General features: G+C 36.3%; 22 protein-coding genes, 3 long non-coding RNA genes, 2 other non-coding genes and 2 pseudogenes across 40 annotated transcripts; 14 read left to right on the top strand and 15 right to left on the bottom strand.

Annotated features, from left to right (window-relative positions):
• Window positions 1-31,680: 31,680 nt before the first annotated feature.
• On the top strand, window positions 31,681-32,186 carry LOC147506429 (uncharacterized). Its single transcript, XM_086605768.1, has 3 exons — window positions 31,681-31,781; window positions 31,870-31,951; window positions 32,034-32,186. The coding sequence occupies exons 1-3, from the start codon at window positions 31,681-31,683 to the stop codon at window positions 32,184-32,186; spliced, it is 336 nt and encodes a 111-aa protein (XP_086461894.1).
• An 18,473-nt stretch (window positions 32,187-50,659) lies between these two features.
• LOC147506428 (uncharacterized) lies at window positions 50,660-51,914 on the bottom strand. Its single transcript, XR_015220812.1, has 2 exons — window positions 50,981-51,914; window positions 50,660-50,717 (listed from the first exon to the last, which is right to left on the bottom strand). It is a non-coding gene; the product is annotated as an uncharacterized LOC147506428 (long non-coding RNA).
• An 11,740-nt stretch (window positions 51,915-63,654) lies between these two features.
• Window positions 63,655-69,440, top strand: LOC147506427 (uncharacterized). The gene is made up of 6 exons (XM_086605767.1): window positions 63,655-63,871; window positions 63,975-64,184; window positions 64,516-64,722; window positions 67,863-68,075; window positions 68,712-68,909; window positions 69,302-69,440. Exons 1-6 carry the CDS (start codon window positions 63,866-63,868, stop codon window positions 69,353-69,355), a joined length of 888 nt encoding a protein of 295 aa, XP_086461893.1. The 5' UTR covers window positions 63,655-63,865; the 3' UTR covers window positions 69,356-69,440.
• Window positions 69,441-69,767: 327 nt separating this feature from the next.
• On the bottom strand, window positions 69,768-69,875 carry LOC147506426 (U6 spliceosomal RNA). Its single transcript, XR_015194110.1, has one exon. It is a non-coding gene; the product is annotated as a U6 spliceosomal RNA (small nuclear RNA).
• A 725-nt stretch (window positions 69,876-70,600) lies between these two features.
• LOC147506425 (RPM1 interacting protein 13-like) lies at window positions 70,601-74,983 on the bottom strand. Its single transcript, XM_086558581.1, has 3 exons — window positions 74,499-74,983; window positions 72,354-72,440; window positions 70,601-72,246 (listed from the first exon to the last, which is right to left on the bottom strand). The coding sequence occupies exons 1-3, from the start codon at window positions 74,805-74,807 to the stop codon at window positions 70,966-70,968; spliced, it is 1,677 nt and encodes a 558-aa protein (XP_086414707.1). The 5' UTR covers window positions 74,808-74,983; the 3' UTR covers window positions 70,601-70,965.
• Window positions 74,984-78,590: 3,607 nt separating this feature from the next.
• On the top strand, window positions 78,591-123,078 carry LOC147506420 (uncharacterized). Of its 3 annotated transcripts, none has more exons than XR_015193742.1 (5): window positions 78,591-79,095; window positions 119,075-119,179; window positions 121,242-121,295; window positions 121,748-121,936; window positions 122,496-123,078. It is a non-coding gene; the product is annotated as an uncharacterized LOC147506420 (long non-coding RNA). The 3 variants fall into 3 exon arrangements; XR_015193741.1 differs by lacking the exon at window positions 78,591-79,095 and adding an exon at window positions 118,323-118,839; XR_015193740.1 differs by lacking the exon at window positions 78,591-79,095 and having other exon boundaries at window positions 118,854-119,179.
• Window positions 80,205-81,244, bottom strand: LOC147506424 (GDSL esterase/lipase LTL1 pseudogene; annotated as a pseudogene).
• On the bottom strand, window positions 90,940-94,791 carry LOC147506423 (phototropic-responsive NPH3 family protein NPY2-like; annotated as a pseudogene).
• LOC147506422 (uncharacterized) lies at window positions 97,294-98,182 on the bottom strand. Its single transcript, XR_015220811.1, has 3 exons — window positions 98,004-98,182; window positions 97,826-97,887; window positions 97,294-97,389 (listed from the first exon to the last, which is right to left on the bottom strand). It is a non-coding gene; the product is annotated as an uncharacterized LOC147506422 (long non-coding RNA).
• LOC147506421 (uncharacterized) lies at window positions 107,545-111,046 on the bottom strand. The gene is given in 8 exon segments (XM_086603712.1): window positions 107,545-107,928; window positions 108,297-108,435; window positions 108,437-108,842; window positions 108,920-109,103; window positions 109,332-110,101; window positions 110,195-110,326; window positions 110,418-110,551; window positions 110,904-111,046. Coding segments are annotated over 8 exon segments (2,292 nt in total).
• Window positions 123,079-123,386: 308 nt separating the features above from the next.
• Window positions 123,387-129,120, bottom strand: RIN13 (RPM1 interacting protein 13). Of its 2 annotated transcripts, none has more exons than XM_086558579.1 (4): window positions 128,263-129,120; window positions 126,854-126,940; window positions 126,025-126,738; window positions 123,387-123,813 (listed from the first exon to the last, which is right to left on the bottom strand). In XM_086558579.1, exons 1-3 carry the CDS (start codon window positions 128,776-128,778, stop codon window positions 126,052-126,054), a joined length of 1,290 nt encoding a protein of 429 aa, XP_086414705.1. In that variant the 5' UTR covers window positions 128,779-129,120; the 3' UTR covers window positions 123,387-123,813; window positions 126,025-126,051. The 2 variants fall into 2 exon arrangements, with proteins under 2 accessions (XP_086414705.1, XP_086414706.1); XM_086558580.1 differs by having other exon boundaries at window positions 123,387-123,810; window positions 128,263-128,820.
• A 3,309-nt stretch (window positions 129,121-132,429) lies between these two features.
• On the top strand, window positions 132,430-146,982 carry LOC147506418 (DENN (AEX-3) domain-containing protein). The gene is given in 20 exon segments (XM_086558578.1): window positions 132,430-132,783; window positions 132,913-133,335; window positions 133,429-133,629; window positions 133,899-133,982; window positions 135,450-135,509; window positions 136,392-136,436; window positions 137,455-137,654; window positions 137,791-138,217; window positions 138,219-138,283; window positions 138,519-138,618; window positions 138,711-138,905; window positions 139,027-139,116; window positions 140,494-140,556; window positions 140,743-140,817; window positions 141,032-141,082; window positions 141,916-141,993; window positions 144,456-144,590; window positions 145,135-145,242; window positions 145,342-145,407; window positions 146,487-146,982. Coding segments are annotated over 20 exon segments (2,547 nt in total). The 5' UTR covers window positions 132,430-132,777; the 3' UTR covers window positions 146,562-146,982.
• Window positions 146,983-148,612: 1,630 nt separating this feature from the next.
• Window positions 148,613-150,056, bottom strand: LOC147506417 (uncharacterized). The gene is made up of 4 exons (XM_086604256.1): window positions 149,920-150,056; window positions 149,598-149,816; window positions 148,916-149,089; window positions 148,613-148,805 (listed from the first exon to the last, which is right to left on the bottom strand). Exons 1-4 carry the CDS (start codon window positions 149,923-149,925, stop codon window positions 148,752-148,754), a joined length of 453 nt encoding a protein of 150 aa, XP_086460382.1. The 5' UTR covers window positions 149,926-150,056; the 3' UTR covers window positions 148,613-148,751.
• Window positions 150,057-153,903: 3,847 nt separating this feature from the next.
• On the bottom strand, window positions 153,904-155,487 carry LOC147506416 (uncharacterized). Its single transcript, XM_086558577.1, has one exon. The coding sequence runs from the start codon at window positions 155,086-155,088 to the stop codon at window positions 154,102-154,104; it is 987 nt and encodes a 328-aa protein (XP_086414703.1). The 5' UTR covers window positions 155,089-155,487; the 3' UTR covers window positions 153,904-154,101.
• A 119-nt stretch (window positions 155,488-155,606) lies between these two features.
• On the top strand, window positions 155,607-162,721 carry LOC147506415 (Transducin/WD40 repeat-like superfamily protein). 2 transcript variants are annotated; one of them, XR_015193738.1, is made up of 10 exons: window positions 155,607-156,093; window positions 158,468-158,680; window positions 158,785-158,985; window positions 159,108-159,215; window positions 159,422-159,559; window positions 159,652-159,903; window positions 160,116-160,436; window positions 160,517-160,718; window positions 160,830-160,891; window positions 162,430-162,721. XR_015193738.1 is itself a non-coding variant. In XM_086558576.1 (8 exons), the coding sequence occupies exons 1-8, from the start codon at window positions 155,641-155,643 to the stop codon at window positions 160,676-160,678; spliced, it is 1,848 nt and encodes a 615-aa protein (XP_086414702.1). In that variant the 5' UTR covers window positions 155,613-155,640; the 3' UTR covers window positions 160,679-160,722. The 2 variants fall into 2 exon arrangements, 1 of the variants encoding a protein (XP_086414702.1); XM_086558576.1 differs by lacking the exons at window positions 160,830-160,891; window positions 162,430-162,721 and having other exon boundaries at window positions 155,613-156,093; window positions 160,517-160,722.
• A 594-nt stretch (window positions 162,722-163,315) lies between these two features.
• AAS (Pyridoxal phosphate (PLP)-dependent transferases superfamily protein) lies at window positions 163,316-170,111 on the top strand. The gene is made up of 13 exons (XM_086605766.1): window positions 163,316-163,454; window positions 163,540-163,666; window positions 163,891-163,963; window positions 164,143-164,373; window positions 164,640-164,803; window positions 165,050-165,190; window positions 166,004-166,063; window positions 166,743-166,907; window positions 167,227-167,283; window positions 168,178-168,242; window positions 168,512-168,635; window positions 169,362-169,605; window positions 169,866-170,111. Coding segments are annotated over exons 1-13 (1,608 nt in total). The 5' UTR covers window positions 163,316-163,452; the 3' UTR covers window positions 170,021-170,111.
• A 6,856-nt stretch (window positions 170,112-176,967) lies between these two features.
• Window positions 176,968-181,251, top strand: LOC147506413 (uncharacterized). 2 transcript variants are annotated; one of them, XM_086558574.1, is made up of 6 exons: window positions 176,968-178,414; window positions 178,494-178,575; window positions 179,159-179,225; window positions 179,643-179,828; window positions 179,966-180,026; window positions 180,540-181,251. In XM_086558574.1, the coding sequence occupies exons 1-6, from the start codon at window positions 176,968-176,970 to the stop codon at window positions 180,701-180,703; spliced, it is 2,007 nt and encodes a 668-aa protein (XP_086414700.1). In that variant the 3' UTR covers window positions 180,704-181,251. The 2 variants fall into 2 exon arrangements, with proteins under 2 accessions (XP_086414700.1, XP_086414701.1); XM_086558575.1 differs by lacking the exon at window positions 179,966-180,026.
• Window positions 181,252-184,867: 3,616 nt separating this feature from the next.
• Window positions 184,868-186,661, top strand: LOC147506412 (uncharacterized). The gene has a single exon (XM_086604255.1). The coding sequence runs from the start codon at window positions 185,103-185,105 to the stop codon at window positions 186,096-186,098; it is 996 nt and encodes a 331-aa protein (XP_086460381.1). The 5' UTR covers window positions 184,868-185,102; the 3' UTR covers window positions 186,099-186,661.
• A 987-nt stretch (window positions 186,662-187,648) lies between these two features.
• On the top strand, window positions 187,649-189,661 carry LOC147506411 (uncharacterized). The gene is made up of 4 exons (XM_086604254.1): window positions 187,649-187,860; window positions 188,340-188,376; window positions 188,560-188,997; window positions 189,207-189,661. Exons 3-4 carry the CDS (start codon window positions 188,571-188,573, stop codon window positions 189,236-189,238), a joined length of 459 nt encoding a protein of 152 aa, XP_086460380.1. The 5' UTR covers window positions 187,649-187,860; window positions 188,340-188,376; window positions 188,560-188,570; the 3' UTR covers window positions 189,239-189,661.
• A 13,194-nt stretch (window positions 189,662-202,855) lies between these two features.
• Window positions 202,856-209,131, top strand: LOC147506410 (protein ILITYHIA-like). Of its 6 annotated transcripts, none has more exons than XM_086558570.1 (12): window positions 202,857-203,701; window positions 203,825-203,861; window positions 203,952-204,030; window positions 204,108-204,155; window positions 204,245-204,359; window positions 205,520-205,630; window positions 205,730-205,867; window positions 205,967-206,093; window positions 206,199-206,270; window positions 206,766-206,878; window positions 207,348-207,502; window positions 208,916-209,131. In XM_086558570.1, exons 5-8 carry the CDS (start codon window positions 204,357-204,359, stop codon window positions 206,072-206,074), a joined length of 360 nt encoding a protein of 119 aa, XP_086414696.1. In that variant the 5' UTR covers window positions 202,857-203,701; window positions 203,825-203,861; window positions 203,952-204,030; window positions 204,108-204,155; window positions 204,245-204,356; the 3' UTR covers window positions 206,075-206,093; window positions 206,199-206,270; window positions 206,766-206,878; window positions 207,348-207,502; window positions 208,916-209,131. The 6 variants fall into 6 exon arrangements, with proteins under 6 accessions (XP_086414699.1, XP_086414696.1, XP_086414695.1 ...); XM_086558569.1 differs by having other exon boundaries at window positions 208,948-209,130; XM_086558572.1 differs by lacking the exon at window positions 207,348-207,502 and having other exon boundaries at window positions 208,948-209,131.
• LOC147506409 (F-box protein At3g07870-like) lies at window positions 207,905-211,050 on the bottom strand. The gene is made up of 2 exons (XM_086605765.1): window positions 211,032-211,050; window positions 207,905-209,154 (listed from the first exon to the last, which is right to left on the bottom strand). The coding sequence occupies exons 1-2, from the start codon at window positions 211,048-211,050 to the stop codon at window positions 207,905-207,907; spliced, it is 1,269 nt and encodes a 422-aa protein (XP_086461891.1).
• Window positions 211,051-219,570: 8,520 nt separating this feature from the next.
• Window positions 219,571-246,303, top strand: LOC147506408 (uncharacterized). Of its 3 annotated transcripts, none has more exons than XM_086558563.1 (12): window positions 219,571-220,090; window positions 220,192-220,439; window positions 220,628-220,738; window positions 220,852-220,907; window positions 220,995-221,103; window positions 221,385-221,410; window positions 221,469-221,575; window positions 243,856-243,892; window positions 243,926-244,032; window positions 244,110-244,157; window positions 244,247-244,361; window positions 245,510-245,641. In XM_086558563.1, exons 3-12 carry the CDS (start codon window positions 220,705-220,707, stop codon window positions 245,633-245,635), a joined length of 765 nt encoding a protein of 254 aa, XP_086414689.1. In that variant the 5' UTR covers window positions 219,571-220,090; window positions 220,192-220,439; window positions 220,628-220,704; the 3' UTR covers window positions 245,636-245,641. The 3 variants fall into 3 exon arrangements, with proteins under 3 accessions (XP_086414689.1, XP_086414688.1, XP_086414690.1); XM_086558562.1 differs by lacking the exon at window positions 245,510-245,641 and adding an exon at window positions 245,970-246,303 and having other exon boundaries at window positions 219,572-220,090; XM_086558564.1 differs by lacking the exons at window positions 244,247-244,361; window positions 245,510-245,641 and adding an exon at window positions 245,970-246,303 and having other exon boundaries at window positions 219,572-220,090.
• Window positions 246,304-253,405: 7,102 nt separating this feature from the next.
• LOC147506407 (uncharacterized) lies at window positions 253,406-254,665 on the bottom strand. The gene has a single exon (XM_086605764.1). The coding sequence runs from the start codon at window positions 254,663-254,665 to the stop codon at window positions 253,406-253,408; it is 1,260 nt and encodes a 419-aa protein (XP_086461890.1).
• LOC147506406 (reticulon-like protein B12) lies at window positions 253,942-258,745 on the top strand. Of its 2 annotated transcripts, none has more exons than XM_086558567.1 (4): window positions 253,942-254,637; window positions 255,366-255,546; window positions 257,819-258,030; window positions 258,304-258,745. In XM_086558567.1, the coding sequence occupies exons 2-4, from the start codon at window positions 255,377-255,379 to the stop codon at window positions 258,468-258,470; spliced, it is 549 nt and encodes a 182-aa protein (XP_086414693.1). In that variant the 5' UTR covers window positions 253,942-254,637; window positions 255,366-255,376; the 3' UTR covers window positions 258,471-258,745. The 2 variants fall into 2 exon arrangements, with proteins under 2 accessions (XP_086414693.1, XP_086414692.1); XM_086558566.1 differs by lacking the exon at window positions 253,942-254,637 and adding an exon at window positions 254,983-255,293.
• A 615-nt stretch (window positions 258,746-259,360) lies between these two features.
• Window positions 259,361-259,574, bottom strand: LOC147506405 (small nucleolar RNA U3). Its single transcript, XR_015194115.1, has one exon. It is a non-coding gene; the product is annotated as a small nucleolar RNA U3 (small nucleolar RNA).
• LOC147506404 (uncharacterized) lies at window positions 259,407-261,287 on the bottom strand. Its single transcript, XM_086558565.1, has 3 exons — window positions 260,859-261,287; window positions 260,624-260,753; window positions 259,407-260,435 (listed from the first exon to the last, which is right to left on the bottom strand). Exons 1-3 carry the CDS (start codon window positions 261,010-261,012, stop codon window positions 259,970-259,972), a joined length of 750 nt encoding a protein of 249 aa, XP_086414691.1. The 5' UTR covers window positions 261,013-261,287; the 3' UTR covers window positions 259,407-259,969.
• A 16,370-nt stretch (window positions 261,288-277,657) lies between these two features.
• Window positions 277,658-279,864, top strand: LOC147506403 (uncharacterized). The gene is made up of 2 exons (XM_086605762.1): window positions 277,658-277,760; window positions 279,293-279,864. The coding sequence occupies exons 1-2, from the start codon at window positions 277,658-277,660 to the stop codon at window positions 279,862-279,864; spliced, it is 675 nt and encodes a 224-aa protein (XP_086461888.1).
• A 3,369-nt stretch (window positions 279,865-283,233) lies between these two features.
• On the bottom strand, window positions 283,234-284,560 carry LOC147506402 (membrane protein PM19L-like). Its single transcript, XM_086604253.1, has 3 exons — window positions 284,357-284,560; window positions 283,875-284,052; window positions 283,234-283,657 (listed from the first exon to the last, which is right to left on the bottom strand). Exons 1-3 carry the CDS (start codon window positions 284,484-284,486, stop codon window positions 283,435-283,437), a joined length of 531 nt encoding a protein of 176 aa, XP_086460379.1. The 5' UTR covers window positions 284,487-284,560; the 3' UTR covers window positions 283,234-283,434.
• A 981-nt stretch (window positions 284,561-285,541) lies between these two features.
• Window positions 285,542-287,489, top strand: LOC147506401 (protein CANDIDATE G PROTEIN-COUPLED RECEPTOR 7-like). The gene is made up of 2 exons (XM_086604252.1): window positions 285,542-286,400; window positions 286,720-287,489. The coding sequence occupies exons 1-2, from the start codon at window positions 285,644-285,646 to the stop codon at window positions 287,286-287,288; spliced, it is 1,326 nt and encodes a 441-aa protein (XP_086460378.1). The 5' UTR covers window positions 285,542-285,643; the 3' UTR covers window positions 287,289-287,489.
• The last annotated feature ends 869 nt before the right edge of the window (window positions 287,490-288,358 follow it).

Raw genomic sequence — 288,358 nt, 5'->3', positions numbered from 1 at the left:
CTCTGTCGGAAGAAGTGATGCCCAGGCACCCCGAGATTAAAAAGTTCTATTACCACATAACTAATTGTTTAGAAAAATCTTCAAACTATAACGACTCGCATCCCCTAATTTTTTTTAGCAAACTTCCATTACTGCATTCCCAAAATTTTCACAACTATAGTGAGAATATAATCAACAAAAAAAATAGTACGAAAAAAAAAGTAATAAAAAACATTCCAATAAACCAACATTTTTTTTACTTCTTTTTTTGCCTTTACAAAATTATCATTTATCATTTATTTTGAGTCCAAAACCATTAAAAATGAACAAATGTGTCTTTAAATGTTTGATGAGTTAATGAGACTAAAACAAATAGCCAAAGGCCCAAAGCCCAACTGGTTAGTTTGTATAATTCTAATCACCCATAACAAATCTGTAAGTTCTCCCTCTTTTCTTTCACTCTCAATTTTTAAACATGCGTGAGACCTTAACCCAAAATAAAAAACAAAAAACAAATTCAAAAAGGACTTGCGGCGCAGCTTGTTGCATGCTTGTCCTAATTATATGTAAAATTCGTTATCATTATCAATAAAATTTCCATTTATAAAAACACAAAAAAACAAAGTAATTTTTTACTTTTAATGTTAATATTTTATAGTTTTCTCCACATGATAGTAGGGTTATATAGACTTATATATAGCATTATATGAAGTTAACAATTTGTTAAATTGTTGTAGAGTTGTGGACTAGATTATGTAGATATATATAGACATAGTAGTATCAATAAATGGTTTAAGTGCTTAAGTAGTTAACTTCATTAGTCTATATTAAATTCTTAGTAGTCAACGCACTCTAGTTTTGTGAATTGAAATAAATGCATAATTTTGTTGATATTTATTGTTTAGACCTTCAATCTGACCAAAAAAAAAAATGCATATTTTTTTTTGAGTGGGGTGGAGTGTGCACATAATCTCGCACCCCCTGACTTAGAATCTTGGCTCCATCCCTACTCCATTTCTCATTTCACATCTACATCTTCATTTCAACATCTGAGTCTTCATTTCATTTCACATCTCATCTCATCTGCATCTTCATTTCATTTCATTGTCAGCAAGTCAAGTTGAGCGAGCTCATCTCATTTCACATCGATCTGCATCTTCATTTCAACAGTTCATGGTTCTCATTTCTCATTGGTTTTTAATTATTGCTAGCTTCTGAGCTAGTTTCAATACATATATTCTATATGTACCACGTGCTCTAGCTACCCTCTACATACGTACATCATCTTCTCCCCCCAGCCCGACCAATTTCAAAGAGAGGTTAGCATGCATACTGCTACATACTAGCTAGCTCCTACTTTTTTGTTTTTGGTTGATTATTCATAATTTAGAATGTATTACAACATCTTTTACCTTTATTAGCAGTTTTTTTTAGTTTTCAAATATGAGTTAATTGTATGCATGGTTTGAACGGTTGATTATATATGAACTCTGAAAAAACTAAAAAAAAAAAAAAATTGTCATTTTGTTGGAACGGTGTGTGCCATTGCTTCCCGGCTCAAACCCCTAAGCAGTAGAATAGATGTGTCTGCAAGTGTATCTTTCTGGGTTGATGATCCAACATTCGAACAAATTTTGGGCCCAAATATGAAACTCAAAGCAAGATGGGATGATGTCATCATGGCATCGGCGTTAATGACAAATTTTGGGCTTCTTACAGTTCAATTTATTTTTGTTTCCGATTTCTCTGGTACCCCTGTATTACAATTTACAATGAACCAATTAACTGTAGCCCAACTGAGGGCAAAATGGTCATTACATTACTCTGTCGGAAGAAGTGACGGGTGATAAGGTCTCAAATGTGCGTTTTATTACATTTATATTACCGCATTGCAACCCTTCTTCCGCATAAAGAAAAGATAACTCATAGTTTTTACTGTCTTTTTCAGATTACAGGCCATTTCATACCACTTATCATAAAGCTGCAGTTTAGCACCAAAAAGTGCCTCATTAATGCATATTATGAAGACTCAAGCTGCTATAAAAAAAGTGCTAAAAAAGTCAAAGTCAAAGGTTAATGATTCAAAACCAGATAACTTAAAGTCACGTCCTTACCTCAGAAGATTGGAGATGGATGTCATTGCTACAAAAGAAAATTTGCTCAAAAACCTAACTTGCTCAAGAAGATATGAAAAATCAAAAACATAAAGTAACATGGTGAGGTGTCTTGATTGTAGAGGGAGAGGGCAAATTAGTCTTTGGCAAAAGGTGTAATATAAAAGCCAAAAAGTAGGAGAGAAAACACATATACTTAATCTATGGTCATGTAGGAGTAGAGTAGATTTTAATTTCAAGTCCTTTATATTTTCAAGTTTTTATTGCTTTATTTACTTTTTATTCTTCAATTCAACTTTTCAATTTAAATTTGCTCTTTAATCTTCAATATAAGTTGTTTTTCAATACAAGTTTACATTCAATCTTCAATACAAGTTTCATTAATTAATCCAAGTTTGTTCATTCAAGTTTTAGTCAAGTTTTAATACAAATTTCATTAATTCAAAAACAAGTCATGAACTTTAAGGATACTACCTTCTTACCTTCATAAACTCCCATCAATCCATCTCTCATAATCTATGGTGAACCTCATCAAACTAAACTTTGAACTTAATTCTCATAACTTCAATGGGTCAACATTCAGTCAATTAATTAGGGCATGTCCTTCTGTGATGGTATGAAGCAGTGTAGTCAAGGCGCGCGCCTAGGCGCGCTTAAAGCGCAAAGGCGCACTTTTAGTGCCTCACCTTAACTAAGGCGCGAGAGGTAATATAAGGCATGCGCTTTCTATGCTTTTTTGCACTTTTTGTCGAGGCCCGAGGTGCACAAGGCGCGCACCTTATCAACTTTTACAGTTTTTTCGTTTTTTTTACAATTTTTGCTATATGTGACACATTTACACTCGATCCAATTGTTGTATGATATAAGAAATTGTACAAATTTAGTAAGTTTCATTGTGGAGTACACTTTAAACTTAATTTTGACTAGTTTTTGTTAAGTTGTATGGATTGAGAGAAGACACAAAGATAGATTAAATTTTAAATGAAGTTTTACGGGATTCTAAAATTGAATCATGTGTTCTATTTTATGAAGAACTCATTTGGCTCAATTCGATCGGTTCATTATTTTAGTTTATTGAAGTTGAGCTAGATTGTATTGAGAGATACGAGTTTTATTTTGCTCTTTACTTATTGTTTAAGATTTTTCTTTTAAATGACTACAATGGTTTTATGTTTACAATCACATAAAATTAATTTTAAAGTTTGGCTAAGCAAATCAGTGATAATTTATGTCATATTTAATATTTATTTTATTTTTTATTTGATATATCTATTTTTTTTTATTACTACTTCACTTCAATCAAAGGCGCATACGCTCAGCGCCTTCGCCCTAAGACACAAGAGGGTGTTACGCCTTAGGTGCGCTTTAACGCCTTTACTACACTGGTATGAAGATATAGACATTGTTTTGGTTTAGAAGAACTTGGAAAATGGATCGATGATTGGTATCTTTTCAGAATGAAGTGTGGCTGTCCGTTGATTTTGATTAGACTATAGTTACACAGAACCAGTTTGTATATATTATTTAGCTCATTCTCTATGTTATTTATGTTGCCATATGCAATCTCCTACTCTCCTAGTACTCGTTAATGTTTCCACTTTCCACTACACGCCTTGAATGCACATCCCCAAAATTTGCTTAACACCACCATAAACTTATGCTTAGAGTAAGCACGTACAATCGAAAAATACTGTGTGCGTTGAGTTTTATTTTTACAAAATCATTTGATTTTATCAAACTCTATTTTTAGTAGCAATGGATACAGATGATGACTACAACATTATAATTGCTTATGATCATCAACTCGACTACTTGAGGTCCATGAACATCGTGCACGAGGTATTACCCATGGGAGAGTATCGTTTGAACTATAACGATCCTCGTTACCCGTTAATAACAGGACCTCCTGAAGAAGAATCCGAACATAAGTTGGAAGTAAATTTTTATTTCATTTTATTTATTTAAGTATTTTTATTTTTTTTGGAAAGGGGTGATATTACATCTTGATCCAAATATATATAGTTCATTAAGTTTTAAAAAATGACATGATTAATTATAAACAAATGATGCGATTAAGTATAATGAATTTATGTATAATATTTGTTGTTATCTCGTGAGGTACAAATAATGAAAATTACATGCACCACACCAGCTGTTGATCAAGATTCAAGTACACATACTGGCAACTAAAAACTACATTTGGGATTTCCTCCATTTTGGGGTGCAGTGTTGCATCTCTCCCATGTAAGTATTTGGGACTTCCTCTTGGTGCAAGCTACAAAAATTTAGAGGTGTGGGATCCGGTAGTTAAGGCATTTCATTCAAATCTCACTGGATGGAAAAGGAAGCTACTGTCAAAACCCAAAAGGAGGGAGGCTAGTTCTTATTCACACCACCCTATCAAATTTACCTGTTTATTATCTATCACTATTTACTATTCCGGTGAGTGTGGCGTACAAGCTTGAAAAATAATGAGAGATTTCTTATGGGGGTCAGATGTAGAGAAGAGAAAATATCACCTAGTCGCATGGGGGTCTGGGTTTTAAAAACATTAGAATGTTTAATCAATCCCTCCTTGGGAAGTGACTATGGAGGTATGGTAATGAAAGTAATGCTCTATGGAAGGATGTTATTGTAGCAAAATATGGTGTCTCTGATAAAGGGGGTAGGCCAGCAACTGTTCGACAAACATACGGATGTTCTCTTTGGAGGGGCATCCTGGCTCCACAAACATATTTCTTTGCGGGCATATTGCATAATGTGGCAAGAGGAAACAAAACAAGATTTTGGATGGACAAGTGGTGTGGGGAGATTCCTTTGGAGGTAAAATTTCAAAACCTCTTTAGGTATGCTTCCATCAAGAATGGGTCGGTGGAACAACATCGGACGCAAGAAGGAAATGTGATGGAGTGGAATTTTCATCTAAGGAGAAGAAATTTCAGAGAAAGTGAGGTGAACTCGATTAAAGAGCTTAAAGCATTGTTAGCTTGCACCATTCTGGATGATGAAGACAACTCATGGAGATGGAACTGGACGAGCAATGGAACTTTTTCAGTGAAATCATACTATCTGGACCTACATGGAAATAGAATGGGTGATGCTCAGCTCCCAAACTTTCCATACAAGATAATTTGGAAGGTTAAGTTACCGTTGCAGATCAAATTCTTTATGTGGAGCGCAGTGTGGGAGCGGATATTGACGGTGGATAATTTAAGAAATAGAGGAATGATCATTCAAAACAAGTGCGTACTTTGCAAAGCTAGTGAAGAAAGCATCATTCATTTGTTTTTCCTATGTCCTTTTACATCCATGTTATGGATGCGTCTTTTACATCACAGAGTCGAGGTTATGGATGCGGTAATGGATAATGGTAATTTTAGAAACATTTGATCAATTGGCCACTCTTAAAATCTGAAGGGTTCAAGGCAATCACTTGGAAGTTACTCCCATATGCAATGTGCTGGTCGGTCTAGGCAGTGGCGGAGCCAGGAATTTATTCTAGGGTGAGCCGATTAGCACTACAAGTTTTCAGCGCAATTCAATTAGCATGTACACATATTTCTTACTTCTCTCTTTACTTTAATATTTGTCAATCTATAGTATTTTTTTTTATGCAAACATACAATTGTTAATTTAGTCTATAAATTTTTCAAAATCAAAACATATTAAAGTTTACGTAATAATTTTTTTTTATTTGAAAGAATAATCATAACTCACATCTATTATACTTAATAAGGAGTAAACAAGATTATTAATTGTGTACGTTAGTTCATTAAATTGTTTGTTTTCTTAATTGATAATTTCTATAGATAAAAGCCATTTAAAAGTCTAAACTCTTTCACTTTTTTTTTTGTTCGCATTTTTTGTTCTTCTTTGTTTAAACTATAATGCCATATAGCTTATGACGCTTAGAGGAGCATGCAAACATTCATGTGACAAACTTACAGTAGCACTACCATCTTTTCAGTTGAAGTGTACGTAGAAGCCATGTGCACTTGTGCACTTGTTTCAAATGCGTCCATGTTCAAGTCAAACCAACTAATAAATTCCAAAATTACTTTCAGAACCTTAACAGATCTAATTTCGAACCATAGTTTGGGATTTCGGAATTCTCGGAATTCCAATAAATCTAAAAACCGAAATCCAGTAAATTTCGATCCTATTGTATTCGGAATTTCGATTTTTTTCAGAATTTCGATTATTTCAACACTATATTCGGAATTCCGTTTTTTTGAAAAACCGAAATTCCGAGCGGAATTCCGGGGTTTCGTTCCGAATCACGAACTATGGACACACTTACTCTATTTTAGGTTTTATAGGCATAATTGACAATTCAAAACATAATGGGTTTGCTGAAGCCCTTAAGGAAAGTGAAATTTACAGTTTTACCAAGACTAAATGTTTTTTCTACCAAAACCGAGAGTGAGCCAAGGTGTATCCTGGCTCCCCCACTGGGTCTGGGTGACAAGAAACAAGGCCATTTTCCATAATAAAGAATGTTTCTATGGAGAAGGTGATCTGCTTGGTTAAAGGAACGATATGGTTCTGGCTAGGTGTTTATGAAGATAGACGTGATCATCATTTCTACGAGCTGGTTTTTGACTGGGAGAATTTAATCAATGAAACATAGAGTTGAGTTGTGTTTGCGACTGGGGTAGTCTGCAGCTTGATGGATAGCTAAATCCTTGAGTGTGCGACTAAGTGAGGATCTCCCTCATTGGAATTCCCTCTCCAGATGGCTTGGTTTCGTTCCTTTTTTTCATGATTTTAGACTTAGTTAAGGGCTCCCACAGGTACACACCTGGGCAAGTGTGACTAGTCTTTAAGCCGTGATCAATGGGATCTTATGCTTGTAATGTTCCTGTGACATTAATAAATTTTATATTACTGATAAAAAAAAACTAAAAACTACATGCATGGGTTTTTTTTTTTTTTTAAGATTGAGTGATGGGGAAAAGTGGAAAACTACCTAAGCATGAGATAGCAATTACGGAGGCAGTGGGAAGATAGATAGGTTTCCCTTCCATTGTTTCTATTTACTTTTTAGAAATTCGAGCTGGGGCTGAATATTGATCATAACAACCAATCTCTTGTTACCAACAAATATCATTTTTATTTATTTATTTATTTTTCGCTAATCACCAACAAATATCTTTAAGTTCAATGTTGCGTTTTCAGTTATTCGTTTATAATTTTCGTAATTTTACTATGGATATATGTGCGCGCGTGTGATGTGTAAGCTTCATTTCGTTGGATATTGCGTGTTTCCATAATTCGAACATAGTCAGGGCTGGCTCGGGGCAAGGCCATCTAGACAGCCGCCTAGGGCCCCATTTGTTGACTGAAAAATGGATCCCCAACTTAGTACAAGTATTGTTTTACTCTTTTGAAGCCCAACTCAGTAAGCCCACATGAGTAGTGGGTATTTAGAAAACAAAATAAGCCCAACTTATAGACTAAGATTACTTTTTCTTCCATGCGCAGTACTGTAAATGCACTTAATGCGTACTTGCGTAGTGTTCTACATAGTTGATTTCGAATCTTTCGTCAAAACTGAAATTGGGGTAAAACCGGTAGATCAGTTGTTTAACTGGCTACACCAGGTTATCAAATCTCTACGTGTTTCGCTGATTTCTCTCCCGACTTCCACAAAAGAAAAAGAAAATTACTCTTCATTATCAACCTTCGCCTCCTCCTTCACCTCAAAACTGATACAATTGAAAATGAGTGTTTAAGAATGACTTGAAATCTGACACAAACATTTTTTTTGGTTGTTGTTGTGGTGGGTACAGGCTTTAGAAGAGATAATTCTAAGGTTGAGGTTCATTTATAACTACGGCCTATCTTTCATGTTTCCCAGAGATCGATGATAATGTTTCCATTGAGGCTAATTGGTTATGAGTTATGAACAACCCTCCATTCAAACTCTAATCTTTGCATCTTAACGGGTTCATAGTAATAATTTGCAACTCCATATATACATTAACTCATAATAAAATGTTATCATCTTCTCATCAACTATGATGTTGATTTGCATGATTATACATATGCACTTGAACTCCTCCCTACAACTGGAGTGTTGGATTTGTTTCAAAGGTTATACTCCCGTCCTGTAACGTTGTAACTGCTAGCATTTATCTAAATTTGACTAAGTATGTTTCTGTTACTGTCATCCAAAGTTGTAAGAAGTAGTGTCTGTCTATGACTTTGGCATGAACAGTTCAGTCTAGAGCGCGCCCGCGCCCTTTCCTATATATAGCACCAGTTCCAGTTTCAACCAAGTGGTTTGTTCACTATCCCACACCTTACCTTCACCACAAATTCCAAATCCATATCTCAATGGCTCCGAAAACCCAAACAATTCTTCCTGAACAAATTTTTTCCAGTGCAAAGTTTGCACCCTTCTTCGATACCGAGATGCATATTAGGAAGTGGGATGGGTTATGGTATTCTATTGAGGATTTTTACCACACTGATTTGGTGCTGGCTTTTCACAAGAAGAGGGAGATTAATGATCATTGGATTTTTCTAGATGTGAATGGTAGTCGTAAGGAGTTGACTACAGCATCAAGTCAAGTCAACATTTGTTTCCATCAAGTCAAGTAAACTAGATGTCTCTATGATTAGAAGACATCTAGTTTCTCTAACATTTGTTTCCTGACTAGAAGAGCCATCATCAGAGCGTACCATAAATCATCAGGTTCCATGAACAACTCGATGACAGATGTGAAAACCCTTCACATATTTAATCTCCAGCACAACTTAGAAGTTCCCCCAAAACCCTTCTCTAACATTAAATGTTGATGGAAGTTCCAGGGGAAACCCAGGCATGGCAGGTTAGGGAGTGATTTTCCGGGATCATATGGGGCATTTTTTGGGTGCTGCAGCAGCAGGACTTGGGATAACAACAAACTATATGGTAGAAACCTTTGCTATTATAGAAGGGATTCAGAGAGCACTGGATCAAGACTGGAGATATATATGGGTGGAATTAGATTCATCCTCGGTGGTTCAAGCATTCCAGAAGGATAAAGTGCATTGGAGAGTAAGATCAAAATGGAAGCAACAAAGAGAGAAAGCAGCATGGATCAATATATCAGCTACATGGAGAGAAACAAATTCAGGAGCAGACAGTTGTGCAAGACATGGTGCTGCTTTACAAAATGGAGAAAGTAAATGGTGGGACAATAAGCCTCCATTTGTGAGGAACTTGGAAAACCATTTTACTACTTACTTCCGATTCATAAGCTAAATTTTGGATGTAATAGGTGGGTTCACATATGATGAAACCCATACAATACATGTCTTATCCTTCATATTTTTTTTTCTTGTAACCTTTTAAAACATTTTGAATAAATTACCTTTTAGCGAAAAAAAAAAAGAGTTGACTACAGCAGTGTTGGTTGAGGTTTCTAGCATTGAGGAATGAGCCATCGTGATCACCATGCAGGAATCTTAGCTCGAGGGTATAGGTCTGCTGATGATAGAGACAATATTGGAGGGACGTTACAATTCTAGGTCGCATTGTGTTCGACAGACATCTCTGAGAAGAAACCAACTGGCAGTGGCTCAGTGGGTTGGCAGGAATGTTATTTCCACCACGAAAGCCAGTGACATCAATTTGAGTTGTCTGCACATTCTCTGGACCCTTCATAACATAAGGTATGGGTTTTGCATCCTCAAATTTTTATTGAATGAGATTATAGCGGTTGGTTAAACTACCGCAGCTTTCTCTGTATTGATTACGAAGATTATGTTATTTTGGGGATGTGTGCCAGATTCTGTTAGGGTTAAGTTGAAGTTGCATGAGAATGCACGTATTTATCAAGAGTTTATTAAGAAGGAGTGGAATATGCCTGAAGTTTTGGCTGCTGAGATGGAATCAGAGGAAGAGGAAGAAGATGCAGCCTGTTTTGATGCAGGAGCTTTGGAAAGGGCTACTATGGAGTTAGCCCGTTCCTCATTGCTTCATCGTGGCCTGCTAACTCTCCATAACCAGTATGAGACGATTCGTACAGGCCAACGTTCTCTTAGTGACCTCTGTGAGGCTATCCAGACTAGGCAAGGTACCATCATCTGTAACCAAGACAAGCTTCAAACTAATATTCAGTTGCTAAGTGATAGTCACTAGGACCTCCAGGCTAACATGGAGACTCTCACTCATACGAATGTTGAGCATTGGGAAGCTATGGATGTTTTAATGGAACAGCAGTGCACGGTTCAAGAAGAAGTTCTACGATGCCTGCCATCTCATGATGGTTCATCCTTTGTTGACTCCTGAAGGTGTGAGCGTCATCGACGTAGGACGGATGGCTCTGGCCCTTCCTCATCTCGTGGCTAGTTATCTTGTATTATTTTTAAGAATATTTCCCTATTTTAGTAGAATTTTTATTCAGAGTTGTTTAGTTAAATAGTTAATATTGGATTATGTAAGTTGGGTGTTATTTGAATTTTAAGTTGGTTTAATTTTTGTCCAAGCATGTTATCTATTTTTCATGAATCCCACCCTTCCGACTTGTTTGGGGGTGGCATTATTTGTTTAGCATTGTATTTTACCATATCCACATGTTTTTGAATTAATATTGCAATGTTTAAGGAATATAGCTTATATATGAGCATGCTGCTAATGTGGTGTAGCTAGAATTAGCTACTGTTATTTGGTGCAACCTCAAAGGTTAAAGGCATTGGGATTGCTATTTGATAGGTTGTTTAAAACCATATAGAATTGCTGCTATGAGCCTGCTCTTGGCTGTTTCTATTTTGGTTTAGCAACCATTTTCTTATTCCATCTCTTTCCTTATCAATTTGGGGACCTTGGGGACCTTTGTTTAAGAAACTAGTGCTCTATAAATACATGGCACGCCATATACTTCACACTGCACCTCTCATATTCATACCACAGGTCTTGCTCCAAGCGCCTTTTTTTTTGCACTAGCACTAGCGCACCAGCCTGCTTCAACTTCGATATCGCGATTTTTCCTTTTGTCGAAGAGAGCCGCGCCGCTTTGACATAAGCCATTCTGAGCGCGCCCGCACCCTGACCTCAAAATACCTCCAGTTCTTTTTTCTGAGATTTTCTGCAGTCACTTCCAGGAGTTCATTAGTGTATTTTTTTTTTTGATTGGCTTCATTAGTGTATTTGTTTGCTATAAAATCTCCTCAAATCATACCGGAGTAGTCCTTTGAAGAATTGCTCGAGAGTGACACCTATGGGTTATGGTTCCGCAACTTGATTGTGCAATCAGGATGGCAGCCTCTAATGGTAAGTGTTGATGAAACTTATTTTCCTACACTTACTGCTTGTTTCTATGATAATTGTAAGTTCTTTTATCGACCAGATGGGGAACAAGTGTTCTCTGTCACCATTGATGATGTAACAATGGATTTAAGCAAGTTTTTATTGGCCTTTGATATTGGACTGTCTATGCCTACTGCCCAAAACTCATGGGGTTATATGGCTGATAATATGTACATCTACAATTATGAGTATTTCCATGAGACCTATGGGGCGGGGATTTTTCGTGTAGAGGACCAAGGGCAATATAACGTAGCCCTTGGTATCTTATCCCTTAACTTAGGCACTATTATGTTCTTTATCATGCTGAATATTTTAGGGGAATGGTGTTTTTCTTCTGTGAATAACGCCAGTTATGATGTCTTCCTTGCTCTAGCTGAGGGACGTATGCTATATGACATTCCCCAGACCTTAATTAGCGTCTAGTTTAGCACCAACACATAGTATGAAGCATAAGTAACTTCTTATGCCTGTCTTGGTTTGTTGCATAATGTTATGTTTCTTTCTTGAGTTCTGTACCCGTTTCATGGATTGGGTTGGGGTTGACATTATGCGACCTACCAATTGCATTGTACGCTCTTTTCGTGTTATGATTTGGCCGGGGTGGAGGCTACAACTTAATTGGGTTGCCGCTTACACCCCATCTGACCAAATGGTGCTTAACAGGTTAGAAAAGGTAGATGATAAATGACGTGAGGCCTAGCAGATTATCATGGCTTGGCAGGACGCAAAGGAACCTCACTTCTTTATAGAAGTGGCGGACAACGCATAGTGCTAGATATAAGGTAAGTTTTACTTTCAGTTAGTGTTTGCTTATGTCCCAAGCAATTTAATTATTGTTATTCCCATAACGGGTGGAACTCATATATATAGGAGTTGCGTCTGTTTTTCTTTACCTATATTAGTATGTTCTAAATTTGTTTTTCAGGTGCTCTAAAATTTTCACGCGTTTCTATGGTATTTTCTATCCTTCTTATTTCTATACTTTGATGACAAAGCATGTTTTTGTTTAGGGGTGGCATAGAAACACGTGTAATTTAAGGCACCTATTAGGATATATATGTATAATATGCACTTGTTTTCTAGTAAAAATTTAAAAATATATATATAAATAAAAAGTATTTATACTATGCACTTAGGAATATTGGTATTGTTTCTTTTTCTGTGATGATAGTAGTCTAAAAATTTCACGTTAGCTCTTAAATTATAATAGTTTTTAGAAACTTAGGTTAATATGTAGGTAATAGTCATTGCATCTTTCCATAAATATATTGTATGAGCATCTATGTTTGTATTGGTAGTAAGTTTCTGAAATCTAGGCTAGAATACTTATTCTACAAATCCTGTGAGAATATAGCCTAAAAGCCTTATATGAGTGAAATATTTGAGTAATGACACAAAGAAGAAGCAAATTATGAATAGAGAAATCATATGTCCACTTGTTTAATCACTATACCATATCCTAAGCGAGAATTTAGGCCCTTTTTGGATCGATATAGCCAGAAATTCAAACCTATATGAAATTATTTTTCACTAGTCGCCCCTCTGAGCCTTTCTTTAGCCTTTTCATAAACCACAAATCATTTACCCTTTTATAAAAACAAAATAAAAAGAAAATCATCCTACCCATTTTTTAATGAGTCTGAGAAGTAGGATGAAATGGAATAAAGAAAAAGAGAAAGACTGCGGAAAACCAAGAATGTGTTAGTTGCTTCAAATAAGAAAAGAAAAAAAAAATCATCCAAAGAAAACAAAAAATAATAATAAATAAAATAAAAGTTAGAACTCCAAAAACAGAATCAAAGGAGTCAAAAGCCAAAAGAAAAAGAAAAAATGGCTAAGAGTGGAAACAAAGTGTAGAAGCAAAGTAAAAACAAGATTTTCTCTAGTTACATAATATGAAAACCCTATTTTCTCTGACTTGTTCTTTTTGAATACTCATTTTCTTCCTTCTTAAACCATCACCTAATCCCCACAACACCTGGTAAAGACATCTAGCTCAATTAGGAATAGGTTGGTATGATAGTAAGTGGCAGATGTGTTTGATCGACCTCGGCTCCTTTGTACGTCATTGAGATTGTGAGGAAAAGTGTGCCCACTACGCACTGGAGTGAGCAAAACTTAAGTGGAAAAATCAGAGTGTTTTTGTCTTGACATATTTGTGAGGACCTACTTAAGGACGCTATTTCAAAGTTTCATAAATGGATTTGTTATTGCATTTCATAGCATAGTTCATTATTTATATGTTTATCCGTAGATGATTGATTATTATGCACGTATTAGCTTAGGTTTCGAATTGATTATTCTTTATTCATTGCTAGTGAGATGTATAGATATCTGAGAATAAATAAGGAAATAGTAATTTTATTTCTTAGTCGTGGTAGTATAAATGAAGTTTGTGAGTATCTTCTCTGTAAAACTCTCACAAGGCTATAACTCGTCCATTAAGGAATTCTTAGTGGTTTAAGATCTTATTGTATATGGTCAATGCAATCGCACTCGGTGAAACGAGATTAGTTATAACTCCATTTTTGGTTACTTATTTTAATTTTTAATCTTTGCTTGAGGATAAGCAAAATGCTGTTTGGGGGTGGTTTGATAAGAGCCCAAAACTGTAGTTTTAACCTCTTAATAACATTACATATAAACCAATTATGTTTATAATAAATAAGAGTTAGTATTGTTTACATACTTTTGTGTATTTCAAGTCTTTAAATTAATTATGTGAAGAAATATGTTACTTTTGCAAGAGAAAGGAGCAAAGGTTGGTTGCTAAGAAGTTATATGGTTAAAGCCCAAGTTTCAAGGAGAAAAAGCTTTTTTAAAGCCCAGTCAAAGTCAACAGAACTTCCGTAGGTCTTATATTTGGACTCAGACCTCGGAATCGGGCCTATTATATGTCAAAACGACTGGATTGGAAAGAGTTTTCTAATAGTCTAGGCCTTGTTCCAATCAGATGAGTAAAAGTGGACTAAAACGCTATTGCTATAAGTTCTAGCAGAGAAACTCCTTTTAGACTTAAGTAATTAGGTTTTGGACTTAATTTAGTGGCCCAAAACATAGCTCTAAAGCCCATGCATGAAATTGTAAACCTAACCCTCTCCTATATAAAGATTACTAAGGCAAAACTCTAACTCTCTCCTCTCCTACCTCTTGTCTCTTAGCTTTTCTCTTTAGTTAAAACCTAGTTTATGTTTAATTAGCCTAGCCACCATTAATTCAATTTAAGTTATTTTTAATAAAATAGTTCTTTCATTATGTCTTCTTCTTATTATTATTTATTCCATGATAGTCTAATGATCTATAGCTAAACCTCCATTAGAGGGGTTTGATTGAAGCTTTGATGAAGACTTGAGGTGTTAGCATAAAACAGTTGTATTTAAGAGTTTCAATTCTAGAGGGTAGTTCATTCACCTTGAGAATGGGTTTCAACTTTCTCTCATGCTAATTATTAGTTGGTTAGAGATGCCATAAATAATTAGGGATAAAAATACCTAACCTTTATGTTAAACCTTGTGTAAAAACATAAAGATTAGGGTTGCAACAAATCTATACTAGCATGTTAAGGATTAATCAAGGTGAATTTCAAATCTCCCTAATTCATTCTTCATATTCACATCTTTATTTAATTGTCATAGTTCAATTTAGAATACACCAAATCATAGTTTTCATCATATTAGTTATATTTAGAATAATTACTCTCAAGTTGTTGAATTGTTTATCATTAGTAGAATTAGTTATGCTTTAAGCAATTAGGAGTAGAACTAATTCTGAATCCAGTTTTATTATATGATAATCGAGAGATATAAAGAAGTATAATTCATTGTTTACTTCTTCCTAGAATAATCTGTTAAGTAAGAGTAAAACATTGTTATTTTACTTTTATTAGGATACTTGAGGGTATTTGGGCGCAGGGCATTTGTTCATATTCCCAAGAATGAGATATCCAAGCTTGATGACAAAGCCAAGCAGTGCATTTTTCTGGGTTATGGGGATCAGAAGTTTGGCTACAAACTTTATGATCCGATCAACAAGAAGGTAATCCGAAGTCGAGATGTTGCGTTCTTAGAAGAACAAACAATAGCAAACTTTGAGAATAGCAGACTTTGAGAAGCTTTCATAGATGATCTTGTTAATTATTTAGAACCAGAAGTTCCTACTGTGGAATGCGCAGAAGGTATTGAGAATGCAGGGAACTATGGGTTTGAAGCTCCAATTGCTCATGATGGGATATAGCCTATTGATATAGAAGATGCAGATGAAGTGCATGAACCACCACCTGAGCAAGTAGAAGTGCATCCTCCTGAGCCACAAGATGATGGGGTAAGGAGATCCGAGAGAGAAGGACAAGCTTCAACCAAGTATCCACCACATATGTATATTTCACTATGTGATGGTGAAGAACCTATGTACTATGAAGAAGCTCTTGAAGGTACAGAAAAAGAGAAGTGGTTGAAGGCCATGCAAGATGAGATGGGTTCTTTGCATAAGAATCACACTTATGCAAAGAATTATATCGTATGCGTGACATACTATATGAAAGATAAATTCTTGCTATCAAATTATGAACTTAGAAGAATATAACGATATTAAACCAACTGGAAATCATCAAAACCAATCCCAATACACAAACAGTAATCTAAAGTTTCATCAAAGTCCTAGACAGAGTTTAGTTACATATAACAATATCACCGAAGGGAAAAAGCGAAATTAAAAGAAGAGATAATCATTGCAAAACCGAGTCCAAACAGTGGGTGTCGTCTTCTCCCAATTCGGTTTGCCCAGCTTCAATTCCTGGCGGCTAACTTCGAAGTTTCTCCTCCCCAAGATCTGATTTTTGTGTTCGAGTGTTGTTGGCCGAGGCTTTTCTTTGGTTTTTACTGGTATATATAGAGATTTGGTTAGGGCGTGTTTGATTTGGAGTGGAATTAGAAGTTTCTAATTCGGTCATGAGTGTTTAATTCGATTTGATGGCGGAATTAAAGGAGAACTTTGCTCTGTTCGGTGAGAGATGGAGACTAAAAGGACTTATCCGGTGGTCCAAGTAGCTAAGTTCATAGCCAACAAAATGACTTGGTGGAGTGCGGCTTTTTGAAGAGTGGGTATGGGCTAGTTTAATCAGGGCATACGAGAAATTCAGCTTGATGGGTGCGGCTTTTATAACACCTTTATTTTGACTCCATCCCACATGGGCGGTCTAGGAGAATCAAAGGCAAGGATAAAAAATAAACCTTGTGATCACGAGGTTTAAAATATAGGTAAGGTTTAAGAAAATGGGCACATGGGTTTCTATTTGAGTGGGTATAAAATACTAACATCTTAGGCGTTGGCCCATAGCTCACAAGTTTCACGCGTGCATTTACCAATATTCATATCCATAGTCTACGGCCTTGTTTCTCTACTAATGATCAGTGCTAAGTTACCAAGTCCAACCCAATAACATCCTCAATTCTCATTAGCGCATTAATAAACGGTATATTCCCAATATCACGGGGCACCTCCATTGAACCCGAACAACTAGCGCCAGATCAACCTAACCACAAGTTCGCACAATAACATCCTGGAATCTCAATAGTTTCAGCAGTTTTAATCAATAACTCCAATTCCTGTAAAACCACCAAAAATACACTAACTAAATCAAACGAATAAATTAAACGAACTAACTAATATAAAATTGAGCGTAAATATATAACATTTATGCGATTATCAATCACACTTATGACTTAGTTGAGAAACCGAAAGAAAGAAAAGTTCTCAAGAATAAGTGGATCTTCAAAGTCAAGAATAAGTGTTTTACACCCAAGGCACAAAGCTCGCCATGTTGTTAAAGGATTCGGTCAAAGGATAAGTATTGACTTTGATAAAATTTTATCTCCTGTAGTTAAGATGATTTCTATTAGGGTGGTATTGGGTCTGACCGCAAGTATGAACCTAGAGGTTGAGCAACTAGATGTCAAGACAACTTTTCTTTATGGAGATCTTGAAGAAGATGTCTATATGGACCAGACAGAGGGGTTTGAGGTCAAAGGCAAGGAGCACCTAGTATGCAAGCTAAAAAAGAGTTTGTATAGGTTGAAGCAAGCACCGAGACAGTGGTACATGAAGTTTGAGTCTTTTATGGTGAAGCATGGATACAAGAAATTTGCTTCTGATCATTGTGTGTTTGTTCAGAAATTTCCATATGGGGATTTCATACTGCTCTTGTTCTATGTGGATGATATGTTGATAGTTAGCCAAAACATCAACAAGATATCCAAACTGGAGAAAAACTTGAGTAAGTCCTTTGAGATGAAAGATTTGGGTCAAGCAAAGCAAATACTTGGGATGCAGATCACTCGTGACAGAAAGAGTAGGAAATTGTGGCTTTCTCAAGAAAGCTACATTAAGAAGGTGTTGAAGAGATTCAACATGGATCAAACGAAGTCAGTCAGTTGTCTGCTTGGTGACCAGTTCTAGATGACCAAAGAGATATGTCCAAAGGGTGAGCATGAGCAGAGTCAAATGAAAAAGATTCCTTATGCATCCGCAGTGGGTAGCTTGATGTATACAATGGTGTGTACAAGACCGGATATTGCTTTCGTCGTGGGTGTTGTAAGCCTATTTCTGTCAAATCCGGGTAAATAGCATTTTGAAGGTGTTAAGTGGATATTGAGATATCTCAAGGGCACTTCCAAGGTGTGTTTATGTTTTGGTGGAAATAAGACCTTACTTGAAGGCTACACAGATGCAGACATGGTAGGTGATGTTGACTCTATGAAGTCCACCTCCAGTTATCTGTTTACTTTTGCAGGGGGAGCAGTTTCTTGGCAATCTAAGTTGTGTTGCCCTCTCCACTATAGAAGCCGAGTATATTGTAGCCATAGAGTGTTGCAAAGAGATGCTATGGATAAAGAGGTTCTTCGATGAACTAGGGCTAAAGCAAAAATAGTTTGTAGTTCTATATGACAGTCATAGCACCATCCATTTGAGCAAGAATTTGAGTTTTCATTCTAGATACAAGCACATACATGTGCGTTATCATTGGATTAGAGACGTTCTCGAAGACAAACAATTGTGCATTGAGAAGATCCATACCGACAAAAACGGGTTGGATATGATGACCAAAGTTTTACCGAAAGTTAAGTTTGATGTTTGTTGTGCTACCGCCAGAATGGTAGCACACTCCTCCTGTTGATTTGGGAATGCATGGAGGTATCCCCCCTCATGCCTCGGGAGGGGGAGATTGTTGGAATTATCCCTCACATTAGGAAAAAGAGAAAAACAGCTATTGTTCTTGTGAAGAAGTCGAGGAAGCCTTGACGCCTCGATTGGTCATGACCACATGCCACCGCTTTGCCGTGAAAAAGAAGATAATTTTTTTCAGCCTCTCACGAAACATGTCTACTGGAGTTTGGGAACTGGAAAATAAGAAGGCGCGCCCGTGCTCATGCCTAAAGATGTCGGGTTCTGTTTTTTCCTACAGTGAACCGAAATTTTGCAGACGCGCTGAAATTTCAGATTACTATAAAAACAAAAGTTAGGTTTTGGAAAACCAAGTCTTGAATAGAAACCCAATTTTGAGAGCAATCAAAATTGAGAGAAAACCCTTGCAAAGAGAAAAACTTGTAAGGAGATAGGAGTGATCTAGTAAGGTGGAGAGACTTGAGAGGAGTGATTGTAATATTCCTTCCCACTTATAAAATTATTAGCTCTTGTAGAAGTAGGCATCATTGGCCTAACCACGGTATATCTTTGTGTTGTGGTATGTTTTATTTTCTCTATATTTCTATTGCTTGTTTGTGATAGTTATATCAATAGTTTAGGTTGTGGTTGTTGGTTTTAGTTAAAGTTTATATTTTTTTTATTGGAGTAGTAGATACCCCCCCCCCCCAATTGCAAGATCCAACGGCTACGAGATTATTTGTTTTTTCAGATGAAGAAATCTGACTGTTAGATTTTACAAATGGGGGGGTGGGTAACACTAATTGCAACTATCAATAGGGGCGTAAGTCTAACTAACCATTTTTTTATTCCAATGGATTAAACCTTTTTTGTCTGTTGGTTATGTTATTTAATATAAAATGAGGGATTCTCCATGTTGTTGCCATTAAATAATTATTTAAGAATAGTGGATTTGTATTTCAGTTTGTATTTTATTGATGTTTATGTTCATTCCTTATTATATGAAATGTTATGTTTTGGCTTAGGTTTAGGTTTAGTCATGTGGTATGGCAAAAGAAAATTTGTTGTTCATTTGGGAGGTTCATGGAAAAAAAACTATGCCTGGTTTATTTGGTTTGGAGGAATACTCTGGTGGATTGAGGAGAGTATATTCAGTAGAAGGAGATGAGTTAAATTGGATGGAATTCATCAAGGAAATTAGGATGTTTGTTCCCAGGAAAAAAGTGTCATCTGTTCAATGTATTTTAGCAGGGTATTTATGTCCACTGAATACTGACAAACAACTTCTGGATATGTGGGAGAACATAATGGTTGAAAGTGACAATAAATTTCATCTGTTTGTGTCTGATGATTACCAGAATGTGCAAGGAATGACCCAAGATTGGGAGACAAACCCTAGGGTCGTGGGTGTATGTCCTTCACTGCCCACACATGAACCTAATTCAATGCCCACACATGAGTCCACACTTAATTCAAGTATTTATCAATTGATGAGTCTAGTTCAGTCCCCCTTCACATCATCCAAGCCCATCTCTCATCTTTGACTTGACCATGCCAAATGATCAATCAAATGAAAATGTCATTGTAAACTTAACCACTTCACAACCTATGCCAAATGATGAGTCAACTAGAAATGTCATTATAAACTTAACCACTTCAAAACAACCTATTCTGACAAAAAAACCAAATGCAAAACATCCTAGAAGAGTAGTATTGCTGAAAGATGGGATTCCAAAGACTTTTTTACAAAGCAAGTCTAATTTCTCAGATTTTGAAAGTCAGAGTGATGAAGATGATGCTGACCCAATTCTAGAAGCAAGTGATGAATCATTGGATGAAGGATTTAAGGATGATCAGGGGGGAAGAGAGATTGGCTTTGAAAGTCAAAGTGAGGATGGAGATGGTGTGGAAGCAACTGTTGTTGATTAACAAGTTGTTGGGAGTATTCAGGCATGTGTGGAAGAAGTTCTTTCTTAATTCAATGATTTGTTTGAGAGTGGTGAGACATTTGAGCATAATTTTGAACATGGAAACAATGATATATTCTTTGGTGGTAGCTCAGATGATGAAAATGATAGACAGTTTGAGGTGGTTGCTAGATTTTGCTTTTGTAGTCAAGATACATTTAATTTGGGTAATCCTGAATCTGAGAAAGAAGATTAGGATTGGGATTCTGTTAATGTACATTCAAGTGAGACTTCAGAAGGTTCACTAGTGTCAGGTAATGAAGAAGAAGATGCTGAGATAAACAATTTTGTTATATCAACAAGAAATTGCTATGTGGAAGAAGATACTGAGAGGACTGATGACTCAGCAGCAGCAGGTGATCAGCTCCCAAATGTGTATTTTATTACCTATATATTGCCACATTATAGTCCCTTTTACGCTTAATGAAAAGAGAACTCATAGCTTTTACTGTCTTTTTCAGGTTAAGGAGTATTTCATACCACTTATCATAAAAGTTGCGTCTTAGCACCAAAATGAGCCTTAATCACGCTTATTATGAAGACCAGTAGCTGCTGTAGGAAAGTGCAAAAAGTCAAAGTCAACGATCAAAGTCAACAGTCAAAGGACTCAAATCAGAAGACCAAACATGGAGGCCTTTATTTCAAATTATGAAGACTTATCCCTAAACCTACCTTGGTCAAAAAGGCACCAAAAAGCAAAAGTGCAAGTGAAAGGGGTGAGGTGTCTAGTTTGTAATGGAGAAAGGCAAATTTGTAAATGGCAAAAGTAGGGGTATATAAACAAAAAACAAGGGAGAGAGAACTCATATATTGTCTTAGGATCCAAACCATTTGGTTTGTTTATTTTCTTGTCTTGTTTTTCAATTCATGTTTTTAATTTATTGTTGTTTTATTTTATTTCAATCAACTTGTTATTTCCTTTTCTTTATTTCAATCAAACTTGTTACTTGTTCTTTGTTTTAATCTTCAATCTCTTTTGTTGCTTTCATTTCAATGTTTTAATCAATCTTCCTTTCATGTTTTCAAGTCATTTCAATCAAACAATCAAAGCTTTCAAGTTCATTAGCTTAGAACTATTCTAATATTCAAGAGTCCACCTTTCTTCTTCATATCTCCCCCACTCAAACTCCAAACAATTTAGGATGAACCTCAATTCTTAATCTAAACTCTTTTTATGTATACTCATTACAATATTAAAGCTTCAAATGGTGCCGCTGCTGAGAATTAAAGGAGTGAGAGTGATTGGTTGAGAATCTAATAAGGGAGCATCATTCTCATCTCTCCATTTCTACTTTTATTTTTTTTCAATTTTTTGTCATTTTATTTTTATTGTTTCTCTGTACTGAGATACTTTTCTTACAAATCAGGTTGCGTAAAAACAAAGGTAGAGAGGAGCTGATCAAATAGGCGAAAGACGACCGCCATCCACCAGCACCAGCAAGCGACCGCGCGCATGTGGTGAAGGCGACTGCCCAGCCACCTTCACAGAAGTGTGTTCGATTTTTTCATATCCCAATTCACTTGTGACACACAGTTGTACTCCAAGCCTGGATTTTGTAATAGAGTAGGAGAAAACAGTAGAACTTGTTTGTAATAGTTAGTGAAAAAAAAATGAAAACTTGGTTTTCGATTGATTTCTTATGATGAACAGGAGTTAAACTTGGTTTAAGTTTAATACTTACCAAGGGATTATAGTTTTAATTGCCTTGGGAAGTCCAAGTGTGTGAGGCAAGTTGTGGATCATAGGTCACACATTATGGATCAACTTGGTAATCAACACTCTAAGTCCATTTGACTCTAGTTAATCTAGGTAATTAATCTAAAAACTAGTCAATTAGATTAGTATAATCTTAGTTTAGTTTTAAGTTTGAACCATTGAAAGCAAAGTTGTATAAATTGTCAAAAACCCAACTTGTGGGATTTTTAAATGAGTCTTTATTAATAACTTAAAACAGGGTAAAGCTCGAAAGGTTGGGCCTGATTCTCAGATCAAGTGCCAACCGACGTCGTCTTCTCCTCAAGCAGCGTGTAAGCACGGCTTGAGAGGTAACTTCTAAACCTCCTCGAAGCCCAAGTAAGAGGATACTTGTGTGTTTAAGCATGCTTACATGATTGTTTGAAATTTACTTTTCGCACTGCAATTTACATGCATTCGCGCATAAGGCTGAACCCGAGCCATAACAACCATTGCGAAGTCATTACCCAATGTAGGTAAATTGGACGTTTCTTGATTCTTGAAGGCCCTAGACCAAAAATAATAATAATTATTATTATTATTATTATTATAATTATTAAAATCAATCAACTAGAGCCAAAGTAGTCACGCTCCTCCAGAAAAGGACAAAAATATAGCTACGAGGATTTAGAGTAATCAGTTACCAGATTCCGGTGGACCAACTACCTTCCTCACTCCCCTCCTCTAGATTCATCGTGAGTGAGATTCTTGGTAGTACACCACTTGGTGAAGTGACTGTCTACTCTTTTGAGACGTGTAGTAGAGTCATCCTAGTCTCATGCCCAATTGTTCCCTTGAACAGGGCATAGTAATCTATAGACCAAAAAAATATTTTTAAAAATCCAAAAAAAAAAGAATTTCTACTGTTTGTGCATCATTATTGATTGAGCATTCATGTCTTATCAATATGCATCACAACCATCATGGAATTACAATGCAAACCCAGAACCTTGTTCATTTTTGCGGTAGTCCTTATCACTGGTTATCACATTGTCCATCATATACCGAATTCGAGTCTACTACGGGAATTCCTTAAGATTACGAACCTCAAATTTCAAACTTCCCTAGTACCCCATACACTCAAGAGTTTTCTAGTCATGCCGACAATTCATGGAATTTCACCACAAATAGTCAACCATCACTCATATATTCATATGGTCAGTCAGAGTATAGTTTCACCCAAAGCACATTACCATTCACATCACCACCCATATCAAATTCATATTCCACTACACCATCCATCACAGACCAACTCTACCAAGAAATGGCCAAGCAAACAATACTAACTTAGCAAATAGCAACTACCTTATGTTTTCTCCAATCCGATTCAAATGATGCCACATCTGAGACTAATATTCTTCCTACCAGTCCAAAACCCAACCAAAAAGAGAAACAAGGTGTTACTATAACAAAACTCATTGCTAGAGTACATCCTGGTACTCATGACCAATTAAAATCCTATCACCATCCACCTGACTATCGTGAGAATTCTAAATCTTATGACAATGACTATTTGCCTGAAGTCACAGTTTCTCTCACATGCTTTAATGCATCATTACCCGTAAATGAGAAAACTCCAGTAGAAGAAACTCAAGAGCATGTATTGGACTCGACACATTTAGAAAATGACATTGAGAAAATTTATGAAGATCTAGGCAGAGAGGACAAAGAAAATGAAATGCTTGGAAAATAGGGAATAAAATCTATGGTGGAAAATGGATTTCAATTTAGTTTAGTCGTTAAAGACTTATTGATGGAACAAATTTGTGACATCTTTACTATTGCTGATATAAACCACAATCTTATGGAAACGCCAAAATTAGATGAAGAATTCTCTGAGTCATTTAGATCATGTGAAGAACCACCACCCAACCATCACCATCCCAATTTAACACCTCTTGAAATCCAACCTCCATTCATTAAAAATCCACCAATTTCTGAGGACAACACCACAAAATCATTTCAAATAAACCTCAAATTCGCACTCAAGCCAATTGCCTTTGAGATCATTCATAATTTTCTAAACCTTCCCAGTAAAGAGACTTTGCCCAATATACAAACACAAGAGTTCATCATTTTAGTAGTTGAGAAACCTGGTATGTCCTATTCCCCATCAATTAAGCCTCATGAAGGACATCTACTACCAACCTCTCACTCTTTTGGACAATTCAAACATGACGGGTTATTGCATAAATTCCATGATAAGTTACACAAACATTCTCTTATCATTCTGCATTTTACACTCCAAACACATCATTTCATTCTGTTTGGGGGTGTATGCTTTCATATGTTTTTCTATAAAGATCCCCAACTGGTTAGGTTATTAGTATATAGTTAACAGCATATCATCCATCATATGCATAGTCTTGGGGAATCTGACTTAAAACGACCACACATATAATCTTGAATATCTTACTATAAAATATTCATATCATGTTTTCTCGATGCATTCCATGGGAGTGCATCAATAAGGTAACCGGACCACTCCACTTGGAGTGTGTGGTTGTAAGTGCCGGAACCTTAGTCCACGTATATCTCGCATATTCTTTGTAAAACATTTTTTACTCGTCGTTTGAGTAAGTGTGGTCTTATAAAGTTAGTATACAATTTTCATTTCTTTATTTTGCTTTTGTTTTTCAAAATAGTTGTTTTTCTCCATTCTCATTATAAAAGGTTCTCGATACATCAATAGTCATGCGTTTTTCTCAAAAAAACAAAACGGACAATGGATTCCACATAGACCAACACTTAGAAGTACGCAATCTCCATTATTCTAATGGCGGTTTGAGGATCAATTACGTGTTACCCACATCACCATGCACTTTTTATCTCAGCGTAAACCAGATACCAATTGTCTCTTGCTCACCATCATACCATCACTTCCGGCCACTAGAAGAAGTATGTGCTTTCAATATATCAAATGCACTATGGAGGCAACACCCAAATCCACAAACCCACCCACCTCTAGGGTTCGTCAAACCATCAAATACATTCAGACAAGGACAAAGTACCTACAACAACCAAAACAAAGCATGGGTTCCACCCCATTTTAAACCAGAACTACCAAAATCCACCAAAGAGACCTAGTTCCACTATCCACTAGTGTCCAAACAACTAAACCCTTCCATTATATCTTGCGCAGTAAACCCCCCAACACACATAACTGAAGCCATAGTCTAACTGGATTGGGTTCAATAAAGAGCCGACACGAAAGTTGCCTAAGACCACCTGTTATGGTTTGTTTTCAAACTTAGCTTTAAAAATCATGGCTTTTGAGTATGAGTATCTTAAAATATCTCTCTACAATTTTCAAAACTAAAGGATATAAAAATGAAAATAATACGTCCCGGAGTAACCAAAATGATACCGGATCAACGTATAATTTTATCTCCTTGTCAAAACCTCTATATGGTTAGAGATATCTTTAGATTGAGAAAAACAATTACTCTAAAAAAAAAACCCCCCACACACACACATTTCGTATGTGTCTGTATAGATAGTTGTTTACATTTTTTTTATTTCTTCAATCGTAGTCTAATAATAATCATGCATACATGTTAGATTTTCTGTATTAAATATATTTTCAAAAATACAAAAACCCGAAAAGATATTTCATAATAGAATAATTACATAACTCCCTAGTATAATAAACCATGTATTTCTCGTTCTATATCAAACAACCCACGCCCCAAACTTATTTGGGGGTGGCGTATTTTCGTCATGAAGAACATAATACATGTGTATCGCCATTTTTGCTCATGTTTATATGGTAATCTCTTTCCTTATCTCTTCATACTTTGAGAACAAAACATAGTTCTATTTGGGGGTGGTATAGTAACATTTTGCAAAAACTATGCATTTTCTATATAGTAGATATAATAGTATATTTCTTCCTTTCACAAAAAAAATTAGAAAAAGACCAAAAATATTTTTCTGTTTAGTATCAAAAAGTCTTGTTTCCTTTTTCTATGATGAATAAAAAGTTTAGAAGTCTCATTACAGCAATAGAGTAAGGACTTGTTCTTTGTACTTAGACTAATATATGTACAATAGTTTCTGTATATTTTCATGAATGTCATACATCAGCACTTGTTTGTATACAATAGTGAGTTTCTGAAGCCAAGGTTAGAATAATTAAGTTCCATATCCTGTGAGAATCTAACCAAAAGCCTCATCTGAATGATTATTGAGTGATGCCACAAAGGATGTCCGGATAGAAAGACCACACATCCACTTGCTTGATCACCACGCCATATCCTAAGAGAGAATTTAGGTCTTTTTTGGATCGATATAGCCAAATAAACGTTAAAAACTCAAAAAGATAGTTTTTCTCTAGTTACCTCTCTTAAGCCTTCACCCTTTCTAAAAGCCTTTTTATTCTTTATCAAAAATTCCTAACCCGTTACAACACACAATAAAAAACTTACCCAGCTGACAAGTTGAGAACTGGATGGATATCAGAAAAAGAAAAGAGAAGACCTTGTACAAAAATAGGACAGTTACTTGCTTTGAAAAGAAAAGAAAGACCCATCCAAAACCAAAACTCTAAAAAATCAAAAGGAGTCAAACAATAGAATCTCCCAAAAGTTCAAAATCAAAAGGAGACGATATCAAAAACAAAAAGAATCAAACACAAAGTTAGAACTCCCAAAATTCAAAATCATATGGAGTCACAAAGCCAAAGGGATAAAAGAATGTATCACAATTCGGAAGCAAAAGAACAAAACAAGGCTCTTCTCTGGTTACAAGTATCTTGAAGACCCAGTTTATCATCTTATCAGACTTTGATTTTCCCTTTCTTTTTCTTTCTAAACCATCACCCTAGCCCCATAACTCCTAATAAAAGACATCTAGCTCGATTAGGAATATGATGGTGTGATAGTAAATGGCAAGCGTGATCAATCAACCCCGGTTTCTTTGAACGTCATTTGAGTATGTGAGGAATATAAGTGCCCATTGCACTTGAGAGAACGAACCTTGAGTGAATCTATCAGAGATTTGTGATTGCAACACACCCCTATGAGAACCTACCTTAAGGAAGCTCTCTAAAAGTCTCAGAAACAACTCTACTTTTGTATTTCATTACCCATATTTTGTACAATTATCTTTAGATGCTTAAATTACTGTACATATGTTATTCTAAGTTCAAAGGAGCTTGTCCTTATTCACTGCTAATGAGATGTATGAACTTCTGAGAATAAATAAGGAAACAAGACCCTTTGTACTAAATAGAAGAAGTTTGTGAGTACCTTCACTGGAAAACTCTCACGAGGCTTAAAGCTCGTCCACTAGGGAATTCCTAGTGGTTTAAGGCCTTGTTGCATATGGTCAATGCAATCGCACTCTGCAAAACGAGATTAGTATAACGTATAATAAATCACTTATTTGTGATCTTAGTTTTTTCTCTCATCCTAGCTTGCTTGAGGACAAGCAAGATGCTATTTGGGGGTGGTGATCAGCTCCCAAATGTGCGTTTTATTATCCGTATATTACCGCATTACAGTCCCTCTTACGCTTAACGAAAAGACAACTCATAGCTTTGTCTACCTTTTTCAGGTTAAAGAGTATTTCAGACCACTTATCATAAAAGTTGCGTCTTAGCACCAAAATGAGCCTTAATCACGCTTATTATGAATACCAGTAGCTGCTGTGGAAAAGTGCTGAAAAAGTCAAAGTTAACCGGTCAAAGTCAACAGTCAAAGGACTTAAATCAGAAGACCAAAGATGGCCGGAGGCCCTTATTTCAAATTATGAAGACTTATCCCTAAATCTACCTTGGTCAAGAAGACACCAAAAAGAAAAAGCAAAAGTGATAAGGTGTCTAGTTTGTAATGGAGAAGGGCAAATTTGTAAATGGCAAAAGTAAGGGTATATAAACAAACAGCAAGGGAGAAAGAACTCATCCATTGTCTTAGGATCCAAACCATTTGGTTTGTTTATTTTCTTGTCTTGTTTTTCAATTCATGTTTTTAATTTCTTGTTGCTTTATTTTATTTCAATCAACTTGTTATTTCATTTTCTTTATTTCAATCAAACTTGTTACTTATTCTTTGTTTTAATCTTCAATCTTGTTTGTTGCTTTCATTTCAATGTTTTAATCAATCTTACTTTCATGTTTTCAAGTCATTTCAATCAATCAATCAAAGCTTTCAACTTCATTAGCTTAGAACCATTATAATATTCAAGAGTCTACATTTCTTCTTTATATCTCCCTCACTTAAACTCCAAACAATTTAGGATGAACCTCAACTCTTAATCTAAACTCTTTTAAAGTATACTCACTACAATATTAAAGTTTCCGCAGTCTGCAAAAAAAATTTGAAACTGAAAACAAATATGGAATGGAGACATATTGGAGAGTGTAGACAATTTATAAAAGATATGGTAGTCTCCCACATGTTCAGTTTCAAACAGAAGAAGAATGATAAGGAAAAGTATTTTAGGAGTCGTAAAGATAAAGACTGCAAGTGGTTTATGAAATGTAGCAAGAAGATAAATGAGCTTATAGTGAAGCTCAGGAAGTATAATGACATCCATACTTGTGAAGCTGATGAGGAGAACAAAGTTGTGCAAGCCAAAGCTCTTTGGGTTGCTAATGAATTGGAAGCATTTGCAAGGGCCCATCCAACCTTTGCTCAGTTAACTTGTTTAATGAGATATATCATGAGTATGGTGTACACATATCTTATTGGACTGCTTGGAAAGCAAGGATCATGTTGCTAGAGAAAATGCATGGTAATTATGAAGAGTGGTACATGGTGATTTCATAAATGAAAAAACAAGTTTTGGAAAGGAATGAAAGCAGCATTGTAAAGTGGTACAAGGATTCTGTAGATGAGTTATGGGTTTCTTTGTTGCATACTGATCAGCTCCCAAATGTGCATTTTATTACCCTTAAATTGCTGCATTAGAGCCCTTCTTATGCTTAGTGAAAAGACAACTCATAGCTTTTATTGTCTTTTTCAGGTTATAGAGAATTTCAGACCACTTATCATAAAAGTTGCGCTTAACACCAAAAGGAGACTTAATCACGCTTATTATGAAAACTAGAAGTTGCTATGAAAAAGTGCTGAAAAAGTCAAAGGTCAAAGGTCAATGACTCATAACCAAAGAGCTGCAAGTCAAAGTCCTCAACTTAGAAGACCAGAGATAATTATCCTTAACTCAAAAGATGGCTTTCTCCAAAACCTATCTTAATCAAGAAGAAAAGGAAAAAGCAAAAGCATAAAGTAAAGTATGAGGTGTGAGGTGTGAAGTTTTAGTTGTAGTGGTGTGTAACTTCAAAATAGTTTGTTTAGAAGTGAGGTTCATCCTAAATTGTTTAGAGTTTGAGTGTGGGAGTTGTGAAGAAGAAATGTATACTCTTGTATAGATTAGATTGGTTTAAGCTAATGAAAACATGAAAGCTTTAGTTGTTGGTATTTAAATGACATGAAAACATTGAAAGAAAGATTTATTAAAGATTGAAATAGGAACAACAAGATAATATTGAAAATTAAAATAAGAACAAAGGAAAATAACAAGTTTTAATTAAAAGGAAATAAAGAACAATAAAGTAAAAACTTGAATTGAAAAACTAGACAAGAAATTAAACAAACAAAATGGCTTGGACCTTAAAACAATGGATGCTTTCTCTCTCCCTAGCTTTTAGCTTATGTACCCCTGCTTTTGCATTTTACAGATTTGCCCTTCTCCATTACAAATGAGACACCTCACACTTCACTTTTGCTTTTGCTTTTTCTTTTGCTTTTTGATTTCTTCTTGACCAAGGTAGGTTTGGGAGAATGTCATATTTTGAGATAAGGGCCTCCATCTCTGGTCTTCTAAGTTGAGGGCTTTGACCTTTGATCTTGATCGTTGACTTTGACTTTTTTAGCATTTTTTTATATCATCTCCTAGTCTTCATAATAAGCGTGATTAAGGCTCCTTTTGGTGCTAAGATGCAACTTTTATGATAAGTGGTCTGAAATACTCCATAACCTGAAAAAGACAATAAAAGTTATGAGTTGTCTTTTTGTTAAGCATAAGAAAAATTATAATGCAGCAATATAAAGGTAATAAAATGCATATTTAGGAGCTGATCAAGGTGTCTCAAATGTAATGTAGAAGGGCAAATCAGTAAAAGGCATAAAGTAGGGGTATATAATCTAAAAGTTCGGGATAGAGAATGCACCTAGACTTAATCTAATGTCATGTAGGATTTATTTTCTTGTCTAGTTTTTCAATTAAGTCATTTACTTTCTTGTTTTTCAATTCAATCTTATTCTTGTTTTTACATTTTCAATCAATCAATCAATCTATTTCTTTGTGTTATTTCTTCAATCAATCATTTTCTTTTATTTGCTTTCAAGTTTATGTCTTTTCAATCTTCAAAAACAACTTTAGTTTTCAATGTTCTTCATAACTTAGAACCAAAAACTTGTTCTAACTAAAATCCTACCTTCCTTTCTTCAACTCCCAACCATTCAAACTCTAAACAATCTATGGTGAACCTCACCTCTAATCTTTTGAAGATACACACCACAACACATACAAGGCATCATTAGATGGGTTTGTGAAGGGGTGTAGGCCAATCATTAGACTTGATGGTTGCTTTCTTAAGGGCAAGTATGGAGGATGTTGTCTTAGTGCTATAGGAATGGATGCAATGAATGACATTTTTCCACTTGCTATCTTTATATGTAGGGGTGAGAATAAGTTTACCTGGAACAAGATGCTGAGCTTACTTAAGCCCCACTTGAACAAGCATCCAGCAGGACAACTCACTTTTATATCTAACAGGCAGAAGGGTCTCATTGATGGTGTTGCAAATAACTTCCCATATGCATATCACAGGTATATTACATCATATATTTAAACTTTATTTTCTCATATTATAGCCTATATTCACACCATTAGGTCACCTCAATTACAGGTTATGTTTCAGACATATGTACAAAAATTTTAAGACTATCTTTAAAGGTCATTATTTGGAGAGTTTATGTTGGGGAGCAGCTAAAGCATACAGGATAACTACACATGAGGCATTTATAGATTCAATAGAGCAGACAGACAAGGATGCCAAAAAATGGTTAGAGAAGGAATCTAGGAAGACATGGGCTAGATCATATTTTGATCTAACACCAAAGACTGATGATGTCACAAGTAAATGTTGTGAATCTTTTAATTCTTGGATCCTTAAGATCAGAGACAAGCCACTGATACAGTTTGTGGACAAGTATACATTGACAATTATGTCACTTATGTATGATAGAAGAGAGATAGGTGTTGGTCTAAGTGAGGGTGATTTGGTACCTGCTGTACAAGGTGTAATTGAAAAGTTGGAAGCCAAGTATCTTAGGTATAAGATTTCAGAAGTTACACCAAATGAGTTTTTGGCCACCAATACCAAGAATGGGAAGACCTTCCTTCCTTGTGCACATTACTGATATGGCATGTGAATGTATTGTGTGGCAAATGACAGGGATACCCTGTGTCCATGCAATAGCGGTGATAAGACCAAGAAAACCAAAGAAGGAGAGTTGGGCCAAGTGAGTTGTTATGTTATTGTAAATTATTTTGTTTTATAGTATTTCATATTATCTTCTTATATTTTGTATATTTTTTTAGGTAATATAGTCATTACTACACTGTGGAGTCATTCAGAGCAACTTATGCAGGTTATATCTATCCAATTGCCAATAAAGAACACTGGGACAAGGTTGCTATCTGAATCTACACTATTCTATTTATTTGTTATCTAAATGAATATGATTATAAATTTTTTTTTTTTTTATAAACAGATTAAACCTAAGAATGTTGTACTACCTCCTCCAAATGAGAGAAGACCAGGGAGGCCAAAGAAACAAAGGATAAGGGGAAATTATGAAGAAAAGGCTAGTGGCAAAAGAAAATGTAGGAAATATGGTGAAGTAGGACATAACACAAGAACTTAATTGCAAGAAGGCTACAAAAGAGACAAGCTCATCACCAAGCTAAAGAGGTAACTTTATTGGGGCCCTAACATGTTTGTTTTAAAACTTGTCTATTTTCCAAAACTAGACTAGACATATAAGCATGGTCTGTTTTCAAAACTTGTCTATTTTCCAAGGCTAGACTTGACTTTGGGCTATAAAACCAACATATTACTTTCATACCTCTCACACACTTCTCACTTCTCTCGTTTTCACATCTCTCTCACACACATATCAATGGGAAAGGGAAAGTAGAAGGTAAAGAAAAGGGACTTGGCATTATTCGACTGGTACCCACCCCACTTAAAAGATCTCATCCTTCCTGGTGTTTACAACAATTTCTCTGCCAGACAAGCTGAAACCTATAGACAATAATTCATAAATCTTAATCCAAAGTGTTCACATAAAATGGTGTTGGATCACATGGTTGAGCTGAACTGGGAGGAAAATCATGGATCTAAAGGGAAGGAGGAAGACCTTCATGGTGGTGAACAACAGAACAGACCAAATTAAGAAAGTTGTTGTGTAAGCCTTAAAGGCTAAGGGATCTATGCTCCCAAAATTGAAGTAGTATTTATGTTTGTGATCAACTATGTCTATGCTAAGTAAGGTCTATTAACTTTATGTTTGAGTGATGAATGTTGTTGTAGGGGTCTATTATGTATAGGGTACTACTGTATGTTTTAATGTTATTGTGCCATGTTTATATGAAGAATGTTTGAACTGTCTTGTTAATTAGTACTGTCTTGTTAATTAGGATTGTGTTTTAATGAAATAATGTTTGACTGATTGTCATTTGTTTTAAATTATGATTGCATCAATGAATGTTTCTTAAATCTTGATTAGTCAAACAAAAGACTCAAAATGGAGGGCAATAAGAAAAGCATGATCAACACAACCAAGCTGAGCAGCAGCAAGAGCACCATGTTCATCAACAACAGTAGCAGCAAGAGCACCATGTTCGATCAACAGCAAGAGCACCAAGAGCATCATGAGAATAATGCTAATCAACAAGATGTTGGGCAACAAGTGCCAAGATCGAGCTAGGAGAGGAGGGATAGCACCTAGGGGAAGCAGACCACCAAGGGGAAAAAGAGGATCAAAGGGGTTTCATTACTGGTATAGTGGAGAGGATGGTGGTGGTGGTCATGTTCAGACACCAAGTACACCAGGGAATACATGTGCTCCTTGCTTCTATAAGCCTTTAAGTCAAACCCAATGAGATCACTCACATCACATGATGTTGGAGTGTTATTTTGTATTTTTTTTTTGTTTTTTTTGTTTTTTTTTCAAGAATCTTATCACAATGCTCTGTTGGAGTGCTATGGTTTTTATGTTTTTTGTGTTGAAGAATCTTATATAATACAGTACTATGTTTTGATATGTAAAAGCACCTCGTGTTATGTAATGTTTCAGTTAGAAAGACGTACTATTTAAAAACAGACAACTTTATTTATAAGGTATGAATAGAGTACTTGATAGCACTACATCCACACAGATTACACCTACAGTAGAACACACTATATTTAGAACAGCTTACACATAGCACTCTTCCTCACAACTCTCACGCACTCTTGACACAAGTACGTATTAGGAAGGTGACAACCAGTGCACAACTCACACTCTTCACAAACTTCAACTTGTTCCTTGTAGAGGTTACAAACTTGGTGGTATACCTCTTTGTCAAAGTATATCCATTTCACAAAATCACAACTAGGACAAGAACACTTTAGATACTTGAATTTCCTAGTTCCTTGATTCGTGTGACCTACTGCCATAACTCTCATAAAGCCATAACAAGTTGCATAATCACAGTAAATGCCAAAGTATGAACATGTTGAAGCATAATGGCCCTCTTCATAGCACAATGAACAAACCAGCAAAACAGTAAACATCAATTAGCTTTTAGTCCTTCTGTTAATATCATCGTTTAGGTTTTAGTCCTTTTAAACTAACCTAACTTTACCTTATGAGTGGCAATGACTGCAACAACCTCACTTCCACCCATCTTCTCTTCTGTTTCCCCTTTAGGATTGAATGGACAACCTTACTTATAGGATTGAATTCCAACGGCTAGCTCACAAATTAGAAAATTGAATTTCCTGGTGTAACTGAATTCCAATGGCTACTTGTCCAGACTTTGACACATGTCTTATATTTTTTATTCAAAAACCAATAAGGCACGTGTAAGGCACATCAAGGGTATTGTGGGTAATAGCAAAATATGTGAGATGAGCAGACACCCATGGTTGGTCAACCAAGTCAACTCACAGACAACTCACGGTTAGGAGGACCAAAACGTAATAATCGATAATTATTGGACCAAAGCCTAATTACTCTATTATTAGGAGGACCAAAACCTAAAAACCCCATAATTTCCTAGAAATGGCTAAAATGCCCTGCACATGCAACTTACTTGTGGACCAAACACAAATATTACTATTAATAGTATGACCAAATACTAAAAATTCTAAATAATGGTCAGACACTTGACAAAATCTAAGATTTAATTCAATGACCATATAAGAATCTTTTTGTGATCACAACTTAACCAACTTACATCATGCACCTAAGCCAAGTTAATTAACATACACACACAAATACGACCCAGTCAATCTCTTGATGGTGTTCTTTGACTAGGAGTTGTGAGGAGGTTAAGAGATTACCATCAAAATCCTAAAAATAATAATGAAATTAATAAATTAATAAAAATAGACAATCAAGACGTACGTGCAGTTTGCAAATGTGTTATTCTTTGGTAAATAGTTGGTACTTGATAGCTAGGTGTGTTGAAATTGTTTAAAGGACATGTACTTTTTGTGGGATCATGGGGGAGATTTTGAGCTTAATGTCTTTTGTGGCCCTCATCAGCTATTTTATGACAAACATAACAAGTTATACCGTAGAAGTTGAAAATGTAACATTAATGATACGATTTTCCTGCAAAGGGTTTAACTAGGGACATAAAATGCACACTCCCAAAATTTTCTTAATGCCACCATAAACTTATGCTTACAGTAAGCACGTACAATCGAAAAATAATGTGTGCGTCGAGTTTTATTTTTACGAAATTATTTGATTTTATCAAACTCTATTTTTAGTAGCAACTAGCCATTTGGCCCGGCCTATGGCCGGACTTGCTACCTAGATAGCTAATGACTCAAAAGCCTAAAATCACATATGAATAAATAATATATGTATATTGATAGCTAATGATTCATTGAATACTTTGTTTGAAGGGTTTATGTTTTTCTATTTTTTTTAAGAGATTACAAGCTCTCAAACCTTGATCTAGTAAGTGTAATGCGTATATTTTTTCTGGCTAATGCATCAGCAGTAGCGAAAGACAAATCGATGTCAATTTCAAATCCAGATGAATATCATAGGTGACAATAAATGTTTGTTTGTACACCATGTTGCACCATTTGCAATATTGAAATATTGAGACAAATAATAGTTATCACAACAAAAATGTAATTTCTTTAGATTTCCAAATCAATTTGATCATTCAGGTTACTTGCTTTGGAGATTGACATTTGCTCCATCAATTCTTTGTACTTAAGACTACTTCAGAAACCGTATACATGATACCGATATCTATAGTCTTTCAAAGTAGATGCAACTTTAAGAGCTTGTCCTTGAGGCAGTTATTTTCAAGACCGGGTTGGGCTAAGATAAGTCACATTTGCACCACACAAATGTTTGCCATCTTAATATAATTGTAGTTGTGATATTATTCTCTAGTCACTTGGAAGGGTATGTTGTTGTGAATACCGTCTCATTTATCTGTTAGCGTGTCAGAAAATTAGAGTTAGAGGCCGTTTGGTTTTTTAGCCTCTGAATGCAATGTGCTTCTCATTTATCTGTGGGCGTGTCTGAAATTTAAAGTTAGGGACCAGTTTGGTTTTTTTAGCTTCTGAATGCTAAAATCTGAATGTGCCCTCTCCTACCTCTGAAAGCCTTTGAATGCAAAGCTCTGAATGTTATAAACATGTTTGTTTTGTTTATGTCAACTGAGCCTCTTAGTAAATGCCTGGTACAATGTATGATAACTAAAGAAGTTACACAATCGGATGTAACTAAATGAAAGAAAAAAACAGATAATAAACCTACAATGTAAAACTATTACAGTCTAAAAACAGATATGACACAAAGACCACACTCATGACTCTATGCTCATGGCCTACGAAGGATTGCACATGAGAAAAGTTCTGCAAGGATAGAAATTGCTAAAATGGAAGTAGTAAAATTCAGCCTGTATGGAACTTAAAAGTCACTTATTTATCCCATTGTCGTGAGTTATAAGCTACAATATTTATTTTTTTACGTCATAGATAGATCATGTCTAAAGAAGAAGCTAATACTAAAAATGAAAAATGCCCCCGCTTATAAGCTCTCTGCAAAAATGATGAGTAGATGGCACGTAAAAGCTTAAGGCTTTCCACAGCCAATCCCCGCAAAGAAATGTGACAAAGATGTTGCTCTACAATCCCAACATCAAAGCAAAAGTGGAAAGCGGCGGAGGAACATATTCAAGCCTGTCCCTCCTCCCATTGCAAAGCATGGATGGCTACAACACCTTTATATGCATCACCGCTTCAATCAAAGCCTCTGCAAAGTAGGTAGTGTAAAAGTGAGTACTCGCCGCGCCTTTGAACCTGCTTTCAGATTCTTTGGATCAAACTTGGATACACTTGCAAAATGAAAACCAATGGGTTGGTTTAAAAAATTGACTCTCTAGATGGAAGCTTACTAATCTTAGTTATAAATAGTTTACCATGGTACTTGTCTCGCAGCTCTTTTCTGCATATGGGTATCCTCGGCCTTTATCAATGACGATGTGAATGAGTACATGCCTAAGCTCGAGTCATTCCTCTTCTAGTGGGTATCTATGTATCCCGGTATCGGCAAAGATCACCTTGTGGAAGCGACCAAAGCTAGTTTGTATCATCCATCCGTAAAGGTCTTCTCTTTGAGTTCACCAAAACGATGGAACCACCGAATCTCCACTTCCGCTTCTCGCTTCATATCCGCGGATGGCTCCGAATTAGACACCGGACCAAGGGACAAAGATGGAGAGTTCGTTGAGTCACCGGTAGAGGTTTAATGAGTGGTGAATCCGCTGCGACTTGTTCTTTTGAGCTTTGATATCCCTAAGAAAGCAAGGGGACATTCCATTTGGTTCCATTCCGTCAGGCCATGTTCGATAACGGAGACCGGCCTTGAGTGAGCATGTTGGAGGTTCTTCTCGTGGTAATTGGAAGGGTCTTGTCATTGTGGAGGGGATGCGGGTTGTGACAGAGTATGCTTTCTTTTATAAACAGATTTTTTATCGTTTTGGGTGCCTGGAGTCTACAGTGATGCTTGGTCTTGTTAGGGTACCGTTACCTTCACCTCGAGCTTTTGAAATATTTATCAATTCATCCTATTTCATATGCGACTACTAAAGATAGATACCGAAGGAGTATCATAAGGAAAATGAAGGATGGCAAGGGTAGATATATTTCTGATGAAGAGGAAATGGGTAATGAAGCGGTCAACTTTATCTCAAAATGGAATCTTCTAAAGGATCAATCATCGATGAGAACTTTATTGATGTCTTCTCTTGTTAATGAAGTTGATAACCACTTTATGACTGATATTTCTTCCTTGGAAGAACTTAAGGAAACCGTCTTTGAGATGGTCACAGTGCCCCTGGTCTTGATGGCTTCTCTGGTAGCTTTTACCAGGCCTTCTGGGACATTATTTAGGACAATCTTCTTGAAGCTTCTAAGCACTTAAAAAAATCTTTATGTTATGCCTTTACATCTTGAGTAATGAGTATATATGTACTACTTGGAACCTCAACGAATTGCAAATGAACACATACTTGTCTCCGACATTAGCCCGTATTGCGCCATCTCGAGGACTGAGGGTCTCATCATGTGGTGGCTGATAAGCACCCAAAACTGTAATATTAAACCCCGAGAGACATAGCATTTTGGTCAATTATGTATTTAATAATCATGTAATAATTATATTTTCGTACTTTTGCAGGTTTTCGCAATTAAAATGAATATAATGATAAAACATGCATCGAAGTACGGGAATACGGGAATATTTGAAGTTTCCCGCTCAACCCCCGTGAAGCCCAATGAGCCCGACTAGAGCCGAAGTTTCCAAAAACAAAACCGGTCTGCGAACGGGTCCACATATAAAGAAGCGACAAAACTTCCGGCTCAAATCGGATAAATCTAGATGCCGACGTTGGCTAGTGAAGCTGCCAAGTACGGAAATACAGGAATATTTGAAGTTTCCCACTCAACCCCCGTGAAGCCCAACAGAGCCTGACTAGAGCCGAAGTTTCCAAAAGAACAAAACCAGTGCAGAGCGGGTCCACATATAAAGAAGCAACAAACTTCCGAAGCTCAAATCGGATAAATCTAGATGCCGACGTTGGCTAGTGAAGCTGCCATAGCGACCCGGGCGATGAACTCCGCGCAAGGACAGAAAGTCGTAAAAACGCCAAAATCGGTGCCGCCACTGGACCCACTCTGCGGGTCTAGAAGGCATGACGAGTCAGCATAGGCAGGTGGCAAATGATGGTTTCAATTTGGTACCACCGGCAAGAAAGAAGACATCGCACTAAATTCAAACCAGTGGTTTGAATTGAAATGAAGTCTACGGATCTAAACGTTAATACTGAAAAAGGACAAAACAATTGGGTAAAAACAAAACTTTGATTCTCAAAGTTTTGAAAACTCAATTAGCAAACAAACAACATCAAATTAAACCGCCTTGATCTCCGCCTATATATATGGGGGTCGCCTTCATTATTACCCCTTCAAAGATATTAATGCTTTAAAATTACTTTTAGTTTTTTTCTTCTTCAAGATGCTTACATTCCGCCATTTCCATTTCAAAGAACTTAAATATTGTAAGTTATTTTACCCTTAATAATGATCATTTCTTTTCTAGTTTAATTTCGTCACGCATTTATTTACTTAATGTATACAAAGAAGTTTTATTATTCCTTCTATGATGATGAGTTAATCCCCCCGGGAGGGTTATCTTATGCGCCGTGTGAAAATCGGATTGACTTCGTTAATATTCTAGAATCACTACTTAGGAATTAGGCATAGAATTAACATCCGTCCCAAAATGGCCGATCGCAAAAGTTGAATTTAACGATGCTCCAGATTATCCGCGTCCCAAAATGTCTCGCGTCGCGACTATTCAGTGTCGGATTTCTCCAATTCGTCCGGTGATGTGAAATCGAGCGAGAGTCTGAAATAATATACCGTAGATGAGGTATTATTGAAACTCCTTATGCTAGTGAAATCGACCTAGAAATGTGGGCATGCACTAGGGATCAATACTCGGCGTCGTCTCGAAAGCGAGGCGAACTAGAGATGTAGTGATTTGGTAATAAAACTGTTGAAAAATAATTCTTGCATGAGCATGATTAACTCTCTCCTTGTTTCTCTAATTTTGTTTACCTACATTTAATCGCCCGTAGTAATTTACATTACCGCTAATTTAATTAAAACCAACTAAAAGAAACCTAAAAATCCTACTCACTAAAAGTTGTAATTCCAGTTGTGAACCTATCCGAGCCCTAAGGTTTGGATGATCCCTTACTCGACCTATCCTACCAATCCCACGTGAGTAAGGTAACTTGACTAAACGTACGAATATACGAACGTTGAACTGTGGACCTCGGACTTAAGAAAATAAGTAACTGAAATCAATAAACGTGTAAAGAGTGTGTTTATCAAATGGCGCCGCTGCCGGGGATTCTGGAAATCGTTGTAGTCAAGTTCAACTCTTCCTCCATATTCACTCATTTCATATTCTTCCCTCTACACTTCTTATTCTAAAAAATGTTTTTAGATCACTCCAAGCTCAAGAATCATGGATGCACTAGAAAAGTTTGAGCGGCCAGAGATGAATATGCTACTCAAGTCTTCATGCTTTCGGTTGTTTTATTATAGTCATGTTGTTAATGTGGCATATAGTTCTATCTAGTATTTAGGTTTGTATTTAATTCCTCGATATCATTATGATATGTCTCCATACCGTTATGCGTTCTTACATCTTATTGTGATAGTATATCTACATTTTCCTTGTCCTTCTACTTACGCTATATATATATATATATATATATATATATATATATATATATATATATATAAAAAAAAAAAGGGGGCACTCCTTGTCACATGCCCCATTCTTCTCATCCACACTACATCCACTTTTATGATATCTTAGAAGATACACGCGGGTCTAACTACCGGATGACACGGAACGAAACGATCTTTTACATTTTCGGATGGGTGCCTATTTATAACAAGGATAGACACCTCAAAATTTAACTTCCCTTTTTCCAAAATAATTTTTCACCACTCCATCTTTAATGACCCTCACTCCGAAGTTTCATGCACGAGCAAAATTTTATGAAAAATTTCCAAAATGGTCTTTTTCATCCTTTTTTTTACACTGAAATATTACGTTGAGGATGGTACCCTCTTTTACACCATAAGCAAACATTTTATTCCGGAGAATTGGTCTTGTTATTTTATAAAAGCGGTTATTTCCAAAACGGACAATTCTTTGTCCGTAACGGATCTTGAGCATGAATTAACTATGGAAATCATCTCCGAGGTACTTCAAATTCCTATTACAAACCAAGGAGTACACCTTCGATTCACCTTTCGATAATATCCGGCATCCGATGTTTGCAACTATCCTTCACGGCTAATACAACCGAAAAACCGTATTGTTTATCGGCGATCTTTGCAAAAGAACCAATTATCTGTGATCCAATGGGTAGCTCATAATGTCATCAAAGACGCCCAAGACTTCCAAATAACCAAACCCCTCCTCCATTTACTCGGGTGTTGCGGACTAATCTGCAATGATTTTTGCATTATTAAATTTCTCCGGAATGCGACGCGACGCGTGAAAAAAACAGCCCCTTTACCAACCATTGTGACACTTATCATGATACATTGGGGTTTTTCTAGTACTTCTCCTCACACACCTCTTGAGCCTAACATTCTTACCATTCACTCGGTATGTAGGAACGGATTCTCGAACCCCGACGTTGCAAAAGAACCATGTCGGTGCAGGAACCAACGAAAATTGTTCCACCGATAACATCTTTCATGAAAATGCATTATGCAACGTATTTAATCCCATGGAAGGGCTTCGCTTAATTCAACAAGGACTGATGACATTATTCAAACGTCAGAACATTATTATCACCAGCCTTCTTGAATTTCAAGACCTGCGGACAATAAACGAAGAGGAACAAGCACAATTCTTGCACATCCACAACCAGTTCTTGGCAAATCACACTCTCATAATGGAGAACCACGCCGAGATTTACCAAACAGAAAGCAAAATGTTGCAACAGGCTGTTGCACGGATTGACGGCATAGAAAATCTTATAAACGGATCCCTCCCACAAAAGGATCATCGCCGTTACTTGGGCCAATGAAACCATTTAAATTTTGCAATTCTATATTATTTATCATTTTCCTTTTAGTTTTTAATTTTTAAGTTATGGTAATTTGTTTTACTTAATTATTCTCATCATACTCTAATATTTGTTTATCCTTGTCTAAACAGGTCACAATTTTTTTTTTCACAATGGGAAACTCCAAAGATGATTCCGAACAATCTTTCCATTCATTCTTTGAATTCTCCCAAGCATATGGACATCTTTTCGTAGACTACATCACTCAAGTTGGTTGGAACTCTCTCATTCTACACCCGAGCAGACATACTCCCCGGTTTGGCAACTTATTTTTATGATAACATGGAAGATCTACCACCGGTGTCCGGGTTTCCCTTTGAATGGGTTTACACTCACGTATTGGTAACACCCGACATCGCGCTTTTATGAGCCAACAAATGGCTATGGCTCTAGACCTTCCTCCTCTTCACCCGGATCTCCCCATTCAATACATGATAGAGAATGACCTTAATGACTATTCTAGGGAAAGATTTTGTTGCCGGTATGGCGATGGCCTTGCCCGCGTCAAAAGAACGTCTGCGTTTGCCGGGCCGATGGCGAATTCACTATTCCACTAGCCAAGATATGACCATGAATGTTGGAACCGCCATGTTATTTATCTTCAACATCATGGGGATTGGCATTTTTCCATCGCATCAAAGTCGGCATGTAAGACATTCCATGCATTGGCCCGAACATACCACCTTCGACATTCTGAAACTAGTAATTGAGAATCTTAAGAAGGCCGTCTTTTCAAAGCAACACTATATCACCCCCGCGATTCTGATGTATGTAGGATAGTGAGGGCGTATTCCCCGAGTTTGCGGCCACCTTTCGGAATTTGGGGTAAAGGTCGAATCTATGTGTCCAACAAACAAGATAATTCGTTCTTTTATGATTTCGGACATGGACACGCCTGCAAGGTATCTTAAAAAGTTTGTTCTTTCCCTAATGATGATAAAATGATAGCTCATCTAGACAATGCAAAGAAGAGGAAGTGGAGTGAAGTCCGAAAGCTATGATAGATTGGCGGGATGCAAAGGAATGGCATTTCTACAGGGGGCGAGGCAAGGAGGGACTATCCCCCATTCAAGGTTAGGGGCAATGTGAGTTGATGCATGTACATATTTGTTTTACGTTTTGATGTGAAATAAATAAATAACCTAACGGGGTGCTACTCTAACAGTGTGTTTCTACTTTTATGATGTATAATATATAGTGTGTTACAATAAATTTCTGTGGAAGATGTCAGCTATATTTTTGCTCAAAGCCTCGCAGGTATACTCTTTCTTCTTCTTAACACTTTGAGGACACAGTGTCCGAATGTTTGGGGGTGGTGAGAACCTTTTGCAAAAATTAGGCATGCATAGTTGTATATAGTTTACTTAATGTCTAAATAAATGTAATTAGTGACAAATTCTCGTTTCTCTTTCTATGATGAAAAATATTTAGAAATCTTACCCTAGCATCAAAATTAGGACTTGTTCTTAGAAACTTAATTTAATACGTATGCAATAGTTTTTACATCTTTTCATAAGCATTCATGCACTGACTATCATTAAATGTACACACGGCCAGTAAGTTTACGGGACCCACGGTTAGATAACTTAGTTTCCATATCCCGTAGAAATCTAACCAAAAGCCTCAAAATGTATGATATATGAGTAATGACACGGAGGAGTAGTTCTTCCTAATAGAGAAGTTCACACGCCTACTTACTTGATCACTACCCAAATCCTAGGTGAGAATTTAGGCCTTCTTTGAATCAATATAGTCAAAATTCACACTGTAAAAATTACCGCTAGTCGCCCCTTTCGAACCTTTCATTAATCCTTTCTACTTCACCAAAAAATCATTACCCATCTAGTAACCACAAATAAATAAGCCTACCTAGATGATGAGTATGAGAAATAGGATGAAGTCTTGCAGAAAAATGAAGAGAAAAACCTTGTCACAAATCAAAAATCGGTTTCTGTTTTTAGGAAAAAAAAATAAATAAATAAATATAAATATATATATATATATATATATATATATATATATATATATATATATATATATATATATATATATATATATATATATGTTTCCAAAAATCAAAAGAAATGTCAAGGTTAGAATTCCCCAAAAAAAAAAAATCAAATCAAAAGGAATACAAAAGCTTGAAAAATCCAAGTATGGAAACCCATATTAGAAGCGAGGAAAGAAAATAAGGATTCTCTAGTATAAATATCTCAAGACCTTATTCTCTCATACTTATCATTTTTGAATTTTCCATTCCATTTTTTTCTACACTACCACCTAAGCCCCATAACACCTAATAAAGACCTCTAGCTCAATTAGGAATAGGATAGTGTGATAATAAGTAGTAATTGTGACTTCTCGACCCTCGGCTCCTCTAACCGCTATCATTGAGTATGTGAGGAAACGCGTGTGCCACACCTGCTTGGATATAGCAAGCTTGAGTGGAAAAATAAGAGAGAAATTGTATTTCGACACATACACCGTGAGAACCTAATTAAGGACGCTATCCAAAGGATCCAGAAACGGCCATGCTCGTACATTTCATTATTAGATTACTGCATGCATACTCATACGTAGATGTTTCAATTATTGTATGTATATTAACTTGAATTTCGAAAGACAAATCCTTGTTTCCCCTGCTAGTGAGATGTCTAGATACCTGAGATTAATTAAGGAAACAAGCCTTTGTTACTGAGTCGTTGTAGTATAAATGAAGTTTGTGAGTATCTTATCTCGAAAACTCTCCGCGAGGGCTATAACTTCGTCCACTAGGGAATTCCTAGTGGTTCAAGGCCTTGTTGCATACCTTCAATGCAACCGCACTCTGCGAAATGAGATTTAGCTTAGACAACACATTTTTACCACTTATCGTTTTAATGTCTCTTCTTTGCTTGAGGACAAGCAAAGTGCTGTTTGGGGGTGGTGTGATAAGCACCCAAAACTGTAATATTAAACCTCGAGAGACATAGCATTTTGGTCAATTATGTATTTAATAATCATGTAATAATTATATTTTCGTACTTTTGTAGGTTTTCGCAATTAAAATGAATATAATGATAAAACATGCATCGAAGTACGGGAATACGGGAATATTTGAAGTTTCCCGCTCAAGTTTTATTATTCCTTCTATGATGATGAGCTAATCCCCTCGGGGAGGGTTATCTTTACTTCGTGTGAAAATCCGGATTAACTCGTTAATATTCTAGAATCACTACTTAGGAATTAGGCATAGAATTAACATCCGGTCCCAAATTGCCGAGACTGTACAAAGTTGGATCATTGATGCTCGGGGCGATCTAGCGTCGCGACCAAAATGTCTCAAGCGTCGCGACTCTGCGTGTCGGGCGACTCTCCCAATTCGTCGGTGATGTGAAATCGAGCCGAGCTGAAATAATATACCGAGATGAGGTATTATTGAAACTCCTTATGCTAGTGAAATCGACCTAGAGATGTGGGCATGCACTAGGGATCAATACTTTCGCGCCGTCTCCTAAAACGGAGGCGAACTAGAGATGTAGTGATTTGGTAATAAAAACTGTTGAAAAATAATTCTTGCATGAGCATGATTAACTCTCTCCCTGTTTCTCTAATTTTGTTTACCTACATTTAATCGCCGTAGTAATTTACATTACCGTTAATTTAATTAAAACCAACTAAAAAGAAACCTAAAAATCCTACTCACTAAAAGTTGTAATTCCAGTTGTGAACCTATCCGAGCCCTAAGGTTTGGACGATCCCTTACTCGACCTATCCTACCAATCCCACGTGAGTAAGGTAACTTGACTAAAACGTACGAATATACGGACGTTGGACTGTGGACCTCGGACTTAAGAAAATAAGTAACTGAAATCAATAAACGTGTAAAGAGTGTGTTTATCAGTGGCTAGACAGCGCAATAAAGGTACTTTAGGCTTTCATGAACATCAATTCATAGCCCTACTAATATGACTCTTTTCCAAGCCTGCCGACACAATATGTGAGGACATGAACCCCGGGTAAAAGCATCTATCCTGTTAAGCGCGAGCATCCGCCAACCACATGGGGTTCTCATCCTATAACGTTCTCTCTTTATAGTAGTAGATTGCACCTTTTCTATATGTCAACGCCAATAATTGATGAGGTTAAAAGGCTCTATTTTTGTATTAATGGGCCTTAGAGTGTATTATTATTCTGATCATCGGCATTTGTCATACAAACTCATGGGTGTATGATGCATACAATACTTCTTTATCTCTGCATTTCTTGACTTCTCTCTCTCTTATCTATAGAGATCTAACAGACACAAAAAAAGAAAATCTCTGAAGAACAAAAAGAAGTTTGGGAGAGAAGAAATGGGTACATCATACTTCTCTCTATCTATCGTTCTAGTGTTAGTTATTACAATTTCAGAGCTGTTCATAAAGGGAGATTCAAGAACTCATTGGGGAGATATAGAAGTCTTAAAACAGCTGAAAAAGAGATTTGATCCTTCTTCAGTGACTCCTGGATCTTGTGTGAGCTCATGGGACTTCAAACTGGATCCATGTGACCACATCTATAGTGAACACTTCACTTGTGGATTCAGATGTGACATTGTTGTGTCGAGAAAAGCCGAGTCACATAAATCATTCTAGACCGAAATGGCTACACCGGTTCACTCTCTTGATGATTTTGGAACTTACCTTACCTTGAAGTCGTTGATTCTTTCGAAAACAAAAAAAGAATAGATTTGGTGAAAACATACCGATAAATTTTATCGGATCAAGTAATCCCAAGAAAGAGGAGTGCCCAAAATTGACCCCTTACCACTTTTGTGACCCTTTTTTCACCGATGTTATACCTCTTGTGGAAATTGTGGCCGACTCAACTTCCTTGCTAGTTGAAGCCGATGGTGGCATGTGCAACTCTATTGGCTCATGGAAACCGCGCCCCAAGCACATCAAATTCCTTCTTCTCTTAACCACAATAATTGTTGCCACGGCTAGAGTAAGAATCACTAAAACCAAGGTCACACAATTGCGGCTGTTACACTTTCGCTTCATCTTTTAACGATAGAGGTGCCTGCTTACGTAACTGTCTTGATTCGGTGGTATCATTGGTGGGACTACTTTACATTCCACACTCAACGGTTTCCCACAAAGGCCAAAGATTGCCTAGAAAGGAACTTGCATTGAATTTAGATAAACCCGGTCAATTTGGCCCTCCAAATTGTTATTAGAAAATTGAGGGACGTCAATGCCGTAGTGAAGTGAAGGTTAGGCCACAAACTGGTTTCCTTCAAGATCAACTCCTTGAGATTAAAATCAACTTAAGCTAAAGATATTGGAATTGGCCCTATAAATTTATTATCCGACATCCACAACTTTTTCAATGATTCCATTTTCAAGAAGTAGTCCACTTTGATTCCCCCCGAAAATGCATTATCTGATAAATACAAAGCCTTTAAAGCGCCAAGATGATTGAATTCAGGAATCGGACCTGTGAAACTATTATTCATGAAACTGATACTCCTAAGACTGCCTATATCCTGTAACGCGATGATATCAATACTACCAGAGAGACCCATGTCGCCTAATCGAAGACCATACACAATGTCTTTATAACAAATAACTCCAGTCCATGGATTCGTTTCATTGCAAGGGAGTGTATCCGGGTTCCAAGAATCAAGTTCCTTCGCATCTTTAAATGATTCCTTAAGTTTTAATAATGCTTCGATATCTGAAACGCAAAGTACCATAGGAGAGTGGAAAAAACAGAGAAAAAAGAAGGGTTGGCGCGTGGGCCAACAAACACCATCTTCTTTAGATTGAAAAAAAACAAAATTAATACCTCAAGATGAAATGTGAGGGTTTCAAACACACCCAAATCTCAGTTTCTTGAAAATGTACCATGTTTTCGTTTTTCTGTTCATACATTGTGTTTTTCTTCTTTCTAGATTTCAGTTTTGTTTGTTTGGTGCATTGGTGTGATGAAAGTGGGCATTCTAAGAATAGAAAGAATAGAAAGCATGAAAGTGGGCTAACTATAAACAATTTTTTTCTACAAAAAAATGTTGTGGATTAAAAAAAATAAATGAACGCAATTACATTAGAATAGTGACAATGTCTGTCTGGTATGTATTGAATGAATTCTGTAAATGAAATCTAAAACAACATTATTTCTATGAAACAATTGGGATTGAAAAAAGAAATGAAAGTAAGTACATTGATATAAGTATTATCAAATTCGTTAGTGAAAAAAATACATAATTTATTCATAAACCAACTTCAATACGATAAGTGTATTTTTCAGTATTGGCTTCCTCTTCGATCAATTTGATCTTAGCTGCTTTTTCACGTTGGGAATAAATATATTTGAATAGGTATTTAACAGCCTGTATGTTAGTTCATTTTTGTATAATCCATTAGATAAGAGAGAATATATTTGTCTTAGAAACAGGACATAGGCAAATAGCTAATGAAGAAAGAAACATGTATTGTTGATGTTAACCTTTGTGCTACTGTTGGTGTAATCCTCTTCTAGAGCATTTAGATGTGATGGAGGAACTTTGTTGGATTCAGATGAATGCAAGACCTGTAAGATGCAAAACATTATGCAATGGTAAGAAGCATGGTTGCTATTCTATATTGGAATATATATAGAATAACATTTTTCTTTTCTCATTGTATTCAACATGGACGACTGCAATCGTTTCGTAGGCATGTGTGACTCTAGCCATTTTGGGCTGGGGGGAATCAAGTTCGGAATAGTCAAATAATCAACTGGTTCATTGTAGATAACATGTGTGAGTCTAAGCGAAGGGTAGCAATTGAGACCCGCCTTCTAGGCTGATAAACCTGAGTTGAAGCTTGAGGAGGCCGCACTGCAATTGAGACTCGCCTTGGTTACATCAGAATTTCAGTGCTTGTTTTATAGGGGATCTTGGACATTGAAGGAAGGCTAGTGATGGCTCTTGGAGGCCTCAAGTTGGAGGGTCCAAGTGGTGGCTTTTTCTATGTCCATACTTTATGATTTTGGTATGAAATCCCATTTCATCAAAAGTGCAAAATAGAAGTTAAAACTTTGATTAGATCCGCGGATAAAAATAATTTAATCAATATTCTCAAGTCGTTATCTTTACCTTCTCTTGAAGACTTCTGCAGAGTTGTTCACAAGCAGCATACCTCAGCTGCAATGATTGGAAGTTATTATGTAATTTCATTATTACCCTCTAATCCTGCCTTTGCTTCTCAGTTTGCTCATAACATAAGAAAAGGGAAGCATTTATACAACCATCAAGAATAAGTACCTTCGATACGAAAAACCCTTTTGATAGTATTAGTGCAGATATGAGAAACATACCATCTGCTTGTACTTGAACATACAACTCCTAAGAATCTGCTTGTTATGTGTATGTCCATGCTCAAAGAAAGATGCCTTTGATCGAGCAAAGGCTGCGAAGACATCAGCTTCGAGCTCGGCCAACCAAGAGCGAACCAAGAGAAACGGTAAGGAAGGGGCAAAGGCCGGAGCGCAACACTTACTGTATTTAGTGTAGTTCAGCAGTCTCTCTCTCTTTGAATGAACACTTGAAGATTGGTTGTAGTCTGATATCCTCGACTCTGAAGCAATATAGCCATCATTTGCATCTGTTTCATATCTTTAACTGTTCCGCTCACCCTACCAACCATTTCAACTCTGTTGCGTCCGGTTTCAGTGACATCTGATGAGGTTCCTTTCATAAATATTTCGTTGCTTCTCTGGTGAGGGAGGTCTGACTAATCTTTCTCTGAATTGATAAATAACGTTGACCCCTAATGTGTAAATCGTGAATAAAAAAGCGAGATACTGATACTCACCAAAACAAAGTGACCTACTCTGCTCTGGCTTCTAGAGTTCAGGACTGAGTCTCATAGACCAATTTAGTACCCGCTTCAATCGCTTGAGCGGGCTTCGATAAATGGGCGATATAAGGTCGGTGCCTCCCCGACTTGTGAAGTTCAGCGAATAGAGGGTCTCTACTGAGTCTGCAAAACTTGGGCTGATTTGAACAAACATGACCGTCTTGCAATCCTACTGTATTTCACAAAGCATTTTTTATTTCCACTTTCAAGGATATTCTCAAGGAGCATCAACTGATTTTGACTTTATACACTTAAGAGTTAAGACTGATGTGACATATTGGTAGAAAATCAACTTTTAGGAAATATTGAAAGCAATATTTTGAGTTTTGAATAGAGGTATTTCAGACTAATGTTTCCCAGAATAGAAGCACATCCTAAAACAGTAAAATAGATACAAAACCTAAAATAAAAACAGAAATTTACCTAGTGAGCTTTACAGCAAATGGATGCACTTAGAGTTCCTGCTAGAGTCCCAAGATAAAATCAATGAATAAATAAAACACACATTTGGATTTCGGAGCCTGAAGCAACTATGAATAAGTAATATGTGCATACCAATAAAAAAAAATCTAAGTGTATAAACAATGTATGTTTACGTAAAAAGAAGTTGGAGGAGAATGCAACAGTAAACCTTAAAAGGCGGTAAACTGACATGGAAAAATAGATAGCTTCATCCCCTCTGAATGCATCAAACCTTATAGTTCACTACCGAGAAATTTTGAGAATGAGAAGAATGTTGATGCCAATTTCTGTGAAAAAGAGGCATAGTCATTTATCGATACAGGTACAATAAGTTAAGGTGTACTTAAAAAAGAAATCGGTCGAATAGTTCATCAAATTGTTTGTTAAGGATCTTCAACCCACATAACATTACACTTCTTTGCCACGTTTGGAATAAAACACATGTAATATTATTGATCATGTAACCCAATATGTTTGTTAAAATTGGAAACCCATGCAAGTAACTAATGAATTATTATCCTAAAAAAGCCTTTTAAGCAATTATATCCATCTTCCTGGTTTGAACATACATTATTGAAAGCGGATATTCTACATTAAGAGAAACATCACCAACACACAACACTTTTATACTTCAATAAGCGAGTCAAAACTACTCTTGACTCATACCTACATCCGGGATCATATAAAACAACATAAATACATTAGCAGGATCATTGAAAGTGGAATAATGAACAACAACAAATTAAAGCTGTCCAACTCAACAGATGAACAACTCAACAAAGGGTATCCTATGTAAATGCTAACAAAACTCAGACCATCATAAAAAGTCAACCCTTAACATATCAAATTATAATCTACCCTTTGTAAGCAAATCAACAGATTCATAAAAAAACATCAAGAAATAAAGTCAAAGATTGAATTTTTTTCACCTTAGTAGACAACTTGAAATCACCTTTCTTCCGGAGCCCACTTCTAACATACCGATCAGACTCACAAATCCTTCTCAAAGTAGACAAAATAAGAGCAATTGCCAAATCAGCAACATCATCAGTCAAAACATCAGGTGTATTACTAACTCTAAATCCTTTTTCATTACACTTGTTCAAATCAATCTTATCTATCCCAACACTATAACTCGATACAATTTCGAGTTTGGGTAATGAATCAATCAATTCTGAACTTGCCCCAACTGCTGCATTCCTAACTATAGCTCGCATTGATTGGGAATTTTCTTTCAAGAAACTATATGCAATTGCCCTATAATATTCTTGTCTCTTAGTCCTAAAAACCTCAATATATCGCCTACCCATGCTTTGTCTGTTTCTTTGAAGAGCAAAATCAACCTGAAGAGGATACCCCAGAACACAAAACGCCTCGCCACTGAACCTCCTGTCCTTGTTGACCAACAGAATGTCAACTATGTCAAGACCACTGAAGAACTCAACGATATCTGGTTTAGTGCAATCAAAGGGGAGTCCGCGCAATCAGACAACAGAAAAGGTGGTGGTGGTTGAGCACTGTAAGCATATGAAGGAGGAGGTGGTGGAGAAGCACTGCACATGAAACTGGAACCGGGTGGCGCCCCATAAAAGGATGGAGGCTGATCAATTATGCGTTGCCGTTTAAGGCCCAAATCACGCCCATTGCCACCGTCACCATATTTCCTTCAAAAACAAATAAAAAAAAAGAAAAAGAGAGAGCGCAAACTCAATATTCACCTGAATAAGATCATTGTCAATGACATTTGCAATGGCATTGGCAAAAGGTTCCCGGTCTTGACTCAACATAATTTTGACATCACTCTATCATTCTTAGTTTAATTTTGGAAGAAGAGAACAATAAGAGAGAGGGTTTGAAGAGATGATTTTTTTTTTTTTTTTTTTTTTTTGGGGAGTGTTTTGTAGAATTGAAAAAAGAGCATGGGAGGTTTTTATCTATTTTGGGTTACGAACAATTGAAATCCGCAAAAAAAGGCGTAGAATTCCCTTTTTTATGCCGAATTATTGTAAAATATGATGTGTCAGTCTCAGAGAAAAAATGGGGGCTGACGTGGGTCACTAGGAGCATTCTCAACTACTCAGTATTAATGGTCTTTGATGGATACAAATGATGACTGCAACATTATAATTGCTGATGATTGTCTACTCGACTACTTGAGGTCAATTAACATCGTGCACGAGGTATTACCTATGGGAGAGTATCGTTTGAACTATAACGACCCTCGTTACCCGCTTATAACAAGACCGCCTTAAGACGAATCCAAACGTAAGTTGTAAGTAAATTTTTATTTCATTTTATTTATTTAAGTATTTTTAATTTGTTTGGGCAGGGGTGATATTATGGGTGATATCACGTATTGACCTAAATATATATAGTTCATTAAGTTTTAAAAAATGACGTGATGAATTATAAACAAATGATGCTATTAAATACAATGAATGTATGTATAATATTTGTTGTCATCTCGTGAGGTACAAATAATGAAAACTAGAAAATAGACCCATGCATATGCATCGACTATTTTAAAAACTTGTTTAATAATCATAATTATACATATAGAAAATCTCTAACAAATCGTAATTTCCGTTTTCGTCGCTAACCTGTTTTAATTTCCTAACAAATTGTTTTAATCGAGTCTTAAAAATTCATTTTCATTTCTTAACAAATTGTTTTAATTAAGTTTTAAAAATCTATTTTTTAATTCGTGGAGGGATCCCATTTTAATTTAGAAATGTGATTCTTGTTTTTAATAGGAAAGGAATTCCCATTTTAATTAGAAGTGTTAGATTTTTTTTTCAACAGTAAAAAAATTTCCATTATAATAAGAGAAAAATTCCCGTTTTAATTAAAAGTGCTATAATTTATCTTTTCAATAGAAAATGAATTATCATTTTCTCATTTTCATTAAAAACTCATTTTAATACAAGTTGATAGCGACTAAGAATTTTAATAGAGCTCGAAAAATACCTTTTGTAACAGCTTTAATATTAATATATAGATAGATTACATGCACCACACCAGTTGTTATCAAGAATCAAGTACACATACAAGCAACTAAAAACTACATGCATTGATGCATATATAGATAGATAGATTAATTATATATAGAGAGATAGATTGAGTGATGGGAACAACTACCTAAGCATGAGATAGCAATTACGGAGACAGTGGGAAGATAGATAGGTTTCCCTTCCATTGTTTCTATTTACTTTTTAGCCATTCGAGCTGGGGTACTGAATATTGATCATAGGTGAGAGTTTAGTAGATCTTAACAACCAATCTTGTTACCAACAAATATCTTTAAGTTCAATGTTGCGTTTTCAGTTATTCGTTTATACTTTTCGTATTTTTACTATGGATATATCATATATGTGCGCGGGTGATGTGTAAGCTTCATTTCGTTGGATCGCTTCGTTTATACTTTTCGTATTTTTTCTATGGATATATGTGCGCGGGTGATGTGTAAGCTTCATTTCGTTGGATCGCATTACTGCGTGTTTCCATAGTTCGAACATAGTCAGGGCTGGCTCTGGGGCAAGGCTATCTAGGCAGCCGCCTTAGGTCCCCACTTGTTGACTGAAAAATGAGCCCTCCAACTCAGTACAATACACGTATTGTTTTACTCTTTTGAAGCCCAACTGAGTAAGCCCACATGAGTAGTGGGTAATTAGAAAACAAAATATGCCCAATTTATAGACTAAAATAACCGCTTGGTTTGGGTTTGATTTCTCCAACCCCTTCTTAAAAACTAAAAACAGTAAAAAGATATGTTTTGCATGTTTTTACCTTGAGGCCCCATTTTAGAAACTTGCCTAGGGCCCGTCCAATCTCAAAGCCGGCCCTGACCATAGCGTAACTTATGTTTTTGAAATAATAGAAATGTAACTTAATCTAAGGCCCAAAATATCGTTCGATATATCAACGATAAATATCAAAATTTGGAATACACGATCTGGAAGTAATCTGATATATCAGTGAGATATATTGACACATTTTCAGGCCAATATATATCACATGTTCTGATATATCAGTGATATATCCAATATATATCTATTGACTTAGTTTGACTGTTTGACCCTTTTTTTATTATTATTAATCGATATTTTTTATATATATCGTTTTATATTGGCAATATTTTTTATATATGACAATATGTTGATATTTTGATTGTTTCATCCGAAAATTTGATATCTCCAAATATATCGATATAGAGAGATATATATTGGGTTTTGGGAGTCCAATATATCGATATAAAAATGTTGGGTTTTGCCTTAATTGTTGGTAATGTTCTCACTATACTTTTTTTTTTCGATAACACTGTCTCACTACACTTACAATGATGATGTTTATTAGGTAATTGTCAACTTATTATGTCTAGACTACATGTCTTATGTTTTATATATTTGAGGCAGCGACTTCTCAAGCACCAATTCAACCACCTAACCCTCAAAACCAAGAGATCCCAAACCCATTACAGCAGGGGCGGATCTATGAGTTGGCTGACCCGGGCTGTAGCCCCCCCTAACTTTGCTCAAAACCCAAAAGTACAGTGGTAACTATTCACTCCAAAAAAAAAAAAAAAAAAAAAATAGTGAGAATTAGTGTTAGTAGCCCCCCCTATTGTTGAATCCTGCATCCGCCCCTGCATTACAGAACCCTTCCAATCAAAACACAAATATTTCTCCCCCATTAATCCTAAATCCATTAGAGAACCCCTCCAATCAAAACACAAATATTTCTCCCCCATTAATCCCAAACTCATACCCAGATTATGACTCTGACTTAGATTCACACTCTTCAAAATCTAGCGTTAACAAACCTTCACCTACTGGTCCTAGAATTAGGACAACAACTCGTATACTTCCCCCAGGAACTCGTATACTTGCCCCAGGTATCAGTCCCCCTACCTTTGTTGTCCCTCAGTTGCCAGCGCCGGATGCAACTCCTCTCTCAGCTAGTCGAAGTTCTACTGAAACATGCAAGAATTCAATCTTGAATATGGCTTGCTAATGCTTGTGTAGATTTCCTGATCGATTATGGTTTTGATTCTTGAATTTCTTGCTTTTGATATCGAGTTCATGATTCTAGATTCATTGTCTAGTTACATTGTGCAGGAAATGACAACTCAAATGATGAAATTGGTGGGAGGAATTGACACGAGGAGAAGAAAGCTGATGGTTTTGTGATGTAGAACATAGAGTCTGTGGTTATTGTCTAATTGTTTTTAGTAAATCCAAATTTACTAAAAACAAGCTATTTTCGTTTTTATTTTTTAACCATAATTTAGAAGTGTTTAGAAGTCTAGTTTGTGAATTTTAGTAGTCTCAAAAGGTTATTATGATATAGATAGATTAGGAAAAAGTATGAATTTTCTCATTGAAGATCACAACAATAAGGCAAAAGGTATAAAATTTCAATCAATTCCAACGCACCAACCATAGTGCAACCTCTACATATTTAGGTTTGATTTTCTACCATTAACGTTTTTCATCTTTCACCCCCATCACCCTATCACTAACGATTTCTACCCACTATTGTTTTCATTAAACCACCACCACCACTAAAAAAAAATGTACTAAAAAATAGACTAGAAAAGACGTCATCTTACTGAGCTTCTACATATCATAATACTGGGATTTAGATTACATGATATATATTAGTACGACGTTTATTGAATCTACTTTCCAACGCAACTAATGGAATCTCGTTCGGAATTTTCAAGAGTTAGATACTTCAATTTTCGTCCATCTTGTCAGGTTTTAACAAAATCCCGAATTTTGAAGGAAAAAAAAAGCATGAAAAATTTTCAGTTAAATCCACAACAACTTTTGTTGGAATTTGTGCCATCGAAACAAAAATATGTTAGCTATAAAACGTTCTTCGAGATATTGATTTTGAGTAATATAAATCTCCTCACCATGATTAATATGATCATTTAGGGTATCAACAAGATTATTCTGCTTGTTTTTACAAGTTGTCTCGATTACAAACTGCTCATAGAAAATATTCTAAAACACTTCAAGATTATGAATTTCGTCGTCAAGAGAATATTAGAAAACAACAACTTTATGCATAAAGAGTTGCTGAAGAACAGTTGTATGCTCAACAGTCAACAAATTGTTGAAGAGAATTATCGTCGTTTGCAACGAGAAAAATAAGATAATCATCGTAGATTACAACAAGAAAAAAAAAAATACGACAAGAGGAACAAAGACAATGACTATGACTTTCTGACACGAGTTAAAGAGTGATTTATGAAAGTCAAGCTTGTGTTACTAAGAAATCATCTCCATCTCCACTAACATGTGAAAAAGTATTTTTTGCATCCATTCTTAAAGTTTCAAGTGATTCCACTTGTTCTAGTATCAAAATCAAATAGTAAAGATTCCGAATGAACAAATTGTAGATATTTATTGTGAGCACGAAAACAATATTCATGAAAATATTAATGTGGTTAAAGTTTTAGGGCTAGCTAGCTAACGAAGTGAACATTAAATGAAATCAAGGGGCAGTCTAATGTGAAATATATGATTATAGTGAGTTCTAATTAGGGGTGTATATGTTCCATTCAGACATAAGAAACTACCTTAGGTTTTGATCAATTGGTATTTTAAAATAAGTAAAAAAACCAAGCTAACTTATTTTGTCCTTGAGAGTAGGGCTGGCAATGGGTCGGGTAAGAAACGATACCCGATCCGGTCCGAACCAATAAAAGCGGGTCTAGAACAGGTAGTTAGCATATTGGATCGGTTTTGGGTCTTGAAAATCAGAACTAGACTCTTATTGGATTGGTTATGGATTAAGTATGTACCGAACCGCTATAAGCCTGATCCGATTAAAATTTTTAGTCTTATGATTCTTAATTTTCCTCCACCATATATTTCAATTACCACAACATTGCAATATTTAAAATTCCAAAATAAGATATGCAAAATACATATGTAATATTACGATATGTTTTTTACATAATAAAAATATGGTTCCTATCTAAAGGAAAATCCTCTCTTACAAATTTGGATTTCAAATTATTCATTATGTTTTTTGGATTTGTGTACCTTGTTTTTGTGTTTAGCAAAAAAAAAATTATTTAATATTTATATAACAAAAATTAGGATCCAATTATAAAAAAACTCGGTTCACCGGGTTGAAATTGAGCTTATTGGTGCGGAACGGATCGGATCTAGAATAAAAAAAAGGTTTTCAGTTCGGTTCTAGTTTTCTAACTCAAATATCTGTTTGAGTCGGATTCGGTTCTGGGTCTGTATTGTTGAAAAGCAGATCGGTTTTGGATTTGCATATATCCGAACCGATCCAACTCATTGCCAACCCTACTTGAGAGTTACTAAAATTGAAATTGTGGGTTCGTGGATTACTTAATGGGTTGGGTTTGTGGATTACTTAAGGCTGGAATTTGACCTTGTGAGTTACTAAAAAAAACCGTGTCCTCTAGAGTAAGGCCCAAAATATTACAGATATATCTGATATATCGCCGATATATATCATTTTTTTATACACCGATATCGATATATTCGATATATATCAACCGAATATTAAATCTTTTTTTCTCGATATATATCGAAATTTCCGATAAAAAACTTTATATCGTTGATATAATCGATATATATGTGATATTTACGATATATATCGTTTGACTTTTTGACCATTTTTTAATATAAATATCCGATATTTCTGATATTTTAGGATTTTTTTTACCGATATTTATGGTATTTTAGATAGTTTGGACTGGTCACACAAAAAAAATGATATATCCGATATATATCAGTTTTTGGGTACACCGAAATATTCACTGAATTCGATATTTTGGGCCTTGATCTAGAGTTACTTTTGCCCTCTGAGCGAACGGTTTTGGCCCAAAACTGTGATTGGGTCTTTACTTTCTTCCTTTTCAAATAGGAGAGAGAGAAACCAACTTATTAGCTTTGCTTACTGTTACTAAAAAACTCTCTGAAACGCAATAGTTATTCTTCTTTTTTCAGTTTCAGAAATCAAAATGTGTCTAGGACAGAATGAAAGACAAATGCAGCCACAGAATGAAGGACAAGCGCGACTAATTGCTATTGAGGTAAACAGAAGTACCCTTCTCCGCATCTTCCTGTTTTACCAATAAGTCACACTCCTCAACAATTAAGGAACTTTGTGATACAAGCTAGAGGTAAAGTTTTTATCTTTGTTGCACATTTTTGTAAATACGTAGAGATTGATAACTAGTGGGTGTTTGTGATTGCACATACTATATATTTTAGGAAAAAAATCGCCTACAATGCTTAGGCGCTAGCATTTTTTAGAACATTGTACCCGTGTATACATGGTGTAACAACTAACTAAACGGGCAGAAGGAAGGGTTATAACCAAGCTTGCCTGCTGTCGTAGGAAGGCTGAAGGCATAAGGTTAGGGGTAGAACAGGGTCGGATCATGCTCCTTTATTGGGGCTGTCGTCACTGTACCAAGGCCTCGAAATGTGCCTTTTAGAATCAATAATGCATGGACATAGCATTCAGGTCTCAAAGATTTAGTTATATCAAGTTTGTGGAAGGAACTACTATATTCAGGCTTGCTAAGAAACTAGAGATGATGAAATACAGATGTGTTTGGGGACTGAGAGCTCAGTTAAGATGGCAAAAGAAGAATTCAAGCAGAAGCCATTAAGAGCAATTTTTGGATAATGAAAAGCAAGGTTAGCTGGTTTAATGACAGTGAAAGGAGCAGTGCATTTTTTAATAAAATGTGTCAAATGAAGCAAACAAGGTCCACAATTTACATCAGAGATGATGAAGGAACTATGCAAGAGGAGAAGAAAAGTGAGCTTCCATTAAAGTGGACGTTGCTTAGGCATACGATACTCGAAGAAGTTTAGATTTTCACATAAATTGATTCAAATGATTAACGTTCTCGTAAGTACTGCTAGACTCTCTATCTTGGTGAATGGAGGTCCTGAAGGTTACATTGCAGTTGAGAGGAGATTGAGGCAGGGGGATCCTTTGTCTCCTTTGTTGTTTGCTCTTGCTGAAGACACAAATAGTAGTGGGCTTAATAAGCTCATAGAATGGGGGTTAACTACCTCATTGGCAAATGCTAAATGAGTGAAGAGTTCTACTCTGCTACTCATATACTCTATGGAGATGATGTAATAATCTTCGCTGGAGAAGATACTAATGGCACAAAAAAACAGAGCAGAACTTTTAGAGAGGTAGATTGTCTGGCCAAGTTATTAACAAAATCAAGAGTAGGCTTTTTTGGGGAACCATGACTCTTGATAGAACACATCCTGCAACACATCTTGGGTATACAACTGGGAGACTTGCTAGAGAAGTATCTTGGTGTTCCCTTTGGTCCATGGAAGAGTTACGATAACTGTTTCTGAGTCCTCTTATTGACAAGATTCAAAAAAGGACCACTGCGTGGAAGGGTAAATTTTTGTCCTTTCAAGGAAGATGTGTACTAGTCAATTCAGTTTTAACAAGTATACCAGTGCATAACATGACTATTTATAAATGGCCTGAAAGTGTGGCGAAGGGAGCTGGATGTGTTCTCAGAAATTTTTTGTGGACAGGGAATCCCTCACAAGAAAGATTGTAACAGTATCATGGGACAAATGTTGCAAGCCTTATGAGGAGGGGCATCTTGGAATAAGGAGACTAAGAGATTTGAACCTAGCATTGTTAATGAAGCTTACATGGCATATTTGTTTTATTAAGTATGGGCATCCAACTTTATATATCTCAACATGGGCATTCAACTTTATAAAACTCAACATTGTTCAAAGATGATGAGTGCTCTGCATTTATGAAGAGTAAATACTTTACAAGGGATGGGGGAACCAATCTAGTATTATACAAAGTCTAGTATTTGAGGTGGAATCAAATGGGCACTAGAAGAAGTAAAAAGTCAATGGCGTATTGGGACTGGTGAAAAATTGATGTGTGAATGGATTATTGGTGTGGGGGATCATCTCTGAAACAACCTTTACAACTGCAAGATGCACACTTGAGGGGATGCAGAGCAAAGCTGAGCCAGACCTACTACAGCAAGGAGGAATTGATTTTACTATTTTAGTATCCTTCCACCTATTGCAGGTGATGTGGACATGAGTATATGGATGCTGGATTTACAAGCAATTTTCTCTATAGGTTCAGCTTTTGAAGAAATAAGAAGCAAGAGAACCAAGATTAAGATGGTCTGGAACCAGTTTTTTCATCCACAACTTTCAGGTACAACATGGAAACTCAACCACAATTGTGCAGCAACAGACCAAAATTTGAAAACTATAGGAGTTCGAAGTGCATCAAAGTGTTATCTAGGGTGCCAAGCTGAGAATTCTTTATAACATGTGCTCTGGGATTGTGACAAAGCTAAAGAAATATGACAGTGACTTGCCTCTGTCTTTGGATTCAGCAGCGCGTTTGAAAGTCTAGAAGAAGCAGTGAACAATGGACACAGCTCCATTATCAAGTATATTTGGAATGAGCCGATTGTGGCTAGCATGGTGAGTGACACTGTGGCTGCAGAGGAATAAACTTGTGTTTGAAGGTGAGATAGCCAATCTCAATCACTGCAAGAGAGAGTAAAGAAGAAAAATTGAACTTTCTTATTGGCTGTCTTCTGGAGCCGCGCACAACACAGTAGCAGACTTTGCTATTCTGAAAAAATGGGGACTGCCAGCAAGACCTGCAAGAGCACCAAGAATAAAAGATTGTAAATGGCAAACACCTGACAAGGCACAAGGGTACTATAAAGATCTCTGTCGATAAATCTGCTAAAGGCAACCCAGGTCCAGCTGGGATTGGTGCAGTATTTAGGGAGTGCAGTATTTAAGGATAAAATTCAGAATTCTCACTTGTGTTGTGTAGAAATATTTGAATCATTACCTTTTTTTTTTCTAGCTGAGTATTTAGCAATCTTAGAAGGGATTGAAGTGCCAATATCAGGCGGATGGAAAAGTCTGTGGATCGATTCGGATTCTGTGACAGCAGGGAGTGCTATTGGGAGAGGACAACTACCTTGGAGCATGAAAACAAGATGGAAGAAGAGTATGAAGCAACTGGAGTACTGTTTCATGTCAAATGTTTGGTGGGAAGTGAATCAGTGCTGATCAAGCTGCTGACCATGTGTACGATATGCCTAGCTTTGGAAAAAACTTGTTTGTAGGTAGACCTCCGTAGATAGGAATTGGGAGTCACCTGTTGCTACCTACTTTAGATTTGATTACGTTGGTAAGGGGTGCTACAACCCTTACTAAATTCTCTCTGTACCATGTAAATTTTCCTCTTCTTTACTTTAATACAAAGTTTGCTAATTTAGAAGAAGAAAAAAGCCATGAATCTGTACACGTCATCTGTGAGTGAAACCAATTTTTTCTAGGTCTGTATGCATTTACATATAAGTGTGTTTGGATTTTGCTGCATATCTTCTTTTCCTTCCTGTTACGTCTGCTATAGGAGATTTTGAGTCGTTTCTGGTTGTTCTCTTATTTAGTTAAGTAGATTGCAATATTGCATGTATGCATCTATCCTTCATGCACAAGCTAGTATGTTACTCTTAGACCGTAGCTCCCTTCCACTCATTTTAGTTGTTGAAACCCACAACACTCATTCTGTTTGGATGTGTGTGTGCAAGATTGTATTGCTTATTAAGATGCTGAATAAGTCTATCAATAATAATGATATAAAGTTCAGCTGCTGAAAATAGTCATTACTCGTTTGTTGGCTTTTAAACTTTTATTCTAGTTTTCAGGTGCGTAGAGATTTGCCTGGAGTTAGAAATTACATGTTCAAACTTGTTTGATATTTTTTTCTCAAAACAAATGGTTGCAGTATACAGAGAAAAGAGGTGTCAGTCCGACAATCAGTTCTCTAAATGATATATCAGGCTTCTATAGATCTTTTATAATCTGCCTTTGACTGTAGATGTAGTCTGTTGTCTGTATAAACCTTTGCTTCACAAACTTATTGTTCAGCAGTAAGTTTCTGTCTCTTTATGATCAGTGATTCCCTTAGGTTTATGCCCGATCTTTCTCTTGTGCCCTCTGAGTGCATCGCTAGCTTTATTTTGGATATCCAACTCATAAATAAAATATACTGTCACCTAGCCGTATAGAGCTTTGGAAAAATAAAATATACTGTTTCTGAATAACTCTGAATTTTCTTACATTTTATAGTAAATACTTCAGAATGTGCAAAAAATCACATGGAATACTTCCACTGTCAGTTTTAAATATCGTATCCAATTAGTATATGCATGGGTGCTCAAATCTGGTTTGCGTTTTTGCTCATTCGCTTTGGCGATTCTTGCTGAATCTTGTTTCGAGAGCTGATTGGTTTGTGACTAGAATTTTGGTCTTTGAATTTTGGTTTGTGATTCATTTGATACTATTGTTGCCTGGTAGAACTTGGGTGTAGAAGCAGATGAATATGGTTCATGTTTCTACTCAATTTAATCTTGAATATGGCCTCTTAAAGTCTGTGTGGATTTCCTGATTATTATTTTGATTCCTGAATTGCATGCTTTTTTATCACGATTTCATGATTCGTTGATTCATGATTTCTGGTAAAGGCTAATTATGTCAGGATATTTACAAGGGGCAGTAAAAGCTAATTATCTAGTTACATTGTGCAGGAAATGACAACTTGAATGATGCAAATGGTGGAAGGAGGGACTAACATGAGGATAAGAAAGCTGGTGGAGTGGTGGTGTTGTTAGTTGTGATTGTGTGTTTAGTAAGGAAGCAATGTTTGTACACAAGAAATGAATCTACTGTATGTCTACTAGTTAGGGACCTGTACAAAATCATTAGTCAGACATTGAATCAATCAGAATCCAAAAGCTCATTCCGACCAAAAATCAGATAAAATAATAGGTTGTTTGAAATGAAGTATTGTGATTTATGAGTAAGAAAATGTACATACGTATAGGATGTGGGTGAAATTTTACTACAGATCCATGTGGTAGGCAGTAGGCACGATCGTCACCGACTCAGTTGACCAGTTGAAACTTGGAAATGAATTCTTCTGCGGCACGCATATGGCAGACCACAGGCCTTCCAGTCTATAATACTCTACAAGTCTACACTCTACAGTCTACACTACAGTATTACACTATTACTACATTATGCACACACGTCGAAAAGCACGATGGACACATAGAGAAAATAATCCGACATTCAGGCCGTTGCACAATACTCAAAGTCCATTTAAGGTTCAAAAAAGGTCACAGACTTTTTACACAACACAAACCAGTATTTCCACTGACAAAAATTCTCAAATTCCAAAACTAGCAACAAAGCAAACCACTTTCCCTTCAATAGCTTATTTACGACTACTCCGCATTTACCTTATTCAAAGCTTTTCTTCTGAACCAACTCGACTCCCAAGAATGAAGAATCCACAGATCACAGATGGACGTAAAGATGTATTAAAAGTCAACAGTTTCTATTGTCTGATACTCATATTACCTCGAGATTCGAGAATTACTTGCTTATTTTACACGATAACGCGATTGACTACAAGGACCCCAAGGAGGAAAAGTTGACAAAAAGTTGTTGTTTTCCCATTCTTCTTTTTCGACTTTGTTTAACTCCCCCTTCACCCACTCTCTAGTCTCTACACACTTCGCTTGTCACTAGTCAGTAACTACATAAGAAAGCACAACCCCTTTCTTCTTCTATGGATGTAAGTACACTTGTACTATATATACCTTGTGTAATTTTTAACAATTTACCTTCTACACACTTCGCTTGTCACTAGTCAGTACTCAGTAGTCACCACTACAAAAGAAAGCACAACTCTTTTCTTCTTCTATGGATGTAAGTACACTTGTACTATACCTTGTGTAATTTTTAACAATTATGTTTTTGTTTGGCTTGTTATTGATGTTTGTGTGTTGGTTACTTGGTTATTGTTTTGAAGGATTTTAAGAGAAGCCATGTTCCAGCATTTGGAAACTGGGACTATGAAGATGGTTTACCAATAACTCAGTACTTTGAGTCAGCAAGACAAGCTGGGCTGTTTCGTTACACATATAATGGAGAAGCAGATCTTTATTCATGTTCTGGTTATGATTATGAACAAGATTTGTACAAGAAACCAGCAACTATTACTGTTGTTCCTCGTAGAAAGGTAAAATCATACTGGTCCCAATTTGAATATTCTACTCTGTTTTGTTCTGTACAAGTGCATCTTTTGATTTTTTTTCAAGAAAAATAGTAGTGATCACCTCATTTTAACTTTCAAATTACGTTCACTGCTTACAAGTTGCAACCAATTTATACATTAAGACCAGGGTTGCAAGAATGTAAATTTCAGTTTGTCAAAATATTTAGTCCCTTCCCTTGGGACATTTTATTCCAGGCTTCCAGGGTGGTATACTTGCAACTCTTTATATATTGGTTTTGCTATTTTAGAGCACGAGACTTATGTATTTGTGGAAATGTGGAATGTGCATGTGCAGATGAAGACAAAGGAAGCAGATTACCAACCGCATGTCACGGGGCAGAGGAAGCAAAGGAAGGTGTATGACGTGGAGCAAACGGCAAGACAACGACAACAATGTCAAAAATCAAAAACAGTACTACCTAGTAACCGGGCACCTAAAGCTGTGGATGAGGATCTATACAAAATTCCACCTGAGCTACTCTACTCTTCCTATCCTAAAAAGGTTTGACCACAATTAGATTTTGCTTATGAAATGTCATGTGTTAAGACTTGAGTCATGTCATGTCTGGCCGTCGAGCCCCATTAATTGGTTAAGAATTTGTTAGCGGGCATTATCGAAAAAAAAAGACAGTTGTTACTTGTTACACGACTTAGGAATTAGGAGTGTAACAAGATCCACGTTGACCCCATAAGGTATTCGTAGTCAAACAATGGGTTACCATTTTTCAATGAAGGTTGAATTTGTATCTGGAGTTTGGACTAGTTTTACATTAAAAAATGCCCAATTTGATATGCCAATAATATACTTGGAAATATTGTCCAGTAGAAATGCCTAATTTCTTGTTAGTGAAACATTGCTCCGAATCAATTCCCTTTGCTCAAGTATATTCTTTTGGCATTTTGCAGAAGATAACATTTGGTTTCTTTTCAAGATGCTTGGTTCCGTCATGTGCTGCTTGAGCTTGAAGAAGGAGAACCTTTTGATGATCTGCAGACTATAACATGATGTAAAATGGAATGTAGAATGAGAGAGAGAGAGAGAGAGAGCTGATGTTTATTGCTTTTCTTATGTTTTGAAGATGAATTTGTGACTGGAAGAGAACGAGGGTGTTTTTTTAGGATTTTGTTCCCTCTTTTGTGAGTTTATCCTCTATGGAGTATATTTGGCTTGCTTTTCCTCGTTTTATGTTCTTTCATTAACTTAGTTTGATATATCTTGATCGACCTCGAATAGGATACCCAATTCTTCTTAGAAGGTGAATAAGCTTTTCAGTGAACTAAGTTCAGGCTCCTAAAAAACGATTACATAATGAAAGAGTACTCATAATGAAATTGTTTCTGCTTAAGCTTTTGGAGAAAGCGGTGTCTTATTTTTTTGGGATTGTTAAAAATACTATTAACGCTAATCCCATGGTGCATACTTTTTAATATCAAAAATCTTTTTAGCATCAATTCTTAGGAACAATTTTACTTTCCTTCTCCTTCGTTAAATTTTATGTGCCTTGGAGTCTTTCTGCAATAATTTAGGAACAATTGCTTTTAAGAGGGCATTGGGAATAAGTATAGTTTGAATTTAAAGCAATGGTCGAGTGCAAATGGGTCCACGGAATCATAGAAAGAAGTAAATGGGGTCCGTGGAATCAACAGGAAGGAACAGCTAACTTCCAATAGAAAAGAAAAAGTACTTGATTCAAGTAGATAAATGAGAGGTTGATGCAAAAATCCAAGATATATCTTAAGGGTTAATGAATCGAGTCCGTTATATACTTATATGTTATATTGTTATATGAACTCTAAATGTATTCCACCACTAAAAAGTAAAAATAGATTTATGAGATAAATTGAGAGCTGATTTTTATAAAGACAGTTTTCTCATAATAAAAATCTTTCTACAAAAAATATTTAATTTTGTCAAAAGTTATTTTGAAATTTAAAAAATTGAACAGTTGGATAATTTTATAATATTGTAATCAAATTTTGATACTTCTAAACATTTTCAAATTTATTGATTTTTTCTAAGAATGATTTATATTGTGAGGAGAACATCTCCACCAAAAATCAGTTTTCTAATTTATTGTTTTTCATAGTGAAATTTTCTTAGAGTTTATGTAAGTGGAGTTCATATAACGGACGGTTTAGAGTTTATGTAAGTGGAGTTCATATAACGGACGGGCAGGATAATGAATATATAAGTCATCAGATTATAAAAAAAAAAAAAACGGAATGTGTGCATCCATATTAGTGCTTGCTTAATTTATTTCCTGTATTCCTAAAACTCAATAGAGACCAGGCGAGTATCAGGGATACAGTATAAATATGCTGGGCCCCACCTAGCGCAAAACAAATTTTCATCCATCAGGTGTAGCTGCTGTTGATCAATTGCACGGATCAAAGATCATGTTGTGTTCCGGCATTGTCATCATAATCTTGCTAGATTGAAAGTTGATAACCACCAACGTGTCCTAGTTCAACATATCCACTCACAAATTACCTAGCCTGAATTCTTTTTCTTGATATTAAATAACCTTCAAAGGAAAAATATGTATACGACTTGGAGACATCTCAACACATATCAACTCAATTTTCGATGGTCGTCTCCACATATGCACACTTTTAAACGAAAGAATGATTGCCATGTAAATCTCGACGGGATGAATATTGATAGTTTGACCACATAAAATATCATGACCAACATCTGTGTGATCTCACCACATTTTGTACTGTCTACATTTCGAATAATATCATGAGATTTCAGATTTCACATAAATTATCTGCACTTGGATGTGTACAGTCGTGCAGGTAGTTTAGTACACTTTCGAATAGCAAATGTTAGCTGAGAATTTACTGGTCCCCTGTGTGTAACACTGGGCAGAGCGCAACAACTTTCCATAGGCATGACAATATACGTGACCCTGGCAGTGATATCAAATGCACCTGACTACATGGCCCGACATTTGGGGCGTTGCACAATAGGCTACTCAAAACTGAGTTAAGGTCAAAAGAGCATATCATTTCAGTTTCATGCACAGAGGAAAAATTCTTGAATAGAAAACCCAGCAAAAACACAGCACTTCCTTTCATTTTCTTAACTATTCTAAGCTTTCCCTTCAACATCTCTGATACTTTTATAATTCTACATCCAAGAATCCCAGATGTGGACGTATACTAGTGGTAATACTGTAATACTGTAAGTCTGTAACAATAAGGGGTCACCAGTTCTTCTTGTCTCTGATTGCCTCGAGATTCGTGAATTACTTGCTTTATTCACAAGATAACGACGAGTGATGCCAAGAAGTCAAGAACCCCAGTATGAAAAAGTTTATAAAAGTTGACGAAAAAGTTGTTTTCCTTCACTCCTCCTTTTGGATTCTATTTAATTCCCCTGCACACACCCCATTCTTCTGAACTGTTCTGTTTTTCTTCTTCAATACAGCTCACTTAAACTACAAAAGAAAAGCATCCCCATTTTACTTCATTGTACTTCTCTTGCTAGCTTCTTCAAATGGATGTAAGCAAACTTCAGAGCCCTTTCGTTTTTTTTTTTCATTTATGTTACTTGCCTGTGTTGTACTGTTGCAGTAGAAACTTCTTTTTGTTTTTAAAACTTTGTTTGTTATTAATGTTTGTATGTTGTTTTTGAAGGATTATATGAAGAGAAACCATATTCCAGCATTTGGGAACTGGGACTATGAAGATGGTTTACCTATTACTCAGTACTTTGAGTCAGCAAGACAAGCTGGGTTGCTTCGTTACACTTATAATGGAGACGCAGATCTTTATTCTTATTCTGGTTATGACCATGATCAAGATTTGTACATGAAACCAGCAACCATTACTGTTGTTCCTCGCAGGAAGGTAACACAAGAAACTTGTCACTATTCATAACTAATTTACTCTGTTTTTGTTTTGTTTTGCTCAAATACTTGTTGATTTTCTTTTCCAAAAAATTTAAATGTTATCTCATTTCAAATTTCAAGATACACCTTGCCACATGCCTCCCCATGCTATAAACCTCTCAGGATTTCTTTTTTCGATAAACTTAGACCTCTTGGTAATTTAGATTGTAACTATGTACCATGTAATGTGATAAATAAATCATAAATGTATTCATGATTTCACGAGACAACTCTTGTAAATGGTTGTTTATCTAACATTTTTCCTTTCTTCCACGCCAAAATGGTTGTGAAAAGGATTAAAATCTGTCTAGAGCAAGTTATCTGGAGAGATGCAGGGTATACTACTACACTCAAGGCCATAATAATGCCCATCAATTTCCCAGCTTAAGGACTTACTTTGCATGCTCACTATGTGAAAAGAAGAAAAATGAGATCACGTTTTATCCGGTAGTGGCACATGTGCCTTAAATTGGGGTTAAGACTTACTGTGCTGTACTGTAGTATGTATGATGTATCTGTGGAATGAAATTTTTATGATTGTAAGGTAGAGTGAGTGGGATAAGAATGATTGAAGGAATGAATGTTGCATGTGCAGATGAAAACAAAGGGGGAGGGTGAGAAGACTTACCTACCGCAAATCAAGGAGCAGAAAAAGCAAAGGAAGGTGTATGACGTGGACCAAAGAGCAAGTCAACAACAACAAATAGTAGCACCTAGTGGCAGAGCTCCTAAAGCTGTGGATGAAGATCTATATAAAATCCCCCCTGAGCTGCTCTACTCATATCCTAAAAAGGTTTGTTCCCACTTCTCACAATCTATTCATGTTGCTTATGGAAAGTTTTTTGGTTAAGATTTATGTCAGGGCCATTTATTGGATCACATCTTAATTTTTCCCACTAAGAACATACTATACTCACATATTTGTTATGCAGTCACGTTTTAGTAGTTTTGTTTAGCTCCATGTTTGATCCTTAAGTAATGAACTACGAAGTAGAGAACTGCCTAAAAGATGGTGATTTTAAATTGTACGAGAATTTGTGACAGAATAGTTGATAAATTTTAAAAGATGGCATGTTCATATGTATCCTATCGTTTAAATCTATTTGATTCGTCTAGGTTCTGTTGTTGATTTTCATTTCGGGTTCAATAACCTTGACTAAACTATGTTACTATTGTATTTTGCAGAAGAGGACCTTTGGTTTCTTTCTAAGGTGCTTAGTGCCATCGTGCGCTGCGTGAGTTTGAAGAACAGTAGCATTTCATCTACTTAACTAAGTTTCTGTAGTTAATGTAGAGAGACTTGGAACTTGTTTGCTTTTGTATTAAAATGAGACTCCTTTGTTCTTGCATTTGTAACCACTATGAAAACTAGTTATATTGGCTTGCTCGTTACCTCCCATCATTTTGTTTTTGTTTTCTTTCCATTGTTATTTTCTTCCAAGCAATGTATTGGCAATTTGGCATGCGCGCTACGCTAGTGATTCTAATCCACTTGAGCATGCGAATCAGCTTTTCACTGGATTTTGTGCTAAACATTGTTTATGTACTCAAAGATTTAACTTTACAAGGTTAATGATAAGAAATTAGCTTCTGTATAAGCTTTAGGAGACAGAAATATTTCATTCGCCCATAAACAATGCACGCTCCGATCAAGCATTTCTTTACCTTCTTCTCGATTTGTGAGTGTCATCCTTGGCCGTGCTAATCCTTCTCTGTATTGTTCCAAATTTAACTTAAGACTTGAATACCGGCTTACATCATGATACAGTTGATTAACCTGCTCAGATTTGGGATGCAAACCTACATAGGAATCACCATGCTTTAACTTTTCTAGTGCCATCTTTTCTATCTTTCCTGTACATTGATTTTAGGAAATGGATTGATGACATGTCCATACCTTACAAGAAAAGTAGTAGATGAGGTATCTCTTAAAAAAAATTATGATGAAGGTATGCAAACAAATGGGTCCATGGAATCATGCAAAGAGGAAATGGTTTAAAGCCATGCATATAGGCCCATGGAATCATGCAAAGACGAAGAAATGGAAAAGGGTCAATGGAATCAGACAACCATGGAAATATGGAATCACGCAAAGCGGGAAGCTAGCGGCAAATTGAGCTCGCTTGAGCGTACACTAGTATCAATGCTTGGCCCTATTTCCAATCACTCCACCCTAGAGTCCAGAAAAAGGGACAGCTTAAAAAAAGATAAGGAAATAGAAGGAACAAAGTAGTTAACTCAAGATAGCTTTACTACAAATCAATAACTAGATAGATTTTACTAACGCAGAGACTGCACTAACAAATCGACGTTACCAAACACACACACACAAGTATACCAGAAAAGAAAACACAAAAGAAATTTTTAAAAAACTAATAATGAACAGAAAAAGACAAAATTTGCCCATTTCAGAGGGTCACAACTGATGACTCCAACCGATCACACATACGACATACGAGAACCTGAAACTTTTGAAACACTAGATGAACTGTACAACTATTTCCGATTCCTAAAAAATCAGTGTGTTGAGATACACAAGCCAGTTTAGCTCTTACAATTGCTTTGCTATAACATTACAATTTACCAATCTGATTCAGAAGCTACCTATATCATACAAAAAAAGGACTTACCCATGTCCTCTAGACAATTCTAAGAGTTCTCAAAATCAAACAATAACATTGCTGCATTCACCAGTTCAGGTTGTGATGGGACAAAACCAAGTTCAGATCGTACGGTCTCGTTTCCAGTTTCATGATCTGATTTATCTCCCAGAGACCAGATCCAGCTGTCAAAATCGGAGTCTATTAAAGAAGGATTTGTGGCAGCAGGACACTGGGTGGTGGAGCCTGTCACGTTGATGGCTGTGACATTGGCTGGATACATAGAAGTTTGGAGTTCTCTGTTGATGGCTGTGACGTTGGTTGCATACTTGGAAATACACAGTTCTCTGCTGGTGGAGCAAGGTTCTGAACTGTATCATTTAACCAATCATACTGATAGTCAGTCAGGTTTGACTTTGACAAATTAGGAGCCGGATTCTCAAGGGTAAATGTATTTTGATTGTCACTAGATTGAGGAATAGGCTGACTATATACTTGGGGTTGGCTGTCACTTGGTTGAGGAATAGGCTGACTATATACTTGGGGTTGGCTGTCAATTGGCTGAGGAATAGTCTGACCATACACTTGGGGCTGCATTGAAATGTCATAGGATTGGGATTCCATAAAACTGCTACCCATAGTCGACTGAGAGGTACTCTGACAAGTATTGAGTTCTGAATTGTTGCCCACAAGAAAGTCTTGAGATCTTGCACGGCCATTATTGTTGTATGTTACTGGTGTTTGGCGACTCCTTTGTGCCTCCTGACACCTCATCCTGTTAACACGACCACTCCTATGTGCCTCCTGAGACCTTGTACTGTTGACGCCACCGTCGGTTACTAGTGTGTGATGACTCCTTCGTGGCTCTTGAGAGCTTGTACTGATTATGCCACTGTAAGTGACAGGCAAGTCAGGATTCCTTTGTGGCTGCGATCCATAGATATGATTTGTTTTGTCATGCGAACCATGCCCAGATCTAAGCTTCGTCAAGGTAATCGCACCAGAACCTACCCTCTTAAAGTTGACTTGTGGTGAACCAAAACGAGAGCCTAAAGTACCAGCACCATTATCTTTATCCCTTCGGATGATATTACTCGCAATGCTACCTGAACCAGGTGCTAAAGCTGTGGATCTGCTTGCTACTTGATGTGGCAACCTGCTTCTGCTCACTGTGACTCCTGACTGCTGGTGGTTCCTATTGCTTATGATATTTGGCACCCCAAAGTTGCTGGTAGATGAGCAAGAGCGGAGAGTGGGTGAATTGGAGACTGCTGGTATCTGACTATGAACACTATTCAAGGTTTGCAAATGAGTGAGTGCTGGAATGGACTTATGTACAGGTGGAGCAATTGGGAGAGTATTCGCTGGATCATCTAATGCTGATGATGGTGCTTTGTTCACTTGCCCGAAATATTTCCTCTGTAATTTCCATATTTCCTCCTTATCAGTCGAATGACAATGGTCGGTACTGGAAACACCAGTGCCCCAGTACATGCATGGAGCTTGAGTATCACAGACATAACAATGGCACTGCATTTTCAAAATGTAATGATCCAAACACGAGCACATAATTAGTTTACAGTCAACATCACTAGCAAGAAAAACTACATGTCTCTCACAAGAACGAGTCATCTTACCTGATCACAATACCTCTCGTGTGGATTTGAACCAAAAGGAAATCTAGCACACAGATGCCTTGGATGAGGATAGTCTCTACATGCTAGCTGCATCAGAAAAAGAAAATTAGAGGAATCATATTGGTAACCATAGAGATACCCAGGTACATATAAAACACATATAAAAAAAATCCTACAAAAAGTGTCGTAAAACAAACTACTAGTACAATGCCAGAAAACACATAGATACACTCACATATCCAAACAGAATTAGTCCTGTGGGCTTCAGCAACTAGAATGAGAGGTAGGGAGATACTGACTCAAAGCAACCTACTAGCTTGTGCATAAAGGATAGATACATACATAAGTACATAACATCTACTTAATCAGATGATAGAACAACCAGAAACGACTCAATGTCTGCAATATGGAAAGGAAGAGATGAGGTGCAATCATGGTTTTTGTAGACCAAAAACACTCTACTCGTAAATTCAACAAGCAATGTGAAACATACAACTTGTCCATTAAACTTCTAAATTTTAAAAGAAGAACTGCCCCAATGTCATCTATTTTCAGACTAGAAAATCCCCGTCTAAGCTCACCTGCCGATACCATTTATCCTCCCATAATCAAGGCCTATGCACTACTCTCCTTCATACTAAAACCTTTTTGCCGAGCACCACACTCACAACATACCGCGTTTGTCACCCAATCAACCTTCCCGGAAAATTTGTCCCCGCAACTTCTCTCCAGAAACTAAAAAGTACCTACCAAATCTCCAATATAAATTCAGATGAAAGCTTGATTAGCCTTAACTTTTTCCTATCCACAATGCATAGAGAATTTTCTTTAACTTGATTTCCCCGTGGATTTTCTCTCCCAGGAGGTAACACAAGTATAAATTCAGTTGCACAAATTTGTCAGTTTTATTTTCAAAAACAACGAACATTATTGACCAGTGAAACTTAAATAGCATGATCCTTGAAGCCGCCATTATGTGCAAGTTATTTTAAATATTTGCTTAACGAAACACGCTAAAGTTTTGATTTTCCTATACAAACAAAATTTTTAAGGTCAAACAATCACATTGCAACTGCTCTTGTCTCATGTTATAATCATTTTTTGAGTTTATCGATCCACAAAAAGACTTGATCCTTTTTAGAAAGCAAAACTCTTTTTTCTTAACAGCAAGGTTTTTTTTAAAATGCATCTTAGCCGCAAGGCCCTCTGCCTCTGTGAGGCTTGAGACAAGCCTCAGAGAATGGCATAGAAAATAATTAATTTTGATTTGCCTTTTTCTTTAAAGTGAATGATTTTTCACATGAATAAGGTTATTTTGTCCTTTAAACATAGATTGAGGGTGGTTGTGACAAAAAAAAAATTGAAAAAAAAACAAAAACAAATGAAAACTACTAAGTTTTTAGGATCTTAGATAACTCTTCCATTGAGGCTTAGGTCGAACCTCAAGGCGTAAGCCTCGGTGCACTTTTAAATTTTTTTGCTTGACAGCAAAATCCATTTTCCAGAACTACCCCCTCCCCCCAACCACACAAAAAAATAAACAAATATCAAAATGTCAGTGATTATGGGGTCAGCACAAGTTTTATTCTGTTAGTCTTGAGTCATTTCGCTAATAGGCTCTCATAATTGATTCTTTCGTTCGGTTACTTGATGCAATGCAAATTTGAAAGTAATTGTACCACCCCAAGGTGCATTTACTTACAAAGAATTTATAAAACCACACCACTTCTATCGAGAAACTAACCAGTACCTACCAAATCTCTAATACAACTTCATATGGAAGCTTAATCAGACTTAATTTCCTAATTCCAGAATGTCCTTAGACTTCAATGAGCTAACCACTTCCTAAAAGCTATACGATACTTAGAATTATCCTCTCCATCATTCTAAAACAAATATTGTCACATTATCCACCATTATACTAACAATAAACCGCAAATGTGCCTACTCCTTAGTGTAAACTTCCAACAAGATTCCTATAACACAACAATATCGTCTAACTATTTTCTAAAAGATACATTCTAATAATAACCAACATACCATCTTCCAAGTTATTCACTTGTCACTAGCTAACAGTAAACTTTCAACATACCAATTTGCAATTCAGTGAAACAAACTACTAGTACAATGCCAATAAAAACATACTTGGCCTTTTTCGCTAACGATTAACAACTCATCAGAATTATTCCCTGAATCATCATTTGCCACTTGGACATGTTTCTCAGGGTCCCCATCCAAAATCAAGCAATCATCTGAATCATCTGAATCATCATCATCATCATCTTTACTAACTGAACAAGTCCTAGAAACTTCCCCAACCACTACAACTTCATCTGAATCCTCTTTTTCAACTTTGTCAAGTAAAAAAGACAACCAATCCCCACCATTTATATTACCCAATTCATCTTCTTCATCTGAACTTATTTCAAGAATCTCATGATTATTGTTTTCCATAATAACATTAAAATTTCAGTTAAATTTCGTGAAATATCGGTAAATTGAAAAGGACCCACCCCCGTGGTTTGTTGTGATGGAGAAAAGATTGAAACTTGGAATGGGGATTGGAGTTTTTGTGAGGAGTGGACTGAAAATGGGAGTTGTGCTTTTTGCAGTGTTGGAAAAACCCTAATAAAAAAATAAACGTATTTTGTTTTAAAATTCTGCTGACGTTTGCAGGGAATCATAATGGGAAAGACCGATTTGAGATTTGACTCATAGTTATCAGACCCAGCCCGAATACTGACCCGGCAAAAGAACTGGGTCACTGGGTCAACGGTTCGATTCACTGATTCAACCAGTGGGTCAATACTTAAGTTGAAAATATTATATAATTCACTTAGTACATACATTTTTACCACTTCATTAGTGGTTTAGGTGGTCTTATAAACCAAGGTTCGAGTCTATACAGATTATGTTTTTTAAAATTAAAATGTTTCTTTACTAGTTTATTATTAGATGTTATTTATATTTCTTCTATAGCGGCAGTTCGGACTAAACCGTTCAGGTTAAAACGGTTTACAAGAAAACTAGATGAGTTAATTGGATTTGGCCTGGGTCAACTGCTTAAACAATCTACTATGTAACCCAATCCGATTTGGTGACTAGATTACCGGTTCATTGGGTCAAACTACCGAACTAGGCCGGGTCTGATAACACTGTTTTGATGTTTGACTCATTTTGAGTATTAAAATGTTTCTTTACTAGTTTACTATTAGATGTTATTTATATTTCTTATATAACGGTGGCTCGGACTAAACCATCCGGGTTAAAGCGATTTACAAAAAAATCGAATGAGTTAACCGAATTTAGCCTGGGTCAACTGCTTAAACAATCTACTATGTGATCCAACCCAATTTGATGACCGAGTCACCAATTCACTGGGTCAAACCGCCAGGTCGGACCGGGTCTGATAACACTGCTTTCACGTTTGACTCACTTTGAGTATCTTTTACTTGTGCTCAATTTGAGATCATTACTTGGGCTCAGGTCCAAAAAACAGTTCTAGGACTTGGGTTAGAACATTACATTGTTGCCATTGTCATCAAGTCTACAATTTGTATTTATTTATTTATTCCTTCAAATGCCCAATAATAAAATTGTTAAAAAAAAAATGGTACTAATTTATATAACAGCAGACCACTTAAAAACTAAAAACTGAAAACAGAAAAATTCCGTGTTAGCTGAAATCGAGACATTTGCTGATTCATTTTAAATAAAACATTTTCTAATTCCTTTTAAATAAAAAATAAAATAGGTTGCCTTGTTAAAATTTTACATAATGGCAGGAGGGGTTGCTAAAAGAAAATGTTGCTAAAAGAAAAAATGACCGCTTTAGCTGTTAAACGTTTACATTATGGATGGAGGGGGTTGCTAAAAACAAAATGATACTTCTTAAAGAAAATATCTCTCATAAGAGGATAGATCATTGTAACTGAAATTCTTGAGTTTCCATACCACTACACAAAACCAACAATGAAAAAAAATGAAGCAAACGACTTTGGTGTTGTTGGTGAAAATGGGAGAAATTGTGTAAGCATGTTTTAAAGGTTTTTCTTCCCAATCATTCTAAGAGGATATACTTTTGATACCTACTGTTCCTACTAATCGGTCATGGTTGATTTGCATTAAGATACGAACAATTCCAGTACAAAATCTATGATATCTAAGTTGTAAATTTTTTTTTTTTTGGGTAACTATCTAAGTTGTCGGTTGGAAGGGTAGAAACATCAGTTGATACGATTCGACCCGAACTCAAGTCATACTTGAATTTGATTTCAAAGAGTACTAACTTTGTTTCGAAAAGAGAATTACATCTCAATTAGTAGAGTATACTATAATTAACCTGTAACTTTAAATTGGACCAGCCTTTTTTCTACCACTAAATACTCTTGATTATATATAAAAATAAATTATTCAATACCTTTAAAAAGGACTACTCCGTCATTTTAGTTTTTATTTCCATTTATACCCTTAAGTTATAACACACTCACAAAGGAGTTTTGTGTAAATTTAGGTTGAAAACTAAATACACGCAATATATGAATTGTACGCCTATATTTATTAGTTATTTAATAGAGACTTTAATTACCATTAATATACCAATCCTTTCCCTTTCCCTTTCCCTTTCCTCTCAATCTCTACGTATCCCACATTCTTTTGCAAACAGTAAAATGAACCCCCTCCTCCTCCCAAAAAAAACTTTCCCTCACTTCGTCTTCTCCTTCTCCACCTTTCTTATTTTCAGACTCTTAGATATAAGTTTCTGGGTTGTAAAAAATTGTTCCTCGAATTCCAATCCATCTCACTTCAATTTGATTCCATTTTGATATACAAGTAAGTACCTTTGCATTTTGTTTCTTTGTTACTATCAAACCCCAAAATGTTATTTTTATTAGAAATACAATTGATTTGTTTCAGGTTGGATAAAATCCATTCAAGGATGTGAAACTACTATTTTTTGTAATGGAGCGCTATTTTGTCATGGGGTTTTTGAATTTAAGTACGTAGTTCAACATGTGCAGTAACACCGATCACTTTCTTTCTTTTACAACTTGAAAAAAGATTATGTATAGTCTGGAACACTATTTCCATCGCTAGAAGAACTACTTCTATGGTGTATTGAAATCATGTGTTATTGTGTCCAAAAACTAGATAGTGCCTTGATCGGGTCATTATCACGTTTTAAATTGGGGGCAGAAACAAGCTGCCTTGCAATCACTCCATGTTGTAATTACGTCAAGGAGAAATCGGCCGGGCATGGCACAAGTCGCTTGAACAGATAATGTGCAAGTATGTAGAGCTTTGTGTGGATATGCGTAAGGATAGATTTACAAAAGACGATTTGATTCAGTACTGTATCATTTGACAACAAGTCAGCGTTAGTTCTTTAGAGGAAGTTATTAAGCAATTTTCTCACATTTCCATGGAGAAAATTGAAGTTAAAATTGGAATCCTACAGAACTGTTCTCGATATTCTTCACAACAACTCTGAAGCATTATATGCAGTAAGTCATCTTTCCTTCTTACCAGTTACTTGATTAGTTTTAATCTATGATCGAATAGAGTATTAGTTGGTTTCTTTAATTTACAGCTGTCATATGATGTCTTGCATTTAAAATGACTATCTGTCAAGTGTGATTGTTTGCAATAGAGGTTACTTCGTTGTTAAAGAGTGCATTGTGGATCCACTCCATAACTTACTATAAGAGAGTATGCCGATAAACCCAACACCTCCTGCTTCCCATGTTCAGCCACTGATCTCCTAATTTGGTGGCAGAGAGTATGGATGATGGGTTGAAGGGACATGTGACCATGTGAGAATATATGTGAATATGGGTTGTACTCCAAAGTCCAAACTTGACAGATTTTATACCATATTAAGTAGATTGGAATTTTAAGTTATAAAAGAGAAATATAAGGAAATGTTTAGGCAGATGAGTGGTGTGTGACGCGTTCTCTGAACTGTAATTTTCCCATTTTTTCAGTCAAGACAAAGTTAGTTCTCTTACTTGAATTTGACATTGAGACTCTTCTTCAGCCTTCTCAGCTCTCTCTATTTATTTCTTATCTTTGTTGTCTCTTTGTCCATCTAACAATTCACTCTGTATTATCATTCATTGAGACTTCTCATAAGATCGACTTCTCAAAATGGTAGGTCCTTAGCATAGGAGATAGCTCTGGTAAGATGTCGATCTAATAATTGTTACATATGGTAACATATTTTACAGTTTGTATGAAACTACTATTACTTATCAACTTTTGTGATAATTCTGGTTGAAGTTCCTAGGGGAAGGGAAATACCTCCACCTTTGTTGATAAGGGCGAAGGCCTAAGAAAGGTAAAAGGAAATGATTACTATCAAATACTTTTTCTATACATTAGTTTCTTCTTATATATGAGCTAGCTAGCTAGCTAGCTATGTGTTTCACCATTGATTCTTTTTGGCGCCTTACTTGAAGCAAGGAAGAGTAGAATATTATACATATTGTATACACTGTGTCTTTCATGTGTACTAAAGAATTTCTTGATCACCTTGACACTTTTATTTTTTATCTCATAACCGGCCAGCAATTCTCTCCATCCGAAAGTGCACATATTTTACCCTTACTTATACTTTATATCTTTTGTTTCAAAGAATGAATTCACTAATCTTTCCAAATAAATTTTAACTAAATGCTAGCTTGATGACTCGATGATCAATGGGGTTTTATGCAGTATTCATTTGCTGGTGTGCTTAAAGGAGGTATGCGTTGTATCATTGAATGCCATTGTGGTTTTTATAACTTCACTTACTACTTGACCTACTCAAGAGTTTTGTATTATTCTTATGTTGCATATGGTTGTTTTCATTTCAGCACTGTTTATTTTGTTCCATTGTCTTCCCGTTTAAAGTGAACCACAAACAAGTATATGACTATTATCTTCATCGATCGTTAAGAATTGATCCATTTCAATGTTTATTGTTGTATCCTTTTAATTCTAATTTTTAAGTAATTTCTCTATTGGTTGTGATGGGATTGTGTCAACTTATGGTGCGTAAAGTAACCATGTCGGTCATGGTTAAAATAACTATCGTTGTGCATGTGATAGTGTATGATCTGTAGGAGTATCCATTTGTATATTAGTAAGAGTTTATAGTGCATTGTTTTTTGGCATCCATTAATATTAGCTCCATCTCTAGAAACATTTAAGAAAATATTTATGTAAATTTTAATCTTAAATTGCAGGAGGAGCTTACTAGCAAGGGGATCACCTACAGAATGCACAAAGGGGGAAGCCATGTAGACTGAGATGCACTGGGACATCGGAGCACACATAATACAGTGTCAAAGACAGAGAAAGTAATTATGAGAGTTTGTTTGGGTAGTAATATTTTCGCCTCGGTATTACTAAATACCGTACAGAGAATTCTCATAGGAATGTCTATCAAAGGTGTGCCTGTTCTCAAAGGAAGCAAGCCAATTGTTTGCCAAAGTTTGTCTGTAAACACAATCTTGAGTACTATCCATAAAATGCCCATATGACCAATATTTCACAAAAGTAAAAATAATCAATGTATGAATCTTTGCTCTTATCTTTCTTTTACCTAAGTTTGTCTTATAATATTTTTTCTTTCAGATTTATGCCTAAGTGTATGTAAAGATGTTTTCTTGGTTTTAATGATTATATTACAATTTATCCACAGAGTGTCATAAAAAATAAGTATGGTCAGGATGCAACCAATGTTGGTGATGAAGGTGGATTTGCTCCCAATATCCAGGTTAAATGCAGCTATACTTGACGTTGTCGTCTTCATTTTTTTGGAAATGCAACAATATTTTCTTTTATTTGTGTTGTTAACTCTTCTTTCTTTCATGCTTTATATTCGGAGATCACATAGCGAGCGTAATCTGGGACCGCAAATTGGCGAGATCTTACAGAGAATGGGACTAAATAGTTGTTGTTAACAAAGTCATTTCCACCACAAGTGAAGAGAACAAGTGCTTCGTTCACCGTCTTTTGGCCCGAATAAAGGCCAATGAGTGCACCCACTCTTTGTCGATATTGCTGGAAATACTTAATTTGCTGGCCAATCCTGATTATGTTTACCTGCATAATAGTATGTCATCCATTACGACGTATTTATTAGATAGGTTTTTTTGCTGCTAAGTGAGCAAGTTTAATTTATAATGTAAATACACTAAGTACAGTTCCATTTCGGATTAGTATTATTAGATAAGGTTCGGTGGTGTGGGTATTAGAATTTGAAATGTGAGGCTTCTTACAAATTGGATTCCAAAGTATCGCTTGAGGACTCCAATCCCAGCAGAGGCAAAGTAAGCACCAACCAGTAGTCTCCGTCCAGTTAGCTATGGCCTTAAGTATGACATAGTAGGTTCTTCACCAATTGACTGCCCTGATTTACATATATAATTATGGCATGTTTTAGTATATATAACATAGTTCTAAATTTAAGTAATAAAGCACTTTCAAATAAATTATACTAAAAAGGAATTGGAAAACAAAAATTACTAAAGTACTTGGCCTTTGCTCAAATATGGAGTCAGACTTCCATTAACTTTACAAATCTAGCACTATAGAGTATAGACACAAACTATAAATGTACTCCAATCAAAAGAATCTCAAAATATAAAATGCAGCACATGAAAAATGAGAGATATTTTACTGATAATATCAGGGATGTTGAGTCCATTGGAGAAACGGCCAGTTGCACGATGAGTGGGATAGTCGATTCCATATGGATAAGCGTCAGCACGAGCAGTTGTTAACAGATAGTTGTTGTTGCCACTATCCACAAGTAAATCGCCAAATACAAAAAATGCACGCGCCTCTGCTTGAGGAACAAAAATGCCCAACACTATAACTACACTAATTACCATGGAAGCAACAAAAGCGAAGAGTTCTCCATAGTGTGTTCAAATGTCCATAATTAACAATGTTGAACACATAAATCTCTTTAACTATCTGTGTTTCAACACACTCAACTCTGACACGTACAGAATGGTGGTTTGATATCGTCTTTTGGTTGTAAACAAACACAGTTGCAAGTTAATATTTATTGGGGGTAGGTTAAGCAGGTCTATATGAAGGCAAGTTGAGTACAGTCTGGCTATCCGGCCATCCCAAAAATCTTTTCCTTTTAAAGTGCAATTCTGCATTGATTTCCATATGGTTTGGGGTGACAACTATAAGAGCTATCCACTTATTTATAGACCGGCCAAAAGAGGTACTAACATCTGCGACATCTATCAATAAAGATAAAAAGCGGATAAGGGATTCTTACTAATCACTCAAACCTCTGGTATCTGTTGTAGTTTTGAATATTTTCATGGTGGCTACACTAAAACTTTTGGAAGCAAATTCCAAATCTTAGGTTCTTCCATGTTAGTTTTTAAGCAAGATTAAAAAATGAAATTCTCTTGGTTGTTTTAACCCATGCATCTTCTACTGCAGCTTTTGCAAACTCTTTCGGTTCAGGACATGACTTCGCCAGGGGGTGGTAGTGGAATTGGAGGTGACGGAGAAAGTAGCAGTGGGGTTTCATGAGCATTGGTTAAGGACAGTCAAAAATATGATTAATGGGTTCCAGCCAGTTGTAATCGGACCTCAACTGTTTCTAGCACCAACAAAAGATGCATCATTTGTAAAAGGTTTCCCTCCTGGTATTAAATATCACATGGAGAGCCAACATAACGGGTAATTACTTATGGAAAACAATTACGCATTTGTGAACTCTCAATCTGAAGTCCCCCATCGGTGGGAAAGAGTTAGCACACCGCAAGGGGCCTCTGCGCTACAAACCCAACCACAGGTATGCACATTTACTCAGCTACTCATCAGTAATTCTCTTCGATACTTGAATCTGTACGTACCTTGCTTTGTGCCTTTCTATAACTGTTTTTTTTTACTATACTTCATCTAAATCAATTAGCCTCACATTAATCGAGAGATCCTTAAGTTTCATATATTGTCACAACATGTGAGTAGAATCAGGTTTCCCGTATAATTAGGTGGCCGAATTATTAAGAGTTCAAGACACAACACACGTACATACACACTCTCCTACAAAAAAAAATTGTGTGCTTTCTCCCAAAATTTGCTAACTTCCAAAAAACCCAAATTGAAGATTAATCAAAAATGGCGAAGTAAAATTATGTTTACACTTTTCGCCAATTTCTTTTTAACATCGCGTGCATTGCACGTGCATCTTGCTAGATGTGAGGAATTAAGTGCGTTCGACTTTTTGCTAATTTGGAGTTGCATTATTCTGATATATACACCATACATCCATTAGCAAATAGTTGTTTGGGATCAGTTCAATAGACTTGGATGTTTGAAAGCGCATCCGTTGATTGATAATTTGATAACACACAAAATTTGGCTAATTGCTGATTCAGGGTACGTGGCTATCTACCAAATTTAATGTTTTTAACCCCAAAGATTTGGAAAAACTCCATTTCTACGTTAGTTGCAGGCGAGGTTTTTGGAATTCGATCACAAAATTCCGACAAGCTTAAAACCGAACATTTGACAATTTGGTGGCCGCCCTTGAGATATATACTAACTAATTTCTCGACTTATGTTTGACAAGAAATGATTTGTATGAGGGAGAACATATTAAGCATTTTAAGAAAAAAAAAATCATCTATATAACTCTTGCTAATAACCTTATATATTTATATTTACTTTAAAAATATATTAATCTATATAACCTTATATATTTATATTTACTAATGAACATAAATTTCGTTTGAACATTTCCAAATTGGTTAATGAATTCAGCTGTGTATATATGCCATATGCGTGATGTCAATTTTCAAGAGAAGATTCTTGTGAGCAAATTAAGTTAATATGACAACATCAATATCCACGTACACAAAAAATTTACTCCTTATGAAAGGTTGTCTTTGAATACTATAAAGGGCGTCTTTAAATACTATAAATCACCTACAGCTGAGGGTCTCACTAGCCCATCCAAAATCATTTTGAGTTTGCAAGGGTAAGAGATAATTGTTTGTTAAAGAAGTAAGGAGAGATGGAAGGGAAGAGTTTAAGAGCACTCCTTGTGATGTTTATAGTAATGATAGGTATGGGTGCAGGGCAAACTTATGCGGCTTCCACAAACTCCTTCGCGGCTTGCTATGGCGAGTGTTTCTTACTCAGGGGATCTGTACTGAAGTGTTTGGCAAGGTGCATTTTTTCTCGTCATCCTACGTCAGACATTCATTACTACTGCAACTTGGGTTGTGCATCTTCCAAGTGCACAAGTATCAGCACTCTACAAAACCCTCGTAAGAGATTATAAGCCATCGTCAATTTTTATTTCATATGAATTACTTGCATACAACTCACAATATGGTAATGAAATGTGGTTATATATTGTTGGATGCAGGTGAGGACGCGGTTAAAGATTGTGTCAACTCCTGCTCTGATATCTGCAAAAAGCATCAGTAATCAGTGTCTACTATATATATAGAAATAATGTGTCTTCAAATGAAGCTTAGGCCGGTAGAGTACTTTTTTTTTCACCGCTTTGTTTTCAATACCCTCCCCTGAGACATGGGTTTATTATTAGCACTTTATTAGCTTATTCTCTCCACAAATTTATGTGCGGTTACCCTCTCTGAATCCGGACTCTTTTCCTAATGTTATCATGCAAACCTACTTTGTGGAATATCTAGAACGTGTATTTACCTGTGTAACACAACTGGTTAGGTTCAATTATTTTCACTGATTCAACACTCCCTTCCTTAAGTGATAGTGTTGAACCCATTACCTAAGGACTTGAAGAGACCTCCACCAATTTGATTTTAGGGGTTTTGATTTAACTTCTACGAGTTTTATTCACGAGGCACATTATAACGATTTACCGCATACACTCACAATGATACTGTCCCTACAACGTCAAAACTTCCGAGGTCACACATTTTATTACTGGTCCCGTCTAAGCATGCGTAACTCCTGAATTCTTATGAGATCTGGTGTTAAGTGCTTTGGAAAGGCCTTGCCACTGGTATTTTGACAGATAAGTTACTTCTGTCCTGAACCTCTAATGTTGTTGGTCAGATGTGAGACTAAGACATACCTGGTGGCCAGTGCAACCGTTGGCCTTCACTAGGCCAACATTTCCCTCCCACTTGGGTGCAAACGGATAGGTTTCGGATCGGATATGCCTGTACCGTATCTAAATCTGAAAATTGGCACTGACATCTGCATCCGACGGATGTTAAAGAATGGTATTTGAATGCAATATGCGTTATCCGAAACAGATATCGGATAAAATCCGATCCGAATAATAGTGTTAATAATTTTTAGGATTTTTTAGTATTACCCCCCTACTAGATGAGCCAATTAGGATATATATGTTACATGCTTTCTCAGGTTTCTCAATTAGGCTGAAAATAATTCTCACATTCTGTCTTCACTGCTTGAATCTATATGTCAAAACTATTATGTTTTTACTTTGTGAGTCTTTGTAACCCAATTTCAAGATTGATTGGTGCTAATTTAGGTGAAGTAATTTAATTACAGTTTGGCGTAGTTGTTTAATACATTGTCTACCCCATATGTTTTCGTTTGCTAGCTAGATAATGAAAGAAGACCTAGGCAGGGCTCTATGAAGCATGTCGATTGCGCACATTGAAGGTACAAAGACATTTTTTGCACTACTTCTCCTTTTTAGCTCAGACGCGTTGTCTCAACAAGTCCAAAGGTTTTTCTTGATGACAACACTCATCTGCTGATCTGTGTAACCAAGGTTGCATAAGAACTCAACATAATCTTTAAATCCAATATCATAGATGAGCCCAGGGTTCATAGCTTATATGGGGGTTTACATGGGCAGCCCCGAAGTTTAGAGTTGTAGCAGACAATCCAGTCCATGAATCTCTTATTGTTCAGTGTGTGTTATCAGTAGCATATGCGGTGGTCATGATTGCTAAACGGATTGCTACAGGGCTCCAATCCCTGTAAACGGATTTTAGAAGTGCGGCTACTCCAGCCACATGAGGTTCCGCCATAGATGTACCTAAGTATAGTACATAATCTGTCACCAAAGAATAGATGCCAACTTCCATGCACGGCTTATTTGGGGCTACAGCAGCCAGCACACCCTGTCCTGGAGCTAAGATATCCAGTTTCAGAACACCTGAGCTAATACAGTGAAAGAGTATAGCATCTATCTAAAGTTTGTCAGCTACTTCCGCTTCTTTTTTTGCTAAGGACACTTCTTATTCCGATTATATCATGTCCCCGTATTAATCGGCCCCAGTATTTTTTGGACCAAACAGTTGGATTCCCACATTGATAGAGTACATCATCTGTTTAAACTTTGTTAGCTACTTTCAATTCTTTTTTGCTAAACACACTTTGTGTTCTTTGCAAGTCTTATTCCTATTATATCGCGTCCTTTTAACTGTTATTTTAATAATTATGATGACTATTCTTAGATCAGAGTAAACTACAATCAAAGAACTCAAATCTATACTTTCAACGCCAACATACTCCAATCGATAAGTGCCCCCGCTTTTATTTGGAAAGACAAGATAACTTCTCTATGTAGACATGACATATTAGTTATGATTGGTTATGTTGTTTACTAACAAAAAATACCTATCAATTCATGTTGAATACATGTTGGTATTAGTATATATGAATTATTTTTTTTTTCAATAGATGAATTATCACGTAGAATAGATAGCACTCCTGAAGCTATGCAACAAGAAGTTTGTAGAAGCTGTAATCATAGAAGTTTACATTGTAATACTGTATACTTTCATTTCAAAGAAACTCTAGGAAATTAAGAAATTCGGTCAGATTTGGGAAGTGTAAAGGAATAGACTATTTGATCGTACCAAGACTAACCTTTTGTAAGGACAACTAAAGATAGTTAAACATGGAACCGAAAATAAAGCGTTGATAGAGAGAATTGGGTTATCAATTCAGTTCATGGTTAATACTCATACAATGCATCTGGAAAAAGTCGCCCTTGGTTCTGTGAAGTTCAATGATATTCCCATAGAGCTTTCTAACTTGCAGAAGTTGGGGGCTCTTAATCTTTAGCTATATCCGATCAGTTTCACGTGGTTCTCGGTGGTCCGATGTCTATCCCGGCCACTTAATATATCAAACAATTTAAGTTATTGGGGGTTTGCTTGAAATTGATGCTTATCCAAATCTTGTCGTATACTCAATATAAGTGACAATTGTTTCAATGGCGCGATCAATACAAAAAATTGCAACGCAAATCGCTTCAGATTCCTCGCTTTATCTATGAATGAATCATTTTTCTAGAGGGCTCATGGCGAAGGTTTAACCAATTGCAAGATTTACTCTTCGACAGTTGCATGTCGATTCCAATTTGCTTTCCGCCATCTTCCGATTACTATATTTGATGTCATCTTTGGAGCAGCTATCTATTTCTTTCAACAACTTTTCGAATACGAAAGCAAGAGCAAGACCGAGTAAGCTTTTCAGACTTAAAACTTTAGTTGTTTCAGATGTGTTTGGAAATCTCATAGAACTAGAGCAGTTCAGTACAAACTCTAATATTTTCTCGGGGCTTTTAGCTTCTTCTCTATCGTTTTGTCCAATGCTTGGAGTGCTCGACCTTCATAACAATTCTCTTACAGGGAACATCAGTCTCACTTTTACAAGACTGCCTAATCTAACTTCACTTGATATTGCGACTAATCATTTCTCGGGCCGCCTTCCTGCTACTCTATCGAGTTGTAGGCAGTTGAAAATCGTAAGCCATTCTAAGAATAATTTCCATGGGGAGATCCCTAATGATTTTGCAAATCTCGCACCTCTTTCATTTCTTTTTTTGTCAAGCATAGCTTTAAGAATTTGCCAGGGGTGTTGGGTGTACTTCAGCAATGCCATAATCTAACTACTCTTACTCTCACAAGGAATTTCCAAGGGGAAGAAATTCCACAAAATGTTACCGGGTTTAAAAACTTGATGATCCCTGCTGTTGGCAATTGTGCACTATGTGGTTACTGAATACCACAGGGTTATAGGTTATTAATTAATCATGGAATCACTTGAATGGTAGCATCCCTCCATGGATTGGCCAGCTTGACATCTGTTTTACTTGGACATCTCAAATAATTCTCTTACAAGAGAACAGCCAAGGAGCTTGACGAACTTGAAGAGCCTTACTTCGCAGAATGGTTGTACAAATGCTACGGCGTCTGCTGGCATGCCTTTCTATGTCAAGTATATTTGTGAATTGGATTGGTTTCAAGTTGGGGTTCCGTCATGGTGGTCGTTGATGTATTGAAATATGCTCACAGCCCCACGTGCATAGAGCGCTTAGTTATGGTTATCATGTACTATTAGTTCCTAATTCCAGATAACATTTTGATTCTCCAAAGAATGATTTCTTTAGAATCACATGAGAGCAAGGAGATTTTTTTTTTTCATGACATGAGAGAAAGGAGTTCATACGTTCTATTCACTATTCTAAAAAGTTGGGCAAGCCCAAACCAATTTCAACACCTCATGGCACATGTGTTGATGAACCATTAACATTTACTTTTCGCGATTTCAACTTACCAATGTCATTATATCAAGTCTTCCATTTGGCTCTCATGTCCTTTTGCTAGAAGCAGTTTGTTTGGGACTTGAACTGTCGATATCGTGCTTCGACTTCATGAATATGAAAGATTAGTATAGCTGTTGGCCTCCGGTTTGTTCTTACTCTTTCACTGAATTTTCCTTATACTTTGTGAAGCACGCTTGTTGTAGGGAATATTTCGTTGTTTTTTTTTTTAAAAAATAGAATAGTGGTCCACATTTTGAGACATGGAATCTTTGGGTTCTCAATATTTCGCTTTTCAATTTGTCGTTGATTGGATTCAATTCCGACTTCAATTAGATATTGTGCAATTTACGGAGGTTTAAAATTGCTCGAAGAAGATTAAAACTGAAAATTGGAGGCTGAAGGTTTGCATGTTAGACTTATTCAAAAATGTTTAGAAAATTGAGCTCTATATGTTGATGTCTTGAAGCCTTCCAATTTGGTATTTATTTATAATTTGTTTTTTTTCCCTGGAGGACTGCTTTAAGATAGCACAAGGGATCTACTAGAAGCTTAAAATCTCTTACTATTCCTGCACTAGGTGTCTAGGTATTTGTTTGTAGGTCCTTAGATTTCAGTCTCATATATTTGTGTCGCTTGCATATTTTTGACAGTTACCTTAATCGAAGTTAGTGGATTGGAGCTTAATGCTTTCTGCTACTGATCCAAACATCGACTATATATATGGAGTTTCATCTTTACTGGGAAATTTTCAATACATTCAAGTTGGCATCATTGGTTTGTAATTCACTCAGTCCTGTTTATAAATTTCATTTTTCATTAATGTTAAAATGTACCTTCATGAATTTCATGTGATACAAGTTATTCATGGTTATAGTCCTATAGAAGAGAGTAAACAGGTGCATAAGATGTACCTCATTCCCTTTGGTTTGTTTGTTTGCTTAGCTCCCACTTTTAGTTTTTCCTGACACTATATATCCTCTTTGTTAAGCAAATTTGTTATGTTTCGTTAGTTTTTTTTGGGTCTTAATATTATGTCGTTACTTAAGCTTGATTTTTAAGTATTTAGAGGTGTTTACTATTTACCTTAGCTAAAATGTGGATTTGACTTCAATGTTTAATGCTTGCAGAGGGTTGTAGTAAGCTATTGGCTTGAAAAGAGGATGTAATAAGAAACATAGAGTCACCATATGTAACTAAGTATAACCTGAGAAGCCAGAAAAATTATGGATAAGATGTGAATTTTTTGTAGGAACGATTGCAAGCGAGCTTCCTGTTGGATTGAAAGCTTCCAAGGTTTTGATTTCTTATATTTTTAATTGATGTATACTTTATCAAAAAAAAAAAAAAAAACTGTGACAAATCAAATGAATGTATTGCAATTCATCCTAAATTTCTTGAATTGCACTTTTTAAGGTTGTGAATATTTAAAACAGTTAGTACATCCATCCATCTCTGTGCTTTTTACTTGGAATAGAAATTCAATTTTGGGTTATATGTATATTCTTTTGAGGGACTTAGAATCTTAAATAAGTTCCATGAACATATTTTAAATTCTATAGGGAAATGAGTTTTACCTTCAAGTGGTTCATGTACCCCTTTTAAAAATATGAATATGTATTTGTGTGTTTTGGATCTTGCTTTCTTTGGCGCCTATGACTAAATACCTTTTGTATGCTAATTCATTATTCCATTATGATGTTCTTTTCCACATAACACATTTTATTAAGGTTAAAGCACTTCCACATGGGCGCCCACTTATCCCCGGGTACAATGGAACTTAGATTGTGTTTTCATTCATTCATTCACAACACTTTTGAAGTATTTTCCTATTCAAGATCTCAAGCCTTTAAGATATTATGGTGGTAGTGGAACATAGTCAAACGAAGACTACTAATAGCTAAGATCTAACATTCTTGGTGATCTTGAGGCGTGGGAAGATGCAAGGACACGGTTTGGTCTAGGCAACTCCCCGAAAGCAACATCTTTCGAAATGGATAAACTTATCGAGTATATCAAAGCATTAACATTTAAGCCATGTGGTTAAGGTGATAGAATAGAACTTAAAATTTCACATGATCAACTGTTGGATTTTAATTGTTTGAAGGGATATTTGTCTTCCCCGAGTTTAAGATTTTGCAGAGGGTTAGGTTATTGGAGTGGAGATGACCATTTTACTAGCGGAAAACATGAACCTCAAGTTTCTATTAGTGATGAGCAGACGCCACCAGAGCCACTAAGTTGAAAACTCATGAGCGTTCTTCCTGTAATAATTCCTGTAATAAGAGAGATTGTCAGAGTTCAATGATAGGACTAAGGCTTCTTTAGGGGATGTTAAGGTTGTGACGATCGTTCAAGGGGGGTTTGTGGTTGGGGAAATTTGTGTCAATGCAGTGTGAACATGGTGGTGAACCAATTGTTAAGGATCAAGACCAATAGGCCCCTTTAGGTACGTCGTTTTTATGAGTATCTAACTGTCGAGAGTAATTTGTTGAAGCTGATTACTGGTACTTAATTGGACGCCTTTGAGAACCTTATAAGAGAATTAGGTTATTTGTTTTGCATTTTATAGATACTTTGTTGTTGACGATGTGTAAAGCGATTCTCTAAACTTCCAATACCACAATAATTGTGTCACTTTCATGACATGCTTATGAACAACTTTAATTTAAAAAAAGGGTTAGATACTTTATAAAGCGACTCTTTATAGATACTTCGTTGTAGACCATGTGTCAAGATATTCTCTAAACTTCATTCGTTGTTTTGATAGTTGTACTAGTGGATTATTGAACTATATATATTGATCTAGAGAATGACTTTCTTTCACTATCTGCATTAAACTGTTAAATCATGGTGAATTTAATTGAATGTTCATAGGTCTACAGAAAAGTATGGCAAATGCATGTTTAGAAGCGATATCAACTCATGCAAGATTACAGCTCCTGTATCTGTTGAGCACACCCTTCTCAAATGCTGACCAAGTTAAATATTCAAACTCTTCAAATATGTATGATCAGTTCTAAAAAAACAAATATTTGTTACTAATAATTTTTACACCCAGTACCTTATCAGTTTTCACAACCCTTCCATTTTCTTTTGTGTTCTTCATATACGTAACCTTTTAAAACACACTTAAACTAATCAATAAAACATGAAAAAGTAGAAAAACCAATACAACACTGTGATATGTTAGTTGTACAACATGGGAGCATAATATAAGTTTAAGAAATTAAAAATGGAACATCGAGGTACATGCATTTCAGTAGCAGAAATGAGTGCTCGATGAGATGTTGAATAGATAACGACCAAAAGTGAGATGTTCAGTACATGTATAGTAACGTTAGTAATTTTGATTGTTAGTGAAAAGAGTGATAACAATATAAACCAATAAGAAAAGGAGGTGGGAAAAACACAGAACTGAATGTCGTATAATCAATGTGCATCAAATAAGCAGGAATCAAAAGCCCTTAACTCCAACAGATAGCAACCTAACGGAAGCAAGCTCTCCCTTGAGTGCCTTGAGTGCTTCTACTGTTGCAACTGCATCCCACTAGTCCTCTGTGTTGGTTGTTGTAGTCTGTGAGCTCCCATGGGAACCACCATTTTCTCGGGGCAGTAGAGCAATGAGGTTACCAGGAATATCAGGTGTAGAACTCCCAGGAGAAGTGGCTGCCTAACCTGCTGGAAAAAGAGGGCCTGCACCACAACCCGTAGAGGAAGTTGCTCATTTTGCACAGTATACATGCAAGCATCTAGCGTTAACTTCTTGCAGTCCATCAGTTTGCAGGTCCTTTTCCTCTCTCTTGCTTACACCTGGGTGCTCCTTGAGAAACATATCAATAGCACGATAAAGTCCGTCATGAGTGGCCCCCCCGAAAGCCCGATACCATCTCAGCAAGGTCAATAAACTTTGACAGTGGAAGATTTGGGTCCCTTGCAATTTCAGCAAGATATCTGTCAACTAATTTTGCCACTATAAGCTTGGAAGTATTTGACATCAATCCTGAGCTTCTAATCACCTGCATCTCTTCAGTCGGCAGAGGATCAATCCCTAGGCCTATGAGCAAGAGAATGTCGTACTTCTTGTAGTTTTTAGCAGGGGCCCCATATGGTCCTCTAATCAGCACTGTTGGGAACCTTTTTACCACATAGAAACATATCAGACCTGAGCCATCTTCAAGTAATAAGAAAGTGGGTAAGTTGTGTCACCTAGCCTGTGCTTTAATGAAATCTTTCATCCCAGTTTTCTCTACTCTTGCCAGTCTACCTTTTTTTGGTTCAGAAGCCGGAGCTTCACAAACCCGCATGGAGGAAGCTCAAATATCTTGATATCCTCTCGATGAGACTTTTGTGTTGCCTAAATTACCAATCAAGCAACAAACTATACAAACTTAAATGATTACCTCTTGAAATCTATTTCTAAGTTCTGTTGTCCAATCTCCCAAGGTCCAATGTGAATGCTTAAGTAGTCATCTCCGTAGCGAAGTGATGGAGAAGGGATGCCTATAGAATTTTTAGGTCAAAGTCATTATTTGTTTTCTACAAACCCGTCATTATATTGTCGAAGGAACTTGTCACATACCACTCAAAGGGGATATATTTGGACACTTCACAAACATGTACATGCTGTTCTCGTGATCTGAATCCTCGGTGGTTTGGTCATATACAATGCAAGAACGTTTCCTTTATATATGACAGCCTATCAAAGTGGCAAAAGTATTAGTTTATTTGTGCGCAAAGTGCCTAATAATGAAAACTTTCAACATGGTGAGTTGTGGATTCGTTTCAACTCCAAGTGATCAAATCATAGAGACATCTTAGTTAAATGATATTAATCTTTGGGTATAAAGTACTTTTCTAATCAGGTTGCTTAAGTTTCGGGCCGATTGAGTTTCTACCCATTGATATATATGCTGCTGTTTTAATACTTTAGGTAGGTAACTCTGAACCCTAATAACGCCCACATCATTGTGGCTTCGAACTTCAATTAAAGATGCATGCATTCTCTCACTAATGTAGAGGAGGACCGAATCATTATGTACATCCCTGCGTAAAGAAAAAAAAATAAAATTCCAAACAAAGATTGATTTCTATTATGCCTATCCGAAAGTATCTATAAAGAAAAAAAAATAAAATAGATTTTGTTCCCCAACAAATTCTTCCACTATACTCTGGACTACATCAACATCATACGTCGTTGTCTCACCTTCTGGGGTTGGAATAAGTAGATCAGTAACTGAAGCTTCATATAACTACTGGCCTATTCTCTTAACCAGCTCTCTCCTTGCCATGTCTCCAGAATCGAGTAAGATTGTAGCTTTTAACATTTCCAGCAGAAAACTACAGGATATACTGTCTTTTTGAATGGGTAACAACCATATAATGGACTCCACTAACAATCGGCACTTGGCAACATCACAACCTTGGATGACACCCTTGCTAAAGCATGGAATTCTCCTTAGTGCATATGCTTTGAGAGCTTCTCCAATTACATCGGCCGACACTCTTCCCTTGGTTTTGATGGTCGTTATAACACGCTTGTAGAAATAAATATCGAGCTTGCATAGGTTCTTAACCCACCAGTCCTTTGGCACCATCAGCGGTTTTTTGACACCATTCCAGCAAAGAAATTTGAGTAATGCACGGTCACTAAGAGCTACAAAGCAAAAGGCAAATTGTTAGAATAAGGTTTATATATATAGTGCACCACATATATATTGAAACTGAATTTGATAATTAAAAAAAATAATAAATAAATAAATATATATATATAAAGGCAACAACAACAACATGAGCATCTCGCCTATTATTTACAAAGCTGACAATCAACTAAATGTCTCCAAAATGATGATTCTAAATAATAATAGAGTGTGTTAGACAAGAAAATAAAAGGCAACAAGCCCATTGATTCATTGGTCGAGAATTAAGAGTTTGCTAAAGCGAAATACACCAACAACAAAAATAAAAATTAAGGTTTCAATAAGGGTTACCCAGATGTCCAAGATCGATGTGTGATTGCGATTAAGCCGTCGCCGAAAGTCCTTGAACACTGGAATCAAATGTGTGATTGCAGAGAAGATGATTCTCGATTGTCATATAAGAAAAAACATATAGAGGGGGAAAAAAAGCTTCATTACCTTATACAAACTGATGTGACATTATGAATAGAGGGGTATTGTTCAAAAGGGGGTATTGTTCAAGAGTGAAAGAATACGCCTCCAAGGATCTGCTATGGTAACCTCAAACGGTTGGGTTCAATCTGGATGGAAGTGATTTGTTTCACAACTTTGGGCGAACTCAGCAGATCAAATACTCATTTTCGATTAATCTTTGGATACCCTATACAACCGGGCGAACACGACCACACTAAATATATTATGTGTATTCTAAAAGAACTGAGAATTTCAATCGTGTTAAATATCATTATTACATTCTGGTAACAAACTGAAAGGTGCATGAGAGTGTAATCTGGTCATTTGTGTTTTGATTCATAAGCTAAGTTTTTAGATAAATTAACCAAATTCAATCCTAGTAATAAACCAAAAAAAAGTACCAGTGTAGTTTAGTGCACTGTAACTCTCCAACAAAACCATCTCCCCATGAAAATCCACAATCTCCTTTTGTACATAAATCAACTTTTTGGGGGATTCATTTGCCTTCAACATTCTATCTTGCAACTCCTGCTCAATACAAATAAAACTCCGACAGTTCACAATGCCATTGAAATAGTAAATAACTAAAGACCCATATCAACATAACCCAAACAATTAGTTTATTTCATTGATAGTATAATGAATAGTAGCTAAGAAAAAACAATTACCAAAAAGATAAAAAGTAAGTGTATACCTTTTTCCAGAGAAGCAGTCTTGGTTGGGTCTTCTTCACCGCCACCATTTCGGCCTCCTCCCTTCCACTACTTGGTCTTTATCTCCTACTACCTCCTGCTAGATTCAAAGTCGGGTCCCACCTTTTTCGGCTGAGCTTCGGAAGAACTTCACGAGGAATCTCAGGTTTGATCTAGACCAACCAGCCTAACTCCCCTACCTCTGCCAGCAGCATTCGGTCTTGCTGATGTTGCTGAAGGCCCTCTCCTCACAGTTGTAGCATTGCCACCCCTTCCTTTTCCAACACCACCACCCCTCCTTCTGCTCTGAGTAGGCTGGACTAAATTTTCTGCTTGATCAGAAGGCTGAATATCATCAAGTTTTTGGGATCTTAATCTAGCTTGCCTAACTCCACTCCTCAACTCTGGCATTGTTTCCCCATGCAAATTACACCCGCTCCAAATTCCAGTGAATCACATTGCGTTAACAGGAAAAAAAATGAACACCTAAACGCATAAAAGATTGATGAAGAAATCCAATTATTCAACAGGCAATAAATCATAGGCGTTCACGTATATTAATTGCATCACGCCGCAACCAAGAGATGATTGAAATGTGATATGAGAATAAAACTTAGAGGTTTTGAGGTTTTTAGTGCATCAACAACACGTCTGGTTTCTTCGCATTTAAAATCGGTATAAATGGTATAACGTTGACAAATGATAAGTCTATATAGTTTCATTTTATATAACATTTAGACAATACATGCGAGGTTCATGGACGTGCGATGAACGTCTTAACAGTACAATACATCCACAACAATAGAAATCTTAACAATAGGTCAGCTAACAATACAATCACATACTATTATTTAATAGTTAGGTTTAAACTTCTAGTTATGAGTATCATTTGTTGTTTAGATAAATAAGCTTAAATGCCGCAATGGAAACAATAAGTTTCTGCGTAGGGTTTACAGACAAACTTTATGGACTCAAACTTGAAATCTATGAATTGCATGTGAACTTTTTCTACTAATTACGCATCAAAAAGAATATTAATACACTGAGAGTTCATACTCAAGAAAGAAATGAGGTTTATTAATCAATTGTCAATCAACATTCAATAACAATATGAAAATAAAAAAAGACTACAAAATATCAAATGCAGTAAAAATATATAGAACATGAGTTCGGGCACACAGGGCATCCTTTCGTATCGTCATAAACCTAAATCCATATCGCATAATATTAGTCTCCTTGTTGATGATACATAATCCTCCTTAGTTGTTTTGTTAAGAGTTTGGTTCCTAATAAAAATGGTGTCGGTTTAGATCTTGGCGTACCAGAATTTAGACAAACTCCCCTATGCACCGCTATGAACTTCTTGTATCTGTGTTATGATGGAAAGTGGCTGACGAAAAAAGTGGACATAAAAATTGTATTGTTGCAACTCAAACTACTCGAACCATGCACTACTTCAGAGAAAGCTTTCACACCACCACCACTTGTGTTTGTTGCATAGAGGCATGTGTACCTAAGAGTTCCTGTGAATGAAATGATTAGTCCCTACTGCACTGATTTAAATATTCTAAGAAGCCAATATCGCACATCCTATGAAATGAAAATTTGAAAAAGAAAATTAGAACACAACTTGAAGCTAACATAAAAATGATAAGTAATTTCACATGGTGCTTAACAGAATGAAAAATGATTTAATTAGGGTGAGTTATGAATAATTAATTAGGCTGCTTAACAATCTATGGTGAGTTATTTTTTGGTGGAGGTTCAAGTTATTAGATTTCCACCTGACTTTAACGAGGCTAAGATGCCTTGGTTTTTGGGTTTGGGTAAGAGGAATTCGGCCAAGACATCTGCTTCTAATTATCATAAGAACCTTACGTCCCTCATCTTCATAGCTATCGACCCAATCAAATATAATCAAATCTCTAGCTGGGGTTTTAATAACAGGCCTCTTTGCCAAAGTCAGAACCTCGTTTTCCCTTGAGACAGGAGGTGAAACCCCTCTGAAGGTTCAAAGACAACCATCATCTTTATCTAGTTCTACATGAGTAACTGATAAGAATATATCCACAATAGCAAGGGCATTCTGTTGAGAATGTTATCCAACTTCTTGTGAATCCACATAGCTTAACCCTGCAAATTTATGATCACAGGCAGGTGACTCTACCAGTGTTCCCTTGTGCCATCATAGTAGTTGTCAACATTTGGTAATCCGTTGTTCCTAGAAGATGTATCCTCCTCAAAATGTTTTCCCACTAATAAGCTAGCATCTTCAAATTTGACTCTATTGTTCAATTTCGTCATGTTTCTATTGCAGTTATAATATGTACTCAAATTGAGTGTAAATGGGTCAGAGTGAACGAAGTAGATTGAGTGTATCTAGTTTAGATACTGCTTTCTCTACCAATGTGTCCTAAGAAGAAGTCATTTTCTGAGACAAACAAAACTAAACCGATTACAGAAACTGATCTGAGAAACCAATTTAGAGCACCCCCAATAATTTAAACAACAAAACTAAAAAAAAACTAAAAACCAACATAAATACACAAACCTATTGTAACAGTAAGAAGGATCTACATATCTCTAGAAACACACTCACAGTGGGTGGGGTATTGTAACGATATGTGTAGGCGAGGACTCATATTTCTCTGTTTCGTAAAAAACCAAAAGCAACTTTACAAAAATAAATTATGAGCAAAGGAACTTTTACCAACAGCCTAGAGAAAAAAAACTTCATGACTCAACAATTATGCATTGTTACATATATTTTTTTCACAGCTTGGTGTTATACCTGCACTTGAGATTCCTCAGAGTGGCTGAAAGACTTCAAGCCAACAGCTACAGCAAGCCAAGCAGATGCAATAGTAGTGTTTCAATCTCATCTTTATTAGTGATTTTTTTATGTGACTTGAGATGGAAACAATGGACAGCATTCAGTTATGCAACATGATTGTACTTTAATAACAGGAAGCAAAAAAGTTGAATTAAGAAAGTACACCATGTCTCCAAAGCATTGAGTTTTTATAACTGCAGTATGGGAGTTCAATACATAGGCCTGAGAGAGAAATCTTGCAGCTATCTCACCTGCTTGTTAGCTAGTATCAACAGAGGTGCCCCTAATAGATCCTGCTGCCGAAGTATTTTTTCTGCACAAACCATTCATATATGAAACACAATATTCATCCAAACTTAACTTCGCATGAAGAATATAACAGACACAAGGCTAAACAGGCAGTAAAATCGGGCAGAGAACATCACTAACCCAATGCAGATTTCGAATCTTCGAAGCGAGACGGACAAGCAGCATCGATCACATAAATTACAGCATGTGCCTCATCATAATATTTTTCCCAAATTGTGCGCAGACCAACCTTTCAATGCAAATTTATGCATCACAATGACAGAAGTTCGTGACCTACAAACTTGCAGGAGGAGCTTATGTCGCTTGCTAGAAATTCAGCGGGCATCTTAAACACACAATTTCAAAGAAAGAGCATCTAGATTACATAAGAAAAAAGAATATAATCTTCTTATAGTAACATAGAAGAAAGTTTTTTTTGCGCATAAGGCGAAGACTAATATGATTGAGAGGAAAATAATAGCATGGTATGTAACTACAACGATTACCTGGAAGGTGCAAATATTTTTTCTTGATCAATTGAACGATATGCTCAACAACCTCTCCAGCACAACATGTATATAAACAATAGTTTAGGTAGCCTTGGAGTAGAACGGTCTTGACCAATTTAAGAGGTTAAAGATTGTATACGTTTTTCATATTAAACATATACATTAATGGGAGGACTGGAAGTTGTATAGATTGCAGGCGTTTTAGAAGGAGGAATGACGGAGGTAGCACCCAATCGCTGATTATTTTTTTTTTTCGCAATTATTACATATATATATATATTTAATGGGCAAAGGGAAAAGTTAAAACTGGTCACGTATTAAATTTTAGTTGGTTCTGGGCAAGATGAACAGTCTATGAGGCCCATTATGATTGTGACCTATGTTTCACTTTTAACTTTTTTTTTTTTTGGCTCTTAATTTGTTTTTTTAATTATTAAGATGTTTTAAATTTGATTTATATAATTTTTCCTTGGAATAATCATTGAGATTAAAATGATTGAATTTTGATTTAATTGGGATTAAAATGATTGAGTGTGGTGATACGGGGAAATTCATACCGCCTTATTAATGCGAAAATAGTATTAGTTTCTGCAATTGTGTTTTGAGGTGCAGATTAGTAACTTTTCTTCTCTTGTGGTTCAAATGTACACATTAGGCGTAGTTGGTATACTACAATGTGAATCTACTAACTGGACGAATATCCTAATTAAACTGAAAATACGTATATAAATATTGGCAAGAAATGATAACTTGCTAACGTATTGTCTACTGAATCAATATGACGTTAAAAATAAAACAAAATAAGCAATAATAATATCTTTAAAAACAGCAAAGAAAAAAATCAAGAGATGTAATCTCACGGCCATAGCGCACAATAGAAATATAGGCTCTCACATGAGGTATAGGTCACGTTGATTGTTATTAAATATACAAAGAACTGGTGTTTTTGTATATCAAAATGTTTGGTCACCATCAGTCCTCTTAAAACATGCTGCAGTAGCATAAATTCAAGGTGGTTTCCATACATGAACCACTATTTGGTTACTTTGATGTACAGTTTCCGTTTGGTGGTGAACGTCTACCAGGAGCAATAATTCCATTTAAATAGCCATGAGTAGCCAAGATTGAAGGCTCACTGACGGAATCCAACTCCCTGACCCTGTCACCGAATAGTTTGAAACAAAAGTCGGCAAAGTCGCTAAATCACCCCTGAAACAACAGGTAGAAATTCATTAATCAACAAATCATTTGATGCTTGACTTGACACTTTCTATATCTCTATCTGTAATGTTAAGTGAATTGGTGGATTGAAGATAGGGAATGAAGCTGTCTGAAATTCTTATTAACTGTCTTGAGCAAGTGCTCCAGGCTTAGGTTATCTTTTTTGCACCTCTGTAAAGGTGCTTGTCCTTTGTAGAAGGACTAAGTAGTTATTTTTCCTGTGGTTGTCTCCTTCTAGGGTCTCGTGTCTGGATCTTCCTTTGTCATTGTAAATTTGGCCTGTTTTTTTATTTTCTGTATGGTTTGAACTGGATTCCCGAGTTAGGTGCCTACGGAGTCTCGTCGAGAAGGCGGGTGTAAGTGTAGTACCTGTTAGCCCTGACTGGAGGAATTGGCGAGAGAGAATGGCGGGCTCGGAAGCCACGGATGCCCTTGCACAGTATTCTCAAAGTCATATCGATGAAGTGGAGCCGCGGTATGCATGGTTCCATGTGTTTTCTGCGTATAGTATGTTTAAGGTGCGTTAGAGGCTAACAATGTTGGCGCTAAGCTACTTTTCCAGTTATCGCAAGATATTCTTTCTGAGGCTTTAGAAACATAATGTCCTATGCAATTAAGAGGGAACACAGCTACTTTTGAATCCCTTTCAGTATTCTTGGCTGCCAGCGAGGTTATATTGCTAACGTAAAGTCAATTGCTTTGTTTATGTTATCCAGTTGTAACGCTATTAAATTGGTAAAAGCGACCATATCCATTCCAGAGAAATGTGTATGTCTGAAAGTTCAGACGGTAGGTGCATTTGTTCCATACCATATGTTCTTATTGGTTCTTATTGTTGTTCATTTAAATTAATGCATAAAAAATTCAAGTTAGATACAACAGGGACGAAACTAACTAAATAAAAAAGAAATGTAACTTACCTGACATTGCTCAACATCAATGTCACCTGGTCCTAGAAACCCATTGAAAAAACGACATGAATCCATCAGCCGAACCGAAAATAAGTAGATGTACGTAAATCATAGCCTCCAAACTATCAAGGGGAAAAAAAGGGCAAACAACTAATCAATGACCCTATGAATAATTTGATTAAACATCACAGGAAACAAATTAAAATCAAAAGCGCTAAAACAAATCAGGAAAAAAGAAATTGCTTACGCACCATTTATATTGCTCAAGTTATGTAAGGTGCATCTACAATCGTTAATACTCTTCTTTTACTGTTATTTCGTACCATTTAGTTCTGACACTTAGAGAATCGGAGGTAGTCTGACAGCTATATTAATGAAGCTCCAACCTTGACGCCACATAATATGTTGAGCTTGTTACTAACAAAAATAAGCTGTAGGACTCTATCATTTTCCTTTTATCAATGGTGAGAAGCATAGTATGTAGTCATGGGAGAGCACGAATTGAATGGTTGTGGAACTAAGATCGAATTGTCTTTGACCATGTAGGAACCAAATATGCAGATTGCCAATCCATGCAGGACTCAACTTGAACAATATTCTAGGAATCTACTTACTGAACAATCTAATAACCAATTGAATTCTCCCAAGGCAGATCAGATAGGCTTCTAGATGAAGTTAACAAATGAGAAAAACTTAACGTTTAATTTATTGCCACTATCCTTACTTGGCAGTTATATTCTTCTTGTAATTGAAATCGTTTATACTCCATGCTTGTAACTTTTTCCTGCCAAAGAGTTCATAGCAGAAGGGGCATGTAGAAATTTCAACACAGACTATCCTTCATGAAATTTATTTTCTATTAAGTGAGAACGGCTACTTGATTTTCTCTTATTTATTCGAAAGCATTTCATAATTACTCGATTCCTACACGCTTTACCAAAGCATTTGAGTTGGTTATAGCAAAAAAGATGTTATGACTCTTGCAGTGTCGCAATATCCCTCCTCATTTCTTTAGATCAGACTAATTCCACAACCACCGTAGGATATTTGCTTGCTTTATTGACTATGTAGTATCTACCACTTAATTTTTTTTTGCTTTGGTTTTGTTTATGGACTGCTTTAGGCTTCCAAATATTAAACTTTTCATTAGGTTCTCCCATGTAAATCTTCAACAGTATAGATTAACCTAATTTAGTTTATTTGCAAAAGTAAAACTTTCATTTTTTGTTTCATTTTACTGCTAAGACTATGTAGCGTATATTCATGGTTACGGTCAATTTTTAGTGTAATCAGAAAGCATTTTCTCCAATTTATTATCCATGCTTGTGAGTGTTTATGACTAAAAATTCACTTAGCAAGGAGCATGGAGAAATTATGGAAATGACATTTCTACTCTGTGCATTTCCGCAATGTCATTACCACCTAACATTGAAACACCAGCAAAGTGTACTGCAATAACTTCTGGTATTGTTATCAAATGTATAAGGTCCCCATGACTCATGTACGATCAGCTCAGCTGGGAAAGCCGATCAGAACGCAATGTCGGTTTAGAGGACTAAACAGAGCATGGTTTTACTCCAGTTTCTGGATGATGCAAAATTAAAGTAGAAACAAAAAATAGATCGCGTAAAGAGCAAGACATAGAACGGTGAGTACTTGCCAATGGAACTTATTAAATGCAAATTAAATTTATCTGTTTAAGACCATAAGATTAAAAGCCTATCACAACTGCAATCAGAACATGGTTATTTATCTATAAATCAATGGAGTTTTCCTTGTCCCTTGGTAAGTTCTTATTATAGCAAGGGAGACAGGGGATTCACTGGGAAGAAATGAAATACGAATTTGGGCCTAAGACTGGACGATCAGGTATCAACTCTCTAGGAGTGTAGCTACATTCTCAATGCAATGAAGACTAAGTGTTAAGAGTAATTGTCTAACAATTCGCCGTGTTGGGGCTTAAATAGGGGGTAAATGGCTTTTCGGATTCCCACACACTCGTTATCATAATGCTCCATTTCATCTTTGAATATGTGAACCCACCAAACCTCATCAGCTAATACTCAGCTGAATAACTAATTGCGGTTCCAGTTACAGCTGTAGTTGGCTATTATGCCGACCACAACAATGATCATATGAACGGCAAAAAAGATTCATTCATAGTGTATTCCGAGCTAGCCTCATTAAACGCTCTGAGCTACACGTGCAAGTTTCCTGCAGGATTGAATGTTGTTGTCCTTTCAAGCCACTCCCTGGGTTAGGGATAGGGAGGCCTCCTAGGGACAGGCAAGGTATACTGATGAGCCACACCCTTAAAAAGAAAGAAACAATTGCTCGACACTAAATAGAAAATAAAGGAAAGCCGCCATGACTGCGAATGGCTTCAGGGGCGACCCTAACCTGGCCTTTGCTAATCAAATGCCCAAAGTCATGTCGGGCAAAGAAACTCACAACCTTCCCGTTTCTGCTAGGAGAGGAAGATTGATCAAACTTACTTGCCAGTTGAGGTACTTAACATTCCAGAACATTACAAAAATGAAGATTTCGAAATGTAAAAACTTCTCAATATGGATGAGCAAGATAATGTTAATGTTTATTAACAACGGGCATTCTCAGAGCAAGCCTTGGCCATTGGCCTGTCGAAGAGAGTGTTGTAACTTCACCTGGTGGAAGAGAAACTCATAGAGGAAAGGACCAAGATCAAAGGATCAAAGAAACCCAACCCGATAGGCTTTTACCGGAAGCACGCAACGTCCTAATCGGATACCTACGCTCTAGCGGATGTAAGTGGCGAAGGTGCTCTTTTCGCCTTCATCGCGATCCGCGATTGTTCGGCTCTGATTGCAGGTGTCTCTCTCTGATCAACGATTTCTCCACTACAGCTAATAGAGATAAAATTAAAGAGGGGGAGAACCTATTATTTCACAAAAAGGGATTTTACGAAAGAGACCCTTCAACGGCCACCCTACTGAACTCCTCAATTTGTGCCATCCATGATGACTTCAAAATCTTAAAAGCCCGGGAGAAGGGCTGGTACAGCTTTTATCGGTGGTAAAGGACTCCACCACACAATGACTCTTTAGTCGCAGCCGCGACCAGAACCGATGCGGGGATCTTATATCTTATATAATCGACCGGATCTGTATGTAACCCATGCCGGGGGCGCTTCCCTAAGCTCGGACCAAAGCATCTATTTGCTCAACATTGGCTCCCGTGTGTTCCACGATGGCTAGGTACCCAAGGGAATATGATTGACCCAATGGATAATACCGTTGTGGGAATCCCTTCCCGCGTCCCCGGCTTGCTAAGCAAAATCGAAACTAACTATCACGAGTGCCCTTTTGTTGTTAGGGTAATCTGCCCGTATCATATAGTACCCTATTCTTAGGTAAACCATTTGTGCAAAACGTCCACCTAACCTTTACCCCCGGCGCCTTTCGACCGAATAACTCACCTCTGCTATTTAGTTTGCGGTGGGGCATGTGAGCAACATAATCGCCTTTGTTTTAGGTCAGCTCGTCAGCATATTTTGGACCCGATAGGCTTTTACCGGAAGCACTCAACGTCCTAATCGGATACCTACGCTCTAGCGGATGTAACTGGCGAAGGTGCTCTTTTCTCGCTTCGCACAGGGCGATCCGCGATTGTTCGGCTCTTATTGCGGGTGTCTTTCTCTGATCAGCGATTTCTCCACTACAGCTAATAGAGATAAAATTAAAGAGGGGGAGAACCTATTATTTCACAAAAAGGGATTTTACGAAAGAGACCCTTCAACGGCCACCCTACTGTACTCCTCAACTTGTGCCATCCATGATGACTTCAAAATCTTAAAAGCCCGGGAGAAGGGCTGGTACATCTTTTCAGTGGTAAAGGACTAACCACACAATGACTCTTTAGTCGCAGCGTGACCAGGAACTGATGCAGGGGATCTTATATCTTATATAATCGACTGGATCTGTATGTAACCCATGCCGGGGACGCTTCCCTAAGCTCGGACCAGTGGCATCTATTTGCTCTGAACATTGGTTACCAGGTGTTCCACAGATGGCTAGGTACCCAAGGGAATATGATTGACCCAATGGATAATACTTCGTTGTGGGAATCCCTTCCCGTGCCCTGGCTTGCTAAGCAAAATCGAAACTAACTATCACGAGTGCCTGCTTTTGTTGTTAGGGTAATCTGCCCGTATCATATAGTACCCTATTCTTAGGTATACCATTTGTGCAAAACGGCCACCTAACCTTTATCCCCGACGCCTTTCGACCGAATAACTCACCTCTGCTATTTAGTTTGCGGTGGGGCATGTGAGCAACATAATCGCCTTTGTTTCAGTCAGCACGTCGATATTTTTGTTTCAGATTCCCAAGTTGATTATTCATTTGACCTCACACCCAGCCAAGCAGATGTATCAGGTTAAGTACCCCTGGTGGTGACGAATCCATCTATTCTACTATAATTCAGGCCTTGGTAGTAGATAAAGGCCTCAAAAAATTTAGGAATTGGCATTTGCTTCAACATATATTGGAAGCAATAAGGGTAGTAGTAGGCTCCCCACCCTGACACCAGGGTATCCCAGACTCAACAATAAGGTCAGTTAGCTCTCGGCACTCGTACCATTGCAACCAACAGTGTACAACGTAAACAGTAGAACTTAAAGTAGTTATAATTACCTCCTCTTCCTTGGCGCTTGCGAAAAATTTGTTGCCTCCAAAGTTAAGTAAGCTCCATTCAGTTAAAGAAACGATCACAAACTGTAACAACACACTATCCACTCCGCCGTTTTATATAATAACTTCGCAGCAAACGTAACCATGACAAACATAATCTTGATGTAGTGATATCAAGAAAACCTAATTCGCGTTGTTAATATTGCTGCAGGAACACATGCAGTACAATATCAATTCCTTTGGTTACACATGTTAATGGATATGTATAGGCATAATTTAACAAATTTATATATCTTCTCAACAGAAATGAACTTAATGGAACAACATAAAAATTAATTTTTATCTTGGAAAAAACCTATGTAAATTACCTACTATAACAAAAAAGAGTGCAATTAACTTGTCAAATTGCAAACCAAATGATAACACATCACTAAACCTCGTTTGATGGATTAACCGGTGCACAACGCAAGGAAATTGCAGAGGCAACTGTAGTTCTATATTGTATACATAAGAGACACAATCAACATAATGGCGCAAGGAAGATTGAAATAACATACGATATATGAAGCAATAATTAGGCAGCTAAGAACAGAAGACACCAACGGCTAATGTGCACTGCAAGAACGGAGGATGTCATTGTAGACGACATTTTTAGTGTAAGTTCCAGAGAGACCCCTCAATGTTCCCTTCTTAACTAAAACTCTAGTTGAAGATTGTGAAACTCCTCTTGATAAAGCAACATAGAGTTGGCCGTGGGAGAAAACATGCTCGGGTAAATATATTCCAACATTTGGTATTGTTTGACCCTGTGATTTGTTTATTGTAAGAGCGAAGCTTAACTTTATAGGAAATTGTTTCCTAGTCAGCTCAAAAGGTAGGCTTGCATCTTGAGAAGGGTGCAACGGAATGCGGGGCAAGAAAACTCTAGCACCAGCTGAATTTCCAATAACGATTTCAGCATCAATTACATGTGTGTCGAACCCTCTACATATTAGTCTTGTTCCATTACATAGGCCATTCTTAGGATCTAAATTTCTCATTAAAATAACTGGAGCTCCTAGCTTGAGTTTCAACTGGTGAGGAGGCAGACCACTGGGACAAATAGAATTTAAGTACTCTTGAGGGTACAAACCACGCGAATCATTTCCAACCGAATCGAAAGAGTAATACGACACTTCTTCACCTGGAAACTGATCAATTATTTCATCATTCACTAATTCAACAGTTTCATTCCTAGGAGTTATTATTGCCCTCTTAATCATGTAGTCAGTGTCACCGGCATTTTCATGTAATCTTGGAAATATCTCATTGATAAGATTCACACGTGAATGCTCATTCTCCCACGGCACTACAATATCTCTAGGAAGTTCAATCATGTCCCCATCAATAAATGGTCTAGTCCCATCGCCTACGCTCATAAGAAACTCCGCAAAAGCGGGATCATTTTTCGCCGCATGTTTTCCTTAAGACGCACCACATGTACTTTATCCCAAAGTGGTGAGTTTGTAATACATGCATCAATATTAGTCTCAGGCTTTGTCCCACGTGAAACAATAGGGAGTACTTGACGGAAATCTCCACCCATAACTAAAACCTTCCCTCCAAAAGGCAATTCACTGCCCGTGATGTCTTTTAAAGTTCTCGGCCCAAAGGCCTCAAACGCATAACGATGTGTCATTGTAGCCTCATCCCATATCAAGATACTTTGCTGTTGTAACAAACATGCCAATTTGCTCTTCTTGCTTATTTTGCATGTGGACGCGTTGATGTAATTGGTATTGGAATCTTGAACCTAGAATGGGCCGTACGACCGCCAGCATCATTATAGCAAAGAATTCCCCGGTTGTCATTTGCAATAGCAATATGGCCCTCGCCCGAGTTTTGCTAGAATGGATTTATATAAGTATGTTTTGCCTGTTCACCGGTCCGGTCAACGAAATATACCGCACCCTCTCTCCGTTGGACCGAACTGATAACTGTTCATAAGCATTTTTTTTTATCATTAGTAAGTTTACTTACGTAAGTAATGTCTTCAAGCAATGGGAATAGACAGCCTCCTCTAACCAAATTGGATATATCATCTAGGTCGACATGTTCATCGGTGATTGCAGGCAAATCGTAGTCCGAAATATTTTGACCATGTTGTTCCAATAACACTTGAAGTTCGTGGTAACAAACGATCCGTCGCGATAACGCTGAGTTCAAACCCGACGCGGTGTAATCTTCGGCCATATAGCTATGGAATTCATTCCACAAATCACGAACTCCAGATGGATTACAATATACCAAAATTGTAACAAATAATTTCCGTAGAGAAGTGGGCATTTGTATCCTCGATGCTTCAAGCAAACATTCGTGAACATCATCATCCTTTTCAAGTAGGCCCAATGCTTCCACCACCTTTTGAATGTGGGTATACATTAGATCCGACCGTTCGTAGATGCTCAAACGATGTTGGTCCTCGAACATGATTAAGCAATACCCTCAAGTAGTACCTCTCACCTTCAAGAGGGGATACTGCATAAAGCCTTCCAATGACACGATTATGTCCATTTCTTTTTTGCCAATGATTGGACGTCCTGTTCCATACATAATGTCCAGGGATCTCACGATAAAGATATAGCCGAGCAGCCTCATCAATGCTATTAAGTTTTAAAAATTCTGTTAACATCGTGCGGGAGTTCTTATCATCAGCCAAAACATCCTCAATGAGTTGGTTGCCTTCATAGGTGACCTCATGCATATTCTTAAGATGGACCTGCAAAGAATACACGATGGGTATATTTGACTAAGCTGAATTCAAAAATTCTCCAAAGGGCTTCTTGTGGGCAAATCCAACGCCCATCTACATACCGCTTGATTTCATCTTGTTCTTCTTTGTCCGTAGATGTTACTTCCATGGCCACTGATCCGAACCCTTGTAGATATAATTTGTACAAATATTTGACACTTTTAATGCTCGAGCATACCTCCACATTGATATGGCAATTGTATTTTTTAACAACCACGGGTTATAAGGTACAACCCAACGACATCGACATGGTAACGACGAATGATTCGACAATTGCAAAAGCACCGTTGTCTCGCCATATATGTAGCATAGGAATCAATACCTTGATTAGTTACTGGTGCAAATTGTTTTGGGAAATTTCTTGTACATTTCTGATCTTTCATGCAAACACATGTTGGATTCACAGCACCACACGGTCCATGAATCATGTGTTTGACAACAATCTCATATAGCTCTGGTTCAATATTTGATCCGAATTTCCGCTCTAACAATTTGGTCATAATCGTCTGCAGTTGTTAGCTTGTCATTCTCGTCCAGAATAAGAAGGATGTGTGCATGAGGCATTCCTCTTTTCTGGAATTCAATAACATGAACGTGTGCCACGACTTTCCCAAGAACTCCTTTAGTAAACAAATCATTCTTCAACTCTTCAAGCTTTGCACGAAATATCCTTACTATCAAATCTGGCCTGTCATTTGGAACTTGACCTTCTAACAACTCATTAGTGATCTCCTCCCAAGACGGATTGCAAGTCATTGTGATAAACAAATCCGGCCTCCCATACTTTTGAACTAATGCCATAGCATCGTGATATCGCCGGTGCATGTCACCAGGACACCTAACAAAAGATGCAGGCAAGATTGTTTTGCGTCCAACATTACCTAAATATTTTTTAAGAGATGGATATAAGGATGTCTAACCGGTCAAATGGTAATAAATTATAAAACTTAATACACACCTGAATGGATTTCTCCTGAGCTTAAATAGTCTTGCAGTCCTTGATAAAGCTCAGCCCTAATTTCTTGTTGGTGATCACGTATCCACCTTAATCTCAGAGTTGATATTTTAACATAGTTGTCAACTATGTATTGTTGCAAAAGACGGCCACTACGGAGAAGTAGAAGTGGATCATTTGGTCGAATCTAACAATGGGATAAGACATTGGTCAGGTAATTGTTTTGGAAAACCAATACAGAACAAAACACTAAATAGATCAAAGTTGAAAGCTTACTTGGAGCAAGTAACAATAAAATTGTTGACTCGTGAGTCGTTTTCTATTAGAACGGAACATATGCAAATTCCATCCCGGGCTGCCGTAAGGGAGTAGAAGAGAGTATTGAAGTGGATCATAATAGCCGGCCGTGTCGAACATTCTCAAACTCTCCAGATATTCGTTGAGCTATGATGTCCCTTTCATTTAGGTTAGTTGGATCCTCACCACCAACTAAGATCGCTGCCACTTGAGAAGATGTAGGCATGCTATATTGATGTGCTCCTGTTGGGTTATCTCTAATAAGTAGACGGAGATTCGGTGATGATAACCTCTGGGAAACTTGGCGAAAAATCTGGACATACGGATTCTCCTTTAAAACATTATGAATGATAGCCAATACCCGTCTGTCCAACACTCCATTTTCAGCCATACGATTGTCAAGCTCATGATCTGTATCGTATATATACATTTGAAGAAATCTAGGTCTGTGACCAGGACTGGGCAAAAGGCTACCGATACGGTGATAAATAGAGCCTCGGGCTTTATACGTGTAAATTCCTTCTCGACCATTAGCCAGATCATCGTCGATCTTAACCCCCATAAAAGTAAATGAGAAGACATGATTATATGCACGTATGTTCTTCCTAAAATCGACAGCAGTAGGTGATGGAGATGTAAATAAATTAATCAACCCAGGCGGAGCTGTTAAAGTTGGCAAGCTTATTGTCCCATTTGAGCAGCAAAAACCAGGCGGTTCGCGACGGAATAGTTTCGCTTGGCATTGTGGACAATTCGTAGCTTGTGGTAAACGATGTGTCTGAACATCTAAAGAGTTGTCATAGCCTCGTGCACAATTATGATTCCGCCTTTTTCTAGTTGTGTCTCCCCTCCTCCGGCCGATCTGACCGTTATCTAATGCAACACACTCTGCTAAGTCAATATATTAATCACATAAGCCAAGCAACAGAAAAGCCTAAAAGACATAAAATAGATACGTTTAATTCAAGGACAAAGTTTAACCTTGCATAGGAAGTACTTCTTCTCTTGAACCCCCATGGTTCCCCCCGACATCATCAGAGTGAATTACAGTATTAATCCCATTGAATGGATTAATGGCATCAACACAGAAATCCCCGTGATCAGCGTCAGTGTCTACAAAATAAATAAAGGTCCTTGTATTGCAAGATACGTAAACGAAAAGAACAAATCTATTATTGGGTCAAGGTTAAGGTCCACATGTAACCTTCAAAAGGCTCGCCTTCACTGCCACTGCTGATCTGGATGTCGACCCCATTCAAGCCAACGTTATTGATAGCATAGTCGTCAGGAATATCATCAGCAAGGATGCCCAAACCGATTAGAGTCAATTCATTTTCCCTAGATAAATAATCGGTTGTGAATCTAAGCGGATAAGTAATTAGTGGTGGTAGTTACCGCCATTGCCACCAATTTCCGATGTAGATGCCGCTGCACTAATACAGCCCGGCATATTGCCTTATATGAGTTAGACGATTTCGCTGCAAATCACGCTTCTCCGTAAAGCAATACGTGTGGAACATCTCTAGATGGGTGTAGGCCCGGATTAACTCGAGGCGCCGAATTGTTGGAGTCCAACGATCCATTAGCAAGAAACGATTGAGGGGCATGCCACGCTACACGCATGCGCTCTCCGGAAGTCAATTCTTCATTTCTTTGGTTTCGATTCGTTGATAATAATTGATTCGCCTACGTTCCCTTATTCGGGCCCATCCGTTCCGAGCTCATATTGCTTACTCTTGCTCTCTCTCGATTACGCCGGTTTTGTTGTTGTTGTTGTCGTACGTCACGATCACTAAGGGAACCCAAGCTTGGGTGCTCCTCATGCGCATCCATGTCTAAATGGTTGTAAACGGAAAATATATTGCCTGCACTTACCACTTTTCAAAGGTAGGAAAAGAAATGATATCTAGGAGTTACTAATCCAAATCCCAGGCTTAACAGATTCAAAAATGTAAAGAAACTAAAACAAAACCGCAGACAACAAAAATTTAATGTGATTAATAAAACAAAACGAAAAGATATAATAGTCCGAAAAACAAAATAAGTTAAACATACCTTAAAGCACACGAGGCTAATAAGAATAAAGAATTAAATATATAGTTGTTGATGGTCCAGAAAAATTAAAATAACATCATCATATTTGGTTAGGTACGCAAGTTATTCAAAAACTAAAATAAGTTGCGGAATGTACTTTAACTTAAGCGATTCATGCAAAGATGGCAAATATAATAATGTATTTCATTTGATTAGAGAGAGGAACATAATCAAAATGCGATCCTAAATATCCCAATAGACGACTTTGATTCGAACAATACCGGTCCTAAGAAGGAAGAAGATGTTCAAGAGTGAAGCCAACGCACCTTAAATTCTAATTGGGCGAAGATTAACTTATCATTATAGCGATGCACACAGCTCAAAAGATTGACAGAGTGCTTCTGAGCCGTATTGACTGCAAACAACAAAAGAAAAAAGGTTAAAAAAACTTGTGTAAACGTACATAAGGCTCTATACCCTTCCCAATGGGGGGTAAATTGGCTATCGAAGATGTTGAAGCATTGCCTATGATGGCTGCTTGTCTTGATCCTACCTTGGGCCCTTTCTATGTAACACTAATCTCATAATTATAATTATAGTATAAAATTTGAAAGTGAACTGGGATCATCCTTTTTTATTTAAGCCTCATTTATATCACAGCATCCAATGAATATGTAAAGACAGTATCGGAATTATCCTTATAAGGCTCAAAAATGTTGTTTATAACGTAGGGAATTTGATCTAAACAATGTTAATGAAAAACCTAATCATAGTCGAGATGAATAAAAAACTATCCATGACTACTGCGTCGATGACCATGAGGGGCACAATGACAGTTGACCATAATTCTAGTGGTAGAGTAAAGTCGTACGGGCCTAACCAAATAAAGCAAAATGAGACGCCGTAGAGGGATTGTGTATCACGCCACATTAAACATTGAATGGCCTATTAAAAAAGCATTTATAAATAATTAAACATGCATATACGGAATTAGCTTTTAAATCATTCCAGCGAAGAAGTTGGTCACGTAGTGTCAGATTAGGCATATGCGTAGGCATGGCAAAGAATGGCAAGGGACATCAAATATGCGTAGGTATGTGTGAAGAGTTGTTGGATTTCCAGTAACCTAATCATTGTAGACCTTGTTTTGGTCAAGAATCAAGGCATGTTGGAAACATTAAAACTGAAACACAAAAGCAACTTGGTTAAAGGTGCGGTCAAGGGCAAAGGACCACGAAAGCATAGTGTAGTCGGCCACAAAGCATGATAGGCGAAATCAAAATCCGAAATATATAAAAACAACAAATCCAAGAGAAGTCGCAAACATTTATGGTACTTGGTTAAAGGTGCGGTAAAGGGCAAAGGACCACGAAAGCATAGTGTAGTTGGCCACTAAGCATGACAGGCGAGATCAAAACCATAAATAAATAAAAACAACAAAACCAAGAGAAGTCGCAAATAGTTATGGTTTGCATACTGATCAAAGAGTTCGTTAAATATTTAAAAAAATCATTGTTCCAAGTATACATGTAAGGTTGTCCTGCCCCTTAATGGCCCAAAAACAAAAGCACCAGAGGCATGGGCATTATAAAAAAGCACCCTGTTAGCTTATCATCACTAAGATTATGGCAGTTACGGTTCGAAAAGACACACGCACACAAAAGGTAAAATCATCACTTTGTGAACATGGTAGCCACTGATTTAATGCGTGGCTATTGTAAGAGGTCAATTTCCATTTAGCAAATCACACAACGTCCAAAAACTAACAGCATGACGACAATAGAATCAATCGGATTAGAATCGATGCCTAATGGACTTTGCAACCCCCATACATGGTTGGATAACCATAGAGGATGAGATTAGAGTTGTAGAAGAGAACAATTTTTTACCGAGCCCATCCAATGAACATAACATAAATGATACCAAGAGGACGTTGTTCTTGTTTGTTACTAAATGGTGATATAGAACATCGACTAGGACTTAAGCATATCGAACCATACAACTTTAATAAACAAACCATATAGTCTATTATAAACATCAAAGTCAAAAGAGCCGAGAAAGTGAAATAATTATACCATCTGTCATGAAAAAAACATAACAAATTTACAGAACATCTACCCATTATCACATACAGTATAAACCGCCTGGATTGAAGGTGTTATGTTCAACTAAATTTGCTATGTCCAGTTTTAGTATGATAAGCTAAATTATAAGTTGTCTAATATGGACTATTTTAAGTGCAATGTCTTTTTAAAAGGTTCATCATATTATATCCAACTAAAGTGCAATGTCGTTCTCTTAATCACATAGCACAGCTTCAATACAGGATTGTCAAGTTATAATACACAAATGTATGAGTATTTAGAATCTAACACGTACGCTCGTTGACACATAAGGAAAATGTGTACATGCTCATCCCGCACAATAATGATAGCCGCCGTCAGATGTTTCTAAAACCCATGGCTCCATTTTAGTCGTTTAGGCAATGGGAAACCACTAATAAGAATGAGCACTGAACCCAAATGCAATCCCAAATGAAGACTTAGTAAGTCACCACTATAGCCAAACCAGACAAAAAAAATTCAACATTACCAAGTATGAGTTAACGAAAATGAAATTAAAAAAAAAACGCAATTCAAAACCATCAAATTAAAACGATTATGAAAGCAAATCATCAAATTTAGGAAGCGGGAGAAGGGGTTGGAAAGGCTTGAAAAGAGGGCATCAACTAAGGGGCGGGCTTGTTCGAATAGTGTCAAGCTTTAAGAAGGGGAATATAATGAGAGTAGGCGATTGTAGCAAGGTTTAACAACAGGAGCAATACATATTAGAATTCAAAGCGGACGGGGCTGCTGCAGGTGAAATTAGTCTCTTTCATGGTGAAATCATGGCACATAAATAGTTAAAATGAAAAACTATAAAATCTAAACTACAAAAGATTGATCAAAATAATACCAATAATGACTAATAACCACAATCAGGCCTGTATTCAATTACGGCTAATCCGAACCCTATGCTTAAATACCCATCAATGTATGAACAACAACATAGAAAAAATTATAAACAATCAAGTCTCGTGTCACCATATATTAAAATCAATGCATAAGTTGTAACATTTAGCTATCTTTATCAAGCATTGCTTCCTTTATACTAATAACTTGATAGCAAAAAAGGACTAACTGTGTAAATATGCTTCCAAAAAGAACAATAATCAACATACCCGATTTCAAATTATGTAACTTGTAAAGCGAAACAGACATGATTTTCAAATTGTGTTCAATAAGCAATAACCATACTTTCTTTTCCACAACGTTTGTGTCTGTTATCTTGTTTTCTAAAGCCTCAATGCCTAATTTCTTATATTTCATTATACGATAGTGGAACTCGTCAAATCAATTTCTCATTCAGAACATTTGCATTCAATGGATTACTCTATAAACGTTTTTTAAAAGATACATACACTCTCATTGTGGGTGGGAAGTTAATAAAAATCGATGAGCAAAAGCATTCCAGCCATTAAGAAAAAGGCATTTAATTGGAGTGGTAATGCATAACTTTAATTTGGTGATTGTGCTTAGTTGAATTTCATGGAAAAACATTACTGAAAGATTATGTACTAACCTCATGGGCACTGCTGGATGAATCGCGTCTAACGGGCCTTGCCTACTTTGCTTCCAAATCTTTGCACACAACTTGCTCTTAATATATCTTCTTCTGTTATTCTCCTAATGGGAAATGTTCCTTCACGATATTAATTCACCATAAAAGGACATAATTCACCATAAAGTGACGATAACTGCAAACCTTGACATTCGTCGCGTTGTAGCCATTTGGTATTTCCGGTGGAATCTACAAAGCAAAGATAAGGAAAAACTTTATGTTCTTAAAAGTATGTTCTCTTACATGTTTCTTGCATTAAGAAAAAATACAAGCACCAATATCCATTACGAAAAGTTTTTGTCCTTGTAAGTGACGGTGATCAAAAGGTAGTTGTTGGTGAGATAGAACACAATATATTATATTGACATTAGGACTTTACAGCAACAGCAACTGGATCAACTCTTTAGAGCAACTGAGGGTGATCAAAATCTAAATTGGATATATTCTACAGTTTTGGCCTACCAAGTGTCCTTTTATTCTGTACATTTAAGCGTTGAGTAAACAAATTGGTGTTGCAAAGCAGAGATGCGCTTGCGGTGCTCAGGCTGTTAGACTCAGGCAATTGGGTAGCTAAAAGTTGTGTGACCTGAAAAGAAATTGCTCACACATCTAAATTACTCTATTAGGCTAAATAGAATGGCATAAAGCGAACAACAAACTCGTGATCTAGATTCTATTTACTTTCATAGATAACGGAAATGGCTTACTTAACTGATGAATATTCAAAAGTCACACCGTCACTCCAAATAATCACTTGAAGAATATAACTGTGCAGTATAAAGAATTAAGATTCAACTATGAGGTTTGACATAAAGCGAACAACAAACTCGTTATCTAGATTCTATTTGTATACATTGGATTATTCAAAAGTCAAAGAATATACAATTATAAACACATACACAAATCCGGCGCGACTGAAATCGACAACTTAAAAAATGAATATTTGGTATTATCAGATAAATGTACTATCTCTGATTGCCAGAAGAAACCCAACCAGAGGAACATAGTGTCAAGGATATCCGGATTTGTGTTTGGAAACAAAAAGGCCTACCTGAATTGTCTTGACCATAGGCTTTTGATGGGCTCCTTCCTCGACAACCACGCTAGAAACCACCACGCATAACAGTGAAATTGGAAGTTGAAAGAACTGGAAGTTGAAATTGGAAGTTGAAAGAACTGAAGTCCTTCTTTAGGAATTTCAAGCTGAGCAAGGTTTGGGAAAGCACTACTTCTACAGTATTTATCAAGCATTTACCTCCTTTAATTGGGGGTAGAATATCCTTGAAATGCTAAGAATGGTCTTTGGTTTCAATTCTACATGGTAGCTCGATAATCATAGTTTTCTCAAGTTCTCAACCCCAAATTTACTCAATGGAGGTCCACGAGCCAACTTGTTAAGAAGATAATCATAATAATTAAAAGAATCCTCCTTTGATCCTTTCTCTATTTCTCTAATCTCTTCCAAGCATATATAGATGGTCATCTAACCAGTACTGGAAAGAGTTCATGAAGAAAGGAGGGAAAGTTGAAATAACTCAGTATTAATTGGAAGTTAAGTGGGTATTAATGGTATTTAAGTGGGTATGAATGGCAAGGCAACACCGCATATGTCAATATAGGCGCGGATTTGGTTTTTTGCCCTAATTGACATAAAACTCCTTTGTCCAGGTGTTGTAATTGAAGGGTATAAATAGAAATAAAAAATTAAATGACGAAATAGTCCTTTTTAAAGACATTGAATAATATTTTTTTTGTATTTAATCAGGGGTATTAGGTGGTAGAAAAAGGGCTGGTCTAATTTAAAAGGCCAGGTTAATTATGGTGTATTAACGCGTCACACACCACTCATCTGCCTAAACATTTCCTTATATTTCTCTTTTATAACTTAAAATTCCAATCTACTTAATATGGTATAAAATCTGTCAAGTTTGGACTTTGGAGTACAACCCATATTCACATATATTCTCACATGGTCACATGTCCCTTCAACCCATCATCCATACTCTCTGCCACCAAATTAGGAGATCAGTGGCTGAACATGGGAAGCAGGAGGTGTTGGGTTTATCGGCATACTCTCTTATAGTAAGTTATGGAGTGGATCCACAATGCACTCTTTAACAACGAAGTAACCTCTATTGCAAACAATCACACTTGACAGATAGTCATTTTAAATGTAAGACATCATATGACAAATTGAAAATTAAAGAAACCAACTAATACTCTCTTCGATCATAAATTAAAACTAATCAAGTAACCGGTAAGAAGGAAAGATGACTTAATCGCATATAATGCTTGAGTTGTTGTGAAGAATATCGAGAACAGCCAGTAGGATTCCATTTAACTTCAATTTTCTCCATGGAAATGTGAGAAAATTGCTTAATAACTTCCTCTAAAGAACTAACGCTGACTTGTCAAAATGATACAAGATCAATCAAATCGCCTTTTGTAAATCTATCCTTACGATATCCACACAAAGCTCTACATACTTGAACATTATCCGCTGTTCAAATTTGTGCCATGCCCGCCGATTTCTCCTTGACATAATTACAACATGGAGTGATTGCAAGGCAGCTTGTTTCTCGCCCCAATTTAAAAACGTGATAATGACCCGATCAAGGCACTATCTAGTTTTTGGACACAATAACACATGATTTCAATACACCATAGAAGTAGTTCTTCTAGCGATGGAAATAGTGTTCCAGACTATACATAATCTTTTTTCAAGTTGTAAAAGAAAGAAAGTGATCGGTGTTACTGCACATGTTGAACTACGTACTTAAATTCAAAAACCCCATGACAAAATAGCGCTCCATTACAAAAAATAGTAGTTTCACATCCTTGAATGGATTTTATCCAACCTGAAACAAATCAATTGTATTTCTAATAAAAATAACATTTTGGGGTTTGATAGTAACAAAGAAACAAAATGCAAAGGTACTTACTTGTATATCAAAATGGAATCAAATTGAAGTGAGATGGATTGGAATTCGAGGAACAATCTTTTACAACCCAGAAACTTATATCTAAGAGTCTGAAAATAAAAAAGGTGGAGAAGGAGAAGACGAAGTGAGGGAAAGTTTTTTTTGGGAGGGGGTTCATTTTTACTGTTTGCAAAAGAATGTGGGATACGTAGAGATTGAGAGGAAAGGGAAAGGGAAAGGATTGGTATATTAATGGTAATTAAAGTCTCTATTAAATAACTAATAAATATAGGCGTACAATTCATATATTGCGTGTATTTAGTTTTCAACCTGAATTTACACAAAACTCCTTTGTGAGTGTGTTATAACTGAAGGGTATAAATGGAAATAAAAACTAAAAAAACGGAGTAGTCTTTTTTAAAGGGATTGAATAATTTATTTTTATATATAATCAAGGGTATTTAGTGGTAGAAAAAAGGCTGGTCCAATTTAAAGTTACAGGTTAAATTATAGTATACTCTACTAATTGAGATTCATATTTTTTGACCAATTTCTCCAAAATCATAGAGATATGAGTCTTAAATTCATGATACCATAAGCTAAAAAAATTGTATGGTGGTGGGGTTTAATTTTATGGCTGTGACAAGCATTCAAGTCGGTTTGTGGTTCACAAAATTTCTTTGTCAATGTAGTGTAAACATGGTATGGTGGTGGTGAACCATTCGTTAGGATATCAAGATTCAAGACCAATGAGTCTGCATTTTTTAAGCTTCTTCATGGTACTACAAAAAAAGTGTATAGGCCGCCGTTTGATAACCTCAAAAGAGAATTAGGTCATCTGTTTTGCATGTATAGCTCCTTCGACTATGGCCAAAGTTTAAAGCAATGCTCTGAACTTGGACATATCTCTAAACTTGGAAACAACAAAAATCTTTTAGAAGGGAGTATACAAGCCAAGACACAAGCATATCTTATTCCAAATGCCCATTGCTAGAGTTCAGAGAAACAGAGGTAAAATGAATGAACTTCATATTTCTTACTAAATTAAAGTATCCCTGAAGGTTCAGTATGTGTTCACCCTACTTTGAGTGATGTAGAGCGCCATATATCTTGGCATCTTGCCGGAAACCATTAATAGCTAGAGCTATATAGAACACTTATACTCTGCTCAAACTTAATTTTATTCTCTTCAATTTTTATTTTTCTGTTGAACTGATAGAGTTTTAGCTTTTCCATTTGGATGCAGATGGATGACTAGCTAGGTGTGCTATGACAGTTTGTTCAGCAGTTTCATATGGTATATAGCAAGAATCGTTGAATGAATAGTGGTTGTCTTCAATTTTATGACCGGGTAAGTAGTTTGATCTTTTTATTATGGGCAATGTTTATGTGCAATTTGATTGGAAATATTTGGAAATAATGGTTTACCAATAAAAATACTTTCTATTTCATTTTAATAATTTGTTTGTTAATGTGGCTGAACGTATGTTTTGTTTATTTAATTTGTCTTAATCCGTTTGATACATTCTTTCGTGCGCAACCTACTTGAGCATAACAAACAAAGTGGTTATAATTTTTGGCGTATGCTGAATTGGTAAATGACCTTAGTGGCTTAGTGCCTTATTTATTCTATTTGCAAAACATGATCTTCAATGCACGCTGCACCTTCCACACATACATGGTCATACCTTTTTGGCAAGTAAAGACATCTAATGAAGTACAATCTCTCTACTCAAGCTATGATCTCTCCGCCCTATCTCTCTATGTTTCTATAAATTTGGTTTTCTTTGTGTATAACTTCAATCTAGAGAAAGCATGTAGAACCTGATATGAGTTCGTGTTATTGTGTTGAATGAATCTGACATGTCATTGGCACAGACATTCGCCTAAGTACATCAAACAAAAAACTGATGACGGTTTCATACTGGGTTGTGTAGTAGGAATATGTAGTTGCAAGCCAAGCAAGTCTGTTGTAAGAGTAAGACCACCCCCCCTAACCATAGCATGCAGAAAGTGGGAAAACAAATGAATTAAGGTGATTTGTTTGTTTTCAAACCCTTTGTGTTGTCTTTTACATTAGAATCTCATATGTGAACTTTATCTCTTAAAGACTGAAGGCCATCAATGGGAATCTTATAAGGAGCTTGCTAACAATTATTAAAAGCCATGGTGATACTTATGAGCAGATCTTGGTCTGGGAAGAATATGATTCCTTTGTAAGGGTTCTTATCAATCATAGTCACCTTGCGGTAAAACAAATATATTATATGAGAGAAATAAGTATTAATGTCCATCCCCTTACTTAAATCCTTCAATGGGTAGTCTTTGTTTCATTTGTTTTGGTGGTGGTTTAGGAAGACTTAGTTCAAGAAATCTTTATCTTTGGAGACTCGGCTGATTCAAGATACCAGCCATGTAGTCAACTTGACACCCTACTTAAGAGTTTCATCAAAACGTTATGGACATGGTCTCATTGGTGGTAAGCCAACGGGTTTATTTACGGCGAGGTCTATGGAGCTTTTGTCTTTGAGGCATTTATGCGCACGACGACTTTACCTTTATACTTGGAACAATATTTTCTTTGTGGTTGTTTAACCTTTATTGGAAATTTGGAAGTAAGTTAAATGAGTACCATTCTGTTGGCTCATCAGATTCAATACCTTCTTTAAACGGGCATGAGTTGTTGTTTTAGTAGGTTGTTTTGTTTTGCTCATGGTTTACTTCTCACTGCCATTATAAAAGCATTGATGATTATAAAATTCTATTGGTATTTGAAACCTAGCTAAAGGTTGCATTCACACGTTATATGCTGAGATACTCACATTGTTTGATAAAAATGCCTCACTTTGTAAGTTAGTTTCCATCGTTTTTAGGTTAATGTAGAATCCATATTTTGTTTCTTCCCTTGCATATGTGTTTGTTTGTCATACCATATATTCATTCTTGGTGTTCAACTTATGATAGCAATTGTTTGAGAAAAATGAGTACCTTATATTTTGGAAACTTTCTCCTTCAAAATATTATGTTATTATTATGTGTTTAATTAGGAGCATTAGTTGGACTGAGGCATGGGAACATGTATAAGGAATGGTGATTACCTTACTACAAGTAGTCTAGGCATCTCAAGGTTATCCTCATCAAATGCAAGGTTCTAGGTTACTACACCGTACACTAACATGATATCGCCATAAGCTTTTCCATTGTTGTTACCTATTTTGCTTGAGCCCCACACACATTGCTTCTTATTAGTTTGATTAGAAGTCTTTTCATTCGTGGTTGTTAGTCTTTTCCCACTCTAATATACCACCTTCTCCTGCAGGTCAACCAATTTGGGTATTTTTTCCTTCAATTTCATGCTCTCCATATTTACTTCAACAACATCCTTCCTTACTACTTGACTCCGCAAACTGCAGGTTGAGAGCAAGATTTGATTGTGCAGAATCAAGCTCTTAAGTTAACCAATTCGGGTAAATTTTTTTTCATTATAACTATACATTATGTTTCTTGCAATTATTATTTTTAGGTGAGATTTGGATTCCTTTGCAAATAGTATGTGATAGATTCTTTCACATGTGAATGTGACAAATTTCAAATTGGTCTTAGTAACTGTGTATAAGCAAATGGATATATCAGTTGCCAAGAATATGTTTAGTAGTGGATTTGGTCGACTGAAATTGATATGTCGTGCACTGTATGCTAAATTGATGCTTTTAGTGTCAATAAATCAATAGGATCAGTAAGATCAATTTTGATTTTCCTGTTTTTATATATTCTATTTATCACTCCCATATTCTTCCATACCTTTTTGTTTTAGATGGAATAAAAAGGGTCGAAATGTGTAAATCTTAATTTTCATAGTGCATGTGTAGTTTTTTGTTCTCTAGATAATGTTGCAACTAAGAAACTATCTGTTATTCAGGCTGTTGGCATCCGTCCTGAACGTCAGAAGCTTGAGTTATCAGAAGCAGACTTGGTCATATTTCTTGGTGATCTCAGTTATCAGCCCCACGGTATTTCCTACAAGTAAGCAAAGGACTTGGTTTCTGAAAAATGCTTTGATTGGTTAAGAGAAAGAAATTGGCTTACAGCTCTATTCTTCCTTCTTGATGTAAGTTTTAGGGTTTCTTTGCATATATTTGATGAGGTTGTTCATATTATTTGTTTGGATAAGATACTTATCCGGTTAATATTCTCTCACTACACTATATACATGTGTGGTTGAATTAAAGTTTTAATAAATAAGATCTTACTATTATGAGCTTATTCAAGTTGGTTGCAATGGTATGAGTGCGGAGAGCCTACTTCCCTTATTGCTGCCAAGATCCAACATCTGTATTGTTTTCTGTTGAAGCCTTTGCCAGCAACCAAGTCCTAATTTTGAGCTTAAGTGCAGAATCATTTATTGCTCCCTTCTTTATCTTTATTTATTTATTGTTTTTTTTGATAGCCATTTTCCCCTGTCAACTACTTCTACATTCAGAGTTGTTCTTCTCTTACATATTCCAACTCGGCAATAATTTCCACCAAGTTCCTTAGACTGCATACTCTGATACGCTCAGTTATGTTCCGATATTGGTGCTATGTGATGTTTTGGCAGTGTGATAGAAAATGTAGTAATTGGCATGATATCTAAATTATAAGATTTCCAATTCATTTTTTCCTTGCAGAAAGTGACTGAAGTGTTGCAATAGTCTGTCAGGAGCTTACTGGTTGGTTCGACATTTCTGAGTGCACCTAGAAAGCTAGACATAAGTGTTTGCTAAGAGTCCATAATCTCCACTTTGAGATGATCATTTGCATACTCCTGCTTCATCAAATGACAACTTCTTTTACAATATGACATAGCATTCCCCTTGCCGATGTTTGTTGGTAGAGCTCTACACAAAGTAGACAAGATTTTAGTTGGATACCAAGTATCAGATCCATTTTGGATCAAGTTGAAGTTCTATCTTTTCATGACGCTTGCTTTGATAAATTGTTGTGTAATCACTACAAGCCAGTTATAGTTCACTGCAAGCCAAAATATTGTATATCTGTCTTATTGTTTTTCTTCACTTAAATATCAGACGATGCCATGACTAGCGTCTGACCTGCATTACCTGTTGTTCCTTTTTGAATATGTAATCCTCAACTTATAATTCACTAGGAGGTTTCCATATGAATTATATGTACAGTTGTAGACCCATGTTGTTAAACTTGAGTGGATCTTCGTTGGAACGCATGTGTTTCAATCAGTACTAATTCATTATACAGTGCGCAATTATTTTTAACTTTGCATATCATCACAGCCTCACAAGGTATCATCGGCTTCATCACCATTAAAAACTTAACTATGTGTCTATGTTCACATACTCTTGAATGAGTTTTATATTTCATTCATGTGCAGAGCACGTGTTTTTTAGCTAGTGACAAGTAAATGCTGCGTGCCTATGAACTTCAAAACATGATCGCCTCTAACAGCAAAGCGATACACGTTGTCTAATTTCCCTAAAAAAACAATTGTAGATGGATATGTTGGGCATTTAAAAAGACAAATAAATTTACTGGACCGCAAGAAATGAAAGAACTATCATTCCCTTATAGTAAATGAAAGAATAACGCCTTTGAACAGAACAGAAAGCAAATTATAACAAAGGTCAAAGGTCAAAAGTCAAAAGTCAAAAGTCAAAAGTCAAAAAGATTTACACCTTGATTCGATACATGTCTTCCACTAATACAAACACAGAGAAGTGGAGTCGGATATAAAACCAATTAACAACGCTTAACTACTACTGTCTTTGGTCGTCAAATAGCAAAGCATTGATATAGAAGTTGTAAACAAATCCATTTTTTGCAGACTTCCGAAACATTCCTTGGTAGTGGGATAATTCCATAGATAATCCACTTAAAATATCCAAACTTCCTGCTCCACTCTAGCATCAATGATAACTTTTTGTTCATATATCTGACTGCCCTACCACGGCTCTGGAGAGGTAGGCATTCCTGCTGTAGCGTGAATAATAACATCATTGTTATGAGGTAAAATTTTCGTTAGTCGACTAAGACTGCATTTTAAGTAAGGTCTAACTAATGATGTTTTTAAGAACACAAACCAACTGTGGTTAACATTAATCACCTCACAGGTTATGGGATTCCCTTATATTAAGAGTGGTGTCTAGGACTCTAGGAGTGTGTTTCACCCCTAAAAAATAATCATGCGTCAAAGTATAAAACAGTTTCCTACAAGCAGATATCAGAACTATCGCTGAAGTAACTGGAATTCATTTCTTGACTGTGAAGTGTCAATGACAATTTGGACTGTCAACCCCCTGTATTTCCGTCACAATACCATTACTATAAGTAACAAAGGTACAAACCTTGAATTCATTTTGATCGAAGTACCATGTGTCTTTTACACACACACACACACAAAAACACACACGTATGATGAAAACATGCCATCGATAAGCAGGATTAGAATAAAGCAAATAGCCAATGTGAAAGAAAGAGAAGCAAATAGTAGAGGATATGGCATCTGAAGTAGAACTTCTCTGCGGGACAAAAGTTAAGATTAGGAAGCAAAGAGAACATTGCAGAGAGAGTACGGACGGAGAGGGCCACCTTTATTTGGTTTCTAATTAAAAGTAGCATGCCTATTTGACATGGAGGTTGAACTGTTAAGTGTTGAAGTACTGGATAACATCTCCATCAAACAGCAGAAATATAGAAATGGCTTACGGTCTCTCACAGGACAAATTTTACTGTTGATAAATATGTAAGTATAAATTATATCATCATGCCATTATATTTGGATGTGAATTAACAATTGTAATTTATTAAAAATTGAAATCAGTTACTGAACAGAGTTTTTATAGAAGACAAGAAGCACGGGTGTAACCAATCTTTCACAAACGGGGACACCCGCACACCCAACACATAAGTAAGAACACATACACAAACAGTTTGGATTGCTATATCCAACCTCCAACCCTCATAACACCACTAGGATGACTGGAAATAGTGATCTCCTTGAAACAGAAACAACCAGACAAAATATGCCTTAATCTGTTCGATCATACATAATTACTTGTAGATCAAGAAATTGAAAACAAGCTCACAACGATCAAACTATAGAATCAATATTACGCAACCACCAGTTTCACTTGACAGGACCAAAACCTATTCAGATGGTACGAGTGTATGACCCTTTTTTTTTTTTTATAGAATTTGAAATCATGTCAATGTTCTAGATGATCCAGTGCCAAGGTTGAACTCTGTCATAAGGACTTACAATCACAGGGCACTGATGAATCTGTGCCGCGGATGATGGCTTTGAAGCTAGCTGAAGACTTGCAGACTTTAAGTAGGATATTCTCTGCTGACGGAGTGAAAAGGTAATTTCGTTATACTTGACTAGGAATAAGAAGACTGTACACCTGAAGAGTGGGGTTGCAAGGAGATGTCATAGGATAGGGGGTCGAGGTTTTTGGCAGAGAGGCGCTTAGGCAAATATATGTTAAATGCAATTATAGTTCGCTGGTATGTGGTGATTCCTTGGTGTCTGTCATATTCATAATTTCATATCATACAAACCATGCCCAGACCTGTTCTTAGTAACCCTCGCAGAACCCATCCTCTTAAGATTCAATTGTAGAAAACAAAAACAAGGGTTCTAAAATACCAGCAATCCTTTTTATCCCTTCAGAGGATATTATCTGTATTACTAGCTGACCCGTGACCAGATCTGTTCTTAGCAATCCCTGCCAGTTCCCGCCCTCTTAAATTCAGTTTTAGAAGAACAAAATAAAGTTATTATTCATGTTACTATTTGAACCAGGGGACAAACGATGTTAGTCTTCTTTTATGATGTAATACTAGGTTTTTTCCCAGAGTCAGTCCTAACCACTTATGGTATTGGCACACCGACTTAAGTTTTTATACCATAATACGTGGGTTTTAAGTTTTAACATAGTAACAGAGTCCATAGACATCACTTTGTCTTCATTATACCTTAGAAAGTAATGAACCAACGTCATTCCCAAATAATACTGTTAAAACACGGTGATTTACACACAGACACAAAGGATGATATGGACAACATCAGATTATTAAGTCAAAAGTGTTCCTTGGACAGAAAAGTTCTTTCAACTCATCAAACGTCTTAACTACATCTAAAACCAGTACAAAACAAATAAATTAAAAGAAAAAGATATTTACCTTGTTTTTAGTTCATTGCTGAAATTCCTAATTAGGGCATTCCCTTGCAAAATGTCCTTCCCCTCCGCATTGATAGCAGCAACCACTTCTGTTGAACCTTCTAGTTGTTCCTTGATTGCAGAATCCACTGTTAGTATAACCACCACCATCATCTCGACCCAGAACACTCACATCAACAGCTCTGTCCCTCCCATCATATCCCGTTCCAATTTGAAATTCCACATCTTCATCTGAACTGAGACTTTTGAATACCTTGGATTTGATTGATGAATAATGGACAAACACATCTTCGCCGCCACTGGAAGGAGTGATGAACCCATAACCCCTGAAGCTGTTGAACCACTTCACAGTTCCAGTCAACCTCTCTCCCGGCACCCTTGGTCTATCCAGAACCATAGACCTTAAACTCAACACATCCCTTCCCTCGTTAGAGAAAGCATGGGGAGTGTTTGAACATGAGTTTGTGTGTGTAGAAACATTGCCACTATTCAGGGGTTCTGAATGAGTCAGCGTTGGATGTGTGGTTGGTGCCACTGAGGGAGTAGTTTCATGATGTTTTGATGCTGGTATTTGTGCCATTTTCCCTTGTTTGAAACATTCTCTCTGTTCCCTCCATGTTTTCTCCTTGTCAGTCGAATGGCAATGGTAACCACCTGAACCACCAGTACCCCAGTAGACACATGGAGCACGAGTGTCACAGACATAACAATGGCACTGCATTCTCCAGATGTAATTATCCAATCACAGGCAGAGAATTACGTTCAAGGAAGCATTACTAGCAAAAAATACCAAAGTCAAGATAAGTTCCACACATAGTGAGTTATCATACCAGATCACAGTGCTTCTCATGTGCATTGGTATTAAAAGGAAATCTAGCACACAGATGTCTTGGATGAGGGTAGTCTCTACAAGCAACCTGTAAAAGAAAAAGGAAAACAAAGGATTCAGGTCAGATAAACACCGACATATCATGCATATAAACCTGGGGACTGAGGAGTCACTGAGTAGTCAGACCGAAAGCTTCTGGACATTCGTAATTTTGTGAACAAAAGTTTAAAACAACAATAATTTTTACGAGAAACACTTGACAATAACTTTTCTCAAGAAACATCTGCATATTAACTTTATTCAAGATCAAGATGCATGCAACTAATAGAAAATCAATCTCTTGATAATCTTTGACGTCCTAAAAACTATAACCAAAATTTTTAAGCACTCACTGTTTTCTCAATATTGATGGGTGACTTGGCGTGAAAGGGACAAAGATCGAACTTGAAACAAAATAGCACAAGAGAGCCTTGTTGTTTTCTTAGATTCAGCAAGTTAAATAAGTAAGAAGAGAAAATCCTCCTTGTAAGAACAGAAAGGACTTAGCAGCTTGGACATGGTTGAAAGATAAGAAACAAACAAAAACGCAAGCAATCAACTTATCTAACCTAAAGGACTGCCACAAGCATGAAAATGCCTTCAGGAGCATAAATAGCAGGGGTAACAAGAACAGGTGCAGAGAGCATCTAAATGTAAACTTATATATGAATGCGGATAAATGTAAGAACTTTTATTTCACTAAGTAGTCAGAATCTATTAATTCGATTTCATGGTTTCTCTCAAAGTGCAGCTTCCCTTAAACATAATTCTTATACCTAGAAAAGCAATAGGGTCAGTACAATTCACAACTTAGTACTAAAGCTCCTAACTAACCAGCTCGACTTTTGATTAACCAACTCTACTCAAAACCCCAATCTAGCATTCTAACACTGTCACACCTGCCAGGCAGAAGAGATTGTTCAGGTAAAATTAGGGAAGATCATATATTTGAGTTAAAACATCTATTTCATACAATACCAAGTTAAAATTTCCATGGAAATAGTAGGTTGAAAGTTTGCACTTTGCAGTATTAATCAGCTGCTACAGAACCAACTCCAATCCTGCTTCACCCAGGGCTCCAGTAGGATCCCATCTTTCTTAATCTAGAATGTTGTCGTCATCAAACTTAAGGAGCAATGAACCATTTCCAAGTTGTGCACTTGTGCACACAATACTTAAAACTAACCTCTTCATCATTCTAAATAAAAACATTCCCCTAATGATAGAGGAGTCCTATAAGAACAGCACAAACAACTTTAAATTATGTTGGGGCTTTTGGGGAGGGGGGGTGTTCAAATTTCAAAACATCATTCAATCTAAAAAAAAAAACAAGTAAAAAAACAGTACTAAGCTAGATACAACATAGTATACCTGCCCCTTCTCGGCGACGATTACCAACTCATCATCATCATCATCATCATCATCATTTCCTATACCAACATTCAAAATTTTAATTTCCTTGTAAGGGTCACCATCCAAAATCACACATTCATCATCATCCAAAATCACACAATCATCCTCCCCGTCTTCATTTTCAACACCCTTGTCTTCTTTCTCTACTTTTGCACAAACCTTTTTGTTCTTGTTGAAAAGTTGTTCCACAAGACTACGATCATTTAGTAGTCGAGTAACGAGAGCTGGAAAGATGGTATTTAAGTGCAGCTCAAAGTGGTCATTGGAAAGAAGACTTAAAGCTTTAAGTGCATATCTATAATCATTGGTTTTGTTTTTGTTGAGAAAGTGTACACAACATTCGACAAGTGAAGTGGCTTCGGTTGATGAGATGGTTGTGTTTCTAGATGGTTCTAGAATCTTGTATAGACGAGTGAATCCAGCTAGTTTCACTCTTGTGTTTTTAGCTCTTGTCATTCTTAGTGCTTCCTCCATCGTTCTACTCAAAACTCAAATCATCATACTGGACTGTCTAAATATTTCATTCTTGGGCTCAAATTCATGGACTTTAACTTGGGCTTTACGGATAGCCATGTTTTACACGGTTGGAAATGAGGGATTAGGTGAGCTGGTAGGAAAACCCCATGCCTATAAAACACCATTTCTTTCTAACCATATTTCTTGACTTGTGGTTGTATTCTTGTGGCATGGAATCCATTTTGGTCAAAGAATTTCACTGTTATAATTATCTGTCCTCTCAAAATTTATAATTTAAATCATTTTTAGTCTGAAGACGCTTGAAGTTGAAGTCCTCTCAGTTTTATATAGATCTTAGGTAAATAGTATATGTTTAGTCTTCCTCTACCATCTTTACCAGTCGAGCATCAAGAGGAGAAATAAAATGGATGTATCTTTCAAACTCCAAAGTTCTATTCCTTATCTTAATTATGAATCTACTCATTCGAAGAAAATAAGTCTCTTAAAATTTGGAACAACACAGAGAAACGAGTTCTTCTTTCAATACACATCGTTGAAAATTTTATTTTAAATATCAAAATATATGTAAATATCTGTTCCAAGAATTGAAAGTTTGAAACAATTGGGACTTTCTCCTATTATGTCTTAGTGACGAAAACACTTCATAGTAGTGAAGTTGTTTCTTTAGATTTTTTCGAGATTAATATATGATTGCATAGAAAGTTATATTGAATGTAAGTATTTTAGTTAACCTCTAAAATGCAACGATACTGCCTTTGATGTTGTTCTTCAAGATCTTAAGTTATATTTTTCTAGTTGTACAATAAATAATAAATAAAACAATTGTGTTATTTTTTTATTTATTTGTTTTAGAATGATTTTAGACATACCCATAAAAACACTCCCATACTCCAGTTTTAAACAACTTTAAAATAAATAAATAAAATGATTTTAGACACATTTAGGTTCCTAAATTACAATTTTTTTATATTAAGTGTACCCATGCCAAGACAAAACAAATCATTTATTTAATATATACATTGTGGGACTCCATATGTATTAAACCCTATATACTATGCGTTATTCACTTGTAACTGGAAAAAAAACATGTATATCTTATTCTTTTTCAATTAAATTATGAGGTACGATAGTGTTTTTATGGGTGTGTCCAATATCACCCTATAGTTATGAGATTATTATTATTATTATTATTATTATTATTATTATTATTATTATATATATATTTTTTTATATTGTATGATTGTATGTAAGTAGGTTTATTTACACGCGTAAAAATAATAGTGATCTTGGACACACCCATAAAAACACTTTTGTACCCCATAACTAACTTAAGTTGTTGTCATACCCCAATAATCGCCTCAATCCAATAATATCTCCTTGGGGGATTTTCAATAGGGGCAAAATGATTAAAAAATAATAATAATAACAAGATGTTTTTTGGGTACTCGTTTTTTCTTAAATAATAAATCAATAACACTTATTTCTTTTGATTAACGACATGAAGAAAAAGAATAAGATGAACATGTTTTTTGTATTATTTTTTCCCCCAGTTATAAGTGAATAACGTAGAGTATCTAGGGTTTAGTACGCAGTGGCGGAGCCAGGGGGGCCAGGGTACGCCCTGGCTCACCCTGAATTTTATATTTTGGCAGAAATATTTTTGGGTTGCTTTCTTTTATATTCATGAATTACCTATTTTGCCCATAGATAAAGACTTTAGTTTGCTGGGTCTAAAGATATTTTTGGGTTGCTTTCTTTTAAATTCATGAATTGCCTATTTTGCCCATAGATAAAGGCTTTAGTTTGTTGGGTCTAAAGGCGGTCCTCCAAAGAATGAAAAACAAATGCATAACACATGGGTCTCTCCAATGAATGAAAAGTAGAAGTGATATGATAAGTATGGTCATTTTGCATGCCCTTGTGTGGCAATACACCCTCACCCCCTTGGTTATTAGAGGGCCCAGATGCTGGAGCATAGGTACAACAGACATATACTAGATTTTGTATAAACTAAATTACTACAAAACATTTTGGTAGTTAGAATTTAGAACAAGTGAACTTTTCTTTGTTGTTGCATTACACACGCTTATTTTGCCGTTAGAATTTAGAACAATTGACATGGCAAATTTACAAGTGAACTTTTCTTTGTTGCCGCATTACACAAGTGTATTTTGCATTACGCCCAAGTGGTATTATTTATTCACAAATGAAGAGGGAAAAAAAAACATATTATGGGCTATATAAGACTACTAATTAAACACCTTATTTAAAGCAAAAAATATATTAACAATTTTATTATTTAGTCTAATTAACCAAACTAGTAGGTTCGATTTGTCATCCAACACTTTCAAACTAAGGAAATGTCTGTTATCTAAAATATATATATACTTTTGATTTTCAAAATATTAATTTAACTAGAGAAATTAACAATTTGTCAAACAATTAGATATGCAATTATTTAACCAAAATAAAACCAACTAATAATCACATGTACACACTATTTGATATGAGTTGGAGTTCAACGACTCACCACGAACAAATTTCTGGCTCATTGCTTGTTAGTACGTATAAAGTCACACAATGTATATTAAATAAATGACTTGTTTTGTCTTCGGTACACCTAATAAAAAAGACGGTGATTTTGGACACACCCATAAAAACACTCCCATACCCCTAACTTTAAAATAAATAAATTATATTATTTTAGACACATTTAGGTTCATAAATTACAATTTTTTTTATTAGGTGTACCCAAAACAAAACAAGTCATTTATTTTATATACATCATGGGACTCCATACATACTAAACCCTAGATATTTTATGTTATTCATTTGTAATTGAAAAAGAGCGTGTTAATCTTCTTCTTATTATTTGTGTTAATCAAAATAAAAAAGTGGCATTGATTTATTATTTCGCTCAAAAGAACGAGTACCCAAAAAACGTATTGTTACTATTATTATTTTTTTAATCATTTTGCCCCTGTTGGAAATACTCTCAAAATAATTTGGAAAATGTTATTGGATTGAAGCGGTTATTGGGGTATGACAAAAACTTAAGTTAGTTATGGGTACGGGAGTGTTTTTATGGGTGTGTCCAAAATCATTAAAAAAAATAGTAATTTAGGCACTCTCTCACCGCCGGACTAACCCCTAGCGTTTTTTAAACGTTAGTATTTTATTTTATTTTATTTATATTTATTATTTTGGGTTTTGCTGAAAGTATATGGTCATTAGGCACGAGTATTTGCCTAACTCAAGTTGCCGAACATCGTCTATTCGTCTTGCCCCATTTGCTGATGATGTGGCAAAAATCAATGTAGGGCATTGTGCACGTGTTGGACTTTAGGACGTTTATAGTCAGCTCAAAGTGCCATAAATGTTGACATGAGATCCATCGAAAACGATTGTTGAATTTAAAGACCTGTAATGGCTATGTAAGTAAGTACTAAAACATCTCTCAACTTTTCAACTACTTGTAAAGTGCCAAAAAAAAACATGATCCTGTAATATTTGATGTCAACCTAATCTCTATCATGAAAAAAAGTAGGCAAAGTAATCCACAAGTGCTACATTTATATATGTATCTTTTTTCATTATAAAAAATAAAAAGGGTAAACTATAGGATAAGAAAATGACAGTTATAGAGGAAAAGCAAAATAAAACGTAAACAAAAATCACGCAAAAAAGGTTGAAATTATTCAATGCCCATGCCATGTTGACTAATCCTTGATTTGCCACATGCATTTCATTATTACCAGACACACAAAACAAGATTCTCATAAACCAATTAACTAATTAATAATTTCTTAATCCCAAATTAAAAACCAAACTCTTCACACAAATGTTCATAAACAAACCATCAAAACTTGAATTCAATCCAAAGTAATGTAATTTTCCACGTAATGTTCAACACCATCTCTTCAAAACAGGCCAAAAAGTTATATTTTATCGATTTTTACCCATTTTTTAGCGTTTTTCAGGTGTGATTATGTGTTAATGCAGGTAATTAGCATCAATATCTCTCTAAGATTTCTTCTTTCATGTTTTTCATATGAATTATGAAGAAATGTCAATAGTTTTCGATTCAAAAAGTGTTGTTTTGATTGAAATATAGTTTTTTTTTTGGTGAAGAATGAGTTGGTTTTGTTAAGTATAGAAATGGAAACAAAGGAAGAGTGTTTGGAAGATGAAAGACCATCATCACCATATGAAGTATTACAACACATATCAGGTGAAGCAGTTAGAGTAGCAAGTGAAGCAATACAAAGTGTTTATAACCATAATAATAATAATAATAATAATATAGGAGCTAGTAATAGTGGTAATGTTTCACCAGTGGTTGGGAAATTGGGGCATCATCGACGAGTTCGGAGTGAGAGTGTATCGTCATCTGGGAATTTTAGAAGTAATAGTTTTCAGAAATGGAAAGCTCAAATGCAAAGAGCATTACAAAGAGGTGGTCATAAGGAGGAACAATATAGAAAGTCGAGTTTTAATCCTGAAGTTTTAGTTAATCAGAAAAGGCAATGGTATCAGCATCATTCGAAACAATTGGTACGAATGTTTTTGTTGTATTATTGATGTTATTCAATTTTTCATTCTGCATTGCAATGGCATATGATTGAAAATGTATGAATATTGTTGCAGGATTTTTTGAACTATAAAGAACCCACGTCCATATTTGAACACTTTGTCATTGTGGGTCTTCCTTCAGATACTAATCTCAAGGCAGTTGAGGATGCGTTTGCTAAGAAGAAGACATGGGAATTGCAGATGGCGAAATGTGAAACGTTTGATACTAAAACTCTTCAATACCGTGGACCTTCTTACCCGATGTTGGAACCTCAGGTAAATGTAAACGATACATAGTTTGCCTTATTGGAAAAGTTCCCATTTTACTATTTTAGAATTCGTGTAAACTATGACTCAAATGTAAACGATACATAACCTAACATTATGACTCAATATTGGATGGATAAATAGTTTCAAGTTGAACAGGACAACAATTTGATCCTTACCAGTAGCTAGTTTCTCCTTGTTGTGCCTCATTTGAAATGTCACATCTCACTTTCTTGTCTAAATAAACCCCTGATGTCATTCTGTTTGCACCCCTGCAGATTCTTTTCAAATATCCCCCTGGGAAGAAATTAGCGATGCATCCAAAGGACTTGCCTGCTTTCTGTTTTCCTGAAGGTGTTAAGGTCTGGTATTGCATCACAGAGTTGCATATGATTGCGTTAATTTTTATATTGCATCACAAAGTCAGAAATGTTTTTAAATTTCTTAATATTTTCTGGTGATTAAGTTGGTTATAAATCTGGTTCATGCAGTAAGTATAGCTACCTTCTACTTTATATTTCCATTTTTAACTAAAAGACAGTCTCGAGTAAGCTTAGCGGGAAGATTGAAACTAGGTGTGTGTGTGTGTGTGGGGGGTTCTCTTTTACTTATGTGAAGTGCTTGACAGAATAGGCTGACTTTAATAGCTGTTTGATGATAATGATGCTATTACGGTGAAATCATTTTTATCAAGTCTTGCCTAAGAGTACGCTTTGAGCGTGTTATAGGAAAATGAGAGGATCACTTAATTTCCTTGTGAGCATATTTGGAAGAACTATATTCCGTTTGTAGTTGCCTTTTTTGTTGGAAGCTACTTGGGTAGGTCCAAACTATTGAAAATTTGAATTGAGAGGCTTGGGCGTCGATAATGTGTGCTCATTATTGGTGGAGGAAAATGTGGATCATGTACTCGTCACTTCTCCCTTCACTTTCGGAATTTGGACAACATTCTTTTCATCTGTCAACATTGCTTGGGTACAACCGCTAAATATCAAGACATCAAAGATGCATTGGGGAAGAACATCATCTTGGCTCCACTCTCCAACAAAGCTAATTGGCTTGCCAATCATTTTCCAAACGCCTTGGTATGTACACTATGTAAGGAAATAACTTGAGAGTCTTCAAACACAGACAAATAGTGGCATAAGTTGGTAAAGCCGTAAAGGAAGTCCTAGAGTGTCTTTTTGATTGGGCATATGCTAGTCCATTGTTTAGGGGTCTAAAATTTGGGGATGTGCAATTGGGATGAGCTTGTAAGATGAGAGATTTATTGTAACTCGGGGCCTTGGAAGCTAAAATGTGGTTGAGTAGTTTCTTGCTACTTACATCCTTAATGATTGTGTTCTTGTAACCTTTTTTCTATTAAAAATACTGATAGAAAATTATATAGTATCTTATAAAAAGAAGAAGCAAATAGATGATCAGAAACCACATTTTGAAGGTGTTCCAAGCGTTTTCCTTGATGTCTTGAGTTGAATCCCCTTTAACATAGTTGTCATTGTATTTGACAATAATACGCTACTAGTTTAAAATTTAACAAGTTATTTTCATTTGGTTGCATGTCTGGCTGGACACATTTCCGGTTCTGGCTATCCCCTATAAATTTATTTATTTACACTTTGTGGGGTGTCATATCAGTCATTCTCATATTAAATTTTGGAAGAGTAGACTACTGAGGATTTTACTTTCTCTGCATGATGAGTTTAATGAACTGTATATGTACTTGGCCAGGTATTCTTTTTTCCTTTTGTATGGTCTGATATGTGCCTCATTATTCTATGGAGATAGACTATCCCTCAGTTTATTAATTCTCTTAGCACATGGTGCAGGCTAAACTGATGGAGAGGACTCCATCAATGAGTGACCTGAATGAAGTCGTCCATGGACAGGTATGATTGGTATGAATGTCTAATTTAACATGGTTTTGGCTTTTTGCTTTGTTTTGTCTTACTCCTCAAGATCTAAAGAGATTGACCTGTGGCGGCAACTCTATCTGTTCAGAAATCACAATTAGCTTTCAATGTGTAATAATCTTTTTAATTCATCACTGCCAGATCTTTCATGTATATATTCTTCCCCGCCCTAAATGTTCATCTTTTAGTGGAAATGAGTGGGAGAAAAGTTAAGCAATTACTATGAGCCTAGTGTTGATTAATACTATTGTCCGTTATTTGTACCTGCGCTCCTCCCAAGAAAATGATACAATTCGTCGGTTTTCTGATGCTTTTGGAGTTGATATAGATTAAACTATTATTATTGTTATTTAGTACCGTCTATTAATCTGTTTGACTATGAGTTCCCAAAAATATCTCTTTCCTCATCTCTTCTGTTATTTTTCTTTTTTACCTTAATGCATTCACCAATTAATGCTTCATTGCTTCTTATCTAAACCTATATATATATATATATATATATATATATATATATATATATATACATACTAAAATTCAACTCGTTTGACAATTTTTAACATTGGCAAAAGATGATTGCAAAAACTAGACATTTCTGGACCTTTATATATATTTTCAAAAGTGGAAAACAATTTTATCTAAGTTAGAAGATATCAAACGAGTTGAATTTTTGTAGAGATGTTCTTTATGGTTAGTAGATCATATGCACAAAAGATTAGGTTTTAAATCATTTTGTAGGTGAAGTTGTGGGTGTTTTAGATTTGGTACTTATTTAAGGTCCTTTTAGGAGCCGGGTTGTATATATATATATATTTATTATTTTTTTTCTTGTCTCTCTTACTGACATTTTTTTTTTCATAGGAACATCTTGGAAGAGATGATTTATCATTCATTTTTTCTCTCAAGGTGAGTGTATCTCTATCTTTATAAATGCTTTTAACTGATCGTGCATGACGATAATTGTCAACTCATAATATTGCTCCACATCATAAGTATGGTATGTTAGATGAAACATGATTAAATATTTATTGAGAGGTGTATGCAGTTTAGGTCCTTGTGTACTTTTTTCTGCTACACCCTTCAACGGTCTTTCAATCATCGCATCAGTTGATTGGAAAGTGGCAAGTCTTTTAGGCAACTTCAATCGATCTTGTTCCTGTCAGCAAAGGGGATCCACCGAGAAAACCTTTGCTGCTCCACTTCAAGTGGAGCAAGTATAGCTTCATATATTTGCTGATTTAGAAACGGACTGGAAATGGATTATAACAACTTGCTGATGCATTAAAGTTGGTTTCTATCCAAAATCAGCATGTAATGCTGATAATGTTGAAGAAAGTGAATCTTTGAAGATGCTCTTACTTTGTAGTTAGTACCGATGACCAAATATGTCTAATTGTAAGGCACTCTAGAATTATTGGAGCACCTTACTCAGCTAATAAAGCATTCATAATTTTAATCTATTTTTTTCGCTTTGTTTTCAATGTCGTATAATTATACCATTTTTGTGTGAGACACCCTAGTAGAACATGATTCCTTAGCTGATATGGAATGTGGGTAAATGGGGCTTTAAACCAAGGCTGCTGCCATCTCACATCTTCTTTCTATGTTGTTGCATTTCAGATATTGTTAAATATTTGTTAGTTGACACAAATGTAAGGATAAAACTGGTAGGTTAGATGAAATTTCTTGTTTAGTTAAAAAGAAAAGAGATATTAACTGTTAATGCATAAAGGATTTTAACAATATAAAAAAAAAAAAAGAATCATGTAACTGCACAGGTAAAATGCATGTGTTTATTATGTGTTAGTAGCATATCATACTTTAGTAGATAATTTGGAACTTGTACAGTTGTTGCAGTGTAACTGTTATGTTATTTTCCAACATTGGGACGTGGGGCTGAAACATAGTATCTCATTGATTTCAGGGAGCAGACAATGCAACTCTTTATGGTGTTTGCTTGCATGTACAGGAGATTGTTCAGAGGTCACCTGGTATTATAGGTGTTGCCTCACCATTTTCTAGATCTCCTGGTGGTTTCAGCCGCTTTTTGGTTTCAGCACCTCGTTGCTATTGTGTCCTCACTAGAGTTCCATTCTTCGAATTGCACTATGAGATGTTGAACAGGTTTACATCGATCTTCACTCTCCAAGTCTCCAGTATAAATTTCATGCAAGTTTCTGTATTTAGTTTCAGGGAAAGATAACTTTATGCTTTCTGCAATTTTTATTACTGATCACACATGTTCCTTTCATGGGTTCAGCATCGTTACACAGGAACGCCTAAATAGGATAACACAGTTTGTGAGTGAAATGAATATCACAGATTACATACCATCTCCAATTGGAACACAAGAAGACATCAATGAGAATAATGATTCCCCTAAGAGGGAACAATCTAAAGATTGGACGGCTTTTGCAGTGCCAGTTGACAGTGCAGCAGCCCTTACTGCGGCTGCAGCAGGCATTATATCTGATGATGAAGTACATTCCTATTCATTCAGGGTGCGGGAGCCTGAAACCCCTGAAAGTATCTGTACTAGTGAGGCTTCAGATATTAGTCAGGCAAAAGAAACAGACAAGGAAAACAGAAAGGGAGTACAAATATTTGATGATTATTCATCTGAGACATTAGAAACCCACTCTGATGATTTTGGAAGCTATGGAAATGGTCATAGATCGCCTGAGGTTGAGTTTTCTTTTTGGCTCTAAAAGGCCACACAATAATAGTGTTGAAAGTTCTGAGTCTTTATTCAGGTGAAAGGTTTGATCCTTTGTTTGATTCTTTTTGACTATTTCAGTTTTCATTTGAATAATTTGACTTTATGCATCCACCTTTGTGATCATAGTTATAAATTTTTTGAGTACTTGATATTCTCAGTCATCCTGTCGTATACTTTTCTATGAATCAAACGTGTAGAATATGTTTCTTCTTAATTCTAAGCTAGTATTCTATTTTGGTATATGTTGATAATTCCTAGAGTTTTGGCAGTTCAGTGATGAGCATGGGTTCAGAGGATGATGAAGATGATGAAGTTTCTTCCTTCTCTGATAAGAATGCAGGAAACGATGCAATAATGAAATGGGCCAAGGTATTTGGAGCTTGTGATCATGGTGGAAAGTTAATAACTGGCAATACATGTATTTTGATTTTTATGACCAATGTCTGTTCTTATGGTTTTAGGAGCACAAAAATGATTTGCTGCAGATAGTTTGTTGTTATCATTCTCTTCCTCTTCCACCATACGGAGGTGAAACAGTTTTTCAGCCACTTGAGCATTTGCAGGCAGTTAAATATAGCCGACCTGCTGTCTCTACATTGGGTTTATATGGAATCTTTCCTGATATAAAGCTGCAAGGTTTCTCAGAAACTGCTGAGGTATTTATGATAAATAATAATAGGCATTTTTGTTTTGTTTTATTTTATTTAATAATTTTACTACTATTATTATTTTTAATCCTTAGAAAATAGTCAAAATACTGATGGTATATCTCACCAGGTTAACGTAAGATTAGCTTCTGTGGAGGAAGCTTTTTCCCTATCAATATGGACTACTGCCACAGTTTGTCGAGCTCTCTCCCTCGAAAGTGTAAAGTTTTTTTGACCATCCAATTTTGATGATTAACTTTTGGAAACATTTCATATACTTACTGCAACTTTTGATGTGAAACTTGTAGCTCTAATGATTACACAAGAAGCTCCATACATTGTTATGTTCAATGTAGGAATAACTCGGATTGTTGTTTAAAAAATCTACTTGCATGATTTTTTCAAGAAAAATAAATAGGTGTCTGTATGTGGTTTAGTAACCTTCTGGTCGGTGAAGGCAGAGGTTAAGAATGTTCATTACTTCTTTTTGGATTGTTATGAAGTGGGTGAGTAACTTTTGTTCTGAATGATCACATCTCGGTGAGAAAAATGTCAAAGTAATAATTCATTTTAGATAAATTATTTAACATCTATGACCTTTGTAGGTGTTTCAAAACTTTCTGATTTTGGCTGGGAAATACTAAAATTTGCGTGTAATTGCAAAAAAAATGTAATAATGTGCTGAAAGATGAGTGGCCTTTTTATCTTTTTATGTTTCATTATAAATGTGACCCTCTATGTTTTACTTAATGGCTGAGTATGGTGCACAAGCTTAAGCTTTAGGCATACATAAATCCAATAATTACTAGAAACTGGGGTGCTATTACATGTGCTTGCTCCTGTTAACAGAAGTATGGCGCACAAGCTTCTCTCACATAGAGTATCCCTAGGTCTACTTGTATATTTTTTGGAGTTCAGAGAGCATAGTTGTCATACGGGACCTTGCATACCATTGGAAGTCCATTTCTTATGTTGAGAAGCAAATCACATTAATATTCCCCGAACCTGTATGCACTTGAAACACTTCTGTGCTTGAACCATGAAATGCAATTTTCGAGTTTTGATGTACATTTTTACTGATCTGGAGTAGTTCACTGGAATGAAGATCAATTATCTGAACTTCCGTGAAAAGTCATATGAGTGGAAAGAAGTGTAACGCAGTGTGACTTTAGTTGGTGATACGGTGATGTGAGTGAACAGAAGTGTTATTCAGTTCTAAGAAATGGTGATTTATATGCTTTGAAAATTCATCCTATTAGTTTAGCTGTGGTTTAAGGACTTTTTATCTGAACTTCCGTGAAAAGTCATATGAGTGGAAAGAAGTGTGACGCAGTGTGACTTTAGTTGGTGATACGGTGCATGTGAGTGAACAGAAGTGTTATTCAGTTCTAAGATTATATGCTTTGAAAATTCATCCTGTTAGTTTAGCTGTGGTTTAAGGACTTTTTAATTAATTTGAATTGAGCGCTTCATAGTTTGTTCCAGTATGATGGTTGTTACTTTTCATCTTCTTCTGCAGTTAACTAAATGTGGAATACTTGTTTTTAAGCTATGCTTGGTATTAATTAGGAACTTTTTTGAATAATTCTTCTGTCAGATTTTGGCATTATTTGCGGGGGTATTATTGGAAAAACAAGTGGTAGTTGTTTCCCCCAATCTGGTAAGTCAGTAGTCATTTTATATCTTTATATTGTTCATATTGCTGTAAGTTATAAAAAAAATCTTTGTACACACATTTATACTTTCTATTTCAACTGATCTTGTTCCATCTCAAGTCCAACTCCCATTTCTTTTCATGATATATAAATTGATGCCATCTTTATACAGTGCCTGAACTTCTGTGCAGGGTCTCCTATCAGCCATTGTTTTATCACTTGTACCATTGATTCGTCCATTCGAATGGCAAAGTCTATTGCTTCCAGTAAGTTTAATGGCACAACTAATTCTTTCCTTGCTTCGCTGTTTTGTTTCAGTTTTTAGTTATGCACCACCTTCATTTTAGCTTTTAACTTGTTTAAAAATATGTTATTTCTCCATGGCATAGAATCTATTCAGCCAAAATGAATAATAATTCAAAGAAAAAAATTTTGAATATTATTTATTCTTTCTTTCAACTATAATTTGATCTTTTGCAGGTTCTCCCGAAGAAAATGCTTGATTTTCTGGATGCTCCAGTTCCTTTTATTGTGAGTTTACAACTGTATTACTCCCTACCTTATATTTTCCTGGTCTGTAGAGGAGCATTTTTCCTGGTGTGCATGAATGTTTTCATCATTTTACAGTTCCTTTGGAGTCTCAACCAAGTTGAGGACTCAAGTCCGTATGCTGGTGGTTCTTTTTGGAATAATCTATTAACCTTAAATAGGCCTTCTTTTATCTTGTTTTTTTTGTTATATTATTTTTTTTTTAATTTTTTTATTTGCTAACTGCACTTGAAAAACTTTGTTTTATTGCTTTGTATTCAAAGCTACATCTAACACGCTTTTTTCTTTTTATGGGCATTGAGTCATTGACTGTGCATTCAAAAACCATACTGTTAAATACTTGCTTGTTGGCCATTTCATCATAAGTTTGTCCTTACTTCTGTGTCATCAAATTATCTTAGTACATCTGTGTGAGATCACTACTACGTTTAGAACTACAAAAACATTTAGGTCCGAGTACCTATTTTAGCAATAGTTTCAACATGATTTATCTAAAGAAACCAATGTGATGCAAAGCATGAAGACGATGAAGAGTCCACTAGTTTAATTGTTTCAAGTTATTATTTGTGACACGTCGTGTTACTATTGGTTTATTATTTTTAGGGTTAGTATAAATAAAGGGCATATGGTTAGGGTTTGGGGGAGTTGTGTTTTTAGAGTGTTGATGTTTATGATTTGAGAGATTCAATAAAAGAGTTGTCTTTTGTTTGTTTAATTCAAGTGTAGATTGTTAAACTGAAGCTTCCGCCAGTCTAAATCTACATCACGCTGCATGCTATAATAATAATTATAACCTCATGGCTATACTTTTTCAGGTTGGTATACAACATAAACCGGCTGGTATGAAGATGAAAACTTCCAATCTCATTCATGTTGATGTGAACAAGAACAAGGTTTGATTGCTTTATGTTTTTTTCTTTTTGCTTTGATGTGGATTACTTTATCACCCAGTAGTGAATAGGTGATCTACTTCAGCGTCTATTCGAAGCTGTGGGTTTTTGTTTTACTCAAATGCAAGCTAATCGGTTGCACTAGAAATTTTGTCATGTACTTTTGTGTGTGGCGAGCAGTGAGTTTTTTTAGTAGGCTGTATAGTTGGAAAATTATTCAAAAATAGATTAGTGTAGAGCTGGTATTGGGTTGATGCCATCGCTAGGATATTATTCAGTACCGACATTCTTAGTCCTAGGCATAGTGGAGTTGAAGGTGGAAGGTCTGTTCTTTACTTATGGTACGTAAATAATCTCTTGTGTTGATATGTAGGTTTAGGTGTTTGGAAGACTGCATATGATTTTACTATGCTGGTTTAGTTGGCAAATGCCTCCAAAAGTAAGGGTTATTGAGGGCTGATTTGGTTATATCATTATATGGTTCTTTCCTTGCTATGGTGATCATTCCAGTAAGAAATCGGTCAATAGTGACTTTTTTGTGGGAAGATTATATCCAAAGAGAAATAAAATAAAATCAGTTTTCAAAGAATTGGGGCACTTGGTAAAAGGTGTCGTACCGAAAAGTTTTTGTTCGGGACCCACTGCTATGAATATATATTTCTCTATATGTGATGTAGAACATTAGTTGAGTCCAAGCCCATAGTTCAAGTCCATTAGTTAGTTGGACACATGTGGCTATTGGTTTATGCTTTCTTGGTTTACTTTAAATAATGGGCTTGTAGTTAGGGTTGGAATAGTTGTGTTTATGTGTGATTTGTGATTGATATATTCAATAAAAGAGTGATTTTAGGTCTTCTCTAAATTATGTTTCAATTAAATTGTAGATTCAATTAAACTGAAGCTTCCACCAGTAAGGATCTACATTATTTGGTATCGGAGCAGATTAATTTCAGGGATTATTATTCACGGTACTGTTCACCGAAAACACTGTTCGCGAAATACTGTTTATCGGGTACTATTCACCACGTTACTATTCACGGCGATTTTAACAAAGCAACTCGAGGTCGTCCTCCATCCATGGATACTCGCAAGTCTCGTTTAGAAGAAAGCATGAAGAACATGACACAGATGTTCCAGAACCTGATAAGTTTCCAGTCCTAAGAGAGGTGCAACAACCACCTCCACCACCACAGAATAATGGTTCAGTGACTAGTACTGATAATGCATCTCAGGTTGATGGTTTAATCCCTCTTTTGAACCCTTTTGCGCCTACAGATCAAGAAAACAACGGAGAGAACAGAGTTGGCATGAAAGATAACACCAACAGGAAACCTTCTCTCAATGAGGAACGTGAGGGTGTACCCCTCAATGATGGCGCCGCTCGGCTGCCGGCAGGTGTTGATGCCCCCCCTATTGGGCGCTCCACCAATTTTTGATAAATACGAAGATCCGATTTGGGAAAATTTTGTGACTTACTTTGACAAACGAAGTGATTTGTTTTAAAAAAGCACGATTGCAGATTTGGATTTCCTTAAAGAAAGTCACATATGTTGGTGAAGTTACAAGCTTTCAAGACGAGCCATTGGTACCGAATTTTTTTTGTGCATCTTCTAGTTATTGTTTTCATAATCTGTGTACAAGAGCATGTTGTGGGTTACTAATTTTAAGCTAGGGAAACTGCTACAAAGGAAAAATTCATGGTCGGATTCCTTTCAGCTGGGGTATTGGCCGATTTCCTAAAGCTTGTGGACGTGGCTCTCTTTACCTGAAGTTTTTGTTGATTAGAAATTCGATAACGAATTTTTTTCGGTTGGGGAGAGTGATGTAGAACATTAGTTGAGTCCAAGCCCATGGTTCGAGTCCATTAGTTAGTTGGACACATGTCGTGTTCCTATTGGTTTATGCTTTCTAGGTTTTCTATTGGTTCGAGTCCATTAGTTAGTTGGACACATGTAGTGGTTCTCTTTAAATAACGGGCTTGTAGTTAGGGTTGGAGTAGTTGTGTTTATGTGTGATTTGTGATTGATAGATTCAATAAAAGAGTGATTTTAGGTCTTCTTTAAATTGTGTTTCAATTAAAGTGTAGATTCAATTAAACTGAAGTTTCCGCCAGTAAAGATCTACATTAATATGTATGCGCACTAGATGTACTGTTATTTTTTCCTGTCTTTATCCTGTCTCATTATTGAAACTATTACTCTCAATCACATGTTATCCTTCTACCTAAAGTTTGTAGCTAGATGTAGTACAAACAAAAAGTACTAAAATGTAATGAAACAGTGAGTGAATAAAACCCTGCCATATGTGTCTCGTACTTTGAGTAATGTTTATCATTTTAAACAAGAAATAATCCTCAACACTAGCATATCAGAAAAAAGCTGCTAACATCTTATAGCTCCGATAGCTTGTGGTCTTCTTATTTGTGTCACCGTTTCTAATTTTGATCTTCTGCTTTGAAAATGTAGGTGAAGATTTGTCACTTGCCCACTCTTCCTCGACATAGAGAACTTATCTCTGAACTGGGGCCAATTCATGCTAGATTGTCTTGCGAAAACTCTATAGCTAAAAGGCACCCTGTATATAAGTGCAATGAAGTGCAGGTATTTAACAGATACTACTTAGAACGTTGTTTTTTGGGTGAACGAAAGAAGGGAATTAATATGTAAATTTTTCACATGTATATGGGATTCATTTACAGTAGAAGCATTGGAATATTCCATTCTGGACCCTGATAGAGACACTTTAAGCAGCAAGACTGATGTATTTCCAAAATTGGTATAGCTAAAAGGCACCCTGTATAGAAGTGCAGGTATTTAACAGATCCTACTAAGAACAATGTTTTTTGGGTAAAAGAAGGGAAACAATTAATTTTTTTTTTGCATGTATGATGTATATGGAATTCCCTTACAGTAGAAACATTGGAATGTTTTATTCTGGACCCTAATATAGACACTTTAAGCGGCAACACTGATGTATATCCAAAATTCATAATAAGCAATATGTTCCACATTGGAAAAGTTGAGCTTTGTAGGCTTCATCGTATCTTCCAGTAAAGGGCATCACTGATACTGTATCCTTTTGAGCATTTAAATTTCAGTTTTCATTCTTTTAAGCTATGATTATTATATAAAATTAATCTTTCAGGCTGAAGCTGCTGTCCAGTTTTTGAATGTTACGAGGCATTACTTGGAGTCACTCTGTTCAGATTTGCGGTCTCATACAATTACTAGTGTACAGTCTAACAATGACAAGGTTAGATATATTCTGTGTGCAACTTAGCACCCATTTTTTATATTGCCAAGGGAATTACTTTCATACACATTAATTCCTACTTGTCAATCACTGTTTCAGGTTTCATTACTTTTTAAGGATAGTTTTATCGACTCCTTCCCTAATAAGGACAGGCCATTCATTAAGGTATAGACATTCCCTAATTCTTATTGCAACATTGGGAACTTGATGTAGTCTTCTTGCAGTAGTTTATTATATTCCTTTCCTAGGTGGTTCTGCACTGCCTATAATTAAAAGTTTTGGCACATTTAATTTGCATATGGCCGTGTTTGTCCGGATATTCAGAATTTTGAAATATAGTAAGGAAAATAGGTACTCTTGTGAACAACCTTAAAATCGTAGAGAAACATTTTATCACCCAGTTTATTAATATGAAGTTTCACTTCTTGGTGTTGAGGATAACTTCTACTACATATGGATTTTGTGGGATGAATATCTTGTTGTTTCTGTTGGTGCAAGCTATTGATCAAAGTGTATATGTGAGTAGGCAATTTATGAATTACAGTGCAATTGAGCATACTAGGTGCAAAGCTACACGGATGGCATTGAGATCCGAGTGCTATTGTAGAAATGTGATAGTTTACTGAACCAACCAAAATATATAGGAAAATAAAGGACCTTTACACACTCCCAGATTCTTTTTCTTTTTTTTCCTTTCCCTTTACTTTTTTCCAAGTCACCTCCAAAATGCTTCAAAGTAGATTCTGAAGACACGTAAACTTTATGATTCAGCTTTTCATATATATATAAAAAAAAAAAATCGTACTTTGCATCAAGAGGGGTATACTAATTAATGCTAAATCTTGTGCTGAGATAATCGAGCTCCTTCAGGGTTGAAGGGTAAGCTTTGGAACTACGCCTGCCCAAGACGATCAGAAACTTCATGATACTATATGGTAGCAATTAAGAATCTAGATATCCTTAATGAAAGGTGTAAGACAGATTTGTGCAAGATCGTGAGCCACCAAAACCCAGTGTGTTGGGGACTTGGGGCCAAATTTTTGGTGGTAGAAAAGTCCAATCTGGATTACTTGATCAGTGATCGTTGTTTGGCTATCACCAATTTTAAAGGGCAGAGGGAATGATTGAACAAGTATATGCCAATGCAGTGGACAAAGTCCACTGTCCTCTATTAGGACATAACGATATATATGTAGTAGATTAAGTTGACATATTCTCTAATTTTCTTTTTGTTGCTTCTGCAGTTATTAGTGGACACACAACTATTCTCTGCTCTATCAGACTCCCGTCTATCCTTCTATGAGCACGAGCAGTTCTAACTTAAGCACACCTTATTTATATTGTCCTGGAAAGTTTTAAGCTAAACCTGATTGGTTTTGACTAGAATAACCGAATAAGCTATTTCAAGGTCCGTGTCAGTCTGGTCGTCTAAGATGAGTCAAGAAATAATGGGAGGCTGATCGTTGAGACCGTTGGGATTGAGGAATACCTGTTGTCTCTATACAGTATCAGTGGCAACGATCTCATGAACCGCAATTCTGAGGCTGCTGATTGAACAGGGGACGATGTGCATCTGCAGAAGTCCCAAATGGTTTTTGTACCATAAGTAATTCAATTGATTAGGTTCCTAACCCTCTGCCTGCTTTACTTTTAGCCTTCATCCCAGTTTTAAGGGATTTTGGAAATATAGAATCAATTTTGTAATTATATAATTTATATAAATGTAACAAGTTTGTATCCCCTCTTTCTGGCAGTTGATTGCAATTCCTTTGTTATAAGAAACTGTATCTTTTAATTCAGTTATCATACATCATCAAATAAGGACTAATTTATTGCCTTGGAAAAGCATACAAGTCTTATTCAGGATGTGTATTTTGTGCATTGCATACAGATGATCATTGTGCTAAATGTATAGACTTCCAGCATTTTTGTTTGCTGCAAATGTAACTGCATACCCAGTCCAGGTGTTACATGCCAGTAGATTTGTTCTCAGTTCCCTTGAAAATAAACTGATCATTTGGTGATGCCAACTTGGTTGCTCCAAATAAATGATGACATGCGTATGGATTTCTGACTTTCGGTACAGCTACACCACACCAAGGCCTTACCAGCTAGCCACTGGATGTGTGTGGCTCGAGTTAGTGGGATCTTAATATGAATTTGAACAGTGGGTGCAAAGTACAAAGTAAGCAAATAATGTGCATTCAAGCAGTCACATAATACCTTGCATAGATTTTCAATTATCACCATAAAAAATAAAAGATTTTCAATTATACTCTTTTTGCAAGAAATTTTGCGTTTTTTTATGGTAAAGATAGTTATGAAGAAATTTTGTGTGTTGCAACTTAAATCAGTATCCATATGCCCAGCAACTTAACATACGTGTTCTACAAACCTCACATCCCTGGCTCCTATAAACAAATATGCAGAGTTGGAGTGGAGATTCCATGTGTGGGCTTTAAGGATTAGAAATTTAGAACTGCTGGGAGTGGGGACAATAATATATTCCTGTGCACGCCTAAGAAATTTAGAAATGCTGGGAGTGGGGACAATAAGAAAGCACTCTTGCTATTACCTTTCTTCTTTTCTTAATTCCATGGATATACACTCATTGTTCACAGGTCATATACCACATTACCAGTTTACCAGTTTACCATCTTCTTTTGAATAATAAAGGAAACACTATCAACTAACTTTCTTTTACAAGTATGATGTTGTTTGATGGAAATTTCCATCATGAAAAAGTTGAAAACAATGCAAATGACAGATAGAAAAAAAAAAAAGTCATGAGGATTTACTTTGATGAATATAGGGGCAAAAAGAAGAGCCTTATTTAAAAAAATGCTTTAGTGCTGCTCTTTACATTTGAAAGACACAATTTTTTCACTAATTTTAACATAAAGCATTATGATTCAGCACGTAGTGATCTTAAGCCTATACCCACTGGGCACTGTCTCGTAAAGCCTAAACAAATTTTCCTATACAGTAATTTTGGCCTAAAAGTCATTTGAATATTATTGTAGCAGCATAGGATTCATCATTTGGAGCATTGAGTTATCTTATCAAAGGGCCGGATTCAATATCAATCAATTGGAATCAGAAGCAATATGATACATTGATATGAATATGTCAAATATTGGTACAGTGAATTGTGATAATTGGGAGCGGTTGTCTGTTATTCCTTTATGTAGGATTTGTGTGTTTTAGACTTTTTGCTTGAAGATCAATACGCACGATCTTTTATACATTGGTAAAGACAAATATATTCATCTTATACTCAGACAGTCAGACCTACATTGACACATGACATTGTGAGTTTGTGTCTATGGAGCATGGAAGTATGGATGCCCTAAAATCTGGCACATAGAGAAAACCAAATGTCTTTTCATTCAAATCCAAAGAAAACTTGGAAATCTTCTCAGCTACACTTCAACACAACAAAAACTATGTAAGTACACAACCAAAATATACATTAATGAAGTTTTAGTTTCATCATCGAAGTCTTTTCTTCACGCAGCACAAGATGGAGCAAGGCACCTTGAAAGGAAACCAAACATTTTCCGCTGCACAAACACAAACAAACATTTGCTTAGAGTTTGGACTTAGATGTATCCAATTATTCCAATAGTCTGAAGAGTGAAGACCATACAGTAAATTCTGGTTCATGTTTTACCTTCTTAGGATAAGTATACTGTAGCTGATCAGGAGGTATGGTGTACAAATCTTCATCTACAGCTTTTGGTGCAGTATGAACATATGGTCTTGCTGTTCGTGTCAAGTCATGGACCCTCCCTTGTTTCTTTTGCTCCTTTACATGTGGGTAGTAATTCTTTTCTGATCCCTTTGTCTGCAATTCGTATATGCATGATTATTACACATTCATTCCATATTCCTCTACACGTATCACCCATACAAGACATCATACAATGTCACACTCACACACACAAAAAAGCTAATAAGCAACTCAAAACAAAACGGAGATACTACTGAAAATCCCAAGTAGTAATCAATTTCATTTCTCTCTTCACCCATACAGAATTCCTGATACAAACATATATAGATAAAATGTTGTGAAATTTTCCAGCTTGGGGAATTCTGAACTACGAGCCTAATTATCAAACAATTTAACTGGTGCACTCTCTAAAAATTGGCTTTTGCTGTTAAAACTAGGACAAAATGCGCTCCTATTTGTACAAACTACAAAACCTATACATACATGGCAATGTACGTCATTATGGTATTCAGGCCAGGGAAGCATCAGTGCAACTCCTTAATAGCATCTCAATAGTAAAACTCAGAAGAAAATTTTATTTATCCTATACAATTGTAGAACAGAACAGAGTAAATTTGAATACCTTTTTACAAGCGATATTGCTGATTGGTTTCAAATATGAGTTATTATAATCCTTCTCATCATAATAACCAGAATACGAGTAAAGATCTCCTTCTCCATCATAAGAAGTGTAATGAAACAACCCAGCTTGTCTTGCAGACTCAAAGTACTGTGTAATTGGTAAACCATCTTCATAATCCCAGTTTCCAAATGCTGGAATATGGTGGGTTCTCACATAATCCTTAAAGCAACAAACAAACAAACAAACAAACATCAGTAACACACACACACAAAAGATGCAACTACACAAGTAACATGACTCAAACAAAATGTACTATACTTACATCCATTATGCAAAGTAGTCAAATGGGGATGTGTTTGTTTTCTGTGTTGTGTGTTGGAGAAGGAGAAGAAGAGAGTAAAGGAGGTAGGGTGGTGAAAGTGAAATAAATAGACTTCAAGCATTCAGCTAAAAAGGAAGAAAGGGAAGCCCCCTCTTTATTTTTCATTTTTTTTTTTAACTTTTGCTTTTGAGTATTTTTTCTGTCAGTTTGTGTTCAATATGTTAGCGTGTGACTAAAGTAAGTAATTCTCAAATCTCGAGGTATGCAGAAATGTCTGAGAGTGAAATACTCTCTTCTGAAATTTTGACCTTTAAATAAGCATTGAGTTTTGTGCAATGGCCTTAATGTCGGATTCTCTTTTGCTCAGTTGCCATCCCATTTCCAATGCCTTCTAGACTTATTGCTTTGCCCCTTCATCCATGGGGTATTATATGGATCATGTGTCATTTAGCTGTCGCAAATTTCGGTATATTTCAGAACTTTTCAGCAGACAAATTCTCAAGATTGCCATGGAAAGATCCGATTTGTCAACATTTTATCAGTTCAAACTTCAAAGTATGATGGAATTCTGTCACAGCATTGTTTTCCTTTGTACTAATACAAAATATTCTTAATACAAAATATTCTTACATGTGAAGTCTAAAATTTGGGATAGAATGAAAAATTTTATTTTCTTACTAGTTGCGACTTAGTATAATTATAGGGCCATTAATTATGAATTTGTATGTAACTATGTATTCAAACTTTAAACTTTGATTGTTTTATTCCATTTGAAATCTCATGATTTTATTAGATTTAGAGTTCTTAATTATTTGTATACATCTCTTGAGATATTAAATTAGATTTAAGCTATAAATTAATTATGGGAGTTTCAATTATGAAAACTACTTAACTCTCAAATTTATGTAGATCAGTTTTCTCTGTTATGTTAAATTGATGATGACAAATCGGCAAATGGCAATGGGCAGTCGCAGACATATCAGCTGAATGATATTTGATTAGCTGAATGATATTTGATTGATATCGTGATTTTGACCTTTGGGCATTTGGGTATGTGGTTCAAAATCTCAAATGTCCAATACTACAGTACTAGGTCGGCTACTATGCAGTAGGCACTAGCCAGGCAGAAATGTAGAATACCGACCAGTGGCAAAAGCCAAAAGGTAAATAAAACAGTAGTCACTATTTTATATGGTTGGGACCACACGACACGACAATTGCCATGGCCTGTGAGCCTATTTGAGTGTAGAACCAGAAAAAAGTTGTTAAAAAAGGAGACATGTATGGATGGGGTTCAGGACTTCAGGCCGTTCAGGGTATTGAAGTTGGTCCTTTTCTATGTCAAAGACAGGTGAGCATGTGGAGAGCAGTTGAGCTCGAACTCCAACTCTTCTGTGTTGTTGGCTTGTTGCAAAAGCGTACTTTCTTTGTATTCCTGTTGCTAGTATGGGAAGTACTTCCTAGATTTTTTGTATTCATTGGCCCATAGACAGATGATGCATGCGTACCTATAGACTATAGTGAGTATCAGGTTATCAGCAGAATGAAACTCAAAGCAACTCGCATGTAAATATGTAATACGTACATAACCCACCTGCCAAGCCCAAAGGCCCAATTGCCGCAGGATAGTTTTTGTTTGCTTATTTCTCTGGTGCAAATTTAAAGTGATAAGCAAAGTTTTGCATACTTTACTTACAATAACATACATGGGCGACATAATTTTCACTTCTTGGTCCTTAATACTTGACATGCAATTCAATTTCCCCTTCAGAGAGATGATCGAACTTCAAAAATTAAGTCGAGAATAGGATATTACTCGTATCTTAGTTTTCTATACTGTTTTTGTAAGTACGTTGCAAGTTATATGTGACTTTCTTTTTTTTGCAAATGTACAATTTGCATATCACCTTGCAAGGTTGCAAATACCTAATGTGGCTCAGAGGTGGCGGCAGGGCCGGCTCTGAGGGCCGGCCAACTAGGTGGCCGCCTAGGGCCTCCAGTTTGTTGGTTAAATTTTGGGCCCCTAAGTATAATCATATACCCACTAAACCACATGTAAAAGACTCAAAGTTGTTCAGTCCAGTCAAATTATATACAGTCCAGTCCACTCAAATATTGGCCCATGTCTTATGGTGTAAAAGACTTGTTTTTTTCTCAATAATATAGACCCATTTTAAGAAACTCGCCTTGGGCCCCTCAAAGTTCAGGCCGGCCTTAGGTGGTATCAACATGCAAGATTGCAATGTACATGCTTTCGGAGAGTTGGAGGAGTAAATTTGGCAGAGTTTGGCTTTAGCCTAGACAATTGTGTGGAAGACTAGGCATGTGGTTCTCCGATCTGATTCTCAAGTTTGGTCAGTCCTACAGCATCCTAATGAACTTGTGAAACAGGGCTTTGAGCCCATTTAAGGAAAAAACAAATTCAAATTACTTTGCTTAAGTGGGCATTCATAACCTACTAGACACTAGAGTACTACTAGTCCCATACTTCCATGTAGGGGTGTTTATGGGTCGGTTCTTACCGGTTTCGGTTTTAGGTCTATTTTTAGCGGTTCTTATTGGGTTCGGTTTTTTTAGGTTTTTTCTTATATTTTGAAAACCCGAACCCATACCCATTAATTAAGTCGGTTCCGATTCCGGTTTCAGTTCCTTATCGAGTTATATATTTTTATTGCTAAAATTTTTTTTTTTAGTTATATAACCGATATAAAAATTGGTTTACGGCGACTATAACACTTGTCATCGATATTTTTGTCCTCTCATAAAAAGTAATGGTCCTAAATTCAATAATAATATTTGAAAGTTATCTAAAATTTTTAAATACATTCTCATATATTATATGTATGTGTATATTTTAAATCGAACATATGTATATTATACTTATCGTGTCGTCATATATAGAATAAATACCACATGTACCACAATTGTTAGTTAGCATTGCACGATTTGTTATCTAATATATATACATGTAATATATCAAGTACACGCATTATTTTCGTTCATGCATTAGTTAATATAGACAGTGCATAAATTAATTCATAGTATATGACTATACGTATAGACGTAGACACGTAAATATTATTATTAATATTTATAATACACATATTTAATGTAATATTATAAAAGATGCATTTAATAATACACATTCACTATTATGCTAAATGTTATATATATTTAGTATAATTTTACACCTAACAAATATAGACTATATATAATAATAATGTTTGGGTTTGGTTTTATTTAGTGTAATATAATACTAAATTCTATATATCAAAATCAAACTAATTCCGGTTCCGATTCGGGTACCCATCGGTTTTTTACTATTCGGTTCTAACGGGTTCGGTTATTTATCGGGTCAGTTCTTAAAGACCCACTTTAAATGGGTCTAATATTTTAGGACCCAAACCCGCTATAAATGGTTCCGGTTCCGGTTCCGGTTCAGATAATTGGGTACCCATGCACACCCCTACTTCCATGAAGCCTTTTCCCTACTTTTGAAATTTTAATCTCCATTATATCCTTTGGGTCTGTGGGGTCCAAAGAGGAGTACTTATAGTAAAAAATGGGTTAGTACATTAGGCCCATGGGCTTAAGAAAAGCAAAAATTAAGGTCCCTACAAGAGATTTCTTTGAGGCATGCATTACTGCGGAAGCATCAAGCATGGCTGATGGCTTTAATTTTGTGAGTTTTATCACCAGTATAGTAGAATTACCATCACACAGGTCTCCTGTCAGAATTTGTATTCTAACCATTACAGTGTTCTGGTCTTTTGGAGATCGATATATAGCCATATAGGTATGAAGCTAAAGTGTTCAAGTTGAGAAATCTAAACATCAAGGTGATTTAATGTAACAATTTGATATCACAGACCAGTGCCATGATATTGCAATCGCATAAAGTCGATAGTGAAATGAAATGGCTTATTTCCAAATGAAATTTGCAACTTAAAATACAACTAATAGTTAAATGCGTAAGAAATGTAAAGAAAAACTGATCCCCATAATTGATTGGGAAGTTTTATAAATAAACTTGTCAAAGCTGTCCAGTTCAAACATCATCATATCATAGTGCACAAAGAAATTCGGAAAAATCTAGACAAATTCACATATATAGTACAACATTAGGGGTTCAACAGAATAAAACTAATGGTATTGTCTTAATGGTCTACTTCGAATACATTGTCATTCAATCTTCCATGCATATAGAAATAGGCAAAACTCAGGATTTGATGAAGTATTATCTTCTATCAATGGTTGCCGTTGCCCTTCATCTGTACTCAAAGTAGTAGTACTATCCCTATCAGTTTCACCGCCGTGACTACTACCATCTTTTAGGATATAGTTGTCTTGTCGGTTTTCTGGCGACCCTGGCTTGAAAATGAACAAGCCATGGCCTGACCCTGGAGTACTAAACAACCAGTCATGAACATCCCATAAAATTTGTACAGGCATTTTATTCACTAGAACAGTCTCATTTCCCCTGAATTTCCATTGTAGACTTGTAATATGGACCAACACAATACCATCTATGCTAATCCACATCTCAGGATCCCTAGGTCCCCCTACTGAATTCTCGACGACAATGTCATGATCTTTTTTCCTCTGATCAAACTTGGCTCTTGTAGAGAAACATTTCTTTGCGAAAACATTTTCTTTCTTCCACACTAGCACAGCATCTGCCAGAGATGGTCTTGACTTGGTTCTTTTGTAAGCTTTTTTCTTATAATCCCCTAATAACAGTACCACCTCTTCATCGAAAACCATGGCGACGTAGTAATCCATATAAGGTTCAGGACTGCCTGAGATTTTCGCCCTTCGAAGGTCCCAAAATACGTCAACTCTTTTCCCTTCCACATCAAATGGTTTGAATCCTTTCTTGGTCCAAAAATGCCATGGCTTAAAGTCAATTTTGCAAGTGTAGTTGTTTTCATCACCAGGACTATCAACTGTTATATTGAGAGAATGGTTGATAAGATTCTTGCACCACACAACAGTCACATTTCTACACATTCCGACGAGCTTTGCATGATAGACACACGTTACAGTGCATTGCGCAGACTTATTTCCCATGGACTCGTCCGATAATTTATCCGAAGAATGAGGCTCTATTAATGATTGAACTCTCAATGGATGATCATGATAATGATGATGATGATGATGATGGGCCATTCTAGGCTTATTAACGTATTAATAAGCCTACAACCTCAATGTTGGTAAGATAACATAAAACAACAATAGCTAAGAATTTCAATACAATGACTTTGAGAGCAAGCAATCATATAATAGGCCCTGGATAGCAGCTTTGAGATCCCTCTAGAGATAATCCCATATTTCAATTCAACGACACAATATTACTAGATTCTTTCTATGTACAATATTATAGAAGAACAAAAAAAAAATCTTGCCTGGTTGAAGACTGCCTCAATTGTTGAACTCTCGAAATTGCAATTATCAGATTACATTGAAACAAAATAATAAATAAAAAAAAGAAATAAAGAGGATGTGAAAATTATTTGTTTTGCTGTTTCTAGAGGGTGTCAAGATTGTGACCCCATAACTTATAACAGAAGAAAATTTCTCATCCTTCAATTCCAAACCGACTTAAATCCAGTCTTCATTAAATCTTGACCGTATATCACTTTTACAACTTACAAATCTCGATAAAGTTAAACTCAAACACTTGACTTTCTTTTCTACACTCGTTTTTTTCTAACCAAAAAAATGGAAGAGGAAAACGAAGCAGGCGAAATATACGACGGAATAAGAGCGGAGTTTCCGTTATCTTTCGGAAAACAAACGAAATCTCAAACGCCACTTGAACTGATTCACAACACTACGAAACGAAATTTCCCATCCCTTTCTTCTTCTTCTTCATCGAAAGATTGGTTAACTAGTACTATTAAAAACCCTAAACAGCCTCGAGATTCTAAAAAAACTCACATTAACTCGTATCCCGAGGAACCAAAGAATGAGGAAAAAGAAGAAATTGGGCCACCACCGGTGGTGTCGGATGAAGAGGATTTGATGATTGGGCCACCTCGGCCGCCGGGGCAGATGTCGGTGGAGACTGATGATGAAGATGAGGATGAGGATGGGGATGAGGATGAAGAAGAGGAAGAGGATTTGTATAGGATTCCACTTAGTAATGAGATTGTATTGAAAGGGCATACTAAGGTATATTTATTTGGTTTTCTATTTTGTTTAGTTTTACACTAAGTAGTATTAATTTAAACATCAATGAAATCATAGTACCTTAATGGTTTTCATGATGGTGAAAGAAAGTACGAGATTTCGGTGACAGTAGAGTAGCATGTAATTGTATAGTTGGGCACTTTTGGTGTAGAGTAGAGGAAATTTAGAAGGGACAGTGATTGGATGGATCAAAACTTATTATTTTAGTATGCCTTTTTTCCATTTTAACACAATATGGCTATGCTTGTAAGAGATGTAGTATATATCCAAACTTCGGATTTATGGGGTAGTAGTGATGACAGAAGCCATTGCTAATTATGCCATTGAGTTCTATGAAGATCTTTATAAAGAGCCACATATTGGAAGCCTAGGTTCGAGTACATAACTTTAGACCTTATTTTCTACAAGGATTCTGCCATGTTAGAAGCTCCCATCCTTGAATCTGAGGTCAAATTTGCTATTGATAAACTCGGAGGTGATAGTCAATGGACCAGGAAGGTATCCTATTGCTTTTCTAAGAAAAATAGTCATATTTGAAAAATGATGTGATGGAGGTGATCAAGGATGTTCATGATAGGTGCTTTATTGAGGGGGGCATTAATAACATATCCGGCAAATTCATTAAACTTATCATCAAAGAGGATGATCTATAGAGGATCGGCTATAGACTATTTTTTGGTTTGCTTGGGCCCATGTACAAGATTATCACCAAGGTGCTGGCCAGTAGATTGATAAAACTGTTACCGGTATAAGTTTCCACTTCCAAAATGTTCGCCTTTAAACACACATCCTCGACGGTGTCCAATTAGGTATTTGACTCCAAGATGAAAGAGGGTGGTAGTTAAGGTTGACAGGATGAAACCCTTCGATAATGTGGCTTGTAATTTTCTAGATCTCCTTTATAGAAATGAGGATGGGGATGAGGAGGATGAAGAGGAGGAGGATTTGTGTGGATTTCACTTTGTAATGAGATTGTTTTGAAAGGGCATTCGAAGGTATATTGATTATTGTGTTTGTTTTGTATTAATTGTTATATTTTGTATAGTTTAAAGTTTTGGGCATTTTAGACTGATTAGTATTACTGAATTATTGTTTTTTAGTGGGTAAGAATTCATCATGTTGTCTTTAGAGTAATGATGTAAGTGCATTAGGACTTAGAAGGAGCTTCTTGATATAATTCTATGATTTTTAGTGGTAGAACCTCAATGGTTTTCATGATGGTGGAAGCAATTACGAGATATTTTGTGACAGTAGACTAGCATGTATAGGTTATAGTAGTTGGCCACTTTTGGTGTAGAGTTGAGGAAATTCAGATAGCACATTTAGAAGTGGAAACAGTAGCTGAATTTGGTAGCTAATCTATGAGTGGGAAGGGACAGTAATTGGATGCTTCAAAACTTGAGGGGTCAGGGGAGTCAATTTCAGGGTTCAAAACGAAGTTAAGGAATTCGAGTTTAAATCTTTAATTGAGTATGATGCTCGTCATGACTGCAAGATGGGCAGACGGCTATGCTCATAAGGGATGTAATATCTATCCAAGCTTTGGATTGGAGGGGTGCTAGATAATGACAGAAACCATTAATAATTATGCCATTGAGGTTTATGAAAATCTATATAGAGTCACATAATGGATGCTAAGGTTGGAATGCATAGCCTTAGACTTTATTTTCTCGGGGGATTCTGCCATGTTAGACGTTCCCATCCTTGAAGATGAGGTTAAATGGGATATTGATAAACTTGGAGGTGATAAGTCAGTGAACCAGGAAGGCTTCTTATTGTTTTTTTTTTTTTTTGAAAATATTGTCATTTTTGAAAAATGATGTGATGGAGTTGATCAAGGATGTTCATGATAGGTGCGTTATTGAGGGGGCCTTAATACCATATCCATCAAATCCATTAAACTTATCTCCAAACAGGATGATCTGGAGAGGGTCGGCTATAGACCTTTTTAGTTTGCTTGGGCCTATGTACATATCACCTAGGTGCTAGCCAATAGATCGATGAAACTGGTGGCGGTATAAGTTTCCACTTCCAAAATGTTCGCCTTTAAACACATCATAGACTGTTGGGTTGTTACCAATTAGGTCTTTGACTCCAAGATGAAAAAGGGTGGTCAGGAAATGGTAGTCAAGGTTGACAGGATGGCTTGGAATTTTCTACCGAAAAAAGAAAACTTGTTCACTGTCTTTTTAATTTTTAATTTTTAATTTTGTGTATATTAAATGACAATCAGGCAAAGCATATACCGTTATACAGTTTTAGAGGCGGGATATAGCAAATGTGTTCTTCTAATTATGCTAAAATTTTAGAATGTTTGTACTATTTTCTAAGTACGTTTCTTTGTTGCTTTTGACAGGTTGTTTCAGCTTTTGCTATTGATCATTCAGGTTCCAGGGTTCTTTCTGGAAGCTACGACTACACAGTTAGGATGTATGACTTTCAAGGAATGAATTCTAAGTTGGCATCATTTAGACAATTGGAACCCTCCGAAGGGCACCAAGTCCGTAGTCTAAGTTGGAGTCCAACCGCAGACCGGTTTTTGTGTGTGACTGGTTCGGCGCAGGCAAAGGTACTTCCAGCATACTGTTATCCTGTATATGCTATCATTTGGTTATACCGTTATAGCTATCACTTGTGTGCATAATACTCATGGTTGATTCCTCTTTATTGCAGATATATGACCGTGATGGGCTTACATTGGGGGAGTACGTAAAAGGTGACATGTACATCCGTGATTTGAAGAATACAAAGGGACATATATCTGGATTAACGTGTGGAGAATGGCATCCTAGAGAAAAACAGACTATTCTTACGTCATCAGAAGATGGATCATTACGTATATGGGATGTAAATGACTTCAAAAGTCAGAAACAGGTAAGGACTGGTCATTTCGCTTATTTTACGGCTGTAAAACCACCACATATTTCAGCTGTTTGTGATGAGACTTCAAGAATATGGAAAATGTGTAGTGATAGTAATATTCATTTGATTGTTAGGTAATCAAGCCCAAGCTTGCAAGACCAGGAAGAGTTCCAGTGACCACATGTGCTTGGGATCATGAAGGAAAACGCATTGCTGGTGGTATGGGAGATGGTTCATTACAGGTTTTCTTCATTTTCTTTTTATGTACCTTTTTACTTAATTGGTGTTTGTATTATCAAATATTGATTACCCAAAACGTTCCTTGAGGGAATGGCAAAAAAAATAAAAATTACTCCCTTGAAATAGCTGGACCTTACTTTAAAATATTCCGTAAAGCTCTGTTTACCTTCTTATTTTTAGTTAGCAGCTACTTATATTTGATTTACAGGTATGGAGCCTAAAGCCTGGTTGGGGAAGCAGGCCGGATATACTCATTGAAAAAGGACATGATGATGATATCACTGGGCTTAAATTTTCTAGCGATGGGCGGATACTGTTGTCAAGAAGCACTGATTGTTCGCTGAAGGTATTCTGTTTGCAGTTGTTTATATCAGTTAATTAATATATTTTTATTTTTTCTTTTGGGATGTCATCATATTCTTCTATATTTATGCATAGGTTTGGGATTTGCGACAAGTGAAAAAACCTCTTCAGGTTTTTGAAGACCTTCCAAATCATTATGCACAGACGAATGTTGCATTTAGTCCTGATGAGCAACTTATCCTAACTGGAACTTCTGTCGAAAGAGATAGCACAAGTGGAGGTTTGCTGTGCTTCTATGATATGACAAAACTTGAACTTGTTTCTAAAGTGGGAGTATCTCCAACTTGCAGTGTTGTCCAATGTGCATGGCACCCCAAGCTGAATCAGGTAAGTTTGCTTTGTACAATATGGTACATATTTACAACATGCAAATATGGACTTGAGATAGTGTGAATATATTGTTTTATTTGGAAAAAATTCACTTGTATTCATTTCCAACTAATGGCTTATTTCATGGGATAATTGTTCATTTCCTTTTTCCCCTTTTCAGCTGGTGTTAGGAAATACTAAGAACTATTGACCATCTGCATTTTCTGTAGGTATTTGCTACAATTGGTGACAAAAGGCAAGGTGGAACCCATGTACTTTATGATCCATCCCTTAGCGAGAGAGGAGCTCTTGTATGTGTTGCACGCGCACCCCGGAAAAAATCTGTTGACGATTTTGAGGCGAAACCTGCAATTCATAATCCTCATGCTCTACCATTGTTTAGAGATCAACCTAGCCGTAAACGGCAGCGAGAAAAAGCATTGAAGGACCCATTGAAGTCACATAAGCCTGAACTTCCAATGACTGGACCTGGCTTTGGAGGAAGAGTTGGTTCTACTAATGGAAGTATATTGACACAGTACCTTCTCAAGGTAAACTAGTTTCTTTAACATATAGGTAACATTGTGGCAACGTTAGAGACTTATATATAACTTACTGAACTTCATTGCAGCAAGGGGGTATGATTAAGGAGACATGGATGGACGAGGACCCAAGAGAAGCTATATTGAAGCATGCCGATGCAGCTGCAAAAGATCCTAAGTTTATTGCGCCAGCATATGCAGAAACCCAACCTGAACCTGTTTTTGCGAAGTCTGATTCTGAGGAGGAATGAAATTGACCTGTTCAAGCTCTATCACATGGTTTAACCTCTGGTATTCCTCTTTTTCTTTTGTTCATGCTCTAGTGTTCTAAGATCTATGTGATATATGTAGTATAATTTCTTCTAATATGTTACATGGATCCCCCGCTTGTTTCCTATGCAGATATAATCAAATATATCTCACCCCAACTTGAACTCAATTAAAATGCCCCTGCTGAAGCCAAGGTATGTACTGGTTTATTGATTTTTAGAGTCGTCCATTTTTTGTTATTTTTGTTCTTGGAAATATTAGTTATTTTGTTCAGCATAATGATGGAAGGGTTTTATGTTATCCAAGACATCTTAAATTGTTCTTCTAAGCTCTGGATTGTGCTAAATACCTTGTCCCCTCTTTTGTGCTGAACCGCTCATACATCATGGATTGTTAACCTTTTCAAGAAAAATAAAGCTGAACTATACTCTGCCTATGATGTATCCCTTAACATTAAGCAGTCGCATTGACTTTCTTTTTAAGAATTTCAACACAATATTATGATGTAGTTAGCTGTTTCTATGTTATTAATAGAGTTTGTAAGTGGTTTTTGATTTTTTTTATGTAATATATAGAATATGTACCAGTTTATTAATTCACCCTGATTTGCTGTCCCATCTCACGGGAGATCTGGAGTCAATTTTGAGTCAATCTGGGGTGTATCGGGTTGGTCCTCGGTCAGGGAGAGATTTGCTATTCTCTTCCATTCACCTGAGGGGTGTCAACTGTGGAGCATTATACTTTTTAGTATCATGTAGGCTTTGTGGCTGGAGAGGAATAGGAGACATTTTGATGGTTGCTCTATGGCAGGGGTGATTATATCGATTAAAGGGTTCATTTTCCTTTTGTCAAAATTTTGGGAGGAGTGGAGACGCCTTTTGAGGACTTTTTTTCTTACCATTGGCCACTTGCATACTTGCATTGACATTCTCTTTGAGAAAATCAACACGATATTGTTATGTAATAACTAATAAGTATTTCTATAGTGTTAATAGAGAAGCATTGCTATCGTGTTGAAAAAAAGGTTAGGTAGAAAATGTTAAAAGCACATTGTTATGTATATTTGTAAGTGGCTTACTTGTCAATACTTGGGTGGTTGGTCTCAAGGTCTTGGGTTCGATTCCCACCTTCACTGGGGAATATGGGGAAATAAGGGGGATTAGGCAATAAAAGTTTTAACTATCAAAAAACAAATTTGCAAGTGGTTTTTGCATATAATATGTACAGTAAGTTTATTTATACACTTCAAAGGCAATACACAAATTAATACACATTGTCATTTTTACTTTCTCAAATTTCTGAATGGTACTGCATAGAAGATTGAAAGTTCTCATTTTTCTTCAAATCTTTACATACACAAAAAATAAAAAAGAGAGAGAAGAAGAAAATTTTCCATATGGTGTAAATTGATCTTGTCTATAAGTTTCCATAATACTTACTTTGTTGCGAATGAATTGAGGTATAATTTTTGTAATTACAGGTTGATTTTAGATTCTGTAATGATAAGGGAGTGAAGGTTGTCAGGGAAATTTGTTAAATGTTTGCTGAGAACACAAATATAGAAGCAAACAGTGGAGCTGCATTCTTGGCTCAATCCTCTTTAGTATAGAAGACGAATTTCCCTGCAGTTTTTATTTATATTTATATTTATTTTTGTAATTCCAGCGTTTCCTTTTATATGCCTTGATTGATACTCCTTTTATTCTCTGTCTAATCTGTATGCCTTTAACAGGTGCTCTCTGAAACAGCGTTTGTGGGTACTACTATGAAGAAATAAGGGCTGACGGTTCAAAATTTGAGAGAATAGTCATCCTTATGTTGCAGAAGATGGATCAGTGAATGATGTAATAGGAACTTGCATAGCACATTTGAGAGATGCTGTTCTTCCCCGATGAAGGGAATGATAATGATATGCTTTGTTTACTTGTATGTTGATACAAATTTTACACTTCCAGTGATCCTTCAGACATCATCAACCTGTTATCTTCAATTTATGTTATCCTGTACATAATCATTTTGCAAAACACAATATCTTTGTAGAACGTAAGAATCTTCTTTCTGCGCAAACTCTAGCTATAGGTTTATACTTTGTTCAAGGTTGCTATAGGTTTCTAGCAGTTACGCAGATCAAACTACCATCAACTTATGAAGCCAGATACTGTAAATGTTGTGCCGAAGTTGCATATAGTTGTGCTTCTTGCTCCTGCAGCAACTAGTTGGACGCAAAACCAAGGACAAGTCGTGGTAACTGGTAAGCACGCCCAGAGTCTCCACAAAAAACCGTGTTTTCTGTTTTCTTAAATGGAGGGACTCTATGTACTTTAGTCACAAAACCACTCACTAGTTTGAGTGGTTGCTCCTTAATGTGACAGTTCAGGTTTGCAGGGAAGCTCCAGAGTCCAATATCATATTATTCGTTTATTCCACAACAAGAAACAAGAAACAAGAAACAAGAGAATATCCTGCATTGGACCACGTGCAACACGTGCAAAGGTACTAACCCAAGTACATGGCAATCACAGAAGACAAGATTTGATTGGCTGGAAGTAAAATTTCATTTCATTCCCAACGATGAAAGCACTCAAACTAATTAAACGGCTCCCACCAACTGAAAAACACGTATAACAAAACACTTTTCTGAAAAAGTGAACGTGTACTTTTCTAGTTTCTTGTTATAAAACATTCAGAGTTTACCAAAAAAAGTGAAGCAAAACTTCAAATTCATCACAGCACTTGTTCTCATCCATTCTCAAACATGTAAGAATTTCTATACATTTTCCTTTTTTCTATGTAATATTGTACTGTTGCATGTATTGATGTTTGCTGTGTGTCTATATGGTAGGGAGAAAGAGAATGTATTGAAGCCAATGGATGCTGAACAACTAAGAGAGAATGCTCATAAAATGGTTGATTTCATTGCTGATTACTACAAAAATATCGAAAGCTTTCCCGTTCTTAGTCAAGTTGAGGTAACTCATGCACCCTCACTTTATTAACGTTTCCGTTAAATTTTTCTTCTTTTCATGATTCCAAGGTTGTTTCACACTAGTTGTATGAGAAACTAACACTGTTACGGCCCTCTATTTATTTATTTTATTATTATTATTATTTAATCTTCTCGAAGAAAATGCTAGTCTTACCTCGTTTGTGATTTCATGGTGTTTGAAGTACTTTACGTTTATGGTCTTTGCAGCCTGGGTACTTACGCAAGCTTTTACCAGATTCTGCACCAAATCATCCTGAACAGTTTCAAGATGTCCTTGATGGTAAAGTTCCTCATTCTCTTTTCTCACTCTAATAAACATAATATAAATATTTTATATGTTGTTCAGTCGTTTATAAGTTTTGTGTTTTGCCAAAGAGTTGAGAAATTTAACATATTCTTTAGGCTCCTGGTTACTTTCATGCTCTTTCCATTGATGGTTACAACTGGTTTTGTCTGCAGATATTCAGGCGAAAATAATACCAGGGGTAACCCATTGGCAAAGCCCAGATTATTTTGCATATTTTCCTTCTAATTCCAGTACCGCCGGATTCTTAGGAGAAATGCTGAGTGCTGGCCTCAATATTGTGGGTTTCAGTTGGGTGACTTCTCCTGCTGCAACAGAACTGGAAGTGATTGTGTTAGATTGGCTTGCCAAAATGCTTAAGCTTCCTGAAGCTTTCTTTTCACATAGTAAGAAAGGGCTTATTGAAGTTATTTTATCTTAATATGTGGAATATAAACTTTATCTTTTCCATGTTCATGGTCCAAAGTTGAGCATTCACATGTCTCCTATAGGCAATGACTCTGTTTCATTCGCTTTCCAAAGTCATACTACTCTTTTTTCCCTTGTCTTCCTTCCTCCTCTGGTATTAAATTTTTCTTGGAAGGACTTTTGATGGTTCTGTCACTCGCCACAGTTGGTCTTTCATTGTAAGATTTTTCGTGGTTGTTTGCAGGGCAAGGTGGTGGTGTAATTCAGGGTACAGCAAGTGAAGCGGTTCTTGTCGTATTATTGGCTGCTCGTGATAAGTTCTTAAAGAGGTTTGGGAAGAACTCCCTTGGGAAGCTTGTGGCATATGCATCTAACCAAGCACATGCTTCTTTACAAAAGGCCTGCCAGGTATTAATAAACACACAGCAGAAGAAATAAAATAAAAATGACTGCAATGGATCCACTTTGAATGGATTCACATTGGGAGTTCTTTTGGTAATACAGTTCTAATCTTTAAGTACTAAGTAAGGATGCAACTGTTCATGAGTTTATGAACTTAGGAGTTTTAAGGTTGTATATTTTTCATAAAAAAGGAGTGACTGTCAGTCAAATATATGTAAATTATTAAGTGGTGAGGTGGTTTTATGATGACAGATTGGAGGAATTCATGCAGAGAATTGTAGATTTCTTGAAACGAACGCCTCTACCAACTATGCCCTTTCTCCGGACATACTTCGCAAAGCCATCTCCAAAGATATTGCTGCGGGATTAATACCTTTTTTTCTATCTGCTACTGTAAGACCAGAACTTATTTCATTTTATTAATTTCTTAGCTAAAAGTTTCATCACATCCTCTCCCTAACTTGTTCTGATATTTGTAGAAAATGTTTCTTGGCATCATTCGTGCCTCCATGTTCTTTATTGGCTTCTGTTAGTGAGCATGCATGTAGGTCTAAAGGAGGTGGTACGTTGCCGATGAAATGGAGATTTTGATGTCAATGTTAACAGATTTAGATGTTAGCACATCAAGATATCACTTGAAAACTATCAAAGTTTTGGTGCGATTATGTCATCATATTGAGTAACTTTTGTCAACAGAAGCAGTGCATATGCTAGTCTCTATGAGCAATATGTGCCTAGAATTCATAAGCTTACTTTTCTCCATCTCTCTTTGTTTCCCGCTTTTAATTATTTTTATAAACTAAATCTATTGATTTAGAGGTTCAGCGATTTAGTGAGTGGCAGTTCTTTATCCCAGTCTCAAAACAATTTACGACTTTGCCTCTAATGGACAATAGTCATAATACTCATTTGAAACCATCTTAGTTTGCATCACTGTATTAGTATGTGGTATTTGCTTCTCTTATTATTCTCAACGAGATATCAATCAGATAAGCAACTCTAGTATCAGTGTTTTTAGAAAATGGGGACACATTTCAAACACTAATATGGTGGCTGTTTTGAGGGAGTAAAGACCGCTAGAGGTTTATGATCTATATTCAAGTTAGATGGTATTCATTTTCTTTTTGAGGTTAGAAAAAAATGCCTAGTTATTCAATATCCATAGTTGGAACTTGAGACTTACAGATTGAAAATTTGTTATTTCAGGTTGGCACAACGTCTTCAACAGCTGTGGATCCGTTGTTGGAATTGGGAAAGACAGTTAAGGTAACATAAAAAGATAAATTATGTGAGATGTAACACCAAGATCAACTACAGAAAATGTAAAGTAGTCCTGCATTTGTATAATAGCATAATTTAACATCAATACAATAATGAGTCTTGATGTTGGCACCTTAACTGATCATGTTTCCTGTTGAAAGATCTAGCTTTTTAGGATTGAGTTTTAAGGTTTTCTCTAAAAAAGCTGCATAATCACAAGGATGACAAAACTCTAAGTTTATTCCCTGTGCTATGATTTCAGTACTAGAGAACAAAAAGAAAAAAATGGGCCTGCAAGTGCAAAAGCCAAGAGCCCAAGACTTTCTACTGTTCTTAAATCTTACTAAATCTTCAATACTCAAATTTTCCTATAGAAGTTGTTCCTTCTACAGTTTGTTGGATTTCACGTTTGGGGATTGGGACAATGGTAAGGTTCCATCATGACCTGGAGGTCATGGGGGTTCAAATCAAGGAAGTGGCCTCCTGTGGGTAACTGGTAAGGCTGAGTACATCAGACCCCGCTATGGCGGGAGCCTCGTCCATCAGCTTAGACCTTATGTTCTCCTGGATTTTTACTTATAATGATTCTACTTTAGAGTATCTCTGCATATGGTTTTGATAGAAGCATTCCCATCCCAACTTTGTTAATGTTTTCTGTTTAACAACACTACTTGTATTGTGATAGGGTAATGATATGTGGTTTCACATTGATGCTGCGTATGCTGGAAGTGCTTGCATATGTCCGGAATATCGTCACTACATTGATGGTGTGGAGGAAGCAGACTCGTTCAATATGAATGCACATAAATGGTTCCTTACAAATTTTGATTGTTCGGTTCTCTGGGTTCAGGTATGTGACTTTATGCATTTGAAACCTGTTGAACACGGTGGGTTGTTTTTTGTTTTTTTTTTTTTTTTTGAGAGAGAGAGAGAGAGTCATTTGAATCATATTCTGTGGCGCCAATTTCGTCCTCCGATTCGTTTGTGTAGAGTATTATATTTGAGGAATGACAAGTAAAATAAGATTCATGTTATTTTCTGTGGTGTCAACTTTACCCATAGCAAACAGGTCATTTTCAGAAAAACAAATGCAATTTCATTTGCTTTTGAAAAATCCCTGTGTATAGTTTTAGTTCATAATAACCTATAAGTTATTTTCTTCGTTACAGGACCGCAATGCTCTGATTCAATCCCTTTCTACAAATCCTGAGTATTTGAAAAACAAGGTAAACTTCATCCCATACCGTACTCATTTTTGGGTACTTTTTGTGGAGTTGTTGCCAATTGGTGTGGAAAAATTAATTGTTCAAAGAAGTCAAGTTTCACCATGCATTGTAACTGAAAAATTGCCATGAATTTCTGTGATTGCCTTAGTTTGGTACTAGGGAGAGATTCCAATATATAAGATAATGGGATGTGAATGAAGAAGATTGGGGAAGGCTAAAACTAGTAACTAGAAAAGATTCTAATGTAAGAATGTTGGTGTAGAATAAAGAAGAGATGAGTTTGGAAATGCGAAAGTATATGTACATTCAACATTGCCCTTCACGATAAAGTTTAGCATAGGTATACAGTCTTCATGTCATGTTCTCTTGAGACAAGTTGGGACTGTTCTTGTTCTCATCACTTCTTGAATCTACGTTATTGCTTTCTGAACCAAGCAGTGGAGCTTCTCTAGCAAGTACCTCTGCCCTGTCAAGTATGGAAAATATAGTTGTTGGTTCATATCCAGAGTAGCACATTTCTTTTAGAGAAGGACTTGGTGAATTCCCAATTATGATGAAGATACACTGAGTAGATTTTGCACTATTCATTGTTTCTTTAATGGAATTGAATGCACATTAAGTCTACAACAGAAGGCTCCTCAATAATAATGGAAAATATAGTTGTTGGTTCATATCCAGAGTAGCACATTTCTTTTACAAATACTAGGTAAAGAGTTTCTGCAGCCTGGCACATATTTTCTAATGGCAATGTGATAAATTTCTTATAAGTGTAGAATTATGTTCTGCCATTTTACGATATCCTTGTCTCAATAATGTTGACCTTTAACTGAGTTGTGACTTGTTAGTTAAGTTTTGATTCGACATATTAATAAACGTATATTTTGATACTTCAAGGCTTCACAAGGAAACATGGTTGTTGATTACAAAGACTGGCAAATTCCTCTTGGACGTCGATTCAGGTGAAAATATGACTTGGATGTGTGACCTGTTCATGATTCACTTATTTTACTCTTTGGATTTTTTTTCTATAATGGTAGAAATAGTCCTTTTTGGAAATTTAGAACCACCATAAGGAGCAACTCTAGAAAGAGTTCTTCAGAGGATTCTGTCTTTGTCGTTTTGTCTTTGAACTACTCATTCTTCGCACTCCTCGAAATTGCTATTCCAACTTCTCTGTTAGGGCCGTGTAATCATACAAGCACATATCTAATTCACAGTTGTATTGCAGATCACTGAAACTGTGGATGGTCTTGCGGTTATATGGTTTGGAGAATTTACAGTGTTACATAAGACATCATATTAAACTGGCTAAGCATTTCGAAGAACTTGTCTCTCTTGATTCAAGGTTTGAGGTAATAATAGTCTTGATATTAAAATTTTATGTTTAACTCTATATATTGCATTTCCAGCAGAATTTCATATCAACCAGTATTTGTATCGTAATTTGTTCATTTGGTGCACCTAATCCATCTTAGACTTCGAATGCTTTAACTGAATCTCCTAGAAGTGTCAATATTTTCTCTGAAAATAAGATTTGTTTTCGAAAACCGGAGTATCTGCTTTGTTGGTTTGAAGATAACCTGTTTCCGGAAGTGCTGCCAATGATGTTTTGATTCCAATACAAATCAACTACAGGATAAGGTCTAACATGAATCATGAGCACTAAGTTTCAGCCGAGTGTACAGATATAAGTGATTCAAAAAGATTGGCACCTACCATCATGAAAGTAAAACGGTTAGTGTTTAGAGTTGTATATATAATGATCTCATTCCGGCCTGTGGAAGTGAAGATGCACTAAACATTGTGAAATTTGATCGAGTATGCCTACATAGATTCAAATTTTGTCATTAGTACACTGTTTCATGTCCTATCATTGGATCACCTTCTGTTCTAGGTGCATGTTGTTTTTAAACTATGATTTGTTAGTTTTCCCTGGTCTGAAGTGTGTAGTTTCATATTTTATATGAGCTCATGCAATTTAATTGTTTAAGCTCATAATAAAGAGTACTTTTGGGGTTTACATTGTACATTGTTTGGTGACCATTTTAACAGTTTCAAATATCTTTTCATACTTGCAGATTATGACACCTCGTACATTTTCACTTGTTTGTTTCCGCCTTCTGCCCCCTAATATTGATGAGGAATGCTGCAATAAACTGAACCACAACTTGTTGGATGCTGTCAATTCAACTGGGAAAATCTTTATATCACATACAGTAAGTTCATCACAACCTTGTACGTTTTTTAGAATGCCACAAGTAGGTTACTGTAAAATTAGGACTAAGAGTATTTTGATGTCTACCTCCGATGAATTGGAGAGACTCTTTTGATTGTATTATAGACAAACGGTTACAGTAGATGGAAAGTCTTCATCCAGTTTAGGAAGATCTTTCTCAAATATATGCAATACAAAGTATGGAGAGAGTAAATATCTACACAAGATTTACATCCAACTATAGAGTATCTACTTGAGATATACAGCTAGCTAAGTATACAGCAAGATCTACAGCTAGCTGTGCCATCCTTCATACACACATTAACAGTTACAGTTCAGGTTAAAGTTACTTAGTTCGCCTTATGAGTTCTCTTACTTGAGTATGGCATTTTATGCAGGTTCTATCAGGGAAAGTATATTCTACGTTTTGTGGTTGGTGCTCCATTGACAGAAGAGAGACATATTAATGCAGCATGGAAGCTGCTGCAAGACGGAGCAACCAGATTGTTGGAGGGGTTGTAGATTATTATTGTAGTTCACACTTGAAAATTGTTGACAATATCCATTATTTGTGCTCATAATTGTTTGAAGTGCTAAGGAAAGTTACGTATCAGTGGTGCTTTGTTGGTTTTCACGCTAAAACTAAAGCATTTCTTGAATAATGTTATTATGTAAGTTGCAAAAGTAGTTAAACTTCACTTTAAACTCCAAAAGTATAAGGATACCAACTCACTGAACTAAAAGTCTAAAAGGGCAGGACTTGTATTGGAATAGGAAGGGCTTAGTAAGTGGCTCCAACAGTTGGATCAAATCTAATTTAGACGCTTTGGTGAAAGTAGTTGTTGGTTCATTTTGGACTTGGGAACTTTAAATGGCCAAGTTAATTCTTGTTTTTATTCATAGCCAAAAAAAAACTTGTTTCTATTCAAGTCCGTTCAATGAAATCTTCAATTCTCCATGTCAAAATGATCAGGGCGGCTCAACCATATAGCAAAGTAGGCCTCCGCCTCCGAACCCCCTATAATCCAAAAATCCAAAAAAGTTAAAACAAAAACCCACTCTTGCTTTTCATTTATTTTTAAGATAAAGGTTTTTAAGAAAAAAGTTAAAACAAAAACCCACTATTGCTTTTTATTTATTTTTAACAATTGGATAAACGTTTTTACATTGTCAAGTTAGAAACTATAAAATCACGTTAAAGTAGTGTTAAACACATAAACTCTTTCAGTTCTCTGGCCTTCTCCAACAAAAAATAGTACACCTCCATAACTAACTAAAATTATTTATCACCTCATAACAAATAATCAAGTATAACGTCAACAATTCATTCTTGCCTATATAATTTTTTTTGCCTTCTATATGGTTTTTCCCTATAATCTTGCTCTCTCTCTTTCTATATTTGTTTTATTTGGTGTAGAATTATTCTGCATTCTCTCTCTCTTTATTCGCAGTTCTTTGTTAAATAAATCTATTGAAGTTTTAAGTTTGTGTGAAAACTATTCCAGAAAGAAAAAATAAAAAATTGGGATCATATGAAATAACGTAAACAAATCAATAACATGTTGTGAGAAAAAAAAAAAGATGTAACAATTTTTATTTGTTAAAATAGTGTTAAACACTTAAATTCCTTCGGTTCCCTCGCCTTCTCCAACAAAAAATAGCACATCTCCATAACTAATTAAAGTTCTTCAACCCCATAATAAATATATAATCAAGTATAACACCAACAATTCAATCTTACCTATATCATTTTTTTGCCTTCTATGGTTTTTCCCTATAATCTCTCTTTCTTTCTTTCTATATTTGTTTTATTTGGTGTAAAATTATTCTGCATTCTCTCTCTATTTGCAATTATTTGTTAAATAAATCTATTGAAGTTTCAAATTTGTGCGAAGACTATTTAAGAAAGAAAAAAGAAAAAGCTATGATCATATGAAATAACGTAAATAAATCAATAAGATATTGTGAGAAAAAAATAAAAAAGATTGAACAATTTTTATTTGTTAAAGTAGTGTTAAACACTTAAACTATTTCGGTTCCTCATTCGCCAACAAAAAGTAGCACACCTCCATAACTAATTAAAGTTCTTTATCACCCCATAACAAATAAGTATAACACCAACAATTCAATTTTACTTATATAATTTTTTTGCCTTCTATGGGTTTTCCCTATAATCTCTCATTCTTTCTATATTTGTTTTATTTGGGTAGAATTATTTTGCATTCTCCCTCTCTATTTGCAATTCTTTGTTAAATAAATCAATTGAAGTTTCAAGTTTATGCAAAGACTATTCAAGAAATAAAAAAATAAAAAGCTGGGATCATATGAAATAACATAAACAAATTAATAAGATGTTGTGAGAAAAAAATATAAAAAAAATGTAACAATTTTTATTAGTATATATTAATCATAGAAGGTCCCCTATTCAAACTTTGCTTAGGCGCCCAATTATCTTGAGCCACTCCAGAAAATGATGATACCAAACCATAATAATTATAAACTCATTGTGAGATCAAAGAATTGCATAGTGATTGTCCTTAAGTGAGCCAACATCATCACCTCGACCAATAAACCCCGTACACTAGCCCACAAAAACACAAACTTCATTCTTTAGTAGGCCCGTATTTGTAAATTAATTAAGGGAGGGTTCTAGAGACATATTTTATCTTAACACGTAAACAAACTCAAAATCGTTAGGACATTTATAAGTTTCGGATTAGACTAATTTTTTGTAGATATGATCTCCTAACTATTCTAAACATTGTCACAAATAATCAAAAAAATAAAAAAAATCCAAACTTGCCAAATATAGTTAACAATTTACAAAATTTGGCTAATTGTAGACCGTTCATTTTCACCATTTTTGATACTATATTTGGCAAGTTTAAATTTTTAATTTTTTTTTTGATTATTTGTGACAATGTTTAGAATAGTTAGAAAATCATATTTATAAAATATTAGCATAATCCGAAACTTATAAATGCCCTAACGATTTTGAGTTTGTTTCCATGTCAAGATAAAATATGTCCCTAGAACCCCTCCCACTAATTAAATAAATATTTAGTAACATTGTCTAACGATATTAGGCGTGTGTATGGAAGCCTATTGGATAATCAGAAAATTAGGCTAGAGAGGTTAGTTAAGAATATTTAGTAGTCCTAAGACTCCTCTTAAATTTTTTTAGAATTTAATACTCCAATTTGACCAGAATATGGAACTGACCACCTGTTACCCAACTTTACCAGGAATAGACAAAAATATCCTCACTTGGAAACAAGCATAACCGACTATCTACCCAGTAACGTAGTGAGATGCAAAACAAAAATTTGAATTTCACACAAAAATTTCACTTATAACCACCTGCCTTTACATTTAAAAATGCATATAATGAAAAAACTAAAAATATTATGTCTCCAATATTTTGTGGAGACACTAGTCATTAAGTCTAAACCCCAAACCACTAGACACTAAACTCAAAATATTTATAAACTAGACCCTAAGCCTAAACCCTAAATCTTAAAATACTAAACCCTAACCCCTATAAACTAGACCCTAAACCTAACCCCTATATCCTACATTTCTAAACATTAAACCCTAAACCAACCCGTTGCATTTAATAGTAGTTAATCAAACCCACAAAATAAATAATCAAATGCATTTTAAAATTCATAGTGTGTATGCATTTTAAAATGTATAAGTTTATAACGTGATGTGCATTCAGTAAAATGTTTTTCATAGAATCTGCAAGTGTATCCATACAATTCAAAACCACTGATTTTAAGATTTAAGATGGGGGATTTACAAACCTATAAAATAAGGGGAGAGTCATGTGCACCAAAACTAACATGGCAAACATCAGATATACGAGGTGTTGAGGAAGAAGTACAGTCAAGTAAAAGAAAATAATACACCATTAATATCATTGATAATCACAAACCGAAATTGTTCAACATCAACCAGGTAAAAGTAAGGTGTTCTCCTACACCTTCCCTAAAAAATTACACACTCCCACAACTTTGTCAAAATAAATTCACATTTTCTAACTCCGTATAATTCTATGCCCAAACAAAGGGTAATAAACTCACACACACAAATATAGTTTTTCAAACAATGCTTTCCCATTCATAATTCTCGATCGCTCCTACAAACCATTAAATCTGTATCAGCGAGCCCGAACTTGCTGATGTGAACCCAAAGAAAAATTAGGATCTGAAATATCATTGTGGGTTTCACTGTTGCCTCTACTGCAGGAGATTTGTTTATTGCTCTCCAAACAGTGTCTTGTTCATTAGATGATCAAGAATTGTTTTGGCTTATGGATTAGCATCATGCGCTTTTAAGAAGAGATTAAATTGAGAGGAGATTAAAATAGTGATAATTGCATAAACTTAAAAAAGTTATGTAAAAGAAGAACAAAAAATAAATTAAGGGCGATTATTATTTATCTGATAAGTAGTTATTTTGCAAGGGCGAAAAAGTAAAGAAATTATCTCAAAAAATCACAGGTGGTTAGCAGTCTCGAGTCAAAAGCCTAAATTCTAATGATTTTCTATAAAACAATACTTATGCCGCCGATGAAAAGAAATTAGGGGTATTAAAACCCAAAAAAATTATTGGTTCAGCTTTTAAGTTGTTTTTTTTTTAAAACCAGGCTCGATAGCCCAATTTCTTGAATGGATAATCTATTGTCATAAAATAAAATTTTGTATTTTATTAAAAGTTGAAAACTATGAGAATGAGAAATGAAATTGGGAAAAGAAATCGTCATATATACGACACGTGTTCCACAAATCTAGACTCCGCCGTTTTATTTTCCCAAGTAGAAAAAAAAAGCAAAACCTCGGAAATCTGAACCAACCAAACAAGTCCTTACTCAATTATTAATATATTTAAATCCTTGACTTTTCAGACGCCAAAACACAAAACCCTAATTTATCAGTCGTTCGAATTAAACTCAATTGATTTGTTATTATAGATGGGTCATGTTTATTTGACTTTGCTTGGTGTTTAAGTTATTTGTTTTCACTTCAACACACTATTATAGATTTATACTTGAAGAGGGATGGAGGGTGCGGTAGTAGTGAGTCCTAGTAAGAGCAGGAGGAAGAGAAAGGTTTCCAAAAATAAACTGGCATTATCAAAAGATCAGAGGTTGTCTGCATCAGTTAAGAGAAACTCTAACGTTGTATTGGCATTAGAGGCCGTATCCCAAACACCAAATCAACATCAAAATTTGATTGAAAACAAGTTGGATCAGTTTGACAGGAATGTTTCGAGTAGGATCCAAAATATATATCTTACAGTCAATAAAAATGTAGAGGCTCAAGTGTTTACTGTTCAGCCACAGAGGAAAAGGCAACAAAAAACACAAATGTGAACCTAAATGTGGAGGAAGGGGAATGCAAGTTGTCTGAGGGGAAAGTTTGTACTACTTTGCCAAATACTGAATTGGTTCCTGGGGTTAACCATAAGGTGGGTGGTAATGGATTATACAGAGTCCAGAATCAGGAGGTTTCAGTCGATAAAAGCTTATCGCAAACAACTGTACAGAGGAAGAGGAAGGGGAAAAAGTGTGCTGATCAAAGCAACACAAATGTGGACCAAAATCCCAAGGAGGGGAAGTGCAAATCGTCTGATGGGAAAACTTGTACTTCTTCACCAAGTACAGAAATTGTTGCTGAGTTTAACCATAAGGTGGGTGGTAATGGGGTAGACAAAGTCCAGAATCAGGAGGTTACTGTCGATAGAAGCTTAGAGGATGTGTCCCAAAGAGCAGTACGAAGGAGGAAGAGTAAGGGGAAAAAGGGTGCTGATCAAGACAACACAAATATGGAGCAAAATCCCAAGGAAGGGAAGTGCAAATCGTCTGCTGGGAAAACTTGTTCTTCTTCGCCAATTGCAGAAACTGTTGCTGAGTTTACCCATAAGGTGGGTGGTAATGGGGTAGACAAAGTCCAGAATCAGGAGGTTAGAGTCGATAGAAGCTTAGAGGATGTGTCCCAAACAGCAGTACGAAAGAGGAAGAGTAAGGGGAAAAAGGGTGCTGATCAAGACAACATAACTATGGAGCAAAATCCCAAGGAAGGGAAGTGCAAATCGTCTGATAGAAAAAGTTATACTTCTTCACCAATTGCAGAAACTGTTACTGAGTTTACCACTAAGGTGGGTGGTAATGGATTAGACAAAGTCCAGAATCAGGAGGTTACAGCTGATAGAAGCTCGGAGGTTTTGTTGCAAACAGAAGAACAGCAAAAGAAGAAGAGAAAGAGGACCAGCAAGAGTTGTACTGATAAAGGAAATGAAGATCCATTGGAGAGTGGGAGGAACAAGTTGTCTAGCTGTTTGGAAAAGAATCATTTGGTGGAAGATTTGGTAGAGGACAAGTTGGATCATAAGGTGGATGGTAATGAATTAGACAAAGTCCAGAATCAGGAGGTTACAGTCGATAGAAGCTTAGAGGATGTGTCCCAAACAGCAGTACGACAGAGGAAGAGTAAGGGGAAAAAGGGTGCCGATCAAGACAACACAAATATGGAGCAAAATCCAAAGGAAGGGAAGTGCAAATTGTCTGATAGAAAAAGTTATACTTCTTTGCCAATTGCAGAAACTGTTGCTGAGTTTACCGCTAAGGTGGGCAGTAAGGGATTAGACAAAGTCCAGAATCAGGAGGTTACAGCTGATAGAAGCTTGGAGGCTTTGTTGCAAACAGAAGAGCAGCAAAAGAAGAAGAGAAAGAGGATCAGCAAGAGTTGTACTGATAAAGGAAATGAAGATCCATTGGAGAGTGGGAGGAACAAGTTGTCTAGCTGTTTGGAAAAGAATCATTTGGTGGAAGATTTGGTAGAGGACAAGTTGGATCATAAGGTGGATGGTAATGAATTAGACAAAGTCCAGAATCAGGAGGTTACAGTCGATAGAAGCTTAGAGGATGTGTCCCAAACAGCAGTACGACAGAGGAAGAGTAAGGGGAAAAAGGGTGCCGATCAAGACAACACAAATATGGAGCAAAATCCAAAGGAAGGGAAGTGCAAATTGTCTGATAGAAAAAGTTATACTTCTTTGCCAATTGCAGAAACTGTTGCTGAGTTTACCGCTAAGGTGGGCAGTAAGGGATTAGACAAAGTCCAGAATCAGGAGGTTACAGCTGATAGAAGCTTGGAGCCTTTGTTGCAAACAGAAGAGCAGCAAAAGAAGAAGAGAAAGAGGATCAGCAAGAGTTGTACTGATAAAGGAAATGAAGATCCATTGGAGAGTGGGAGGAACAAGTTGTCTAGCTGTTTGGAAAAGAATCATTTGGTGGAAGATTTGGTAGAGGACAAGTTGGATCATAAGGTGGATGGTAATGAATTAGACAAAGTCCAGAATCAGGCGGTTACAGTCGATAGAAGCTTAGAGGATGTGTCCCAAACAGCAGTCTGAAGAGGAAGAGTAAAGAGTAGGAAAAGGGTGCCGATCAAGACAACACAAATATGGAGCAAAATCCAAAGGAAGGGAAGTGCAAATTGTCTGATAGAAAAAGTTATACTTCTTTGCCAATTGCAGAAACTGTTGCTGAGTTTACCGCTAAGGTGGGCGGTAATGGATTAGACAAAGTCCAGAATCAGGAGGTTACAGCTGATAGAAGCTTGGAGGCTTTGTTGCAAACAGAAGAACAGCAAAAGAAGAAGAGAAAGAGGACCAGCAAGAGTTGTACTGATAAAGGAAATGAAGATCCATTAGAGAGTGGGAGGAACAAGTTGTCTAGCTGTTTGGAAAAGAATCATTTGGTGGAGGACAAGTTGGATCATAAGGTGGATGGTAATGAATTAGACAAAGTCCAGAATCAGGAGGTTATAGTCGATAGAAGCTTAGAGGATGTGTCCCAAACAGCAGTACGAAAGAGGAAGAGTAAGGGGAAAAAGGGTGCTGATCAAGACAACACAAATATGGAGCAAAATCCAAAGGAAGGGAAGTGCAAATTGTCTGATAGAAAAAGTTATACTTCTTTGCCAATTGCAGAAACTGTTACTGAGTTTACCACTAAGGTGGGTGGTAATGGATTAGACAAAGTCCAGAATCAGGAGGTTACAGCCGATAGAAGCTCGGAGGCTTTGTTGCAAACAGAAGAACAGCAAAAGAAGAGAAAGAGGACCAGCAAGAGTTGTACTGATCAAGGAAATGAAGATCCATTGGAGAGTGGGAGGAACAAGTTGTCTGGCTGTTTGGAAAAGAATCATTTGGTGGAAGATTTGGTAGAGGACAAGTTGGATCATAAGGTGGATGGTAATGAATTAGACAAAGTCCAGAATCAGGAGGCTGTAGTCAATAAAAGCTCAGAGGCTTCGTTGCAAACAGCAGAAAACGTAGAAGAGTGTACGGTTCAGCAAAAGGGGATGAGAAGGAAGACCAGCAAGAGGCGTAATGATCAAGGAAATAATAGTCCATTGGAGAGTGGGATGAATAAGCTGCCTAGCATTTTAGAAAAGAATCATTCGGACCAAGATTTGATGGAAAAAAAGTTGGATGCATCTGACAGGAATAATCCTAGTGCTTCACTAACTACTGGAACTGCTTCATATGTCAACCATAAGGTGGACGATGCCACTTCATGTAAGGTCCATAATATAGTTGTTCCAGTCAATAAATGTGTAGAGGCTGCATCACAATCAGCAGACAAACATGAAGAAGTGTGTGTGAGTGGGAAAAAGAGGAAGAGGTGTGCTGATCAAGAAAACAAAAATCTGTTGGAAAGTGGTTGTATTGGTGTTTCAATTATAACAAATACAAAGCAACTTGAGTTAGAGAATTCTGTTCCAGAAAGAGCACCTCATGTTAGGAGAAAACTTCTTATTCTCGATCTGAATGGTCTTCTCGTCGATATTGTTTCCAGTCTTCCTCATGGATACCAAGCTGACAAGAGGGTTGCAAAAAAAGCACGTAAGAGTTGATGTTGAACATGGAATCCCTGTTTTTACCACAGCGGCTCAGTCTAACTGTAATTGTTGCTATTTTGCAGTTTTAAAGAGGCCATTCTGTGATGATTTCCTGAAGTTCTGTTTTCAGAGATTCAGGGTTGGCGTTTGGTCATCAAGAACTAGGTATGCACCTTGTAAGCCCCCCCCCCTCCTCTTGTTAAGCCTCCACCTCTGTGCCAACTTACCTACCACTACCCAAACAGGCATAAACATTTGATTTGATTTTTTTGTTTGTTTCATTTTCTTTCCGGGTTGACTAAATGTTTTATTCAATGCATTCACATGATTAGTTTTTACTGGTGATGTATGATATGAGGACTGTGGATAGAGTGACTTTATATTGGAACGACTGATAGGCATGGACATGGAGTCATGGACTCTTCCTGCCGTCCAGTCGATTTATCATGGGTGACATGAAGCATGAACAACTATTCTGTTCCCAGTTTCCACCAGCACCATACACAGAAACGTACACACACAAACACAACCGCCAGCTTAAGTGTTAGTACTGATTCCCAGGTCTGTGGCAACTACCAAAAGAGTTTTACCACTATAGCTGGTAATTGCTGTACTGCCACAGTGCCACTTGCTATGCTATACAACGCATTTTGAGGTTTTCCTGGTTGAACATATGATTTTGATCAATTGATATTTCACGTGATCTGTTTTGTTGGTGATGCATTGATCTTTTCTATTTTGTTTGCAGGAGAAATGTGGACACTGTTGTTGATTATATCATGGCTGATTTTAGACATGAACTGCTGTTTTGTTGGGTAAGTGTTATACACATTATTGTTTTCTCGGAGCAAAGCTACTTTCAAATTTCATCCTGTGAAGACCTCTATACAGTTATTTGGTATTTCTTTCTTTGTTGGTTCGGTTCTTTCTTTTTTCTCCAGTCTTCTAGGGTGCAAAGCTAGGGTATGAGTCAACGGATGGTAGAGGCAGTAAATTATACATATCCTTACCACTACTAAGTTGTTTTTGACCTATTCTTGTTAAGTTGTTGGTAAAAACAATAAAAATGATAAAAGCTGTGCGATCCCAATTCGGGCCCTACTCTTACATTTGCTCTTATCTGCAAGGATGCAGGAGCAGTTCTGGAGCTAAGCTTACAGTTTACGTTCATCTTTTGGATGGGTGCAAATGTTTTGGGTTGTTTTTAATGTCGGGTTTATTTGTCTTCACAGGATCAATCCCACTGCACTACAACAGGGTTTTACACTCTTGCGGACAGACATAAACCTTTGGTATTAAAGGAGCTGAGAAAACTGTGGGATAAGCATGTGCCTTCTCTTCCATGGGAGAAGGGCGAGTATAACGAATCAAACACACTTTTACTGGATGATTCTCCTTATAAAGCGTTGCTTAATCCAGTGAGTCCGTAAAAAAACTATTGTTCAGTTTCCTTCTTATTGTTTTCGTTTTTTACTCTATCTCTTTGAGTTGTACGGATTTGGTTTTGTAGATTGTTCTAAGGTCCTAAGCTCTTCTTTTGTTGTTCCATTTTCAGCCACACACTGCAATCTTTCCTGTTTCATATAAATTTCAGAATTCCAATGATAATTCATTAGGTAAGACTTCTTCCAACATGATTTTCAAATCATATGTTTCAAGGAGTAAGGTCATTTTTTATGATTATTTTAAGGGAAAGTTAAGGCCACTTGGTGCATCTCCTTTGTTTGTGGAACGAAATGGTAAAGAGTAAGGAAATCAGCCTTGATTTTTTATCCCAATGGATTAATCACCATTCAATGATGTATTTGGTGGACTGGTTAGATAGAGTGATACCCAGTCATTTCAGATTGGTTAACTTCTTATAGTGCCACTGGGTTTCAGTGGACTGTAAGCCCAACCTGTACCATGTACTTCTATTTTATATATTAGTACAAAAATTGTTCCTTTAAAAAAAATTTGATACCCAGTTATTTATTTACTGTTTCAAATTGTTACTTGTTTAGTCCCCTGAAGGTTGAATTCTGGTAAAGGTGTTCTTAAATATTTTGTATTTGTTTTCGTTATGCCCTTTCCCTCCCCCTTTAATTTTCTCGTTGTTTTTCATCTTTTCACCTTGTGTTTGCTAACAGCGGCTGGAGGTGATCTTCGGATGTACCTGGAAGGTCTAGCAATAGCCGAAAATGTTCAGAAATACATTGAGCAACACCCCTTTGGACAGGGTTCTATTACAAATAAGAACCAATCGTGGAGTTATTACCTTACGATTATTAACAAGTTTCGTTTGCCAGCCTGAAGATCAGCACTTTTTGGAAAAGTTGTAGATGAAAACTAGAGGTGTCACGATGTTGTTACGGTGTTACCTCTTCAATTTTGCAGAAGTTTAACGAGATACTTACTATGAAGTATGAAACTGAGGATGCAGAAATATGTTTCGCAAGACTGCGGGGAAATCAAGATAATAACTTCATCAAGCTTTGGCACAAACGTGGATAGGGTACCTCAGTTTATCAATTTGGCCTCACATTTTACTTTTATGGAGTTCCTTTTTGCTGCTGAAGCAAATAAATACGTGGTATTACGTGACTGCGAATGTGTTTTGATCTCTTCATTGGCCAATAATATGTCATCAGAATCACATGCTTCTTTCCGATGCTTGTATATGGAGGGAGGTATTGTTGTTTTGACTAACTGTACCTGTTTATTTATGATGAATGGTGTTGATTATGCAATCAAGTCATGTTGTTGTATTACAATGAAGGAAAACTGGGTTGATTTGTTAGATAATCGAAAACAGAGATCTTGTTCATATCAAATAATTCAATGTTTTGTGTTATTGGGCTATTAACTTTCCTGCATTATACTCCAAGTTACATTGACACGGACACGTGTGTTTGTATTTGACATGGATGCGGGGTGTTTTACACGGCAAAATATAAAAAGTTTAGGTATATCACACATAATATGTGTCCGACACGGACATGTGGATACGTATCCGACACAGATTATTTTTGAAATATGGTGTCTATCTGACATAGATTATACTACTATTATTTTTTCTCGTCAGAGTAGAAGAGATGACATTTTGAAAGTATGACAATAGCAATTCATTTTATTCTGAAGGATCCATCTTTCGAGATGAAGCTACCCCTGTTCTGTACAATGTTTCTGGAGTGTCTGGTTACCTTTTTTTGAGATAATACGGGTAAAATGTGATGAAATATGTTGACATCACCTTTTTTGAGATAATAATTTTTAAAGGGATATTAAAAAAGATTAAAATTTGGGATGGTACAAAAAATAATTAACCGTGCCTCTTCCATTTGAGGATTCAAATTCAGATCAGTTTTGAAGGAAACTATATTTTCATCTTTTAGATCTCCTTGGTTAAAAGTTTAAACTCTAAATTGCTGGTTTATTTTGGGAGGAAAAGGAATGATCCTTGGGTAGGTATGGTCTAGAAACTAGTTTAGACTGGCCCCATTAGTTTGAAATTTGGGATGGTACAAGAATGTGGGTGGCTTGAATGAAAGAGGTTCACATTAATAACAAGCATCGTACTGCCGGAAGGTCTACTGAGAATCACATGTGTTCTCGTGTTTGAGAAATGTTTTGTTTCAATGGACATCTGATAGCACCAACACCTCTTATTCTAAATACGCTTTGCGTATATAATGAATTTTCCAAAACAAAAAAATTCAATGCATTTGATTGTTATTTCAGTACTTAACATTCAAAGAAGTGGGTCGATATGTGGTTTTTCAATGGCTAAACTTGTCCGAATATTGGACAGACATTGTAGATATATAATTCATTTGATGGCGAGTTTAATTGTGTAGGCCAATGATGAACGCATGAACTACTTGAAGAATGTCAACAGAAAAATCGAAGGCAAGGATTGTCGAATTAGCCCAGTTAATACAATCTCTACTAAAAGATTTGTGAACATGCTAACTGAACAATTAGATGATTTAAACAATGATAACAACCTATTAATTGGGATCGCATATGCAAACTACATTACTCATCCTTTTATTCAAATGCAACAATGCCCAAAAAAAGGCCCAAGCCCAACCCATGAAGCCCAATTTAAAATCTTATAACTTGAGCCCCAATCAACAATGGACGAATCACTACTCACTATAATGGACAAAGTATCGGACGATAACATGGAGGTTTTGAGTAGTGCAATACAGGAGAAGAAGGAGAAGGAGAGTTGTATAGGGAAAGGTCTTGAGAATGATGATGATGATTGTGTGATTTTGAATGGTGACCCAAATAAGGCAGTTAAAGTTGTGAATGGTACAGGAACTTGGTCTGATGAGTTGGTAATCGTCGCGGAGAAGGGACAGGTATACTACATTATCTCTGGCTCTGTGTTTTGAACATCCCCCACCTCTTTTTTTTTAAGCTAAGAGTGAATTTTGTTAAAATTAATTTACTTGTGTTTCAAGTTTCAAACTGGTTATCAACACATTAAGCCACTTTAGCCTCTTTCTATATATTTGTTCTGTGTTTTTGGGGATGATACAGTCCAATTAGGCAACTGAATGTGTGCCGAGAATGATGAAGTGATTAAGTATTCTCTACAGAAAAGGGAATTAGTTCGTTAGATCCCATAACTACTTGTCGCATCCGAGTTGGTTCTATCCTTGCTTGATTAGTACTGGAAACTTTCAAGTCCATGGGGATAGAGCAAGTTTTAATTTGGTCTAAAGAGGGATGCTCAATTGTTGAATCTTTTTACCACTTTCTAGGCACTGATCCTCCTATAGTTGCTTTGAGTCCAATGTACCGTGTACAGCCGACCTTATAACCTTATTCACCTGGATAATCTCTACTACCAGTTAGGTGCTGCAGTATTAGAATATAATACAATGGGGATTGGGGTTGTGACCTTTAGTTTAGCAAAGGTTGAGCCTTTTGTTTTGGAGATGTAGTGTAAGATTGTGTGTTTCATAGACCTTGTTTCTTATCTAAGTAAGGGATTTAGTGTTTTAATGGAAGCCCTACCATGAGAGGAGCCATTAAAATTTATTCTGTCTTCTTAGTGAAAATCATGTTACTTGTGAGTTCACATGTCATACTGATGCAGGACAGTAATATATTTCTAATTAGGATTGGTTTCTTATTATCTATTAGTCTGTTTTAGAATTATATTGTATTTAGAATTATTTCCAGACTAGAATTAGTAATGTACTAGTCTATATAAGAACATCGTAGGATGTAAACATAATTCATTCATTATTATCAATTTATCAAAGTCTTTTACATACCTTCTTACTTTTAATTCGCTTTCGCTTCGTCACATGCTCTGTGCACGTTGTACCTGTTCTTGTTCGTCCTTATATTTTTTTTTTGCACGCAAGTAGGGATTTTATATTAAAAAGATTAAAAGAAAAATACAAAGAGTTTAGGGACTATGCTTAGCACCCCAAAAGACATGCTATGTGTTGCCTCCCATTAGGCAAAAATCCCAACAGGCACAACACTAGAACTAAAATTACAGAGCCAAGCCCAACGTCCTATAGAGATGGATTCAACTACTGTTACAAGCCTAAACAGGTATCAGACCTAGAAAGATAGACATTCTAACTTCTAATCCGATGTCTACCCTCTCTGCCTGATCCCTGTAAGCATCTTGCTCCTTCGATATTGTTTCTTTTGTATCTCAACCTTCTGTCTGCCTGATCCGAGTAGTCATTAGAATTTCCATAGTTAATCAAGGATCTTTGTTTGTTTCATCCTTATAGATTTGGTCTTGGTAAATATTTGGATGCATTTGTAGTAGTACGTTCGATCTCTTGTTCAGGTGAGTTGATTGGATGTTCTTGTTCGTTTTCCTATCTTTCAACCATGCATATGTGCTACAAAGTTCTTTTCCTTCAATTCTTTCACAGGGGATCAGTATATGCGCATCTTACCAGTATTTAACTTCATAAACCCCTGTAAAGTCGATCTTCTTTTGTGATGCTTGTTTTTCAAGTTCGATTGTTCTTCCTTTCACACTAAATGCCCTAGTCCACCTTTACCATCAATAATGGGAGGAAGGTGAGAGGCTGAATAATTTTCATTCAAGGTCTCAGGATCACATACCAAGATATTAATTTCCTATTATTTGTGTTAGGCTGATGCTTGTGTCGCACAGTGAGAATGTTGGTCGCAGTGCACCAACCGTTTCTCAAAATGTCGCTTGTAGAAGTTGGTCGCAGTGCACCAACCGTTTCTCAAAATGTCGCTTGTAGAAGTTGTTGTTTTAAATGTTTGTTTCACACACGTGTGAATTATTAGAATTTTTCTGTCTCTCCATAATTAGCGACTCCTCATGTTTATGCCTGATTTTTTTCCCCTTCGATTGATACTTGCATGCAATATATGTGATATATTCATATATCAGTGTTTTTTTTTTTTTTAAAAAAAGAATTAAGCTGGGGTAAGGCAGACCCCATCTGTTATATTGCAAATAGTTAAACCTTAATTACAAAGCCTCCCTCAGAGTAGATCATTAAAAGGAGAAACACAAAGACACAACAATAACTATAGGCTTCAAGCCTAACATACTTAAGATAACACATTGACCATGCTACATTCGAACCTAAGAAAGTAGAGATAGTAATCCTACTTCCCAATCATGATGTCCTTAACAATCTTAGGATGATCCTTTCTAAGATGAGTCTGCGCTTTCTTAGAAACTAATGAGAAACTGTTTCAAACACTGGAAAATGGCACAATTAGCAGCATCAGAGCACCATGAGACTGCTCCCTTAGTGGAACCACCCCAGCATCAAATGTTCACTCGTTCGCAACCTCCCTTAGTAGCACCAGCCCACCATCGCACGCTCACTTGTTCTCCCTCAGTGGCACCATCCCAGCATCAAACACTCACTCGTTTGCAACCTCCTTCAGTGGCACCACCCCAGCACCAAACACTCACTCATTCGCAACCTCCCTCGGTAGCACCACCCCAGCATCAAACGCCTACTCGTTCGCGACCTCCTTCAGTGGCACCACCCCAGCATGAAACACTTAGTCATTCGCAACCTCTGAATAGTGCCAACATTTCATTAAACTCAAGCTCCTGGTCAAACACTCCTATCACTTTCTCTAACGAGGAAAGGGAGGTATCGTCAAGTTTAAAGTCTTTGGTTCTAGATCGTCCTACGGTGTGGGAAGAGAGGTTGACTGGAACTGTGAAGTGGTTAGACAGGCAGAAGGGTTGTGGATTCATCACTCCTGCCATTGGAGGTGAAGACCTGTTTGTCGATAAATTATCAGTCCAATCTGAGGGATACATAAGTCTCAATCAGGGTGAAGATGTGGAATTTCAAATTGAAACGTGCAAGCATGGGAGGAACAAGGCCGTCAATGTGAGGGTTCTAGATCAAGGTGTTGGTGGTGGTTATACTAACCGTGGATCCTGTGCTAGGGGAACAACTAGAAGAGACAACAATGACGGAAGTTTCAGTGGGAGAGGAGGTGTAGGAGGTGGTGAAGATAACAGTTGTGGTGGCAGAGTTGGTTCTTGTGAATGTTATAATTGCGTAGAGACAGGGCATTCAGCGCAGGACTGTTATTATCAGGGAAGTGGTGGTGGAGATGGAAATTGGGGTGCATCTTACAACCGTGGTAAGCTCAGGCATTCGAAATGGGATTCTACCAATGGAAACTGGTCTGATTATACCAATATATAGAAACTGGAATGGTGAGTACGGGTATTCGGAAAGGGGTTACAACCATATTGACAGCAGAAATTCAAAATGGGATTGCAACCATGGTGAGCACAGGTGTTGGGTAAGGGACTGTTACAATGGAAACAATGGTCAACTCAGGCATTTGGAAAGTTACAGCCTTACAGGCATTCAGAAAGGGATTACAATGAGAATTTCGGTGGTGAAAGTAGGCAATGGGAAATGGATTGCAACCGTGGTGGGCGCATGCCATTCTGAAAGGGACTCTTACAATGGAATTTCTGGTGGTGGTGGAAGGTTCAAAGGAAGTGGCGGTGGTCGCTGCTCTTACTGTGGAGAGGAAGGACACTTTGTCAGAGAATGTCCGTTATTCTCAAAGCAATAAACTGAAGAAGGGTAAATACCATCTCTAATTTTTATTTTATTTTTGTACTTATTGTTTTAGTTTTGTAGTTATGCTCTGAAGGGATAACTGGATTGCTGGTGGCTTTAGGCCCTTGTTGTTATCTTCTTCGATTGAATTTTAGAGAGTTGGGAGCTGGGCTTTGGTTTGTATGACATGAGTGTCCATAAATGACAATCTGATCCTGTAGTATATTTTGTATAACGCAATGTTGTTTGTTGGAGTTGCTTCTAACTATACTTATGGCTATACTTGGTTTCCAAGCAAAATATCATTTGTATAAAAATTCAAACTAGAACAGCGTAGGCCAACAAGGACTTCGTAGGTGGTCAGGCAACTGTTCTGATGGGCATCAGTACTCGTAATAATACTGACATTCACCCAGCTTATCTACGTTCTGTTGCGTCATGCTGGCATGTATAGTAGCAAATATGGGCCTGGATATCGAGACGCAGACTATGGATTGGGTATTTGTGGTCACTTTTCGACTTTCTGACGTCTATAATTTTGTTTCCTTAAGCTTTTAGTTAGTAATTATTATACATGAAAATCTGGCTATCCAATTATCCATGCTAACCTTTTCTGCCTCAATTACAAAATTTTGTATGTCATCTTATGTTAATCAATTTAAAAACACTGATATCACCTAGGTGTCTTTCTTGTACGTGATACATCAAAGATGTCACAAGCTAAGTGAATGAGCAAAGAAAACATAGGCAAGACTTCTATTGGTCTTATTGTGGTTCACAGATAAAATCAACAATCCAATTGTTCTTTTCTAGTTTTTAAGATGTTATGCGATCTTTTTCTCTTTCTTTTTTTTCGATAACCTTTTTTTTTTGTAACCTAACGATGCTATCTTTTCTCTTACGTTGTTAAGATGTGTACTCAAAAGATTATCGAAAAAAAAGGTGTACTCAAAAGAAGTATCAATAATTAGTGCATAGACATGCGCCCTAATGTATATATGTGGCAGAAGGTAATATGTTTTGTTGTTGATTGATACTTTATACTTTGATAGTACTGAAGTCTCACATGTTGTGTTCTCCTATGGACTATTGTGCATATGCATATGCATATGCAGGGTGGAATTTGAGCAAATTGAGCCGAGTTTCACTAAGCTGGCTTCAGCTTATTTATTTATGGTCCTGTTAAATACAAGCCCCGGTTCCTAAGAGGACACTCTCCAACTCGGAACCGGTTCCTGTTACCAGAAAATATATCCGGTTCACTAAAAAATTAGAGGGCACGCTCCTTGTAACTGGGCGACTTCTTTCCTCGGTTACCAACAGTTGTAACTCATCTAGAGCAACGCGAAGAAAAAAAAAAGCAGTCGTAACTCGCAAACAAACTCGCAAACAGGTAACATCTCTCTCTCAAAAAAAGGCGTTACTTTCTTCTCTTTCGCATCACCAATCACCAAACCCGTCTTCTCAAGTAATTTGTTTGCTAATGGTTCGAACTTCATTCCCATTAAAATTTCGAACTTGATATAAAAAAAAAAAAAATTAATTAACTTGATTAATGGTTTGGAATTTAGGGTTTCAGTTGTTTAACTTGTTTCTGCGTGAATCCTAACTTTGCACAATTAATTGCTTGTGCATTCTCATATGTTTTTCATTTCTATATGCTGGATACATTTTGACTTGGCTAATTATAGACAAAAGAAAAGGAGGGATGGATACATTTCTATATGTTAGTCTCGTACATTTCAAAATTTGAGTTGGTGCTCACTATTTTAACTTGTTGTAAGAAGTACTGAAACAAGAGTACTTTGTTTTTTTTTTGCAATTCTTGTTTTTTTGGGTGTTTGATCACTCACTTGTTTCATTTCGTTTCAGGGAAGTTATTTGTCGAGGAAAAGGGAACTCTGTCAAGGTATGTACATTTCTTCTTAGTCCACTAATAGTGTGAGCTAAATTTTGTATTTGGTCCTGCTAAATTACGATTTTGCAGAAGAGCGCTTATGTTAATCTCAATGTGTGGAAATGTGGTTCTGACTTTTGAAGTCATATGAATAGTTTTTTTAACATGCTGCTAATTTTTAGTGCTATTTTATAGAATTAGTAGCAATGGCAAGGACAAAGATAACCAGCAGACAGGATAATGATCAGATGAAATTAAAATTGGTTAGTAATGATGAGCTTTTAAAAAATAAAAGAAAGCCCCCGACTGCTTCAAACCGAAGGAAGAACAAAAAAGTAGCAATGGATTTTGAAAAAACACATTGTGACGAGGTCGAAGCGGAAAATAGTGAAATTTGTATGGATGTCAAGGAGACTGAAAATGTAGATGGTGGTAATAGTTCTCATCTTGCGGCTAGGGATGGTAGTGGTGACAATAATTATGGTGAGGGTATGGAAGAAGATGGTGAGGGTATAGAAGAAGTTGTCGATGGTGAGGGTATAGAAGAAGATGTCGACAATGATGGTGAAAATGAAAGTGATGGTGATCAGTCTAAGGAAATGGAGGAGGTCGAAGCGAATAAAAAAAGAAAAGGTAAAGCTCAAACTAAAGACTTGGAGGCTAATGAAGGCTAGTTTTGAAGTCTATTTGCAACTATTTGTTCATTTATCTGTGATCAGATTCAATTATATGATTTATTATTAAATATTATATGATTTTGTGTTTTAGACTCAAAAACAAACTACCCGGTGCTGTTTTTTTGTATGGCAACTTACTTGTACCTATGTTTATTTTTTTTTCAGGTAATCACCAGAGAATCTCTTATTGCTTTTGAGTTGTCATACTAATGCTGAGACTATGTATTTTATTGTTGATTCTGAGAAGGAGAAAGAAGAATGGATTAATTCTATTGGTAGATCAATTGTTCAGCATTCTAGATCTGTTACGTATTCAGAAGTTGTTGATTATGATAATTTTAAATGGTAGAAAAAAAACAAAGATTCTTGAGTATGGAATATGGATCTAGTTTTGGGTTTTTGGATGGTGGGGTTGTTTCCTGGTAATTTAATTTTATATTGTTGTGTTTGGAGGTTTTAAGCTTGAGATCTATGTATATAACTCTGTTTATTTATGTGCCAAAATGCTACTCTGAGTTTTGCACTATCTGTAAGATTGCAACTATGACTTGCAAAGGCACCACCGCACCATATGGGATTATAAATTTAAGACATTGTATTTACTGTTCAAAGCTTAGTAAAGTGGTATTTAGTTGCTGACAATTACTCAAAATGTTGGTATTTAGTTGCTGAAAAATGTTGGTATCTTGTTGCTGAAACTTGTAAGTAAAGTGGTAACTAGTTACCGAAATTAAAACTCAATTTCGGTATCCAGTTGCTAATTTGATAAATGGTATCTAGTTGTTAAAAATTTCTCAAAATTTTGGTGTTCAGTTGCTGAAAATTGTATTTGTAAAACGGTAACAAGTTACTAAAACTCAATTTCGGTCTCCCTAATTTGGGAAAATTGCTCAAAAGTTTGGTGTTCAATTGCTGAAAATTGTAATAGTAAAATGGTAACCAGTTACCGAAATTAAAACTCAATTTCGGTATCCAGTTGCTAATTTGACAAATGGTATCTAGTTGCTGAAAATTGCTCAAAAGTTTGGTGTTCAATTGCTGAAAATTGTAATAGTAAAATGGTAACCAGTTACCAAAATTAAAACTCAATTTCGGTATCCAGTTGCTAATTTGACAAATGGTATCTAGTTGCTGAAAATTGCTCAAAATTTTGGTGTTCAGTTGCTGAAAATTGTATTTGTAAAACGGTAACCAGTTACTAAAACTCAATTTCGGTATCCCTAATTTGAAAAAATTGCTCAAAATTTTGGTGTTTAATTGCTGAAACTTGTAATAGTGAAGTGGTAACCAGTTACCGAAATTAAAACTCAATTTCGGTATCGAGTTGCTAATTTGATAAATGGTATCTAGTTGCTGAAAATTACTCAAACTTTTGGTGTTCAGTTGCTGAAAATTGTATTTATAAAGTAGTAACCAGTTACCGAAATTAACATAAGATTGGGAAGATTACAACGTTCTACAATTCCTCTTTTTTTCCCTTCCCTTTTCACAATAACTTTTGTCCCAAACCATGACATACGTTGTCAACTTCCACTTCCAATTCCAATGTAAGCTTTCAATGTGCTTAAATTAGACTTAAATTCAACAAAAAGGAAATAGTTAGACATATACCCAACTTAAAGAAAATAATTGAAGTGGAGAAGAGTAGTCCTTGTAAGTGTGTGGATTGGGTGAGTTTTCTCCTATAGTTTTGAATTTTTGTAAGTTTCTATATTAGGAATGGAGAATAAGTGTTTAAAGAGAAGTAGATTTGAGGGTGGGGAAAGAAGGAGAGTAGAAAAAAGGCTAAAATTTGGGTTTGAATTTCAGTTTGAATTTGAGGGGGGAGCAAAAAAGTTGAAAATGAGTTTTGAGTTTGATTTTGAGAGGGAAATTCAAATCAACCTAAAAAGAAAATAAATTTATTTCAAAATTTCATAAAAAATTGGGCAAAATATTGAAATAATATTGAATTATTGAATAATTGGTCAAAATATCAAAATTGTTTTGAAATATTGAAATAATTGGTCGAAATGAAAACTCAATTTCAGATGTTGAGATATCGAAATAATTGAAATATTAAAATATCGAGATGTCTAACCTTAAACCCTAAACCCTAAACTCTAAATTGGGAATATTGAGGAATCTCAAATTTTGATACCATTACAAATTGAAAAAATAATAATAAAATAGGTGTTAGATTAGATAATGAATATTAACTTCCAAATGTATTAGATGTTAGATACTAGATTCAAAATATAGTTAGAACTGTATTGATTTTTTTTTTTTTTCGAAATATAGTTCTATTATTGTTATAACTGTATTGGCTAAACCACAAACATATGTACAGTTGCTACATATTAATTCTGAAATCATAAATAATAACCAAAATATTTTATTATGGAATGGAAAATGGGTTTAAACTATATCATTTAATCAAACTTTAATTTGTTGGTAAAAATTTAGATGTTAAATCGATTCAAATAAAGTCTAGTTAGAACTAGGGGTGATAGTTTTGTACACGACCTGCTAACCCGACACGAATCTGACACGAAATTAGCGGGTTTGGATAAAGGCTTTTGGGTCATTTAAGGGTTGACCCGCCTAACCCGTCAAATAAATGGGTTGGGGGGTCACATATGTTAACCCGAGTTACCCGTTGGTAGACCCGATTAGTTCTCGGGGTCTAATGGGTCGGGTCATCAACCCGTGATATGTATAACCTGTTTTAAGATAAGTGAATTATTTTTTAAAATCTCACTATCCCAACAACTTAAAATAAACGACTAAAATGAGAAGGATTAGCTGTCATATTGATTCATTCGATAAATACATGTTTCGTTATTCAATTTTCATTGATATGTAAATGATTCTTGAATTATGAATGATATATATATATAATATATATATATATATATATATATATATTTTATATTTTTTTGATAAATAAAATCATGAAATACTAAATATTTTGCATATAGGTTGTCTGTGAATCCGATCTGAAAATGATTTGAAATTGACCCGTTGGCTTAGCCGGTCACCTGTTGGGTAACCCATTATATAGGCGGATTGGGTTTGGATTTAACAAACTCGACACGATTAATAATTGGGTGATTTGGGTTTGCTCTTCTAACACGTGACCCAGATATGACACAACACGAACCCGACCCAACACGTACGACCCATTGCGACCCCTAGTTAGAACTGTATTGTTTCAAAACCTTAAATCCTAAACATAAATAAAGTTGCTACTAATTCTGAAATAAAAAATTACAACCCAAACGTTTTATTATAGATTGGATAACGGGTTAATTTAAATAATTATATCGTCTAATCCAATTTTAATATGTAGGTAAAGTTTTAAAGTGTAGTTAGAACTGTACTAATTCAAACCTTTTCCAAAATAAAAAATTATAATCTAAACGTTTTATTATAGATTGGAGAATGGGTTTAAATTATATTATATAATTCAATTTTAATTTGTTGATAAAAATTTAGATGTTAGATTCAAAGTTTAGTTAGAACTATATTTATTCAAACCCTAGAGACATGTACAATTGCTACCAATTCGAAAATAAAAAATTATAACCTAAATATTTTCTACTAAGTTATCACCTAAAACAACTACAAATAAGTTAAAATATGCTAATTATTAATCAAATTATTATCAAATAGATGATGAAATATTTAAATATTAGAATTTGACAACACAACAAAAAGATACGGAATGGTTTAAGAATTTTCGGTGTCTATTTGTTGTATCTTTACTTGGTAAATGGTAACCCGACACTGTAATTTATGGTCATGTTTCAGCAACCCGTTACCGTGGTTTATAGTATTTTACGACAATGTGTTACCGTTCATCAAAATAGCACATACATCAAGATTACACAAAATTTATTTTGAAATCTAAGATTCAAACTATCATAATTCATCTAGTTTCAATTCCATTAGGCAATTTCAATTACATTAATCTCTAATTTATTTATTTTTCATGTTTAATTGATTCTTCTAACATCATATAATCTTCAATTTATTCGACATTGAGATGTGGGTAATTGTAGTGCGATAAATCGTTCATTTGAGAGTTGGATAATGATACATACTTCATTTTAGAGTTAAAATATAGAGGTATTAAGAGTTGAGAAGTAGAGGGAAATTGAGTAAAGGAAAATTGAATTGGATGTAGATAATTGGAGAAAGAGAGTGTATTTTGATAGTGTATAGAGTTGCACAGTGCAAATTAGTTAGTTAAGGGCAATAGGAGGTTACCACTATTTTTTATGGAGAGTGCCCTCTTAGAAAACATGGGTTTTAAGTTTGGACACAAATGTAATAACAAATTCCGGGTTGGAGAGTGCCCTATTAGAAATGGAGAGTGTATTTAAGATTACCCTTTATTTACTAAGCTGAGTTTTAATATAGGCTCAAACTTGGCTAATATATTATATGAACGAGCCCGAACTGAGCTTAAACGAGCCGAGCTTGAGCCAAGCCCGAATAGCTCAACTATTTTACACTATGATGATGGTATTTGAACTTATCGAGCTGAGCTTCACTATGCTCATTTATTAAGCGATATAATATGGGTTCAAGCTGATCTCATTTAGTTAAATGAACGAGTTTGAGCCGAGCTTAAACAAGTCGAGCCCGAGCTACTCAGCTCAAATTCCACCCCTATGCATATAGACCTATTGATCAATTACCAGTAGGGGTGACTTCAGATCGACCTCTTTCGGAAATTTTTCCAAATATTTTCGGAACTCTGCTAGCCAAATCCGATCCAATTTTTTTTCGGAATCAAAATATTTGTCCAAATTCGGAAATTTCAAAATTCATGGTAAATTTCATAGATCTCTTTACTTTCCACTATTTTTGAAAAATAAAATTTGACTAAACCAATTTGGAATTTCAAAAAACCAAAATTTTACATGTCATAAGCTAAAAAAGAAAGATTATAAGAAATATTCCTATGAAAAGTTAATTTAATAACCCTACTTACCATGGTGAGAGATAAGTGTTTGAGAGGAGTTGGAGAGAGAGGGAGTGAAGTAGGGACTAAGATTTGTTTAGTTGTTTGTTTTGTTTTGTGGGCGTAGAAAACTAGAAAATGAATGAATGGTCATGATCTTTATCAAATGAACAATGGAGTTTTGTTATATTATAAGTACATGGTTTCACAAAAAATCAGAAATAATGTAGGAAATTTTAGATCGGCTATATTTTGGAATTTTCAGATCGGATCGGATTTAAGAGTTATATCCGAATCCGATCTGATTATTTTTCGGAATTTTTAGAAATCCGAAAATCGGTTATCGGACCTGTGAAAATTAAACCCAAAACCGGACCAATTTTGGGTCGGAATTCGGCAAAATCAGAAATTCGACAAAAAGAGACACCCCTAATTACCATAAAATGTCATAGAATTCAAATACCAAAATATCGAATTCGAACAATATATCGTGTACCCAAAAAAACGATATATATCGGAAATATCGGAGATATATATTTTTTTGTTGACCAGTCAAAATTTTATTTTGTATGTCGATATATCATAAAATATCGAAAATATCTTCGATTATATCAAAAATATCGTTGATATATTAATAAAAATTGGTCAAAATCAACAATTTATATTATATATATCGGTCGATATATAAAAAATTATGATATATATCGGTAAAAACAAAATTTAATATTCGGTAGAGATATATCAAATATTTCCATCTGTTATACCCAAAAAATAATATATATCGGACGATATCTCAAAAATCTCATTGATATTTTGGGCCCTTTTGCAAAAACTAATATATCCTATCAAATTGGAGAATGATCGATATCTCAAAAGTCCATTTTTTGCTCATTGATATTTTGGGCCTTGATAGAACTTTTGCATGGTGAGTTGGTGACGATGGACTATAAGTGGAGTTGAAAGCTTTGATCCTATCAAATTGGAGAATGATCTGATAAGTCATAACTCCCAAGGAGTCCATTTTTGCTGTAATTTTTCTATGCTTAGTTTGTTTCCAGTCCAGTAAAAAGCCTCCACGTGTCAATAAAAACGGACCCAAAGCTCATTCCGTTCCGCACTTTTTACTCCCACCCAAAAGTCAATTTTTCTTTATTCTTAGTACTGTCACTCTAGCCTATACTAGCCCCTAGCCCCCTCAAACAAAACATAATGAAATAAGACAAAACAAAAACTTAATGAGCTGGAAAGAGAATAGGACTTAATTTTTTTTTTGTACAACTAGCATTTCACGTTCTAAAGTCCAAGGCCAAAAATATCGGCCGATATATATCGGTAATATTTTTGATATATATCTTTACAAAATGATATTTTGACTAATTTACCAAAAAGAGAAATATCTCCTATATATCGATATGTACTGGTTTTTTGGGTCCAATATTTCGCCCGACATGGAAATATTGGGCTATGTTCAGTCTATAATAACATCATATATGCCAATGTGTTAAGGCCATAGTTCGTTATTTCGAACGGAATCTCGGAATTCAATTCAATATTTTGGTTTTTGAAAAATTTGGAATTTTATGTTAAGGGTCGAAAAATTGTATATTTCAAAATTTACTCAGAATATACTCGAATACCTTTCGAAATTTTGGTTTTTGAAAAATTTGGAATTCCAACAATTTCGAAATATTGAACTATGCCTTAACCATAGTTTAAGATTTTAGAATTTCTGGAATTCCAACAACTTCAAAAACTATAGTCCCGATTTTTGAAAATTTTGGAATTTTAGCAATTCCGAAATATTGAACTATGCCTTAACCATAGTTTAAGATTTCAGAATTTCAGAATTTCAAATTCTGAAATTCCGACAACTTCAAAAACTATAGTCCTGGTTTTTGAAAATTTTGGAATTTCAGCAATTCCAAAATATTGAACTATGCCTTAACCATAGTTTAAGATAAAATAAAATAAAAATCCACACACTAATGACACTACACTCAATTTCGAAATTTCAAATTTTCGTTAAGACATAGTTCAATATTTCAGAATTGCTGAAATTCCAATTTTTTCAAAAACTGGGACTATAGTTTTTGAAGTTGTCGGAATTCTAGAAATTCTGAAATCTTAAACTATGGTTAAGGCATAGTTCAATATTTCAGAATTGCTAAAATTCCAAAATTTTCAAAAACTGGGATTTCGAAAGGTATTCGAATATATCCCGAATAGATTTTGAAATATGCAATTTTTCGACCCTTAACATAAAATTCTAACTTTTTCAAAAACCAAAATATTCAATTGAATTCCGAGATTCCATTCGAAAACATAACCTTTGATACAATGTTCCAATTTTATCCACCTCCACGAAAGCAATCAATCTAGCGTCTAGAGGTGGAGTAAAATACACATTCTCATGACACATAATCACTTAACTTAGACATATAGTTTGCAGCTTGGTTTGCTACTTTGCTTCTCTATAAGAGTGCACAAACCCCAGTCTTTCAAAATACTTGCTTTGTTGATTTATCTTCATCACCAGATTCCTGCATAGCCATTTAACATAAAAAGAAATAATATAAAAACTCAAAACGTTCATTTATATATTATTAAATTTTATTTATTAGTATAATATGTAATTTTCATAGTATTTAATGTTATAAATAATATAAAAATATAGTTTACAACCTGAAATATATCGTTTTATTTAACTTATTATTGAATGACATCATTTTTTATATCAATATTTAAAAAGCGACTCGTTCGTGCGGTATTTTTATATTTTGAATACATTTTTTTTAATAAAACCAATAAAAATGTGTGTAAATAATGAATCTCTTAAGAACCGAAATGAAAAATCGGAACCGGAAATACCCACTAGGAACCAATGGCTATGGGTATGGTTCCACATTTTTAAGAATAGTGAAGAACCAGAACCGAAACCGTAAAATTAAATGGTTCTTGGTTCTTACAACAATAAGAACCGGAATGTTGACACCCCTAGTTCCAACTTCCAACTATAGTACAAAATATCAGGATATGTGTGTTTATTGATTCTCAATTTCTTGATATGTATCGTGGATATATCCCTCTCTTTGGTAGGGGTGGAACTTGGGCCGGGTTAGTCCAAGCCCGATAGACTAAAACCCGACTTTTGTTGGTCCTGGGCTAACATATTAGATCTGTAGTCCGGCCTTGGTTTTGTAAAATCAAAACCCGACTTGTATGTAATTCAAAATAATAATTCGGCAAAATCGGATCGGATATGCATCAACGGATTCAGATCGAAAAAAATCGGAATTTAAAAAATCATCGGAAGCCGATCCGAATACCACCGGGGGCCCCACCATAAAAGACAAATGTTTTAATAGAAAATTATTCTAGAAGGGAACAAATGGCTTGTAGCCTTATGCCCCAAATTTGCCCCGACCATTTAGAGTTTTATTTCTTACAATGTTTTGTGATTTGCCCCAAACTATAGTATTGCCACCAAATTATGACTAAACATTTTTTAATAATTTTTTTTAATAAAAACACAAATTCGCTAATTAAAAGGAATGAGGAATAGAAACTTCCAAAACCAAAACGTAAAAAATTTAGTAATATGTTTTTTTTAAGACCATTGAATTTGGATTTGTATTCTCGGCATAAGTTCACTAATTGAAATTTAAACATACAGTTAAGATGTGTGTGATGGATAACAATGTTTCACCACGAAGAGTTGTTGTTTTTTTGTTTTTTTTTTTTATTTTTTTTTGTTTAATAAAATAAAAATCCACACACTAATGACTCTACACTCAATTTTCACCGTTTTGTATTGTTTCATTTTATCGCTCACAACAATATTACAAAAATCCATCCATTATAAGTGATACTACAAGAAAAAATTAATAATAATTAAGTATCGAAAGTTGAAAATGGAGGCATGTAACTAGTCTCAAACTTTAACTCTCAACTAGGGTTGGTCAATTGGATTAGGACCTTTGGGCTTGGTTTGACCAATTTAATATTTTTTTTTGCATTTTTTTTTCTTTGATTAATATTATATTGATATATAATCAAATTACAACGAGAGAGGTGACAAGAGTGCTACAAAGTGCACTGCGAGTTCCTTTGCAATCGCAAACCCTACTCTAAAAAACAAACTCATTTGCAAGAGTCCCTTTATTTAAGTTTTTTTTTTTTTTTTTTTTTTTTTTTTTTTAAAAATAATATCCAACAAGTATCAGTATTATATTGTGATATCCGACTCGTTTGAGTTTGTGCTTGAACTCGAGCTCGTAGTGCAAAACAAGTCGAGCATGAGCCCCATATTAAACTCGAAGTTAAGTTTGATATACAATTGTTCATATCAAACTCAAATGAAAGATGGTAAAATCTTTCGAAATAAAAATAATAAGCTAGAAACAATATGATCATAGTTCTTGATTTCGAACAGAATCTCGGAATTCCGCCAAATATTTTGATTTTTAAAGATATCAAAAAATTAAGGTTACGGTCTAAAAACTCAAAATTCATATTCTGAATTTTTCTCATATATTTTTTGGAATATCGTCTAGAATTTCGATTTTTTAAGTTTTTAGTATTATTCCGAGAATTCTAAAATCTTAAACTATATATAGGATATGATATATACGATGCACAAACAATAATACATTCATGTAATTGAAAGGATTGTGTACTACGAATGTGGGTCATCACTTGATTAATATTCCCCACTAGACCTTGTGTAATGGTTTAATTTAAATATTTTTATCACTTATATCTAACTACTTTAAAGAAAACTGTTCGACTTACAGTAACTTATCCATAACAAGAATTTTATGTTTTTCAATTCCACCATTTTTATTTACACTATGCACACATAACATCCTAAGTAAATTGACATTAAACACGAGGGTACACATATAATTGCAATATTTGATTCCTACAATATCCCTATTGAAACACACAAATTACAAGATGAAGACATTTTTTTTCTCCAAATTTACCCTTATTATATCCTTTAAATAACCTCACTAATAACAATACCACATAAGTAAATTATATTTATATGGGATGGGTATATACGTAATTTACTTCAGCCTTGTCAAATAGGATCCCAAATTTGTCTTCAAAAAGTCAAAGAATTGAATTTAAAACAAAAAATACCTCTTACCTGTAATCATATCGTTCGTGATTTCGAATGGAATATCAGAATTCTACCAAATATTTTGGTTTTTGAAAAATTTAGAATTTTATGTTAAGGGTCGAAAAATTGCATATTTCAAAATCTACTCGGAATATACTCGATGACCCGATTAGAATTATAGTTTTTGAAGTTGTCGGGATTCTAGAAATTTCGAAATCTTAAACTATGGTTAAGGCATAGTTCAATATTTTGAAATTGCTAAAATTCTAAATTTTTCAAAAACTAGGACTATAGTTTTTGAAGTTGTCGGAATTCCAAAAATTCCGAAATCTTAAACTATAGTTAAGGCATAGTTCAATATTTCAAAATTGCTAAAATTCTAAAATTTTCAAAAACCAGGATTTCAAAAGATATTCGAATATATCCCGAGTAGATTTTGAAATATGCAAATTTTCGACCCTTAACATAACATTCTAAATTTTTCAAAAACCAAAATATTCAATTGAATTTCGAGATTACGTTCGAAATAACGAATTATGCCTTAACACATTGGCATATAGACTGTAGCATGGCCCAATATTTCCATGTCAGGTGAAATATTGGACTCCAAAAAACCAGTACATATCGATATATAAGAGATTTATCTTTTTGGTAAATCAATCAAAATATCATTTTATAATATATATAAAAAATATCACCGATATATATCGGCCGATATTTTTGGCCTTGGACTGTAGAACAAAAATGCTAGTTAAACAAAAAAAAAAAAATTAAGTCCTTCTATTCTCTTTCTAGCACATTCAGTTTCTGTTTTGTCTTATTTCATTTTGTTTTGTTTCCGTTTTAGTTTTGTCATGTTGTTGTGCTAGGCTAGCAGTGGTAGTATTAAGAATAAAGAAAAATGGCTCATTAAGTTTTTGTTTTGTCTTATTTCATTTTGGTTTTGTATGGATTGCTAAGGGCTAGAGTGGCAGTACCAAGAATCAAGAAAAATTGACTTTTGAGTGGGAGTAAATAGTACAAAACGGAATGAGCTTTGGGTCCGTTTTTATTGACAGGTGGAGGTTTTTTACTAGACCAGAACCAAACTAAACATAAAAAATTGTAGTAAAAATGGACTCTCAAATTATGAGGCATTTTTATTAGATTTTCACAAAATATGCGATGCTTATTCATAAGGATTGTCTGGCTCAGCATTTATAAAACACGGACGTACCAATGCCTATACGTGGTGGGTAAGTAAATGACCGTCTTACCCTTGGTCAAGCGCTGTTGCGGCATCAGAATATCAGATAGTACAACCACACTTGTGATTTGACATACCAATGCCTTGTGATTTGACTATACGTGGTGGGTAAGTAAATGGCCGTCTTACCGTTGGTCAAGAGCTTCAGAGCCCACGCCAAAACAGACCTCCACCTTCAATAAATCCCACCACCCTCACACTTTTTTATCACTTCACTTCCTAAGAAACCTTCCAAAGATCATGTTTCCTCCTCCCAGTCCCAATGCTCCAGTTGCTCCAGCTCCTCTCAATCCACTTCTTCCTCGACTTTTTGTACGCCGAAAATTAGCATTCAAAACTCAATGGTTAGGAAGTTCTGAAATCATAAAAACCATTAAAATTAACACCATGAGGAGGTGCCAACTACTTTTTTTTTAGACTCTCACTAAAAGATCTTTTTTCCAACACGGATAGCTCGCCATCCAAAGTATTTTCTGTAATAATATTGTTGCTTCTGATCTCTTTGTTAAGTGAAGTGTGGTAAGAAAAATACAATAACTTATCTTTCTCGATAAGAAAATAGAAGTTATTAATCGACTGAACCATATACAGTATTTTTTCAAATGACAAAACCGTCAATGGGTAGGTTTTAATAGAACAAGGAAAAACTCTAGAGAAAAAAACCATTAAAGATTTGTCAAAAACGGTTCAAAATCAGTTGCGGTGGGAGTGTTATCTGATTTTGAACCGTTTTTGACAAATCTTTAATGTTTTTTTTTCTAGAGTTTTTCTTTGTTCTATTAAACCGTATTAACGGTTTTGTCATTTGGAAAAATACTGTATATAGTTCTTTTCTATAATAAAATGGATAACATCCATTTTATTATCGAAATGAAAAACCGATAAATTTATTGTATCTTTCTTTCTTCGATTTGTCAAAAACGGTTCAAAATCGATAATCGGGGCCCTAAGCAAAGTTTTGAATAGGGTTTCTTCTATGATTAATATATTTACTAATAAAATTTGTATATATATATATATATATATATATATATATATATATATATATATATATATATATATATATATATATATATTTTTTTTTTTTTTTTTTTTTCTCACAACATCTTATTGATTTGTTTACGTTATTTCATATGATCCCAACTTTCTCTTTTTGTCTTTCTTGAATAGTCTTCACACAAACTTGAACTTCAATTGATTTATTTAACAAAAAATTGCAAATAGAGAGAGAATGTAGAATAATTATACACCAAATAAAACAAATATAGAAAGAAATAGAGATTATAGGGAAAAACCATAAAAGGCAAAAATATGATATATGTAAGATTGAATTGTTGGCGTTATATATACTTGATTATTTGTTATAGGGTGATGAAGAACTTTAATAAGTTATGAAAGCGTGCTACTTTTTGTTAGAGAAGACAAGGGAACCGAAAGAGTTTAAGTGTTTAACACTACTTTAACAAATAAAAATTGTTACATCTTTTTTAATTTTTTTTTCTCACAACATCTTATTGATTTGTATACATTATTTCATATGATCCCAGCTTTTTCTTTTTTCTTTCTTGAATAGTCTTCGCAAAAAGTTGAAACTTTAATAGATTTATTTAACAAAGAATTGCAAATAGAGAGAGAATCTGAGAATAATTTTACACCAAATAAAACAAATATAGAAAGAAAAAGAGATTATAGGGAAAAACTATAGAAGACAAAAAAACTGATATAGGTAAGATTGAATTGTTGGTGTTATACTTAATTATTTATTATGGGGTGATGAAGAACTTTAATTAGTTATGGAGGTGTGCTATTTTCTGTTGGAGAAGGCGAGGGAACCGAAAGAGTTTAAGTGTTTAACACTACTTTAACAAATAAAAATTGTTATATCTTTTTTTTTTTTTTCTCACACATGTTATTGATTTGTTTACGTTATTTCATATGATCCAAACTTTATCTTTTTTCTTTCTTGAATAGTCTTCGCACAAATTTGAAACTTCAATAGATTTATTTAACAAATAATTGCGAATATAGAGAGAGAGAATGCATAATAATTCTACACCAAATAAAACAAATATTGAGAGAGAGAGAGAGAGCGAGATTATAGAGAAAAATCATATAGAAGGCAAAAAAATGATATAGGTAAGATTGAATTGTTGGCGTATATATACTTGATTATTTGTCATGGGGTGATGAAGAACTTTAATTAGTATTGAGGTGTGTTATTTTTTTGTTAGAGAAGGCGAGGGAACTGAAGGAGTTTAAGTGTTTAACATTACTTTAACGTGATTTTATGGTTTCCAATTTGCCAATATAAAAACGTTTATCCAACAATGAAAAATAAATGAAAAACAATAGTGGGTTTTGGTTTTAATTTTTTTCTTTATTTTCCCACTAATAAATCAATAGTAGACAATGACTGGATTATATTGTGGGGGCCCTTGGGCTACGGGCCCTAAGCGGAGGCCTACTTTGCTATAAGGTTGAGCCGGCCCTGTCTTTCTTACCACACTTCACTTAACAAAAATATCAGAGGCAACAACATTATTACAGAGAATGCTTTGGATGAGGAACTGTCCCTGTTAGAGAAAAGATATTTTCGTGGGGATCTAAAAAAAAATGGGTGGCACCTCTTCATAGTGTTAATTTCATTTGTGTTTACATTTTCTTATGGGGTGATGCTCTATGCAACTCTCCTCACCAAAAAGTGCGAACATTAGGTTGTTTTAGTGTTTTTAGGGCTTTTAGTGGTGCTGTAATGTTCGCATTAGAGTAGTTTTAATGTTTTTAGAGCTTTAAGTGGTGTTGTAATGTTCTATTTTATTTAATGAAATGAAATGGTTTTCTATTTCTTTATCTTCATTTCTATTTCTTCATTTCATTTCATTTCTTTAAAAGACACAAATACTGGAGGAAGACAAGTGAGATCTTTTATCCATGAATGAGTATATCGTGAATGCTATTACATTGCTCTGATAATGTTGCGTAAGCTAATAAATGATGCAGAATGGATTTGTAGTTGCATAGATTCTGATGGCATGATGTTTAACTTTGAAATTAGTTAGTCTTATCAAATTGGTGCTGTTTTCACTTCCTGTTTTAACTATTCCTGTTTTCATAAGCAGAGATACGCAATTTTGTTCATTCAAAAAAAGAACTGCTAATGTGGGTTGTGGTACGTATCAATATATGCATAACCCCATCTATTCTCCATATTCACCAATGATCTGGTTGCAGGGTGTATGCATTGTTTTAAGTGAAGTGATGGCTAGTGCTGGAAAGAATCAGCTATTGACTTTTATAGACGAGCTGATCCCAACAATTCGGACTGCCCTTTGTGATAGGTTTGTTTTTTCCTAATATTTTGCACGAGGTTTCTGTTTCTCCTACCCTTCACCTATTTGAATTCAATTATTCATGTCTTAATTTCTTTCTATGAAATATTATGTTCGTGATTTTTGTTTCAGCACGCCGGAAGTTCGCGAATTCAGTACACTTTACAAGGTGCCTATCTGTTTTAGTATTCTTTGAAGGTGTCTTTTTATCTTCCAACTTGGGTATACATAAGTAAAGTTATTAATTTCTTTTGTGCAGAGTGCAGGGATGCTCTTCATGCTCTGGAAGACAATGAAACCTCTGATACAGCGCTTGACGGACTCAAGCAAATATTAAGGTATGTCACATGTGCCATCATATACAAACATATTGGTTTACTTGTTGTGGCTAAAGTTCTTCCATTATCAACACTAGTGTCAGGACTGCTGCTATCCTGCCCAAATTGGTCCAGCCTCCTCTTTTGTAAGTTCTTTCTACTTCATTTTGGTTGCTTAATGATTTTAGAACTTTATTCTTTTTCACCTTTCTTATAGCTTTTTATCAATTTTCAGCGCCTTTAATGTACATGTTCTCGGGGCCTTAGCAGAGATTGCGGGACCTGGCCTTAATTTCCACCTTGGAACCATTCTTCTAGCATTATTGTCAGCTCTGGGTGATAACGACATGGTACGTAACTATTACAGTATTACATATTTCTGATTTGTCCACCGACAAGTTTTAATAACGTTTGAATTCACATGTCCACTGGGCGTAAGCAATTGAAAGGAAATGCTAGTCTCGAAATGGGTTTTTCTTGTACTGCTAGTTTAGAGTTGCATATTTTATACCAAGCTTTTTCTCTGAATTCTGCATTATGTTCTTAGTATATAGTTCATTGACTGTAGAAGTTGACTGCATTCTACGTTGTTATCATATTTAGTCTATATATTAAGGGAGGTTCCGAAAAGTATGGCAACTTTTTCACACAAACTCGTGATTGTGACACAGCAAGAAATTTTGGATTTGGTTGATTTTTTCGTAACAATATGAGCATCTCCACAAAAGGGAAGCCACATCCGAGTTTTGTGCACCCATCAAAAGTAGTCTACAAAGTGAAGAATTATAGACCATTCATCTTCACCGGAAAATCGGAAATTGAAGGAGACATTTAGTTTGGTTATACATTTTGGAATAATCTGATTATCTGTGTGGTGAGAAGATCCATGAGAAACTTTGTTACATTGACACGGACCCGTGTGTCCTTATGCGACGGCAAAGTATCGAAAATTGAGGTATATCACATACAAAATGTGTCCTATATGTGTGTCTGACATGGGCCATTTTTAAAATATTTCGTGTCCATGTAACATACATAAAAATTACCTAATTCTAAAAGTTCCTAGTGAGTCAACTAAATGGAATCTGTTTCAGTCAAATTTTTATGTAGCTAAAAGCCTAAAACATGTCCTTTCTTACTCATTAAAGGAAAGTATTCATTAGAGCAGAAGGAAAGTAGGTTGACACAACCTACAGGAACACGAGAAAGGAGAAAACAAACAGAAAAATACAGCCAAAAACCTAAACTCCTTGTACACTCCTAGCAAGAATTCTATGCATAACATCCTCTAGCCACAACATATTCTTGTAGCTTTTGGGAGGTGGCACATAGGACTAGGGACTACTGGAGCTTTGTATATTTGAATTATTACCTGTGTAGATTTCTTTGTAGCCAATAGGCATTTTTTTCACTTGCTACATATATACTCACACAAGTGTGGTACGTGTGATTTATTTTCAAATCTTCGGATTAGAGTCTGATTATACTTACAAAATATTAATATGTCCAGGATATTCAACAATTAGCAAAGAAGGCTGCAGAAACTGTTGTCTTGGTCATTGATGAGGAAGGCATCGAGTCCTTAATTTCAGAGCTTCTTAAAGGTCTTGGAGATAACCAGGTGTATTGACTCTTTATCTTGGTTGTTGTATAATCTCATTTTTTGTTGTTTTATATATGTTTTTAACTGCTCTCGTGTGATCTTTTTTCTTTGTCTTAGGCTTTGATTAGAAGAGGTTCTTCATATCTTATAGGCTACTTCTTCAAAAACAGCAAACAATATTTGGTTGATGAATCCCCAAATATGATCTTCACCCTGATTATATTATTAAGTGATTCCGACCCAGATACTGTTGCGGTAAGTTTATGTAAATGTTACTTTCATGAAATGCAATAGCAGCTTCTGTTTGGAGATGGTTTTTGTACTGCATCTTCAATCTGTCCCGGTTATTAACAGGTCGCTTGGGAAGCTTTGTCAAGGGTTCTTGGCTCAGTTCCAAAGGAAGTTCTTCCATCATACATTAAGTTAGTCCGTGATGCTATATCCACGTCTAGAGATCGATAAGGAGCGGAGGAAAAGAAAGGTTAGTCTTTTTTGTCCTTTAGTTTAACTGTCAGGTATAACTTTCTGTTGTCAAAGTTTAACTTGGCTTTCAATTAACTTGTTTTTTTCTTTTGTTCCATTGCAGGGAGGACCAGTACTTATACCTGGATTCTGCCTTCCTAAATGTCTTCAGCCATTACTTGCTGTTTTCCTTCAGGTTTGAGCATATTTTCGTTTGAGACTTAATAACTTGTAGATTAACCTTTATCCTATACTTGACAATCCACTGCTGAGAGAGACACATTCATAATCTTTGCTTTTGAGATTGTTGATGCGATTGATGAAGGTGTCCAGTGGTCTACTGGTCTACTGGTCAAGACTTGGGAAGTTGGGGCCAAGTTCTTGGGTTTGCTTCCCACCTTCACCAGGGAAAAGGGAATATAAGGGATTAGGAATAAAGTTTGAAGTATAAGAAGAGAATAAATATGTGGAAGCAGATTTCAATAAAGTTAAATTGCTTTGAAAAGATTTTAGCAAGTTAGCGGTAAATTCTTGTATACATTAAGATATATTTGTCCACTTGCATGTTACTAATCCCATATATATTTGCTTTCCTTACTCTGGCTCTTTCAATTCTTTACTTTTCCGTTCTTTCATGCATTTCTTATTTTATATTGTTTCATGTCAAATTCAAATATTCTTATTATTTCAGGGTCTAATAAGTGGCTCGGCAGAACTCAGAGAGCAAGCAGCACAGGGTTTGGGGGAATTAATTGAAGTAACTAGTGAGCAAGCACTGAAAGAGTTTGTGGTTCCCATAACAGGGTATTTAAACAATTGCATATAAGCAGATAACGTTGGTTTTTTTTATTTCACTTAAATAACTGAATTTTAGAAGTCAATCTCGGTCATGATCATTTACATATCTTTTTGGGAGAGTATGACAACTAATTAAGCTTAAAGTTAAAGAATTTGAAATACTTTGAGCCTTTGATGTATAATTTGCATGTTCTTAATATAACCCTCACTTTAGTTTGAGTGCTATTCTGATTGGTATAACATGATGTATGTGGACTTTTGTTTGGATTGGTTGGTTTTATGTCATATGAGACAATTGAATCTTTCACTAAATGTAAGAGCATATTCTACCTTTCTAGACAGTGGTCAAGTAATTGTATCACACTTATGATGAATCACAGTTTAATTAGCATTTTGGAATGGTTTGTGCATCATCTTAAGATCAGATTAAAGGTATATTAGATAGGTATATTCATTTCGTGATTTTCTATTACAGGCCTCTCATTCGGATCATAGGGGATCGATTCCCTTGGCAGGCCAGGTGAAGAGTGCCATTCTCAACTTTATGCATCATAATTACGGAGTGGCACTTAAGCCTTTCCTTCCCCAGCTTCAGACAACATTCATCAAGTGCCAGCAGGATAATGCAAGGTGGGTTTACAAGTTAATCATTGTATTTTTATTTATTTTTTTAAAAAAAGTGTTCGTAGTATTAATACTTTTGGAAGGTAAGATGTCATCACATTGGCTGAGTACGTACTGTAACCCTTTACATTATATGCATATTGTATAAACTTTTTGTTGCTTTGTTCGATGTGTTTGTCTTGTTATTTAGTCTTCCGAAATTGTTCAGTCAATCTCGTAAAAGCACATATGTTAAATAAATAAATAGTTTTTTCTTGTTGGCCTTGAGTCTGTCATCCGTAGAGTAATCACCTGCACGTCTCTACATTAAAAAGCAGCAACCATGAGTACATTCTCTTCTTGTTGGACTCTGTTCTTTCATGTATATTTTGTGAATACTATCAGTTTCATGTATATCCTTCGCATGAATCAATGAGAAATAGTTATTGATCCGTCTATGTTCAAGGAAACCAGGCTATTAATGTGAGCAACTGCGCCTAGTCGAGTTCTTGATCTTACAGATTGCCGCCCAACTTTTACAAATGTACCCAGCCTTAGATTGTAAAGGAACAAGTTTTTGTAATACACACGCAATAACAAATTGTCTCCGTATGCGTGTATGGCTTCCACCTCTGCTTCTTTCCATATAGTTGTAGTAAGTCTAGTTCCACTGATGACCTTGTATAAACTCTTTATTGGAGCAATGTGAACAACATGCCTTTTGGCCCAGACCTGCTTTATAGAGTCCTCTAAGATCCATATGTCTAGTAGCACCTCGGAAGAGGAGTTATCTGAAAAGCACAAGTGCCCTTCCATTTCTAAGAGTCCCATACAATAGTGTCTTCTTTCCGAGGCACATTGGCTTCCTGGGTGTGGCATTGTGGAAAATTTCTCCTGGTCCATATTGAATATCACAATAGAATTTGAACAATGCGGCAAAACCCCAAACAGTCTCTTGTATTCTTGATCGTCAATCATCCAATGTAGAGCTCCATTAAAGATTATAGGCGCTCTGTTAACATTTGGAGGATGAGAGACGAACCCAGGAATCAGTCTTAGCAATTTAGTGGCCAAGCTAAGTACCGAGGATTTGAAAAATCCGCCTTCTCCATAGATAAAAATAATTCTATACTCCCTAGCCTTTGAGTGAAAGAAAAACCCACATGCAGAATAGTATGTTGAAGATGGCCTCCTAGGCTCCACCTGTATAGTGTATTCTTGTCCAGTAACAGGATTCCAAAGAAATATGTTTGGATCCACGTATGATTTTTTTATGAGAAGAAACCCATTGCAAGAAATATGAACTCGTGGCACACCAAATTTCACCTGGTCAGAAAAGCTTAATTCCATATTCATGCTTTTACTCACAATCTTCGTAATTCGACTTTCAACAGTGAAATTCATAGTGAACTTGATTTTGTACTTGGTTTCTTCAAGTAGAAACATCGTGATTCTATGGAAAGCAATAACAGGAGTAGCTCGATGGAGATGCATGTCAACAATATATGGAGTCGGCCTAATGAGGCGAAGTATACACTCAGCGGGAAGTCTACTAAATATTTCAGCGATTATTATGTCATAATGGAGAGGTTCTCCATTATCACTGTCGTTTTCACTTACCTGACCACGGCGAGATCGAACCCAGGGTAAGCATCGTGTTATTATATTCTTCATAAGTTCTGCAAACAGAATCAACTTAGAAAACTGAGACTGGATCAGTTAACAAACTTATTTTTTTATCGGTAAGAAACAGTACTATCAATTTTTGTCAAAATACGCCCGCACACCTATCAAAGAAACCTTCTTAGGATACCTATATAAAAACGTACAGCACAATATAGAATTCTTGAATCAAAATTCTTGCTGGTTGAATTTGGAACAATCAATTAATAGGGAATTTTTTTTTGGAAAAGAGGAAATTAAACCTTGATTTGTCGCCTCGAAATATAACACAAGCCTGTCAGAATTGAATTGGTGGAGGAGTTTTAGACTCTTCTTCTTCTTAAGTAATAAAAATTCTCACGGCAGCAGACCAGATTTAAATTTCCTAATGAAATTCGAACTGTGACTACTACATAAACTTTGCATGACAAATCCTAAACTATTTATAACTCAACTCAAGTCCAACGTAAAGATCGTTTAGAGTCTGAAATTTATGGGTTAATTAAACTAAATCCCCTACCAATTTAGACTAAACTCTCTATTGTTTAAATCATGTGTACCGTTGTGAGGGCGCTCAGCATGTGTACCAAGGGTTAGGTCGTCGACCTACTTGGATTTTGTAGTCATGCGTTGATGAGTTGATGAGGCTGTCGGCACGTGTACCAAGAGTTTGGAATACTTGGATTTTGAAATTTATTTTTGGAGGATATATAATCTATTTTCAATGTGGGCAACTCAGATGGCGAGACACACTAACAAAATATGTAAGAAATTGAAGTAAGAAATGAGACATTAAAGCAATTGGATCTCGTACTACTATTAAAATGTTAAACTAGAAAATCCAGAACGGTGTCAAAGGAATGAAACATTTGCAACATTAGCCGCTGATAATACAACACTCGAATAGTTGTGCTACTCTTATCTATCTCACTTATATGAAATGCTCTCAACGATAAGGAGTTACTTGAGTTTGCATAGCTCTGCCAGTTACAGACAATTCATCAAAGTTTTTTTTTTAATAAAATAAGCTAGGGTTAGGCAGACCCCCACCTGCATTAATCTCAAAGACGCTCATACAATGTTCCTAGTGCATCATCCTCTACTAATCTATATCCACCTTGAAAAGTACAACTATTACAATTAGAGATGGTTAACCCATCCCATTTGGTTTGTTACACTCTCTATAAACATGAGGAAAAGAACAAAATGCAAAAGAATTAGCTAATTCTTTGATTGGTATGTCCAAAACCATTATCCACCACATGGAAGATTCAATATCTTGTATACTCAACATCATCGTAACTCAATGGCCTTGAGTTCTTGAAAATTACCGTCCCCCGTCAATCAATGGGTCTCATCATAGAGATGTCCCACGTGTGCATTTAACTCCATCGGCATTCAATTTATACCTTTGTTCGTTCGGGGGTTCCACTTCCATTTTAGTTTTGAACATTACCGATCGATACCAAACTTGTAGATACACATACATTCAATTTATACCTTTGTTTCCATTTACTTACTTTTGTTTTGAACTGCACTGGATTTCTCGCCGCATTTCTCTGATATTCTACTCAACACCACGCCCTTGAGGCTTTGAATATTTTTGAACCTTCTTGCTCTCTCCTTCCTTATTGCATCCACCGGCAATGAGTCTTTGAATAAACATCACTTTGTCTTATCCCCTTTCTACATACTCTCCGTGACCACTCCACTGGAGGACCTTGTATCAATGCCCAAGACAGATTTGATCCTCTCATAATTTCCTTGTTCATGTTCAAAGAATAAATGGTTTGAATATTCTCGACTTTGGTTGGTTTGATCTTCTTTTGCACAAGCCTTGATATATTAGAAAACAACTGCCAACATGTGAACGAGTTTGGCATTACTAACTTACCCATACCATTCTCTGCCATCTTACTAAATTTATATGGCTTTTTAGATTTGATTTCTATCCACCATCGATTGTTAATGGGAGATTCAAGATGTCTTCTTTATTCAAGTCCTTTTTGCTCCATTTTCTCTCCTCGATCAATGGCTAACCTTTGCATCCAAATGAAATGAATCTCAAAGAATTCATGATTTTTGTGAATGAGAGGACTCGACCGGCACCAAATATTCCATAGCAGAATCAGAATCACCGGTTATGACAATGACAAACTTCTTTACCTCATCCCTGCTCTTCAAGATACTCTATAGGATCCACCCCATAGGATGATATCCTCATTGGAGATATCTGCTATATTGGTGTCACCATTTAACATGGAAGATAGTAGGTACTGGCTTTCAGAAGTGTTCGGGTACATAGAGATTGTTTCTCGCCGCACTTGAGCTAGAGAAGATACTCTATTGTCACTCTCATCAAGTAGAGTCATGATTTTGTTCATGTCAAAGTGGTTTTGTTGCTGGTGGTTTTCTGCTTGTTGATATTGCAATAGTTGTTGACGCCTAAATAATGGCTTTTTTGATGATTTCTCAGATTGCTCTGTGGAGACCTTCCCCTTTTTCTTGAAATGAGTCCTCTAATAATTCTTGATTTCATTATCAGTTCTCCCAGGTAAACTCCGTGCAATTGTTGACCACCTGGGTATATGCATCGGCATCATCAGTGAGGTACTAACTAATTCACAAACTTTTGGGCGATATAGAAGAAGTTGCTCAGAAGAGTTGTTAGGCTTAGAAAAATGTTCATGGAAAATTTCACTTTTAACAAAAAAAAGTGAAATTTCATGAAATATACTCACAAAGGGTTTTAGAAAACCCCAAGCCTCGCTCCTATTCCCTCTCGCCTATCCTCTCTCCTATTCTCTCTCAATATTACCGCGACTCTCTCCCTCATTGTACTCTCTTTCTCTATAAAAAAGTTTCTCTTTTCTCTCTTTCTCATCTTATAAGCCTAACAAAAAAAATCGACCAGCTTTACACATACAAGCTTTGCAAATCTCGATTACACGTAAGTTTAGTTTTTTTTTTTTTTTGCTAACGAACATCAATATCCATTGTTGCATCTTCAAAGAAACCAAATGTTCATCATTGTTTGTGCTTGCTTTAGTAGTTACCAGTTTAAAGTTCACACATTAGTGGGTCTTTGCGGGTTATGCCAGTAGCTTGGTTACATTGTTCAATATTGAAAAAAAATGAAGAACAAAAGGTTGTCACGTTAGAATAACTAGCTACTGGTTTATGGATTTAATTGTGAATTGTTTGATTTAATTCTTCACGTAGTGCTGTATCTTTTATTTGAACTCAACTAGGATATAACATTTTAATTTACAATATCAAAAGAGAGTAATTGTATCAACTAATAAATGATGATTAAGTTTAAGTGATGAGGATATTGACACCATGAAACAACAATGAGATTTTTTTTTCCTGAGCTAGGTGGATGGGTCCCTGTGTATATCTGAAAATGTGTCAGTGCTGTATTTGTGTTTTAAAGATTAGCTCTAGTATGTTTTTCAAATACGTGAGCCATGGTGGGGAAGAGACTTGTAGTTGTTACTCCTGACATGAGAGTTGGAATCAAAACTTGCCAACATCATTGCCCCTTGGTAGAATTTTGGGTTCAGTAGTCACCTTCTCAAGTGTCTGTCTTCATTGGGTATGGTGCACAAGATAAGACACACACACACTAACTAAAATACTTTTTTGGTTGAGTTGGTTATTCCCTAGTAATATTTAGTGTCATATAATTTTAATCATTCTGAAGTGTTACTAGTACTGTATTTATTAGCTTTCAAACCCGTCCTACGAACGGGTGTCATTATATTAAATTATTCTAAAAAATATTAGCAATTATTCATAGCTATGAGATATGAAAATTATATTAATCACTTGTTTAAATTTCTTGCACCACTCTCTATCAAAAGAAAACACCAAATCTTGGTAAAACTCATCAATTTATTTTTGTTGTTATGTTTAATAATAGAAATTTGATTGAAATTTTGTGAGAATGCTCAATATGGCGAAGATGATATTGAAGCTACTTAAATAGCAAGACATTCCCAATCATAATAAAATAATTATAATAAACACTATTTAAAATGCAAAACTATACTTGTCGAGATATTATATTCTCCCTATATATAATACAACTATGTTTCGAGGTTAGTTCAATACATTTGTATAAAGTTTCAAATTTTATGTTTATTATTCTTTGAGGCTAGTTAAATGTATGTAGTTGAATCTAGTTTCTGATTTCTCATCAATTATTCTTTAAGGTTAATTCAATGTAGTTGTATCAAGTTTTTGATTTTCCGTTAATTATTATTTGAGGTTAGTTTAGTACAGTTGCACTAAATTTACGATTTCCCGTTAGTTATTCATTAAAGTTAATTCAGCGCAGTTCCATCTAGTTTTCAATGTTTTGTTAATTACTATTTAAGATTAGTTAATTACATTTGCATCAAGGTTCCAATTTTTTGTTAATTACTCTTTGAGGTTAGTTTAATACATCTGCATCCAGTTTCTGATTTCATGTTAATTATTTTTCGAAGTTAGTTCGCATCTAGCTTCCAATCAATTTCCGGTTATTTATGCTTTGAGGGTAGTTTGATGTAGTTACATCCGGTTTCCGATTTCTAGTTAACTATTTTTTAAGGTTATTTCAATGCATTTGCATCCAATTTCTGATTTTTCGTTAAATATTCATCAAGGATATTGCATCAAATTTATGATTTCCCGGCCTGTTAGTTAATATATGATTTTAGTTTAATGCAGCTACATCCAGTTTTCGATTTTCCGTTAATTATTCTTTGAGGTTAGTTCAATGCAGTTGCATCCAATTTCTGATTTTCTATTAATTGTTTTTTTAGGGTAGTTTAATGCATTTGCAACAAGTTTTCGATTTTCCGTTAATTATTTTTTGAGGTTTGTTCAATGCAGTTGCATCAAATTTATGATTTCCCGTTAATTATTCATTGAGGTTAGTTCAGTGCATTTGCATCCATTTTTTTATGTTTCTATATTCGTTAATTAGTCTTTAGATTAATTCATTACATTTGCATCCAGTTTTTGATTTTTTATTAATAACTCTTTGAGGTTAGTTCAATACATCTGCATCTAGTTTATGATTTATGATTTATGATTATTTATGCTTTGAGGTTTTAATTAGTTCGATGCAATTTCATCCGGTTTCTGATTTCCCGTTAAATATTCTTTGAGGTTATTTTAATGCATTTGCATGTAGTTTATGATTTCCCATCAATTATTCTACGAGGTTAGTTCAATGCAGTTGCATTTGGTTTTTGATTTCCTGTTAATTATATTTTGAGGTTAGTTCAATGCATTTGCATCCAGTTTTTGATTCATCGTTAATTATTATTTGAGGTTTGTTTGATGCATTTTTGCATATCGTTTTCGATTTACCGTTAAATATTTTTCAAGGATTTGTATCTAATTTCTAATTTTCCATTAGTTATTCTCTGACGTTAGTTTAATACAGTTGCATCTAGTTTCCGATTTCTAGTTAATTATTTTTTGAGTTTAGTTTATTGCATTTGCATAAAGTTTTCAATTTCCTGTTAATTACTCTTTGAGCTCAGTTCAATGTATTTGAATCCAGTTTTTTATTTCCTTTTAATTATCCAATGTGGTGTGTAATACCAACTTTCTACTTATCCATCTGTAGTGTCCTTGCAAACATGACATAAAAATAAATTCTGTTTGATTTACTATATTGGATCATCAAAGATTATCCAGTTCCCGATTTTCCGTTAATTATTTTTTAAATTATATACTTGACTCACTATGTGGGATCTTCAAAGATTATCTACGAACGGGTCCTGTCATATTAATTATTCTGAAAAATATATGCAACTATATATGTATAACTATTATATACAGATATTATATTGCTCACTCATCCAAATTTCTTATAACATGAAAACCTCACGTACTCTCTATTAAAAAAAAGAATAACTCACCATTGATAAAACCCTTCAACTTCATTTGTTGTTTAATAATAGAAGTTTGATTGAAGTTTTGTGAAATTGTCTAATAAGATGAAGTTCATATTGAAGCTACTTGAATAGCAAGGTGTTCCCAATTATACGAAAAAAGATAAGATAAACACCGTTTTAAATGCAAAACTATACTTATCGAGACATTCCCACAACATATAACACGACTATATTTTGAGATTAGTTCAATGCATTTGCATCCAGTTTCTGATTTTCTGTTATTTATTTTTTGAGGCACATATAAATAAATCAAATAGTTTTCTTAAAAGAAAGTAAAGTTTAGCCTACTCACTTGTGAATTGATCGGAAAAGCGAAAACCAACAAAAAGAAACGAAATCGAAAGTCACACCGTTGCGCGTATATGAAGGCTCTCTCTCTCTCTCTCAGAGCCCATCTATCTGTTTTTCTCTTGTATTTCAAAAATCCCAAAAAGACTAACAAAGATGGAGAGTTCGGTTGTAACCAAACCCCTCTAACTCTCCCACATTTTTATCTTATCTTATTTTATCTTTATCGTTTTTTTTTAAAATATTATTATTACTTTTTAAATCCTAATAATAGGAAAAAATAAAGAAAATAAACGGTGTGTTATAAAAGTATCAATCAACAACAAAACATATTACCTTCTACCACATATATACATTAGGGCGCATGTGCACTAATTATTGATACCACTTTTGAGTTCACATTTTTTTATTCGATAATCTCTTTCGAGTACACATCTTAACAAAGTAAGAGAAAAGATCGCATAACATCTTAAAAACTAGAAAAGAACAATTGGGTTGTTGATTTTCCATGTGAACCACAATAATACCAATAGAAGTCTTGCGTATGTTTTCTTTGCTCATTCACTTAGCTTAATATTTTATTTTGATTAGGTTTGTTGGATTCCATTTTGATTAGACACTGTTTTCTCACTTCATTTCCCAAGAAACCTTCCAAACGAAACCGATCATGTTTCCTCCTCCCAATCCCAATGCTCCAGTTGCTCCTAATGCTCTAGTTCCTCCTCCCAATGCTTCTAGTTCCTCCAATTTCTCTTAATACACTTCCTCCACTTTCTGCACGCAGAAAACTAGCCTTCAAAACGCAATGGTTTGAAAAACCTGAAATCATAAAAACTATTAAAGACTTGTCCAAAACCGTTCAAAATCAGATAATCACTTCCACCGCAACGGTGGGAATGTTATCCTTTTTTTTTCTCTGGAACCTTTCCGTGTTCCATTAAACCGTACGCCTTCACCATTTTGTCCTTCGAAAAACTCCTATACAAGGTTCAGTCCGCAAAGAATATTGACTTTCTTATCAAGAAAGGTAAGTTCTTGTATTTGTCATACCACACTTCTCTTAAAAAAGATATTAGAGGCAATAACGTTGCTACAGAGGAGGCTTTGAATGACGAGCTTGGCTATGTTGGAGAAAACTTCTTTTCATGGGGATCTAAAGAAAAGTGTGTGGCACCTACTGATCGTGTTTATTTCATTTGTTTTTACGTTTGTTTATGGGGTGATGCTTTATGCCATCGTCCTCACCAAAAAGTGCGAGTGTTGGGGTTGTTTTAATGTTTTTAATGTTCTATTTTAGAGTTTTAAGGGGTATTGTAAATCATAGATGGATATAAGGGGGGTGCATGTCGGGGCGGTCGCACTCCCTGATATTAGAAAAACTCCACTACCACAACTAATTGCCTCGAAAAAATTTCAAACTATAAGGACTCTCACTAGCAAACTTCCACTACCGCTCTCAAAATTTTCACAACTATAATGAGAATATAATCAACAAAAAACAAATTCAGAAATGACTTACAGCAACTTGTTGCACGTTTGTCCTAATTATTTGTAAAACTCGTTATCATTATCAATAAAATTTTTACTTAAAAAAAATAAAAAAAATAAATAAATAATTTTTCACTTTCAATGTTAATCTTTTATAGTTTTATCACCATGATAGTAATGTTATAGACTTATAACATTATAGGTTAACAATTTGTTGAATTGTTATAGATTTGTGTACTAGATTATGTAAATATATATAGACATAGTAGTATTAATTAATGGAACAAGTGCTTAAGTAGTTAACTTTATCAGTCCATATTAAATTATTAGTTGTCAACACACTCTAGTTTTGTGAATTGAAATAAATGCATAACAAAAAAAAAAAAAAATAAATGCATTTTTTTTGGTGGGGTGGGATAAGGTGTGCACATAATCTCCCTCTAACTTAGAATCCTGGCTCCGTCCATGATATTTTTTATTTGTAGATGTGAAATAAATGTTGAAATGGTGGAAATGATTAGTGATGGTTAGAAAAGTATCACTTAGTTTAGTTTCACTGTATTTGTAAGTTAGGGTTATAGGTTTTGGAAAATTTGTTGAAATGATTTTGTGTGCTGATAAGCTACAAGACTAAACTCAAAGTTCTTGGAGACACATGAGCAAATCTCTACTACTTATAAAAGGCGTGGGTGAGGGTGAGTTAGCCGATTGAGCTGTCTCTCGATTTTGCGGTTATGCATTGTAATTTCGTGACACATGTTTGTTTGAGTTTTTTTTTTTTTTTTTTTTGTCGGTCCTCCAGAAACAAAGGTATGAGACGAGAGCGTAAAAGAAGAGAGAGAAAGAGTGCCTACATGGGAACCACCTGCTAAGGCTAGTGGTAATAATGACTACTGATGGTTAGAAGTGTTTGGTTGGTTTAGTTTCACTTGTATTTGTTTAGTTGTTTGTTTTAGGGTGATCTTGAACACACCCATAAAAACACTCCCGTACCCCATAACTAATTTAAGTTTTTGTCATACCCCAATAACCGTTTCAATCCAATAACATTCCCCAAATTAATTTAGAGTATTTCCAATAGGAGCAAAATGATTAAAATAAATAAAAATAACAACACGTTTTTTGCGTACTAATTCTTTTGATCAAAATAAGAAATCAATAACACTTTTTTCTTTTGATTAACACAAATAAGAAGAAGAAGACGTTTTTTTTCAATTACAAGTGAAGAACGTAGAGTATCTAGGGTTTAGTACGTATGGAGTCCTACGATGTATATTAAATAAATGACTTGTTTTGTCTGGGGTATATCTAATATAAAAAAATGGTAATTTAAAAACCTAAATGTGTCTAAAATCATTTAATTTATTTATTTTAAAGTTGGGGCACGGGTAGGAATATAAAAAAAAACCGTCACCACCCAAACCCGCACTGACCCAAAAACAGACCCGCCCCACCCCGCCACCATTTTTACGCTGGTCGGGCTATGGGTGTAGGTTCTATGCTCAAACCCAACCCATCAAGCCGCCCGACCCGCACCGTGTCAAAAGTCATTGACCCAACCCCGTTGACCCGCATAATTTCAAAACTCTAACTCTAATATTTTTGTATTTTGTTTATATTTTCTTTTAACTTTTGTAGAAATTTGAGAGATATGAACACAAACTTATGAGTTCAACATCAATTTCAAATATTCAAGTTTGAACTTTGGGCAAATATCAAAAGTTCAAATTCAACTTTTGAATTTTGGAGAAGATGAATCATTCATCCTTGTATTAATTTCGAATTCTTTTAGTTTATATTTTATTGTTTTGTACCACAGATCTTCGCTCTCATCTTCATTTTATCATGATATGGAAAATAATCAATTTACAAATAAATCACGAGAAAGAAGTTTCAAATTTGTATATATGGTTTTGGGTTCAAGTTCAAGTTTTTTTTATTTTTGTTTATTTTTTATTGATTGATTCCATTTTTTTGTCTATATTGTGAATTGGAAATATATTACTTGCAAAATTAGAAAGTTTTTTTAAGTGAAATTGGGATAAAATGATAATTTCCACCCGACCCGGATGACCCGCCCCATAAGCTGACCCAACAGGCCGGGTGATAGTACTAAGACATGACACTTCAACCCGCCCCGTCGGAGACCAGTGGATTTATATCCCCTAGACCCGCCCCATCACTATTTGACCCGTGGTTAACCCGACCCGTTCCGTATACAGGAGTGTTTTTATGGGTGTGTCCAAGATTCTAGAATATTTTTGTACATATATATTAACTCGATTTTGAGTGTGTTTAGGCATCTACGCGTGAAAATGTGTGTTGATAAAATGTAAGAACAAGCTCAAAGTGCTTAGAGACATATATGTAAATGGTAATAATGAAGAAGGAAAGCATAGGAAAATAGTGACATCGCATTTAGCTGAAATTCATGTGTGATAGTGTTTAGTTTGTTTTAGAATTTGTGATTTGTTATTTGGACTGGGTTAGTTGTGAACTTAGCTCAAATTTGTTTGTACATGGGTACGTGACGTTTGGTACTGATTTCATTTGTTTGTAAATCAATCAAATCAAGGTCAACATGCTTAGAAACACGCTATCTATTTTATTATAAGCTCCGAATGACAACTCAAGAATTTGAGATCATAGGAAATAATTGGGAAAGTGTATACGTATCTACAATGGAAGTATGGAAGTTATCTGTAAAGATAATCTATTATCTATGATCATTAGTCAATCCTAATTACTTACAAGCCTAACAGGGACGTACTTATGTATATTATCACTACCAGTGTCTGACTGCCGTCCTGTACTTATCTTTCTTTTGTGTTCAATGTGCAGAGATGTCAGTTGATCTTGCATCACACTTGGTGGATATCATTTTCAAAACCTTGATAGTTTATGATGACGGTGCGTCCAGGATAGCTGTGGACAATGTGATTGTCAAAGCCTTAGATCAAATGAACCTTATGAAAAGCTTTGCTGCTACACTTGTTCAGGGCCATGGAAAAACAGCTAAAGTTCAATTCACATATCGGCTGCTTGAAACTTCTTAGATGGTCGTTTCTGCTTTTGAGTAATACTCGGTTTATCTCTGCGTCAAAAAATGCATTGGGGAGAATAATTGCTTTCCAAGCATCTCTGCTTCATATAGCCCTGCAGGGGCTCATTTCGTATTCGCAGGGATTGCAAAACAAGTTTTGTTCATCTATTTTCTCAGGTCCTCTTTTAGAAACTTTACCTTCCTTGTTTGATGGATATATAGCTTTTTGTTTTGACCTGTGCCGATTTAAGAAATTCACTTATCTGTTCATGTTTCAGTCTCCAGATCTGTACAAAGTGTATGCCGAGGACCTGAAGAATTCAAGGATCCAGTGCAAAGATGCTACTGACGCTGATAAGAAGTTAGTGGCATTGAAAGTAACATTCAAATCTTATGGTGGCTCAGGGACTGGAGGACAGCTTGGCGAACAAAGCAAAGTAGTGTGCAGTTACTTGGAGCTGTGGCTTATTGTGCTCCTCAACAATTGTCTCAGTGCCTCCCTCGCATTGTGCCTAAACTCACCGAGGTGTGTCTCTAACTTAAAATTCAATTTTATGTCCCCCGGCGCACACACACACACACTTCATCTTTCGCCCTTCTAAATCTCTGGTGTTTATATCTGATGATCAACCTCCCATGGTACAGTTATGTTGAAAACTATGAATTTCTTTTTGCTTTGTGCATGGCAGTAAGCCTTGTTTCTGCTCCTTATAGGTTGGAAGCGTGATAAAGAATCCAGAAATATCAGCGCCAGTTCCTACCCTACTGACAGCTCTTACAGATCCAAATGAATGTACAAAACATTCTCTAGATATTCTCCTTCAAGTAAGATTCGCCTCTATAAATTGCATATATAAACCACCTTTTATTTTATTGATAAGTTTGTTAGAGAATACGCTATAATTCTGTTCCAAGAGCCTACTAAGTTTTAATGCCAGTTTTAATGAACAGTCTGATTAGTTCTGTTGCCTCATCATCTCCTGAAAGGCGGCGGGTAAGCATGCTTTTATTCTATTTTGTAGCTCTGAAATGGGTACTTATTTGTGTTTTAAGAATTACTAAATTTTCAAATAATTTGTAGGTGGCTGGAAGAGCTCTAGGTGAGCTTTTAGTACTTGGAGAAAGTACTTATGTTGATTATTCCCATTTTGTCAAAAGGGCTAAAAGACACAAATACTGGAAGAAGACAAGTGAGATCTTTTATCCATGAAAGAGTATATCGTGAATGCTATTACATTGCTCTGATAATGTTGCGTAAGCATGAGTAATTTTGAATATAAGCTAATAAATGATGTAGAATGGATTAGTAGTTGCATAGATTCTGATGGCATGATGTTTTCACTTTGAAATTAGTTAGTCTTATCAAATTGGTGCTGTTTTCACTTCCTGTTTTAACTATTCCTGTTTTCATAAGCATAGATACGCTATTTTGTTCATTCAAAAAAAGAACTGCTAATGTTTTTTTTGATAGGTGAAGAACTGCTAATGTGGGTTGTGGTATCAATATATGCATAACCCCATCTATTCTCCATATTCACCAATGATCTGGTTGCAGGGTGTATGCATTGTTCTAAGTGAAGTGATGCCTAGTGCTGGAAAGAATCAGCTATTGACTTTTATAGACGAGCTGATCCCAACAATTCGGACTGCCCTTTGTGATAGGTTTGTTTTTTCCTAATATTTTGCACTAGGTTTCTGTTTCTCCTCCCCTTCACCTATTTGAATTCAATTATTCATGTCTTAATTTCTTTCTATGAAATATTATGTTCGTGATTTTTGTTTCAGCACTCCGGAAGTTCGCAAATTCAGTACACTTTACAAGGTGCCTATCTGTTTTAGTATTCTTTGGCATATAGACTGTAGCATGGCCCAATATTTCCATATCGGGTGAAATATTGGACTCCAAAAAACCAGTACATATCGATATATAAGAGATATTTATCGTTTTGGTAAATTAGTCAAAATATCATTTTATAATATATATAAAAAATATCACCGATATTTTTGGCCTTGGACTGTAGAACAAAAATGTTACTGCTACAAAAAAAAAAAAGTCTTTTTGTATTCTCTTTCTAGCTCATTCAGTTTTTGTTTTGTCTTATTTCATTTTGTTTTGTTTCAGTTTTAGTTTTGTCATGTATTGCTAGGGGTAGTATAGGCTAGAGTGGCAGTACTAAGAATAAGAAAAATTGACTTTTGGGTGGGAATAAAAAGTGCCAAACGAAATAAGCTTTTGGTCCGTTTTTATTGACAGGTGGAGGCTTTTATTGGACCGAACCAAACTAAACATAGAAAAATTATAGCAAAAATGGACTCCCCAATTATGGAATGACTATAATTCAGTTCTTTGAAATTAATTATTCTATAATTTATTTATGAGGCATTTTTATTTGATTTTCACAAAATATGCGATGCTTATTCAAAATGATTGTCTGCATCAACATTTATAAAATACGTTCGTTGAATGCCTATACATGGTGGGTAATTAAATGACCGCCTTACCCTTGGTCAGAGAAGCCATGGTGGCATCGAAATATCGGATAGTGTTCGTGACGCTTGTGATTTGATGTACCAATGCCTTGTGATTTGACTATACGTGGTGGGTAAGTAAATGGCCGCCTTACCGGAAAGTCAAGAGCCTTCGTCCAAGAGCTTCGAGTCCATGGTAGTCTACCGTTGGTCAAGAGCCTTAGACCAAGAGCTTCAGAGTCCATGGCCGTCTTAAGAGACGTAGAGCCTTGGTTAAGATCTTGGAGCCCATGGTCATCTTACCGTTGGTCAAGAGCCATCGGAAAAGAGCTTTACATCCATGACACGTGTTTTACCGTTGGTCAAGAGCCTTCGCCAAGAGCTTCACAGCCAAATGCCGCTTTTACCGTGGTCAAGAGGCCATTTTTAAAAATATGCAGAGCCCATCGCCGCCTTACCGCTGGTCAAGAGCCCGTCAAAGAGCTTCAGAGCCCATGGAATCTGTTTCAGGTCAAGAGCCTTCATTTAGCTTCAGAGCCCATGTCCGCCTTTTAAAGGAAAGGTCAAGAGCCTTTCACAAGAAAGTCAGAGCCCACAACCTACAAACATGACCTCCACCTTCAAACAAATCCCACCAAAACCCACCCTCAAACTTGTTTTTATCACTTCACTTCCTAAGAAACCTTCCAAAGATCATGTTTCCTCCTCCCATCCCCAATGCTCTAGTTGCTCCCAATGCTCACAATGCTCCAGCTTTGTCCCAATGAATTATTACCTGATGCTCCTTTGTAGCCAATGCTCCATTTTTTCCTAATCCCAATGCTCCACCTGCTCCCCAATGCTCCAGGTTGTGGTAATGTTCCAATTGCTCCCAATCCCAATTAGCTCCTGTTATTCTTACAAAATCCCAATATGTCCAAATGCTCCCAATGCTCCAAGAAGGCTCCCAATACTCCCAATGCTCCATTGCTCCCAATCCCAATACTCCGGTTGCTCCCAATGCTCCTTTTTTCCCCAATCCCAATGCTCCAGGTTGCTCCCAATCCCAATGCTCTAGTTGCTCCCAATGCTCCTAATGCTCTAATGCTCCATCTTGCTCCCAATGCTCCTAATGCTCTAATTGCTCTTAATGCTCACTAAATGTAAGAGCATATTCTACAATGCTCCCAATGCTCCGGTTGTATCCCAATCCCAATAATCCAGTTGCTCCCAATGCTCCAGCTTGGTCCAGTTGCTCACAATGCTCCAGTTGTATCCTAATGCTCCATTCATTTCCCAATGCTCCTAATGCTCTAGTTGCTCCCAATGCTCCTAATGCTCCAGGCCAGGTGAAGAATGCTCTAGTTGCTCTCAATCCACTTCTTCCTCCACTTCAGACACCAAAATTAGCATTCAAAACTCAATGGTTAGAAAAGTCCAAATCATAAAACCATTAAAGATTTGTCAAAAAAGGTTCAAAATCGATAATAATCACTTCCAACGTAAGATGTCATTATCTTTTTTTACTCTGAACTTTTTCTTGTTCTTTTGTAAACCCTTTGCATTGATAGTTTTGTCATTTATTTAAATATCTGATATGGTTCAGTCAATAACATCCATTTTCTTAAATAAATAAAGGTAAGTTATTGTATCTTTCTTACCACACTTCACTTAACAAAGAGATCGGAGGCAACAACATTATTACAGAGGATGCTTTGGATGGTTGGACTCTGTTCTTGGAGAAAAGATCTTTTGTGGGGGTCTATCAAAAGTGGTTGGCACCTCCTCATAGTGTTCATTTCATTTGTGTTTACATTTTCTTATGGGGTGATGCTCTATGCAACTCTCCTCACCAAAAACCAGGCTATTAATGTAAACTGTTTTAGTGTTTTTTGAGCTTTTAGTGGTGTTGTTAATGTTCCAGCCTTATTAGAGTTGTTTTAATGTTTTTAGAGCTTTAAGTGGTGTTGTAATGTTCTATTTTATTTAATGAAATGAAATGGCTTTCTATTTCTTTATCTTCATTTCTATTTCTTCATTTCATTTCATTTCTTTAAAAGACACAAATACTTTAGGAAGACAAGTGAGATCTTTTATCCATGAATGAGTATATCGTGAATGCTATTACATTGCTCGATAATGTTCCGTAATTATAATAAATGATGGGCATATATGGAATTTTTTCAAGTTGCATAGATTCAAATTTGATGGCATGATGTTTAACTTTGAAATTAGTTAGTCTTATCAAATTGGTGCTGTTTTCACTTCTCATTTTTAACTATTCCTGTTTTCATAATCAGATATGCAATTTTGTTCATTAAAAAAAGCTAATGTTATGTTGTGGTAAAAATCAATATATGCATAACCCCATCTATTCTCCATATTCACCAATGATCCGTTTTTGGGTGTATGCATTGTTCTAAGTGAAGTGATGCCTAGTCTTTGGAAAGAATCATATTATTGACCTTTATAGACGAAATTTTCCCAACAATTCGGACTATAGTTTGTGATAGGTTTGTTTTTTCCTAATATTTTGCAAGGCATAGTTCAATATTTCTCCTCCCTTCACCTATTTGAATTCAATTATTCATGTCTTAATTTCTTTCTATGAAATATTATGTTAACGTGATTTTGTTTTCAAAACCAAAAGTTCAATTGAATTCAAGACACTTTACAAGGTGCCTATCTGTTTTAGTATTCTTTGGCATATAGATCGTAGCATGGCCCAATATTTCCATATCGGGTGAAATATTGGACTCCAAAACCAATTACATATCGATATATAAGAGATATTTATCGTTTTGGTAAATTAGTCAAAATATCATTTTATAATATATATACAAAATGTCACCGATATTTTTAGCCTTGGACTGTAGAACAAAAATGTTATACAAAAAAAAAAAAAAGTCTTTCTATTCTCTTTCCAGCTCATTCAGTTTTTGTTTTGTCTTATTTCATTTTGTTTTGTTTCAGTTTTAGTTTTGTCATGTATTGCTAGGGGTAGTATAAGCTAGAGTGGCAGTACTAAGAATAAGAAAAATTGACTTTTGGGTGGGAATAAAAAGTGCCAAACGAAATAAGCTTTTGGTCCGTGTTTATTGACAGGTGGAGGCTTTTTATTGGACCGGAACCAAACTAAACATAGAAAAATTATAGCAAAAATGTACTCCCCAATTATGGAATGACTATAATTCAGTTCTTTGAAATTCATTATTCTATAATTTATTTATGAGGCATTTTTATTTGATTTTCACAAAATATGTGATGCTTATTCAAAATGATTGTCTGGCTCAACATTTATAAAACACGGACGTACCAATGCCTATACATGGTGGGTAAGTAAATGACCGTCTTACCCTTGGTCAAGCGCTGTTGCGGCATCAGAATATCAGATAGCACAGCCACGCTTGTGATTTGATGTACCAATGCCTTGTGATTTGACTATACGTGGTGGGTAAGTAAATGGCCGTCTTACCGTTGGTCAAAAGCCTGCGTCAAGAGCTTCAGAGTCCATGGCCGTCTTACCGTTGGTCAAGAGCCTTCGTCAAGAGCTTCAGAGTCCATGGCCGTCTTACCGTTGGCCAAGAGCCTTCGTCAAGAGCTTCAGAGCCTATGGTCGTCTTACCGTTGGTCAAGAGCCTTCGTCAAGAGCTTCAGATCCCATGGCTGTCTTACCGTTGATCAAGAGCCTTCGTCAAGAGCTTCAGAGCCCATCGCCGTTTTACCGTTGGTCAAGAGCCTTCGTCAAGAGCTTCAGAGCCCATCGCCGTCTTACCGTTGGTCAAGAGCCTTCGTCAAGAGCTTCAGAGCCCATGGCCGTCTTACCGTTGGTCAAGAGCCTTCGTCAAGAGCTTCAGAGCCCATGTCCGTCTTACCGTTGGTCAAGAGCCTTCGTCAAGAGCTTCAGAGCCCACGCCAAAACAGACCTCCACCTTCAATAAATCCAACCACCCTCACACTGTTTTATCACTTCACTTCCTAAGAAACCTTCCAAAGATCATGTTTCCTCCTCCCAATCCCAATGCTCTAGTTGCTCCCAATGCTCACAATGCTCCAGTTGCTCCCAATGCTCCCAATCCGAATGCTCCAGTTGCTCCTAATGCTCCAGTTGCTCCCAATCCCAATGCTCCAGTTGCTCCCAATGTTGCAGTTGCTCCCAATCCCAATGCTCCAGTTGCTCCCAATGCTCCCAATGCTCCCAATGCTCCAGTTGCTCCCAATACTCCCAATGCTCCAGTTGCTCCCAATCCCAATACTCCAGTTGCTCCCAATGATCCAGTTGCTCCCAATGCTCCCACAGCTGCAGTTGCTCCCAATCCCAATGCTCCAGTTGCTCCAGTTGCTCCAGTTGCTCCCAATCCCAATGCTCCAGTTGCTCCCAATGCTCCCAATGCTCCAGTTGCTCCCAATGCTCCTAATGCTCCAATTGCTTCTAATGCTCCAGGTTGCTCCTCCATGTCCCCAATGCTCCAGCTTGCTCCAAATGCTCCCTATGCTCCAGTTTATCCCAATCCCAATACTCCAGTTTTACATCAATCCCAATTGGAAATTAGAAAATTGCATTCCAAACCCCAATGCTCCCAATGCTCCAGCTTGCTCCAGTTGTTCCCAATGCTCCAGTTGCTCTAGTTGCTCCCCTAATGCTCCAAATGCTCCCAATGCTCCTAATGCTCCAATTTTGCACCCAATGCTCCAGGTTGCTCTCAATCCACTTCTTCCTCCACTTTCTCTCGACGCCAAAATTAGCATTCAAAACTCAATGGTTTAGAAATGTCCGAAATCATAAAACCATTAAAGATTTGTCAAAAAACGGTTCAAAATCAGATAATCACTTCCACCGTTTGTGGGAGTGTTATCTTTTTTTTTTTTTTCTGGAACTTTTTCTTGTTCTATTAAACCCTACGCATTGATAGTTTTGTCATTTGGAAAAATACTGTATATGGTTCAGTCGGCCAATAACATCCATTTTCTTATCGAGAAAGGTAAGTTATTGTATCTTTCTTACCACACTTCACTTAACAAAGAGATCAGAGGCAACAACATTATTACAGAGGATGCTTTGGATGGCGAGCTGTCCGTGTTGGAGAAAAGATCTTTTCGTGTTCATTTCATTTGTGTTTACATTTTCTTATGGGGTGATGCTCTATGCAACTCTCCTCACCAAAAAGAGCTTTTAGTGGTGTTGTAATGTTCGCATTAGAGTTGTTTTAATGTTTTTAGAGCTTTAAGTGGTGTTGTAATGTTCTATTTTATTTAATGAAATGAAATGGTTTTCTATTTCTTTATCTTCATTTCTATTTCTTCATTTCTTTTCATTTCTTTAAAAGACACAAATCTTTGGAGGAAGACAAGTGAGATCTTTTATCCATGAATGAGTATATCGTGAATGCTATTACATTGCTTTCGATAATGTTATGTAAGCTAATAAATGATTGTGCGGAATGGATTTGTAGTTGCATAGATTCTGATGGCATGATGTTTAACTTTGAAATTAGTTAGTCTTATCAAATTGGTGCTTAAATTTCACTTCCTGTTTTAACTATTCCTGTTTTCATAAGCAGATATGCAATTTTGTTCATTAAAAAAACTACTAATGTGGGTTGTGGGTTTGCATTCATATCAATATATGCATAACCCCATCTATTCTCCATATTCACCAATGATCTGGTTGCAGGGTGTATGCATTGTTCTAAGTGAAGTGATGCCTAGTCTTTGGAAAGAATCAGCTATTGACTTTTTATAGACGAAATGATCCCAACAATTCGGACTTACCCTTTGTGATAGGTTTGTTTTTTCCTAATATTTTGCACCCAGGTTTCTGTTTCTCCTCCCTTCACCTATTTGAATTCAATTATTCATGTCTTAATTTCTTTCTATGAAATATTATGTTAAGTGATTTTTGTTTCAAAGACTCCAGTTCAAGGAATTGAGATACACTTTACAAGGTGCCTATCTGTTTTAGTATTCTTTGGCATATAGATCAAAAGCGGCATGGCCCAATATTTCCATATCGGGTGAAATATTGGACTCCAAAAAACCAGTACATATTGATATATAAGAGATATTTATCGTTTTGGTAAATTAGTCAAAATATCATTTTATAATATATATAAAAAATATCATCGATATTTTTGGCCTTGGATTGTAGAACAAAAATGTCATACAAAAAAAAAAAAAGTCTTTCTATTCTCTTTCCAGCTCATTCAGTTTTTGTTTTGTCTTATTTCATTTTGTTTTGTTTCAGTTTTAGTTTTGTCATGTATTGCTAGGGGTAGTATAGGCTAGAGTGGCAGTACTAAGAATAAGAAAAATTGACTTTTGGGTGGGAATAAAAAGTGCCAAACGAAATAAGCTGTTGGTCCGTTTTATTGACAGGTGGAGGTTTTTTATTGGGTGAACCAAACTAAACATAGAAAAAATTTATAGCAAAATGGACTCCCCAATTATGGAATGACTATAATTCAGTTCTTTGAAATTCATTATTCTATAATTTATTTATGAGGCATTTTTATTTGATTTTCACAAAATATGCGATGCTTATTCAAAATGATTGTCTGGCTCAACATTTATAAAACACGGACGTACAAATGCCTATACATGGTGGGTAAGTAAATGACCGTCTTACCCTTGGTCAAGCGCTGTTGCGGCATCAGAATATCAGATAGTACAGCCACGCTTGTGATTTGATGTACCAATGCCTTATGATTTGACTATACGTGGTGGGTAAGTAAACGGCCATCTTACCGTTGGTCAAGAGCTTTCGTCAAGAGCTTCAGAGTCCATGGCCGTCTTACCGTTGGTCAAGAGCCTTCGTCAAGAGCTTCAGAGTCCATGGCCGTCTTACCGTTGGCCAAGAGCCTTCGTCAAGAGCTTCAGAGCCCATGGTCGTCTTACCGTTGGTCAAGAGCCTTCGTCAAGAGCTTCAGATCCCATGGCTTTCTTACCGTTGGTCAAGAGCCTTCGTCAAGAGCTTCAGAGCCCATCGCCGTTTTACCGTTGGTCAAGAGCCTTCGTCAAGAGCTTCAGAGCCCATCGCCGTCTTACCGTTGGTCAAGAGCCTTCGTCAAGAGCTTCAGAGCCCATGTCCGTCTTACCGTTGGTCAAGAGCCTTCGTCAAGAGCTTCAGAGCCCACGCCAAAACAGACCTCCACCTTCAATAAATCCCACCACCCTCACACTGTTTTATCACTTCACTTCCTAAGAAACCTTCCAAAGATCATGTTTCCTCCTCCCAATCCCAATGCTCTAGTTGCTCCCAATGCTCACAATGCTCCAGTTGCTCCCAATCCGAATGCTCCAGTTGCTCCTAATGCTCCAGTTGCTCCCAATCCCAATGCTCCAGTTGCTCCCAATCCCAATACTCCAGTTGCTCCCAATGCTCCAGTTGCTCCCAATCCCAATGCTCCAGTTGCTCCCAATGTTCTAGTTGCTCCCAATCCCAATGCTCCAGTTGCTCCCAATGCTCCCAATGCTCCAGTTGCTCCCAATACTCCCAATGCTCCAGTTGCTCCAAATCCCAATACTCCAGTTGCTCCCAATGCTCCAGTTGCTCCCAATGCTCCCAATGCTCCAGTTGCTCCCAATCCCAATGCTCCAGTTGCTCCCAATGCTCCTAATGCTCCAATTGCTCTAATGCTCCAGTTGCTCCCAATGTTCCCAATGCTCCAGTTGTTCCCAATGCTCCCAATGCTCCAGTTGCTCCCAATCCCAATACTCCAGTTGCTCCCAATCCCAATACTCCAGTTGCTCCCAATGCTCCAGTTGCTCCCAATGCTCCTAATGCTCCAGTTGCTCCAGTTGCTCCCAATGCTCCAGTTGCTCCCAATGCTCCAGTTGCTCCAGTTGCTCCCAATGCTCCAATTGCTCCAGTTGCTCCTAATGCTCCAGTTGCTCCCAATGCTCCTAATGCTCCAGTTGCTCCCAATGCTCCAGTTGCTCTCAATCCACTTCTTCCTCCACTTTCTGGACGCCAAAATTAGCATTCAAAACTCAATGGTTAGAAAAGTCTGAAATCATAAAAACCATTAAAGATTTGTCAAAAACGGTTCAAAATCAGATAATCACTTCCACCGCAACGGTGGGAGTGTTATCTTTTTTTTTTTTTTCTCTGGAACTTTTTCTTGTTCTATTAAACCCTACGCATTGATAGTTTTGTCATTTGGAAAAATACTTTATATGGTTCAGTCGGCCAATAACATCCATTTTCTTATCGAGAAAGGTAAGTTATTGTATCTTTCTTACCACACTTCACTTAACAAAGAGATCAGAGGCAACAACATTATTACAGAGGATGCTTTGGATGGCGAGCTGTCCGTGTTGGAGAAAAGATCTTTTCGTGGGGGTCTAAAAAAAAGTGGTTGGCACCTCCTCATAGTGTTCATTTCATTTGTGTTTACATTTTCTTATGGGGTGATGCTCTATGCAACTCTCCCCACCAAAAAGTGCGAGCATTAGGTTGTTTTAGTGTTTTTAGAGCTTTTAGTGGTGTTGTAATGTTCGCATTAGAGTTGTTTTAATGTTTTTAGAGCTTTAAGTGGTGTTGTAATGTTCTATTTTATTTAATGAAATGAAATGGTTTTCTATTTCTTTATCTTCATTTCTATTTCTTCATTTCATTTCATTTCTTTAAAAGACACAAATACTGGAGGAAGACAAGTGAGATCTTTTATCCATGAATGAGTATATCGTGAATGCTATTACATTGCTCTGATAATGTTCCGTAAGCTAATAAATGATGCAGAATGGATTTATAGTTGCATAGATTCTGATGGCATGATGTTTAACTTTGAAATTAGTTAGTCTTATCAAATTGGTGCTGTTTTCACTTCCTGTTTTAACTAGTCCTGTTTTCATAAGCAGAGATATGCAATTTTGTTCATTCAAAAAAAAACTGCTAATGTTTTTTGATAGGTGAATGTGGGTTGTAATGTGATCAATATATGCATAACCCCATCTATTCTCCATATTCACCAATGATCTGGTTGCAGGGTGTATGCATTGTTCTAAGTGAAGTGATGCCTAGTGCTTGGAAAGAATCAGCTATTGACTTTTATAGACGAAATGATCCCAACAATTCGGACTGCCCTTTTGTGATAGGTTTGTTTTTTCCTAATATGTTGCACGAGGTTTTTGTTTCTCCTCCCCTTCACCTATTTAATTCAATTATTCATGTCTTAATTTCTTTCTATGAAATATTATGTTCGTGATTTTGTTTCAAAGACTCGAAGTTCAAGGAATTCAAAGACACTTTACAAGGTGCCTATCTGTTTTAGTATTCTTTGGCATATAGACTGTAGCATGGCCCAATATTTCCATATCGGGTGAAATATTGGAATCCAAAAAACCAGTACATATCGATATATAAGAGATATTTATCGTTTTGGTAAATTAGTCAAAATATCATTTTATAATATATATAAAAAATATCACCGATATTTTTGGCCTTGGAGTGTAGAACAAAAATGTTATACAAAAAAAAAAAAAGGTCTTTCTATTCTCTTTCCAGCTCATTCAGTTTTTGTTTTGTCTTATTTCATTTTGTTTTGTTTCAGTTTTAGTTTTGTCATGTATTGCTAGGGGTAGTATAGGCTAGAGTGGCAGTACTAAGAATAAGAAAAATTGACTTTTGGGTGGGAATAAAAAGTGCCAAACGAAATAAGCTTTTGGTCCGTTTTTATTGACAGGTGGAGGCTTTTTATTGGACCGGAACCAAACTAAACATAGAAAAATTATAGCAAAAATGGACTCCCCAATTATGGAATGACTATAATTCAGTTCTTTGAAATTCATTATTCTATAATTTATTTACGAGGCATTTTTATTTGATTTTCACAAAATATGCGATGCTTATTCAAAATGATTGTCTGGCTCAACATTTATAAAACACGGACGTACCAATGCCTATACATGGTGGGTAAGTAAATGACCGTCTTACCCTTGGTCAAAAGTCACCGCCAAGGCATCGTAATATCGATAGTACAGCCACGCTTGTGATTTGATGTACCAATGCCTTGTGATTTGACTATACGTGGTGGGTAAGTAAATGGCCGTCTTACCGTTGGTCAAGAGCCTTCGTCAAGAGCTTCAGAGTCCATGGCTGTCTTACCGTTGGTCAAGAGCCTTCGTCAAGAGCTTCAGAGTCCATGGCCGCCTTACCGTTGGCCAAGAGCCTTCGGCCAAGAGCTTCAGAGCCCATGGTCGCCTTTTACCGTTGGTCAAGAGCCTTCATTAAGAGCTTCTCGATCCCATGGCTGTCTTACCGTTGGTCAAGAGCCTTCGTCAAGAGCTTCTCAGAGCGATCGCCATTTTACCGTTGGTCAAGAGCCTTCGTCAAAGAGCTTCAGAGCCCATCGCCGTCTTACCGTTGGTCAAGAGCCTTCGTCAAGAGCTTCAGAGCCCATGGTCGCCTTTACTCATCATTGTCAAGAGCCTTCGCCAAGAGCTTCAGAGCCCATGTCCGTTTTACCGTTGGTCAAGAGCCTTCGTCAAGAGCTTCAGAGCCCACGCCAAAACAGACCTCCACCTTCAATAAATCCCACCACCCTCACACTGTTTTATCACTTCACTTCCTATGAAACCTTCCAAAGATCATGTTTCCTCCTCCCAATCCCAATGCTCTAGTTGCTCCCAATGCTCACAATACTCCAGTTGCTCCCAATGCTCCCAATCCGAATGCTCTAGTTGCTCCTAATGCTCCAGTTGCTCCCAATCCCAATGCTCCAGTTGCTCCCAATCCCAATACTTCAGTTGCTCCCAATGCTCCCAATGCTCTAGTTGCTCCCAATGCTCCAGTTGCTGCCAATCCCAATGCTCCAGTTGCTCCCAATGTTCCAGTTGCTCCCAATCCCAATGCTCCAGTTGCTCCCAATGCTCCCAATGCTCCCAATGCTCCAGTTGCTCCCAATACTCCCAATGCTCCAGTTGCTCCCAATCCCAATACTCCAGTTGCTCCCAATGATCTTGTTGCTCCCAATGCTCCCAATGCTCCAGTTGCTCCCAATCCCAATGCTCCAGTTGCTCCCAATGCTCCTAATGCTCCGGTTGCTCCCAATGCTCCTAATGCTCCAATTGATCTAATGCTCCAGTTGCTCCCAATGCTCCCAATGCTCCAGTTGCTCCCAATGCTCCCAATGCTCCAGTAGCTCCCAATCCCAATACTCCAGTTGCTCCCAATCCCAATACTCCAGTTGCTCCCAATGCTCCAGTTGCTCCCAATGCTCCCAATGCTCCAGTTGCTCCAGTTGCTCCCAATGCTCCAGTTGCTCCTAATGCTCCAGTTGCTCCCAATGCTCCTAATGCTCCAGTTGCTCCCAATGCTCTAGTTGCTCTCAATCCACTTCTTCCTCCACTTTCTCGACGCCAAAAATTAGCATTCAAAACGCAATGGTTAGAAAAGTCTGAAATCATAAAAACCATTAAAGATTTGTCAAAAACGGTTCAAAATCAGATAATCACTTCCACCGCAACGGTGGGAGTGCTATCTTTTTTTTTCTCTGGAACTTTTTCTTGTTCTATTAAACCCTACGCATTGATAGTTTTGTCATTTGGAAAAATACTGTATATGGTTCAGTCGGCCAATAACATCCATTTTCTTATCGAGAAAGGTAAGTTATTGTATCTTTCTTACCACACTTCACTTAACAAAGAGATCAGAGGCAACAACATTATTACAGAGGATGCTTTGGATGGTGAGCTGTCCGTGTTGGAGAAAAGATCTTTTCGTGGGGGTCTAAAAAAAAGTGGTTGGCACCTCCTCATAGTGTTCATTTCATTTGTGTTTACATTTTCTTATGGGGTGATGCTCTATGCAACTCTCCTCACCAAAAAAAAAAGCATTAGGTTGTTTTAGTGTTTTAGAGCTTTTAGTGGTGTTGTAATGTTCGTGATTAGAGTTGTTTTAATGTTTTTAGAGCTTTAAGTGGTGTTGTAATGTTCTATTTTATTTAATGAAATGAAATGGTTTTCTATTTCTTTATCTTCATTTCTATTTCTTCATTTCATTTCATTTCTTTAAAAGACACAAATCTTGGAGGAAGACAAGTGAGATCTTTTATCCATGAATGAGTATATCGCGTGAATGCTATTACATTGCTCGATAATGTTACAGTATGCTAATAAATGATGCAGAATGGATTTGTAGTTGCATAGATTCTGATGGAATGATGTTTAACTTTGAAATTAGTTAGTCTTATCAAATTGGTGCTGTTTTCACTTCCTGTTTTAACTAGTCCTGTTTTCATAAGCAAAGATATGCAATTTTGTTCATTAAAAAAAAAAACTGCTAATGTGGGTTGTGGTACGTATCAATATATGCATAACCCCATCTATTCTCCATATTCACCAATGATCTGATTGCAGGGTGTATGCATTATTCTAAGTGAAGTGATGCCTAGTGCTGGAAAGAATTAGCTATTGACTTTTATAGAGGAGCTGATCCCAACAATTCGGACTGCCCTTTGTGATAGGTTTGTTTTTTTCCTAATATTTTGCACGAGGTTTCTGTTTCTCCTCCCCTTCACCTATTTGAATTCAATTATTCATGTCTTAATTTCTTTCTATGAAATATTATGTTCGTGATTTTTGTTTCAAAGATCTCGAAAGTTCGCGAATTCAAGATTACACTTTTACAAAATTTGCCTATCTGTTTTAGTATTCTTTGGCATATAGATCGAGGCATGGCCCAATATTTCCATATCGGGTGAAATATTGGACTCCAAAAAACCAGTACATATCGATATATAAGAGATATTTATCGTTTTGGTAAATTAGTCAAAATATCATTTTATAATATATATAAAAAATATCACCGATATTTTTGGCCTTGGACTGTAGAACAAAAATGTTATACAAAAAAAAAAAAAAGTCTTTCTATTCTCTTTCTAGCTCATTCAGTTTTTGTTTTGTCTTCTTTCATTTTGTTTTGTTTCAGTTTTAGTTTTGTCATGTATTGCTAGGGGTAGTATAGGCTAGAGTGGCAGTACTAAGAATAAGAAAAATTGACTTTTGGGTGGGAATAAAAAGTGCGAAACGAAATAAGCTTTTGGTCCGTTTTTATTGACAGGTGGAGGCTTTTTATTGGCCCAGAACCAAACTAAACATAGAAAAATTATAGCAAAAATGGACTCCCCAATTATGGAATGACTATAATTCAGTTCTTTGAAATTCATTATTCTATAATTTATTTATGAGGCATTTTTATTTGATTTTCACAAAATATGCGATGCTTATTCAAAATGATTGTCTGGCTCAACATTTATAAAACACGGACGTACCAATGCCTATATATGGTGGGTAAGTAAATGACCGTCTTACCCTTGGTCAAGCGCTGTTGCGGCATCAGAATATCAGATAGTACAACCACGCTTGTGATTTGATGTACCAATGCCTTGTGATTTGACTATACGTGGTGGGTAAGTAAATGGCCGTCTTACCGTTGGTCAAGAGCCTTCGTCAAGAGCTTCAGAGTCCATGGCCGTCTTACCGTTGGTCAAGAGCCTTCGTCAAGAGCTTCAGAGTCCATGGCCATCTTACCGTTGGCCAAGAGCCTTCGTCAAGAGCTTCAGAGCCCATGGTCGTCTTATCGTTGGTCAAGAGCCTTCGTCAAGAGCTTAAGATCCCATGGCTGTCTTACCATTGGTCAAGAGCCTTCGTCAAGAGCTTCAGAGCCCATCGCCATTTTACCGTTGGTCAAGAGCCTTCGTCAAGAGCTTCAGAGCCCATCGCCGTCTTACCGTTGGTCAAGAGCCTTCGTCAAGAGCTTCAGAGCCCATGGCCGTCTTACTGTTGGTCAAGAGCCTTCGTCAAGAGCTTCAGAGCCCATGGCCGTCTTACCGTTGGTCAAGAGCCTTCGTCAAGAGCTTCAGATCCCACGCCAAAACAGACCTCCACCTTCAATAAATCCCACCACCCTCACACTGTTTTATCACTTCACTTCCTAAGAAACCTTCCAAAGATCATGTTTCCTCCTCCCAATCCCAATGCTCACAATGCTCCAGTTGCTCCCAATGCTCCCAATCCCAATGCTCTAGTTGCTCCTAATGCTCCAGTTGCTCCCAATGTTGCAGTTGCTCCCAATCCCAATGCTCCAGTTGCTCCCAATGCTCCCAATGCTCCCAATGCTCCAGTTGCTCCCAATACTCCCAATGCTCCAGTTGCTCCCAATCCTCCAGTTGCTCCCAATGCTCCCAATGCTCCAGTTGCTCCCAATGCTCCAGTTGCTCCCAATCCCAATGCTCCAGTTGCTCTAGTTGCTCCCAATCCCAATGCTCCAGTTGCTCCCAATGCTCCTAATGCTCCAGTTGCTCCCAACGCTCCTAATGCTCCAATTGCTCTAATGCTCCAGTTGCTCCCAATGCTCCAGTTGCTCCCAATCCCAATACTCCAGTTGCTCCCAATGCTCCAGTTGCTCCCAATGCTCCAGTTACTCCAGTTGCTCATAATGCTCCAGTTGCTCCCAATGCTCCAGTTGCTCTCAATCCACTTCTTCCTCCACTTTCTGGACGCCAAAAATTAGCATTCAAAACTCAATGGTTAGAAAAGTCTGAAATCATAAAAACCATTAAAGATTTGTCAAAAACGGTTCAAAATCAGATAATCACTTCCACCGCAACGGTGGTAGTGTTATCTTTTTTTTTTTCTCTGAACTTTTTCTTGTTCTATTAAACCCTACGATTGATAGTTTTGTCATTTGGAAAAATATCAGATATGGTTCAGTCGGCCAATAACATCCATTTTCTTATCGAGAAAGGTAAGTTATTGTATCTTTCTTACCACACTTCACTTAACAAAGAGATCAGAGGCAACAACATTATTACAGAGGATGCTTTGGATGGCGAGCTGTCCGTGTTGGAGAAAAGATCTTTTCGTGGGGGTCTAAAAAAAAGTGGTTGGCACCTCCTCATAGTGTTCATTTCATTTGTGTTTACATTTTCTTATGGGGTGATGCTCTATGTAACTCTCCTCACCAAAAAGTGCGAGCATTAGGTTGTTTTAGTGTTTTTAGAGCTTTTAGTGGTGTTGTAATGTTCGCATTAGAGTTGTTTTATTGTTTTTAGAGCTTTAAGTGGTGTTGTAATGTTCTATTTTATTTAATGAAATGAAATGGTTTTCTATTTCTTTATCTTCATTTCATTTCATTTCTTTAAAAGACACAAATACTGGAGGAAGACAAGTGAGATCTTTTATCCATGAATGAGTATATTGTGAATGCTATTACATTGCTCTGATAATGTTGTGTAAGCTAATAAATGATGCAGAATGGATTTGTAGTTGCATAGATTCTGATGGCATGATGCTTAACTTTGAAATTAGTTTGTCTTATCAAATTGGTGCTGTTTTCACTTCCTGTTTTAACTATTCCTGTTTTCATAAGCAGAGATACGCAATTTTGTTCATTCAAAAAAAAACTGCTAATGTGGTTTGTGGTACGTATCAATATATGCATAACCCCATCTATTATCCATATTCACCAATGATCTGGTTGCAGGGTGTATGCATTGTTCTAAGTGAAGTGATGGCTAGTGTTGGAAAGAATCAGCTATTGACTTTTAGTGCGTTTGTTCTGAAGGAAAGACTATGGAAAGGAAAGGAAAATAGGTGTGGTCCACCTTTTCCATAGTTTTTTGGCTGTTTGTTTGTCCCATGGAAATGAATAGGTCATTCCGTATGGAAACAAAACTAGGAAAACGGAAATGGTTTTGTGTCCGTGCCCTACCCCTAAAAAAATCGCGGAAAAAAAAAAAAAAAAAAAAAAAAAAAGGGTGAACCACTTCCAAAAAAAAAAGGCTTATACTCAAGCCACCACACCCTTCTTCTTCTCTTCTCATCTTACACCACTCAAACTTCATACTCTATCTCAGGTACTTTCTTTCTCTCTTGTCTTTCTCTTTGTGGGATAAACATATTTTTTAAATATACAATTTTTTTTTTCTTATTATTAAGTTTTGGAAATGTGAGCACTTCTCATTTTTATGGACACAATTTTTCATTCAACTTAATCATGCTTAAAACAGCCTTTACTTATCCAATATTTAAGATAATCTTCATGCTGGGAAGGATGTGTACCAGTGTCTACTATTAGAACCCCAATTAATTAACCTTTTAGTATCTCAAAACACGACTGCTCCTAACTGAGTTGGTCAAATTGCACTACACTTTCAAAGAGGTCTCAAGTTCTAGTCTCCTTGGATATTGGAATGCTGGCTTAGCGAGAATGGTGTGGGTGCCTTGTGTCCGTCTGGAGTGTTGTTTTAATGAATAAAAGGATTTGTCCTAAATTATGTTTGCTTTTGATTCTTCAGATATAAAATTTGTCTTCTACGGCTTCCTGGGTGCTATTCTATATATTTTTGTGCCTTTTGGCACTTCCCCTATTTGTTTAACTACTAAAACTAGAAATGTCCTTATTGTTATACCTGGACAGAAAACGCCATTCCTATTCAGGCTTTGCATTTTCTATTGTTAGACTTGTGGAAACTGTGTGGTCTCCTCAAGCAATTCATTAACTTGGGACTGTGGTGGTCTCCTCTTCTTGGAGTAAGGTCCATTTTATCTGCTGATTTGATAGTGAACCCGTAGAGGTTGATTTACGATTAATATAGATTTACTCTAAACATACAAGATCGGATATCGCAGACATTTTCATGTTAGTTAATATTATATATGTTGTTCTTAATATTTATCTGTTAATTAATTGTATTAATATTAACTCCTTGATAATATTATATGTTTATCTGTTAATTAATTGTAACTCTGTTGATCAATAATGACTGCCTTAGGAATATGGATGACTACTCTGAAAATAGTTGCGATCTTTTGTGTAATTGCTACATATTTTGTAATGTCAATGTATGCTTGAGAACATGCCTATTGAGAGGGTGCCACGTAGAAATCGGGACTACGAGACATCTAGCTCTAGAGAGGTCATTTCAAAGATGATAATAATTGTCATAAAATGCTCCGGTTGAATAGAGTATGTTTTAATACCTTATGTGAACGACTTCAAGAAAGAGGTTTAACTGCTAGTAGGTGGGTTTCTGTGAAAGAACAAGTGGCAATGTTTCTTTACATTTTAGGCCACGATACACGCATATGGGGCCTACTTGCTTGACTATGATAAGGTCACAAGAAACTATCCACCGACATTTTCATAGAGTTTTGCAATCTGTATTGAGGCTTGGTAGGGAATACATAAGACAGGCATGTCAAACGAACTCCCCAGCAACAGGAAGTAATATGAAGCCTTGGGCCATGAGATATTTTAAGGTAAACCGAGTAAAATACTTACTCTTAAACCTAGCTAGCATTTGCCTTAAAGGTACAAAGTTAGTCGTAATTATATATTTTTTTATTTCCTCGTTTTATAGGATTGTGTTGGTGCAATTGATGGTACTTTCATACCGGCAATGGTACCTATAGTAGACCAACCACGGTATTGCAACCGGAAGGGGAATTTAGCACATAACGTTCTAATGGCTTGTACATTTGATATGAAAATATCATATGTATTGGCCGGATGGGAGGGTTCTGCTCATGATAGTCGGATATTGAGAGCTGCTCTAAACCATCCAAGGGAGAGCTTGTTTGTTCCACCTGGTAAATATTACTTAGCTGATGCCGGTTACCCACTTGCCCCAGGCTTCTTAGTTCCGTACCGGGCAACAAGGTATCATTTATCTGAAATTGGAGAAATGGCAGCACGGAATGAGAAAGAGTTATTTAACTTTAGACATTCTTCACTACGTAATGTAGTCGAGCGTACTTTTGGACTTCTGAAAAAACGGTTCGCTTATTTGAGGACAACTCCTTTTTACAATGTGGATATACAAGTTGATTTAATCATAGCTTGTTGTATACTACATAATTTCATACGAGAGGTTGATCCTGTCGATGTTGGTGGATGGCCGGATGAACTGGATGTGGAGGAACATAGAGATATGGGTAGCCAAGCTCAGGATTATAGTGCACTGAGGCCAACTAATGAGTGGAAGTTATTCAGGACCAACCTAACTGAGAGCATGTGGAATGAGCGTCATATGTTTCAAACACAAAGAGAGTGATCGACTACTTTTATGTTTTTTAGTTATTTATATGTTGTATTTGTTTTTGGGTGGTAAGAATATGTACTTGCATCTGACATTTATGCAAAGTGTGAATTGCAAATGCTATGATTTGATTATATGTTGTTGATTAAAACGATGAAATCTAAATTTTATGGATCTTTTCAATTCCTATGTACTATATTTTTTAATAATTTATATTGTGGAAATAGATGTGTTATGATCATATAATAATTTTAATAGGGATGACAACACAAGAAACACCTCAAACACCACAAGCACCAAAGATGCATCGAGAAAGGGAGACTAGTTTGGACTCAATCTATGGATGATGTCATGTTAGAAGTTTTCTTAGAACATCTTGCGGGGTTTAAGGGGAACCGTGGATGGAAGAAAGAAATCACATTCTTCACTTGTCACTAAGGCAATGATAGATCGGTTGGGTTTTGCTATCGATATTGAACACGCTTGAAAACCTAATCAAGACAAAAGAGGGTTATGGTTAAATCATTCAAAGATTTGAGATCTTTTTCTCATAGTGGTTTTGGTTGGAATCTGGATACAATGATGATAGAAAGTAATGCTTCAATGAAGATGGGCATGATGCAATTAAGGTAAGAATGTTTATGCGAACAAGTTTTGTTAGTTATTGTAGTATAGTGAGTACTTTAATTATTTGATTCTTTGATAACATAGTTATTAGTGCCCAAGCTAAGATTTTATGTTCCTTTAATTTTGTGACAAATAATATATTTGTGTAAGCAGTTTTGTTGGTTTAATTTTTTGGTGTTGGTTAAGAAGATTCTTGAAAAATTGTGCTTGAGAATTTGGTCTCGGGGCTTGAATAAGATTTTTAGATCTGTGAGTCTGCTTTCCAATACAATTGGATTCATCTTGTTTTGATATTTGCACAGTAAGTTACGACTGTTTTAGTATATAATGGTCAGCCTAGATTTTTCTGACGAAGTTCTGTGTTTGGTGGTGTTCTGTGCATTTTCTGTTGGGAACCTTGTTGGAATCTCTTGTGTATTTCTAAATACTAGTGTGTGTGTGCAAAGTGGAGGAGATGAACAAATGGTGTTCTCTCCACTTTAGTGCATAGTAGATAGTCCCACATTGGTTATCCACCACATCGGGTAGGGTTCGGGCCTGAGCTTGGGCTTACTGTTGTGGGTAGTGGTTTGACCAATAGCCTAAATTTGTTTTGCCTTTTCTTGAGCAAAAAAGTTTTAGTGTTCTATTAGGAGTTGGTCTCTCTTCCTCCTAACCTCTATAAATAGGACTGTGAGTCCATAGAGAGAGAAGACTTTATCAGAAACTCAACTCAGAGAAACAGAAACTCAAACCAGTTCTTTTCTTCTTCTCTTCTTACTGTCAGCCGCCAGAGAGAGTTATATTGTTGTTCTAGAGGGTAGTCTGTTCTAGTGCAAAGTTAGGCTACTGTTAACCATTGAATCCTATGAGGAAGACGCCACAGTTGTCTTTCTGCACCATTGGAAAGGGCGAAATCTTTCCTTAAGGACAGCCTAATCCGCGCCTTGGTTATTCCCAGTTATTATTGTCTTTGTCTCTTCATTACTACTACTGTCTACTGTTCCTTCTGTTCTACTTTAGTTGTTGTGTTCATACAACTATTCTAACAAACCTCATTTCATGGCCTGAAAGTTAGCTGTAGACAATCTAGTGTAGTTTCATACCCAATTTACCTTGTACTAATCCGAGTTATACAAATAAAGTTATGATAGTTTTAGTGCGATAGGTTAACCGTGATTTTTTGACGAAGTTACGTGTTTGGTGGCGTTCGTGCATTTTCTGTTGGGAACCTCCTTTCATGGCCTGAAAGTTAGTTGTAGACAATTTAGTATAGTTTCATACCCAATTTACCTTGTACTAATTCGAAGTTATACAAATAAAATTATGACAGTTTTAGTGCGACCGGTTCAATTTTTTTTCTTGAAATCCAACAAATATTTTTTTCGCAGTAAACCCGAAAATGAAGACCTATAAAGGTAAGCAAATACCTAGGTTGTTGGAGTGGGTTGAAGTGCTTGGAGACAATATTGCTTGTGGTAACATACAAAAACCGGGTCTTCACGGTGGATGAGGACGCTTACAGCTGGCAAGTGAGATGGACATGTCATCACAGTTCAAGATAAGATACTTTGTTTAGGGGAAGACATGCGTATCCATGTGGATAACTTCCCACCAACTAATAACGAGGGTGGAGGCTCCCCCTTTGCTACTTTCCAACCATCAAGTCGGTCCGCCCGTCCAAACAAATTGCCTCGTAAGAAGCGCAAAGAGCATGGAAGGTGAAGGAAATGATGTTATAGAAGGCATGAGGCTTGTTATGCGAGAATGTGGCGATTCTTTTGCGTGTGAGGAGGAAATTGAGCGTAAGAGGATTGCAGTTGAGGCTAGTAAGAACAATGCTCTAGTCCTCACTTGGGACCAAATTTGTTTAGCCATTGATGAAATTGATGTGTTGGATGAGAAACAAAAGATTGCAGCTATGGAGTTGTTTTCACAAGATGGTGCTGAAAACCTAAAAATGTTTTTTCTCAAGATGAATACCAACAAGCGTGCTAGTTGGTTATTGAAGAAGCTTGGTGATAATTGAGTGGATGGGTTCTCAAGTCTTTTGTGGTTGTTTTAGATACACTTTGGATATGCTTTCATGTGTTCTTTTTCTTTTTATGATGGAGTGTTAAAGTCTTTTGTAGTATTTCAGATCCATTAAGTATTTTGGATGTTTTCAAGATTATTGTAGTATTTTATTATTGTTTTAGTGAATGCAACAATAGTTTATGTGTTTGAGGGAGTTCTCTATTATTATTGTTAGACAATATTATATATGAGTTTGCAGGTGTCATACAAGTGTTCATACTCCTAAAACAGGGTAGTTTTTGTCTTTTTTTTTTGGTTCTATATGCTAAATTCATTTTAATTAACAAGTTTCATGTATATATCTGCAAAATGAAAAAGGTCATGCCATTTGTTTTTTATTTTATTTTTCCGAGAGCAATGAGTTTTGGAGAAAAATGATAAGTAGTTTGGAGAAAAATGATAAGTAATATTGATGAAGTATTCATGTTTCCACCTTTCTTTTCCTTTCCACAGTTTTTGCATAACAAACATGATTATTCCTTTCCTCAGTTTTACTTTCCTTTCCACAGTTTACCAAACAGACACATATTTAAAACTTTTTCCATTCTATTCCTTTACACAGTGGACCACTTTCTTTATTTCTTTTCCTAACAAACACATATTTATAGACGAGCTGATCCAAACAATTCGGACTGCCCTTTGTGATAGGTTTGTTTTTTCCTAATATTTTGCACGAGGTTTCTGTTTCTCCTCCCCTTCACCTATTTGAATTCAATTATTCATGTCTTAATTTCTTTCTATGAAATATTATGTTCGTGATTTTTGTTTCAGCACGCCGGAAGTTCGCGAATTCAGTACACTTTACAAGGTGCCTATCTGTTTTAGTATTCTTTGAAGGTGGAGTGCAGGGATGCAAGCTATTGATGAAATTGTTCCAGCACTTCTTCATGCTCTGGAAGACAATGAAACCTCTGATACAGCGCTTGACGGACTCAAGCAAATATTAAGGTATGTCACATGTGCCATCATATACAAACATATTGGTTTACTTGTTGTGGCTAAAGTTCTTCCATTATCAACACTAGTGTCAGGACTGCTGCTATCCTGCCCAAATTGGTCCAGCCTCCTCTTTTGTAAGTTCTTTCTACTTCATTTTGGTTGCTTAATGATTTTAGAACTTTATTCTTTTTCACCTTTCTTATAGCTTTTTATCAATTTTCAGCGCCTTTAATTTACATGTTCTCGGGGCCTTAGCAGAGATTGCCGGACCTGACCTTAATTTCCACCTTGGAACCATTCTTCCAGCATTATTGTCAGCTATGGGCGATAGCGACATGGTACGTAACTATTACGTATTTCTGATTTGTCCTCCGACAAGTTTTAATAACGTTTGAATTCACATGTCCACTGGGCGTAAGCGATTGAAAGGAAATTCTAGTCTCGAAATGGGTTTTTCTTGTACTGCTAGTTTAGAGTTGCATACTGTATAGTGTATACCAAGCTTTTTCTCTGAATTCTGCATTATGTTCTTAGTATATAGTTCGTTGACTGCATTCTATGTTGTTATCATATTCAGTCTATTTATTAAGGGAGATTCTGAGAAGTAGTGGCAACTTTTTCACACAAACTCGTGTTCGTGAGTCGTGACACAGCAAGAAATTTTGGATTTGGCTGATTTTTTCATAACAATATGAGTATCTCCACAAAAGGGAAGCCACATCGGAGTTTTGTGCACCCATCAAAAGTAGTCTACAAAGTGAAGAATTGTAGACCATTCATCTTCACCGGAAAATTGGAAATTGAAGGAGACATATAGTTTGGTTATACATCTTGGAATAATCTGATTATCTGTGTGGTGAGGAGATCCATAGGAAACATGTGTGTCCTACATTGACAGGGACATGTGTGTCCTTATGCGACAAGGTATATCACATACAAAATGTGTCCTATATGTGTGTCCGACGCGGGCCATTTTTAAAATGTGACGTGTCCATATAACATACATAAAAACTAGCTAATTTTAAAAGTTCCTAGTGTGTCAACTAAATGGAATCTGTTTCAGTCAAATTTTTATTTAGCTACATCGTGTCCTTTCTTACTCATTAAAGGAAAGTATTCATTAGACCAGAAGGAAAGTAGGTTGACACAACCTACAGGAACATGAGAAAGGAGAAAACAAACAGAAAAATACAGCCAAAAACCTGAACTCCTTGTACACTCCTAGCAAGAATTCTATACATAACATCCTCTAGCCACAACATATTCTTGTAGCTTTTGGGAGGTGGCACATAGGACTAGGGACTACTGGAGCTTTGTATATTTGAATTATTACCTGTGTAGACTTCTTTGTAGCCAATAGGCATTTTTTTCACTGGAAACAATTCCACCTGCTACATATATACGCGCACAAGTGTGGTACGTGTGATTTATTTCCAAATCTTCGGATTAGAGTCTGATTATACTTACAAAATATTAATATGTCCAGGATGTTCAACAATTAGCAAAGAAGGCTGCAGAAATTGTTGTCTTGGTCATTGATGAAGAAGGCATCGAGTCCTTAACTAGTATTACCCCCCTACTAGATGTGTCAATTAGGATTTCTCCTAACTAGATGGGGAAATTAGGGTCTCCCCCTTGAGTACACACAAAAAAAAAGTCAATTTGGGTTGACTATGTTTTTTTGTGTCTACTCAGAAGAGAGACCCTAATTTCCCCATCTAGTTGGAAGAGACCCTAATTGGCTCATCTAGTAAGGGGGTAATACTAAAAAATCCTTCACTAAATGTAAGAGCATATTCTACCTTTCTAGACAGTGGTCAAGTAATTGTATCTCACTTATGATGAATCACAGTTTAATTAGCATTTTGGAATGGTTTGTGCATCATCTTAAGATCAGATTAAAGGTATATTAGATAGGTATATTCATTTCGTGATTTCTATTACAGGCCTCTCATTCGGGTCATAGGGGATCGATTCCCTTGGCGGGCCAGGTGAAAGAGTGCCATTCTCTCAACTTTACGCATCATAATTGCATAAAGTGTTCAGACAACATTCATCAAGTGCCTGCAGGATAATGCAAGGTGGGTTTACAAGTTAATCATTGTATTTTTATTTATTTAAAAAAAAAAGTGTTCGTAGTATTAATACTTTTGGAACGTAAGATGTCATCACATTGGCTGAGTACGTACTGTAACCCTTTACATTATACTAGTCATGTGCACGTGCTTCGCACGTATTAACAATATGCCAGATTTGAATGGAGCATGAATTGGAGTGTTAGTGTTTTTTTCATTACGGCAAAGACTAACTCCTAAGGAGCTGTTGAGAATCCTTAGTGAGCCACCAATGTTCTGACCATTAAGTCTATTTGTTTCCGAGTTCAAATGTTGTTCCATAACTTGGAGAAAATGGTCATTTTCTGAATCACCATTAATAAGTGTTGCAGGCCCAGATGTAGAAGTAGCACTTTTAATTGTCGAAGTTCCGTGAACTATTTTTAAGTAATATCAGTCATATAAGAATAAGTTAGTAATATTAGCAAAAAAAAAAATAAAGTAGCTGCAATAATAAGAATAAGTAATAGTATTGATAACTAATACAAATAGGAATGTACCTAATGGCATCACATTCAATGCAGGGGGACGTGATTTTTTCGATGATGTAATGATATTAGATGAGTTTACAGGAAGTAATTGTTGCTCTACTGAATGCTGAGGGTTCTGCTTATGCAATTGCATAGCAGATCTGCGGCTACATTCACTAATTCGTTTGCGTTCTCTTAGCAAAGACCTCTGTTCATCAGATAGGTTTTCCAAATGTTTCCTGTAGTTAGCACGACGACGTTCCAATTGCATTGACCTTTGTTCACCACCAAGCCTTTCCCAACGTTCTTTGCGTCGAAGGCGATCACGGGTAGCCTGTATAATACGCTGATCTTCAGACATATTTAGACGTCGTGTTCTCATTCGAAGGCGTTGACGTTTTTGTTGGAGTTATCCCTCACATGAGGAGAGAACCGAGCCGATTTAAACGGGCGAATTCGCATCGCCTGGTCGAAAGGCCGTAGGCCAGATATAGCGCGACTTCGCTTCGAGTTCCAAGAACATAGGGCGACCCGCTACAAAGTGAAGCGCCCGCTCGACTTCCAGTCTTCAACACTCTGGCCAGAGAGATACCTCGCCGCATTATAATTTTGGGTGGCCTTGCTACATTTCGCGAAATTTGGTTTTGGAGATAAAACCAAAAATCAAGGTTTTGGAAAACCTAACCAACGAACCTAACAACAAAGTCGAAGGATTGGAATCCGCACTAAAACAAAGAGAGATAACCTTTACGAGAGACAACCCCCCACGTGAAAGAGATAAGAGTGATCTAGTAAGGTGGAGACCGAAAGCGGAGAGATTGTAATCTTCCTTCCCACTTTATTAAGAACCGCTCTTGTGGAAGTAGGCATCATTGGTCAAACCACTCGGTAAAAATTTGTGTTGTTGGTTTTGCTTTTAACGCTTTACATTATTATCCGCATTGTTAATAGTTGTTTAGCGAGTTGGGCATGTTAAGATAGGTTGTAGTTGATATTTAGAATTTATCCGAGTTGAATTGTGTTCATACAAGTTATCCGTGTAGTGGGGAACCGATTGGTATTGGTGTAATCCCCAACAAGTGGTATCGAGCCTTGGTTAGAATAAATTTGGGGTGTTATCCGAATCTTGGTCGGGCGGTGTTTGTGATTCCCGGTGAGAAGATTTGAGGTTAAATAACTTGTAGAGATGGACCATTCCGCGAACACTGCATTTGATGAGTCCGAATAGGAAGAACTACACCATCCTGAAAGCCAAGATGGAAGACTTGCTATACCGCAAAGGACTTGGCACTTCCCATCGAGAATGAGGGAGTAAAACCGTAAAAGACGATGAGGCCGAAAGTGGAAAAAGCTTGACGAAAAGCTATCGGGTACATTCGACAATGGATAGACGCGGTGTCTTTCACCATGTGGCCCAAGAGACTACATCCTTCAGCCTATGGAAGAAACTCAAGACCTTTTATGAGAGGAAGCCCGGGGTGGAAACAAAGTGCTAGTCGTTAAGAAGTTTGCGCATTAAGTACCAAGAAGGTTCTTCAATGTCCGAGCATCTTAATGAAGTACGTAATATCATCAATCGATGCATTTGATGAAGATCAATTTGGGAGACGGCTTGAGGCTTTGTTTCTATTAGGCTCTCTAACCGAAAGTTGGGAGACATTAGCGGTTTCTACATGGAGCGACCAAGGATGGAATTGTTACCATGGAGATGGCTACCACGCCTTTGTTGAATGAGGAGACTAGAAGGAGTGCAAGAAGCAGCTCTTCTAACTCGCAGGTCCTTTTCACGCAGAAAACGGGGAGAGGTCGGGCGAAAACCATCTCGCTCTAGAGGTGATGACGTATAAATCTAGGGGTGAAGCTAGAACTCCTAAGGCGCAGAGACAATGTTACTATCATGCCACCAAAGGCCACTTCGATATGAAAAGTAATTAATCGAAGAGGATGAGAAGAATAACCGCGGTACATGAAGACATGGTGCGAGGAACGGAAACACAGCGCAGATACTACCGCACTAGTCGACGACCTAGTGGGAATCGGTCGATTGTGGTGTGGTGTGCCGCCTTAGTACCTCATGTCGATACGAGTGGGTGATAGATACAGAGCATCCTATCACGCCACATCGCCGCCAGGGGATTCTTCACTACCTACACCGTGGTGAATATGGTGAAGTAAGGATGGGTAAATGCAGGGAGTCTCAAGATTATAGGCATTGGAGATGTTCATGTAGAAACCAATGTCGGCTACACCTTGACACTCAAGGATGTAAGACATGTCCCCGACATACGGCTAAGCCTAATTTCGGGCGGGAAATTAGATGATGATGGCTTTGTAAACTCGCTTTGGTAACGGTATGGAAACCGAACTGCAGGTTCCATCAGAGCGGCCGAGGAAAGAAAACTTGCTCTCTTTACAAAACACACGCTAGTTTGTGTAAAGCGTATTTAACGCGCGTAAGAAGAAGCTTCATCCGAATCGCGTGGCACAAGAGACCGTGGTCACATAGGGCATAAAAGGGATGGAAGTTCTTGCTAAGCAAAAGGCCGCGCAGACATTAAAGGTACACATTTAAATACGTACTCATTGTTTGGTAGGAAAGCAACACGGTGTCTTTCCAAAGATTCCCGCCTCACGTAAAAGCGACAATCGGCCCCGAGCTAGTGCACACGCACTTATGTGGTCCTATGAGAGTGAAGTCCCACCGTGGAGTTTCGTGACTTTGACATTCATCGATGATGCGTCCAAGAAAGATATGGGCCTATAGTCCGAAGACCACGGATGAAGTACTTGGCGTGTTGAGAAATTCCACAAAGATGGTGGAAAGAGAGACCGAAGTTGTTGAAGTGTATTCGCCGATAATGGGGGTGAGTACATTGGGCCATTTGAAGAGTATTGCCGAGTCATGGGATTCGCCATGAGCGCACCGCTTCCCAAGACACCGCAACGTAACGGAATAGCAGAGAAATGAACCGCACTATCAGAGAGGATAAGATGCATGCTATCCCACTCTAAGCTACCTGAAGCTACCGGGTAGAAGCAATGCGCATGTAATTACAGCATGTGATCAACCTGTCACCGAAGAAAGCCTCCGAATAGTGATTATCCGCAGAGTATGGTATGGTCGAGATGTTGATTATGGATACTGGTGGGTATTTGGGTGCGGGGCATTTGTGCATATTCCGGCGATGAGAGATCCAAGCTTGATGACAAAGCCAAGCAAAGGCAGCATTTTTCCGGTTATGGAGATGAAAAGTTTGGTTACAAACTCTATGATCCGATTAACAAGAAGGTAATCCGGTCGAGATGTCAGGTTCTTAGAAGACCAAACCATAGCAGATTTTGAGGAGGGTGAGAAGCTGTGCTTTCACCAATGATCTTGTTGATTCGTAACCGTAAGTTCCTACCGCGGAACGCGCGTATGCATTGAGAATGCAGAGAACCATGAGTTTGAAGCTCATGATGAAAATCCTATTGCTCATAACGGGATAGAACCTATTGGTATAGAAGATGCGATGAGATGCATGAACCACCACCGAGCAAGCGTAAGTGTATCCTCCCGGTGGCACCGCCAGATGGGGCAAGGAGGTCCGACAGAGAGAGACTAGCTTCAACCGTATCCACCACATAATGACGCGCTACCATCTGGATGGTAGAGAACCTATGTACTATCAAGAGGCACTCAAGCGTACGCATAAAGAAAAGTGGTTGAAGGCCATGATGACGAGATGGATTCTTTGCATAAGAATCACACTTATGAAGTTAGTCGAGAAACCCACGCGGAGAAAAGTTCTCAAGAATAAGTGGATATACAAAGTCAAGCATGAGAGAACAATCCTCACCCAAGGCACAAAGCTCGCCTTTGTTGTGGAAGCGGATTCGGTCAAAGGAAAGGAATCGACTTTGATGAGATTTTCTCTCCGTAGTGAAGATGACTTCTATCCCGTGGTATTGGGTATGGCCGCAAGTATGAACCTAGAGGTTGAAAAACTAGATGTTAAGATGCCTTTTCTTCATGGAGACCTTGAAGAAGATGTCTACATGGACCGACCCGAGGGGTTTGAGGTCAAAGGCAAGGAGCACCTAGTACGCAAGTCGATAAAGAGCTTGTATGGGTTGAAGCAAGCACCGAGACAAGGGTACATAAAGTTTGATTCCTTTATGGCGGCAAAGGATATAAGAAGTCCGCCCGATCATTGTGTGTTTGTTCGTGAGATTTCCGGATGGGATTTCATTGTCTTATCATTGTATGTGGATGATATGTCGATAGTTGCCCAAACATCAACAAGATATCCAAGTCGAAGAAAGACTTGAGTAAGTCCTTTGAGATGAAGGATTTGGGTCAAGCAAAGCAGATACTGACGGGATCGGATCACTCGTGATGTAAAGAGTGGAAGTTGTGGCTTTCAAGAAAGCTACATCGGTAAGGTGTTGAAGAGATTCAACATGGATCAAGCCGGCTAGTCGGTTTGTCCGCTTTGGCCGGTTCCGCATGACCAAAAGAGATGTGTCCTAAGGGTGAGCATGAGCAGAGTCGATGGAAAAGATTCCTTATGCATCCGCAGCGTGCGCTTTGATGTATGCCATGGTGTGTACTAGACCGGATATTGCTTTCGCCGTTGGGGTGGTAAGCGATTTCATCAAACCGGGTAAAGAGCATTGGGAAGGTGTTATGGATATTGAGATATCTCAAAGGCACTTCCAAATCGTGTTTGTGTTTTGGTGGAAGTAAGCCCTTACTTGAAGCGCTACAATCGACGCAGATATGGCGTGATGTTGACTGATGAAGTCCACCTCCCAAGCATTATCCGGGTTACTTTGCGGGGGGAGCGCTTGGCAATCTAAGTTGCAAAAGTGTGTTGCCCTCTTCACTTCACTTCTCGAAAGTACATTGCGTACGAATCGAAGTGTTGCAAAAGAGTTGCTATGGATGAAGAGGTTCTTCGACCTAACCAGGGCTAAAGCGTAAACAGTTTGTAGTTCTACGTGATGTCGAGGTCCATCCACTCGAAAGCAAGAATCCGACTTTTCATTCTAGATCCAAGCACATACACGCGCTATCATTGGATTAGAGAAGTACTCGAAGACAAGCATTTGTGTATCGAGAAAATCCATACCGACAAGAACGGGCCGGATATGATGACCAAAGTCTTACCGAAAGGTAAGTTTGATGTTTTGTCTTATCACGGAATGGCGACACTCCTCCCCGCTGATTTGGCAATTGCATGGAGGTATCCCCCCTCACCGCTCGAGGGGGGAGATTGTCGGAGTTATCCCTCACATGAGGAGAAAACCGAGTCGATTTAAACCGCTTAATTCGGCATCGCGATAAGTCGAAGATCAAGGCCAGATAGCGACTAAGCCGAGTTCCAAGAATATAGGGCTTAATTCAGCCAAAGCGAAGCGCCAAGCCAGCCTTTCCAGTGTCTTCAAGGCGACTTCGGCCAGAGTGAGCCACCGCCGTATTATAATTTTGTGGGCCTTGCTACAAGATTCGCCTAAATTTGGTTTTGGAGATAAAACCAAAAATCAAGGTTTTGGAAAACCTAACCAACGTAACCTAACAAGTCGGAAGATTGGAATCCGGACTAAAACAAAGAGAGATAACCTTTACGCAGACAACCCAGAAAGAGATAAGAGTGATCTAGTAAGGTGAGAGACCGAAAGGAGAGATTGTAATCTTCCTTCCCACTTTATTAAGAACCGGCTCTTGTGGAAGTAGGCATCATTGGCCTAACCACGGTAAATCTTTGTGTTGTGGTTTTTTTAACGCTTTTACATTATTATCTCATTGTTAATAGTTGTTTAGCGAGTTAGGCATGTTAGTATAGGTTGTAGTTGATATTTAGAATTTATCTGGAGTTGAATTGTGTTCATACAAGTTATCTGTGTAGTGGGGGAACCGATTGGTATTGGTGTAATCCCCAACAGTTCTAGGTGTGCAACTCTTTGTTCCTGAGTCATATTATTCATTCGCTTCCTACATCGACTCACGATAACGGGACACTGATCATCAGCCATAATGTTATGCAATTGAATCTGTAGCAAGCAACAATCAAGAAAAAAAAAAAAACATTCAGTTATTTATGAATGTTCAAACTTAAGAGTACAATACTTACCCTAAAACAGTAAAACGAAATCAAAATTGATAGCACAATACACATTGTACCTGCGGTTCCACTGATTACAAAACCGATTCTAACGTGAATGACAAATACGCAGTTGTTGTCGCGAGTGTTACAGAGAGAGTTGAGAATCGAAGGGTTTCACTTGTTACAGAGACTTCCAGAGTTTTTGCCGGGATGATCAAGAAAGATCCAGAGTTTTTTGTTGAGCTTCGAGCAACGAAGGGTCCCTTTTGCTTTTTCATCTCCGTTCATTATTAATTGATTTTTAAAACACGTGTTAAACAGATAAAGAGGTGCGAACGGTATTTTCCACGGCGCATTCGGCTAACTCGCCTACGCCTCATTACAACGTAGAATAGATGCATATATTGTATAAACTTTTTGTTGCTTTGTTCGATGTGTTTGTCTTGTTATTTAGTCTTCTGAAATTGTTCAGTCAATCTCGTAAAAGCACATATGTTAAATAAATAAATAGTTTTTTCTTGTTGGCCTTGAGTTTGTCATCCGTAGAGTAATCACCTGCACGTCTCTACATTAAAAAGCAGCAACCATGAGTACATTCTCTTCTTGTTGGACTCTGTTATTTCATGTATATTTTGTGAATACTATCAGTTACATACATGTGCTCCTCATTCTTCACCATGTGTACATAGCTTCTTATCCTTCGCATGAATCAATGGGAAATAGTTATTGATCCGTCTATGTTCAAGGAAACCAGGCTATTAATGTGAGCAACTGCGCCTAGTCGAGTTCTTGATCTTACAGATTGCCGCCCAACTTTTACAAATGTACCCAGCCTTAGATTGTAAAGGAACAAGTTTTTGTAATACACACGCAATAACAAATTGTCTCCGTATGCATGTATGGCTTCCACCTCTGCTTCTTTCCATAGATTTGTAGTAAGTCTAGTTCCACTGATGACCTTGTATAAACTCTTTATTGGAGCAATGTGAACAACATGCCTTTTGGCCCAAACCTGCTTTATAGAGTCCTCTAAGATCCATACGTCTAGTAACACCTCGGAAGAGGAGTTATCTGAAAAGCACAAGTGCCCTTCCATTTCTAAGAGTCCCATACAATAGTGTCTTCTTTCCGAGGCACATTGGCTTCCTGGGTGTGGCATTGTGGAAAATTTCTCCTGGTCCATATTGAATATCACAATAGAATTTGAACAATGCGGCAAAACCCCAAACAGTCTCTTGTATTCTTGATCGTCAATCATCCAATGTAGAGCTCCATTAAAGATTATAGGCGCTCTGTTAATATTTGGAGGATGAGAGACGAACCCAGGAATCAGTCTTAGCAATTTAGTGGCCAAGCTAAGTACCGAGGATTTGAAAAATCCGCCTTCTCCATAGATAAAAATAATTCTATACTCCCTAGCCTTTGAGTGAAAGAAAAACCCACATGCAGAATAGTATGTTGCAGAATAGTATGTTGAAGATGGCCTCCTAGGCTCCACCTGTATAGTGTATTCTTGTCCAGTAACAGGATTCCAAAGAAATATGTTTGGATCCACGTATGATTTTTTTATGAGAAGAAACCCATTGCAAGAACTATGAACTCGTGGCACACCAAATTTCACCCGGTCAGAAAAGCTTAATTCCATATTGATGCTTTTACTCACAATCTTCGTAATTCGACTTTCAACAGTGAAATTCATAGTGAACTTGATTTTGTACTTGGTTTCTCCAAGTAGAAACATCGTGATTCTATGGAAAGCAATAACAGGAGTAGCTCGATGGAGATGCATGTCAACAATATATGGAGTCGGCCTAATGAGGCGAAGTATACACTCAGCGGGAAGTCTACTAAATATTTCAGTGATTATTATGTCATAATGGAGAGGTTCTCCATTATCACTGTCGTTTTCACTTACCTGACCACGGCGAGATCGAACCCAGGGTAAGCATCGTGTTATTATATTCTTCATAATTTCTGCAAACAGAATCAACTTAGAAAACTGAGACTGGATCAGTTAAACAAACTTATTTTTTTATCGGTAAGAAACAGTACTATCAATTTTTGTCAAAATACGCCCGCACACCTATCAAAGAAACCTTCTTAGGATACCTATATAAAAACGTACAGCACAATATAGAATTCTTGAATTAAAATTCTTGCTGGTTGAATTTGGAACAATCAATTAATAGGGAAAAAAAATTTGGAAAAGAGCAAATTAAACCTTGATTTGTCGCCTCGAAATATAACACAAGCCTGTCAGAATTGAATTGGTGGAGGAGTTTTAGACTCTTCTTCTTCTTAAGTAATAAAAATTCTCACGGCAGCAGACCAGATTTAAATTTCCTAATGAAACTCGAACTGTGACTACTACATAAACTTTGCATGACAAATCCTAAACTATTTATAACTCAAGTCCAATAAAGATCGTTTAGAGTCTGAAATTTATGGGTTAATTAAACTAAATCCCCTACCAATTTAGACTAAACTCTCTATTGATTACATGGATCATCAAACCAGCAGCGAGCTAATATTCATTTATTACATGGATCATCAGCGTTTGTTTAATAGACTTGATCAAATCCTTGGTGAATCTCTAAGTAAGTAAAAAGAAGTTGTTTTGTTTTCATTTACAGTTTAGATGATCAAATTTTTGTGTTTGGCTGAAACAGTTGCTGATGTGATGTTGTGGAGGAGAAGAGAAGTAACAGTTGGAATACTGTTGGTAACGGTTTCTACGTGGCTGGTTTTTGAGAAATCTGGATATACTTTGCTGTCCTTAGTTTCTAATGTTTTTCTGCTGTTATTTACCATTCTTTTTCTTTGGCCCAAATCTGCACAGATTCTCAACAGGTAATCCTCTGTCCTATCATTTATAGTGTGAATTTTTTATTTGTTGTGTTAGTGAGAGTTTTCTTTGTTTGTATTTAGGCCTTAAAGAAACTTAGACAGAATTTGTAGATAGCTAAACTTTAGTAATTGAATCCAAAATCTTATAAGATATTCATCTTATAAATGTATTAGGAACAAGCACTTGTTTAGTTAAGAATGCCTTGGGAACAAGCTTAATGTACTTCAAGTATCATGTGGGCTGGCTAACTCTACATGAGTCATCCAAAGCAAATGGAAATTTTATTAGCTCCTTTGCATATGATAGATGTGCTGACCGTTCAAAATGATGAATAAGGAATAATGTAGGTTGCACTCATAAAGCAGAAAAATGCACAGCAAAGTTTGACAAATTATGTAATAAGATTAGGCTCTGATGGGTAAGGGGTGTCGTCATGTCCTTTTATAATCTCACTTCTAATGGCAATGAAGACAAATAGGACCAAAGTGAAGTTTTAACCGTTTCCACTGTGGAGAAAGTGAGAGTTCGTTCATGAGCAGAAGTCCAGAAGTATCCGTGCTTGAAGTAAAATTCTGATGTGGTATTGTGGTCGCCAGTTGTAACCGTTTCCACTGTGGAGAAAGTAATAATACCAAGTTTGTTGTGTCCCATTTTCTCTTGTTTACGGTATAATTCCTCATATTTTGTATTCCAAGTTTCAGGAAAGTTAAGGAGTGACTTAATTTGTTTTTTATGCTTGTGGAAAGAACTGACAATTGAAGTAGTAGAGAAACATATCCTCCTAATCACATGTCTATGACTATCAACCATGTTGTTTATTTGGACTATAAGCACCTAATCTCCTACTAAGAGGTATGTGGTAAGGAACCTAACAATTAATAGGCAGGTTGGTCTTTCACATTCACTGTGCGGACTTCATATATGACTTTACATTTTAGAACAATATAACTTTTTCTTGTCATTAAGTTTCTCCTAATCATTTATACTTCTATAGTATATGTTGTTGTTAGTTTAGTTGAAATTGCATCGTTTGAATTTACTGGGCATGGAATATGATAGGGTTTGAATTTACTGTGCATGGAATATGATAGGGCCTGGCACACAGCCTGACCTTGGGCCTTCATGTCCATGGAATAACTAGTACCGAGGCCTTTTCGGATAAAACCCCACACCTATGGCCTAGATGAGGCCCAAGCCCAATGGGTGGTTAAGTGAGCTTCTCACTTTATCAACCCATGATGAGCTCATTTCTTCTCCCATATGGGACTATAAGATTTCAGGTTCACAATACCCAACAGAATACCTTTTATTACAATCCTAAGTTCTCTCACAGTATGCAGATGGCTTGGGGGTGTATTTGAAGTGAGAGTTATACTGAGAAATTGAAAATCCGTGTTGAGAGATCTAACAGCATAAGAATTTTGGAGCTCTTTCCACTTCGTGCTTGTGTTTTGTTTGCATATCAGTCAACTCCAAAGGCTTGTAGCTATACCATTCTAATTATGACATATAGTTAACGAAAGTGAAATGAATGCTTCCAAGTTTTCCCCTTGCCAATGATATATTGTCCTGTTTTAATTGGTGTAGTCAGCATGCTTAGCTGAGAATATGTGTAGGCAGTGGTATATCTTTGTAGCTATTCATGCTTGTAGAGTAGAAGTCCTCTGTTCAGTAGAGATGGCATGACATTCATATACATATCTTTAATCTTCCAGTCCTTCTATGTAAAGCTTTTGCATACTTGTGTCTGGGTGTTTACACCAAGTAATCTCTTCCTTCACTAAATATCAAGCAGTTGAGACTTTGGACAATTAGAGTTTACACTTTACAGTGGTAGTCTGTATACAAGGATCTGGTGAAAATAAATTGTAGGATTCGATATAGAATAGACATAAGGCTCGAAACTCAGAATAACAATGGAAAGTCATGAAAAATACCTTTAACCGTGTTTTAGTATGTTGTAAATGATTTAGTTGTTTGTTGTTTTTTTGTACCCTACTGGGACTTTCTGCATCTTGGTATCCATAATTATTGTGAGCTTGTCAATTAAGAAAGATGTAAAGCACATTTTTGTACAATGTCTTAAATGACAAACTAATCTATTAGACCATAAATTTCTGATTCCACATGGGAATCATCCATATTCACTTAATTTAGTGGTTTGGAATATTATTATGCTGATTTGTGGAAACAAGTACCGTGCCATTACAGGTGTCTGTGTCTTTAGTGATATGTAAACCGATGTCTTACAAGATAAATTGATCTTGAATACAGACCAGCCCCTCCTCTACCAGATTTACAGCTGTCAGAAGACGTGATAAATGAAGCCGCAGCTTTCATTCGTGCTCAGGTGAATACATTGCTTGCAGTTTCCAGGGATGTTACCCTAGGCAAGGACTCAAAATTGTTTTTCAAAGTAGCTGCGTGCATGTGGCTTATCTCAGTTGTTGGCGGTTGGACTGATTTGCTTACTTTGGGTTACACAAGTAAGTTTTCAAAACCTCACTTCATTTAAAGCTTGCTTGTTCCATAACAACTGGGTACGAAAAATACTAATAATAATAATAAAAAAGAGTTGAGGCAGTATGCAGAAAGTATTCAAGGATGAAATTCTTGAGATTTACATGGGGTCCATAACAACATATCAGAGATATTAGTGGATGCTACCAGATTGATTTGTTTTCCTTGAGACTCTGATGCTTCTGAGTTTATTATACTGTATTCTATTATCTGGATTTTAAGCCGTTGCTTATTAGCAGGTGTGGTTGTTCTTCTTACTGTTCCTGCACTGTACCAGAAGTATGAAGATCAGATCGACAAATATGTGATAATGGCATATAAAGAGTTGCAGAGATTCTATGTAAAGTTAGATGCAGGTCTCAGTCAAATCAGAACTTTGATATTGGAGAAGAGGAAACTATGCTAATTCCTTCCTTTCCTTTAGTTTGTTTTTACTTGAAAGAGAGCTTTTTCTAAACGCTTTTGCGACTGTGCGGTGGTGGGGGAGTGCATTTTTTCTGTTCTCTCACCTTTTCCTTTTTTTCCGTCGTTTGTACTTCAATTTGTCATGCCTCAGCTGGAAGGTTGTCTGTTGGGCTTGTGGCAAAAGAGTGTGTTTTCTACCAATGAACCTTTGGATTTAAGGTTATGTGTTGGTTGGTGTTGGTATGTAGATAATTTGGGAAACTTTTGTTGTTAGAACTGTCACAAAAGTAGTAAGGATGAATTAGTATAACTGCTATCGATGAAGGATGAATTAGTACTATAATACACTTAATCAGTTGGCTTTATCGCCATGACACCATTACTTCTTTTTTGTATATGAGTGGAAACATGTGTATCTGAAGAATACTTCAAAGTATACCCAGTTCAAAAATATGCATTGGGATAATTTTTTTTTCATAACATATATCAGTGTACTTTTTATTCACTGACCTTTACAGAAGGTTGTTCAAATTTGATTCTGATGATTGCTAATGGTCAGCACTACTGTGCCTGATAACATTACAATCATTGTAACCACATGATAGTAACCCTCAACTTGCCTGATAACACACACACACACACAATACTGACTCTTTGAGCCTGTCGCACAATTAGACAACCACCTCAATAACCTGAAGTAAATAGTCTCCTCTCATCAGTACGTGCTGGTATTTTGTGTAAAACCTACAGTGTATTTCAGCAACACTGAAACTCAGCTAAAACACGTCGTATTTTAGTGAGTTTCCAATTAGAACATTGATTATTATCATTCATGGTCATTAAAGTACATGTAATCACAGTTACAAGGCATAAAAAGCAAAAAGATTTTGAAGCTTGTCAGACAACCGCACGACCACCCCAGTAGCCCCAAGGCTGCTGAGAACGATCCTCTATAGCAAAGTGAGCCCATCTGGATCACCAGCCATTAATCACGCTCTGGTCGCCCGGTCCTGTTTCATCTACCAAGCTTTGGTTACCGTCTCTTGATTACTCAAGGAAACAGAGGTACTTCCCTATAGAACAGATCCTGTTCAAGTAAGGTCGTGACTATCACTTCCACAGAAGACTTTAAATACTTTGTACATGTGCTTCTCTTACTGGTGTGGGACTTTTGAAATGTTTTTTGAGGCCGCTGTGAGGGCGCTCGGCATGTGTACCAAGAGTTTGGAATACTTGGATTTTGAAATTTATTTTTGGAGGATATATAATCTATTTTCAATGTGGGCAACTCACATGGCGAGACACACTGACAAAATATGTAAGAAATTGAAGTAAGAAATGAGACATTAAAGCAATTGGATCTCGTACTACTATTAAAATGTTAAACTAGAAAATCCAGAACGGTGTCAAAGGAATGAAACATTTGCAACATTAGCCGCTGATAATACAACACTCAAATAGTTGTGCTACTCTTATTTATCTCACTTATATGAAATGCTCTCAACGATAAGGAGTTACTTGAGTTTGCATAGCTCTGCCAGTTACAGACAATTCATCAAAGTTGGCATCAGCTAAATTCCACAATCCACCCCATAGGATGATATCCTCATTGGAGATATCTGCTATATTGGTGTCACCATTTAACATGGAAGATAGTAGGTACTGGCTTTCAGAAGTGTTCGGGTACAGAGAGATTGTTTCTCGCCGCACTTGAGCTAGAGAAGATACTCTATTGTCACTCTCATCAAGTAGAGTCATGATTTTGTTCATGTCAAAGTGGTTTTGTTGCTGGTGGTTTTCTGCTTGTTGATATTGCAATAGTTGTTGACGCCTAAATAATGGCTTTTTTGATGATTTCTCAGATTGCTCTGCGGAGACCTTCCCCTTTTTCTTGAAATGAGTCCTCCAATAATTCTTGATTTCATTATCAGTTCTCCCAGGTAAACTCCGTGCAATTGTTGACCACCTGGGTATATGCATCGGCATTATCAGTGAGGTACTAACTAATTCACAAACTTTTGGGCGATATAGAAGAAGTTGTTAAGAAGAGTTATTAGGCTTAGAAAAATGTTCATGGAAAATTTAACTGACGTACACAACATTCATTTTTTCTCCCAGCTTAGTAGGACATAGAATATGCGCTAAATGCCTCACCTGTTTCCCCACCTAGCATGTTGCTCTAGAATGATAGTTTCTTCATGTGGTGTTATTCTCCCTCTCTTGAGGTCTGGCCTCAAGTAATTAACCCACCTTAATCTACAACTTTTGCCATTTCTTTTCAATCCTGAAACCAACAAAAATGGTCCAAATATACAATTTATACTTGTAACAAAACGAACAAATATTTTTTAACAGGGCCTGAGTTACATACACATAGTATACTTCTTACCTGAAAACTTAGCCACAGAGTTCCATCTTCCTTCTCCATGCAATCTAACATATTCAATGAGCGATTTATCCTCTTCAGCAGTCCAAGGGCCCTTTCTCCACCCTTCTTCAAGGATTCCCCAACCAAAGTACCCAGCCATCATTCCTCCATCCATAAGACAAACTTATGTGATTACTAGTATATAAGTTTGTGCTTCAAATAATGTGACATTAGATATTTGTGCTTGCTCATATTTATACCTACATATCTTATCCAAGAGATAGGATTTTATGCTTCAGTTGCTGGCTAAGTCATCGCATTAATCTGCCAATTTGACATGTAAATGGACCTAAACAAATAAATTTATTTACCTGCCACTTACAGCCATTGGAATGTCGAGATCGATCGAACGAATGGTGTTTTATAAATGTTGACCCAGACAATCATTTTGATTCAGCATGAAATATTTTGTAAAAATAAAAATAAAAAACCTATTTTGAAACGAAATTAGACTTCCCCCCACCACTCACACACAGTAAAATGTCTATGTTATCTCATGGTGAAATGTCTTAACTACTCTTTATTGTGTAAAAAACATTCTAGTTGTACATTTGTGTAAAAAACATTCATTTTTACCTAAAATCTAACTCCATAACTCCAGACCATTAATGACAAAAGTACATCGAGTTTGTCATTCATAATAATTCATAGTTCTAATTCAAAATTCTAGTTGGTTTTCAGTCAGTCAAAACTATAAATACAACTAAAATAACTACACCTGAATTACACTACTTACTAACTTTTTATTTAGACTGGCACCCCCAATATAAATCTATAATTAGATAAACACCCCCAATATTATTATTTTATTTAGACTTGTCTCTCTAATACAAACCTGGAACAAGATAAACACTCCCATTCTAAGATAACCAAGAAAGGGTAGTTAGAACATTTCATTATGAGATAACATAGACATTTTAAGGTTAACAAAGACATTTTAAGGTTAACAAAGAATTTGGGTGGGCAAGTCTAATTTCGTTTCAAAATAGGAGTACAGATCTATAAAACTCTTTTTTTTATCTGGTAAAATATTTTCATTATCAAATAATGACCTAATTTAGTTGTTACAAGGGGCTCTCAGCAGAGAAGATACAAAGGCTTGTTGAGGGAGAACCTCAAGTCCTCAACAGTCTGCAAGTGGGTACAGAGGACTCCCAAAAGCTACAGCAGCAGTAAAAGAAAAACAGCTACACCGAAAGAGACAAGGCCTCCTAAAAAATTATAGAGTGATTAATATTGAATATGAATTCAAAGAGCTGAATTATATTAATTCCATAGTTTGGAGTTATCACTTATCAGTATCATTCTCCAATTTGATTGGATCAAAGCTTTCAACTGCACTTATGGTCCATGGTCGCCATTCAACTTCTAGGACACTTTCTGGTAATTGATCAATACGCCCATATACGCCCATATGTACCATAGGACAACGCAACATGTGAAACGGCATTACTATCAAAAGCAAAAAGAGATTGTCTTCTAAAAGTCCCTAAAGTTCCAGCACCAAGTATGACATGTCTTTAATCTTAATGGACAATAGAATAAAGAGAATCTCAGGACCTTCTGCCACATATATACATTAGAGCTTATGTTTATGCACTAATTATTTGATAGCTCTTCTGAGTACACATCTTAAAAACGTAAGAGAAAAGATAACATAGCATTTTAAAAATTAGAAAAGACCAAGTGGGTTGTTGATTTTTCCCTGAGAAGACCAATAGAAGTCTTGCATCTGTGTTCTTTGCACATTCAATTAGATTCATATTTTTGTTTAATTAAGCTCGGTGGATTCCATTTTGGGTATTGGGACGTTAAAATATTAAGAGTGTGACGTCTTTGATGTATCACACTATCACGTACAAAGACACCTAGGCGATATCAATGCTTTTGAAATGATTAACTTAAGTTATCAATACGAAAATTTGGAATTGAGGTTGAAAAGGTTAGCATGAACATTCAGATTTTCATGTATAAATGTATAATTAATTACTAACTAAAAGCATAAGGAAACAAAATTGTAGACTTCAGAATGTCGAAAAGGAAAAGTGTCCACAGCTAATTTTTCCTGTTGTTATTTGTATAACACCATAAATACCATAAAAGATTGTAGCATTTAACAGATAGAGAGTTAGGGATAAATCTGTCAACCAATAACTGATTTGAATCTCAGATAAACCAGTCACGATATCACCTCTTCTACTTTCACTGAGGAATGGAGTTTGCTATACGACTTTAGTTATGGTGCGCTATAGAGAGCCACGAGTACCTCGGCTGATTTGGTGCTTGCTATGAAGAAACAAATTTTAATGCCGAATGTCTTGGCTAGCATTTGCTTCTCTGCTTGCTGTAGATGTACAGTAAAGAGTACATTATTGCTCGATATGTTGGGCCCATAAATATGCATCATATATCATAGTATTAGAAACCATACGTTCTGATCAAAGGAAAGAAAATTGGAAAAACAGGTACACTAGGTAAAAATTGGACGTGTAAAAAAAATCAAAAAGAGAAAAAAAAAAAAAAAAAATCTGACTTATTTGACTCCTACTTCAGGGAATCATTTGAATTTCATTCTTAGCAAATCACTATAGCTTATTTATTCTTATTTTTTCCCTTATAAAGCAGTATAAACGTATTTTCCTCCTTACATTGTAAAGAAAATAGATTAATGGCACTTTTCATTAATGAATGAGACACACAAACTGATTAATAAATTACACTTTTTATTTTTCTTCATTATCAGAAGAATTAAGAAATGATGATAAGATCCATATGCCTGTACGGATGTGAATTAATCCTTAACAGACCAATGAAATTAAAGAGGTAGTAGACATATTGAGTTGGAATGAGAATGTTCGTACTTCTTAGTCAAAAAAGCCCCCTGAAAGTCAGCTTGGAATGTCACCATTAGAGGGTCTTTTCTTTATAGAGTGGGATAAGGTTGTGAGTGTACGAGGGTAACGTTCAGGGGTGACTTCGGATTGGATGGTATGGATAAAAGTATTTTGGAAAATTTTCGTGGCAATCCCATTTTTTTTTTCCGGATGTTCTGAATTCGGAAAGTTGGCAAAATTCGAAAGGAAATCGGAAATTTAAATTATATAATCGGATTCTTTTTAGGATAACTATTTTTATGAGAGCGAATTTGTGGATAGACTTGTCTACAAACAACAGATTCTCATTGGTCCAAACACTTTGTGGGCCAAATAAACAATTTTTTCTGGCAGATAAATAGTTTTCTGGCAGCCTTTCCACCCATCAAGACATGAGCTCGTGTGAACAACAAATAGTGGTATGTCCACAAACTTATTATGTATTTTTATCCACTTAATACATTCATTTAGCAACCATTTTAAAATGTATTAATTCAGTAAATAGTTTAGACCTTTTAACATGTTCATTCAACAAACATTTTCCTCATGCTAACGTATTAATTTAGTAATTAGAAAGATGAGAACAAGAGACATGTACTAAAATGACAATCTCGATTTCTTAAAGATGAGAAAGAGAGAGAGTGTGTATGTTAAAAATACATAGTTCTCTAGGGTTTTTATTTTGTTTGTAATTTATTTGTGGTTCTGATTTAGTAACTATATAAAATAGACGGATAATATATGTTAAAAATTCAAAAAGTAATCAGAAATCGGATCGAATTTTGAAAACACATCCAACTCCGATCAAGTTATTTTTCGGAAAAATCGGGTTTACATAAAAAAGTAGCACCCTTTAGCATTCATAATATCTTCTTTGCTTCATTTAAGTCAATTAACAATGTCTTGTTAAGCAAGAGATTGATTCAAATGCAATTGGATTAATTGAAAGGCAATAGTTTACTCAATTCATTTCAAGATACATTTACTATTTAATTGTTTGATTGATCAAGTTCAACTCTCCTTAATTCAACTTAATTCATCTCATAAAAGAAACTAAAAGAAAATTGTGGGAAGAGCCAGCATTAATGACTGATTGATCCCATTTAAAACAAATTCCATTGCCACCTACCCCAAAAAAACAACAACAACAAACAAACACTTTGGCTAAACCACTAGACCATATTATATATAAGAGACAATGTTATAAAAATGCGTAAATAAACTCAAAATCGTTAGAACATTTATAAGTTTTAGATTACGCTAATTTTTTTGTAGATATAATCTCCTAACTATTATAAACATTGTCACAAAAAATAAAATAAAAAATTATAAACTTGCTAAATATATATTATCAAAAATCGTGAAAATGAATAGTCTACAATTTTTAATTTGTTGACTATATTCGATGGGGTTTTTGGAATTAACAAAATTAACAATATTTCGACCTATGTCATAATTTGATTTCAACAAATTTGAAATCATCGATATTTCAACCCTAAGTTGTGTTTTCCTTTTCTGTTTAAAAAAAACAGAGATATATAATGGAATTCCGACGTTCCTTTCGAAATCATAAATAATGATTACAAATACTTTAAATATTAATTGTCACCAAAATATTAGCCAAATGTCCAAATCTAAAATTTAAAAAATATCCTAATAATTATGAATTTGTTTACGTGTTTTTGAAATATATCCCTAAACTCTTCGGTAAAAGAAATATTGGAATGTATCTTCGTGAGTTACATATCACTATCATTATCACTTTCACCTCGTGTGTATCCCACGATTCTCTAGGAAAATAAAATAGATGCCTAGTTTGTGTCTACACTCTGCACCTAAGACAATAATGACGCTATGGCATACAATAATATCCTTATTCTGCTTCTAGAAGACATGACATATCATCATTGAAGTGGTCAATGCAAGTTCAATATGATACCGAGTAACATATACCTTCCTACTTGGAAACTTTTTTGCTGTTAGGTATGCTGGTTTTAAACTTTTAATTTGAAGACCAAAAACTTATTCTTGTGCTTTGACCAATATCCATCTACCATAAAATATTTAGTCCAACACTTCAGTGATTCATCCCCAATATGTTTGAACATCGAGTCAAATAAATCCATTCATTGGACCATACCTTCCACAATTCCATTTGAAACATGCACCATAAGGACGTTAAAGATGACAGTTGTACACTTGTACATGTTTATATTGGACTGATGAGCTTGGATGGTTGGATCAGCATGCATGGCAATGTAGTCCGCAAATGTGAGGAGGGAAATATAAAAAATGGCAAGAAAGCGCGTAGGAGAGAATTTTTCTGGTCAAGACTCGAGAAGTTGAAGCTCGAACATTATGAAACTCAAAAGTGTGCCATTATATTTCCCACGCAAACATCCTTAGACGGAGACGGGAGCAACTGTTTTTCACAAATAACAGACTTACAAACTTGGGCGAAGTTGAAGCCCAATAGACAATAATCCAGAAACAGACAAGTTTGGGCGAGGCCAGAAATAAGCCCAGCCCTAACAAGCACAAGCACAAGCACGTCCAGTGCAAGTCCGGAAATAATCTCATTACACTATACACTCGATTGGGACAAAAACACAGTGACTGCAGCATCTACCATACAAATGTGTCTAATGCAAGTTATTGTCCTAAAAAAACAAATGTGTCATTCCATACTCAGAAATATTTTGTTTGCAAGATTAGAACACGAAACCTTTTTACATATAGGATATAGGCTAAGTAGTTAAAATCGGTTTTCGAAACTAATCGGTTGAGGAGCGATATGCGATTAATCGGTTAATCGGTGATTAATCGGTGATTTAATCGGTTATATCGGATGTATATATTTGACGTTTTCAAAATATATAATAGTATAATTATACCAAATATTTCTAAATAATTATTCGAAATACAACAAAAAATATCAAATTCTCATAATCACATCTAACTAGCTCAATTTTGGAGTACTACAGATATGTCAAACACAAATATTACGTTAAATATTTATAGGAATAAAGAGATTGAGAAGCGATAATATTTATTAGAGATAATACAATAATTTATATATTTAACTTTCCGCTAAGGAGGGAAAATAAGTAAACTCTTATCTTTGTGTATTAATTGGGTTATATTATTATTAATACGGTTTAAGAATCTAATTAGTTAATTTTACGTATTTTTTTAGATAGAGAACCGATATTTTCAATAATTTTTTTCTCGGTTTAGCGAAATCGGTCATCTCGGCCGATTAATTGGTCAATTTTGAGATTAAATCGGTTCGGTGAAAATGTTAAAAAATCGGTAAAAACTAATCTGCTTACGAGCGATATGCGATTAATCGGCGATTAATCGGCCGATTAATCCGATATTGATAGCATATATAGCAGCCTACTCACCAAAAAGCAGCAACTCCAAGTTCCATTCTACCTGCAAAATTGAAGTGATGTGTGCGTCCCCTTGGTCCAACTAAACTAGAAATCTTCGTACAAAGTCATTATTGCCCTCAAACAATTGGTCAAACTAAACATGTGAGTACAAAGTCATTATTGATGATGTGTTAAACTCAGGTTATATCAATCGTATAAAAAAAAAAATTGGAAGTCCGGTCATTTTGTGAATAAATTCAAAGTACATGGGGGCTGCAAAATTGGAGCTATGCTATAGGGTTTGCGCCTCAAAATCAAGGCCCCTCCAAGGGGTGAAACAGAAAACGCACATCAACAACAAATGAAAACTGGGGGACCAAAATATCACCAATATATATCAGTTTTTGAGATACCCAATATAAATATATTACAATATATCAAATAGATATATCAGAGATTGGGCCTGAAGCCCACCATTCTAATTTAATTTCGGATAAAAGACATAGACTTTTGTAATTATGTTAAAAGCCCACCCAGTCAATTTTTTGGTAATATTACAAATTTGTCCCTCACCCCATCTTCCCCAAACAAATCTAAATAGTTTGAAAACAAAAAAAACAAACCCTAGTTCCTCCAAATTAAACCGAAAAGTATGAAAAGTGTAACATGGAAATTTGAAATTTGAAATTAATGGCGATTCCACCGATTTTGTACATTAAAAACGAGATCTACTAAAACAAAAACAACCAACTATTACAAAAGTGATAAACTAAATTTAAAATTTTCATATATATATATATTTTAATTTTAGTTGTATTTTGTGTTTTTTTGGTTTAATGAACTTGCTTTTTGCTTAAGTGAACATGAAGCTTAAATGTTGATGCTTGTTGTTTGATTTTACATGTTGTTTTCAATTGTCAACTCCTATCTTAACATGGGTGTTACACTATATCGCCAATTACCATTGCAACATGGATGTAGCACAATCAATTACCATTCCAACAACCACAAATCAACTCATATTACAACATGGATGTTGCCTTGTCAATTATTATCATTACAACATGGATGTTGCATAGTTAATTACTACCGCAACAACCATTGTCAACTATCTTCGCAACATGAATATTGCGACCGGTTACCATCGCAACAACCATGCAACATGAATGTTACATCATCAATTACCAATCGCAACATGGATGTTGCAATCATTACCTCTAATTGCAACATGGATGTTGCATTTGTTACATTGACATCAAATAATTGAGATTACATGTACTCATATATGAATGTTAAAGAACTTAATGGTTATACACAATAGAAAGTGTACTTATTACTTTTGATTCAAATGTACTATAAGTATTATCGTGATGAAGTTACCATAAAAAGAATGGATCTTTAGCTCAAAAAGATAGAGCGCTTGGGAGAAGAATCCCAAGAGGATGGTGGTTCAAATCCACCAAGATTCGTTTATATGTGTATATAGCATTAAGTCTCACGCATAGTTCTAGCATTAAGTCTCATGCATTACATCAAAAGTAAGTCTCACGCATGGTTCTTGTACAACATCCCACTACAATATGGATGTTGCACCTTCAATTACAACTGCAACATGAATGTTACACTCTCAATTACGACTGCAACATGAATGTTGCACTGTCAATTAGAATGTTTCACTCTCAATTACGACTGCAACATGAATGTTGCATTCTCAATTAAAATGTTGCACTATCAATTACGACTACAACATGAATGTTGCACTCTCAATTACGACTGCAACATGAATGTTGCAATATCAATTAGAATGTTGCACTATCAATTATGACTGCAACATGAATGTTGCACTCTTAATTACAATTGCAACATAAATAATTTCACAGGATATAAATTCCATTATAACAAATGAAAAAAAAACGACTAACGAATAATCTCAAATGAGTATCTAACATTCAATAAAAAGAATACAATGAGTATCAATTTCTCATTAATAAATGTCAGAAGACCATACTTAAAAATCTCAATTAAGATAACAAAAAAAATATGGTTTGCCGAGAACATGAAAACTGATCACAGACTAACGAATCACACCGGTGCTTTCAATTTTTTTCTTCTTGAGTCTACCAGGACCAATCTTCGGACTACACGGATAAACCGTAGGAAAATCAAGCATATGTCTTGGCATAGAACCATTTGAAACTGGCTTGATAGAATGTGAGTAACATTGCCTGAATGCGATCAATCAGATATCCTTCATCAATGTAGCTATAAAAGGAATCACCCTTACTACCAATACAAGCGATAACATGTATGCAAAGGAAATTATCGACACGCTAATAGTTACAAGTACATGATCTATTCATTAAATCAACTGAGTGAATGACGTCGCTATGAACTAGAAACTGATTTTCATTTGATCTAACCACCCTCAAAGTCCTTATAGCTTCAACCTTACTAACTAGTACTATCTCCATTTTTGGACATAAAACGGAATTCCATTTCATAGACTCCTCCAATCTGTTCCAAGTCATTTCTATCATCTTTTCCATGATTCCAAAAAGCATAGGAATAATAGGCAGGAAGCGCTCTTTAGTGATCCATATCATTCATTGAAACATTCGATCAGTTAGTGTCGAGCACATGTATCTTACCATATCTAGCACTGTGAAAGTATGCATTTGCCCAATTTTCCAATCTAATATCTGTCAAAAACCTTTGCACAGGAAAACCGCCATGTTTCTTCAACTTTTCAGCACAAGGCAAAAATTCATGATGAGAAGCTATATAAGCACAATCAGAAAATAGCTTCACAACATATTTTCTCAATTTGTTATCTTTCTGTATAACATAACCAACATTGTTCTTCAAGTGCCAAAAATAATATTAGTTAAATGACCTTGAAAACACAATTAGAATATTACACAATGTATTCAACATATAACTTTACAAAGTATGTAGTAACAATACCAATAATTCAAAGTAAAGAAAATCAGATATTAAATTAAACAATCAATATATATAGCAACCGCTTGAAATCACAGGAGTATGCAATAAAACTAATCTACATAAAGGGGAAATGCTTCATTTGTAATGAAATCCAAAAAGTCAATCAATACCAAATTTCAAAGGTTATTTTGAAACCCAAAATCATAAATAATAAAAACACTCATTTTTTTAGAACGATTAGAGGAAAAAAAAAAATAGTGGGGAGAAAAGAAGATGGAGAGGCAAAGTGATTACTTTGATTGTGGGAGATCACATATCGACAAAACTAGTGTATGTTGGAGTGTGGTGATGAAGATATATTTTGAGAAGAGAGGTGTTTGTGAGGAAAAACTTGAAAAGGGTAAAATGGGCATTTTGAATAAATGAAACACAAAGAAAAGACTTAAACTTTTGTTTACCGAAGTTGGAACCTTTATTTCACATTTCAAAAAATCGGGTGGGCTTTAGGTGTAATTAATAAAGTCAATGGGTTTTAAGCTAATAAAGACCGGAATTAGGGTTTTAAACCTAGTTTTATGTAGATATATTATAACACATTTTGTATCTAATATATATCGGATTTGACTAGTGGTGTCAAATGGGTTGGGCCGGGTTGGCCCGGCCCTCAAACAATGAAGCCCTCATGCTTTGAGGGTCAGGCCAGCCCTATCCTCATTTATCTCGAGGGCCGGGTCGGGTTGGACCAATGCTTAAATCTCGAAGCCTTTACCCACCTCTCAACCCTCTCGAGAGGGCTTGAAGGGCCTGGCTTGAGGGCCAAACGTGAGGGCCGCTATGTTATATATTTGATTTACAAAATAAATTTAGAAACATTAGTTAAAAATGATAAAATTGAATGCACTTCACAATTAAACTTTCAAACTACTAAAAAAACTTGTTAAAGTTGTATTAATCAATTAAGATCAGTTAAATTCATTTTATAAAATATTATAATAAAATTATAAGGTTAGCAAACTTAATAGATAAACGTTATTTTAAGTGATTTTTAGCATATTAATGCTAAAATGAAATATATTATAAAAATATTTATTAAAATATATGTAATAAATATTGAGGGCCTAATGAGGGCCGGGCTTAAGAGGGGCTTAAGTTTCAAAGTCTAGGCCCTTACCCTCCCCTCAAAGGCTTGAGGGCCGGATAGGCCTAGCCCACGAATGTGTGAGGGCCTCATTTTGAGGGCTTTTTCGGCCCATAGGCCGGGTTGGGGCGGGCGGGCTAAGAGTTTGAGAGCCATTTTGACACCCCTATGATTTGACACATTATATATTTGATATATATCAATTTTTTTCTAATATATCAATAAAATATATATCGTTGACTTTAACCAATATTTAACCAATTTTTATTAATATATCAACTAAATTTTTATTAATATATCAACTGTTTTTGGGGTTCCGATATATCACCCAACAGGCTAACATCGCCTAACAGGCTAACATCAACATCAAATGTATATCTATTTTTGGATTCCGATACAAATAGTGCTATTAGACCTACTATTTGTGACTCACTATTTGGATGGTTAGTTTGTATTGTAATACACACGGACACGTATCTCAATCAAAAGTTACGATATCTCAATCAAAGATTAATTACGATTAGTGAGTTAACAGACCTACTATTGCAACTCAGTTCTACTTTTTAGACCTACTATTACGACCCACTATTTAAATAATAGTTGATTTACATTATAATACACACAAACACCTATCTCTGTAAATAAAAAATTACGATTAGTAGATCGGTTAAGCTCTATATAAACGTATCTCTATGTAAAAAAAAAAAAATTACAATTAGATTGATAGATCGGTTAAGTATCTCTATATAAACGTATCTCTAAGAAAAATTACGATTAGATTAGTATATCTGTTAAGTAGATCAAATTAGTAGGTCTTAGATCATTACTGTTCTGATAGGTCAAATTAGTATGTCAGTGTATCTATAACACCCCGTCTTTTTATTTTATTTTCCTAGTATAATAATAATAATAATAATAATAAATAAAACAAAAGATATCATAACTATCAGTTAAGGATAAAAGCCCCGTAGGTAAATAGATAAGTTTCATCTTTGTTTTTCGGTGAGGTTTTTAAAAACTAAAAAAAAAAGAGATTCTCACGTAGAGTTTTTGAGGGAAAAACACAGCGAGAGTTTTATACAGAGGAAAGCAAAAAAAAGTGGTTTTACTGAAAGAAGAAAACGAAGAGTTTTTTCTGAAAGTTAGTTGATAGTCGGAGCGTACTACGGGTGAGTAGTTTAATTTTTATTTCAATTCTATACAGAGATAGTTTACTGTCCAAAAAAGTTTCCGCGCAGTATGTTTTTTTGCTTATCATTCTGTAGTTATTCTATAATAATCTGTGGTCTCGCCAATTGGTAAAAATGGTTCACTATTAGTATATTGTTGTTGGTATATTGTTTTGCTAGACAACTGCGTAAACTCTGTTATGGGCGTTAATGGTGGCGTGAACCAAAGCCAAAGAATAGTTATGACTGTTAATTTATATTGCAGGTGGTCCTAATATAGTTTGGTTGGGTTGAACAAATGGTTGGAGGTAGTTAGGTGTGTGTGAGTATGGAAGAATGGGGATGTCAAAGCTTTGGAGAAAGATGTTAATGGCGTCGCCTGTTTGGATTATTGTTTGAACTCTTGTGTTATTAAGTTGTATTTCTTGAATTGAATGGTGGTTGTGGTGGGTTTTTACTTGCTTGTTGGTCGTTGGATGGTGAAGAATAGATGGGCTGTTGGTTTAGGTTCGAGGGAAGCTTTTACAGAGCATTAATGGCGTCGATCGTGATTTTCGCAGTATAAGGGAATCACGATTTGTTGGTATAGGTATATAGGGGTTTTCTCAAGGAACCAAACCGCTGGGTTCAATAGTGGTGGCGAGTGGTGGTTGTGGGGGCTGCTGTGGTGGTGGAGGCGTTGGTGAGGTGAGGAAGAAGATGACCAGCAATTCTATTTTTATGTTGGGCTTGGGTCGAACCAACTAGTCTTGTTGGATGGCCGGTGGTGGCTGGAGGTGGAGGAGAGGTGATGTGAGGAAGGAGAAGATGAACAGTGAGTTTTGCTTGGGCTTGGGCCAAACCAGGCAAGTGGGCTTAAGTGTTTTTTTTGGATATTCACTCATGGGCTTAAGTAGACTGGGCTTGGGAAAGGCCAAGGGTTATGGGCCTTAGTCTTTGGGCTTTTGGGTTAGAGGAGTTTATGCCTGGTTGATTGCTGTTGACCTGGCTGGTTGACTGTTGTTGACCATTGGCAGGTTGACTTTGATTGTTGACCAGGGTTGACTTTGACTAGTTGACCCAGTTTGACTTTTAACTCGAATTATGATTTGGTATATTAGGATAGGTCTAGGGTTATTAGCATGTTTGGCTTTAGGCTAAGACCTTTCAATATATAATGCGTGTAATGCAGTATTAACTACTCATGGATTTTTCAAGATTTATGATATGCAACGCTATGACATTTAGACATCAATCTAATTAATAACGCCAAACCAAAAATACATAGAACAAGATACTCTTTCGCTCTCTCAATAATATATGCAATAAAGTTCAATAATGCGTGAAACAAATTTACCGCGACCCTTTAGAACTCCACACCCCAAGTTTTGGAAATGAGTTTTATGACCGATGATGTCATATGTTAGGTGCGCATTTATTGAATGTGTCATAAATGGCCCATTAGCGTTATAAATGGGTATTCATTGAATGTGTCTTGAATGACTCGGGTATTCATTGAATGTGCCATGAATGACCAGGTTGTTTGGACTGCCCTAGAGAGGAACTAAGGTATTCGGCCCAAGGGTTAGTTGTATTCCTTGAGTGTACGGGAATGTAGGGTTTGGTATTCCTTAAATGTGGCGGGAATAGCCCAGGGCATTCATTGAATGTGCCATGAATGACCCGTTAGTGATATGATAGGTATTCCTTGAATGTGGCGGGAATGACTTAAGGTATTCATTGAATGTGCTATGAATGACCTGAGTTTTATGCCCAAAGAGGCCGTGAAATATGTGTATGAAAGCCCGTAGATGGCTATGATATTGTGGTATTCAATGGGGAGAGAGGCACCGAAATGTATGATTTGGCAAATGTGTGAGTGCAAATCGTGGGAGTAGGTACTAAAGGGTGAGTGTATAAGAAAAAGTAATTGATTAATTGATAAGAGAAAGTGATTTGATTATGCGAGTGTGTTTGGGCTTACATTGAATACCTGTAGGATATCTACATATGTTATATAAAATTTATAACTTTCTTTTGCAGGAGGGTAGGACTTAATAACATTTTGTGCAGGGACGCGGTCCTACCCTTATACAGCAGTGGATATCGGTAAGTTTTAATTTAATTACTTAGTTATTAAAACAAGTTATTATAATGAGTTAATAAAATGGAAGTCTAGCTTGGGAAGAAACTATGCCGGTTGAAATGACGGAACTACCTATCTTCTAAGCTGAGAATGTTTAAGTTATGATATATTTAAAGTGTTAGTTTGATAAGTAAAGACTGAAAATGTTTATATGCGGTTAGTCTACTCATACCAGCAAATTCTATTTTGCTGACCCATGTTTGCTTTGTTTTGGCAATGTGGGTGTGTTCTTAGGAACATAGGTGGAAGGCAATGGAACCGCGGCGTGTGATTTGGATTCTTGCGTGAAGCAGTCCGTTAGTTCTTTTATTAGGTCCAATTCTTATTGAAATGATGTAATAACGTAGTTTACATTTTTCAACATGACATGAGAACATGGTAGTGAGGATTATTATTCAGAGAGTTTGTTTGATATTTTGTTTGGACGGGTGATAGCTTAATAAAGTGATGGTGGAAACTTCTGGAGTTTTTTATTTTCAAGTTGTTTCTTTTACAATGTGGGTTTTAGGTTTTTGACATGTGTTGGATCCACCCCGTCATAGCCTGGGTTTTTAGACAATTGAACCGAGTGATGTTTGAGATATTTATATTTCAAATATTCACTTTGTAATTGTTTAGAAATTCGGGTTGTGACATTTTGGTATCGGAGCCTAGGTTAGCTTAGATTTAGAAAGTCTAAGTGATCATCGGATGTGGAATATGGGTTATAGTGTTGAGAGTTTTGGAAATATGTGAATATTAACGGGAGTTTTGTTTGAACTGTAGATCATGGTTGAGACACGTAATGGTAATACTACTGGACCTGCAATGAACACTCCAGTACAGATGTCAGGAGGATAGTTGAATCAGTTGTTGCAGGCTATGTATAATAACCATCCTGTTTAGGGAGATCCTTTTGCTAAGTGCAATAAGGAGTTTGGTACTCTTGGTGGGCAGCGATTTACTGGTGTTGGGAATGCGATCGCAGCGGAGTCTTGGATTCAAAGTTGGAAAATGTATTTGAGCCGCAGATGCGCCTTACCGAGGTTCGGTAGGAGTTGGCAGCTCACCAACTTGATGACGCCGCTAGGTTTTGTGGCGCAGCTCTCACCCCTAGTCCGACACTAGAACTTTGACTTGGGAGGACTTCAAGTTTAGATTTGAGAGTAAGTTCATTCCCGAGGCGATAAAGAGCAAATTGGCTCAACAGCTCGAGTTGACTCAAGTTGGGAAGTCCGTGGATCGGTATGTGACCAAGTTTAATAAGTTATCGAGGTTTGCTCCCTATCTTGGGATACCGACAAGAAGAAAACCAAAAGTTCATACGGGGTTAGAGAGTTACTTGTCCAACAAGTTGATTCCTTTTGACGAGGACACCTTTGATCGTGGTGTTTGGACTTGGGATCGAGATATGAGGAGCGTAATGCAGCCCCAAGAGAGTCGAGGGGAAGAGGAAGTTTGGTGAGATACCGCTTGTTGGTCCTAAGCCTTTTGAGAGCAAAATTTAATAGGTTTAGGCCTTATGATATTGCTCGTAGGGTCCGTTTCAGAGACCACCATCCCAGGGGTTTCAGGGAGGATTTCATCAGCAGGGTGTATCCCGACCCCAGGGAGGATTTGCACAGCAGGGTGGTTATAGGCCACCGGGGTAGCTTGGAGGTTATAGACCTCAGGGGAATCAATGGCGGCAGGGTAGGGTCCCCGGTTTGTGGTCGAGCTCCCGCTTCTTCCGTGATCGACCGCCAGAAGATTACTTTTACTCCGCACCAAAGACCCGCCAGAGCCATAGTTCCTATTGAAAGGGCTTGCTGGGAGTGTAAGCAGGTGGGTCATTTATCTCGTTATTTCCCTACCAAGCAAGGTAATCAGCAGAACAGAGCACCAGCACCAGTCACTTGTGCTAGAGCCTATGCAGCTATGCCAGGACATGGGAATGTTGAAGGTACCTTTAGTTCATCTCAGTTTATATTCAGAGTTTTGTTTGATTCGGGTGCTTCACATTCCTTTATATCTCGTCAGTATGTTGAGAAAGAACGTTTTAAAACTACACCTTTATCTAAGCCTTTGTGTGTTGAGACACCGTTAGGAGGTTCTGTTACCTTAATTATATGACGAGTGCAAAGGTTTTAAGTTGTATTTCTTAGATTGTGTCTTTATGGTAGACTTGATCATTTTGGGGTTTGAGGGTTTCCATTTCATACTTGGTATGGATTGGTTGACACGTTATCATATTACCTTGGATTGTGCCAGGAGAGAAGTTATAGTGAATACACCTGGCATGCCGAGGTTGATTCACACATGTGTTGGTAAGGAGGACTCGGTGATGTCTAGTTTTTGTGCTCTATAGAGATACCCACGATAGGGATATCAGCGATGTGGAAGTAGTGAGAGACTTCGAAGATGTTTTTCAGGAGATTCCAGGGTTGCCACCCAAGAGGGAGGTGGAGTTTCGTATAGACTTGTTACCAGGGACTACACAAATTTCAAAGTCGGCTTACCGGTTGGCGCCTAAGCTATTGGACGAAATGAAAGTGCAAGTCGAGGAATTACTTAAGAAAGGGTAAGAATTTAAGTTTTAGTGTTTTTGTTTTTGGCTTAACCATATCTTTTGAGTATATGGGTTTGAATCTTTTAAGATGTGTATGACTAGGTTCATATGACCGAGCAACTCACCATGGGGGCCTATTTTTGTTTCAAAGAAGGATGGTACTTTGAGGATGTGTATTGACTTCAGGGATTTGAACCAGGTGACTATAAAAATAAGTATCCGCCTCCTAGGATTGATGATTTGTTGAACCAACAAAGGGGCTAAGTTATTTTCAAAGTTTGATTTAAGGACCGGTTATTATCGATGGGAGTTGAAGAGAAAAGTATTCCTTTGATCGCATTTAGAACTTGGTATGGGTTGTATGAGTTTTTGTGATGCCTTTGGGTTGACGAATGCACCTGCATTCTTTATGGATCCGATGAATCGTGATTTTCAGCCCTATTTGATAAATTTGTGATTATTTTCATTGATGACATTTTAGTATATTCACAAAACACGAAGAACATAAGATGCATTTGAAGATAGTGATGCGACGCTCGTGAGAACGTAGTTGTATGCTAAGTTTAGCAAGTGCCATTTTGGGAAGAACAAATTCGCTTTCTTGGGACATGTGGTATCTAGCGAAGCGGATTGTTGTAGACCCCGAGAAGGTTGTCGCAGAAAAGAATGGAAACAACCAACCAATCGCTACGAGATTAGGAGTTTCTTGGGGTTAGTTGGATATTATCGAAGATTTATCGAGAAATTCTAGCTTATTGCAGCCTCAGCCACGGTTAACTAGGAAGGATGTGAAGTTTATGTGGACTAATGATTGTGAGAAGGCTTTCTTAGAATTGAAACAGAGGTTAACTACAGCTCCAACTGTAGTAATCCCAACTATAGGCAGAAAACTAGTGGTTTTTACAGATGCTAGTGGAACTGGTTTGGGTTGTGTGTTAATGCAAGACCAGAAGGTGGTGTCGTATGCTTCACGACAGTTGAAGATACACGAGAGACGTTATCCTACTCATGACCTGGAGTTAGCGGCAGTGGTTTTTACTTTGAAGGTGTGGAGACATTATTTATATGGTGAGAAGTTCGAGCTTTACACAGATCACAAGAGTTTGAAGTATCTTTATTCACAGAAAGAGTTGAATATGAGACAACAGAGATGGGTGGAGTTCATAAGTAGTTATGACTTTGAGATTCAAGATCACCCGTGCAAGGGCAAATGTAGTGGCGGATGCACTTAGTCGATTACCAGGTGTTTTGACCACTCTTATGGTGCAAGAGTGGAAGAGTTTAGAGACTATAGCAGCTTTATGACGTCCGGACTACACCGTGATACGATTTAGGTATATATGTAGTTTGGAGGTTAGGCCGGGTGATTTTCAGTAGAGTGATTGCCATGCAAAGACGAGACCAATTTCTTTGAGTCGGTTAGATGATCCGGTCATTGATATTTTAGATAATTGTCCGGCCCTGATTGGGCGATTGATGCCGAGGGAGGATTGAGATTTCATGAGAGATTGTGTGTACCGATGATGCAGAGTTAAAGAAGGAGATATTATATGAAGCTCATCGTTCTCGGTTTACAATTCATCCTGGAGGAACGAAGATGTACCAAGACTTGAAGAGGACCTTTTGGTGGGAAGGAATGAAAAGAGATGTCGGATAATATATTTCTCAGTGTTTAACTTGTCAGCAGGTCAAGGCAGAACATCAGAGGCCTTCTGGATTATTGCAGCCATTAGAGATACCGATGTGGAAATGGGAGCATATTTCTATGGATTTCATTGATGGCTTGCCTAAGTCTCAGAGAGGTAATGAATCTATTTGGGTTATTATTGATCGTTTAACAAAGTCTGCTCATTTCATTCTTATTGATGTGCGTAGAAATACAGATAAGTTAGTTTCCTTGTACATTCGGGAAGTGGTCAGGTTACATGGGATTCCAGTGAGTATTGTTTCAGATCGAGATCCTTTGTTCACTTCCGAGTTTTGGAAGAGTTTTCAGCTTGCTATGGGCACAAGTTTGGCAATGAGTACAGCTTATCATCCTCAGACAGATGGACAGACATAGAGGGTGAATCAGATATTAGAAGATATGTTACGGTCTTGTGTAATGGATTTTGGTGGAGGATGGGAGGAGCATTTGCCTTTAGTGGAGTTTGCATATAATAATAGTTTTCAGTCGAGCATCGGTATGGCACCCTTTGAGGCTTTGTATGGGCGTCCATGTTGATCACCTGCTTGTTGGGCAGATGTGGGAGATCGAGTATTACTTGGGCCTGAGATAGTGAGAGAGACATCTGAACAGATTAAAGTTATTAGAGAAAAGATTAAGACACCACAAAGTAGGCAGAAAAGTTATGCAGATTTGAAGAGGAAATGGGTTGAGTTTTCTGTAGGCGACTTTGTGTTTTTAAAGGTTTCCCCTATGAGAGGAGTTATGAGCTTTGGCATGAAAGGAAAGTTGAGTCCACGATATATTGGACCATATGAGATAGTAGCCTCCGTTGGTAGTTTGGCGTACCGTCTTGCTTTGCCGCCTAACTTAACGATGATTCATGATGTCTTCCACGTGTCTATGCTACAGAAATGTGTGAAAGATCCTATAGAGGTTGTTCAGCTAGCAGAGCTAGAGTTGAACGATGATGTAACTTTTACAGTGAGGTCTATCACGATAGTAGATAGGGATGTGAAACACCTTAGGAGGAGGATTGTAAACTTGGTAAAAATGCAGTGGAGTGAAAAGGAAAATGATGTGACTTGGGAACTTGAAGATAAGATAAGGCTAATGCATCCTGAGCTCTTCTCTGACACTCTACCTTGAATCTCGGGACGAGATCCTTTTAAGGTGTGTATATTATAACACCCCGTCGTTTTATTTTATTTTCCTAGTATAATAATAATAATAATAATAATAATAATAATGATAATAATGATAATGATAATGATAATGATAATAGATAAAACAAAAGATATGATAACTATCAGTTAATGATAAAAGCCCCGTAGGTTAATAGATAAGTTTCATCCTTGTTTTTCGGTGAGGTTTTTAAAAACTAAAAAAAATGGATTCTCACGTAGAGTTTTTGAGGAAAAAACACAACGAGAGTTTTATACAGAGGAAAGAAAAAAAAAGGGGGGGTTTTACTGAAAGAAGAAAATGAAGAGTTTTTTCTGAGAGCTAGCTAATAGTCGGAGCGTACTACGGGTGAGTAGTTTAGTTTTTATTTCAATTCTATACAGAGATAGTTTACTGTCCAAAAAAGTTTCCGCGCAGTATGTTTTTCTACTTATCATTCTGTAGTTATTCTATAATAATCTGTGGTCTCGCCAATTGGTAAAAACGGTTCACTGTTAGTATATTGTTGTTGGTATATTGTTTTGCTGGACAACTGCGTAAACTCTGCATGGGCGTAATGGCGGCGTGAACCAAAGCGAAAGAATAGTTATGACTGTTAATTTATATTGCAGGTGGTCCTAATATAGTTTGGTTGGGTTGAACAAATGGTTGGAGGTAGTTAGGTGTGTGTGAGTATGGAAGAATGGGGATGTCGAAGCTTTGGAGAAGGATGTTAATGGCGTCGCCTGTTTGGATTGTTGTTTGAACTCTTGTGTTATTAAGTTGTATTTCTTGAATTGAATGGTGGTTGTGGTAGGTTTTTACTTGGTTGTTGGTCGTTGGATGGTGAAGAATAGATGGGCTGTTGGTTTAGGTTTGAGGGAAGCTTTTGCAGAGCATTAATGGCATCGATCGTGATTTTCGCAGTATAAGGGAATCGCAATTTGTTGGTATAGGTATATAGGGGTTTTCTCAAGGAACCAAACCACTGGGTTCAATAGTGGTGGCGAGTGGTGGTTGTGGGGGCTGCTGTGGTGGTGGTGGCGGGTGGTGGTTGTGGGGGCTGCTGTGGTTTAGAAGAAGATGACCCGCGATTCTATTTTTCTGTTGGGCTTGGGCTGAACCATTCCTATGGTTGTTTGGGTCGAACCAACTAGTCTTGTTGGATGGCCGGTGGTGGCTGGAGGTGGAGGAGAGGTGATGTGAGGAAGGAGAAGATGAACAGTGAGTTTTGCTTGGGCTTGGGCTTGGGCCGAACCAGGCAAGTGGGCTTGAGTGTTTTTTTGGATATTCACTCATGGGCTTAAGTAGATTGGGCTTGGGAAAGGCCAAGGGTTATGAGCCTTAGTCTTTGGGCTTTTGGGTTAAAGGAGTTTAGGTCTGGTTGACTGCTGTTAACCTGGCTGGTTGGCTGTTGTTGACCATTAGCAGGTTGACTTTGATTGTTGACCAGAGTTGACTTTGACCACTTGACCCAGTTTGACTTTTAACTCGGATTATGATTTGGTATATTAGGATAGGTCTAGGGTTATTAGCATGCTTGGCTTTAGGCTAAGACCTTTCTATATATAATGCAGGTAATCGCATATTAACTACTCTGTGATATTTCAGTATTTATGATATGCAACGTTATGACACTTAGACTGTTAGACATCAATCTAATTAATAACGCGTAAACCAAAAATATATGGAACAAGATACTCCTTCGCTCTCCGAAATAATATATGCAATAAAGTTCAATAATGTGTAAACAAAATTTACCGCACCCTTTTTAACTCTCCACCTCAAGTTTTGGAAATCGAGTTTATGACCGATATGTCATATGCTAGGTGGGCATTTATTGAATGTGCCATAAATGGCCCGCTTAAGCGTTATAAATGGGTATTCATTGAATGTGTCATGAATGACCCGTATTCATTGAATGTGCCATGAATGACCGTGATTGTTTGACCGCCCTAGAGAGGAACTAAGGTATTCGCCTTGCGGGTTAGTTGTATTCTTTGAGTGTACAGAAATGTAGGGTTAGGTATTCCTTGAATGTGGCGGGAATGACCCAGGGCATTCATTGAATGTGCCATGAATGACCCGGTGCCATGAATGACCCGTTAGTGATATGATAGGTATTTCTTGAATGTGGTGGGAATGACCTAAGGTATTTATTGAATGTGCCATAAATGACCTGAGTTTTATGCCCAAAGAGGTTGTGAAATATGTGTATAAAAGCCCAGAGATGGCTATGATATTGTGGTATTCGGTGGGAGAGAGGCACACAGGAATGTGTGATTTGTCAAATGTGTGGAGTGCAAATCGTGGAGTAGGTACTAAAGGGTGAGTGTATAAGAAAAAGTAATTGATTAATTGATAAGAGAAAGTGATTTGATTATGCGAGTGTGTTTGAGCTTACATTGAATACCTGTAGGATATCTACATATGTTATATAAAATTTATAACTTTCTTTTGCAGGAGGGTAGGACTTAATAACATTTTGTGCAGGGACACAGTCTTACCCTTATACAGCAGTGGATATTGGTAAGTTTTAATTCAATTACTTAGTTATTAAAACAAGTTATTATAATGAGTTAATAAAATGGAAGTCTTGCTTGGGAAAAAACTATGCCGGTTGAAATGACAGAACTACCTGTCTTCCAAGCTGAGAATGTTTAAGTTATGATATATTTAAATTGTTAGTTTGATAAGTAAAGACTGAAAATGTTTATATATGGTTAATTTATTCATACCAACAAATTCTATTTTGCTGACCCATGTTTGCTTTGTTTTGGCAACGTGAATGTGTTCTTAGGAACATAAGTAGAAGGCAGTGGAACCGCAGCGTGTGATTTGGATTCTTGCCTGGAACAGTCCGTTAGTTCTTTTGTTAAGTCCTATTTTTATTGAAAGGATGTAATAACATAGTTTACATTTTTCAACATGACATGAGAACATGGTAGTGAGGACTATTATTCAGAAAGTTTGTTTGATGTTTTGTTTGGACGGGTGATAGCTTAATAAAGTGATGATGGAAACTTCTGGGGTTTTTTTATTTTTAAGTTGTTTCTTTTACAACATGAGTTTTAGATTTTTGAGTTTTAGATTTTTTACATATGTTGTATCCACTCTATCATAGCCTATTGAACCGAATAATGTTTGTTTAAAATATTTATATTTCAAATATTTACTTTGTAATTGTTTAGAAATTCGAGTTGTGACAGTATCCATGCTCCGATAGATGAAATTAGTAGGTTAGCGTATCATTACTACTCCGATCCAATACTGACATCAGAATATTATATTTAGCCTTGATGCAAAGTGTTACACAGTCAGTTACAGTCCAATTCACAAGAGCAGACGTAGAAGGAAAAGAAACAAACATATAGCAACGTTTCTCGGTCTAAAACTAACCAGACAACGTTACAAGCACACTTTAACATGACCCGTCATTACTTACAAAGTCCATTGCACGCGCCCTACTAAAATTATACACTTGACTTGGAAACTAAAATGCAACAGGTCCTGAAGTTACCATATTTTTTTATTTTCCCTAGTGATTTCATTTATTTACACTCTAGCAGCAGTTGCAGCACTGCCTTTGTGGGCCTCAACACCGCCCAATCCATAGTCTGCGTCTCGATATCCAGGCCCATATTTGCTACTATACATTCCGGCATGAAGCAACAGAACGTAGATGAGCTGAGTGAATGCCAGTATTATTATGAGTGCCTCCAAGACTCTCAGCCTCCAGCCCCTGTGTCCACCTACACCGATTTGCTTACATGCCAATCTGCACCATAAAATTATTTTAAGTCTACAAAGTAAAACACATACACAAATAAATCTATTGTGATTATTCAAGTCCAGTGCTTACTAGGAAATTAGGAATGATTGGTGGGAACTGTACACTATTTTTTTTTTCTTTTTATACATTTTATTCTATGGAATAAACGACCACGTACGTCTCAGTTGAACATGCAATATAAACTAAAACACAAGCAAATTACCCAAAAGCCAAGGCAGTGATTGCCCAAGCAATCAGAGCAGAAGAAGCTGCTGCGGCCAAACTGTCATTTCTCCATGCCCTTATGTGATTACCACCAGCCAACTTCGATACAACGCCAACCACAGCTGCTAATATTGAAAATATTAGGAAGAACATGGTTGCACCATTGCCTCCAAAACCTACAGCCATCAAAACAGAGTGAAATTATGCCTAGATAAGGTTCAATTTTGTAGGCCTAGATAGATCCCAACGGGCTTAACTGAAGTTAGAGTTGTTTAGAACTAATTAAACAGATCCCGATGGGCTCAACTGCTCAACGCTCAGCCGAATCTACTTTTATGATTTTTTTTATAAAAATAAATTTGAGAAAAACTACCACGTGCACAAATCACAAATGTTCTTCGAACTCTAGAAATTAATAAAAAATAAGTACAACAACCAACAGTGAAAATTAAAGTATAGACTATAGAGTGAGGGGATTACTATAGTTGTTAGTCTGGCCATTGATGAACCTATTAAGACTCCAACTAGCAAATCCCAACACTAATATGTACATCACCAAATTCAGAAACAACAATGGAGCTGCTATATTTCTTCCAACTGTTTGAGCCATTTTCCACTTCTTTTTGAAAATGATTAAATGAATATATATAGTTTCTTGCTTCTCAAAAAACAATAGGTATTTTTAGCCTTCTTGGTTGCTATTTAAGAAGAAAAACCATGATGGCGGTGAACTATATAAGATGATTCGTGAACCAAAGGGACATGAAACGTGTCTGCTTCTAAGGGATTAGGAGCTCCATTGCCTACAGGTGGGAAGGGCATAATACATGTGTCATTTCATGTGTCTACTCTTTCCTAAAATTTTGTTCTTATTTTAAGCCCGTGTATCTAGACATCTTTGGATAACTGCGCTTTTGCTGCAATAGAGTTGCTACGTGGTAGTATTTTTATTTTGACATCAGCACTCTGGTTTGCAAATCGAATGTACTCAAACTGTGGGCTGAAGGCCTTTTAGCAGTAAATGGGTCAAAATCAGGAGGAAACATGGCCTACTGAGCTATTTGGAGATTTGTAACATGTCTGATATGGTTCATCCCTTCATTCTAGCAGGAGGAAAAGAAAAAAACGTTGCATAGATAGAAGTTTGATGATTCGATTTAAAGCATTGTGTTTTGATGTAGACAGTATTGTTGATCATGTCAATTTTATCCTTCTTTGACACTCGTAAAGATGTATGTTTTGGTACTGGAATGTGTTAAAATCTTTGTGAACTGTCTGATTAGATGTCGCGGGTGCATGAAAACCTGTTTGAATTGATGAAATTTTCAATTGCAAATTTTCAGCTCATATACGTTTCAAAAATCTATGGTTTACACATCATTATCCCCTCATTTTCAATTTATTAGAGAAATATTTTTTCACTATTGAAACGTTTCAGGAAAGCAATACTTGGAAAATTTTAACATTGGCCTGAATTTACAGATGTTAGATGGCAATATAGACTAGGAGTTGCACCGTCCAGCATTTTAAATGGACTTCTCCTTGAAGTTCTCTACGTGTTAAAACATTGCTCACCAATGTCCCAATTCCACGCCATGTAAAACGTACATTCTGTTATACTTTCTCCTCCATTTCTAACGACCAACATTCAGCCACCTTTGTAATGAGAACATATAGGAACCTGCAAGAATTTTCAGTTTCTCCATTAATTTCTTCTAATCTCGCAGAACACCTTGCATTGTTTTTCAGATATATACCTCTTTTAAAATGGTCAGTTTTAAAAACCATGCATTCGTACACTTAATTTATGTTATATGTATAATATCATGCATACAGTTTTCAGTCTCAGAGATCAAAGATACACACATTATCGAAGATTCAAGGTCCATGATCCTATTTGAACGGTTTGGTTTTGCGCTAAATGGTCATGTATCAATATCCATCAAAGATGTAAGCTGGAAATCAAGATTACAAGGTGCAGAACTAAATCCATCTTCAATGGGATTTTTCTTATTAAGAGAAACTTCGTATCCAATGATCTTAAATGAGTCAGAATATACAGATGGCTTCTGCGTCGTGTCTAGCAAGTATGTTCAATTAATTTTTAAGTTTGATAAACTTGCTAAAGATTCAAGCTACAATGGTTCAATCACCATTGTGGATCCAGATGAATATGATTTGTATTTTGGAAATTGTCAACCAGAATTTGAAGTCAGCATGGATGTTCATACTGAAATGTATAATGTAAAGGGTAATACAAAGGATTTTCTTCCAGCAGGCGAAATCCAATTACCGCGAATGTATTTTCTTTACTTTCTTATATACTCAGGGTTCTTTGCTATATGGGTCATCCTCTGCATCAAACAAAGACCCACAGTAGATAAGATTCATTTAATCATGGGAGCACTTCTGCTTTTTAAGGCATTGAAGCTGGTTTGTGCTGCTGAGGACAAATTATATGTTAGAAGAACTGGGACTCCCCATGGATGGGACATAGCTTTCTACATCTTTGGCTTCTTCAAAGGTAAGTCTTTCTAATATATGAACTTTAAGCTCGCAAGCGTGTTATTATAATCTACGTTCTGCTCCTTTGTTACCTAAGGTCAGATCAATTTCTAGTGCTAGTACCTTAGCTTAGATTAACATTTAATTTGGTGTCAGAGCTAGTCCTACGTTGTAGTTTCAAATCTGCCGACTGTATTAATTAGATTTAGAGCATGGTTGATTAGGCGACCTAATCAGGTTAAGCATATTGTCAAATCATGTTAATCAATGTATGTATGGTTTTTCCTATTTTTCTTCAATATCTTTCTAATTTTGTTTAATTTTTCGTGCGGTAACAGGTGTGGTGTTGTTCACTGTGATCATCCTTATTGGAACAGGGTGGTCATTCTTAAAACCTTACCTACAAGAAAGAGAGAAGAATGTTCTGATGACAGTAATACCTTTGCAAGTCTTAGAGAACATAGCTTCAGCTGTGATAGGTGAAACAGGACCAGCAACGAAGGACTGGTTAACATGGAACCAGGTTTTCTTATTGATAGATGTTACATGTTGCTGTGCAGTATTCTTCCCTATCATCTGGTCAATTAGGGGCCTTCGAGAAGCTTCAAAAACCGATGGAAAGGCAGCCAGAAATCTGGCAAAGCTAACGCTATTTAAGCAATTCTATCTGGTGGTTGTGAGTTATATTTACTTCACTAGAGTTGTGGTATTTTGGTTAGCAGCTGTTGTTAGTTACAAATATGAATGGGTGGTTAATATGGTAGTTGAAGGGGCAAGTCTTGCTTTCTATTTCTACATTTTCTATAACTTTCAGCCAATTGAAAGGAATCCATACTTAGCCATTGACGATGAGGAAGAAGCTGCAGCAGCTCAGGCACTGGAAGAAGATGATTCGTTCGAATTATAATTTCCTAGTACTCCAACTCAAATCGAAATTGTAGATACGGAAATCTCTACTCCAAAAATGTGATACGTATGTTATAATGAGTAATAGGCCTCAATGAGTCACTATTCAGTAGAGTGTTGTCAGACTGTATTTGGTATGATATATGGAACTGTTTAGTAGTTGATATTTAACAACTGAATTGAAATTTATCTTCGGTAGGTTCTCCCTGTTCTGCTTTTTAAGGTATGCAAGGATACGATGCATTTCTACAAAGGCTACTTAATTCTCCATCATCTGAATCCCCCACAACTTTTTTTTTAATTTTTTCAAGATTAAGCTAGTGGTTACTGAGACCCTCACCTGCAGTATTGAATATTCCTAGTGTACAGCCTATTAAGTTTCTCCTTTGTTACAATAATCCTAGAGGATACAAGGCACGGTACATTAATTTCAGAAGAACCAGAAAGCGAGGCTAAGTGATAAGCAAACTATTGGCCGGTTTCCCTAAACAAATGAGAAAAAGAAATAGACTCAAATACTACACTAATAACCTGTATCGGTCCGGATCGAGTTTCGACCAAATTCAAACAATACCAAGGTGGCATTTCCTGTTGGGGATTATACCAATACCAATCGATTCCCCACTACACAAATAACTTGTATATGAACTCAATTCAACTCCGGACAAAATCTAAATATCAACTACAACTTATACTAACATGCCCAACTCGCTAAACAACTATTAACAACAGATAATAATGTAAAGCAGTAAAAGCAAACCACAACACAAAGATTTACCGTGGTCCGGCCAATGATGCCTACTTCCACAAGAGCTAGTCCTTTATAAAGTAGGAAGGAAGATTACAATCTCTTTTTTCCTCTCACCTTATTAGATCACTTTATCTCTTTTCTGAGGTTGTATCTCTCGTAAAGGTTATCTCTCAATCTTGATAGCTTTTAAGATTGGATTTCTCTCTCTTTGTTTTTGTCTGGTTCATAGTCTCTTGACTTGGTTAGTTAGGTTTTCCAAAAACCTTGATTTTGGTTTTTATCTCCAAAAACCAAATTTCGCGGTTACTGTAGCGAAGCCC

Source organism: Coptis chinensis, chromosome 4, assembly GCF_015680905.1.
Source record: "Coptis chinensis isolate HL-2020 chromosome 4, ASM1568090v1, whole genome shotgun sequence".
NCBI lineage: Eukaryota > Viridiplantae > Streptophyta > Magnoliopsida > Ranunculales > Ranunculaceae > Coptis > Coptis chinensis.
The sequence above is the reverse complement of the archived record's forward strand: the minus strand, read 5'-3'. Positions and strand labels throughout refer to the sequence as shown.

Excerpts from the sequence above, each read along its gene's own strand:
- LOC147506402 (XM_086604253.1), bottom strand. The coding sequence starts at position 284,486 with ATGGCTCAAACAGTTGGAAGAAATATAGCAGCTCCATTGTTGTTTCTG. Across the intron at positions 284,053-284,356 it reads TGGCCAGACTAACAACTATA|GTTTTGGAGGCAATGGTGCA; the intron begins GTAATCCCCTCA and ends TGATGGCTGTAG. Across the intron at positions 283,658-283,874 it reads ATCACTGCCTTGGCTTTTGG|ATTGGCATGTAAGCAAATCG; the intron begins GTAATTTGCTTG and ends TTTATGGTGCAG.
- LOC147506415 (XM_086558576.1), top strand. The coding sequence starts at position 155,641 with ATGGAAGAGGAAAACGAAGCAGGCGAAATATACGACGGAATAAGAGCG. Across the intron at positions 158,986-159,107 it reads ACTTCAAAAGTCAGAAACAG|GTAATCAAGCCCAAGCTTGC; the intron begins GTAAGGACTGGT and ends TTTGATTGTTAG. Across the intron at positions 159,216-159,421 it reads TGGGAGATGGTTCATTACAG|GTATGGAGCCTAAAGCCTGG; the intron begins GTTTTCTTCATT and ends TTTGATTTACAG.
- LOC147506407 (XM_086605764.1), bottom strand. The coding sequence starts at position 254,665 with ATGAAGAATATAATAACACGATGCTTACCCTGGGTTCGATCTCGCCGT.
- LOC147506425 (XM_086558581.1), bottom strand. The coding sequence starts at position 74,807 with ATGGAAAACAATAATCATGAGATTCTTGAAATAAGTTCAGATGAAGAA. Across the intron at positions 72,441-74,498 it reads TCGTTAGCGAAAAAGGCCAA|CTAGCATGTAGAGACTATCC; the intron begins GTATGTTTTTAT and ends TTTCTGATGCAG. Across the intron at positions 72,247-72,353 it reads ACGAGAGGTATTGTGATCAG|TGCCATTGTTATGTCTGTGA; the intron begins GTAAGATGACTC and ends TTGAAAATGCAG.
- LOC147506411 (XM_086604254.1), top strand. The coding sequence starts at position 188,571 with ATGGCAAGGACAAAGATAACCAGCAGACAGGATAATGATCAGATGAAA. Across the intron at positions 188,998-189,206 it reads AGCGAATAAAAAAAGAAAAG|GTAATCACCAGAGAATCTCT; the intron begins GTAAAGCTCAAA and ends TTTTTTTTTCAG.
- LOC147506410 (XM_086558572.1), top strand. Across the intron at positions 205,631-205,729 it reads AAGGTCTTGGAGATAACCAG|GCTTTGATTAGAAGAGGTTC; the intron begins GTGTATTGACTC and ends TCTTTGTCTTAG. Across the intron at positions 205,868-205,966 it reads CCGACCCAGATACTGTTGCG|GTCGCTTGGGAAGCTTTGTC; the intron begins GTAAGTTTATGT and ends GGTTATTAACAG.
- LOC147506412 (XM_086604255.1), top strand. The coding sequence starts at position 185,103 with ATGAGAAACTGTTTCAAACACTGGAAAATGGCACAATTAGCAGCATCA.
- LOC147506404 (XM_086558565.1), bottom strand. The coding sequence starts at position 261,012 with ATGGATGGAGGAATGATGGCTGGGTACTTTGGTTGGGGAATCCTTGAA. Across the intron at positions 260,754-260,858 it reads CTCTGTGGCTAAGTTTTCAG|GATTGAAAAGAAATGGCAAA; the intron begins GTAAGAAGTATA and ends TGTTGGTTTCAG. Across the intron at positions 260,436-260,623 it reads CATGCTAGGTGGGGAAACAG|GTGGTCAACAATTGCACGGA; the intron begins GTGAGGCATTTA and ends GCATATACCCAG.
- RIN13 (XM_086558579.1), bottom strand. The coding sequence starts at position 128,778 with ATGGAGGAAGCACTAAGAATGACAAGAGCTAAAAACACAAGAGTGAAA. Across the intron at positions 126,941-128,262 it reads TCGTCGCCGAGAAGGGGCAG|GTTGCTTGTAGAGACTACCC; the intron begins GTATACTATGTT and ends TTTCTTTTACAG. Across the intron at positions 126,739-126,853 it reads ATGAGAAGCACTGTGATCTG|TGCCATTGTTATGTCTGTGA; the intron begins GTATGATAACTC and ends TGGAGAATGCAG.
- LOC147506408 (XM_086558562.1), top strand. The coding sequence starts at position 220,705 with ATGTACAAAACATTCTCTAGATATTCTCCTTCAA. Across the intron at positions 220,908-220,994 it reads CATCTCCTGAAAGGCGGCGG|GTGGCTGGAAGAGCTCTAGG; the intron begins GTAAGCATGCTT and ends AATAATTTGTAG. Across the intron at positions 221,411-221,468 it reads AACTGCTAATGTGGGTTGTG|GGTGTATGCATTGTTCTAAG; the intron begins GTATCAATATAT and ends ATCTGGTTGCAG.
- LOC147506401 (XM_086604252.1), top strand. The coding sequence starts at position 285,644 with ATGGTCAGTTTTAAAAACCATGCATTCGTACACTTAATTTATGTTATA. Across the intron at positions 286,401-286,719 it reads CATCTTTGGCTTCTTCAAAG|GTGTGGTGTTGTTCACTGTG; the intron begins GTAAGTCTTTCT and ends GTGCGGTAACAG.
- LOC147506429 (XM_086605768.1), top strand. The coding sequence starts at position 31,681 with ATGGCATGTGAATGTATTGTGTGGCAAATGACAGGGATACCCTGTGTC. Across the intron at positions 31,782-31,869 it reads AAGAAGGAGAGTTGGGCCAA|TCATTACTACACTGTGGAGT; the intron begins GTGAGTTGTTAT and ends TAGGTAATATAG. Across the intron at positions 31,952-32,033 it reads ATAAAGAACACTGGGACAAG|ATTAAACCTAAGAATGTTGT; the intron begins GTTGCTATCTGA and ends TTTTATAAACAG.
- LOC147506403 (XM_086605762.1), top strand. The coding sequence starts at position 277,658 with ATGTGGTATCTAGCGAAGCGGATTGTTGTAGACCCCGAGAAGGTTGTC. Across the intron at positions 277,761-279,292 it reads GAGATTAGGAGTTTCTTGGG|ATGTGGGAGATCGAGTATTA; the intron begins GTTAGTTGGATA and ends CTTGTTGGGCAG.
- LOC147506417 (XM_086604256.1), bottom strand. Across the intron at positions 149,090-149,597 it reads GCAATATCGCTTGTAAAAAG|ACAAAGGGATCAGAAAAGAA; the intron begins GTATTCAAATTT and ends TACGAATTGCAG. Across the intron at positions 148,806-148,915 it reads AGTATACTTATCCTAAGAAG|CGGAAAATGTTTGGTTTCCT; the intron begins GTAAAACATGAA and ends GTGTTTGTGCAG.
- LOC147506406 (XM_086558566.1), top strand. The coding sequence starts at position 255,197 with ATGGATCATCAAACCAGCAGCGAGCTAATATTCATTTATTACATGGAT. Across the intron at positions 255,547-257,818 it reads TCTGCACAGATTCTCAACAG|ACCAGCCCCTCCTCTACCAG; the intron begins GTAATCCTCTGT and ends TCTTGAATACAG. Across the intron at positions 258,031-258,303 it reads GCTTACTTTGGGTTACACAA|GTGTGGTTGTTCTTCTTACT; the intron begins GTAAGTTTTCAA and ends GCTTATTAGCAG.
- LOC147506416 (XM_086558577.1), bottom strand. The coding sequence starts at position 155,088 with ATGGCCCATCATCATCATCATCATCATTATCATGATCATCCATTGAGA.
- LOC147506413 (XM_086558574.1), top strand. The coding sequence starts at position 176,968 with ATGGAGCAAAATCCAAAGGAAGGGAAGTGCAAATTGTCTGATAGAAAA. Across the intron at positions 178,415-178,493 it reads GAGGGTTGCAAAAAAAGCAC|TTTTAAAGAGGCCATTCTGT; the intron begins GTAAGAGTTGAT and ends GCTATTTTGCAG. Across the intron at positions 178,576-179,158 it reads GTTTGGTCATCAAGAACTAG|GAGAAATGTGGACACTGTTG; the intron begins GTATGCACCTTG and ends TTTTGTTTGCAG.
- LOC147506427 (XM_086605767.1), top strand. Across the intron at positions 64,723-67,862 it reads ACTCTTCCTATCCTAAAAAG|GATTATATGAAGAGAAACCA; the intron begins GTTTGACCACAA and ends TTGTTTTTGAAG. Across the intron at positions 68,076-68,711 it reads CTGTTGTTCCTCGCAGGAAG|ATGAAAACAAAGGGGGAGGG; the intron begins GTAACACAAGAA and ends TTGCATGTGCAG.
- AAS (XM_086605766.1), top strand. Across the intron at positions 163,667-163,890 it reads CCGTTCTTAGTCAAGTTGAG|CCTGGGTACTTACGCAAGCT; the intron begins GTAACTCATGCA and ends TGGTCTTTGCAG. Across the intron at positions 168,243-168,511 it reads CCTCTTGGACGTCGATTCAG|ATCACTGAAACTGTGGATGG; the intron begins GTGAAAATATGA and ends GTTGTATTGCAG.